At 39.2% G+C, this 288,358-nt stretch overlaps 4 protein-coding genes and 2 long non-coding RNA genes across 9 annotated transcripts in view; 2 read left to right on the top strand and 4 right to left on the bottom strand.

Moving 5' to 3' along the window:
• Positions 1-60,452, bottom strand: part of eprs1 (glutamyl-prolyl-tRNA synthetase 1) — a 99,005-nt gene extending 38,553 nt beyond the window's left edge. Inside the window, exons 1-16 of one of the 2 annotated variants that reach the window (XM_043695780.2) lie at positions 60,300-60,452; positions 43,350-43,434; positions 39,007-39,106; positions 34,613-34,769; positions 25,495-25,634; positions 24,517-24,611; positions 20,426-20,552; positions 19,687-19,879; positions 18,791-18,962; positions 13,936-14,169; positions 13,709-13,793; positions 13,428-13,487; positions 13,098-13,118; positions 11,786-11,896; positions 9,181-9,317; positions 1,603-1,810 (exon numbers count right to left, since the gene is read on the bottom strand). In XM_043695780.2, coding sequence (XP_043551715.2) covers positions 1,603-1,810; positions 9,181-9,317; positions 11,786-11,896; positions 13,098-13,118; positions 13,428-13,487; positions 13,709-13,793; positions 13,936-14,169; positions 18,791-18,962; positions 19,687-19,879; positions 20,426-20,552; positions 24,517-24,611; positions 25,495-25,634; positions 34,613-34,769; positions 39,007-39,106; positions 43,350-43,434; positions 60,300-60,342 — 1,968 coding nt within the window. In that variant the 5' untranslated portion in view covers positions 60,343-60,452. The remainder of the gene's footprint in view (positions 1-1,602; positions 1,811-9,180; positions 9,318-11,785; positions 11,897-13,097; positions 13,119-13,427; positions 13,488-13,708; positions 13,794-13,935; positions 14,170-18,790; positions 18,963-19,686; positions 19,880-20,425; positions 20,553-24,516; positions 24,612-25,494; positions 25,635-34,612; positions 34,770-39,006; positions 39,107-43,349; positions 43,435-60,299) is intronic. The other variant, XM_043695781.2, reaches the window with a different exon arrangement.
• A 5,606-nt stretch (positions 60,453-66,058) lies between these two features.
• On the bottom strand, positions 66,059-85,032 carry bpnt1 (bisphosphate nucleotidase 1). Its single transcript, XM_043695779.2, has 8 exons — positions 84,801-85,032; positions 81,683-81,787; positions 77,756-77,863; positions 76,477-76,525; positions 75,817-75,908; positions 74,421-74,618; positions 67,702-67,807; positions 66,059-66,757 (listed from the first exon to the last, which is right to left on the bottom strand). Exons 1-8 carry the CDS (start codon positions 84,921-84,923, stop codon positions 66,609-66,611), a joined length of 930 nt encoding a protein of 309 aa, XP_043551714.2. The 5' UTR covers positions 84,924-85,032; the 3' UTR covers positions 66,059-66,608.
• A 4,080-nt stretch (positions 85,033-89,112) lies between these two features.
• Positions 89,113-186,739, top strand: iars2 (isoleucyl-tRNA synthetase 2, mitochondrial). The gene is made up of 23 exons (XM_043695778.2): positions 89,113-89,391; positions 91,266-91,385; positions 91,602-91,761; positions 93,117-93,265; positions 93,344-93,393; positions 93,489-93,598; positions 99,436-99,526; positions 100,278-100,393; positions 100,894-101,063; positions 102,026-102,116; positions 103,468-103,619; positions 110,008-110,168; positions 128,084-128,186; positions 138,025-138,118; positions 157,196-157,298; positions 165,054-165,156; positions 167,677-167,802; positions 173,610-173,741; positions 178,563-178,669; positions 179,594-179,739; positions 179,833-180,023; positions 184,132-184,276; positions 185,136-186,739. Exons 1-23 carry the CDS (start codon positions 89,185-89,187, stop codon positions 185,285-185,287), a joined length of 2,979 nt encoding a protein of 992 aa, XP_043551713.2. The 5' UTR covers positions 89,113-89,184; the 3' UTR covers positions 185,288-186,739.
• LOC122552807 (uncharacterized) lies at positions 122,095-125,294 on the bottom strand. Its single transcript, XR_006312506.2, has 3 exons — positions 125,054-125,294; positions 124,144-124,257; positions 122,095-122,667 (listed from the first exon to the last, which is right to left on the bottom strand). It is a non-coding gene; the product is annotated as an uncharacterized LOC122552807 (long non-coding RNA).
• Positions 186,740-187,492: 753 nt separating the features above from the next.
• Positions 187,493-287,605, bottom strand: rab3gap2 (RAB3 GTPase activating protein subunit 2 (non-catalytic)). Of its 3 annotated transcripts, none has more exons than XM_087991313.1 (35): positions 287,436-287,601; positions 270,146-270,210; positions 265,200-265,323; positions 264,648-264,729; positions 255,136-255,183; positions 247,265-247,340; positions 246,046-246,147; positions 245,341-245,440; positions 240,158-240,256; positions 237,632-237,780; positions 237,398-237,477; positions 236,463-236,552; positions 232,286-232,425; positions 229,488-229,704; positions 228,297-228,440; positions 226,998-227,080; positions 225,921-225,985; positions 225,747-225,837; positions 223,317-223,444; positions 222,836-223,049; positions 221,816-221,913; positions 220,845-220,950; positions 218,727-218,887; positions 217,912-218,125; positions 210,722-210,895; positions 207,625-207,731; positions 205,621-205,687; positions 201,290-201,360; positions 198,016-198,051; positions 194,853-194,927; positions 192,895-193,113; positions 192,446-192,535; positions 191,756-191,971; positions 190,366-190,524; positions 187,493-188,371 (listed from the first exon to the last, which is right to left on the bottom strand). In XM_087991313.1, the coding sequence occupies exons 1-35, from the start codon at positions 287,530-287,532 to the stop codon at positions 188,222-188,224; spliced, it is 4,137 nt and encodes a 1,378-aa protein (XP_087847439.1). In that variant the 5' UTR covers positions 287,533-287,601; the 3' UTR covers positions 187,493-188,221. The 3 variants fall into 3 exon arrangements, with proteins under 3 accessions (XP_087847439.1, XP_087847440.1, XP_087847441.1); XM_087991314.1 differs by lacking the exon at positions 287,436-287,601 and adding an exon at positions 273,211-273,313; XM_087991315.1 differs by lacking the exons at positions 187,493-188,371; positions 190,366-190,524; positions 191,756-191,971; ... (3 more) ...; positions 198,016-198,051; positions 201,290-201,360 and adding an exon at positions 205,013-205,221 and having other exon boundaries at positions 287,436-287,605.
• On the top strand, positions 238,672-247,926 carry LOC148148949 (uncharacterized). The gene is made up of 3 exons (XR_015758432.1): positions 238,672-238,692; positions 245,620-245,679; positions 247,851-247,926. It is a non-coding gene; the product is annotated as an uncharacterized LOC148148949 (long non-coding RNA).
• Positions 287,606-288,358: the final 753 nt, after the last annotated feature.

Genomic DNA, 288,358 nt, shown 5'->3' with positions numbered 1-288,358 from the left:
AGAATTAGAATCCCGACAGTGTGGAAACAGGCCCTTTGGCCCAACAAGTCCATTCTGACCCTTCAAAAGGAGTAACCCACCCATACCCATTCCTCTACTCTATATTTAGCCCTGACTAATGCACATAACCTACACATCCCTGAACACTATGGGCAATTTAGCATGACCAATTCACCTATGCTGCATATCTTTGGATTGTGGGAGGAAACCGAAGCACCCAGAGAAAATCCCCGCAGACACAGGGAGAACGTGCAATAACACCACACAGATAGTCGCCCGAGGCTGGAATCGAACCTGGGTCCCTGGCACTGTGAGGCAGCAGTGCTAACCACTGAGCGACCATGCCACCCATGATTCAGAGAAAATGACATCATATTGCTCCTCAATTAATCTGTGGGACAACTATCCCAGTTTAGGAAAAATGTGCCAGATATTAGGGGGAGGGCTTTGCAGGGTTGACAGGCCACATGCACCACTGTCATTTTGTCAGACTGTGTTGGTTAAGATACAATGGAATTGCTGTCTTCCATAAGCCAGACCAGAGGAAGACAACAGATTTCCATTAGTCAGTGAGTGTTCACACAATGATCAACTATAGTTTCACCATTTGGCTAGCTTTTACCTCTAGATTTTTTAATCCAGTTAAAGTTTCACCATCTCCTGTAGTGGGATTTGAACCTATGAGCCCGAATTTTAAGAGGCACTTTGACAAATAAATGAATAGGCAGAGAAGAGAGGGATACTGACAGCGTTGAGGCAGAAACCTTTTAGTTTTGAAAGGCACCACACAGCGGCGCAGTTTTGGTGAGCAAAATGACCTGTTCCTTTGATGTATTGTTCTTTGTTCAGTGGAAAACCACAAAGCCACCACCTCCTCTTATGTACTAAGTTTGTACCAATGTAGCCAGTGGGCACTTTGCATTATGACTTGAAATCTTGTTAACTAGATCCTACTATCCACAGAAAAGTTTGTGAATCAGTAATAATTTTACTTTTGTAATTTTAGACACAATTAAATGCATATAAACTCTTACTTAAAAAGGTAGATTCCATTATGGGAATGGCACATTGTGACAATTGTTCTGTAATTCCTAGTATCTTAAGTTTTAATGAAGGCTGAGAGGGGATCTGACTGAGAAGTATAGGATTATTAAAGGATTGGACACTCTGGAGGCAGGAAGCATGTTTCCGCTGATGGGTGAGTCCTGAACCAGAGGACACAATTTAAAAATAAGAGGTAGGCCACTTAGTACAGTGTTGAGCAGAAACTTCTTCACCCAGAGAGTGGTGGGTGTACGGAATGCTCTGCCTCAGAAGGCTGTGGAGGCCAAGTCTCTGGATACGTTCAAGAAAGAGTTGGATAGAGCTCTTAAGGATAGTGGAATCAAGGGTTACGGGGATAAGGCAGGAACAGGATACTGATTGAGGATGATCAGCCATGATCATAATGAATGGTGGTGCTGGCTCGAAGGGCAGAATGGCCTACTCCTGCACCTATTGTCTATTGAATATTAAATTAATAATTTTAACCAAACTTAACCAAACATCTTGCCTTAGTTATAGTTTACACAGTTTTCAAGTGCTCACTAGAAACAAGTATACCTTGCTGTTTCGATTAACGTAGTCCTTGAAATCTTCATCCTTGCCGATTACAGCTTTGCTGATTAGATGCTCATAGTAGACACATACTGTGGGAACCAGTGGAGCTTGTGGATGTTCAGTTAACCATGTAAGCTTTGTTGTCTTCTTATAATCCTTGTTATCTAGATTTAATTTCGCCTCAAGCGATGTAATCTTTCCACCTTGATTTCTACAAATAAAAGATTATTTTAATAAATCTGTTATAATCTCAGCTGATAATAATACTGAACAAACCAAATCACAGAGCAAAACCCGGTTTGAGAGTTTTATTTTTGATATTTGGTCCTTGTTTAGATCAATTATTGAACATCCGAGTTCTTTTTTGAAGTAGTAACAAAAAGGATTGCTGAGGGCGGAGCAGTGAACATGATCTGTACAGACTTCAGTAAGGCATTCGACAAGGCTCCTCATGGTAGACTGGTTAGCAAGGTCAGATCATATGGAATACAGAAAGAACTAGCTATTTGGACTCAGAACTGGCTCGAAGATAGAAGACAGAGGGTGGTGGAGGGTTGCTTTTCAGACTGGAGGCCTGTGACCAGCAGTGTGCCACAAAGATCAGTGCTGAGTCCGCTGCTTTTCATCATTTATATAAATGGTTTCGATATGAACATAGAAGGGATGGTTAGTAAGTTTGTAGATGACACCAAAATAAGGGGTGTAGTGGACAGTGAAGAAGGTTACCTCAGGGTACAACAGGATCTTGATCAGATGTGTGGCAGGTGGAGTAGCAGAAAGCATAGGGGACTGTCAAAGAATACAGGAGAATATAGGTAGACTGGAGAGTTGGGCAGAGAAGTGGCAGATGGAGTTCAATCCAGGCAAATGTGAGGTTATGCATTTTGGGAAGTCTAATTCTAGAGCCAACTATACAGTAAACGGAAGGGCCTTGGGAAAAGTTGATGAGCAGAGAGATCTGGGAGTTCAGGTCCATTATACCCTGAAGGTGTCTAGAATGATCAATGGTATATGGTATGCTTGCCTTCATCAGACAGGTTATTAAGTATTAGTGCTGGCAGGTCACATTAAAATTGTACAAGACATTGGTTTGGCCGCATTTAGAACACTGTACAGTTCTGGTCGCCACATTACCAAAAGGATGTAGACGCTTTGGAGAGGGTGCAGAGAAGGTTTACGAGGTTGTTGCCGGTATGGAAGGTGTTAGCTATGAAGAGAGGCTGAGTAGGTTAGGTTGTTTTCATTAGGAAAAAAAGAGATTGAGGAGGGACCTGATTGAGGTCTACAAAATCAAGAAGAGCACAAACAGGATAGAGAGAGATAAGCTTTTTCCCCCAGGATTCAATAATGAGAGGTCACGCATTCAAGGTGACAGGTGAAAAGTTTAAGGGGGGGGGGGGGGATATACACGACAAGTACTTTATACAGAGGGTGGTAGTGCCTGGAACGTGTTGCCAGCAGAGGTAGTAAGGGCAGGTACGGTAGATTCATTTAAGGTCCGTCTGGACAGATGCATGAGTAGGTGGGGAGCAGAGGGATACAGATGCTTGGGAATTGGGGGACAGGTTTAGACAGTGGAATTGGATCGGCTCAGGTTTGGAGGGCCAAAGGGCCTGTTTCTGGGCTGTAAATTTTCTTTGTTCTTTGTTCTTCTAGATGGCCAATGGGCTGAGGAGTGGCAGATGGAGTTTAATTTAGATAAATGTGAGGTGCTGCATTTTGGAAAGGTGAAGCACAGCAGGACTTCTACACTTAATGGTAAGGTCTAGGTGAGTGTTGATGAACAAAGAGACTTGAAGTGCATGTTCATAGTTCCTTGAAAGTAGAGTCACAGGTAGATAGGGTAGTGAGGGTGATGTTTAATATGCTTACCTTATTGATCAATGCATTGAGTATAGAAGTTGGGAGGTTATGTTGTGGTTGTACAGGACATTGGTTAGGCCACTATTGAAATACTGCATTCAATTGTGGTCTCCCAGAAAGGATGTTGTGAAATTTGAGAGGATTCAGAAAAGATTTACAAGGATATTGCCAGGGTTGAAGGGTTTGATTTATAGGAAGAGGCTGAATAGAGCCAGGCTATTTTCTCTAGAACGTCAAAGGCTGAGGGGTGACGTTATAGAGGTTTATAAGATCATGAGGGGCATGGATAAGGTAAATAGACATGGTCTTTTCCCCAGGGTCGGGGAGTCTAAAATTAGAGGGCATATGTTTAAGATGAGAGGAGAAAGGTTTAAATGGGACCGAAGAGGCAACTTTTTCCACGCAGAGGGTGGTACGTGTATGGAATGAGCTGCCAAAGGAAATGGTGGAGGCGGATACAATTACAACATTTAAAAGGTATCTGGATGATCTGCTAAATGCTGGCAACGGGACTAGGTTTTATTTATATTACCTGGTCAGCATGGACAAGTTGGACCGAAGAGTCTGTTTCCATGCTATATATCTCTCTATGACTCTATACTCACAAGATACCGCAAATATATTTTTAACAAAAAAAAACAAGAAGTTTATAGGTCATAAGAGATAGGTGCAGAAGTAGGTCATTTAAGCCTATCAAGCCAACTCCATCATTCAATGTAATAATGAATGAATGACTGATAAGCCTCAAATCCACTTTGCTGCTTTATTCACATAACATTGAATCCCTTTTATGATTAGAAATCTGTCTATCTCAGTCTTGAGTATATTTAAACATAGCCTTGACTACATTCAGAAAAAATTCCTCACCTGGTCACTTCTTACTTTGGAGATTATGGTCCTCTGGTCCTAAGCTCCCACAAGGAAAAACAACTTTTTCACATCTGTCGTGTCAAGTCCCAAGGAATTTTATCTCTTTCAAGAAGGTTACCTCTCATTCTTCTAAATTCCAACAAGTACAAGTTCAAACTACTCAACTTCTCCTCCTAAGAAAATCCGTTCCAACTCATGCACCTTCTCTGGCCCGCCTCAATACAAGTAAATATTTTCTTAGATAAGGAGACAAAACTGTTCACAAAATTCCAATTGTGATCTGACTTCTACTTTGCATTGTTTTAGCAAGACTTCCCTTTTTATAATGCCAATTTCCCTAACATAAAGGCCAATATTCTATTTGGCTTCCCTATTACCCACTGAATTTGGATGCTTGATTTTTTGCAATTCAAGTACTCAAACCCCAACACACATACTGTTTCAGCTTTCTACACTCTTTACTGATTTGAATAATATTCAGATCTCCTATTCTGTGAAAGTACTTCAGCTCATATTTTCCCACATTAAATTCCATGCACCAAGTTTTGCCTACTCAATTAACCTGTCTATATCCCAGTGTAGACTAATTGTGTCATCCTCCCTACTTGCCTTCCCACTTACTTTTGTGTCGTCTGTAAACTAGGTTTAGTATATTCATTTCCCTTACCCAGGTCATCAATATACATTGTGTAACATGGTTTGACTCCAGAACTGATCAATGTGGCACTGTACTAGTTTAGGCTGCCATTCTGAAAATGCTGCTTTATCCCAACTTACTCCCCACAAGGGCTTACACCTGAAACTTCGACTCTTGCTGCCTGATTTGCTGTGCTTTTCCAGCACCACACTTCTCAACTCTGATCTACAGCATCTACAGTCCTTACTTTCTCCTCTTCATTAGTAAGCCAATCCACTATCTGTACTGGTGTACTCCCCCCAACACCGTAGCCTCTGAACTTAAGTCATCTTATGTGCAATGACTTATCAAATAAGTTTTGGAAAATCCAATTGTTACCCTATATCTACTCTGGTCATTACCTCAAAAGAGTTTTAAGGGATTTAACAGATAATTCCCTCTTCATTAAGACATATTGACTCTGCTTGATTATACTGTTTGTTTCTAAATGCTCTGTTATCACATCCTTTATAATAGACTCTAATATTTGCCCAATGACAGGTGTTGAGATATTCGTGACAGATGGCCTATAGTTACTTGTTTTTGAAGGAGGAGGAATAGGTAGTGCCTGCCTTAATAATTATCTTGTCAGTTTACCAATCCTCCAAGTCTTGTCCAGAGGATTCTTGGAAGATTAACTATCAGTGCAATCAACTGTGTAGCTACTTTGTTAAAATCCTAGGATGCAGCCCATCAGGTGCAGAGACCTACTGGTATTTAGACCCCTGAACTTCTTTTTCTAGAAAGAAAAATCCCCATTGTTCAACTACCATTCTTTCTTCATCATCTTGGATTTGTGAAGGGTAGGTCTTGCCTTACAAGTCTTATTGAATTCTTCGAGGAGGTGACCAAGCATGTGGATGAGGGTAGAGCAGTGGATGTAGTGTACATGGATTTTAGTAAGGCATTTGATAAGGTTCCCCATGGTAGGCTTATGCGGAAAGTCAGGAGGCATGGGATAGAGGGAAATTTGGCCAATTGGATAGAAAACTGGCTAACCGGTCGAAGGCAGAGAGTGGTGGTAGATGGTAAATATTCAGCCTGGAGCCCAGTTACAAGTGGAGTTCCGCAGGGATCAGTTCTGGGTCCTCTGCTGTTTGTAATTTTTATTAATGACTTAGATGAGGAAGTCGAAGGGTGGGTCAGTAAATTTGCAGATGATACGAAGATAGGTGGAGTTGTGGACAGTGAGGAGGGCTGTTGTCGGCTGCAGAGGGACTTAGATATGATGCAGAGCTGGGCTGAGGAGTGGCAGATGGAGTTCAACCCTGCCAAGTGTGAGGTTGTCCATTTTGGAAGAACAAATAAGAATGCGGAATACAGGGTTAATGGTAGGGTTTTTAGTCAGGTGGAGGAACAGAGGGATCTTGGGGTCTATGTACATAGATCTTTGAAGGTTGCCACTCAGGTGGATAGAGTTTGTAAGGAGGCCTATGGAGTATTATCGTTCATTAGCAGAGGGATTGAATTCAAGAGTCGTGAAGTGATGTTGCAGCTGTACAGGACTTTGGTTAGGCCACAGTTGGAGTACTGTGTGCAGTTCTGGTCGCCTCACTTTAGGAAAGATGTGGAAGCTTTGGAGAGGGTGCAGAGAAGATTTACCAGGATGTTGCCTGGAATGGAGAGGAAGTCATACGAGGATAGGTTGAGAGTTCTTGGCCTTTTCTCGTTGGAACGGCGAAGGATGAGGGGTGACTTGATAGAGGTTTATAAGATGATCAGAGGAATAGATAGAGTAGACAGTCAGAAACTTTTTCCCCAGGTACAACAGAGTGTTACAAGGGGACATAAATTTAAGGTGAAGGGTGGAAGGTATAGGGGAGATGTCAGGGGTGGGTTCTTTACCCAGAGAGTGGTGGGGGCATGGAATGCGCTGCCCGTGGGAGTGGTAGAGTCGGAATCATTGGCGACCTTTAAGCGGCATTTGGATAGGTACATGGATGGGTACTTAATCTAGGTTAGAAGTTCGGCACAACATCGTGGGCCGAAGGGCCTGTTCTGTGCTGTATTGTTCTATGTTCTATCTACTTTCTCAATCTACTCCAACTAACTCTAGCCTCATTCCATGTAATTGCTCTTCTTTAATGTTCATACAGTTAATCCTAACTCAAAATTTCTTACTCAACGTGAGTGATAAAATCTACCATACTCAGGTTACTTCCCCCTTAGGTAATCTTTCACTCCAAAATAATTTATTAAACTTGCCCCATTACACATTACCAGATCCAAAATCGCCCAATTCCTGCATGGATCAACGAGACAAGACAAGACAAGACAAGACGACAACATATTGTCTTCTTCCCCTTATTATTTCCTACATCTAGAATTATACATATCAAGAAATTATCTTTGATTGGATAATGTTGGATTTGTATGGATAGATGTAGGAAATAAAAGGGGAAGACGACAAGGGCACTCCACAATCTCTTCCTGCCTGCTCTTTCGAAAGTTCAGTTGCCACTGAATATTTAGTTGGCACATTAATATCATTGTAATCATGTCACTGCAATTACTAAGATTATAACACTGTGCAATCTTACCTTTTATGTGGCACCTTATATACATCTACAGGATTCCCATGGTCCACTATGCTTCTACAAATTAGTCAAACATTATCCTCTTTTTATGACATGAATCCATTTAATTTGTTCCAAAAACTAAATGCATTTGGATAAAGGGCCATTAACGATGTCTTATATTTTATTCACTCTTGGTCCTCGTTTGCTGTTTTATTATGTTTGTATACTCTGTCCCTTCATGTCCCACTCTGAGTATCATTGTCAATGTAGTTGGCCTGCAGTGACATCATATCTTTGTCGTGCAAGCCCATATTTTACCTCTCTTGATTGCTGTTAGACAGTTACAAGTATTGAAGTTCTTTGAGAGCTGTCCTTGGGTCCCCATATCTGCCTCACCTACAATCACATCCTTCTGTCATTGATCGTAGACCAAATCTGAAGTAGCAAATTTAAGGAGTTTGACTGCGTGCTGCAGCAAAGTATCCGTGTACGTTTCCCGCTTCCTGATTTGGCACAATTTCTGCAGCTCAAGCTCCAGATCCTCAACTCTGAAGAAGTTGGAGGAGCTGCAAACACTTGCTACAAATGTGTCCTCTTGATGTACAGCAGTTCCTACAAGCTGCAACTGCAACACATCATTGGACCTGTCATTCCTATTGTAATGAGTTATTAATTAAAATGACTAATATCCCTGCTCTATACACTTTACTGCATTTTTTCCCTTTTAAGGCATTAGTATCAATTTTACACCTAACAAGTGATTTTTAAGGAAAAAAACATTGGAAATTCAAAACATAACCCGAAGACTATGTTAATTTCACTTCAAAAAAACTAGAAATATTCAGTAATCAGCTACTTTACTGAAGCAAAAATCAACCAAACTACTATTTTCCTCTTCCATTGAACCCTTAAAAGCTTCTTTTTTCTGGTGTATCTATTTTTGATGTTTAAGCCACTCAAGTCTTGTTTTCTTCTGCTCAGTTTCTGATATTGCTAAAACTCTACTTCAGGTATTGCAGGCCTTTTGTTTCTCTGAATGGCCTACTTATCTCTGAAAGAAACCTGCATACTCACTGACCCTCTGGATAGCTCTGTCTTTCTAAAATAACTTTTGTCTTGGTCATCCTGTGTCATAGGACAACTTGCGGAGAAGCAACAGCCCTTTGTTTCCTCTGTGCTACTTTATTTTACAAGGCACTGAACTATTCACCTCAAGGGTTTTTCTTAAAAGCCTCTTTTAAATATTTGTAACAATTCCTGACCTATCTACACAACTCTCAGAAATCAAAAATGGAACTAAAAACCCCCTTCTTAACACACACAAATCAATCTTAAAGTTATATTGGACTCTGTCCATTTCAGAATCCAAATTTCCAAAGAAATTTCCAAAAGAAATTATCAATAAATTGTGTATCAGCATCACATCCAATCACACAGTTGGCTTTCAAGGGATAACAGCCAGAAAGCCTCTGCAGAGGAATGCTGATTATCCAGCATTTGATTAACCAAAGTTCGGATTATCTGGCAAGATCGCAAGGCCGTGGTGTTTGGCTAAACTATGTTATCCGGCATTCGATTAACCGATCGAAATACTCCCCACCCGTGTCCTTTGGAGAATCGAGGTTCCTCTGTACTACAAAACTATTCTCTCACCTGTTAATTTTAGTGATGTTGATGTTACCCCAATTAATAAAAGTAACCATTTCTCCTTCTGTCAAAGTTTCAGCATCTGCTCCCTCAATTAGTACTTTCGGTCCATACCACACAGACTTCAGCCCTATTTCCAGATTCTGACAACAACAAAAAAAAAGGTTTGGTTAGAAGGGAAGAAGAAACACTAATGATTAGAAGGAAAATAAGTACAGCTGTATTACAAATCATGACATTAAGGCAAGTGCAAGTTCTATATATCTACAAAACCTTGTTTACTACTCAGCATGGATTTCACAGATTTAACCTGCCACTACAAAACAATCTAAAACTATTCACTCATTATGGATTCCAGTAAAGATAAAATGAAATACCAGTTCAAACTTATGCATATTTCAATGCTAATAATAAGCTTTAGGTTTTCTCAACATATATCTAGATTCCAAAAAGATAGAAGTGCTTATGGTGACAGGATGAGAAATGAGGTGGCCAAAGGTTCCCTTGAAGAATCTCAAAGTTAATAGGTAGATGTAAGCATGAATTAGACAGGCATTTGGTATGTTAGCCTTCATGACCAAAGGACTTGAGTGCAAATTGCTGTTGCTGTACAGAGGCATGTTGAGACTGTACCTGGTGTACCACGTAGAGCTTTGCTTCTCTTAGCTAAAGAGCTGTATACTTGCCGTAAAGGGCATGCACAGACATTCTCTCTACTAATCACTCAGATAGGATTGTTTTATGAAAAGAGATTGAGGAGACCATCTATATTCCTTAGTGTTTTGAAGAATGAGGGCTAACCTTATTGAAACTTAAAATTCTTAAAGGGCATGACAGGTGGATGCAAATAAAATGCTTCCTAGGCTACTGAGTCTAAAATCAAGGAACATTATTTCAGCATATGGGCTAGGTCATTTAACATAAGGAGCAAAAATAGTTAATTCAGCCCTTCAAACCTTGTCCGCCATTTAATAAAATCACAGCTGACCTCATCTATGCCTCAACTCCATCTTTCCTGCCTGCTCCCAATAACCATTTAACTTATTACTAATTAAAAATCTGTCCTCTCAAGGAGAATTCCAGAAGCTGTATTTTGTTCCTAAGATGGCACTGTAAGTGGTTACTAAGAAACTTTGCACTGTACTCATTTGAGTAAGTGACAATAAAGCTAATTCAAATTCAAAATTCCACAGATTCAAGACCATTTAAGAGAATTAATTCCTCCTTACTTAGATTGTAAATCTGGTAACCCTTAGCCTAAAATCACGACCTCGCTTTCCAGATTGCCCACAAGGGGAAACATCCGCTCCATGTCTACTTTGTCAATCCCCTTCAGCATCTTATAAACCTCAATTAAATATTTTATTTGTTAAGCTCTAGTGACTATAGGCTTAAACTGCTCAATCTCTCTTCATAACATTTATCTGTCATCTTTGGAATTTATCTTGCAAACCTTCTCTGAATTACTGCAATTACATTAATTAGAGTTAAAATTCCATTTGACCTTATTAACGAACACACCTGCATACTAGCTGTCTGCGATTGATACATGAGAACACGCAGTTCCTTACACAGCGAAGCACTCTGAAGTTTCTCTCCACTTAGGTAAGAAGTTGCCTTTTTCTTTTTCAAATCAAAATGAATAACCTCATACCTATCCATGTTAAACACCATCAGCAACTTTTGGCCATTCACCTAACCTATCCGTTTCTCATTTCTTCATCACTGGTGATTTTCCAACCTATTTTCATTTAATTTGCAAGTTTGGCTTATCGTTGCAGTCAGGTAATTAAAAAGATTGTAAATAGCTTAGGCCCAAGGACTGAACCCTTTGGCAGCCTACAAGCCTACATAGAGCGGATGTTACGGCTTGCCAACCAGGGAAAAAAAATTTATCCTGAGTTTACTTTCTGTTGGTTGCTAATCCACTATACAAGTTAATATATTACCCATAACACTGTGCAATCTTACCCTGTGTAATAACCTTTTGTGTGGCACCTACAGGACTCCCATGGTCCACTTTGCTTCTAAATTAGTCAAACATGAACAGCTCTTCATAAAGCCTTGTTGACACTACTGGATTGCTTTGTGACTTTTCAAGTGTCTTATTGAGGAGGGATTTCTTTACTCAGTGTGGTGAATCTTTGGAATTCTCCACACTAAAGGGTTGTAGAAGTTCAAACATTGAATAAGATTTCTGAGGAGTAACATCAAGGGATATGGAAGTATTGCAGGAATGTGGCACTTGGATGATCAGCCACAATCTAATGGAATAGCAGAGCAGATTCAATGGGATGCATGGCCCTCCCCTCTCTACATTTCTTAACCCATATGACTGAAAAATTTGAAAAAGAAAATAAATTTTCCATTTCAAAGCCCCAATGAATCAAAATTCAGTCTAAGCATCAATTAATCAAACTAAGAATTTTGTGTGCATGAGAGGTAGAGAGGGAGGACTGTGTGTGTATGTGCATGTGTACGCACACAAGGAAATCATTCTCATACAAGATTTTTATCCTCCATCTCCTTTCCCTCAGTGTATTTCTCAACAAGTGAAAGTAAGGTGGATTCTATATTACACACCCCACCCTTCATTTATAGACCCTATTACCTTAGGATGCTTGGCCACATCTTTCATCTCTTCCTTGGCCTCTGGCACATTCACAGGCACCACTGCATCCTTTAATAATGCGGTATACCGAGGTGCCACTGGATCAATAACCTGAAGTAAATAAGTATAGATCATTTTGTCTATATATAACTTGATGTTCCGTATTCACCTGCATGCAATATCCAAACAAAGGCATACGGAATTGTTTAGCTTGCTGCAACCAACAATTAGTTAAAACAGAAAGCATTGGAAAACTTGTAGCTATTTTCTGAAAAGCTGTTAGTTCACTTAAAATGGTATTATTTATTTTCGAGAAGTCTATACATAGAGGTTAAATTAATTATAACAGTCTAATTTAATTTTAAATAAAGGCCAATTAAAATTTGTGTATCTTCATTTGCAGTTAACTGCAACAACGCAAACAATCCTTTGAGAGGCGCAAAAATGTTTAAAAATTAATAAAAGAAAAAAGATAGATATGAAAAAACTGAGAAGTGCGGCATTGAACTACAAGCAAATGGAAAGGTTAGCAAGACATTAACACAAGATGCCAGATTCAAATGGTTTAGATTAAGACTCTAGCTGGGCAGCCAAAGTCCTAGAATGGTATTTCTGCACTCAATTCTTTAAATCTCAGTCTCACTTAATGTGTGTTGCCAAATTTACAAAGTGAGCTCATGAATTGTATAATGCATTATGCTCCTTTCCTCGTCAGAAAAGGACATCCAAGTACTATAGTACTATACATTGGACATCATAAGTGTGCTGATTTTATATTAGATTACACTTGGTACAGCATTTTGAATAGAACATATTAAAACAATATTGTATTACATTAAAAATACAAACCAGAATAACAAATATTATATTTTTAAAAAAACCTCTGTTTAGATTAGTATTAACTGATTTTCAATTTGTTAAATTACTCAAATATGAATTCTCATCTATTCACAGGAGTATAGAAAGTTAGTCCTCTTAACAACCAATACACTTTCATTGAGCAAAGAAATTAAACAGTTTTGACTTTTGGAGGAGAATTAAAAATAATTCTTAAAAGTGCTTTAGAAAGGTTGCTCCAAGTATACAGAGCAATAATCACTGCCATATTAACTATTTACCTAAGCAAATATTCAAAACGCTACACAGTCATTTTGCTGTCAACATGTGCAGAAAACCCGACCAGCTAAACCACAATCACAACAGTAGTTAAAAAGACAACTGGCTGTGCACACATCTTGAATCTAATGCATTATTGCCATGCTATTCAAGCTGTGAAGTACTCTAGTCAAAGCAGAAAATTGTTAAGTAATACCTTGTTACAGTTAGCTTGCAGCTTGAAAGAAGCAGAAAATGTAATGCATAATTTGTGCTTAATTCAATAAATTTGCACAATTTTGGGGTTAAAGAATATTATGTTTTTTTCATACTATTATTCCAACCAAGATAAACGTTTCATCCAAAATTGGATTTCTCATACAATTTAAAGCATCAGAAAACAATACATTTATCACCAAGTAACCAGACACAAAAACATTCCATTTTCCTCAGAGCTGTAATTTGTATATATTCAAATATAAAAAATTGCAATATCAGTGACGGATATGAACAAGGTGCAAAGACGATTATATTAGCTCATATTTACCTTTTTGTTAAAAGCCCAGAGTTTGTCCCACTCCATGTTCACAACAGACCTTGAGCCACCCTATAATCATAAAACACATACAACCTTTAATGCAGCGAACCACGAACAGCAATACACTTTTCCAAACATTTTTACAAAACAAACTGAAGTATAATATATGTTTCCAAAGAAAATTAGGGGCTTTCAGTCAGCAAAGAGTTGCAAAGTAAGATCATCAAAACCATGACAGACAACATATTTTGGACCTATAGTGAGAACCATCAAGTTCACATTCAACTCACTTGAGCAGCAATAAACTGTTTCAATCCCTCAACAGTCATGCCTCTCCGCAGGACTCCACGCACTGTAGGGAAGCGAGGATCATCCCTAAACAAAAAAAAAGTGGATAAAACAATTGCTAGTCTCTGAGACACTAAGGCACTCTCCAACAGGATCAGACTTTCTATTTAAATTACACATGTTCAAAATTCAAAAATCAATCAATTTCACAGTTTTATTGCAAAATTACCATCCATCCACAAGGCCTTCGTTAACAAACCAGGTTAGTTTCCTCTTTGATAGCACAGTGTTATTTAGATTAAGGCGGCTGTATTCCCAAATATATGGTTTTCGAATTTCCAGAGCATCAATAATCCAGTAATACTGCTCATCCCGGTCATGGTACTCTGTTGTTCTAAGTGCGTGTGTGACACCTTCAATGCTGTCCACTATTGGGCATGCAAAGTCATATGTTGGGTAAATTCTGCAGAAAGAGGAAAAATTGGAAATTATTTTACTACCTCTCAATTTAATAATGAAATCTTTAGCACAAAATAGAAATCATCACAAGATTGTTTTGAGCAAAAGCCTTTCAGAACTCATCTTTACAGATTTTAAATACTATTATTTTGTTAGCACATCTAGCTGCAGGTTTCTTTAACGTATCTCCATGATATTGCATTGCTACTACTAATCGGTTTTTGCTTGAGTAATATTTCCTGAAAAATATCCTTCAGCCCTGGTTTATTTACACGCACTGCATCACATGGTTAAATAATTTATTTACCACTAAGACATTCTTTGAAGATGCAGAACGCTAGCATGTTAAACTGCATCTCACATGACTCCTGTCAACCATACATAGTTTCCTTTCCCTAAACTCCATTTCATTGTCTCCAGGTATGGATAACCCTTGAAATTATATTACCCACAACTTTGTAGTATGCACAGTAGAGCCATATAAGAAGATAGTACAACCAAGCAACATGCAAATTTAACTGACTCAGCAAAATATTTTGTTTTGTTCATTCTATTTCACATTATTTCTCTCATCACTCGCTATTGTGAGATTAGATTCCCTACAGTGTGGAAACAGGCCCGTCGGCCCAACCAGTCCACACCAACCCTCCGAAGAGTAACCCACCCAGACCCATTTCCCTCTGACTAACGCACCTAACACTATGGGCAATTTAGCATAGCCAATTCACCTAACCTGCACAACTTTGGACTGTGGGAGGAAACCCACGCAGACACAGGGAGAATGTGCAAACTCCACACAGACAGACACCCAAGGCTGGAATCGAACCTGGTGCTGTGAGGCAGCAGTGCTAACCACTGAGCCTGTCAAAAATCTCGACTAGCCATGAACGAGCTTTCTATAGGGAGAAGGGACAGAAAGGAGAAGAGGGATAAAGAAACAAGAACCAGCCATCCATAGCAAAAAAGAGCGTTTCAGTGTGACAAACAAAGGGGTTGGGGGGGGGGGGGCATGGGAGAGAATGGGCCTCATTTTATACACAAATGCAAGTTGTATATTCAACATACTGGATTCAATTGACTTGTCTTCACATGATGGTTGGATTAATCCAACCAAATGTTCCTTCTATGGACAAGAGAACATATCCTCAGCTTTTTTTTCTGAGATCAAGAACCCTTCAATGACAACTAGCCTCCAGTCTTAACAAATGAAGAAATTATCAATCTTTACTTCAGATCAAAAAAAATATCCTGAGTGACTGCAGTTTCCCCATAACCCAAATCAACAAGATTGAAGAGCTATTGAACAATTTTACCAGTTCACATGCAATTCACAATAAGAGCACGTTGAAAATTTCACCCAAACAACATGTAAATTGTGTGTCATATGAACAGTGAGGGACCTAATAACCAGTCTCTAATTAACAGAATAACGAGGAAAAAAAACTAAAGTATAGCTTAGCTTTCCGTGGACCATTTAGAGTCATAGAGATGTACAGCATGGAAACAGAACCTTCAGTCCAACCCATCCATGCCGACCAGATATCCCAAACCAATCTAGTCCCATCTGCCAGCACCCGGCCCATATCCCTCCAAATCCTTCCTATTCATATACCCATCCAAATTCCTCTTAAATGTTGCAATTGTACCAGCCTCCACCACATCCTCTGGCAGCTCATTCCATACACGTACCACCCTCTGCGTGAAAATGTTGCCCCTTAGGTCTCTTTTATATCTTTCCCCTCATCCTAAATCTATGCCCTCTAGTTCTGGACTCCCCGACTCCAGGGAAAAGACTTTGCCTATTTATCCTACCCACGCCCCTCATAATTTTGTAAACCTCTATAAAGGTCACTCCTCAGCCTCCGACGCTCCAGGAAAAACAGCCTCAGCCTGTTCAGCCTCTCCCTGTAGGGAACATCCTTGTAAATCTTTTCTGAACCCTTTCAAGTTTCACAACATCTTTCCGATAGGAAGGAGACCAGAATTGCACGCAATATTCCAACAGTGGCCTAACCAATGTCCTGTATAGCCGCAACATGACCTCCCAACTCCTGTACTCAATACTCTGACCAATAAACGAAAGCATACCAAACACCGCCTTCACTATCCTATCTACTTGCGACTCCACTTTCAAGGAGCTATGAACCTGCACTCCAAGGTCTCTTTGTTCAGCAACACTCCCTAGGACCTTACCATTAAGTGTATAAGTCCTGCTAAGATTTGCTTTCCCAAAATGCAGCACCTCGCATTTATCTGAATTAAACTCCATCTGCCACTTCTCAGCCCATTGGCCCATCTGGTCCAGATCCTGTTGTAATCTGAGGTAACCCTCTTCACTGTCCACTACACCTCCAATTTTGGTGTCATCTGCAAACTTACTAACTGTACCTCTAATGCTCGCATCCAAATCATTTATGTAAATGACAAAAAGTAGAGGGCCCAGCACCAATCCTTGTGGCACTCCACTGGTAACAGGCCTCCAGTCTGAAAACCAACCCTCCACCATCATCCTCTGTCTTTTACCTCTGAGCCAGTTCTGTATTCAAATGGCTAGTTCTCCCTGTATTCCCCCATGAGATCTAAGCTTGCTAATCAGTCTCCCATGGGGAACCTTGTCGAACGCCTTACTGAAGTCCATATAAATCACATCTACTGCTCTGCCCTCATCAATCTTCTTTGTTACTTCTTCCAAAAACTCAATCAAGTTTGTGAGACATGATTTCCTATGCACAAAGCCATGTTGACTATCCTGAATCAGTCCTTGCCTTTCCAAATACATGTACATTCTGTCCCTCAGGATTCCCTCCAACAACTTGCCCATCACCAAGGTCAGGCTCATTGGTCTATAGTTCCCTGGCTTGTCTTTACCGCCCTTCTTAAACAGTGGCACCATGTTTGCCAACTTCCAGTCTTCCGGCACCTCACCTGTGACTATCGATGATACAAATATCTCAGCAAGAGGCCCAGCAATCAATTCGCTAGCTTCCCACAGAGTTCTCGGGTACACCTGATCAGGTCCTGGGGAGTTATCCACCTTTAACCGTTTCAAGGCATCCAGCACTTCTTCTTCTGTAATCTGGACATTTTGCAAGATGTCACCATCTATTTCCCTACAGTCTATATCTTCCATATCCTTTTCCACAGTAAATACCGATACAAAATATTCATTTAGTATCTCCCTTATTTTCTGTGTCTCCACACAATGGCCGCTTTGCTGATCTTTGAGGGGCCCTATTCTCTCCCTAGTTACCCTTTTTTCCTTAATATATTTGTAACAACCTTTTGGATTCTCCTTAGTTCTATTTGCCAAAGCTATCTCATGTCTCCATTTTGCCCTCCTGATTTCCCTCTTAAGTATACTCCTACTTTCTTCATACTCTTCTAAGGATTCACTCGATCAATCCTGTCTATACCTGACACATGCTTCCTTCTTTTTCTTAACCAAACCCTCAATATAGGCATTCCCTATACCTACCAGCTTTCCCTTACACCCTGACAGTAATATACTTTCTCTGAATTCTTGTTATCATGTTTCTGAAGGCTTCCCATTTTCCAGCCATCCCTTTACCTGCAATCAAGAGTTTCCATGAAACCAGTAGACATAATTTCATTACAGATCAGCACAACATCAAGGATATTCCTCAGATTACATGCACAAGGTGCCGGAGTTCATTCAATATTTCCTGGTCTACACTGAATCTCAGTCAATAAAATATCTCCATTTCAACATTCTCATCCCTGCTTTCAAATCCCTTCAGAGCCTTATTCCCAACCACATCATCTCAGTTCACCTTCAGCCTATAGCATCACTATCCCACCACCACCTTCTCACTCTATCCCCCAAATTAAGTACAGATGGCAAAGAGGAAAAAAGAAAGTTTGCATTAAGAATGAAGAGACACAGAAAACACACATTAAAAAAAGTAAAATTCTAACATTAAAATCTTAGGGATGAGATTCCATATTTGTGGAAACTAATCAGTGTTGAAAAGGGTGTTTGTTAATAATTCATACTATCTGTTAAAATACGAATTCTGTTAAAATAGAATGGGCAAGCTCTAATTTGGGCTGTATAAACCATGCTGAAGAAATAATTGCCATTCAAGAGAAAGGAAGTTTGTCTTCTGCAGCCTGGGGAGGAATGGTACATCTGACAGCATTCTCCAGATTTTTGTATTTAACTGTGTTTGCCTGAATTAACTAAAAGGCCATAAATATTCCCTTTATCTCTACTTGCATAAATTATTAAATCTGAGCTTTAATGATTATCTGTTGATGAGTACTTATTGGATAACTGAAGAGTTAAATCAAAAACAACCAAACATTTGTACATGATCAATTTCACCCTAACACAATAATCTTAATATGCAGTTAACAGCATTGCTACAACTGTACACAGGTAAGTGAGGAGTTGGAATGAGTAAAGAGGGAAAGGAGGACAGGATATAATATTTCTCTGTTGTTCTCAGTCAGTGTTAGTCTAGGATACTTGCATATACTTCCTGACACCACAGCAGCACTGAGATCTCATGAGAAGGATCTGACTTTTTTTAACAAAGATTAAAAATGACAAAAAAATCCAAGAATGATATTTGCAAAACCTAAATTTGACTGGTATACTTCACTTGTATTTGAGTCCTGTGCGTGGATGCGGCATGTTCTTGCATCGGTAGAGTGTGGGGTCCCTGAGGCAACCATTATTAGAAGTCATGTCAATCTTTGCTCGTAAACAGCAGCTTTGCCCATACTCCGTTCCAGACTTCATCTCTTCCCACATTTTCATGTTCTGTTGCACAGCTTCAACAAACAAATTACATGCAATGGTCAAACATTTTATTTATATTTCCAAAGAACACAAATACTAAATGAATACAAAAGGAATCCTTCATCCATTATAGTCACCTTTAGTATTAGAAATCTATAAGTTTTTTTAACATTTAATACCATGCAAGAACACCTGTACATTACAAAGGTATAATTGGGAGTTGATTCTGACAGTGTTTCAGCTATTCCAACACTCCAGCATGTCACCTTACATTTATTCACACTCTGAGAATGCTCTTACATTTTTCCTAAGAAGAAATTTACTGAAAATCTACTTCTTGCTTACTTCTGCCATTTTTAAGAATAGATGACCATTCGGAATAAAGTCTTTAAACAAGCAACTCTTAATGTTGTTTTAATTTATGCAGATTTTAAAACTTCCAGCTTTTATCCGAGTACTGTGTTTAATTAGGCAATCATAATACAATAAGTTTCATTGGGTTTGGCACGGGACAGGTACATAATGTTCAGCATTTATAGAAACTGCAGAAAGAGATCAAATGAGGGCTGATATGAAATTAAATATGATATCCAGTGTAGTCAAGAAACTTAGCAACACAGAGCATCTAGTCTCAAGGCAACATGTGAAATCATAGCCATGCATGAATCATTTTCATTTAAAAGGAGTTGGAAAGAGAATTACAAATATTGAATAAAGGCTAGAGTACCGCCGAGCAGAATTTTCAATGGTACTCACAATTTGTCCTGCATTTAGACTCAATCCTTTGTTCACGTTCTTGTTTCATTTGATCTGGAGGTGTGTTATCTGTATAGGCCTTCCCATCTCTAATCATTTTCTCAGCATATTGCATTATAATTTCAAAGTGATCAGAGGTGTAGGTGAATTGATCAGGTTTAATGTGTAGCATTGAAACATCTTCCAGTATAACCTAAATAAAGCAGTCAATGTTACACACAGTTGAACTCCTTGTTAGAATGCAATGCAACGCAACAAGCTTAGTTTTATTCTGAAATGCAAGTTAAGAAAAATCCTAACTTCCTCAATATGAAGGAATTCTGTTCTGAAAGGCTTATATATTAAACTGTTCAGAAAAGTTTCAAACAAGAAGTGAGACTTATTCAGGTATATATTCTAGGCTAAAGGGAAAAGAAAGGGCAACAGAGGTTTCTGACAAAAAAGTATAATAACATCTTTAAGATTTAGTACAGTCCATTCTTTCTCTGTATTGCCTCTTAACCCATGATGATCTAGTTGACTTAATGTAATACTATTTTATTACAAATAGTCAAAACTATTTGAGAAAAGTATATAGCAGTCATTAAACACAAATATATTACAAACTTAAATAATTCAAATTATATGAATATTAATAAAGAACAATTTTCATCATAAATCACTTGCAGTTGTCAAAATAAATAATCACTGCAGTTATATTTAGACAGAGATGTATTTATTAAATACATTTGATACCAACCTTCTCAAAGTCTTCCTTTTCCTTTTCAGGATTGGTGTCATCAAACCTCATGATAAGTTTCCCCTTAAAGCTCACTTGATAATGCTGATTCAGGAGAGCAGCTTTGGCATGTCCAATATGCAGATAACTATAAATAAATTATTTTAAAGCATAAATAACTACATACATATGTCCATCTCAATTAGAACAGTGCAACTTTTAAAGAAAATCTGATTATACTATAGTCACAATTGTAACTTAAAAACACTGCTTGACGGAACATGATACACAAATGCAAGTTTAAGTAGATAAAAGCCAAGTGTTTGATCAAAACTTAATCAACCAGCAATGGAAGCTCAGCCAATGGTGGAATTGTTAGGTGGGATGATCAAAATCTAATCATGAGGTGGATATTGAGAATGCTCCAGGGAGAGAGGAAATGGAACCTCCTCAAAAACATTCTACAGTCCGGGACCTCAATGACTGAAGTCACAGCTATATTGGGTACAGGAAGTGACTTCAGCTACGAAAAATCACCTAATCCATGTTCTTATTTTCCAGCAACTTGGAGACGAATATGTCCATACATAAGAACTAGGAGCAGGAGTAAGCAATTCAGCCCTTCGAGGCTGCTCTGCTGCCATTTAATACAATCATAGCTGATCTAATTTTGGCCTCAACTCCATTTTGGTACCTGCACTCCCTAACACTTCAGCCCAATACTAATTAAAAATCTATCCCCTCCTTAAGTTTATTCAGTGTCCCAGTGTCCACTACATGCTGAGGTAACAAATCACACACCCACAACCATTTTAGTCAGAATTATAGAGTCATACAGCACGAAACAGACCCTTCAGTCCAACTAGTCCATGGCGATCAGGTTTCCCATACTAAACTAGCCGCATTTGCCTGTATTTGGCCATATCCCTCTAAACCTTTCCTATTCATGTATTTGCCCAAATCAATAGCTCAGCAATTAATGCTTAAGCACCTGTGGTATTATTCAACAAAAGCAGATTAGAATCTTTCAAACCGCTCATCTCTTTTAAATCTGCTACTCTTACCCTAAAACTATAATCTCTCATTCTAGATTGTCCCACATGAGAAAACCTCCCTTCCACATCCTTATACTTCCATTAAATCTCTTCTCATTCTTCTAAACACCAGGAAGTACAGGCCTACACTGCTCAACTCTCTTCACAAGACAAACCCATATTCTCTGGAATCATCTACTGAACATCCTCTGAACTACCTCAAATGCATCAAGTTGGAGGGGCCACAATACTCCAGATGTAGTCTCATTAATGTCTTGTACTGTTGCAGAAACACCTCCCTATATACTCTTCTTTTGTACTTCAATTCTTTTAGCAGTAAATGTGAAAATTCCATTTGCCTTCCTGACTACCTGGTGTACCTGCATACTAATGAAACATAATAAAAAGTCTTAAAACTTCTTACAAGAGCATTATAAAGCAAAATATAACATCAAGCCACCCAATGACCAGAAGCACGATCAAAGAAGTAGATTTCTGACAGTGTTCAGAAAGCAGAAACAAACAGTAGACAGGGAGGGATGATAAGAGAGAATTGCTGAGCTTTGGAGTTTGAGTTTATGCAGCTCAAGGCATGGCCAGTAATGATGCAGCGATTTAAATCAGGGGTATTTAGAAGACCAGAATATCATGGGTGGTTGTGGAGTTAGGTGTGATTACACAAATAAGAAAGGGTACCCTATGTAGGTATTTGAAAACAAAGACAAGTTTTAATTTCAAGGCATTTTTTGACCAGGAGCCAATGCAAGTCAGCAAGCACAGTTGTGACAGATGAATAGTTGGAGGACTTCAAATTTGCAGAGAAAAGAATGTTGGAGACCAGAGAAGAGTGCACCAGAAAAGTCAAGTCTAGAGGTAAGAAAGGCATGATTACAAATTTCAGCAGTGGATGTGCTGATAGAGGGCAAAATTGAGCATTGTTCCAGAAGTCATTGTGATCAGGTGGAAAAGACTGAAAGAGACAGGAACAGGAACAGGAACAGCAATAGAGTCAAATATTCCACAAAGGGTGTAAACAGGCTTGTTCCGCTTCAGACTATTCCCAGGGACCAGAAGAGAGTCAGTATGTAGGAAACAAAACAGGAACCAAAAACAGTGGCCTCAGTTTGCTTAACATTTAATTGGAGAAAATTTCGGCTCATCTTGTACTGGATGGTGGAAATGGAATTTAGCAACAGCAGAGAAGCCAAGAGATGGGGTGGTGAGTTAAAGTTGCAGGTTGTCAGCAAACATATGAATGGTAACAATCAGATGAAAGCATAAGGTTGGCTAAGAACGATGATTGAATGTGAAATAGATGGAGTCAAGAACAGATCTTTGGGATACAACAGGGACACCAGTGTAAGAGAAAAGAAGCCACAGCAACCATTTCTTGCTATAATTAGATGAGATGAGATTGAAACCACGAGAGCCATTCCTGCAAGGTGATTGTCAGTAGAGAGGTTTTGATGGACAATGATGCCTGGATTCTTATGGCGTGATGGTAAAGTCCTAATCTGATAGGGTTCAAATCACATCTGCTCTGAATAGGCTGATTAGGACCATGATGTGATTAACCATGACATGAGCTACAATTAGATCAGAAAGGATGGAGAAGGACAGTTATCTTCAGAGTCACATAGGATGTCACTTGTGTTAAGAGTTGTTTTGGCACAGTGGCATTTGTGGAACCCTGACTGGAAGGAATAAAATACGGAGTTTCAGTAAAGGTGGGTATAGACTTGAGAGGCAAGAACAAATTCAAAGACTTTGGAGTGGAAAGAGAGGTTGAAGGTAGGGCGATGGCTCACAATGGTTGTGGGAAAAAGAGTTTACTCCCCCAAAATATGATGGCAAATCCAAAAGAGAGAGAACCATTCACAACTTGTAGATCAAGAAGTAGAGGTGGCGGGAATCTCATGGACTAACTGAGCTTGGACATGCCAGGAGGTGACAAAGAAAAATTGTAAATTTAGGGCTCAAGCAAGCATTTTACAAACTCCTTCCAAAAGGATATTGTATTCCAACTTTCCCATAAAAATAGTTTTCAATTATCAAGTACAGCCTACCAAATAAAGGAGATATTACCGTTCCATTTCAGAACAGTTATCCAAGTACAATGGATAACTGATACAAGGTGGATTAATAGAAAGGGTATAATGAATTTGTTTATGACGAGGGATTCTCCATGCACATGGATGGCAAACTCCTTCCTATATTTATTTGAGTTAATGGCAAATATGACAACTGTACTTTCGCATTCCTGGTGGAATGAATAACCTCAATTGTAAATGGATATTTAAATGGAATTTACAAAGTGTCGTATGACATCTGTTGAATGCCTGAGAAATACTGTTGTTATATATTTTCTCCAGAATTTCCTGAAATTTTCTGCTTCAATCATATCAGACGATTGAAGCAGGCAGATTGAGTTAACTAACACCATCTCAGCCTGCACAAGTCACCATTTGCTGCAGCTTGCGAGCACAACTCAACCTAACGTTTCAAAATAGATTTGTCATGTTGAAAGAATATACTTTGCTCTTTATAAATCTCCGTTTATAAATCCCACACAGCTTCTTTGTTGAAAAGCACATACTGAATAAACATGCAGACAGAGAAGCAGTTAAGCTAATACAATTTGGAATCAGTTCTTCCCACTAAAAAGGAGCCAAACTTTTGATCATCCAGTTCTATTGCAATTTCATTACTCAGATTCTTTCTCCTTGTAATCACTATTTTTGATTTGCATTTCTCTCCCATGACAGAACTGTTTCATTTACTGAGCTACGTTCACATTTAAACATTCCGTTTCTCCCCATTATGTTCAGTATCTTAAAACCACAATTCTTCCCCCTCACCACTTTTTATTCCTAATTCAGTACTTTGACATCACAAGTAGGCAACAACTGACATTAAAAAAATGTTAATTTTAAACGTATTTTTCATGTGCATGCTTTTTAGATCATTTCAAGTAATTCCAAGCCTACAGTTGGATGACTTGCCACTAGTTGGTGCAAACAAAGTTAAAGCAGTTTAAGGTTTTATTACAAAATAGAAAATTTGAATCTATCCACTCACCCACTGGCCTCAGGTGGAAATCTTACTACCACTTTCCCAATTTCTGCACCAGGCAGATCAACAAATTTTCCACGATCCTCTTTCTTCTCATTCATCTACACAAATTACAAACATTTGTTTAAAACAATATTAAATAAAATCCTAATCCTAAATAAAGAAGCTGATCTATCCAATTTAAACCTTTTTTTGAAGCAAAAATCATACAAAGGCTAAATTGAAATGCATTCAAGGTCACAGACTTTTTTAAAAAAACGTTTTGTGGAGTATCGATTCCGTAAAATATATGACTGAGCAACTCAGACTTCTCCAAATTGAACTGGCTGATGATCACTGGACTCACTATCAACTTACTGACAAAACTTGATTAGAACTAGTATGAAACTGCCAAGTGATTTGTTCTGTATTTTATTATGTTCTTTGAAAATCCAACATTTCCCATTGCCACATGCCACTCTGACCAAGGCAAGATGCCAAAAATAAAAGAGAGACTGTACACATATGCCAATGTTGCTCTGAAGCCACCTGAAGTCAGAGCAACTCAGGGTAACAGACTCATCAAATTCTTCCAAACTCCAGACAAGTTCCTTCTAATAGAAGCCCTGTTGATATAGGGAATAACCATGGTAATGTTTCCACCTATGATTCCTGTTGGTTAACAATGCACTGGAACTCTGGATACTGTAGCATCAAACTTTTTTCAAACTCAAGCAACTGTTCTGTATACAGTTGTATTCATACATTAATATTGTAAGTTTTACAAATTAAATGTAATGGCAGACAGATACAGCTCTAAGATTAATGAAATGAGCCAGCCAACTAAAATACGAATGCTCAATAAAAGAAGAAATCCTGGGAAAGATGAACAAAAGGTATTACAATTAGGAATCAGAATGAAAACTCAGATCTGATAAACTGACAGTTAATCATTTCTGTGGGACAGCTCATCAGTCACAAGATTTTAGAAAAACGCAGACTTACCATTGTATTCTGTGGAGTTACTGTTGCCCATTTTGTACACACAGACTGAAATGCATTCTGAGCACCAAGGAAGTTGTACCAGCGTTTAACATGAGTGGATAGCTTATCCTGACCTAGTTGCTGCTGACAAAGGCTACTTTCTGTTGATTAAAAAAAAAGTTCTTAAATCACAAACTTCATATATCTATAATTTAGATAGGAGCCAGTTTTGTGCTTTCAAAACTGGTTCAGCATGTTATGAAGATATTTCTTTTACTGATATTTTGAGGACTCATCACTAAAGGATTGTGAAAATTGGCTCATTTGGAGTACTAATAAAATAAGTGTACCTGATTTTTTGTGTGTCTAGTAACCACATGCAAAAGGATGACAAACTGCAAGAGCCTGGAACAATTTACATTTTATCCTTAAAGAACTAACCATTATTGGGCCAAAGTGTTTTCTACAAAATTAAACTAAATTAAACAGAAAATTTCTCTATTTTCCTTAACCTCGTGTGTGCATGTGCATGCGTGATGAGCTACTTCAAAGGATAAGTATTTGCATTTTCACTCTTAATTGCATCCTTGTAAAACAAGCATACATATTTAGTAAATCGCTAATTTTGTTGTTTATTGAGAAGCTCTGGTTGATTGATGTTTTCATGCTAAACCTAATATTATTAAAGCAAATACAGAGGAACCTCGATTATCCGAACGACACAGGCGAGGAATATTTTGTTTGGAATGCCGGATAACACAGTTTAGCCAAGCATTGGGAATTTGTGATCTTGTTCAGATAATCGAATGCCGGATAATAGAGGTTCCTCTGTAATTAGTCATATCAGTATCTAAGTAGAGCATTTAAATTTATGTTGTGACCAGTGGAGTAGTAGGACAAGGTAGAGGGGGCAGGAGGGAGAGCAGGAGAGAGGGCGCTTCTCCAACAACAGTTGTAGTACCAGATCACCCAAAACCAAAATCAGAAGTGGAGCAGTAATAACTGAAAAAGATAAAGGGAACAATTCCGGGTTTCTTGTACATTAATGGTGATAAAAATCAATTTTTTTGACAGTTGCCATAATCCTTTCCAAGGGAACTTATACCCCTGAGTGATTCGCTAAAGATCAGGATAATTGGATCAGCAGAATAAAAATGGACTTAGAGTTCAATATAGAGTCGAATAAAGCAGGCACAAGTGAGATAATAGCATAGCATTTGAATTTGGGTAAAAAAAAAACAATCCAGATGATAATTCAGTTGAAATGGCTAGAATATAACTGTAGATGAGCAGCATGAAATAGAACAGAAAATGGAAAAAGAAGAAAAAGTTAGAAATGAGAAAGCGTTAACTTATGGAAAAGAAAAAAAAACTTGCAGAAGAAAAACATTCCAGAACTTTCATGCATAGAGACCCAAGTAGTATTTGCCAATCTGAAACATTCTTTGGGGTTTTGGTCAATCAAAGGAAATATCCAATAAGGTTTCTCTGATCCAAGTTCTGTAAGCCAATCTACTCAAACCAGAAGTGAATCAGATAGAGTTCTGAAATGCTCCTATATTAAAAAGATGATTGTGTTGAGGAAGCCGAGACCTCCTCACAAACCAGAGGACAAGTTAATGATGTTTCAGCTAATACTGGTGCCATCCAAATACAGAGAGATATTAAGGACATGAAAATCCCATCCTGAGTCATTAAGTGATCTGGAAGACCGAGTTTATATTAGTCAAGATTCTTACTGGCCAAGACATCATAAGAATGTATTACAATATTGTAAAATTCTTTATATGTCACAGATTGTAGGAAGACTACACCAGCAAACAAGCAAACATCTCTAAACCCCATATCAACTTTACGTGGAACCACTTTATAGCGTGTTGACAGCACCTGTGGGGTCTTAACCAAAAGGGAACCAACTATATCCTTACTATTATGGATATGGCTACTATGTTTTCTTGAGAACAAATTTCTGAGGCAATAGCAAAGGTTAGTTCAGTTCCTTTGCGATATGGAATTCTGATGGAGATCCAGTCAGATCAAGCCTCTAATTTTGTGTCTAAAACTTCAGAATTTGAGTAGGCTGTGTGTAACACAGTTAAAGTCCACAGCGTATTACCTATAGACAGAACAGGCTTTAAAACAGCATTGAACATAGTTCAGTGGTTCATATAGGACAGAGAAAGGACTGAGAATGTAAATGATTTGACTGACAACGCAGGTTGCCAGAAAAAAAGATCAGCTGTGCCATGCCACATCAATATTTTTAATACCAACACCAGGAGGTGGTTAAGGATGCATGGGTTTCATCAGGTAGTCAAAAGAGATAGTGAGGAATAGAGAAAGGAAGACCTAGACAATTTCAAAATTGAACCAAACTATATAGAAGTTAGAACCACGCTTTCACATTTAGATACAGAATGAGGTCGAACAAGGGTGCTCAGAATTTAAATTGATTCTATAGGGACCAAACCAGGGTGTACACCATTAGTCTTACATCATGTGGTTGCAAAAGAATTCCCTCCAAAAAAAAAAATAGCATCCTCACTATTTAAGTCCGGAGAAACAAGCCCAGATTAAAGCAGAAATACATGAAATACTGAAAACACCATTGATTGCAGTCAAAGCAGCTGCAGTTCCTCAGTTTTCTTGTGTGCTTAAGTCCAATGTTTCAACCAGGTTCTGCAGACTACAGAATGGTCCAACAGTAATAAAGGCAAACTCTTAACCAATTCCTCACTTAGAAGATTTTAATATAAAAGAGTTGACAGTGCCAGATTTCTGAGTAACATAGGTTTGTAAAAGAGATACTTGCAAGTTCTCTTAACACCAGAAACAAGACTAAAAAAAACATCAGCCTTTATTTTTTCCAATGCTGAGTGATAACATGCAGGCTAAAAATACAGCAGAAACTTCCCACCAATTGATGAACTAATTGGTAGCCAACATTCCTAACTATGTGGTTTAGCTTGATATACAGGGATACTTTGATACCTGGAAGGACTACCTGGAATAACTAGAAGCTTCATTTAGAAATTGTTAGTTGATGTGGTGGTGAAGTAAACCTTGTCAAAAGTAAATGTGCAAAAATGTGTAACCTACGTCAGATACATTGCAAGGTGAATGCAAATGTTGTCAATAACAGCAACTGTACAAGCATTGATTCTTGGGAACAAGAAGCTCCACCAATTGGGGATGTGTGGTTCCTTCCACAAGTTTGTAACAAACAGCCTCAGCACAGCTGCTCCACTGAAAACCAAGGTGGAGTGCAGGACAGTAACAAGCATCTTAGGAGGCTGAAAGCAATTTTAATAAGTGAATCAAAGCTGGTCATCACAAACTTCATCAAGGTAACAATTGATACCATGGCCTGGGAGTAAGTTCAGTTCTACATACGAGAGGCACACAGAAGCTAGTTGGTTATTTTTTACAAAGCTAAATCACAAAAAAATACGCCACAATGGAAAAGAGCTCCTGGGTTTGATATTGGCTCTTAAAGATTTTCAAGTATGTGGCAGTCATGGCAACTGAAAACAATGGTATAAACTGATCATCCCACCAGCCTTAATAGATAATTTTTAAAAAACCACAATGTCAGACTGCTTCTATGGATTTTATGATTATAGCCCTTAACAGATTGTTTTCCTCTGCAATATGAGAAACATGAGAATGACGAGAACAAGGGTAGGTCCGATCAAGGACAGTAGTGGGAGACTGTGTATTGAGTCGGAAGAGATAGGAGAGGTCTTGAATGAGTACTTTTCTTCAGTATTCACGAACGAGAGGGACCGTATTGTTGAAGAGGAGAGTGTGAAACGGACTGGTAAGCTAGAGGAGATACTTGTTAGGAAGGAAGGTGTGTTGGACATTTTGAACAACTTGAGGACAGACAAGTCCCCCGGGCCTGACGGGATATATCCTAGGATTATGTGGGAAGCAAGAGAGGAAATTGCAGTGCCGTTGGCAATGATCTTTTCGTCTTCACTGTCAACAGGGGTGGTACCAGGGGAATGGAGAGTGGCGAATGTTGTGCCCCTGTTCAAAAAAGGGAATAGGGATAACCCTGGGAATTACAGGCCAGTTAGTCTTACTTCGGTGGTAGGCAAAGTAATGGAAAGGGTACTGAGGGATAGGATTTATGAGTATCTGGAAAGACACTGCTTGATTAGGGACAGCCTTGATTAGGGATTTTTGAAGGGTAGGTCTTGCCTTACAAGTCTTATTGAATTCTTTGAGGAGGTGACCAAGCATGTGAATGAGGGTAGAGCAGTGGATGTAGTATACATGGATTTTAGTAAGGCATTTGATAAGGTTCCCCATGGTAGGCTTATGCAGAAAGTCAGGAGGCATGGGATAGAGGGAAATTTGGCCAATTGGATAGAAAACTGGCTAACCGGTCGAAGTCAGAGAGTGATGGTAGATGGCAAATATTCAACCTGGAGCCCAGTTACAAGTGGAGTTCCGCAGGGATCAGTTCTGGGTCCTCTGCTGTTTGTAATTTTTATTAATGACTTAGATGAGGAAGTCGAAGGGTGGGTCAGTAAATTTGCAGATGATACGAAGATTGGTGGAGTTGTGGATAGCGAGGAGGGCTGTTGTCGGCTGCAAAGAGACTTAGATATGATGCAGAGCTGGGCTGAGGAGTGGCAGATGGAGTTCAACCCTGCCAAGTGTGAGGTTGTCCATTTTGGAAAGACAAATAAGAATGCGGAATACAGGGGTTAACGGTAGGGTTCTTAGTGAGGTGGAGGAACAGAGGGATCTTGGGGTCTATGTTCATAGATCTTTGAAAGTTGCCACTCAGGTGGATCGAGCTTGTAAGAAGGCCTATGGTGTATTAGCATTCATTAGCAGAGGGATTGAATTCAAGAGTCGTGAAGTGATGTTACATTTGGAGTACTGTGTGCAGTTCTGGTCGCCTCACTTTAGGAAAGATGTGGAAGCTTTGGAGAGGGTGCAGAGAAGATTTACCAGGATGTTGCCTGGAATGGTGAATAGGTCGTATGAGGATAGGTAGAGAGTGCTAGGCCTTTTCTCGTTGGAACGGCGAAGGATGAGGGGTGACTTGATAGAAGTTTATAAGATGACCAGAGGAATAGATAGAGTAGACAGTCAGAAACTTTTTCCCCGGGTGCAACAGAGTGTTACAAGGGGACATAAATTTAAGGTGAAGGGTGGAAGGTATAGGGGAGATGTCAGGGGTGGGTTCTTTACCCAGAGAGTGGTGGGGGCATGGAATGCGCTGCCTGTGGAAGTGGTAGAGTCAGAATCTTTGGTAACCTTTAAGCGGCAATTGGATAGGTACATGGATGGGTGCTTAAGCTAGGACAAATGTTCGGCACAACATTGTGGGCCGAAGGGCCTGTTCTGTGCTGTATTGTTCTATGGACAATGTGATTTCTCATGCTTTGACTGGAAATTTTGCTGTGAATTATCTGAGCACCAAAAATAATACTAGACATTAGTTATATTTATATATTAAATGAGAATGAATGGGTCAATATGTTAAATATTAATCTACATGTGATTTATTTTTTAAAAATTCATTTGAGAGATGTGGGCATCACCAGGTGATCAGGATTTATTGTCCGTCCCTAGTAGCCCTTGGTGACCGATGCAACAAAATGGTTTCCTAGGCTATTTCACAGGCCAATTGCGCATCAACCGCATTGCTGTGGGTCTGGAGTCACATGTAGGTCAGACCAGGTGAGGGTGGTAGATTTCCTTCCCTGAAGGACATTAGTGAACCAAATGGATTTTTCCAACAATTGACAATAATTTCATGGTCATTAGAATTTTTATTACAGATTTTTATTTAATTCAATTCCAGTATCTGCCTTCTGGATTCAAATGCTTATCCAGAGAACATTAGCTGAGTTTCTGGATTAGTAGTCTATAGATAATACCATTATCAAACCTAAGGATTCATTTCTGCAACTTTGAAGATAGGTGTTATGAAGATACTTATTGTTATTTTTGACAATTCAGGTCCAAGGGATTGTGAAAACTGGTTCATTTGGAGTTCTGATGTGTTTGAACTTAACTGGTCACGATTATTAGAAGGTGGGACACTTTCTCAAAGCTTCTTCTGGAAAGTCACATACCTTACTTAACTACTTGGATTTTTTTTGGAAATCACATGTCTGATTTCATGGTCATCAGAAGCTGTGACAAATTTGTTTCTGTTTAAAACTGGGTTTAGGGTGGAGCCTATGAAGTCCTTTGCCACATTTCTGAAGAATTCCTTTTAGGATTCCAAAAGGTGACAGAGAAGCTGAAAAAGCAATTCCATAAAAAGATTTCTGGTCAAATTTGTCTCGTCATCACCTGAATGCGCTGTTACAAGACCCCAATGGGGTGGGTTCGTAGGTGTGCATGCTCACGTGCATGTGCTAGGATGCCAGACTGGAATTAGCTGGAATGTTACACACCTTATCCTTTTGCCTTCAAGAACTAACCATTACTTAATCAGTTTTTTGTTCAAAATTAATCCGGTCTAAACTTAGAATGCATATATTGGAATGGGCCCTCAAATCATCAGGTTTATTTAAGCATAGATTTAGGCATTGCATTTTTGGTGAAGTAGACCAAATCAACATGCAGTTTTACAAAGGTATCAGAGCAATAGATAGCGGTCAGTTTGGAAGCAGAGACAAATTGGACTCAAAAGGTTAATAGTTTCTTTCCTCACAGTTACTGCCAGACCTGCTGAGTTTATTCAGCACCTTCTGTTTTTGTTTCAGGTCTCCAGTACCCACACTACTTCGCTTTTAGCTAGTTGGTGTCAGTGCTTTCCTGAACAGAGGGCTTGTAGATACTTCAGACCTCTGGAGCAGGTGGGGCTTGGCCCTCTGTTGCAACACAGGACCTCTCAGCAAAGGTGCTTGTGGTATTGTCCCAACCTGTCATTCAGGAGGTCTGGGTATAAGATTGCTCAGAGTACCAAGTGACCTCAATGTAAAAATGATCAGTTTCCAGTGATTTACTGTCAAAAAGCAGCAAAGACATGAAATCCCAGAATATTACATCAGCAAAGATGTTTGAGAAAGGAGGATTCAGACACCAAAAACACAAAATCTAATGCAGATTGGGATCCTAAGGGTGATGTCATTGCCAAGTTGATTCAGAATAGTTTAGGTTAGATTCCCTATAGTGTGGAAACAGGCCCTTCAGCCCAACCAGTCCACACCGACCCTCCGAAGAGTAACCCACCCAGACCCATTTCCCTCTGCCGAGTACACCTAACATTATGGACAATTTAGCATGGCCAATTCACCAGACCTGCACAATCTTTGGATTTTGGGAGGAAACCGGAGCACCCGGAGAAAACCCATGCAGACACGGGGAGAACATGCAAACTCCATAAAGACAGTTGCCAAAGGCTGGAATCAATCCTGGGACCCTGGTGCTGTGAGACAGCAGTGCTATCCACTGAGACACCATGCCACCCCCTTGATTTGTTTAAATCAAACTCTTTACATGGGACACTAAAGACCACAAAATTGCTGAATCTTGAAATGCTTTAGTTATGGTTAAAAGCAACTTTGTAGCTAATTTATTCAATAAACCATGCTACATTAATTTAATAATTAATTACTGTACTTTTCCCACCTTTCAAATTGGTAGTTAACCATATCAGCTGTTCACTTCAACACTTAACATACAAGCTGTCACCCCCTTTTTGGAGGGGCTTTGTGGCTGCAATAATTGACTAACATGTCTATATTCAGGATAACAGCAAATTGTTTGAACACATTTAGTATCTTTCCTTTGTACTCAAAAAAGTACACCTTAATAAAGTTCAACCAAATGCCTCAAATAATGAGTTTATGTTTACTAATTTTACAGACAATAAATGCGCAGATTATTACTAAACCTTGGGCTGCAAACCTTATTGACATTTTAGCTTTTTTGATGCCCATGATATCCAAATTGCAGCCTTTGTGGATACCTATTAGCCTTAAACATAGTATTTTACTGGTTGAATGAACCATTCTAATATTACCATTTGTCAACAGTGGGTCAGTTGGGAGCAATCTAGCCCCTCAAAATGGAGAGTTACAATCTCACTGTAGGATTTCAACACAAAATTTAGTCCTGACATCACAGTGCTGTACTCAAAGTGCTCTATTGAAAATGCTGTCCATCAGATGAGACATTGAAAAATGAAGCTCTGTCAGCCTTCAGAGGTGAGCATGAAAGATTTAAAGATATACTTCAAAGTACAGGGGAGGTGACCATGGTGCCCTGGCCCACATTCATCCATCAATCAATATCGGAAAAACAAACTGAGTATGTTCACATTTAGCTTTTAATTGGGTTGTGCTATGTCAAATTGACTGTTGTTTTTCCTAAATTACACCAATGATGATCTCAATAGTAATTAATTGGTTACGAAGTGTTTTTGTATGTCCAGTGGACATCAATAGACTTTTACTTTCAGGATGCAAAAAAGAAACTCAGCAGAAATTCACTATATTTCGTCACCCAATTGATAAGGACAGTGACAAGCCGGACAGAGTAACACAAGAGCAGAACTGGATAAGAAGTGATATTTTGACATTTTCCTGACTATGCAGAGTGGAAACTATAGCACCATACTAAACACCGAACTAAGGTACAGATTAAACCAACTTCCAGTCTTGAAATAACGTAAATATTCCGAAACACAAGCTTTGAAATATACAATAAACTACTTGCAACCTTAAACTGACAATTCCAATAGAATTATGATCTGATTCACAAGTATTAATAAGTAATGCCAATTAAAGTTTGTTGGGTATTTTTCCAAATTAAAGGACCTTAATAAAAGGCAAGTCAGTTTTCTCTACTACTTTCACTATCATATTACATGGCTGACCAAGATAGTCTGTTCATCACAGATGTTAGTTTTCAATTACTTTAAAGATTTCCAAGTCTTATTATTGTAGTCCAAGCAAATTAAATGGCACTGTGAAGTCATGTCTGTAAAAATATGATTATTTTCTCAAATGAAGTTAGATCATTTTTCAATGTAATTACTTCATCAAGAATTTATATTTTTAGCTTCAAAATTCAGGCTAAAATAGCATCCTCCATAACACAGCAGAGACGCCATTTACAAAAGCAACTCCATTTTAAATAACACGATTCTTTTGCCAACCTTTCAATGCTGCCCATACACAGAGATCAGCCAGTGTCAATTCATGTCCAACCAGGAATGTCCTGAGAGAAAGTGCATAATTCAGCTCTTGTATTGCTGCAGGGAACACAGCAGAACTTGCCAACCTTGTTTTGCTGAACTCCAACCAATGGTCCACCTGCCAACAGAAGTTCAAAGTTATTAATTTGATAGTAGCAATATCCACACAGGTACAATGTTAAAAGGTAATGCAAGTGACTTAATGCAAGTTTTTATTAAAGGCAAGTAATCCTTGGTTCATGACATTTATCAAAAGATAATTCTTGTTGCTATGACAACACTGCAAAATAAATGACGAAAGCAGGAATCCTATTACTTTGTAGTATGCTATAAAGTTTGCATTACTTAAGTGTCTTTTAAAAAGTTGATGTTTTTATTTTGTTTCATAAAAGCCAAATACTTTGACTCTAATCTCAAAATAAAATTAGAATCCTACCTAATACAAGTTAGTAATAAATATGTCAATTAGTCTTGCAACTTGCAACTGGCTTTCAGAAATTTATTTTTTAAAATCATTACATAAATGTTAACACCATAAGAGATTATGGAAAGTTAGGTTACTAAAAATCTGGATTGCATAGTTAGGAAAATGCATGTCCTTTAACATGCAGACAATACTGTCACTAAAGTCACATCCTTAAGAATGTCAGACAAAATATACAAGTCGATATGTTTTAATACCATATCCAATCGCTCTATCTTATGCATACACACAAATGATTCAGTGTCAATTCATGCATGTCCTTTCACAGGGACCTGTAATTATTCCAGCATTGCACAGTTCTAAACATTCACTCCAAACTCATCATAACCTGGATATAATTGGGAATAACTCACTATTTAAGTGATCATTTTCGAAAGATTTTGGATCCCAACTCTAATATTTCACTCAACCCCTAATGAACTGCCAAGCAAAATCATGTTACTATTTTGCTTTTCTGAAAGCCTTATTATAAACAGAAAACTTGACTTTAAATTGCAGGCATTTTCTTCTTCCACTACATTAACTGTTTATTGCAAGGAAGGAAGAACTGTATTTTTCCAACCTCAAGAAACTTTCTCCCCAGCAACTGGGACTTTACAATGGGATATGGATCCAAGAACCTTCAGCTAAGGCATCAAAGAGCTATCCTGCACTCTTTATTCAAAGCTTACACATGAGCAATAACCATTTAACAAGGTAACCAACAAAGGCAATTGAAACTGTATTCCCAAAACATTAATGCCTTTAGAAAAAGGACAAAATGAAATTGTGGCTGAGGCTGGTAGATGGGGATGATAAAAAGAATAGGCACTAACATAGAAGTTACTATGAAATTTAAGTTTGTTTTCCTACAGAAATTTCTGAATTCTCTTTCCAAAAGTCCTGAGAATTGCAAACATTTAAATGTAAAGCAAAAACTCAAAATAATTCATTGCAGATAATTAACTTTCTAACTTGAACATTCTAAATCCACTGTATCAGTAAGGTAAAAAAAACAGTGGCACAAAAATTACTTCCATCTGTCCCAAATGGTGTAGAGTTACAGAATTTTACAAAAAGACAAGCTGACGTGGCAGCAGGGCCCAAATTCAATGTACATGTCCTCAATTCTTTAGATTCACAATAGTTCCAAACAATAAAAGTCATTTAGTGGGTGACAGATGTAAATTACATGCAATAAAACAAATACTGTAAAAATCCTCACCACCACTTCAAGCATTCTGAGAGCCAAGACAATGTTCGAATGCATGAATTTAAAGCTACAGAATTCACTATTGTTTAAATACCAAGGTTTTTAACACTATAGACCTTTAGGTCTTGATTAAAGCTTATATTTGAAGAAACTAATCTTCAAAAACGTAAGAACATGTGCAATTTCTAAGAATAAGATCAGAATGAAGCTCACAAAATATAGTGTGTTTTTTTAATTTTAATCATCAATTGGTTCAAATTGAAATTATACTTCATATTGAATTCACACTGCTGATATCTCCAATTAAATCATATAGATTGACAGCCTTAGCCTATTGGAATCTCAAAAACTATAGAAATGGGTTGCTGTGTTTCCAGAAGGGTTCTTCTGGATTTCTTTAAACAGACAAAAATTAAGTTAACAAAATAGAAAAAAATTAACAATTATGCAGTAATCAGATCAAATGTTGGGTGCTTAAATTCTTGCAGACGTTGTTTAAAAATATTTGCATATGATTTACACTTTTTAGCTTTCACCGATGTCAAATATTTAAAATTCACATCTTGACATGGATGCATTTTCAGTAGTTCAGTAGTTCAGTACAGTAAAATTATTTCCACTTCCCATGTCAATTTCCTTGTATTAACTCATCAATTTATCACACTCAGTCCGAGATAACTTGAAGGAATTATATTGTGTTACATAGGAATACTTTGGAAGTCAGAAATAGTAAGAACAAAAGGCACAGAAATGAGTTTAAGCAAAGCTGCCAAGACATGGATAGAAATGGGCAACGTTATGAAGGTGCAAGTAGTCAGCTTTGATGTTAGAGAGGATAAGGAGTTAGAACTTCAGTTCAGGGCCAGATTGTAACAGTCTTGCTCAGCTCAACACAGAGTCTGGGGGATACATAGCATCAGTGAATAGGAATGAGTAACCAGGAACAATAGCTTCAGGCTTCCTAATATTCTCAAGGAAATATTTTAACTAATACAATATTGAATATCAGACATTTTTAGGTCAAAATTCTGCATCTCTCTCTCAGAACTGTGACAGCACCTGAATCACAAGGATGGCAGCTGTTTAAGAAAGGCAGCTCAGTCACATAATCAAAGTCAATGATAAGCAATATGTGCTTGCTTTGTCAGTGACACTCATATTCCAAAAGCAAGTGAAACTAAAAGATCAGAAATGAGCAAAGAGAGGTGTTGACAAGGAAATGTCAGTAATTCACTGTTCAGAGTTCTGGAGGTGGACAACATAAGTAATAAGATCAGAGCCACCTGCATGCCTAAAAGCATACGAGTGATTATGCATTAAAAGAGTACTTAAAAGAAAGTGAGCTCTAACAACAACTTCCAAAACTTTAGAAAATATCTAAATCAAAGAATTAGAGCTGCTGGGAAGGGAGTTGGCTCATGTTCCGCTCTGATCCAGGGAGAGTGTTCCAGAGAAAAAGAAATCAGGTGAATCACTTTCATTACAGATTCTTGACTCAAACTTTCAAGGGGAAAGAAACTTGCAGCAAGAGAAACTGACAACAGCATAACATGGTGTGGTATCATAACATGGTGATGTGATGTCAGGGGAGTGGTATGGGAAAATGTAAAGAGTGAGAAAGGAAACAGATATAGCCTGAGGATCATGATTAGCATGTCAACATTGTATCGATAGAAAGAGTAATGATAAAATATAAACTCCAATAGTCAGGCTCACTGGGAGTATTTGTTGAGTGGGAAGATACCATGTAAAGCAAAAACCTGGTGATCATCGAAGCAAATCGACAGCCACAGAACAGTCAGGATAAGGCTGCATCAAATCTAATTGGTCACAAAGTTTCCACAGAAATAAAGGCATGTATTCATAAGTGATTCATACCAGCCAGAAGTACCAGTCAGATGGTTAATTGCTAGCTCTATTTTCAACTAAGAGTTTAAATCAAGATTATTAGTCTTTTATTTTCCCTTCAACTTCTAGGGAAATGACATGATTTTAATTGGCTTTCCACAGTTCCATAGAATTAATTAATTTAAAATTAGTGAATTTACTCTGATCTTACATATAGATTTGTGGGACTTGGGCTTTTACTTCTGTCCCATTACTGCTGCTGGTGGGTGGTCAGTGTCTAGCCTGTTAGGTAAGGGTCAAAATGGTCTTCCATCAGCAACGATTAGTTAAGATTGTTGAGTGAAAGTTTAGTCATATGTTTTGATCAAGAAAAAAAACACTAAATATTTTCTATAGAATTTATTAGAATAAAAATATTAGAATCCACAGAATCAGACATACAAAAAAACTAATAATGCAGACAAATTTAAATGGTCACTTCGACAATACGGTTGGCAATGGAAACTAGACATTGTGGTACTGTTAACTATCTCAATTATTTTGTCATCTACAAACCAAATCAAAGTGCTAAAAGACAAGAGAAGTCATTTACTTCTACCTGAGACAGGACAGTTAAAACAACACACCCAATTAAACATTGATTGAATTCTCTTATGAAAATACAAGCAACAATTAGCCAGCAACCATGACCTGCTGAAATTCAAGACTCATGTAGCTATCAGATATCTTATTCTTAAAGGCAGATATTTCCATTAAAAATACTGCTCCTGATGATTATACCTGTCCATTGCTAAGACTAATATGTTGTCCTACAGATGCTCAAACTCTTACCTCAGTTTGTTCTAGTAGATTACATCCATAGAGCTTATTTTCTGTATCTACCCGAGCCAGGTAGCGAACGATGGAATTCACATCATTAAATACAATGTCTCTGTAAAATTGAAAGTAGATTACACTACAATAACTTCACAGGAATCAATAAGTTATCATAAATCATTAAAAATGTAAAATATAAATAATTTGCTATTTTCATATTCCCTGACAGACATGAATGACACATTCTTCGCATGTGCATAATCTGGTTAAGACCATTTGAGTACAGATAATATCAATAGTAAGGGAAAAGTATAAAAAGATTATAATGGTTTGGTATTTCATGAGTACATCAAGTCAAATTGCACTTCTGAAAGTCAAACTGTCCAGTAGCTACAGAGCAATAGTGTTCAAACTTTGTATCATTTGGCCGCATGAAGTCTGTAAAGTGCATTTTTTGAGACTGATGCTCCTGTTAGTTTTCATAACATAACTTGGTACTCTGATTTTGGATTTACTGACCAAGTAATTATACCAAGATTAGTTCTTTCCAAACTTTAAGATCTAGAAAATTCAAACAGGACAAAAATGAAAAGAAATTTAAATACAAAATTGTTGTCCAAATTTCATCAACTGGAACACCAAGGACCAAGGTCATGCTTGACCTGTGAAATAATGCTTAGACATACGCCAATTCACCTAACCTGCACATCTTTGGTCTGTGGGAGGAACCCACGCAGACACGGGGAGAATGTGCAAACTCCATACAATTGCCTGAGGCGGGAATTGAACCCGGGTCTCTGGCGCTGCGAGGCAACAGTGCTAGGCCAAAGTTTGAGAGAAGATTTGTAGCTCAGGTGCTCATTGTTGTGGTTCTGTTCGCCGAGCTGGGAATTTGTGTTGCAGACGTTTTGTCCCCTGTCTAGGTGACATCCTCAGTGCTTGGGAGCCTCCTGTGAAGCGCTTCTGTGATCTTTCCTCCGCCATTTGAATCTGCCGCTTCCGGTTGTCAGTTCCAGCTGTCCGTTGCAGTGGTCGGTATATTGGGTCCAGGTCAATGTGCTTATTGATTGAATCTGTGGATGAGTGCCATGCTGCTAGGAAATCCCTGGCTGTTCTGTTACCCAGCATGAGCAAAACCAATGTAGTGTACAAAATCCCATGCAAGGACTGCACAAAACAATACATAGGACAAACAGGAAGACAGCTAACGATCCGCATCCATGAACACCAACTAGCCACAAAATGACACGACCAGCTATCCTTAGTAGCCACACATGCAGATGACAAGCAATATGAATTCGACTGGGACAACACTACTATTATAGGACGAGCCAAAGAGAGAACAACCAGGGAATTCCTAGAGGCATGGCACTTTTCTTTCCAATCCTCCCACTTTCTCCAAACAAAAGGAGTAGCCATGGGCACCCGCATGGGCCCCAGCTATGCCTGCCTCTTCGTAGGGTATGTGGAACAATCCATCTTCTGCAACTACACTGGCCCCACCCCCCATCTTTTCCTTCGCTACATTGATGACTGTATCGGCGCTACCTCGTGCTCCCACGAGGAGGTTGAACAGTTCATCCACTACACTAACACCTTCCACCCCGACCTCAAATTCACCTGGACAGTCTCGGACTCCTCCCTCCCCTTCCTAGACCTTTCTGTTTCTATCTCAGGCGACCGAATCAACACGGACATCTACTACAAACCAACCGACTCCCACAGCTACCTGGACTACACCTCCTCCCATCCTGCCCCCTGTAAAAACGCCATCCCATTCTCCCAATTCCTTCGTCTCCGCCGCATCTGCTCCCAGGAGGACCAGTTCAAAATACGTACAACACAGATGGCCTCCTTCTTCAAGGACCGCAATTTCCCCCCCGACGTGGTCGACGGTGCCCTCCACCGCATCTCCTCCACTTCCCGCTCCTCCGCCCTTGAGCCCCGCCCCTCCAACCGCCACCAGGACAGAACCCCACTGGTCCTCACCTACCACCCCACCAATCTCCATGTACAGCGCATCATCCGCCGTCACTTCCGCCACCTCCAAACAGACCCCAGCACCAAGGATATATTTCCCTCCCCTCCCCTATCAGCTTTCCGTAGAGACCACTCCCTCCGCGACTCCCTTGTCAGATCCACACCCCCCACCGACCCAACCTCCACTCCCGGCACCTTCCCTTGCAACCACAGGAGGTGCAACACTTGCGCCCACACCTCCCCCCTCACTTCTCTCCAAGGCCCCAAAGGAAACTTCCATATCCGCCACAGATTCACCTGCACCTCCACCCACATCATCTACTGCATCCGCTGCAGCCGGTGTGGCCTCCTCTATATTGGGGAGACAGGCCGCCTACTTGCGGAGCGATTCAGAGAGCACCTCTGGGCCACCCGGACGAACCAACCCAACCACCCTGTAGCACAGCATTTCAACTCCCCCTCCCACTCCACCGAGGATATGCAGGTCATTGGACTCATCCACCGCCAAACCACAACAACGCGACGGTCGGAGGAGGAGCGTCTTATCTTCCGACTGGGAACCCTCCAACCACAGGGGATGAACTTGGACTTCACCAGTTTCTTCATTCCCCCCTCCCCCCACCTTGTCTCAGCCGGATCCCTCCAGCCCGGCACCGCCTTCCTGACCTGCAGTCTTCTTCTTGACCTCTCCGCCTCCATCCTACTCCGACCTATCACCCTCACCTTGACCTCTTTCCACCTATCACATTTCCAACGCCCCTCCTCCAAGTCCCTCCTCCCTACCTTTTATCTTCTCCTGCTGAACACTCTCTGCTCATTCCTGAAGAAGGGCCTGTGCCCGAAACGTCGAATCTCCTGTTCCCTGGATGCTGCCTGACCTGCTGTGCTGTTCCAGCAATAAAGTTTCAACTTACCTATACGTGTACCTAGCTTTGTTCGATGCTCCTCCACTGCCTCTCACGCATCTACTTTTGGAATCTTCCAAAAAAAGGTGATCCCAAACCAATAACCTCACCTGAACACATCCACTGAAATACAGGATCTGACCAATACATGGTCTATTTATTCTTTTGCTCCATGAGACATTATTGATAGAAGACATAATCATGATATTTTCTGCCAAACTATTATGGGTCATCATATGAATCTGATCTCAAGATTGTCATCTAAATCTGCTCCCTTACAGCTACAGCACTCAAACACTCGTTTGAGCACTCAATTCTTAACAATGAACATGAAGACCTCACTGTTCATTTCTTCCAGCTACAAAACTCAAGGCCATTACCTCCCTGCTGCCACTTACACTGATACATGTTCTATCAATTCATTTGGAAATGACAGTTTCCCCTTTTCAATTTGGTTTGTGTCTCACTTTTGCACCAATTTGACCTGACAGATTAAACCACAGCACCTTCCATCTTAATGGCCAATTACCCCATGCACTTTCCATCATAATGGAATTCATAATTCCTATATGCCCATTGGCCAGCACATCTCCAATGCTGTGTCCCATGATTCCATTTGTGGTAGTCTACTACTTGTCATCAACTTCACAGTAAAATTAAAAAGGTGAACTAATGTACTGGTTATGTTCCTGGAATAACAAATCAGGAAGCACAAATTTCAACTCCACAACAGTGATTTGAGAATTCTATTTCCAGTTAAAAAGTTTGGAACTAAAAAGCTTCTATCAATAAAAAGAAAAACAAAGTGACCATAAAGCTTTTGGTTGTCAATTGGCTCATTAAAGTCCTGGATGATAATATTACCAAGTCAGTAATTCTAGATTCCAAAAAATGATAAATGATAATCATCGTAATGATTAGTCCCTCAAAGTTGCAATCATCAGCATTTAGAACAGCTCACATCTGTGGAACACATTTTGCATAAAACATCTCAAGATGCATCGCAGAAGCAGGGAGTAGTAAAAAAAAATTGGAACTATGGCCCAAGCACAGACATGGACACAGATTTTGAGCAGTCTTTTGTACGAGCTTTGGTAAGTACGAAGGCAAAGACAGCAAGAACGTACACAGCATGATGATTTAAGGCTGTCATCTGATTTTTGTTAGGAATGTGGCTGTGGCCAGCAAGGTCAGTTTTATTACCAATTCCTAATGGCCCTCATGAAGATAACAGGGAGTTGCATTGTTGAAAATAGAGGGTTCCCAGGCTATTTCACAGGGTATAGAAGAGTTAAGCATATCAGAGTCTGTGGTTACCAATGTTTCAAATGTTGAAATTTTGTAGGCAGTAATCCATAATTTCCAGAAGAATTAAATATTGACTATCACTCTGAAGTGATGACTAACCCATGTTTAAAGAGCCAGGCTCTCTCAGTTAAAATAAGAGCAACAGAAGCAACGGAGAATACTTACTCAGAAATCTGCAGCGCATTCTCTTTACCCTCTTCAACCAACACATTGACAGAGTTTTTTACATGTTCCACAGTTAGTAATACACCTACAAGAATAACAAAAATTCTAATTCTCAGCTTTATATTAAGCATCCAGTTTCACATGAGAATTAAAGTTCAACATAAGAATAAGGAAATCTTGTTCATAAATAATACCAAACTTAGTTCATTAAGATAATGATTTTGTTTTAAATAAACATCTATGGAAATGGCTAATGATTACACAAAGGAAACTACAGAAACTTAAATATTAATTCTGAACGTCAACATTCAATTCATCTGGTCTGCATTTGTAATAGTGTATTTTGAACAGTAGAAGTAACTGCTGCTGAAAGAGATAAATCTTTAAGGGAAAGGAGCCATAAACGCTCCTTTCCCTTAATGTGAAATGTTCCTTCACAAATTTTGCACATACAGAGGAACCTCGATTATCCAAAGTCAATGGGCAGGCAGGTTTTCATTCGAATAATTGAGTATTCAGTTAATTGATTTGACCTTAAACAAAGGAAGCCACAATGCACAGAGCATGTTTACAGACTTTTTATTTCATTCAATCGCTATTATTTATACGAACACAGGATATCGCTTAAAAATCCATGACATTTTACAAACCAGATCACTTTTTGTCTATCTGTACAGTAAATAGAATTCATTGAGGTGGAGGTTAGTTATTAATTCCAAAGAAAATATCCAGCAGCTGTTGAGGTGCTGCTGTCTCTTTTTTCTTGTGAATGATAACATTTGGTGAAGATGCATCAACTTAACAGCGTCGACTTGGTCTTGAGTTTCATAACACTCCATGAAAAGTCACAAACTGTCAACAGCTTCGTTAACGGGGACTGGAGGTGGTGTTGGTATCAGATTTTCCTTACCATCCACACCGTCCACACTTTCTTTGCTGTTCTTGTGGGACTTACATTAACTACCTGATCATCACCGAGTGTCTCGGTTCTGACATCATTGTCACAGTTCACCCAAGCATTGATCTCAGTCTCTACAAAAATCTCCTAAACCCAACTGTCTGCAATTTTCAGTGATGTCCGTGGTTAGCCTTTGTTCTGGACGGGTGTCCTCTTCACTGGCACGGCTCCCAACACGCAAATCATTGTACAAACACTCCGCAGTTGTCGATGGTTTGATGTGGTCCCAAGATTCAGCAATCATGAACACAGCGTCCTTGACTGTGAATACTTTAATCATTTCCTGGAGTCTTTTCTCTGCATTGTCTTCATCCAGGATGGCATGCAACATGTTACGGCGATAATATTTTTTCATAATTGCAATGATTCCCTGATCACGCAGCTGTAACCTTGAAGTGGTGTTGAGTGGTAAAAACTAACACTTGATAGGTCCACCTGCTGATTCTAACTGGCTGCCTTTCACAGTGTGTGCCCCCGCGTTGTCAACAAACAAAAGGGTTCGTTGCTCAAGTCCAGCGCTTGCCAAATTTGATTGACAGCAGGTACAAAACCTTCATAGAACCAGGATGAGAAACGTGGATATGACATCCATGTCTTATTTTATGCTTTGCACTTCACAGGAAACTAGTTCATGAAGCAACGTGGATTAGCACATCGCCCAATGTAGACAAGCGGTAATGTATGAGTGCCAGTGGCATTGACACAATGGAAAATCGTGATGCAATCCTTCTGCACTTTATGTCCCAACACCTGCTTTTCTGTGGTGGATGCAAGTGTTTCATCCGGCAGTGCACGCCAAACCAATCCACTTTCATCAGCAGTGTCTTATTGCTCAAGTTCATAGTTTCCTTCAAGAATGATGGATTGCAGTTTCTGTCTGTAGCCTTCCACGGTGCTGGCATCCACAGACTTCTGCTCTCCAAGAACACAGAGTTGCCTAATGCCATGACGATGTTTGAAGTGCTGTAACCAGCCCAATGGTATGCTGTGATCAGACTCACCGGTGTGGAGTCATTCATGGAAACTGGCAGCTTTCTCTAGTATCATCAGGCCAGACACAGGAATTCCCTTTTCACTCTGCTGTGAAAACCACAAAAGTACAGCTTGATCGAGTTGCTCATCCTTTGCTGGCTTCATGGATTTTTTTTTAAGAGCATTTGCAGTGTCACTTTGGCTGATGAATTTTTCAATCACCGGTCTTGCTTTCCTGATGTCAGACACTGTCACTATTCCAATGTTGTACTCCTGTGTAATCTTCGATGCCTTTTCATCACGATCCAGATGCTATGAACTCTCGCTTTTCTGCTCAATTGTCACTGCGGTCTGCTTTCTATTCACAGACAAAGTGAGTATGTACAAGAAACTTAGTTAGACCAGATACGAACTTGGAAAAAAGTTGTAGAGGGAATGAAGACACCACTGATTCTTCATGCATTTTAAATCCTTCAGCATGTCAATCATTTTTATGTGTTAAAATTCTTTCAACACTGCGACAATTGACTAAGATTGTTGCTGAAAATGTGTTGCTGGAAAAGCGCAGCAGGTCAGGCAGCATCCAGGGAACAGGAGAATCGACATTTCGGGCATAGGCCCTTCTTCAGGAATGAGGAAAGTTTGTCCAGCAGGCTAAGATAAAAGGTAGGGAGGAGGGACTTGGGGGAGGAGCATCGGAAATGTGATAGGTGGAAAGAGGTCAAGGTGAGGGTGATAGGTCAGACTGGGGTGGGGGCGGAGAGGTCAGGAAGAAGATTGCAGGTTAGGAAGGCGGTGCTGAATTCGATGGATTTGACTGAGACAAGGTGGGGGGAAGGGGAATGAGGAAACTGGTGAAATCCGAGTTCATCCCTTGTGGTTGGAGGGTTCCTAGGGGGAAGATGAGGCGCTCTTCCTCCAGCCGTCGTTTTGTTGTGGTCTGGCGATGGAGGAGTCCAAAGACCTGCATATCCTTGGTGGAGTGGGAGGGGGAGTTGAAGTGTTGAGCCACAGGGTGGTTGGGTTGGTTAGTCCGGGTGTCCCAGAGGTGTTCTCTGAAACGCTCCGCAAGTAGCCGGCCTGTCTCCCCAATATAGAGGAGGCCACATCGGGTGCAGAGGATGCAATAGATGATGTGTGTGGAGGTGCAGGTGAATCTGTGGCGGATATGGAAGTTTCCTTTGGGGCGTGGGAGGGAGGTGAGGGGGGAGGTGTGGGCACAAGTCTTGCACTTTCTGCGGTTGCAGGGGAAGGTGCCGGGAGTGGAGGTTGGGTTGGTGGGGGGTGTGGAGCTGACGAGGGAGTCACGGAGGGAGTGGTCTTTACGGAATGCTGATAGGGGAGGGGAGGGAAATATATTCTTGGTGGTGGGGTCCGTTTGGAGGTGGCGGAAATGACGGCAGATGATGCGCTGTACATGGAGATTGGTGGGGTGGTAGGTGAGGACCAGTGGGGTTCTGTCCTGGTAGCGGTTGGAGGGGCGGGGCTCAAGGGCGGAGGAGCGGGAAGTGGAAGAGATGCGGTGGAGGGCATCGTCGACCACGTCGTGGGGGAAATTGCGGTCCTTGAAGAAGGAGGCCATCTGGGTTGTACGTTTTTGGAACTGGTCCTCCTGGGAGCAGATGCGGCGGAGTCGAAGGAATTGGGAGAATGGGATGGCGTTTTTACAGGGGGCAGGGTGGGAGGAGATGTTGTCCAGGTAGCTGTGGGAGTCGGTCGGTTTGTAGTAGATGTCAGCGTTGATTTGGTCGCCTGAGATAGAAATAGAAAGGTCGAGGAAGGGGAGGGAGGAATCTGAGACTGTCCAGGTGAATTTGAGGTCAGGGTGGAAGGTGTTGGCGAAGTGGATGAACTGTTCAACCTCCTCATGGGAGCACGAGGCGGCGCCGATACAGTCATCAATGTAGCGGAGGAAAAGGTGGGGGTTGGGGCCAGTGTAGTTGCGGAAGATGGACTGTTCCACATATCCTACGAAGAGGCAGGCATAGCTGGGGCCCATGCGGGTGCCCATGGCTACACCATGCACCAATATCAATAACACCTCTTTGCTGCAATGCTTCATCTTCAGTGCAGGTATTCCTCAGTTAAACTAAAGACACGATTGTTGCACCATTGTTGGTTAAAATTATTTTAACACTACTATAATTGACTGAGATTGTTGCACCAGTGTCATTAGCATCTCTTTGAGGCAACATTTGCAGATCTTCTTCAGTGCAAGTAACCCTCATTTACCCTGTACTATTAACAAAAGACTCGATGGTGGCACCATTGTCAGTAACACACTTTGTTGCAACGGCTTCACAAGACTTCAGATCCTGTTCGGATAATCCTATTTTAGGATAATTGGAATTGAGGCTCCTTTTTCTTTCCTAGAAGTGAATGTAGTGACAAATTCCATCTCCAGCCACATTTTAATCAGTATTTATCCAAATGGATTTTTTATTGCCTAGGAATTGATTGATTTTAATATCATTAAGAGACTCAAAATTGAGACCCTATAATTAAAAATGCTTTCAACTGAGTAACAGCCCCTATATAGATATTTCAAATGCAGCTATATTGGTGTTTCAAGATAACATGAATAATGAGACACAAAAACAGAAACTGGAGAACTCAGCAGGTCTGGTAGCATCTGTGGACAGAAAGCAGAGTTAGCATTTTGGGTCTAGTGACTCTTCTTCAGAACTGTCTTTGCTTCAGATTTCCAACATCTGTAATTTTTTTAATGATTAATGAGAGACTTTGCTGCTAAGGTACAGGAATAAGTAGTTTTGAAATATGATCGATCAAGTTTAGAGCATCAAAAGAAGTGCCAAGAGCACAAACTTGTACAATTTTAATAGGCTTAGATCAGTCAACATCAGTCATCTCAATTAGGGAGGAAAAAAGAAGGACCTCAAAGCCACAGTAATAGAAAAATTAGATATTAAATTGAATATCAAACAATATTTGAAGAAATCTAAGTACCAAAAGTAAAAACGAAGACGCCATGATTATTTTAGCATCCGGTTTAGCTGTACTGACTGCTGGAATTGCTGTTTTTCAGATTAGATACATAATGAAATATCCAATCCTCTGATATTACACAGTACTGCATGTTTGTCAGAAAGCAAGACCACCTCAAAATCTTTCACTGAACAGGTCAAGGATCAGAGCTAAATATGATCTTTCAGTATCAATACCTCAAGGTCAGTGTGCATCATGTCTGTACTGCAGCAATCCCACTGATCAGAGCAGCTCAGACTGCTTGCTCCCCCAATCAACATTGATGGCTTCTTACTACTTTAAGAAAAATTTGTATCAGTTGAAAAGTAACAGGTTGGAAGACTTAAAATTGGATCAGACATTTGAAAATGTCCTTATACAACAATACAGTATTATTCCAAAACCATAGTAAAATATAAATATTATGTATTGAGAGGCAGAGATAAGAGTGACCCATTTAGCAATTACAGAAGGAGAAGCTGATGGCAGTTTTGATGATAGTGGACCCAGAGGATGGTTGTTTTCAAAACTACAGAATCAAGTAAATAATCTCAATTTTAAAAAACAAATCCAATCTGAAATTTTGCACAGTCCGCCATGAACTCAATGTTAACAGGTATTCAGTTAAGTAAATAATAATGAAATAGTTTATGGAAAGGCATAAGGTAAATGTTATTTAAAATGCACCAGTACATTGTTCTCAACAGGGATTGTAACAATAACCTGAAAACAAAGGCAATGTGAAACATATAGATAAGAAAAACATAAGATTTCACTTTTTAAAACTTTTACTACAGCAATTGCACCCAAAAGAAATAAAAAATTAAGTATGCAACAGAACAATTAAATCCTCCTTAAATATTACAAAGATTGGTGTCTCGACTCTCAACACCACCTTCCACACAAATATGGTGGCACACACACAGTTTAAAAGTCCTTAACTCATACACGGGACCTCTCACTTTTCACACTCATTGCATGCAACCCTCAAGTTACTTTCACCAGTACAGCCTTATACCTAGAGACCTCCAATGGAATTAACATAGACAATGGACACCTCGAAATACCTCATCTTCTTTAAGCATGACAGTCCTAATTGCATAGATTTCCAGAGTTTTTTTTTAAACCAAATCAACAACCCTAGTTTAAATTTAGCCTTCATCCTGTAACAATCAGCCAGAGCCTAACTTTTTCGTAATGTTATAGCCAGGATATTCCATTGAGCCTCCTTTTCCAGAATCATCTTATTTCTTTAGATTGAACATGTGCAGAAGTTGCTATAACATCAACAGTTTTCAGTCACTCTCACTTGGAGGGAGGCTGGGAGTAGATATTTTGTTGAACTCACTGTATTCCTGCTCCTTGGATGCTGCCTGACCTGCTGTGGTTTTCCAGCACCACTAATCTTGACTCTGATCTCCAACATTTGCAGTCCTCACTTTCGCCTACATTGATAGCAGTCAGCACTCCCCACTAGCATCACAACATATTCTTAATGCATCATATGCAGAACTCACTTTTTTAAAAAATACATACATCCCAGTTAAAAAAGACACCAGAATGTACAAACTTTCATAATTAAAGCTTTAAAAATTGCAGATCAAATGAAAGTGACTATAAGACCTCTCAATTCCAAACAAGTTTCATAGTGCACCATCAGCAAGGAGCAGCATGAATATAATAAGGAAGGTGGGGGTGGGGTGGGGGAGAGGAGAGGGAAGAGGGAAGAGAAACAAAGACAGAGAGAAACAGAGATTTAGAGGGTCAGAGTGGCAACAGTGAGGTCTACCGAAAATGGGAAACAGACAGAGAATAATTGCCACAGCAAGATAAGTAGTAGAAGAAGTAGGGCTGTTCAGAGACAAACCATAGGAAAACAGGCAAAGATTACAATGGGAGGCAGATGCAGAAGGAGGTGACAAGGCAAAGGCAGATGGAGGGAAAGAGACAGACATCAAGAAGGAGGCACAGGAAGGACCGGGGAAATTAAAGAAAGGGAGACAGAAATCTTTAGAAGAGTACAAAGGCAACAGGAAATGGAAATCAGGAGCGCAAAAATGGGACATTAGATAGCTTTGGCAAATAGAGTTAAGGCAAATGCAAAGGGCTTTTACAAATACATTAAGGACAAAAGGGTAATTAGGGAGAGGATAGGACCCCTCAAAGATCAGCAAGGCGGCCTTTGCATCCGGAGATGCGGGAGTTGTTAAATGAGAATTTTGCATCAGTGAAAAGGACATGGAAGATATATAATGTAGGGAAATAGATGGTGACATCTTGAAAAAAATGTCTAGATTACAGAGCAGGAAGTGCTGGATGTCTTGAAACGCATAAAAGTGGATAAATCCCCAGGACCTGATTAGGTGTACCCTAGAACTCTGTGGGAAGCTAGGGAAGTGATTGCTGGGCCTCTTGCTGAGATTTGTATCATTGATAGTCACAGGTGAGGTGCCGGAAGACTGGAGGTTGGCTAACGTTGTACCACTATTTACAGAAGGTGGTGAGGACAAGCCAGGGAACTATAGACCAGTGAGCCAGACCTTGTTGGTGGGCAAGTTGTTGGAAGGAATCCTGAGGGACAGGATGTACATGTATTTGGAAAGGCAAGGACTGATTAAGGATAGTCAGCATGGCTTTGAGCATTGGAAATCATGTCTCACAAACTTGATTGAGCTTTTTGAAGAAGTAACAAAGATTGATGAGGGCAGAGCAGTCGACGAGATCCAAATGGACTTCAGTAAGACGTTCAACAAGGTTCCCCATGGGAGATTGGTTAGCAAGGTTACATCTCATGGAATACAGGGAGAACTAGCCATTTGGATACAGAGCTGGGTGAAAGGTAGAAGACAGAGGGTAATGGTGGAGGATTGTTTTTCGGACTGGGGGCCTGTGACCAGTAGAATGCCACAAGGATTGGTGGGTCCACTGTTTTTTGCCATTTATAAAACTGATATGGATGTGAGCATAAGAAGCATAGTCAGTAAGTTTGCAGATGACACCAAAATTGGAAGTGTGGTGGACAGTGAAGAAGGTTACCTCAGATTACAACAGGATCTTGATCAGATGGGCCAGTGGGCTGAGAAGTGGCAGTTGGAGTTTAATTCAAATAAATGTGAGGTACTGCATTTTGGGAAAGAAAATCTTAGCAGGACTTATACATTTCATGGTAGGGAGTGTTGTCGAAGAAAGAGACCTTGCAGTGCAGGATTCATTGCTCCTTGAAAGTGGAGTCGCAGGTTGATAGGATAGTGAAGGCGGCGTTTGGTATGCTTTCCTTTAGTGGTCAGAGTACTGAGTACAGAAGTTAGGAGGTCATGTTATGGCTATACAGGACATTGGTTATGCCACAGTTGGAATATTGCATGCAGGTCTGGTCTCCTTCCCATCGGAAGGATGTTGTGAAACTTGAAAGGGTTCAGGAAAAATTTACAAGGCTGTTGGCAGGGTTAGAGGATTTGAGCTATAGGGAGAAGTTGAATAGGCTGGAGCTGTTTTCACTGGAGCATTGGAGACTGAGGGGTGACCTTATAGAGGGTTATAAAATCATGAGGGGTGTAGATAGGATAAATAGACATGGTATTTTCCCTGGGGTGGGGGAGTCTAGAACTAGATGGTATAGGTTTAGGGTGAGAAGGGAAAGATATAAATGAGACCTCAGGGGCAACTTTTTCACGCAGAGGGTGGTGGTGTGCGTGGAATGAGCTGCCAGAGGAAGTGGTGGGGGGTTCATACAATTGCAACTTTTGAAAGGCATCTGGATGGATATATGAATAGGAAGGGTTTGGAGGGATATGGGCCGGGTGCTGGCAGGTAGGACTAGATTGGGATGGGATATCTGGTCGGCATGGACGAGTTGGACCGAAGGGTCTATTTCCATGCTGTACATATCTATGACTCTAATTAAAATACAAACGACCAAAAAGACTCCAGTCAATGGCGTAAGTACACTTGCTTTGCAGCATGGTAATTCAAACATAAACATGTCATCAAACAATGTCAAGGAATATTGGTGAAATTGCCATTTTCACCGATTTGAACACACACACTTGGACATTAAAAACACCATTTTTCAGCAATCAGCTGAGATAGTGGAATATATAGAATGATAAATATAATAATCCCCAAGATACTAGAGGGCAATTCGAATCTTACTGGTTGAATGGTCAAGTGAATCATTCAGTTTCTGCTGAATATTTCTTAATTCCCAAAATGTACAAAATGGTAAAGCAAGTAGGAATGGAGGTCATGACATTTCTCTCAGCAGCTTATTCCATTAATGATGGCTAATCATCTGTATCACATTTAGTTCAAATCAATGCATTTACCCTCTCCAACATGTAAAGTTGGTCCTGTAGCATAATTAATGTGGAATCAGCTGATACTAACAATGATCATTAAAAGTTGTTGTAGCATTCATAAGCAACAATGAGAAAATTAAAAAGAAAAATAGTTAGCACTCCCACTCACTAGTAAACCCTGCTGGAGAGTGCAAGTAAAGTTAACAAATTAGGATTAAGAATACCCGTAACCCTGTAAAGACCATGCCTTTTATTCTTGTGCTTTTTGAAAACATTGGACTAAAAATGAGAAACAACTGTTTTGAAGCCCAGGAATTTCCAAGGAATGGCTGCATGCTTTGAGAGTATACAATGATACCAACTGTGAACAGTGTGTAGCTGTGGGTTTCAGCAGTGTGCAGCTATGCTGGGGCCAAGGGGCTGTTTACAAATGAAACCATCTGGTGAGGACGAGGGACAATTATCAATGATAAAGGTCCAATGAATGCCACAAGGTGATTGGCTGTCAGTTAGCTGAACGGCTTGGGCTCTGAGCAACGCAGAGAAAAGCTAATCAGAGAAGAGAAACCAGAAGTCCTGTAGCAGCCAGAAAACACTGTTTTCTGCAGTAAACCACATTAAATCGGAAGAAAATCAGTTTATCTTTCCTTCGACAGATACTGCATGTTGCGATTTGGAATTGGATAAGTCAGAGATCTTTCCCAAGTGAAACAGCCACCCTGTGCCTCTTGCAAACCAGTTAAAGTATTCAGAAGAAGGAAGATTGAGCAAAAAAACGGTTAGATCAGCAAGAACCAATCCAACTGATCCAGTGAAGGAAGACTACAGAACTGGTAACCCTCCATTCATGTATTTGTTTTCCCCCCTTTTGTTTACTTTTGTATGTGTGCATGCAAGGGAGAGTTTTAATTTGTAGAGTTTACAGAATTTATTTTAATTGTTTACCTAAAATATAATGACATGAAAAAAAGGTCAGTTCTTGTTAAGTACAGAAACCTGGTCTGTACTTTCCAATAACCTAGGTCTGAAAATTAGGCATGTTGGATGTTTGCATACTTATTTTAAAATCTTTAACTCTGAGAACTCCAAGAATAGCAGGGCTTGACTTCCAGCATGCTACCCAATGAGTTATGACAACCCTCACAGTTCAAAGGCCTCCTACGATATCAGGTGGAGAGTTAAACCGTGAATATTTGCTTTTAGACAAACTATTAAAAAAGCTGGCACCATAAGAACCATGCTCAGACAACCACACCTACCTACTTAATATAACCATCAGAGGATTACACCACACTAAGAATTTCCAAATCAAAATCACTGAAAAATTCACAGTAAAAGTTACTGTTTGGTCAATATCATACACAAGCTGTCACCCTATTCGGACACACTCCATTCATCCAAATACACAGTATATGGATACAGAAGGGAACAGTCAAGGATCAGAGAGTCTTCCCCTACTACACACCCAATTCAAAGTGCAACATGAACACTAGTAATCACAAATGTGGGTTTAATATCTAGGCTCAGTTTTGTATTGCATTACAACAGTTAAGACATTGGTTTGCAGCATTACCCATGTGTCGAGATAGTTTGGAAGAATCGGATACAATTACAGGTCTAACTCTGCAGGTGCAAGTCAGCAAACCATTAGTACTGTCTATCAGTCTCTCATGCTCGCTTGTCAGAAGATACCGGACTAAATTCATTTCTTCCTTTTCAGGACACTACAGCTAAACATTTCTTACTCAGTTAGTAATCCTAAGGGGGTCAGTTCGCTCAGTTGGCTGTATAGCTGATTTGCAATGCAGAATGACGCCAATACCACTTGTTCAATTCAAGTACTCTCCTTCTCAACCTCTCCTCTCATCTGTGGCAATGGTAAGCCACTGGTTAAGCCAACATTATCTGTCTCTCTAAGAGCAACCCTATTGCCTGATAAGACAATGGCAACTTTACCTTTATTTCCCTGGTAAGTATTAAGGAGCATCTGTTTTATGTTAAAGGTCTAATAATCTGGACGTGTAGGATAATGGTCTGGAGACTTGAGTTCAAATCACCCTACAGCTGTGGAATTTAAACTAGATTTTTCAAGGACAAAGAGGGAATGCGAATGAATTAAAATGATGATTGTTTTTCCCCTCTTAAGCCCAAGGCATCAAGTTACCACATGGTAGACCAGTAAATAAAGTTAGGTCACATGGGATTCAGGGTGAGCTTGCCAGTTGGATACAGAATCAGCTTACCTACAGGAGACAGTGTGGTAGTGGAGGTTGCTTTTCAGATTGGAGGCCTGTCACCAGTGGTGTTCCACAGAGATTGGTTCAGAGTCCTCTTTTGTTCATCATTTACATAAGTGATTTGAATGAGAATGTGGAATGTATGGTTAGTAAGTTTGCGTCGACACCAAAATTGGTGGCAGAGTAGACAGTGAAGAAAGTTTTCTAAAATTACAAGACATCTTATTCAAATGGGTCAATGGACTGAAATATAGCACATGGAATTCAATCTGGATAAAAGCAAGATATTGCATTTTGGTCCAAAAAACAAGGGTAGGGCTTATACAATTAATGGTAGGGCCTCGGGTAGTGCTGTAGAACACAGGGACATAGGGGTTCAGATACACAATTCTTTGAAGTTTGCATCACATATAGACAGGATGGTTAAAAAGACATTTGACACGCTTGCTTTCATTGCTCAGTCCTTTGAGTATAGGAGTTGGCAAGTCATGCTGAGGTTGTACAGGACATTGGTGAGGCCTCTTCTGGAATACTGTGTCCAGTTCTGGTCAACCAGTTACAGGAAGGATACTATTAAGCTGTAGAGGGATCAGAAGAGAATTACTAGGGTATTGCTGGGAATGGAAGGTTTGAGTTATAAAGAAAGGCTGGGTCTTTTTTCACCAGAGCATAGAAGGTTGAGAGGTGAATTGATAGAGGTTTATAAAATAATGAGATATAGATAGAGTTAATGGTAGTTGTCTTTTCCCTAGGATGGAGAAAGTGAGGACTGCAGATGCTGGAGTTCAGAGCTGAAAAATGTGTTACTGGAAAAGCGCAGCAGGTCAGACAGCATCCAAGGAGCAGGAGAATCAACGTTTCGGGCATAAGCCCTTCTTAAAGAATCCTGAAGAAGGGCTTATGCCCGAAACGTTGATTCTCCTGCTCCTTGGATGCTACCTGACCTGCTGCACTTTTTCAGCAACACATTTTTCAGCTTTTCCCTAGGATGGACGACTTCAAGACTAGGGGCCACATTTTTAAGGTGAGAGGATAGAGATTTTAAAAAAAAAGGACCGGAGGCTAAATTATTTCTACACACAGGGTGATTCGTGTGTGGAATAGACTTCCTGAGGAAGTGATAATATGGGTACAATTACAACATTTAAAAGACATTTGGAAAATTCATGAATAGAAAGTGTTTGGAGGCATATGGCAGATGGGACCAGTTTAGTTTGGGATTATGTTCAGAATGGACCAGTTGGACCGAAGGTTCTGTTTCCATGACTCTGATTCCATATTGTTTGACTTACTCATGTCCCCTATTGAGGTAGGCTGAAAGATGTTCTCCAAATGCCAGTGTTTGGATTTCATTTTCAAAACTGACGCAAACAACAACAACCCTAACACTTGGTGTGCTATTAAATCAAAAATAAGGTTTATCCACAAAATTTTAACAACACTTTCCAGCCTATCTACAATATATCAGCGCCTTGGCCTTAACAGGGGAAAACAATTCTAATTTCAATTCATTCCCAGGCACATTATGAAGAGGGTTGCTTTCTGTATTTTTCTGGATCTTTCTTCCAGTAATGAAAGTATATATGGAATCTTACACCTGATTCGCTGCTGATAACTTCAGAGACTTCACTTCCTGACACATTCTCTAAATGCCAATCATTTTTGTCTTTCTGTCACAATAAACAGAAAGGGATGGGATGGGGTACGTGGAGGTGGGGGTGGAGGTAGGGTAAAAAGTGCAAGGCTGGAGGGAAGAAGTAGTCTTTTTAGAATGTTCTTTAAGACAGTGAAATTAACTCACGACACCATCCAAGCACTAAAACATTAAGACAGAAGATGAGATGGGTAATAAATTACAAGTTTTGGCAAATCCATATTGAAAAGAAAAAACCTCACATGAATAAAAAATTCCCAACGGTCAGTGTTCAAACATATTTTCCTCAGTGAGCTGGACCCAGTAGTTTTCCTTATTTTAGGCAAAACGGAGGCTTCCTTCCAGCCAGCAACTTGGAAACAAATGGAAGATCTGAGGCAGGCTGCCAACCCAGCCTAGAGTCCTAATCCCCCTCCAGAGGTCAAACAGCAACTGACTTTGAATCCCAGAATTGTATGCTTAAAATGATTTAACAAGCTCAGATTTCAATCATGTGACACACAGACATTTCAAGTACTGAATGGCCATCTCAGGGGTGAATTGGAAGGTCACTAAGCTAACAGTGATGTGAAGCATTGCAAAATCATTTAACACAAAGGGTTTTGAGGTTTACTCCCGTCCTGAGCTGGCTGGAGGCAAATGGCTCATCCCTAAGCATTTTGTGGCTGTGGCTGTATGGCCTGGGAGATGATGGTTTGGTGAGGGGAGTGGGGTCATGGTCGAGGGGGCAGTAGGAAGAGGTGTCCTCTAGTTGGCGTTTGGCTTCAGCGGTGTAGGGTGCTGGCGGGTGGGGTCATGGTCGAGGGGGCAGTAGGAAGAGGTGTCCTCAAGTTGGCGTTGGCTTCAGCGGTGTAGCCGGTATTTTGTGTTGGTTTAGCTGAAACGTCTACACAAAGTAGGGAATCCAGAAGCTTCTGGAATCAAGATCATGTGATCAGCCTCAGCCATTTTATGAATCCAGCAAGGTTGTCTTTTTTTTAATATGTTAAGTATGGAAATATGGAACAGACAGTTCCCTTTGGGATTCTCTTCATGTCTTCAGGCCATGGCAAGTTAAACAAATAAATCAGAAACAAAACACTTATCAATAATGACAACCTGGCCTGCTCAATTTGTAACTCAAGCTCCACAGCAATGTGGGTGACACTAACAACATCTTCTAACAAGGTCAAACAAAACCTCTTAATTGTATCCAAGATATCAAATTTAATAAGAATAAGAGACTATAAACCACTGGAGTATTCCAGGATATGGTAAGATGGACCTTGACTAAAATTGGGATAGTTGTCAAACAACAGCTTGCCACAGTCACGTCACTGAATTAAATCTTTTAGCCAATATTCTAGACTCCTACAATTACAACCTCAACAGCAGAACAAACCCAAGAGATGTGGTACTCATCACAGAATTGACCAACCCTCTGAAGAGCATCCCACCTCCCTGCCCAAATCCATCTAGCCTATATACCTCTGGACACTATGGGCAATTTAGCGTGGCTAATCCAGCTAACTTGCATATCTTAGGACTGTGGAAGGAAACTGAAGCTCCCAGTGGAAACCCACACAGACAGGAAAAATATGCAAACTCCACATAAACAGCCACCCGAGGCTGGAATTAAACTGGTGTCCCCAGTGCTGTGAGGCAGCAGTGCTAACCACTGAGACAACATGCTGCCCATCAGGAGGCAGTGACCCATTGAGCCCTCGACATTGATTCCAAACCTGAACAAGTCCCAAACGGGGTCAAGCGTTGAGGAGGAAATCATCTGTTGATTACTATCCATCGTCTTCTCTCAAATGAAGAATCAGTAGTCTTCCAAGTTGAACACCACTGGCTGAAGTCAAAACTAGCACCAAGGAAGGTAATTGTTATAAGCCAATCAGTTCAGCACCATAACATCAGTGTAGGAGTTCACCAAGGTACCTGAACCTTGGAAACTGGCTTCAGCTTCTTTGATAATCTTCCATCAATCCATTTATTCGCCGCACCTCTAGAAAGCACATATGCAAACTCATACGTTGTCAAACTTGAAATAATTTTATTGAAGAGGAAGAAAATTTAAACATACATACTTCAAATTTCAGTATAACCGAATCTTTTTGATCAGAACAGAGGTTTTTAAAAAGTTATTAAAAGAAAAAAAAAATCAATGCAGAATATAATCGGAAGTGCCACGTTAATTAAATGGGCAAATAACTGTCATATTAACAATACCGACTTTACATATATAGACAACTTCTTCAATAAATCTAATAATAAAGTGGGGATGCTTGTTGATATTTGGATAGGGTTTCATTTGCAGCACCACAGAACATATGCAGTCCGTGTCTGCAAATGACAACACTTGGCAAGAATTTGGATTTGGAATAAGTGGCAATTAACAGTTGTGCCACACAAATGCCAGGCAACAACTATCAATAAGAGAATCTCATCACCCCTTAATATTTCATATTATCATGATCGAATCCTCTACCATTGACCAGAAACTCAATTGGATCAATGCTCCTCCTCCATTAAAAGACAAAATAGAGGAATGTGATGGAATAATCCCAACTTCCCTGGATATGTTCAGTCCCAACAATTCAAAACGAAAACAGCTCAGTTGACTAGCACTTCATCTAACTTAACATTCACTAACTTTATTACCAGCACAGTGGCAGCAGCGTGTACCAACTGTACTGCAGCAACTCACCAAGGCTCCTCCTTTAATAGCTACTTGCAAATCACACTGTCTCCCATCTCGAAAAGACAAGGGCAGCAGAGAAAAAAAAATCACCACCTGCATGCTCCCATCCAACCCACACACCATCCTAATTCTAAATAAGTCACAGGTCCCTCACTATAACTGGGTTAAAACCCTGGAATGTCCAATTTAATGGCACCTTCGTTTCATGGATGACAGTGGTGCAAGATGACAGCTCATCACCACTTTCTCAAAGGCGGTTACGGATGAGCTAGCCTTGCCAGGGACTGCCACATCGTATGTGTGAATAATAATTTTAAAAATCCCTGCCAACACCATTCTAGAACAGGTTTAAAGAGTGCAACAAGCTTTCTTAAAAAAAATCAAAACCACACCCATTCATTGAACAATTAAAAAAATATAGTCTGCATAGCTTAAAACATGGCTTCGACATCCCCAGAACATAAATAACACCATGTCATTTATTCGCCGCACCTCTAGAAAGCACATATGCAAACTCATACGTTGTCAAACTTGAAATAATTTTATTGAAGAGGAAGAAAATTTAAACATACATACTTCAAATTTCAGTATAACCGAATCTTTTTGATCAGAACAGAGGTTTTTAAAAAGTTATTAAAAGAAAAAAAAAATCAATGCAGAATATAATCGGAAGTGCCACGTTAATTAAATGGGCAAATAACTGTCATATTAACAATACCGACTTTACATATATAGACAACTTCTTCAATAAATCTAATAATATTGTACATAGTCAAACGGGAGCAACAAAACAAAAAAGTGCAAGATTTGTAAATATGGGGGGGGGGGGGGAAGAAACGAAAATACTGAAGAGTCTGGAATCGAAACCTATCCTCGTCTTACAGATACACATTTAACTGTTTAAAAAAAATGTTAGCACATGATCACAGATTGTCAATAACTGACAGTGCAGATTTTAAAGTTCGTATGATTCTACATATTGAAGCACAGATCCCCTCCAACCCACCCCGTCCTCCCCAAGGACATGCTGTTAATCGCCGGCTCCAGGACCAGGCTGTCCCACACATGATGCAATACCGTGTGCGGCACTGGGCCAGGCGGCTTCATGCCCCTCCACCGGCCCGGCCCGGCCAGTCCAGTCCGCTCCGGCCGATACTCACCTAAGCAAGGGCTGGCGAGGTTCACCGTCAGATTCACAGCCATCTGCTGTAACGTTAATAACCGCCACCTCACTGACAGGTACTGTCACTGACCACCAGCCGCTACCCGCAGACCCGCTCCCACGGTGAAGTGACTACTTCCGGGTGTCACAGCCAAAACCACCCCCAACGTGAACACGCCACTTCCGGCGTCACGCCCCAGTCTTCCCTCCGCTCCGAACCACGGTCAGACAGTGCCGCTTCCCTTCAAGGACTGAAGTTTCATTTTAAAAAGGATCTGTTTGGGTTGATTCAATCACTGTTTCGAAACCTTGTTATACAAGGGACAGCTATGTCGACACCTGGATTTATTTTCACACAGATATAACAAGCGGCTAAAATATTCTGCATATCTGCCACGTATTTATTTAACCTCAAAGCTACTGCTTCCAAATAAACCTGTTGGACTACAACCTGGTGTTGGTTGATTTTTACCTTTGTATATACCAGTCAAACACTTCACATCAGGATCAGAGAGGGTGTTGTGTCGTGGTGTAAAGGGGTTAATATTAATTGATTATTCTCTTCGTGTTTATGAGCTTCATCTTATTCTCCGCATGTTATATGTTGTAGTGGTGACCACCAGAACCACCTGAGACGTCTAGCTTTCATTGCCACAAATCCTTTTTTTTCCACTTTTTTTAAAGCATACAGCAACAGCAACAAATCTTCCTTATCGGTTGGGAAGTCAATGAGTTCCCAAGTAGAGAAGGGTGTCCACACAAGATCTTCATTAGAACAGAGGCTCAGTTTTGATAAAACATAAAATGTTTGTCACATAATTTAGTTATGCATTATAACAACCATCATGGTCATTTATGAGATTTCCACCTGTAGTTAAGAAGACTGTAAGTAGATAGGTTAGTTCATTGTACCAATAAACCTGTATGGGAATGCTGTGACACACCTCTAGAGAAGGTGGGACTTGAAAAGGAGAGGGCGGATCCTATCAAGCGGTTCCCTGAGCAGACTGTCAAAGCCATTTGGCAGAATGCCTCATCGCCAGAACTTTCCAACAAACACCAAGACATGACTTGGCTGGTGGTGAGAAGGGCTCTGCCTGTGAGATTCTTTATGCATGCCCGGACTCTCAGCCGCACCGCACACTGCCCTCGAAGCGGCTGCAGGGGGAACGAGACTGTCACACACCACCTTCTGGAATGTGCCTATGCAGAAGTCTGGAGAGGAATGCAGTGGTGTTTGTCGAGGTTCATCCCGAGCAGCGCCGTGACGTGGGACTCCGTGCTCTATAGTCTATTCCCCGGGACGCACACTGAGACGAACATCATCTGTGCCTGGAGGATTATCAACTCGGTGAAGGACACTCTCTGGGCGGTCCGAAACCTGTTGATCTTCCAGCTGAAGGAGTTGACCCTGACCCTGAGTGTTGCAGACTGGCACATTCCAAGGTCCAGGACTACGTGTTGAGGGACGCGCTGAAGCTTGGGGCAGCTGCCGCCAAGTCGCGGTGGGTAAAGACCACCGTATATATGAATGATTACTCCGTCTCTGTATACCAAGAAATGGAATGTTTGCGGATGTATGGCATGACCAATTGGACAGATCAAAATATTTTATGAATAAAGTATATTTTTGAAATAAAAAAAATCCTGGCCGAGGCTCACGACCACTTCAGCACAAGCAGCCTTCACCGTCCTTCATAATCTGATATGCAAGTCTCATTTTAGAAGTCAGTTAACCTTTTGAGGTATTAACTGTCTTGTGCAACAGATAACTATCTCCACACACACACAATGTGTGAATGCTATGTCCTGCTTTCAGAGGAGAAAATGTAACTGTATGAGCTCTGTAAGGTCTAAGTAATTATTCTTGACAAAGTGCAGATGTGCTGTTGCTATTATGTAATAAACCCTAGTCATTTAATTGTACAGAATTTGAATACTGTTGAAAAAAAGATATTTTGTTGAGCTATTTTATCTTAGATTAGATTAGATTAGATTACAGTATGGAAACAGGCCCTTAGGCCCAACAAGTCCACACCGACCCGCCGAAGCGCAACCCACCCATACCCCTACACCTAACACTACGGGCGATTTAGCTCGGCCAATTCACCTGACCTGCACATCTTTGGACTGTGGGAGGAAACCGGAGCACCCGGAGGAAACCCACGTAGACACGGGGAGAACGTGCAAACTCCACACAGTCAGTCGCCTGAGGCGGGAATTGAACCCGGGTCTCTGGCGCTGCGAGGCAGCAGTGCTAACCACTGTGCCACCGTGCCGCCCACCAGTATTTATCAAAACAAATTCAATGGGAAACAACAATTTTATACTGTAAAAAAGAAAATACTGATGGTTGGTAAGTGGTCTCTGATTGGTAGATGCATTACCATGGAAAATGCATCAAGTAGATGATGACTACTGACAAATAACTGCCATGCTATAAGTTTAAGACAGGCACATTGATGCTATTGGACAAGACTCCTGAGAGAACCAGAAAATAGTTATCTATTTTAAGCAATGAAATTGACAATGTACGTACATGTTCTTTCTGTCTGCAAAGAACAAGGTCCAGTGTATGAAATTATGGAGTTTCCAGTATGTGCAAGCACACCAAACTGTGGTCCTAGCTGATAATCTTAAATTGGTTGTCAGCAAAATGTTAGCACACTTAGGATTATTTAGCAAACCATGCACAACCATGGAAGCCCATCAAATATTGTACATGCTGTCTGATGCAATCTGACAGTCTTTGGGACTTAAGGTCGAGATACCTAGCATCATCCCAGCATTGAAATTCATATATCACAGTACTTATATGGGATAGGTAAAATGTCTTTTTGGCTTCGTGGCAGGAGTCCATGATTTAAAAAAATTATAAATACCATGTGTGTTGCTACTGCCTAGTAACTACATGAGAAAGGTAGTTTTATCAGTTGCTCCAGTTTTTAATATATCCTTCCAAGGTTACCTAAGATCCACTAAGCACTTTTTAGGACAGAAGGTGGCTGCCTTGGACTTACCCATGAAAATGTACAGTATAAAGTGAGAAATTCTCTTATTGATTGGCTTGTTGTGCCCTATCGTAGCAACAAGCTTATAAGCTTATCAAATGGCTCAGGCCTTATTTACGAGATTGCCAATAAGGCCAATTTTATAGTGCATGGAACTGTAAGAAACATATCATGTATATAGCCCAGTGAAGGAAAGTTGTGGTGGATGAGAAGACAGATTGATGCATTAATATATGTAGCTATATTAATATATGTATTAATATATGTAGCTATTAATACATGCAGTTTCCAGTAAACACAATTGCGACACTGAGTCTGACCAACAATCCTAAACTGGTTGTCAGCCTAATTCTTTAAACGGAGAAATATTTTGCAAATGTTGCCCAATCACATCAAATATACTGTAAATTTTGCAAAAGCAAGCAGACTGTCACGGTCAGTACCTTGCCAAAGAGATAAGCTGTTTGGTACCATCCTCCAGTCTTTGGAATGTATGGCCTACATAGCTAGCATCACATGAGTCATGAAATTCACAGACTGCAATTATTCATTAATGCACAGAGCCTTGTTGTTTAGAGGGAAAAGAAATATGCATATGCTGTGCTTATTTCAAACCGAAAGAGTGGGTGACAGCCATCCTCTGGTTCATTTGTCAGAGCAATCAACCAGAGCCAACCTGCCTGGTTTAAAGTTTAAACAATGCATGGTAGTTAACTATCAATCACTATTAACTGAAACATAAACATAAATTGTTGGAGAAACTCAGCACGTCTGGTAGAATCTGTGGCCAAAGAAAGAGTTAACATTTTTAATCCAGTGATATTTTTGTTCTTGAAAACTACCCAGATGAACACAAGACAACATTTATAAGCAGTTTATTGCTTTTAGAATCCATAATTTGCTTATCAGATTAATGCACAATGACTATGTTAGTCATTGACATCCAACTTAGATCTGTTACCAGAGAAGCCTTGTTTGAAAAGTTTAACTGTTTGTTGAAGAACTGAACTATTTGGACAAAGAGTGTCTATGGATTTACAAAATGCTTACAATACGGTGTCTCATTTCCAAACTGCAGCATAGGTATCATATAAATATCTAAGCAATGTAGATTTTTAAAATAGGTGACAGAGGAAGAAAGAAGCATAGAACCCCTACAGTGTGGTAGCATGCCATTCGGCCCACTGAGTCCACACTAACCCTCCGAAGAGGATCCCACCAAAATCCACCCTTATCCCTACACTTCCGTGTTTACCGTGGCTAACCCACTTAGCCTGCATATCTCTGGACACTATGTGCAATTTAGTACGGCCAATCCACCATGGAGGAAACCCACAGAGACAGAAAGAATATTTCAATGGAGTTTGATTAATCACTGAAAAGGGAATCAAACCCAGGTTCCTTGCACTATGAGGCAGCAATGTTAACCACGGTGCCACCCTAGACAATTAATGTGATACGAGACACTAGCAAAAACTAAGCAGCAATAAAGTAGGGCAAAGTTTGTGTATTACTGATCACATAAATCTTATAAATATGAAAATATGTTTGTAAGATTCTAGTGTTTTTATATTTTTTGCAAATGATTGGTACTGCAGCATTTTGCATTTTAAAGCTAATTCCAAAGAAGCATCTAACTGAATGAAGAAATATTTGTGTAAATGCAGTGAAGAATGTCATAATTTAATTCTTCCTGAAAATCAAAAGTCTCTCTTCACACTTGCCTCCAGTGCACAATTTTAAACTTGACAAAAATCCATAACTCATAGGGCAGAGTTCACCTAATATTGGAAATTTGAGCAACTTTATTTACATCCTCTGTAGCCACGAGTACCAAGAGCTCCAAAGGAAAACAAAAGACTTTGGCTTCAGGTTCAGACTCAGCTTCTCCTCCAACTCCTACCCCATCCCAGACCTGCTGAACCCCATGGAGATTTGGGTTAGCTGTCTCTTGTTATTTACCCAACCCCCCCATCACTCTAGACACTGGCTGTTCTGACCCATCATCCATGCCCCCACTGAACCTGCAGTTCTAGCGGTCCTTTCCCCAGGTCTGCACATCCTTATGTCTCCAAGTTGCTTGCAACAGAGCACATCATCCATGTGTGATGAGTGGCAACTCCTAAAGGCCTGTTTCTGGCTGCTTTAGTGGCTGAGGCTTCCCAGGATTTTCAACAGTTCCTATTTCCAACTTTTACTGATAGAAGGCAACAGCAGCCAAGGCGAGGTAAGATCAGATAAAGAGTGGAATTCCATTATGCAAAATTCAGACTTCCACCAAAAATTCTCAATGCTACTGTGATAGACACATTTTCCCACTGCTTTTCTGGCACTGCAATGCCAGGAGTTGAGGAACATGTTCAATGCCTGAACACTGACTGATTCCTTCCATCATCACATGCAAACAAGGGGTCTCCATACTCCCACTGACATTAGGAGACCAGGGTGACACCTTAGGACATCCCATGATTGGCTTACTACTCTGTACCAACCTCCCTTTAGCTGCTGCAAAACTTATGAATCCCCTTCAAAATTCAATCCTCCCAAGCCTCTGACAAACACTTAATGAACGGAACTATTTTAATTGGCTTCAAGGGAAGGCTCTACCATCACCCTTGTCAACACTGCTGGCACTGCAAAGTGTCCAAAATGAACTGGTTAACTAGTACTAGTAGTTCCAGCCACAATACTTCACCGGGCTTTTGCTTGTTGGGCCAAAACAAACATCACTTTCTGAAACAGCACATTGTAAAGTATCAATTGCGATTTATTTAAATCAATGATGTAAAAGAAATTACATTTTCTTTTCAACAAACATTCACCTATTTCTTGACACCACAAAAGATGAAAGCTTAATGAGAATCTTTGCACATAAGGATTTAGCAGAACTAGAGAGAACTAATTTTCCATTCTTCTTCAATGAGGGCAAAATTCAACAGAAGGCTGCCCATGAAAACTTAGATCAAATATTGTTGTAGGGAACCATAAAAATCATGTGTATCAGTTCACATAATTCAAAAGAAAAAAATTTATTTGATGTAGTAAACGTTTCTGCAACAAAGATTAGTTTCAGTTGACCCAAAGTGTATAAGTGTGAACTCAACTGAACTGTGCACAACCACAAAACAGGCAAACAGCAGCTCTCCAGATCAGCACTTGCCCTGCAAAGTAAAAAGTACTCCCGTATTAATCTTCCAGACTGCAACTTATTTGAGGAAGTAATTAGAATTAAACCAAAGAACATTTCAAACATTTTGGTCACTCGAGGTTACAAAGGCAGCAAGTAAGAACTTTTTTTAGGGAACTAGTTCCTTTTTAACAGAGTCAGGAACATGGCTTGCATAATAGTCAAAGTTCCTTAAAGTTGCAAGGACTCCACCTGAGTTCATAAACTTCACATCTTTATGATATTGCAAGGAATTCCCATGAATATCTGTCAGTTTACCTAGGAATAAAAATAATTACAATAAAAAGTTTTCAAACAAGACAATTTGTTATTTATCATCTTTGGCTGCTTTATTTGCATCTATTGGAATTGGTTCGCTCAGACAGTACCTTGTTGATACCTCCTGAATCTAATAAAGGTTCTAATAACTAGACTCTGTGTGGTGATGTTACAGTGGTTAAAAACAAGTGTAAAGTGTAATTAGAAGCACATTATGGCTTCAAATGTGACACTAATTCTAAAGAGACTGGTTTAATCTCAGATTGCTGCTAGGGAAGAGGGACAGAGTCTATGGGAAAGGAATAGAGAAGACATTTAATTGGAGGAAACTTCTATTCATTAAGGTCTAGATATTGGAAAAGCAGCAGTATAACAAAGCAGCAAGAGTGGAGGAGTTAATAGAATTGATGTGAGGTACAGCTGGGTGTCGATGTCTAAAATGTGAAAAATAACTGTTTCAAATTATCTCAGGGCAGCATGCAGATGAGAAACAGGAAGGGAACCATGATAGATCCTTGGGAACATGAAAGTTAGGAATATATGGAGAAAAAGACAAGAGACTGCAAGTGATTTTCTGCTTGTGACTAGATAAATACGAATGGAACTGTGTGACAGCAGTCTCATTCAGTCAGACAACAGGTGAAGAGGCAGTCCAGGAAGGTAATGCAGTCAACCGTGTCAAAGGCTGCGTCCAGGTCATGGAGGATAAGGAGGGAATGTTCATATTTTTCAAACAGTTCAAAAGTGCCATTTAATCTGTAAGTTAAATTTAGTTACAAGATCATACCCTGCAATCATAACTTGGAGTCAAGTTTGACTGGCTCTTTGATAATCAAATTGTCAAGCTGGGCAAGTCCACACTGTGGTTATATTTTCTTCCACGGTTTGCTTGTAAATTTTATTTTGAGGCTGATTCAGATTTAATAATATAAAGAAACAAATACCTGAAACAGCATGAAGGATAGCCTCAGGAGCACAGGTATCCCATTTCTTACAGCCAGGACTAGCAAATACATAAGCCGAGGCCTTCCCCTCAATAAGCTGTATGACCTATCAAAAAGAAAACACAAACAACAAGTTAATTAACTTTGGAGAGCACACAATAAGACAACACTTCATATTAATGCAAGGTATGTATGAAGGTTATGGTTGCAGCAGTCGCAATATTAGAGGTGGAGGTAAGAAATATTCGTGATGGAAATGGCATGAGATTAGAAACTAAACTGGGGCTAAACACAGACTGAGATTACAAACAATCTGGTACAGCTAAGGAAAGTGGTCTTCAATGTCCAGAACTGAAAATTATTCCCTGAATTTTCCCTCAAAGAAGAATGCATAAGAATCCAAAATGAGATACCAGAAGAAGAGTCCAAGACCTGTGAAGGACTGTAGATATAGCTATGGTGTTACTCATACACAAGAGGAAGGCGACTCACACCTGAGAGATGATGTTGTTAGATGTCAGCCATATGGAATGGAAGGAGTTGAGGATAGACCTTCAAAAATCACATCATAAATAGGAGGAAGAAGGATAGTCTCAATATATTCAAATCAGCAAGAGTGGAAGCAAGCATTTGCAACTCTGTTGAGCTGAATTATGCAAGAGAAGCGACTGAAGAAAATTGCTGAGGTTGATCATATCCAAGTTTGCAGAGAATTCAAAGAGGGATAATGTACACTTACATTACATGTTATATTTTATTTCAGAACTTATATTAAAGAAGTCAAAAGATGGAAGCTGGAAAGGGTTGAATTCGTGTTCGAATCTTCAAATAGGTTTCCGGCCTGCCATGGAGAAAGGGCTGTCAAATTCATAAATCAGGACAGTGGTGCAAGAACACTATTACTCCTCATCCTTGTTGCTCCTGTACAGCCTTTGACAGATCATGACAGGTGACCTCACCTCAAAGCTTAGGAGATTGGTTAGTGTGGGATAAAGTACACTACAAGAAATATTGAGTACTTGTAGGAAAAAAAAGAGACAATAATCACATAAGATTTTAATCTACATTGTTATGGACTAGGCCAGACCACTCAATATTCTTAAGCAGGCAGCCCAGACCATAACTTTGCAATTTGTTTTGGTAAGTGTACAGTGAAAATCACCCGGAGTAAGTTAGCTAGGTTGACTACCAGGTTTTAAAATAGACAAAAATCTATTCCCCAAATTACACAATGAAACACAAGGAACAGAATAAAGAACCTCTACAGAATTTAGTCTATCCAAACTAGATTTAATTATGCTGTTCCCGAATATACACAACAGTCCCAGTAAGCAAATCCCTTAAACACAGTAAAAATGAAACGAAGGTTTACAGGTTGACATTAGAAGGGCAGAAGGAGAGAGATTCTAGCAGTCTGTTTTCACACAGTTCCACAGCTGAACTCCCTAACTCATTCTGGACTGAACTTCTCCGCTAGAGAGCTGGCCACGCCCCTTTGATTTATACAGGTTACTTATAAAAACATAAAAGCTTTAGCCTAAAGACTCATCTGTTTACATATAAACAAAAAAGGACTTTCATCTCGGTACCAGATCCAGCTATTTTGGAGCCCAGCCTGTTAATAACCCCTCTGGAGAAAACCAAGGACACAGTATCCTTGAGAAAAGGAACAGCTTTGTGACAACATATAAACTGGAAAAAGTGGAAATCTCAAAGCTTAGGAGATTGGTTAGTGTGGGAATTCAGCAAAGTAGGGGAAGGGGCTGGAACTGACTTTCCTAACCACCTTGGATTGCACCAATTCAGTGGCTACAAAATGGCACATGTTTAATTTTAAATATATACCAAAAATAAAGGTTGTTTTTACAGGAGTCTTGTAAACTGTTCTGTAGTTACATGCTTCACACAAAAGGATTGTGCAAATAGCCTGCTTAAGGACACTGGAGTTAGGGAAGATCCATAAATAGACAAAAACATTAATATTGATACCTAGAAGTTATTAAAAGCAACATATTAAAGAAATCAAAAGATGGAAGCTGGAAAGGGCTGAATTCATATTTGAATCCTTCAAATAGGTTTGATGCTGGAGATCTGAAATAAAAACAGGAAGTGCTGGAGAAACTCAGTGGCTCTGGCAGCAGCTATGGAGAGAAAAACAGAGTTAACACTGAGTTCAATAGGACTCTTTTCTTCTGAGTCCTGAAACAATCACCTGCTTTTTTACAGAGCATGTAGTATTAGAGAGTAAAATGGTATCAGATTTGATAGATTCTTTAAAGCTGTGGCTAAGAATAGTAATTTATTTCACATGACTGATTCCATTAACAAATTACATTGAACTAATCTGTTCAGTGATGGCACACCTGTTGTGTTGCAACTGTGTAATGTGGGAACTTCTGGATTCAGACAAACACAAAATGTATAAAAATATAAGAACTCCAACTTAAGGCTATTGAATTGGAGGCTGTCTTGAAGAAATTATGACACATCAGGGAAAGGTATCTGGAAATCTTGATCTAGAAGGCAGTCACATCCCAAAGCATACAGCAGTCCGAATCCATCTGCAGTTAAGAGCAGGAGAGTGTGGCCGCAAAAGGTTGGAGAATATTGTACTGCAGGGGCCTCAGCCCTTGCAAATATCTAACAAATTTGAGGGGCTCACGTAAACAGATGAAAACAAGTGTGTAGGAAGGAAAAGTGGATTGACTAGGGCACCTTGTTTCAGGCTGTAGCCAAAGATTGTTGCTTATGTGGTACAAGGGTTCAGGACACCTGCTCAGAGCTGAATAGGAACTTACAGTAGAAGAGGGTGGATCCAGTTGTCATGGGCGATGCAAGTACCAATAAAATAGGACTTAGAAAGAAGTTCTACTCAGGGAATATGAGCAGCTAAGCAACACGCTGAAGAGGAAACATCAACAGTAATAATCTCTATTATTAATACAATACACTAGCAGTCAAGATTACATGTAACAAAGATAATGAGAAGACAAGGTTAAAGGTTCTGTATCTGAATGCACATAGTATCCTTAAGTTAAATGAATTGATATTTATTTACTTCAATGTGCACTATCATTTGACATTCTTTACAGGGATATAGGTGGGCTGCAAAATGACATAGATTGGGTCCTGAATATTACGAGACATATGACATTGAAGAAGTTAAAACTCACAAACATCAGGTTATAGTCCAACAGGTTTATTTGAAATTATAAGCTTTCAAGCGCTGCTCCTTCATCTGGTAGCTAGTGGGTCAGGATCATTGGACACAGAATTTATAGTAAAAGATCAAAGTGTCATACAAATGATGTGATGTATTGAACAAACCTAGATTGCTGTTAAGTCTTTAATCACTTAGAATGGGGATATAGATTTTGATTGATTTAACAACAATCTGGATTTGTTCAATCAGTTGCATGACATTTTGATCTTTTACTATAAATTCTGTGTCCTATGATCCTGCCCACTAACTACTGATGAAAGAGCAGCACTCCGAAAGCTTGTGCTTTCAAATAAACCTATTTGTCTATAATCTGGTGTTGTGAGATTTTTAACTTTGTCTATCCCAATCCAACACCAGCTCCTCCATATCATAGACACTGAAGAAAAATAGGAAGCTCAGTAAGAGTAGAAGGATAGCATTGATAATCAAGGATGCCACTGGCACAATGGTTAGAGACCACCTTGGTCAAGTAGATCAAGATGTAGAATTGGTTTCTGTGGACATGAGAATTAGTAGGGGAAAGTTGTCATTAGTGGGAGTGATCAACAGGCCCCTAGCAGTAGCGACAATGTGGGATAAAGTATACTATAAGAAATATTGAGTACTTGTGTTAAAAAAAAGACACAATAATCACAAAAAATTGTAATCTACATATAAACTGGCAAAATTTGAAATAGGTGCCTGCGTGAGGAGTTCAACCAATATTTCCGAGATTGTTTCAGAAATGCTGCTGTAAGAAATTATCACTGTGTAATGTAACAGGAGTAATGATGTCAGAGTAGACAGCCCTAGACAGCAGTGATCAAAACATAATTGAATTTTATACCCGGTTTGGAAGGGAGAAGAGCGGGTCTAAGACTAGAATTATAAATTGAAGTAATAATGGATGTGAAACCTGAATTAATAAGAGCACACTGAGATACTAAGTTAAAAGTTAGATCATTTGTGACAGACATTTAAAGTGATATTTCTGGAAACCCAGAATAAGTATGTTATTCTTACCATAAAGAGAAACTCTAAGCAGAAGATCCATCATCTATAAATAATTAAAGGTGTAAATGAAAACATCAAACTAAAGGAAAAGCATATGATTACACAAATATGAGGGTCAGATCAGATAATTAGTCAGCAGAGAAAGAATAGCAGAGAATGATCAGGAGAAACAAAATTATAAAATGAGAGGAAGCTAGCTAGAAAATGTAAAAACAGATGGCCAGAATTTCTACTGGTATTGGAAAGGAAAGTCAGTCAAGAGAAGTTTGAGAGTAAGAATGGGATGTCAGTAGTAGATAACATGGAAATGGTGGCTAAAATTATAAGCATCTTGCCTTCTTCACCAGTGAGGATACAAAAACATTCCAGTAATAACTGGAGACAGGAATTCAGTGAAAATACAATCACAGTGAAAGCAGTGATGAACAAACTAATTGAATTGCAGGCTAAGTACCCAGGTCCTGATGGACTTCCTCCTTGGGTCCGAAAAGAGATGGCTAATTAGTTAGCAACTAGTAGTTGCTGATAATGTTCCAAAATTCACTGGATATTGGAAAGATTCCAACAAACTGGCAAGCAGGAAATATAATCTAAATTAGACAGATATGTAAAATTAAGCAATTCAATGGATGAATCAGATTTTCACATTGTGACAATTCCACAAATAGTGAGGCTTGCTTTCCAATGCACTACCTCAGAGTCATGACAAAAGGAGGCTGTAAATGTGTTGCAACCCATCAGAGAAGTTCAACTGGAGTGATAACTGAAATACAGGGTTTGTCATGAGGAAACGGACAGACTGAGCTTATTTCCATTGCATATAGAAGGGTGAGGTGAAACTTGACTGGTGTGTAAGATCTTTACTTGTGTTGACAACATGGACATAGAAGGGATATCTCCTCTTGTGGCTGAGTTCAGAACTAGGGGGCTGATTAAGAATCTGGGGTTACCCTTTTAGGACAGAGGGAGTGCAACACTGGAACTCCTTGTAAGATGGTGGAACTGGGAATTACTGAATATTTTAAGTTGAAGGTAGACAAATTCTTACTAGACAAGAAAATCAAAGATTATGGGCGATAGATGACAACTTGGAATTCAAAATATAAACAAATCAGCCATGATCTTAGTGAATGGCAAAGCAGGCCTAAGAGGCCAAATGGCCTATTTCTATTTGTAATGAAGGTGTTCATACTGAAACATACAAAATTCTGATGGGGTTTGACAGAATCGATGTTGAGCGGATGCTTCCCTTAACTAGAGAATCTTGAACTAGGAGGCATAATTTAAAAATAAGAGGACATTATTTAAAACTGTGATCAGGAGGATCAATCATCTATGAAATTCTCTATCTCAGAGATCAGTGGAAATTGAGTCATTGAATATATTCAAGGCTACGTTCGGCAAATTACTGATCAGCAAGGGAATCAAGTGGATCTATGGCCATAATCAGATCAGCCATGATCTTATTGAATGGTTGAGTATACTCAATGTGCTGAATAGCCTACTCCTGTTCTTAAGTTTTCATATAATTAGAAAAATCACCTGCAATGACTTCTCTTCCCCACTCCAGAATTGTTACTTCTCATGTCCCCCAAGAATCTTTTGCGTATTTGTTTCTCATCTAAATGTTGCCATTCAAATACAGAAGCCTAAACCTATCATCTTCCACATGTATACTGACAGCTCTATGTCACCTGACCTCTCCACTGCTTCTAAATTGCCAGGCCGTCATCCAGTATTGAGCTGAACATCCACCATCCAAACATGGGGAAGTAAGACGTCACAAAGTACAGGCCACAAACTGTTAGGCCATCGACTTCCACTCCTTGGAAACTGTCTTACATCTGTTTATAATGTCAGTGGCATAGCTGATATTCCAAGATGATATTTCAACCACAAGTCCATGCCATAACTAGGACTGCCAATTTCCACTCTCATAATATCACCCATCTCTGATCCACTTCAGCTTATCTGCTGCTGAAACCCTCACCCATGGATTTAATGACCTCGGGACTTGAGTATTCTAATCAACTGCCAGATAATCTGCCATTGTCTCCTTTCCACAAACTTAAGATCATCCAATCCTGCTACTCATTCACCTAGCATCCTCATGTTCATTGACCTACACTAGCTCCTCGTCACACATTGCCTCTATTTCAAATTTCTGATCTTTCGTTTCCAATTTTCACAAAGGCCAGACCCATGACTTTCCAAGATTTCTGAGCTTCTAAGGCCAGACTCCTGAACATTCCCAATTTTAATTACTCCAATGCCTTCAGCAACCAAATCCCCAAGATCTGGAGTTTCCTCCAAAGACATCGCTGCCTCTCTTTCCCCCCCCTTTAATATACTACTTGAAAGCTACACTTTTGAACAAGATTTTTGACCATGTGCTTTAATCGCTGTGGCCCAAAGAAAGGTTAAAATGAAGTAAAATTTATGTAACAAAACTTAAAAATGACATTCTCAAAATTATTTAAATATTATTTGCTTCAATAAGTACCTTGTTACCAGCTCCTCCAACCCTTATTACTTCATCAGCGTTCATCGCACAGACGCAGTCATTTACCAGCCTACTGCTGTGGGAACGAGTTGTAATGATGATATGTTTCCCTTCTGGCACTTCCTTCAATTGAATTCCAAACACTCCAAGATTCAGAACACCCCAAATGGTCCGACCAAGAACAGCACCAGCTCCAGCCTGAAAGAAAATTATGCTTTCAAAAGTAATACATTACACACAAAATTAGCATTTTTCTTCTGGCATATAATTTTCTTTCTGAAATTAATTTTCACTCATTTCACATTCTAATCATTTACTATGCTGAATGTAAGTAAGTCAAGAAGCAATTTTCTCCAGTTTTTCCTTGAACCAGTATGTGCTGAAAAGAAAGCTGTAGTGGACAAAAACTGCTTCAAAAAGACCCATGTAAAATTTATTTCTTCAGACTTGAGGAAGCAAAAGTATGAATCACTGCTTGTGTGTTACACACAATAGCACACTTTTAGGCTTGTCAAAGGTTTAACATAATTTTTGATGATGTTTTGTCAGTTCTTTATATCAATATCTGAAAATAAATCGGTCTTGGGCTTCCACCAACAGATAAAAAAATGCTTTAAATCAGACTTGGACCACTGGTTCTTTATTCCTCTCTATTCATCAGCACAACTGGGACTAGGAGCATAAATCAGCTGTAAAATTAAGCTAATGCTCCAAATCATACAGAGAAGACGCTGGAAACACTCAACAGGTCAGTGAGCATCCATGCAGCGAGAATCAAAGTTAATGACTCAACTCGATGAACTTTCAAAATAAGTTTGTTATGAAATTGCCTCAGCAACTTTAATAATTTATGAGCAGCTACGTTCAAGTGAAAAGATTGTGAATGGCAGGAGTGAAAAAAGGTGGCAAACACATTAGTAGATACTGATGCCGATAAGTCACTATCTATGATGGAAAAAGAAGAGTACCAAATTGCATTCAATAACATTCAATCACATTGCTCTATTATTGAGATGATCAGTTTGCTCGGCAAGAGCCTTCAAAAATAGTGGGCGGTACAGTGGCACAGTGGTTAGCACTGCTGCCTCACAGCACCAGAGACCCAGGTTCAGTTCCCGCCTCAGGCGACTCTGTGTGGAGTTTGCACATTCTCCCTGTGTCTGCGTGGGTTTGCTCCGGTTTCCTCCCACATTCCAAAAACGTGCAGGTTAGGTGAGTTGGCCGTGCTAAATTGCCCATAGTGTTAGGTGAAGGGGTTAAACGTAGGGGAATGGGTCTGGGTGGGTTGCGCGTTGGTGTGGACTTGTTGGGCCGAAGGGCTTGTTTCCATACTGTAAGTAATCTAATCTAAAACAGCTGGATTTGAAAAAAAAAGTTCACTTTTTAAAGATCATACCTGATAATTGTAATATGGCTGATTGATTACACCAGCTATTGCTTTACCATCATAAGCAATTCCAATAAGCACAGTCACATGATCCAAGAGGCCTGCAGATCAAAACATTCAATTAGTTTAAGCCTAAAATCAAAAGTGAATTCAGCTGCTCATTGAAAGAGATACCTGTCCATGTTAGCCAAGAGCTCTTGGAATATTCACCATGGAACAAAATAAAATTTTTTTAAGAAGTTAATTCAAGGGGTAACTTGAAACAAAATCAAACCCAAAGTGTGTTTCAGCAAATCTGACTTAATCATGAAAACAAACACTAACTAATTTAATTATGATATAAGAAAAGAAATATTCTAATAGATAAGCTGCTGGCCTTTCTCTACCCCAAACTGAAAAATAGAATATTTAGTATTTGCAGTCAACATATATTGTACAAGAGGTAGAAGAAACATGACGACATTTTATGGCACCCAAAAGCCAAAACTTTCCCTCAGGTGGAGCGTAGTCTGGATAAAACATCCAAGAGTTCATTAATGTAGGTCTATCCACTTCAAGTGGTTTAGAGTCTAATAATTTCCTTGGTTTTACATTTCTCTTTCTGTTTGATAACATCATGAAAAATACAAAAGATGAACCCAGATGATATTAAAATGAGCATATGCTTACCTTCGGTGTATTCCTTTGTGCCATCAAGTGGATCGACCCAAACCACGATCTGAGAAAGCATATCAAATTATTCTGTTAGATAAGCATTCTTCTAGATACAGAAATACACAAACTAACAACACAGCTGTTATTTCTGCTATTTTTCCAGTGCCATTTATACGCACATATGGAATATACACATGATAATCCTGATTTCTATTCTGCAACAGATAGTGCTCAATCACACTGTAACCACTTTCATTGTGTGGCACTTCATCTGAGGCCTGCCCAATTTTGACTTTCACCTAAGACACAATGAGCAAAAGAAGTTCACATCCTCACTTGCTATTACTAACACTACTCCACACTCCTTTTCAAGAGAAAGCAGAGAATTCCAGGGACAGAGAAAAACAAAATCTGGCAGACAACCACCAGATTTGATGGAAGTGACCCCAGCAGAGGAATTATTGGGGTTGGTAACACCATCCAAGCAGAGTAGGGTGACTGATGCCATTTATACTCACTTATGTTCCAAAACCACTTCAGCTTGTTTCAACTTATTGACAGTAAAATTAAATGTTTCCATATCCTTGCCAACATTACTAAATCTGTACAGCAGTTGGCACATTGAGTAGGTTAACTGTCCTTGAGCAAATCTGACAGCACAAGTAAACACAATATAAAGAGGCGCCATCCTCAGCTTCTGCTCAGTGGAACAAATCCAGGGTCCATCCACAAGAACTGGAATACATGAAGTACAGAAACAATCATGTGCAGTGTTGTAATTCCTATCAGAGGACAGAAGACTCCAACTGCTTCATCTATCGGATTCTCAACACCACAATATATCCTGAACTGTGTGGACACATCCAGCGATATTGCAACAGGGTCCCCAATGCAATTGGCTGCTATATCTGATCCATGCAGATTGAACGAGTGAAACAATCAGAGATTGCAATTTAAATTCAAGTATTATTATCCAAGTATTGGAATTTTCTATTTAGGACATGGGAGATCACATTTTTCCCTTCCTTTGAAGTCACGTGCCTTGGATCTTCAATCAGAATGCCACTCAGAGCTGAGGCAATCTGTCAATGTCACTCCACAGCCACCTTTACAGGAATCTTTCAAACTGAATACAAAGATTTCACTTCCAATAAATACTTAATCCCTGTACCAGTTTTCAAAACCTGATCTACATACAATATTCAGAAATTAAAACAGAGTCTTAAGCCAAGGCAAGAAACTAACTTTTCTTCTTCTATATCATTCACATTTTCTTAAATTAGTTACATTTCACCTCATCTTCCTTGATGTGGTTGTACTGAGCTGGACAGGAATACTTCAACACCTCTTCTGATTGACCAGCTTCAATTAAACCTTCATCTACATCTTGGGATGGCAATTCCTAAAATAAAAGTGATGGAATTAATAAAAATATCCCTTCAAGAAATTTGCACCATCATTCATTTGCATGGATACCAGTGTCACTGTTAATGGACCAAAGATCCAGGGGCTTAGAAACCCATTCATAATGTTAGTGAGAGCATACTTTAAGTTTGGAGTTCTTTTCAGAGACTGTAAATCAGTTTGCTTTGCGGGATGAAAGGATTGCTTGTAAGAGGAGTCAGGATTTCAACTCATTAGAGTTCAGAAGAATGAGAGATGATCTCACTAAAACATACAAAATTCTGACAGGACTTGAAAAATAAGTTGCTGAAAGGATATTTCCTCTGTAAGGGTATCTAAAACTACACTGCATCACTTCAAAGAAAGAGTCAGTCATGTAAAACAGAGAAGGTATTCTTTACCTCTGAGAAAGTATGGAATCTACCTCTGGAAAGTTGAGGAGGCTGGATAATTAAATATATTGAAGACAGAGGTACATATTTTGTTTGAACGATAGGCTATTCAAGTACTATGGGAAACAAAGTGGAATTGAAGCCAAGATTAGATCAACCATGATCATATAGAATGACTGAGTAAACATGATTGATGGATTTATTTATTTATTGTCATTTGTACCGAAATTCAGTGAAAATCTTTGTTTATGAGCAGTACAGGCCGATCATAGCAAGCATTGATGTACAGAATAAAAGATTTAGACAGAGGCATACAGGTAACATTGCACAAGGCATACAAGGGGTGGTGCTCCAGTGTTGAGTGTTATCATGGAGGAGGTGCGGTTACTTATCTTCACTGATTCCAGTCTGTTGATCCAGTTGCAGAGAGCAGAGCTGAGACCAAGGTCAGAGTTTTGAGATCAGCCTGGAGGTGATAATGGTGGTGAAGGCAAAGCTGTAGTCAACTAGCAGGAGTTCGATGTAAGTGTCCTTGATAATGCTCCAGTGCAGAGCTAGGGATATGGCATCCACTGTGAACCTGTTACATCAGTAAGCAACTTGCAGGGGATCAAGGCAGGCTGGGAGGCTCGAGTCGATGTGGGCCATTACCAGCCTCTCAAAGCACTTCGTGATTATGGAGGTCAGAACCACTGGGCAGTAGTCATGAAGGCACACTGTATGTGCTTTCTTAAGCATGGGGGTGACAGTAATATTCATAAAGCAGGTTGGGACAACGGCTTGTCGGAGGGATAGGTTGAAGATGCCAGTGAATACCTCCACCAGTCGGTCGGTACAGGATCCAAGTGCTTAACTTGGGACACCATCTGGGCCTGTCACTTTCCTTGGGTTGACCCCCAGGAAGACCGATCTGATGTCCACAGCAGCGACAGAGGGAACAGGCATATACAGGGCTGTTGGGGCAGGCGTCACCACACCGCTGGCATTCTGCCCAAACCGAGCACAGAAAGCATTGAGCATGTCAGGGAGGGATGGGTCTTATCTGCTATCTTGCTCTGCTTCGTTTTGGATCCTATAATGTTGTTAAGGCCTTGCCATAGGTGTGACAGGAGTCTGTTTGGTAGATATAGGCCTCAAACATAGTCCGGAACTGGCTCTGAGCATCCCTGATGGTTTTGCGGAGATCACACCTGGATTTCTTGTATTGATCTGGGTCATCTGACTTGAATGCTGCAGATCTAGCCTCCAGAAGGGAGTTGATTTCCAGGTTCATCCAATGTTTATGGCTGAGGAACACTCAGATTGACTTATAGAGATATACAGCACGGAAACAAACCCTTCGGTCCAACTCGTCCATGCAAATATCCCAACCCAATCGAGTCCCACCTGCCAGCACCAAGCCCATATCCCTCCAAACCATTCCTTAGTCATATACCCATCCAGATGCCTTTTAAATGTTACAATTGTACTAGCCTCCACCATTTTCTCTGGTAGCTCATTCCATATAGGTACCACCCTCTGTGTGAAAATGTTGCCCCTTAGGTCTCTTTTATAATCTTTCCCCTCTCACCCTAAAGCTATGCCCTCTAGTTCCCCCCCCCCCCCCCCAAGGAAAAGACCTTGTTTATTTATCCTATCCATGCCCCTCATGACTTTATAAACCTCTGGAAGGTCTCCGCTCAGCCTCAGACACTCCAGGGAAAACAGCCCCAGCCTATTCAACCTCTCCCTACAGCTCAAATCCTCAAATCCTGGTGACATCCTTGTTAATCTTTTCTGAACCCTTTCAACTTTCACAACATCCTTCCAATAGGAAGAAGACCAGAATTGCATACAATATTCCAAAAGTGGCCTAAACAAAGAACTGTACAGCCGCAACATGACCTCCCAACTCCTGTACTCAATACTCTGACTAATAAAGGAAAGCATACCAAATGCCTTCTTCATATCCTATCTACCTGTGACTCCACTTATAAGGAGCTATGAACCTGTATTCTAAGGTCTCTTTATTCAGCAACACTCCCTAGGACCTTACCATTAAGTGTATAAGTCCTGCTAAGATTTGCTTTCCCAAAATGCAGCACCTCGCATTTATCTAAAGCAAACACCATCTGCCACTCCTCAACCCAATGGCCCATCTGATCAAGATCCTGTTGTAATCAGAGGTAACCTTCTTTGCTGTCCACTACACCTCCAATTTTGGCGTCATCTGGAAACTTACTAACTATACCTCTTATGCTCACATCCAAATCATTTATATAAATGAAGAAAAGTAGTGGACCAAGCACCAATCCTTGTAACACTCCACTGGTCACAGACCTTCAACCTGAAAAACAGCACCATCCTCTGTCTTCTACCTTCAAGCCAGTTCTGTATCCAAGTGGCTAGTTCTCCCTGTATTCCATGAGATCTAACCTTGCTAACCAGTCTCCCATGGGGAATCTTGTTGGACGCCTTACTGAAGTCCAATGTATGCAGTCTTCCATGCATGTGCTAATGATGTCTGTGATGATGTTGGCGTACTCATCTTAGTTTTCTGCTGAGTACTTGAACACAGTCCATTCTCCCAATGTCAAGCAATCCCAGAAACAGTCTTCCACTGCTTCGGACGAGAATTCCTTTTGTGAAGGGTCCTCCCGTTTCAGCTTCTGCTTGTAAGCTGGAGTATGAACACAGCACTGTGTTCTGATTTTCTGAAGTGTGGGCAGGGGATAAAAGCAGCAGGTGTCTTTGAAGGTTGCATGGCAATGATCCAGAATGTTTGATTCTCTGGTGGGGCTAGAAATGTGTTGGTGGTATTTTGGCAGCAACCTCTTGAGGAGTGACATGACCTACTCATTCTCTTATTTCCTCACTACATACGTTTCTTCCATTGATCTTGTATGAATATATCTTTCACTGGAATGGATGTGCAAGGGAGTTGGGATGGAAACAAGTAAAAGGTCAACAATATCTACTTAACCTCTCAAGACTCAGTGGTTAGCACTGTTGCCTCAGTGCTAGGGACCCGGGTTCTATTCCCGCCTCGGGCAACTGTCTGTGTGGAGTTTGCACGTTCTCCACGTGTCTGCGTAGGTTTCCTCTGAGTGGTCCGGTTTCCTCCCACAGTCCAAAGATGTGCAGGTTAGGTGAATTGGCCCTGCTAAATTGCCCGTGGTGTTAGGTGCATTAGTCAGGGGTAAATGTAGGGGAATGGGTCTGAGTGGGTTGCTCTTCAAAAGGTTGGTGTGGACTTGTTGGGCCGAAGGGCCTGTTTCCAGTCTGTAGGGAATCTATCTATAAAAAAAAGTTACTCAAGAAAGGCAAATAATATGCCATCTTTTCTTATCAAAACAATCTAAAATTTGCGACAAGAAACTACACTAAAAGAAAATCTATAGAACAAAATATTGAATTAAACATTTATTGATATTGTAATTCCTTACCTCCTCTCCAATTATAGTTAGTTTGGGGAATTTACGGGCCAATGATGAACAGATGCTTATCTGCACCAATCGATCAGCTTTTGTTTGTAGATCATTGGCTCCAGTCTATGTTAGAAATATGAAAAAATTGAAATGTAAACAAATGTCTCTAGAGTTCTGAAGAACAGTCAGACTGGATGCGAAATATTAATTTTGTTTCTCTTTTCACAGATGCTGCCTGACTTGCTGAGTTTCTCCAGCATTTTCTGTATTACTTACTTGTAATATGTTCCATGACAGCTAGTCCCTATACAAGTTCACAATCTACGCCATGTTATTGGGACAGGGCAGTATGTGTACGGGTTACTAACTTGAACCAAAGAAATTAAACTGAATTAGCTAAATTTTCAAAACTCATTTCTCCTCTCCCCAGCAATTCTTTCCCCATTGCCCTGCATTTTCCTAATTAAATATATATCCAATTTCTATTAAGGCAGTATTCCTAATTATAACAACTCGCTCCTTTAAAATTTTGTTCCAGCTCCCCTCTGGTTCTTCTGCCATTTAGTTTAAATCTATGATTTAGCTGCCTGCTCGTTGACACAGTTTCTTCTTACTTACTCTGGCAAAACCTTTATAAATTATTTGTGAGATCTCAGTTAGAGAAGTGACAAGGACTCAGAGGTACATCAAAGCCTTGGAAAGGGTGCAAAGAAAATTTACAAAAATTATGCAAAAACACGAAGGACGACATTTATGTTGAGAGAACACAGATGATGTGGAACAAAGGGAAGATTTCTCAATAGGTGCTCTAAATTATTCCAATATATATAGGACTCTTGTGGTACAATGGTTATGTTCCTACCTCTGGATTAAGAGACCTGGGTTAAAGTCCCACTTGCTCTAGAGCAATGTGATTGCAACCCTTAACAGGCTGAATAGAAAAAAATACACTTATGTTTGCAGCATCAAATGAGGTCAATTATTAGTATTTTAAAAATTTAGAGGACACACTTCCCTCATGGACTTTTTTCTCACTTTTCAATGATAACAAATTAAATTACCACTAATATTTCACATGCAAACTATTTTGATGTTATTATAAGCTATGGCCTCAATGTGACTCTATGGAGCAAGATTTGAAGTCAGTCTCTCTCTAGCAAGAATCTTACAGATAACCATTTGGTAACTGAATTTTCAAAACTTGCCAGATGACCAGCAGAAAACATTTGTAAATCTCTCATGAGAAATGATATACAAAGAAATGAAAGCCAGACATAGAATTGACCAATTAGCCATACTGCAAACTTGGTGTCATGCATTATAGGATGCATTTTCAACCCCAAGAAAACTTTATTCCACAAGAAAAGCTGCAATCACTGGAACAAAATAAAAATAAGATTTTTAAAAATACTCTCAAATTCATTCACGTGGAAAACAATTTTCCAAAGTGTCAAGTGCAACATGCTTGAAACAGCCTTGGCTGCTACATATACACAAAGAAATAAAAAATAAAGTGTCAAGAAAATCAATCCAATACCAAAAGAGAAAATGCTGGAAAATCTCAGCAGGTCTGGCAGCATCTGTAAGGAGAGAAAAGAGCTGACGTTTCGAGTCTAACTGACCCTTTGTCAAAGCTCTGTCAGAGAGAAGAGCAGTAATTCTTCAGGGTAGGTATTCCTGCAAGAGAGGTGGCAGTGGGTTAAACACTGGATAAAAACTGCAGATGCTGGAATCTGAAACCAAAAGAGAAAATGCAGCTTTGACAAAGGGTCAGTTAGACTCGAAACGTCAGCTCTTTTTTCTCCTTACAGATGCTGCCAGACCTGCTGAGATTTTCCAGCATTTTCTCTTTTGGTTTCAGATTCCAGCATCCGCAGTAATTTGCTTTTAAATCAATCCAATGACAGACATTATGCAAATATTAATAATTCTACACTTTGCCATTGGATAACTATGCAAAGATTTATAAATTACTACGAACTTTAGACATGCAATACATTATGAAGTAAAGCATGTAATTGTACAAAAAATTCAAAGATTTGGTTCTGTATTTTTATGGCAGTTGTAGAACTGGCAGGCAGCATTACATAATGGATATCTCCCCAAGCTATATAATTCAAAACATCTTAAAATTATTCTTACAAGCCAGAAAGTCCCAGGTATTGATTCCTTTGATTGCACCAAGTTGCTGATCTCAGTCAGGGCAGCATCTTAGGAGCTACAACTAGACTCAGCACTCATTGCAGGAAAATTCAAAGTCTGTGGACATCAGGTAGGAAGGCTGGGTTCCTCTGTTATGTCCTCCATAGTTGGTTAACCTGCTTCCAACCACAGTTCAGGCTCACGCAGAATGGGCACTAGGCAGAAAAACACATCAGTGCCCCAAAAATGTATCTTAAAAGGAGTGAAGGCCTTCAGGAAAACAAAACATAATTCAAAAATAAATGTAGAGACCGAGGCAATAATGCACGATTGTTTTTTCTCGCATGTTTTTCTCCTTTATCAGCAAAACACAAGGTGACTGGATATCTAGTGATTCACTCCAGAATGCTTGTCACTACATATATCTACAGTACAAGGAATTTCACAGCATGTATTGGTGCATACCAAAGGTCAGAGCAAGGTCTAGCTTGGAAAAAACAAGTTTTTTGTTTAATTCTGTTAAATTACCGGTTTAAAAAACTAAGCTGCATCAAATCAAGAGCCATCAATTGCAATTAGTCACCACTCAACACTGCTTTACTTGTTTTGCTAAGAACCAGTTAAGGATTTTTACACAAAGTGAGAGGCTGCACATTGAATCGTGCTGCCATTTTCAAATAAATTAATGTGTGAAATGTAAATGAGGGGTTAATGTAAATGCAAGTTCGATTTAACGCCACTCCAAACACAATCGTAATATCTGGTGTGATAACAGTAAGCATGGCAGGAACAGATTGTAAAAAAAACCCTGTCCAAAAGTACAATAGAGATAAGAGAGAAAAAAAAATAAAGCATTACGGACATGCACGCAACTGAACTTTCTCCAGTTGGGAAATGAAAGTTGTTGCTGAAATCTGTAACTGCCCTGATCAACAGTTGCTGAAGTCGAGCAAGTACAACATCAGAGTACGGGCCTGTCCTTGCACAAACCCACCTTCTCCACAATGCCCAGGTCTCCTCCACTCATCACCTGCTGGACTATGGTCTGCGCCTTCTCCGCAATGGAAAAGGTCGATGCCATAAGCCGCATCAGAAAAGCCGGACTCGCGGACGACATGGTTTGCAGCAGAGCAACGAGAAAATAAATTGCACAATCGAGGAAAATATACCACCCAGTGGCTGAAAGAAGATCAAGGAAGCTACCAAGTGCAGAGCCGAGCCGCCTGTCACTCCGCGGCTGCGCGCATGCCCTAATATAACCAGCAATCACTCACATCGACAACTCCCCTGAAACCTAAAACAAAGGTGGGACCACCCCTTCTTACTGTTTGTAAAGTGTAACTGGGGGTGATCCAAACACGAGAAATTGTTTTGCATTAATATCACCAGAACATCGTGTCCTCTTTCTTGTTTTTGTCCAGAATAATATTCTGAGACAATTTACAATATGCATACAATGGATATTGTTGCAACAAACATTCCTTTGGAATGTGAAAATGTGATGGTCTGCATATAGGTAGTTCTCCTATAACGCCTGCTAGCATTCCAGCGAAATTTCATTTCATAGAAAATCGCTTAATATAAATAACGGGGTCTATGGGATAAATGGGGTCGGGGCAGACCAGCAAAAAATATCACTCACAATCACTCAAAAGTCTGCCAAAACCCTAACACAAAGTTTGGCAAAGCCTGAGTGAACATTTAAATCATTTTTATTAACAAAAGAAAAGTAAATTTAACACTACATTGAAAAAAAAATATTTGTTAATGCTGGGACAGAGGGTCATCATCTTCAGGATCAGTTGTGATAATTCATAGAATCCTTAGAGGAAACAGGCTCTTCAGCCCTAAAAGTCCACACTGACCCTCCAAAGGGACCCATTCTCCTACATTTACCCCTGGTAATACGCCTAACCTACACATCTGTGAACACTATGGGCAATTTAGCTAGGCAAATTCACCTAACCCATGTTTTTGCATTGTGGGAGGAAACCGGAGCACCTGGAGGAAACCTATGCAGACACAGTGAGAATGTACAAACTGCACACAGACAGTTGCACAGGGCTGGAATGGAACCCAGGTACCTGGCACTGTGAGGCAGCAGTGCTAACCACTTAAGTACCATGCTACCCCAGATGGGTGTGATTGATTGTCTCCTGACTGTTTCTTGGGGGTTGGTTTAGATTGTGTGATATGCAAATATTAGAACAAATTAGAAAGGCAAATGGTATGCTTAAGAGTAATGCAGTCCCGCAGGAATTCTACAAGGCTTGTACAGGAATTACACAAGAATACTTTCAGAGGCAGAGCAATGAACATTCATTCGTTTAATTTTTGAGATGAAGCTGCTCAATGTAGTGTACCTCTCACATGCTCTGACGACAGATGACATCAGCACATGCGCAGAACAAAGTGTGCAAAACAATCACTACTGGAATCGCACAATGGTGAACAGGTAAGCATTCTTGAAAATACTGCTCACTAATTCTTCAGCGACATAACAGCCAAATCACAATGTCAAAATACACTTTATACGAAAACTACCCATATTAAAAAAACACACATAACCATTTCTCTTGCCCTGTCCACAATCAAAATAAGTATGGAATCCTTATTTTCTGAAATTCGGCAGCCTTCCTTGTAAATTCCTAATTTTAAAAGCAGTTCTTACTCCTTGCAATTCAGTTTTCAAAGACACAAAAATAAAAGGACACTGTTCATACAAGTCGAAAACTGTTATTACGTGGTCTCAGCACGGTTTTTGCAGATAAATCATTTTGTCTGGTGGGTAAGTCAAGTACAGGGGGCAACAATCTTAAAATTAGAACCAGACCATTTAGGAATGAATTTAGGAAGCAGTTACATCAAGAGGCTGTGGAAGCTGGGTCAATTTGAAGTCTAAGATCAACAGTTTTTTGAATTAGGGCATCAAGGGATGCAGAGAAAGTGGTGGCAAGAATCAGATATGAACTAATATGTTGCATAGCCAGTTCTCTCATTAAAGATAGGTGACTTAATCTGGGGGCTACCTGCTCTCATACAAGGGAAGAGAGGCTGAGAAGGAGGGTTTTTCATAGTAACCTCAAACTAGTAATGAGAATTGAACCCATACTGTTGGCAACATGCTACTCTGCAAACCAACAATCCAGCTAACTGAGCTAAACCAATTCCTCTGCCTTAACATACTGGTAGAACATACTTGAGGAGCTGAGTAACCTATTTTTGCTTCCATAAATAAGTAAGCCACAAGGAAAATCCTTATAGTCCATCAAATAGAAAGTGTTTATTAAAATCACTTTCCTGTATTTGGTATTGTTGCTAACTAATCATATAAGGTTGACCTGAAGAATCCAGGAAATTTAAAAAGATTTATAATCTTCACCAAGGAAAAGATTTGCAAGGATATTGCCAGGGTTGGATAGTTTTAGCTGTAGGAAGAGGCAAATAGGCTGGGGCTATTTTCCCTAGAGAATCAAAGGCTGAGGGGTAAACTTATAAGAGGTTTATTAAATCATGAGGGGCATGGATAGGGTAAATAGACAAGGTCTTTTCCCCAGTGAAGGAGAGTCCAAAACTAGAGGGCAAAGGTTTAAGGTGGGAGGGGAATGATTTAAACAGGGCCTAAAGGGCGACTTCTTCACACAGAAGGTGGTGTATTTATGGAGTGAGTTGCCACAGGAAGTGGTGGAGGCTGGTTCAATAAAACGATTTGTGGATGGGTGTACGAATAGGACGGGCCAAATGCTGTCAAAGGCGACTAGATTTATCGAGGATATCTGGTTGGTATGGTCAAGTTGTTTCTGTGCTATACATCTCTATGACTCTATCTGGATGCTGCTTTCGAAAAGAAATATCAAGGAAATCATTCTTATAATGTAATGAATGAGGTTAAAAAGTATCAGAGAAAGGGAAAAGTTGTTTGAAAGACAATTGCAAAATTTAATTGGTCATGATGAGTTTGTTCATTTTCCATAAAAAGGGATATGCTCGGGTGAAAATGGCAATTGGAACTGACCAGACAATATTGTTTAATCTGTATTCCTGATAATAAACATGCCTTGAATGAAACAAAAACAGAAATTGCTGGAAAAGCTCAGCAGGTCTGGCAGCATCTATGGAGAGAATTAAAGTTAACGTTTCAGGTTGAGTGACTCTTCCTTAGAACTGATGGTAGCTAGGAAATGTTGGTTTATATGGAGAAGATAGGGTTGGATGAGGTGGTAAGGAGTAAATTCTAGGTTGGGATAAAGCCCAAAGAGAAAGAAGAACAATTGGACAGACTACAGAGTGGATAACGATCTTGTTAGGAGTGTAAATAGCTATTACTGGGGACTGTTAGTTGCTAACAATAGGTTGTGTGCAATGGCAGACTATGTGACAGTAAGGCCTGGTGTGTTGGGGTTAGAGTAAAGACATGGGGCAGTTCAAGCCTTAAAGTTATTGTACTTGTTGAGTCCAGAAGGTTACAGGGTCGCAAGCGAAAAATTTGGTGTTGTTCTTCCAACTTGCACTGACCTTCGCTGGAGCACTACAGCAAACCTGAGACAGAGATGTTGGCCAGAGAACACAATGGTGTATTGAAGTGGCAGGCAGGTGGAGGCTCAGGGCCTTTTTTGCGGGCAGAACTAGGTGTTCTGCAAAGCAGTCACCCAGTCTAAACTTTTGTTTCCCCAATGTAGAGGAGACCACATTGTAAGCAGCAAATGCAATAGACTAGATTATGCAGTCCACTTAAAGCACTGCTCCACCTTGAAGGTGTGTTTGGGTCCTTGGATACTGAGGAGGAAGGAGGTACATGGATAGAAATTACACCATCTATAATTTCTATTTTTGTTTCTGCATTCCAGCATTCGCAGTTCTTTCAGTTTTTATGCCTTGAATGAACCTGAAATAAAGTTGGTGGGCATGATGTGGAAGTGACGGTGTTGGACGGGGTGGGCAAGGTGATGAAGGGGCAACGCTCCAAAAGCTTGTGATTTCAAATAAATGTGCTGGACTGTAAGCCAGTGTCATCTGACTTATGACTTTGAAATAAAGTTGATTAAAATTGTTGCACTGGTTGCTACTTCTAGAAGATTTGTGACATTTTGCCTCTATAGGCTTGATATTTTTTGGTTTAAAGCTCCATGTGCTGAGAGAAAATAAAGACAGATCCAGATTTTTCTGTTGGTTTGCAATTAAAAGATTTTCTTTGGTGTATCCTGAAGTGACAGCTGTTGGATACTCAGCTGGGCGGTAGAGGGTGTTGCTGAGGTGTTCCGGGGGGGAAAGGAGGCAGGCTGCGGCTTTTGGCACGCGCGTTCTGAGCCTCGGTGGCCGCCGTTGCTACTGGCGTGGTCGCCGCTGGGTCCTGGTGCCCACCGGCCGCAGTGTCCGCCATGATTGTGATGCTGAGAGCCCGCCGCGGCTCCTCACTAACCGGGAAACTGCGGGATGCCGCCGCCCGGTACCGGCAGTCGCTCACCAGCTGGAATTCGAGCGCGAGCAGCAACAAATACCGGGAGACGGTGCTGCTGCCCCGCACCGACTTCCCCATGAGACCGAGCGGCCAGGAGCTGCTGGAAAAGGAGCTGCAGATCCAGAGGGTAGGGGAGGGTGAGGGGTGTGGGAGCGGGGCAGTGTCCAGGACAGGGTCAGTGTCCAGGACAGGGTCAGTGTCCAGGACAGGGGCAGTGTCCAGGACAGGGTCAGTGTCCAGGACAGGGTCAGTGTCCAGGACAGGGGCAGTCAGGAGTGGGGTGGTGTGGGGAGGGCAGGGGAACAGTGTCCAGGATAGTGCTGATTGGTCAGTCAGTGAGGCTGGCAGCAAGGGCTTCACTCTGCAAAGTACCAGAGCCCCACAGCACTCAGCCCGACCAGGCTGTTGACTTGGTCCCAGAGGTTTAGTCACGCCAAAAGGGAGATGAGTGTGTCACTGATCTGTCTACTGTGGGCAGGTGGGAAAGCAGAGTCTTCTCCCAAGTCCCTTTGCAACAGCTGGGGCAGAGATGAGGAGGCATTTCCTCTCGCAGTGGGAATATGAGTCTGTAGAATTCTTTACTGCAGGGGGCACTGTCCTTTAGTATATTCAAGGACGAGATAAACTGATGTTTAATCAGCAAGGGAATCAAGAGTAACAGGGAAAAGGCAGGAAATAGAGTTGAGGGGTTATCATGACCTCATTGCATGGCACAGCAGACTTGATGGGTTGAATAGCCCCTATTTCTTATGATTTTGTTCCATTTGATGACATATTTTCATTGCTGACTGAGATGGTCCTCCATGAAGTCTCACTGCTTTTTGAGCGTCAGGCTACCAATCTACTTCATCAGCGTGGTGCCCTTGTTGTACCACATATTTCCCTGGTGTCCCTCTTCAGAGCTACGATCATCTGCAGCATCCAACTGTCAAAAAGTGCGGTGCTGGAAAAGCACAGCGGGTCAGGCAGCATCTGAGGAGCAGGAGAGTCTACATTTCAAGCATAAGCTTTTCATCCCCAACATTCCTGATAAAGAACTTAAGCTTGAAACATCGCCTCTCCTGCTCCTCGGATGCTGCCTGACCCACAGTGCTTTTCCAACACAACACTTTTTGACTCTGATCTCCAGACTCTGCAGTCCTCACTTTCTCCAAGCACCCAACTGACCACATAGAAGGCTAGTTATGTCAGACTCGAGCTTTAGTTCATCTGTTGAAGTGGGGTACTAGTGTATAGCTACTGCTGGTGTGCATTGCCTATTGTTTGACTGCATAAGTGAGAGCTGTGGACACTGAATCACAGAACTGACAAAACAGCGAAGGAGGCTCTTTGGTTACAATGTCTGCATGACATCTGGTGCCATTTTCCTTCCTTCTCCCTGTAACAATGCGCATTCTTCTTTTTCCAGCTAAAGTCCAATTCCCTTGTGAATCCTTCCATTAAGCATTTGAGTGTGCCTTGATCACTCATTCTCAGTTAATGCATTCCAGACCATAACCAGTGTGAAAAAGATTTTCTTCAATTTCTATTCCTATGGATATAGGAATTGTAATGGAAATACAAAGTTAGGACTGAATTACAGGGGGTCCCTGATCTACAAACCGACTTATGAACGTGACCTCATGTAGGGGTGTAATTTTAATGATCTGACTTGAATACTTCCTGTACTTTATGCATGGCACTTCTTTATTGTTGTGCATTGAGTACTGACTTGCATACAAATTGACTTGTCAACAGACTTCAGAATGGAACCCTTTAATAAATGGGAGACTGCCTATATGTCGATAGTTGTCCCATGCCTTTTAAACCATTTCTCACAAGGAACACATTTGATTTATTCCTGCATGCCATACATTGAAGAATTGATGAAGTAATAGAGAATTTTTTCCTTCATGTTTATCTTATAAACACTTATTCATTGGTTGCCTTTGAGTTTATATGTGTAGTCAATTGGAAAGATTTTGCAAGTCATTGAAATCTTGACATTTCTTGTTTTCATAGGAATGTGGGTTTTCAGAATTATATTCATGGCAAAGAAACCGGAAAGGAAAAGAATTTTGTCTTCACGATGGCCCACCTTATGCTAATGGTGACCCTCATGTTGGTCATGCCTTAAATAAAGTAGGTCATTTTCTCTTCAATGCTCAATAAACGTATACATTTTTTGCAGTTTTCCTCGTATTAAGATACTTCGTATTCTGTGTGAGATTTACAAATCATAATTTGATAATGTGTTGTGCTTGGAATAATTTTTTTTAGAGATAAAGTATATATTTATATAAGTGATATAATATTATTCCATGACTTGTCATTATTTTCTAATTCCCCTAACTGCAGATATTGAAGGATATCATTAATAGGTTTCAGCTGATGAGAGGCTCCAGAGTTCACTTTGTACCAGGCTGGGATTGTCATGGGTTGCCTATTGAACTTAGAGCATTGGCAGAATGTGGTGAAGAAGCTAAAACACTTTTTCCTATCGAGATCAGACAAAAAGGTACACTTTTTCCATGCCATCAACATTAGTTAATTCAAATATCTGAAGATGTTCTCTCCCTATTTACCAACATTGCAAATAATTACAGCTGACCCTTTTTTGAAATAGTTTGAAATCAGTAACTAAGCTGTAAAAATAACTTCAACTGTCCAGCTTTAGTACATGTGATTTTTATTTCTTAATTGCAGATTATGTCTTGGAGGGTATTTTATTCTTGTACATTTCTAATGTATAGATTTTCGCATTGTTGGTTTGAACATTTGTTAAATGCAAAAGCCATTTGTTTTGTTAATTACATGTGACAACAAGAGAGAAGAAAACAGAAGGAGTGCGAAAGTTCTAACTTGCCTATGCTTCAGTTTTTTCTTAGGTTTTGTTCTCCTCCTCATGCTATTGAATCTTCTCTGGTGTTGTTCCGCAGTTACGGCAGGTCATCTGGTATTTCCCCCCATATAAAACTTGAATGTTATTTTTGGCTAGCTATTTCACCAGTGGTAGAATCAGAACCAAACCTAATGCTTTCCATATTAATGTGCATGAATGCATTTCCAGCCTCGATTTTCTGAGTAGTGATTAAAAGCATCAGCTTTCCTTTTCATTAGCCCTGAGCTCAGTTACGATCTCAATCCTCCAATAAAGTTAGAGAACAGCTAAGATCTTTGTCAGCCATTTTTTTTAAACCGGTTTGCATGGGTTAACAGATTTTAGTTGGCTGTTTAAGGATGTCTGATTGCAGGAATTATTTATCAGCGGCACAACATAGTGTCAGTAGAGTGTTAAGGCTCTGATATTCTTGAGAAATGTTTGTCAATTCTGGAACCCTAACTTATGCCTTCAACAGAGATTTATTCTTGAGGAAGTTGGTTTCAATACTAATCCGTTGTGATGCTTATGATAATGCAGGAGTTAAAATTTGGGGACGGAGATGGTGTGGAACTGGCCAGACACAGGGAAAATTTGAGTGAATGAAAACAGTTATACTGTGATCGTTCCTACACTCCATTTTAAGTTACAAAACTTCTGATTTAACTTCTCATGAGCATCTTAGGAGTGGGCAATAAATGCAGGTCCACCAGGCAGAACTCACAAAAGAAAACTTAATTAAGTATAAGAGTTTGATGGTAACTATTTTTGAGACAGTATCAAACTCATCACTACAAAATGATACTAACTCTTAAACGACCACAGCAAAAATGCATTTGTACTTTCAGCTTTTAAGATCGAAGGAGGTGCTGTTCTCTGTCCCACCTCCTTGCAACCTTGATTAGAACCTTTCCGTATGGAGGAGTGCAGGAGAGTCAACAGACCAAAGTTTCTCGTAACTTAATGTGTTTTATGTCATTTTTGTCTTCTAGCCAAAGAATTTGCAGAAAGAACAATTGAGCGCCAACGAGCAGCGTTTATTCGATGGGGCGTGATGGCTGATTGGGATAAATGTTATTATACATTTGACAAACAGTATGAAGCTAAACAGTTAGAAGTTTTCCACAAAATGTTTGATGAGGTATTTTATTGTTCTTGTAAGTTTCACGTGTTGTCCAAATCTTGATAATCTGGTAATTTTACTTCTCTTCGCCTTAAGGGGTATATTTATCAAGACTACAAACCCGTATTTTGGTCTCCTTCCACAAGGTTTGTCACTTCTTTTATTGTTGGTAATTTGGAAGTTTTAGTTATTTTTCACAGAGTACAATGTTTGTTATTTTTTTTTCCATCTATCTTTGCAGAACAGCCTTGGCTGAAGCTGAACTTGAATACAATCAGCAGCATGTTAGTCGATCGGCATATGTCAAGTTTCCTCTCATAAAAGTCCCCTCCAAATTAGCTTCAGCATCAGGTAGAGTGTCACAAATTTAGTATTGTTCGCTGTAGGAGTTTTGGCTCAGATTCAGCTTGGGGATGCAGCTCATTAAATAACGGTGTATCAAATCTGGGGAAAAATATAGGTAGAATGGAGAGTGGTTGGTGCTTTGTTATGCACTGCCTTTTATATAAAGGCTATATGTTAAGTAAAGGAGAAAGTGAGGACTGCAGATGCTGGGGATCAGAGCTTAAAAATGTGTTGCTGGAAAAGCGCAGCAGGTCAGGCAGCATCAAAGGAGAAGGAGAATCGACGTTTCGGGCATAAGCCCTTCTTCAGGAATGAGGAGGGTGTGCCAAGCAGGCTAAGATAAAAGATTGGGAGGAGGGACTTGGGGGAGGGGCGTTGGGAATGCGATAGGTAGAAGGAGGTTAAGGTGAGGGTGATAGGCTGGAGAGGGGGTCTCTGGCCTATCACCCTCACCTTAACCTCCTTCTACCTATCGCATTCCCAATGCCCGTCCCCCAAGTCCCTCTTCCCTACCTTTTATCTTAGCCTGCTTGGCACACCCTCCTCATTCCTGAAGAAGGGCTTATGCCCGAAACGTCGATTCTCCTTCTCCTTTTATGCTGCCTGACCTGCTGCACTTTTCCAGCAACACATTTTTAAGTATATGTTAAGCATTTCTAATACTGTGAGTGAACAGCCTGACAATACTACTTTATCTAGGTTGACATTTGAACAGCAAGTGAACAGTTGCTTTCAATCCTTCAGTAATTATCAGTTACCTTGACAAACTGTATGTCCCACCAGTTAACTTAAGATGAGTGTTAATGGTTCAAATCACTAGTTGATACTTGTTTGGTTGCTGGAAGGATGCTGAAATTCTGCTTTATGTTTGTTGACTTGGAGGACAATAATCAGCCAGGATTCCTCTCTTACTAACTTTGTCAAGGTGAGAAGTGTGTGAGACATATTAAACATAATCAAAATTGAGTTTGACTGCTTTGAGTTGCACATAATGAACATAGTGCTGATGCTGTTTCTTATAGCTGAAGTTTCGCCTGTTGAGAAAGATTCATAATAGTTGTCAGCAGTTAAAATATATTTTCTTCTGTTTCCAAATAGTGCCATTAACAGTGTGAGGAGAACTCACCATAGCATCATGGTATAGGGAGCCATGTAAGGGTGGGGGCTGGTTTTAGTTGGTGGAGAAAAGAGAAATGTGGTTGTAATCATAGTATAGTCAGAGGAATAAACATGGTTCTCTGTGGCCAGGATCAAGTATCCAAAAGCCTGTGTTGTCTGCCTGGTACCCAATTTCAGGATATCTGACCTGAGCTGCAGAAAAATCTGGAGTTGGAGTGGAAAGATCCAGTTGTCGTGGTCCACTTAGATACCAACAAGAGGAAGAGGTTCTGCTAAGGAAATATAAGTATTTGGAGGGAAGGAGGGGCACAGTGGATGGGTTCAGTTGCATGGAAAATTAGAAAATCTAAAGTAAAGGAGAAGGTTGGATGCACGTTAGTGATGGGGCTTATTATTATCAGAAAATAAAAAGAAGGGACAGAATGTGCGATTGTCACATCACATCAAACACCCATAAAAGTGTAGGGAAATTCACTAGCAGAACAAATTTAAAGACTTTGTATCTTTACGCACAAAGCATTCGGAATAAAGTAGAGGAACTGACTGCGCAGGTTGAGGTAAATGAATATGATCTTATAACCATTATGGAAACATGGCCACATAGAGATTAAAACTGAGAACTTTACATACAAGGACATTTGACCTTACAGAGAGACAAGAATAATGGAAAAGAGAGTGAGGTAACACTATTAATGAGAGATAAAATGAGGACAGTTGCGAGACGCAATCTAGGCCTGCATAATGTAGAATGAATTTGGGTGCAGGTTTTAAATAAAAACCAAGGGAAAGAAAACATTGGTAGGAATAGACCTTTAAACAGCAGCCACTCTGTAGGAAAGGAGATAAATCAACAAGTAATAGGAGCATGTACAAAGAATAAAACAATAATTATGGGTGACTTTAATCTTCATAGTGATTGGGTTAATCAAATTGGGAAGGATAGCTATGACTACAAATTCATAAGAGAGCAGCAGGGATAGTTTCTGAGAATACTATTCATGGATCCACCCAGGGAGCAGGCTACCTTGAATTTGTAATGGGTGATAAAATAAGTTTAACAAACGAACACACAGTAAAAGTTACCATTGGAAGTAGTGATCATAATGGAGAATTTAATATTCAGTTCAAGAGTGAGAAACTTGGGTCAGAAACAACTGTGTTTAACTTAAATAAAGGGAATTATAATGAAGTGAGGATAGAGTCAGCTAAAATGAACTAGGTGGGTACATTACTAGGACTGACAGTAAGCAAGCAATGACAGAGATTTAAAAGGTAATTTGTGACTCTCAGCAAAAATAGTAGTAAGGCGTCAAGATTCTAAGAGAGGGATAAATCAACCATGACCATCGTTGGAAGTTAAGGAGAATATTAAATTGAAAGTAAACGTATATAAGGAGTCCAAAGTCAGTGATAGCCCCAAATGCTGGAATAAGTTCAGAATCCAGCAAAGATGAACTCATAAGTTAATAAAGACAGAAAATAAACTATGAGGACAAAGTGTTGAGGAATATAAAAACTGACATTAAGTTTCTTTACATATATAAAAGGAAGATTGAGATAAAAGTAAACTTCAGCCCCTTACAAAATGAATTTAAGGAGATGGTTATGGGGAACAAAGAAATGACAGAAATTAAACAAGTATTTTACACCAGTCTTTAAAGATAGTTTGAGCATCCCATTAAGAGCATTATTAAGGCTACAGGGGAAGAATTAAGTGCCATCACCATTATTAAAGCAGTAGTATTAGATGATGTATTGTGGCAAAAGGCAGATAAATCTCGTGAATCTGATGCCTGGCATCCTCGAATTCTAAAATAGGTAGCTGCAGAGTAGTGGATGCATTAGCTGTAAATCCTTGGTTTCTGGAGAAGTGATAGAGAATTGTAAAACTGCTAATGTGACAAGCCTATTCAAAATGCAGGGGAGGCAAAATGCAACTAACTATAAGCCAGTTAGCCTAAGATCTATCGTTGGAAAAATATTAGAATCAATTTTAAGGAAGTAATAGCAAAATATTTGGCAAACCTTAATCTAATCAAGCAGAGGCAGATTGGCTTCATGAAAGGGAAATCGTGTCTGTTAGAATGTTTCCAGGAAGTCTGAATCAGAGTGCATAGAAGGGGACCTATAGATGTGTTGTATTTGGTCTTCCAGGAGACATTCAATCAGATACCTCACAAAAGGTTAAGTCTTAAGATAAGAGCCCATGGTGTTTGGAGGTAGTACATTGGTATGGATAGACAATTGGCTAATGGCAGGAAACAACAAGTGGGGATAAAGGGCAAAAACAGAAATTGCTGGAAAAACTCAGCAGGTCTGGCAGCATCCGTGGAAAGAGATCAGAGTTAACCTTTCTGAGGAAGGGTCCCTTGACCCGAAATGTTAACTCTAGTTTCTCTTCTCAGATGCTGCCAGATGCTGAGCTTTTCTAGCAATTTCTGTTTTGTTTCTGATTTACAGCATCCGCAGTTCTTTCGGTTTTTATTTAGTGAAGATAAAAGTTTATTTTTCAAGTTGGTGACCTACAACCAGTGTGTTCCACAGAGATCAGTGCTGGGACTCCAATAGTTTACAATATGTATTAATGACTTGGAATAAGGAAATGAATGTTATTATGGACCAGGTCAGACCCCCTCAAAACATTTTAAGAAGATAGCCCAGAACCTAACCTATTTTATAGGATATGTAAAGTAGATATTTCAGGAGTGATGCAGCTGGTCAAACCACTTTGTTTCAAACAAAACAGAATTTATTTAAACATATTTGATAGAGATAAGTTTTTTCCCAGGGTGAAAGATTCAATAACAAGAGGTCATGCTTTCAAGGTGAGAGGTGGAAAGTTTAAGGGGGATACATGTGGCAACTACTTCACACAGAGGGTGGGGGACGTTTGGAACGCATTGCCAGCAGAGGTGGTAGAGGCAGGCACGGTAGATTCATTTAAGATGCGTCTGGACAAATGCATGAGTAGGTGGGGAGCAGAGGGATACAAATGCTTAGGAATTGAATTACAGGTTTAGACGGTACATTTGGATCGACTCAGGCTTGGGGGGCCGAAGGGCCTGTTCCTGGGCTGTAAATTCTTTTTGTTCGGATGAACCACGATCAAAAGAAAGCAGCATTTAGAATAACTTAACTTACTTGATAAGTGGTGATATTTTGTTGGTTGGCTTAATAACGCTGTTCCAATTCCTGCAACATCCCATAAACACACCCCTTGGCTAAAGGTAAATTCAACCCAGGTTCTTACGGCAGGACAGTTTTCAGAGAGAAGGTTTAGGCAAGACCTCTGTTGAAGCATGCAACCTGTTTTCACTGCAGCTGCTCCTCTAGGTCCCCAGCAGTTTCTCATTGCTTGCTAAAACTAAACCAAACTAGGAAAAAAAAACTGAACTGGGAGAATTGGTCACTCCCCTGCCATTGTTTATAAAGTAGGCATTTCCAGACATAAAGGGACCTCTGCCTTTACAACCCCGCTTGATTTAAAAAAAACAAGGACAACATAACCTTGTAAAAGGGGCAGCATCATCACAATGTACTGTTGCCAAATCTGCAGACAATGCAAAAATAGATGGAAAGTCAGGTTGTCAGAGGGATACAAACAGTCTGCAGAGAGATATTGATAGGTTTTGTATGTGATTGAAAAGGTGTCAAATAGAGTATAATGTGGTAAAATATGAAATTGTTCATTTTGGAAAGGAGAACAAAAGAACAGAATATAATTTAAATGGACAAAAATTGCAGAAAGCTGTAACACAAAGAGACTGGGGTTACTTGTAATTGAAACACATAAATCTACCACACAGGTGCAGCAGATAATCAGGAAGGCTAATGGAATGTTGGCCCTTATTTCAAGTAAGTTGAGTATAAGAGTAGGGAAGTCTTAGAGCAACTGTACAAGGTGCTGGTGAGACTACACATCTGGAATACTGTTAGCAGTTTTGGTCCCTTATTTAGGGAAAGATGTAATTTCATTGGAGACAGTTCAGAGAATGTTCACTAGGCTCCCTTGTCTGAGGGGGGATTAGCTTATGAGCAAAGGCGAAACAGATTGGGACTCTACTCACTGGAGTTTAGAAGAATGGGAAGTGATCTCATTGAAACATATAGGATTCTTAAGGGGCTTGACAGGATAATTGCTGAGAGGATGGTTCTCCTCGTGTTTAGGACCAGAATAAAAGGAAGTCCTACCCAGAGGGAGCTGTGGGGCAATGTCCTTGTGTATATTTCAGGCTAAGATTGATAGGTTCTTGATAAGTAGGGAAATCAAAGGTTAAGGGGAAAATGCAGGAAAGTGACTATGAAGAATGTTGAATCAGCCATGATTCTATTGAATGGTGGTGCAGGCTCAAGGGGCTGAATGGCCTACTCTTGTTCCTGCTACTTATGGTTTTATGGGAAGAGGCAAGTATCTTGTGATACTCTATTTACAGATATGTGCTAGTTACTTAATGTGATTAATGGAAATAAGTGAAATATGATAAGTATGGGCTCATTGGTTAATGTCTTTAGGTTATTTTATGTTTTCTTTCAACAAGACAGTTATGTCCACAGCTCTGAAGAATAATAGAATGCATTTGATAAGTTGATAGATTTCAGAAAGATGCTTTCAGTAAAAAAAGTAATATTTGACTTGATGCATCAATAATATGAACGTCAGGTTGTAAAAAAAAGTTTGTCTTTTTACTTTGCAATAGTTGGAAAATAACTATTTTATCTTTCAGGGGATGCATCCTCTGTTCATGCATTAATCTGGACAACCCAGCCTTGGACAATTCCAGCTAACCAGGCAGTTTGTTATATGCCAAATGCTGAGTAAGTTCTGATGTTACTTATAAGTTCCACATTAGAATAAGGTGCCTCCTTGAATGACATTATTTGCTTTTACCTCCAGCCAAGAAGTGTCCAAAATGTAATCAAAATTGTCTGATCAAACATCAATTAAGTTTTGAATGACCTGATCCTCTGAATGCAGTTTGACTTTGTAGTTCTTTGTGAAGAAGATGCTTCTTTAGGAGAAAGAAATTATTGTGTTCCATGTCTGATATTGATTTAAATTTTTAAGCCAAGGTACTATTGTGTTTTCGCACAAATGGAGCTTTTGAATAAAGTGTAACCATGAACCCACAGATACTTGCCACCACTATTAAGTAACTTGGCAGGGAAGAATCTAAAGCCCTAAAATTTTCCCTTAAGTTGAAATGAATGTGTAGATTTTGGTGTAATGAAGTTGAAGATTTCTATGAACATTTTGTACTGTCTTGAGAAATGATAGCTTTAAAAGTATGATAACTTTTCTTTGCAACTTGAACATTGATATTTTAATATACTGTATTACAATTTTCAGTACATTTGAAACATACAATTTGTAGTTTAACACAATTAACTGTTGTCATGTAAAGGTGAGGTTTCTCACAGTACAGATGACATTAGTAACTGTCAAGTTGTATTCGAAAACTGGAAGATAGCTCATTTTCTTGTTTTATCATGGTGAAATTTGGATATCAAATTCCGCAGTTAAAAATGTCAGTCAATTCCTAACACGCTGCGCTGTTTCTGAATGCAGGTATTCTCTAGTGAAGTGCTTAAATACAGAGGAACTCTACCTTCTAGGTACAGAATGTGTAGAATCTACAGCAACAATCCTGGACGCTCAGTTTGAAATTCTTCAGACAGTCACAGGCAAGAGAAATTAAAGTAGATTTATCTTGAGTTGTTCTTTATTTCATTGAAAGTTATAGCACTTTATAAGGTTTTCTAAATTCTATCCCATCTCCAATTTTTACTTTTGTATCTATGTCCTAAATGTTGGATTTATTATTGGGCCATGGTTTCATGTGCAAGAATATACTTCTAAGACTTTGTTCAGGTGACAAGTTTACAGGCCTGGACAATGAATGTATTAAGAGGCTTTTCGAGAAGTATTCTAGTCAAGCCTTGAAGTCTACATAAATCGGCTTTCAGCAGAGCTCGCTGACTGATGACCAGATGAGAGAACGTGGCTGAATTCTTTTCCTTTCCTCATTATGCATAGAATATAGAGATGAGTTGCATTATATATTAAAATCAAATTAGATTATCTACTACCAAAAAACAGAATGGCTTTCATTGTATGGAGTTTGATACATTTTGAATCCTTCATAACTCTTTATGCAGTTATGTTATTACTTCTCCTGGTATAGGTTCTGATTTAAAAGGTGGAGTCTGTAGACATCCCGTAATTCCTGGAAGGGAATCCCAGCTTTTGCCTGCGAACCATGTCACAATGGTTAAAGGGACAGGATTGGTCCATACTGCCCCAGCTCATGGAATGGAAGATTACAGTGTTGCTTCCCACCACAAACTCTCTGTTGTAAGTTACAGATTAATATGTACTCAAATGCCTAATAATGCTAGTACATGTATAATGAGCCAAATGGTGACCACCTAAACGCTGTGATTCTAACAACAATGCATTGATTAAAGTCAGGTTGGGAGAAGTGTATATACCACAACAACAGCCTTTATTTACATAGTTAGTGTAGGCCAGCAAGGGCAGTGGTAATGGGTAAATAGGTTGCTGTGGATTAGAATATGGCATAGGGACAGGAGCTGGCTATTTAATCCATTGAACCTGCTATTTTGTTCTGCCATTTAATGAAATCATGACTGAACTGAAACCTGCCTTCATATTCTCTGCTGTTGCCCCATATCTCTTTAATAATATTGGTAAACAAAAAGCAATCATTTCTAACTTAAAATTTACACTTGATCTAGCATCTACTCCCATTTGTGGAAGCGCATTTCAAACCTTTGTGTGTCAGAGTTTTCTATTTTTTTTCCTGAAAGGCCTAACTCGACCTTTTTCTTCATACTAGATTCTCCAATTGGAGGGAATAGTTTCTGAATACTATTTGGATAAGCTTAAGTTTACAAAGAGTGGAGAATGTGATTCTGGTTGGGAAAGTATTTTGAGTCTGGAAGTAATAAAAGCATGAATGAGGGTTACAGCTGCAGATGGATTGAGGCTTGGTGGGGGCAGACAATAGTATTCACATAAAATTGTGTCATCTTTGTGTCTTTAAAAAAAAAGGTGACTGAGTTCAGATTCAGGTAGGATGTGGAAGTGCCAACCAATCTCGTCTAGTCTCATATAGTCATCTAGAGGGATGCTGAAGTCAGTAGTTGAGAAACCGTATTTGTGGCAGGTACCAAAGGTAATAGTTTCAGTCTACCCACTCTATAATTGGTGAAAATTTTGCCATGTCTCGTCCTGGATGGTGCATTATATTCACAATTGCTGCAGTTTTAATTAGTTTGGTTTTCACTATTTAGGACTGTTTAGTGGATGAAAATGGCTTTTTCACTGAAGCGGCTGGATTAGAGCTTCAAAACAAGTATGTCCTTAATGAAGGAAATGAAACAGGTTAGTAATACCTCTGCTGGAGAATTTTTGGAAATCTTGTTTAGATTGTTCTCCCAATGATTTATTGGGTTTGGATGTTAGTAGCTGAATTGTGGTGACGAGTAATGTTCAACATTTAATCCTTGCTTTAGATTTGCTTAGCTGAACTCAGCTGAAGTGGTTGAAGAAACAATAAGTGGCTTTAATATCTTTTGTTTAGGGCAAAATCAATTGGAGATTATACTTCTGATGCCTATGCAAGAATTTTGATTAAGAAAGCGCATTCATTAATATTGCACAATGTTTGGTTTGTCTAAATTGTAATTTAACGGCCAACAACCACTCTTTTGAAGAGTAGATATGTAAGAAGAAAGATGAGGAAAATTGTGTAATGTCCACTGTCATTGCACATCCTGCTGGTGCTTCTTGGTGCGATTTGCCATATGAATAATAGCCATGTGGTTGAGCTGTTTGATGTTACCTAGTAATTATAAAGCCAACAATAGTAAATCAGGGAAAAATCAAATCCTGAAAGAGTAGAAGGGAGAAATTTGGTGAAAATAAAATCAAAAACTCCTAATTCTGATTTTAATTTAGCTTTGTTTTCTCACTGCTTTGTCTTGTTCAACCATCCATTGTGTCCATCCTGAGAAAGGCAGATGACTGACATCTAGCTGATGGATGAGTGTGCAAGTTTTGTTCAGAGAGATTGCTATTGGATTTGATGTATTCCTCTTCCTGCAAGGCAATCCCCAATCTGTGCTTAATTCTTCTTTGATATAATTACAAATTTCTGTGTAATGAATTGTCCAAGTATGAAAGCACATTGAAGCATTAACTGGCATATTTACATAGTTAAAATTTTTAGAATTGTATTTGTTCTAATTTTCGGAGCCAGCAAGCATCACTCTCTATTTGGTGTGCTGTTGGAAATTAATAAGTGTTATAAACTGACCAGTCCTTGAAAACAATTGAAGACCTGCAATCAAAATAATATGTTTAGTTTGAAGCAACTCATAGCATATCATGATATCAGCTTTATTCCAGCAGCTCAGTGAAATGTGAAATTTAAGATACAGTTGAGAAGTTGCACTGGTGTGGAGTTGCTTTTTAGCTGCCACGTAATTGCAGATTCTAGTTTCTTGTGAGTTATACCACTGCTTTATGTGGATAAACTATAGTAAAGCATGCTCTTGCCATTATTTAATTCATCATAGCTTAATTTGACCAAGTGTTTTGTCGTTATAATGATGAGTATTATTAACATTGCTTTAGTTTTCAATTTATTTTCCTTGGAAACTGTGCCATGTTTTCTAAATAGGTGATAGTCTTTATACAGTCTTAATGGATTTTAATTTCTGAATTTCATTAGTCATTCAAATGTTGCATGGAGCAAACATGTTATTGAAAGAGGACAACGTAAGACACAGTTACCCGTATGACTGGAGAACAAAGAAGCCAGTAATTATACGCGCCAGCAAACAGTGGTTTATCGATACTGCAAGTATCAAGGACAGAGCTCAGGTAAATTCTTTTCTAATGACAACTTAAATTGGTAATGCTTGTAATTTTGCCATATATTAACGTGTAAAAATTCTAACTACATGTTATCAGCTATTGTCATTTTTTTCTGTTGAGCTGGCCAAAACTTTCTTTGTTTTAACATACTTTAGAAGTTACTGAAGCTATAATTGTATATTTTCCTTCCCAATTTCTTCTCCTCTTGAAGGCAAAGTAAGACAAATACTAAAATGAATGCATGCATATTAGAGGCAAAGCTGACTTTAAAGGAGTGAAAAGGAACATTGGTAACATCTCTGCATCCTACCCTGAATCTGAACTGAGTTTCTAATCTTTCTTTTATGAAAACTTACAAAGGTGACATAACTTTATATCTGTGCTATCATCTGTCTCTTAATGGTGGTGAACAATTAAATAACTCATTGGAGAAGGCTGATCCTCATCTTTAATGACCAAAGGATCTAGCACATCAGTGCAAAAGATAAGGCTGATGTTTTTGCGCAATCTTCAAACCAGAAATACTGAGTGGATGATCTATCTTGGCCTCCACCAGTGGTTCCCAGCATTACAGATACATACTTCATTCAAGAGTGTGGTGCTGGAAAAGCACAGCAGGTCAGGCAGCATCTGAGGAGCAGGATTTTCCTGCTCCTCGGATTCTGCCTGACCTGCTGTACTTTTCTGGCACCACACTCGCGACTCTAATCTCTAGCATCTGCAGTCCTCATTTTCGCCTAAATACCTACTTCAGCCAATTCAATTCACTCCATGTGATATCAAGAAACAGTTGGAGACACTGGATACTGCAAAGGCTAAGGGTCCTGACAACATTCCAGCAACAATACTGAAGTTGTGTGCTGCTGGCCTTGATGCTTCCCTAACCAAGCTCTTCCAGAAAGTTACAACACTGGCATCTATTCGACAATGTGAAAAATTATGCAGATATGTCCTGTATATAAAAAGCAGGACAAATCCAACCCAGTCAATTAAACATCTCCAACAGTATATTCTCAATCATTAGTAAATTGATGGAAGATGTCATCAACAGTGTTATCAAGTCACACTTGCTCAGAAATAACCTGCTCAGTGAAGCCCAGTTTAGATTCTGTATAGGACCACTCAGCTCCTGACCTCATTACAGCCATGGTTCAAGTATGGACAAAAGAGCTGACTTCCAGAGGTCAGCTGAGAGTGACAACTAAGGCTGCATTTGACTGAGTGTGGTAACAAGGAGTCCTAGCAAAACTGGGTTTCATGGGGTCAACTCTGTAATGGTTGGAGTCATACCTGGCACATAGGAAGATAGTCATGGTTGTTGGAGGTTAGTCATCTCAGTTCTGGGATATCTCTGCAGGAGTTCCTCAGGATTGTGTCTTAGACTCAACGGTCTTCAGCTGCTTCACCAATGACTTTCCCTCCATCTTAAGGTCAGAAGTGGGGATGTTCACTGATTACACAATATTCAGTATCAGTCACAACCCCTCAGATACTGAAGCAGTCCATGTTCAAATGCACTAAGACTGGTCAGCATCCCGGCTTGGACAGACAAGTGGCAAGCTACGTTCACACCATACAAATGTCAAGCTTTGACCATTACCAATCAGAGACAGTCTAACCACCGTCCCATGACATTCAATGGTGTTACCGTTTTAGAAATCCCCACTATCAATATCGGGTTTACTGTTGACCAAGAATTCAACTGAACTCTCCACATGACACAGTGGGTACAAGAGCAAGTCAGAGGCTAGGAATATTGTAATGAGTAACTCACCTCCTGACTCCCCAAAGCCTGTCCATCATCTACAAGGCACAAATCAGAGGTGTGATGGAATACTGCCCTATTGCCTTATTGTGAACCAGACCAGACCCCGCAGAACATTTCAAGAAGGTAGTCCAGATCCTAACTTTGCTAGGTGTTATAACCAGGTGTAAAGTGGATATTCCAGGAGAAATGTCGCTGGTCAAAGCACTAGTTCTAAACAAAACATAATTTATTCACAACATTACTGAATGAAATGCAAACAACATAATACAGAATAATTTAATCTCTCTGAAAACCCAACAAATCTTCCAACTTAATGATGCTGTTCCAAATACTTTCAACAAAGTCCATACACATCCCTTGGCAATAAGGGTAAAATCAAACACAGGTTCTTACAGAACAGAAGTCAGAGAGAGTCCCAGCCTGGACCTGCTTCTTTGGATCCAGCAGCTTTTTCCCCAATACAGAGGAACATTGATTATCCAAACAACACAGGCGGGAAGTATTTTGTTCATTATAATCGAATGCCAGATAACACAGTTTAGTCAAGCATTGGGACCTTGACATCTTGTGAGGATAATCTGAAATTCAGAAATTCGGCCAGATAATTGAGGTTCCTCTGTACTATTAAAAACCAAACCAGTGAAAAGCCGAACTGGGAGGACTGGCCACTCTCCTTTTATTGTCCAAATTTTTTTAAAACTTGAAAGACTCCTGCCTGAGGCAGTATCTGTTAGCTATTATCAAATTATCTCTAAAAATCTTCAAACCAGACGTTTCAGAGTCTGTGTTGTTTACAAACCCTCTGGAAAAAAAGCAAAAAGGACAGCATAACTTTAATAAAGGAGCAGCTTCATTACAGCCTGGGTAAGTGCAACTCCAACAACACTCAAGAAGCTAGGACACAGCAGCCCACTTGATTGGCACCACATCTGCTCCTTCAGTACTGATGCTATGCAGCAGCAGTGTGTATTATCTACAAGATGCAGTGCAGAAATTCACCAAAGATCTTCCGATAGCATCTTCCAAACCTATGGCCACTTCCATCTAGATGTACAAGGGTGGTAGATACATGGGAATACCACCACCTTCGAGTTCCCTTCCAAGCCTCTCATGGCCATGATTTGAAAATATATCACCGTTTCTTCACTGTCACTGAGTCAAAATCCTGGAATTCCCTCCCTATTGGCATTGCGGGTCAACCCACAGTAGGTTGGACTGTGGCGGTTCAAGAAAATAGCTCGTCACCACCTTCTCAAGGGCAACTAGTGATGCTCATGTCCCACAGACATTTGAGAAATAAAAACTTACTGAGAATGAAATTGGAAATAATCAGAGACATTTAAAACTGAAATCAGTAGAGTCCACGAGAAACCCATGCAACTGCAGTGCAAAAACTCATTAATGAAATCAAAATACCAGTTCAATTTTAAAATAAAGAGAAAAGGTGTGCATAAATATGAAGGGGAGGATAACGAAAGGAGTATGACCAGGTTAGGATAGAAGCCAAAAATCAAATTAGGAGGCCAAAGAGTAACAGCAAAACTAAATTACTAAGGAAAATTAAAAGAGAGGCAAGTATTCTACAATCATAAAGAAGAAAAGAAAATCAGAGGGGGCCAATTAAAGATGTACATAATAAACCCTCAAGTCTTAGTGGAATATTCAATAACTGAGTACTTCCAGAAAGTTTTAGATGGTGGACATGACATTATACAAAACAAAATGGCATAATGATGTTTAGTATTGAAAGGGATAGGATGACTGAATTCATCAAACATAAAGGGCGTAGACTGTATGGATTGCATTCATATGCATCAAAACAACCGAGGGAAGAAATGACAATGGCATTTACTGATGCGTATATGCATTTAAGGGGAAGTGACTTAAGCATTCAAGGGAGAAAGAACTAAGAGGGTATGTTAATGACTTTAGATGAAAGCCTTTGGGAGGAGTTTTTTGGGGACATAAACAACACTTGAACTTGTTGGGCCAAGCTTCCTGTTTCTCAGCTGTAACAGGAGTACAGTTATACTCACTGTACAGTATTGTTTAAGAAGCGTCAGTTACTATTTTGAGTGCCTTTTGCCATCTAAGACTAAATAATGAAATGGATTGAATGACTTCTGTGCTGTGTAATTCTATAATGTACTGGTCAGTCTTTAAACATATATCCCATGTACGTTTTAAGCTTTTATTTGCAGTTTGAGATTTGTGATTAGAATTAATTTATGGCATTTTTCTGTTTGTCAGTTTTGTGAGGATTAAATGTATCAGAACACAATTATGTAGCTCTGGCCTTAGCTTATCTTGATTTGTGCAATATTGTACAAAAGAATGCACTTTTTTTAAATGGTATTTTTTATTTGGAAGTAAATTGTATTGTGTAAATGAATAAACAATTGCTGGTTGGGCAATTGCAGTAACACTGTAATGCCATCTGAGTGTGCTATTGCCTACATTGAATATAGGTTGTCAAATTCTTATTTTTAAAATTTAATATACTGTAGACCAATGTGTGCTTTATCTTACATGCTGCCTAAGCGTGCATATTTCTTATTTGAAAGAGCAGTAAAAAATACAAGTAATAAAAACACCAAATATTGGAAATAGCAGATCTCCCAGCATCTGTGGAGAGGGAACCAAAATGTTTCAAGCCAATGATCTTTCATCAGAACGTAGAAAATACTAAATTGACAGAAATGTAAGTGTTTGTATGCTCCAGTTGCTCACCGCAATTGCAATTAAAGATGACAAATTGCATAGAATCAAGTATTTCATGCCATCCATTTGAAACTTGTAAGTTCTTTGCATTTTCTGAAATTTCTTCACCAAATCATAAACAAGCGCTACAATGCTGGATAAACGTTTGAGTCAGTTATCATTCTTTGAAAGCAAATTAACTTGTTAAATTCTCTAGTTTTAAAGCTTGAGCCCATTATTGCTATTTGTTCCCATTGAAGTTGTTGAATGACATGGTGTATATTTGCAGGTTTATCCTTTTGTTTCAGCAGTGAAATTGTCCTTAATGTGAGGGTATACTTGTATAATTTGTAGCTTTAAAGAGACGCTGCTGTTTTGAAATTTGATATAACATCGTTTTCCCTTTAGAACCCTTTAGAAATGAGAGGAGGAGGAATTTCTTCAGCCAGAATGACTCTGTGAAACTCATTGCCGCAGAGGGCTGTGGAGTCCAAGTCATTGATGTATTTAAGATAGTCAAAGATAATTTCTCCATTAGTAAGGGGATCAAAGATTGAAAAGAGAAGGCAGGGGAATGAAGTTGAGAGGCATATCAGCCATGATCAAATGGCAGAGCAGACTCGATGGGCTGAACGGCCGAGTTGTGCTCCAATATCCCATGGTCTTTCCTTGAAGAATGGTATATCACTCTGTCAGGTGTGAGTAATGTAGATTCAGTTGTATTTTTACAAATATATTAAATTCAACAATTTAATGTTTTTTGGTTCCGTGATGAAAAGTATTAATGTGAATTAGAAAAAGATTAAATGTTGAAAGGCGAATTGGAATAGATAATGGACTGATTTGTTCTCATTTGTAAAGCAAGAAAGCCATGCTTTTTCATTATTTGTAAGCATGCAAAGTTAGTTCTACCTCAACAAATTGGCATTTTTCTATTTACGCAACAGGTAAAAGAATTTGCAGTATGGTGTCAGGATTTTGCAGTCAGTGGCAAAGTAAGAGTGCTCACCTCGAGCAGTTATTGACCATTTTTTCATTACTTTTTGAGTGAGTGGGTCGGTAATCTGGCACCTGACCCAGTGCAGCACCTCTCCGGCATTTGTGACCAATAACAGAAGCAGCAAGGCTTTTCAGTAATCCCGAATGAAGGATCTCCATTAAGACCTGAATATAAAACAGGAAGTTTCAAATGGGATTCATAGAGAAATGTGAATCAGAAAAGAAAATGAAATAAATATCAGGAGCAACTGGGATAAAGGGAGATAAAGAAATAGTTTTAAAACATTCTCTAAAACTTCAGCTTTTGAAGGAATCAGATTTCAGAGCCAAGGAGGTTATTTAATCACGCTATTTCTAAAGAAATGACGCATTACTGAGTGCACAAACTATATTTTTTTTTCTGCTGTCTTTTTAAATTTATCTTTTCATGGGATCTGAACATCTCTGGCAATGCCAGTGTTTATTGCACATTCATGCCTTTTAATACTTAGTCATGAGCTGCAGGCAGTCATGTGCAAGTATACCTACAGTATTGCATGGAAGAGCATTCCAGGATGTTGATCCTGTAACAATGAAGTAATATAATTTAGTGAGGTGCCAGTGAGTAAGGATCCTGAGTCCATGTTGTGTTAAGTTCAGTGCCAAGACTATCAGCAAGATGCAACAGTGCACCTGCTGGGGAAGTACTGTCGGTTTTATTTTTATTTCGGTTGTAAGAATCTGACCAATGCCTTTCCATGTTGAGGCATTGGTGAAAAAGCTGACAGCTGGAATGTGTTTTTTTTAAAATAAAAATAGAAGTATTGTTTGAACTGAAGATATCACTCGACATTTTCTCTGTTTCATTTGATTTTTTTTAATGGAGTAATTTTCAATTTTGTCAATATTCTTAGTACTAAAATAAGATGTTTTGTTCCTGTGCTTTAGGAGTTATTAAAGAAAGTAAAACTGATTCCACATTCAGCAATGAACAGTATGCTTGCCATGTTGGACAGGCGGACATATTGGTGCATTTCAAGACAGCGGTGCTGGGGGGTACCCATTCCTGTTTTCTATCACAAAGAAACTGCAGAGCCGCTTATAAACAAGTAAGATGCTTTTAAATTCATAAATATGTTTCTGTGACAGCTTGCAATAATCGACAAAAGTAGGAACATGAACATTTATACTTGTTTACCTTGCCTTTTAGAATGTTTGGGGAGATGGTGGCATAGAGGTAATATCATTGAACGAATAATCATTAGGCCTAAGACATAGGTTCCAATCCCACTATAGCAGTTAATTGCATTTAAATTCAATTAATAAATCTCAACTATAAACCTGGCCATCAGTAATGGTGAGCATGACTATTATCATCTGGTTCATTAAGTCATTTAGGGAAAGAAATGCGCCAGTCTCTTCAGAGGAGAGCAGCAATAGCTAAGTCTGTGTCATCATTCATGGTCAATTGTGCACAGCAAAGAAAGAACATATATATTGGTCTATATTGGTACTAACAGCATAGGTAGAAAGGGGATGTGGTCCTAGAATCAGAATTTAGGAAGCTAATTTAGAAGACTAGCGAGCAACACCTTAAAAGTAACAATCTCTGGATTCCTTCTAGTACTTCATGCAAATGAGAAATGTGAAGACAAAATAGTTTAACCCTTAGCTGGAAATATTATGCCAAAGATCGGAGTTTAGGTTCCTAGGACATTGGGACTGGATGTGAAGGAGATGGCACCTGTACAAACCCAGAGGGACTGCACCTGAACAGAGCCAGGATGGATTTTCTTGTGGGGTACTTTGTTAATGTTTAAATTAAATCAGGGTTGTGGGAACCAGGAGAGCATCTCAGAAAAGGGTAACTAACTAAGGTGCACAAAATACTAGAGAGGCAGATGGAATGCTTTAATTTCTCCTTTAATCTAACTTCACTTCCTCTGTTCTAGTACTAAGTCAAGGTTATGTATATGACTGGGTTCTGTGTGTATGAATGTATAGAGTATAGTGAATATGATTAGTGAGTTACAGATGCAGAATGGAATGTGGATTTCTTTTTAATAAAAGTATTCATTCATGGAATGTGGCTATCGCTGGCTGAACCAATATTTATTGCCCATCCCTAGTTGCTCTTAAGGTGGTGGTGAGCTGTCTTTTTGAACTTCTGCAGTCCATGTGCTGGTTGGTAGACTCATAATGTTGCTAGGGAGGGAATTTGAGAATTTAAACCTGTGTTACTAAAGGAATAGTGATATTTTTCAAAGTGAGAAGTTTAGAGGGGAGCATGCAGGTGGTGGTGTTCCCAGGAAGCTGCTGCCTTTGTATTTTTAGGTGGGAATGGTTGTAGTTTTGGAAGGTGTTGTCTAAGAAGTTTTAGGTGAATCCCTGCAAAGCGTCTACAGAGGGTACACATTGCTGCTACTGAGCATTTATGGTGAAGGGATGTGGTGTTAATAAAGTGTGCTTATTTTACCCTGGTTGGTGATGTTGGAGCTGGACTTAGCTAGGCAAATGAGGATAATTCCATCACCATAATGACTTATACATTGTTGTCAGGCTTTGAGGAGTCAAGAGGTGAGACACTTGCTGCAGGATTCCTAGCCTCTGATCAGTTCTAGTCGCCACAGTATTTATATGGTTAGTCCAGTTTTGTTTCTGTTCAATGGCAACCCTGAGGATTTTGATGGTTAGAGATTCAGTGATACTAACACTACTGGATGTCAAGTTTATTCTGTCTGGTAGAATATGGTCATTGTCTGGCAGTTGTGTGACACAAATGTTACTTGTCAGCCCAGATATTGTCCAGGTCTTGCTGCATTTATACATGAACTGCTTCATTATCTGAGGAGTTGTGACTGGTGCTGAACATTTGTGCAATCATCAGCAAGCCTTCCCAATTCTGACCTTATGATGGAGGGAAGCAGCTGAAGATGGTTGGGCCTAGAATACCGTCCTGAGGAACTCCCTGCAGAGCTGAGATGACTGACCTCGAAAAACCACAATCATCTTCCTACCTGCCAGGTATGACATTAACGAGCAGAGAACTTAGCCCTGATTTCCATTGATTCCAGCTTTGCTAGGGCTTCTTTGATACCAGGCTTGGTCAAATGTGCCTTTGATGTCAAGGGCAGTCACTTTACCTTCCTTCTGCAATTCAGCTATTTTGTCCAGATTTAAACCGAGCCTATTATGAGGCCAGGAGCTCAGTGGCTCTGGCAGAACCCAAACTGGGTGTCACTGAGCAGGTTATTCTGAGCAGAAACTGCTTGATAGCTGATGACACCTTCCATTACTTTACTGATTATTAAGAGTAGACTGATGGTTTGGTAGTTAGCTATGTTGGATTTGTCCTGTTTTCTCTGTACAGAGCATACCTGGGCAATTTTCCATTTGGTTAGGGAATGCCAGTGTTGTAGCTGTATTGGGTACAGCAGATTCTGGAGCATGTCTTTAGTAACATTGCTGGAATGTTATCAGGGCCTATAATCTTTGCATTGTTTGGTGCTTTGTATTGGCTGAAGATTAGCGTCTATCTGGTTACATCTGGATGAGCCAAGATAAATCATACACTCAGTATTCATGAGCTGGGCAACCTCATGCTTAACGATGGGTATATTTGTGGAGCTGCCCTCTCCAGTGAGTTGATTGTTTTCATGGGATCTGAACATTCTGACTGGATGTAGCTGCATATAATGATGTTGCTTTAACAGAGACCTAGCTGAAGAAAGAGCAAGACGCAGTGGCCAATATTCCTTGATATACAGGGGTTCAGGGAAGGTAGGAAAAGAAGAAAGGAGGTGGGGTGATGGTTATGGTTAAGAAAAGCATTGGAGAAAGCATGTCTAAAGGTTTCAAGGACAGAATTTATTTGGCTAAATCTAAATTAAAAAAAGGATTACCTGGCATACTCTATAGGCCACCAACTAGTCGAGGGTGTGTAGAGGAACAAAGCTGCAAGGAAATTACAGTGAAGTGCAAACATTGTAGAATAGTTATGATTTGGAATTTTACACTCCAACCATTCCAGTTTACATTTGTATAATTTAAAGACTAAAGAAGGGGAGGAATTCCTAGATTGTGTTCAGTAGAATTTTGTACAGTAATGTATCCATTTTAATGAGCCAGGTGGCATTGCTAGACTTGGTTCTTGGGAATGAGGTGGGCCAAGTAGATCATTTTGTCAGTGAGGGAGCATTTAAGAATCAGTGATCATTGTGTCATAAGGTTTAGGATGATGGAGGAAAGGAACAATGAACAATCAGCGTGAGAATAATTAACTGGGGGAGTGCTGACTTCAATGAGATGATGGAACTGGGCCGATTAGACTGGGACCAAACAGCTAAACAATGAGCTGCCTTCAAAGATTGATGGTTCTATCCGATTCAAGGCATATCCCTGAAAAGGGAAAGATAGGGCACACAAATGCAGAACTCCCAGGAATGGCAAGCAGATACAGAAATTAAAACAAAAGATAGCAAAAAGATGTGCTTCTGACAGATATCGGGTAGAAAACACGATAAGAGCCAGACTACCAAAGACCGAGAATGAAAAGAGATTGGCAGCAAACACTAAAGGGAATCCCAAAGTCGTCCTCCGTAAAAGATTGGTAAAAGAAGTGAAGCCTATTAAGGATCTGAAAAAGACAATTTCATGTGGATGCTGAGGTATTAAATGACTACTTTGTTTCCTCTTTACTGAGACCATGGAAGTATGAAAATTTATTTACCAGAGGTGTTCAAAATTGATGAGGAGGGGTATTGGATAAACAGTTGATGCTTAAAGTTGACATGGCACTGATTGCATGAGATGCATCAAAGGATGCTGAAGGAAGTGAGAATGGAAATTGTTGAGGTTCTGATTACTTTTTTCAGTCTTCCTTTGGACTGAGGATTGGAAAATTGCAAACATTATACCTAATATAAAGAAGAGTGCAAGGATAAGCCCAGCATTTATAGATCAGTCAGATTAACCTTTGGTGGAAAAACTAGAAACAATAGCTCAACGTAGAATTAACAGTAACATGGATGAGTGTGGGTTGATTAAAGAGTGCATGCATGGATTTCTTTGGGGAAAGTCATGTTTAACTGATTTGTTGGAATTTCTTTTGAAGAGGTAACAGACAGTATTGATGAAAATACTGTTGATGAGGTGTATGTGGACTTGCAGAGGTGTTCGGTTATTGTATTGTGTCAACAGACTAGTGAGCAAAGTCAGAGCTCATGCAATAAAAAGGACAGTAGCAAAATTGAGTGACTGGAAACAGCAAATAATGACTAATAAATATTATCAGACTAGAAGAAAGTTTCTGATGAAGTTCCCAACGGATCGATATTATTATTTTTCTTGGGAAGTAAACATTTTAGATCTTGGTGTCCAGGGGACATCTTCAGAGTTTGTGGACAATTCAAACATGGAACTTTGTAAACTGTGAGGATAGTGTGGAAATTCAAAAGATCGTTGATAATTCAGTAGATGAATTTTTTGAAGAAGTGACAAAGAGGATTGACGAGGGCAGAACGGTGGACATGATCTATATGGACTTCAGTAAGGCATTCAACAAGGCTCCCCATGGAAGACTGGTTAGCAAGGTTAGATCTCATGGAGTGACAGGGCGAACTAGCCATTTGGATACAGAACTAACTCAAAGATAGAAGACAGAGGGTGGTGGTGCAGGGTTGTTTTTCAGACTGGAAGCCTATGACCCGTGAAGTGCCACAAGGATCGGTGCTGGGTCCACTACTTTTCCTCATTCATATAAATGATTTGGGTGTGCGCATAAGAGGTACAGTTAGTAAGTTTGCAGATGACACCAAAATTGGAGGTGTAGTGGACAGCGAAGAAGGTTACCTCAGATTACAATGGGATTTTGATCAGATGCGCCAACGGGCTGAGAAGTGGCAGATGGAGTTTAATTTAGATAAACGTGAGGTGCTGCATTTTAGCAGGTGCTGCAAATCTTAGCAGGACTTATACACTTTTTTTGTCAATCTATTTATTAGCAAATTTTTTTAACTTTACAAACAAAATTATTGAAAAATACAATCAATAACAAATATCAGTATAATAAAAAGGGAAAAAACCACAAATTCCAATACAACTACTGTCTACTAACTACTAACCTACCCTATAATACAAAACAAACCCTAACACTGTGCAAAGCAACACTAATAAATAACTAGAAGATCAAAAAAATGAAGGAAAAGCAAAAACAAACCACAGAATACATAACAGCTATGCTCGGCACAAAGCTTCCAAACAAAGGAACAGGACCATAGTATAGATATATAGATATATACACCCGTATTAACTCAGAAGACCCCCTCAGGGCCCAGGGCTTGACAAACCTAACCATCCTGGTTAAACAAATGCCCTAGTTAAGATAACTGACAAATCTATATCCAAATAACTCAAGTAGGGCTGCCATGTTTTATAAAAATGGTCTGTTCTGTGGTGCACCAGGTTTGTAAATAAAAGTCCAAGGGAATGTGTTCCATAATTAATTTCTGCCATCCCAGCAAGCCCGACGGCTTGTCAGACACCCAGTTCATCAGAATATTCTTCCGTGCACAGTATGCAAGAATATTAAATAGTTTCTTCCCATGCCTGTCTAAAGATGGTAAATCCAGTAGACCTAAGAGGAGAGATATCGGGTCTACTTTGACTTCAGCCCTCAATACCCTCCCTATCTCACCCGCCACAGCACCCCAATACATATGGAGCCTGTGGCATGTCCAGAAGCAATGGGTAAGAGTACCTACACTTATTTGGGGCACACTGAAGATGCCCCTTTTTTAAACTTTGCCAGATGGTCTGGTGCCAGAAGAATCCTATGCAGAACTTTTAACTCCATAGCGCATGTCCTATTACAGATTGAGATCTTTCGAGCGTTCTCCCATGTTTCAGAAGAGATCTTCACTCCTAGCTCTTTCTCCCAAATCTCACATAACCAGTTAATATCCTGCCAGGCCCTGCCACCCAGCAGGAGATAGAGGGCATTAACCGAAAGGGTGCTTGTCGAACGTAGCAACTACCTCTCTATATCAGGCTTATAGGGCTTAGTGAGAAGCATAGTCTTCTTCTGGATGAAATCCCTAATCTGAAAAAAATGGAAAAGGTCTCTGCTGGGCAACCCATATTTGTGGCTCAGTTGCTCAAAAGACATCATAACCTCTCCTTTGAACAAGTCTCCCAAACTAGAAACTCCTCTCCCTGCCCATAGTTTGAACCCTGAGTCCATCATCCCTGGTCGGAACCCTGGCATGCCAACTATAGGCGTAAGCGGAGAAGTCTTGCATAAGCAACCCTCACTCTGACGTATCGCCCTCCAGGCCTTGACTGTACTAATGACAATGGGGTTCCGGCAGTGGTCCATAACTGTCCTCATCTTATCCATAAACAACAGGTTAATAAGAAGGCACTTTGTATCTTGGAGTTCTGCAATTTCTCTCTATTAATAATATGCTGTGTTTCCATTCTTCCTGCTAAAGTAGACAAATTCACATTTTCCCACATGCATCATCTGCCAATATTTTTGCCTACTCACCTAATCTGTACCTTTTCAGTCACCTTGTGTCTTCACAAATTACTTGCTACCTATCTTTGTGACTTCTGCAAATGTAACAACCATACATTCTGTCCCTTCTTACTGTTGTAGATTATAAATAGTTGAGGCCCCAACCCCTATCCCTGCAGCATTTCCACACATTACATCCCACAAACCCTAAATGATTCTGTTGTGCCGTCTCTGTTTCCTATCAGCTAGCCAATCCTCTATCCATTCTAATCTGTTGCTTTCAACACCATTTTGTGCATTTAACTTCTGGTGTGGCACATTGTTACATATCTTGCAGAAATGTAAATAAACCCTATCCACAAGTTTCCTCTTAATGTCTTATTCTTGCCTTTGGTATTTCTAAACTTGATTATTCAAACAAAGAACTACATGGGCAGCATGGTGGCTCATTGGTTCGCACTGCTGCCTTACAGTACCAGGGACCTAGGTTCGATTCCGCCTCTTGCGACTGTGTGGTGTTTGCACCTTCTGTCTACATGTGTTTCCTCCGGGTGCGCTGGTTTCCTCCCATGATCCAAAAATATCTGCACGTTAGGTGAATTGGCCATGCAAAATTGTCCATAGTGTTCAGGAATGTGTGGGTTAGATGCATTAGTCGAGGTAAATGTAAAGAATACATTGTAGATTAGCTATTTTTGTCTGTTTCTGTTCTATGAATTTCTCTTCAGTTGAGTTGTTCACAGGGGGTTTGAAACAGGCAATGTACTAGATTGGGTGGACTAAACAGGGATGGGACATCCCCGTAGCAGATATGTTGACTCAAATTTCAATCAGCTATTTGAAAAATCACAAATGACAAAATAGAATTCTCCAGTTAAAATTTATTGAATCATGTCAAAGTTCAGTGCAAAATCTAGCAGAAATCCTTCAAAAAAGTAATGTTTATAGATGCAGTTAAATGAATGAATGTACAAAACGTGTGAGATGTTCTGCCTTTATGTAGTTACTTAAAGAACAATGGATAGGAGCAAACAAATCTCTTCACACCATAGGTAAACAAAAGTTATCAGACTTTCCAATCTCAAATTTCACAACTGAATTTGTTTTTAATGAGAAGGTTTGCATTTGCAATACAAAATGACACACTATGCCATAAATCAGAGGTGTGTTAGATTCATATTGGACTTTATTTATCCTGACTCCAAATGCAGAAAAAAACTCAAGTTTTGTCATCGTGGAAACATAACATCTTTGAGATGTAGCAAGCCTGTCGAATTAATTACAGTTTCTTCCATAAAAATATTCATGAACTTAGTTGGATGATCTCTTTTTTTTCTTTAAAACTACTCATTCATTCAATCTCCATGTTAACGTTGGAACTCCTGAGTTCTCATTACAGAAAATAGCTTCAGACTTGACTTTAAAATCTTTCTGACTTCCATTATTCAGATAACCTTTCACTGCCATGTCTTGTATTTGTTATACACATCTCTGTTTTAAACTGGTCCAATTATTTTTCTGTTTCTCATCCCTCTCTTGGACTTAGTCGTGTTACGGACTAATAATATGAAATAAAGGAAAGTTTGCTAATGGAAATGTAGATGAATGTTCTTCTGAAGTTAATGCTTAAGACAATTTTACTCTGTTGTGTAGGTGTAACACTTCACCTGCTGCCAACAGTTTTCCAAACCGTTCTGAAGAAGGGTCCCTGGAACTGATATGTTAACTCTGATTTCTCTTCACAGATGCTGCCAGACCTTCTGAGTCTTTCCAGCAATTTCTGTTTTGGTTTCTGATTTTCACATCCATCGTTCTTGTTTTCACTTGTTAAGTGCATGTGCCTATATGACCCTCATTGCTGTTCAAAAGTTAATGTGTTATGTGAAGCACCATGGCATTCTGACATGTTAAAACAAATCAAAAGTGGAAACATTATTACAAGGTAATCTAAGCTTTGAAATGTTACAATTGGACAGGTAATCTTGTTATCTAACCGAGATCTGTCTGTGCATTAATACATGGACGCTGTTGGATTGCTTTTGTGGGACTTTGATCAGTCATCGTGCAATCCGCTCTTTGTCATGACTAACATTCTACGTGGCTATGGAAAAAAGTGGAGGTCATTGGGTTTGGTTAATTGGCAAATGCATTCTCTAATCCTTTGAGATACATTAAAAGTTTTGAATTTAGAAAAACTTCATAAGTTTATTTACCTCTATATTAAATTGTTTGCAGATTTGTTCTTGAAATTTCTGTCTTGTGGGCTGTGATTGCAGATACAAATTATAACTATCATGAACACTCTTTAACTTTTCTCTAAGGTCACAGTTTCTAGCTTTGTCAGTGAACAAAAATATATAGAAATCACGACACATATAAGCTATTCAGACCAAACAGTCCATTTTGCTATTTAGCCTTCAAGCAAATAATTCCAGTTGAGCAGCACAATACCAGGAATTGAACAGTTTGAATCGGCATTATTTACTTCCTACCATTCTTTAAACACTCTTTGTAACTGGCAGGGACCTGCTGAGTATTTTAGGTCATTTCTGGTTTTATTTCAGAATCCCAGCTTCTGCAGAAATTTGTTTTTGTTTTTATCTCCTACTCTTACTTTTATCTAACCAGTTTTTAGCCCACTTTTCAATTCCCTTAATTGTGCCCTGTAATATTTTTGTCAAAAGCTTTTCCAAAGTCCCAACATCCTTTCTGCATTGCAAATCCTCTACGTATTGGGTTTGCTGACCTTTTCCATGAATTCTGAGGTTTTTGAGCTCTTATCATTCGATTTGAAGTGTTTATTAAATAAGAACTAAAAAAACCCCAATAAATAAGGAAGATAGTGCTAATTTTCAGGATTAAGTGAGAAAGATTTACAAGTAACTAGCACACATTTCATAAACAGAAACAGATGTTGCTGGAAAAGCTTAACAGGTCTGGCAGCATCTGTGAAGAGAAATCAGTGTTAACGTTTTGGGTCCGGTGACCCTTCCCCAGATCTGATTTCCCTTCACAGAAGCTGCCAGACCTGTTGAGCTTTTCCAGCAACATCTGTTTTTGTTTATGAAATGTGTGCTAGTTACTTGTAAATCTTTCTCACTTAATCCTGAAAATTGGCGCCATCTTCCTTATTTATATTATTTCTGACAGATGATATTGCAATTGACCTGTAATTAGCTGTCATGTTTTTTAAAATTAACTACCTCATCAGTCTATCTTCTGCTGTCTAGCAAGGATCTACATTCAAGAAATCCTTGACATGCAATGGAAAAAATAACTTTATTGGGCTACACAGTACAACCTTTGCATTTATAACCGTTATGTACGTAATTAATGACTTCAGAATTCTGCAAATCTCCACTGGTTCTCTTTGTGGGAAAGAAATAGTGTTTAAATCCTTAGCCTTGTCTTCAGATATCATCATTGCCTCACTTGTTCTTCCATAGTTATTCTTATCTAACTTTCATGACTCTGTGCACAGCATCTTTTACTCCAACATGTCTGATATTTATTCTTTAATCGTTTATGAACAGATGCTTGACCAACATCAAGCCCATGTACCTTGTAACTTCTTTCCTTGTTTCAGTACCAATCTGTATACCTTCCCAAAACCATTCCCTTTGACTATGCCTTCATTTCAGGAATACATGTTATTGAGGGGATCTGCAACCCCTTTTGCTCGCACCATTCTTCTGGCAGACGTGAATCATTACAGGAAAAGCTCAAAATTACTCCAGGTTTTTAGTAGACTCCTTTCATCCAGCCGTGTTAAGTTAAAACCTCGTGTGAGCTTAAAAATCATTCCACTTTATCCGAATATTTCAGGAAGGCCCGATGGCAATCCTTGTACCTTAAAGCTCCAAACGTCTCACCTCATTTTTATTTTTGAGTATTTTTGTAAGCATTTTATTGGTTTTAACACAAAACTGTCCTCTGCTCTTCACAGCAACACTTGCCTTGATGAGCACTGATCCTTGTGGTGCGCATCTATCTTCTGAACAGCTATCCTTTGCTTCTACTGTCTGCTTTTTGCCTGCAACCAACTAGCTAACAATTTGTTTGTTCCGTGTTTCCACTTGCTCTGATCTTGTCCATTAGTGTTTTATCTAATATTTTATGCAAGGCCCTCTGAAATTCCAGATGAATTGAATCTGCTATTCTACCCTTGTCTGTTCTGTTACCTCTTCAAATAAATCAGAGATTGGTCAAATAAAACTTGCTCTTGAAAATCATACTATTCATTATTTTGATTTCTAGACTTGAGAATTCCTGGCAAATGTTCTCAGTAAAGATGTAAAATGAGGAAATTTGTCATTGTATTGTAAGATTTCAATAGATTTGGTAGTGATTTTAAGATATTTAACTAATATGCTGTTTTTCTTCTAAATGTTCAGTTTAGATAAAGTCATGTCTTAAAATATCTTTGTAAAAACTGATTATTTGTCACTTTCAATGTGCAAGGCTATTATACCACCTAAATGTATCTTAATTCCTTGTGACTACTAAAGGGCTTTCGATGGATTGTATTATTGGAGATTACTCAGCAAGGAAACTCAGCAGTGTCCCGCAACTTAAAGTGGTGACATTTCCTCCAGTGACATGAAGCCACACCTCATTATATGAATTTTATCTTTGAACTATAATAGCCCTTGTGGCAAACTTCATTGTTAGGTGGTACCAGATGCAGGAACCATCCTTAATTATGAATTTTCAGCTGAAATTTGGAAATGTTTGTGAGCAACCTGACTTATAAGTTCTCGAGTCAGCTAGTGACAGCCAGTCCTGGATATTCAATCCTATTTGTAAAATTGCTCAATTATACTTGCGAGAAGTGACATAGGTTTGTACAAAGGGACCTGTTCTCTGCCAATATGAAGAATATGTTCAAACCTGTGTCGTTTTTGAAATACTCAGGAGCTTGTGGACCCTAAAGTATCCCACTGCTTCCTCCATGTCAACACCTTAATCAATCATCGTTAACTTTCCAACTATTCAGCACTTTGCAGTTATCCTGCAATACAAATTGTTTGAAATTTGGCATTTTTACATTTGTCCTACTGAATACAAAGCAAAATATCTCTTTTTAGCATTATTTAAGTTCTCTAGTGTACTTTTAGAGCCAAAACAGATGAGCCATTTTTCAGAAGCTTTCATTACTGTTCCATAAGTGAGCAGGACAAATTTGGAACTTGAAAAATAATTAATTCAATTTAAAAGTGAAGCAAAAATATTACTTGCACAGAAACCAACCATTTTGGAAAGTGTAGTAGTGATATATTAACTTTATAGTTTCAGTAAATTTTGATATGTGTAGTTGCTACTTAAATAGTACTTTATAAAATTGTATTTTGCATATGTTCAAATACTTGTCTGTCCAAGATTGCTAAAATATGAAACATGAAGAATGAGACATTATTCCAAATCCTTTTTGAAGAAAAATCTTGATCTGCAAGTTTGGAAGTTATACCCTTTATCATATTAGCTGCATATTTATTGTGAGAATTATTCAAAAAGCAAAATTTTGGTTTACATGTTTTATTACTGTGAAGTACATATTTGTAATAACACGTTGCAAGGTAGTTGGAATAATAGTTACAAACATGTTTTTTTTAAAATGCAAAAGAACAGAAGTTCATTTGAACTGTTATAGTGGAATAAATTCAGATCTCTACTTTATATATTTTAGAAAGTAGAGACATAAGTTGTGTTCCCAAAGTGTGGATTTAACCTTCGTATAATTGTAGTGGACAGGATAGTGGCCTATAGAACTGACAGGCAAATCTGTAATTGCACTGGCTGTCAATTCATAGGTCATACTCCTGTACACCTGAACCTCATAGAAAATCAACAACATTATTAGGTCAGTTAATGACTAGAAACAGTGTGTCTTCAATAGGGAAGGGATCCTTGATATGTTAGTGCCCATCGAAAGTAACAGCAGCTCCACTGGAAGCCAGTTCCGTCCAAATGGAGTTGCTGTTACACCTGATGCACACTGCTGTTCTCTTGTTTTCCTAAAAGTTTTTTTCAAGGTGAATTTAATCTTCCACAATCATGACAAAGAATTTGTTCCTTTTGTTGTTGAAGCTGAACTATGACAGAAACACAGTGTTATCAACAGTTTAAAACAGATTATCATTTATCATACATATTTATTTGTAGAAAATGGTAATTTGTAACAAGTCATTGATAAAAGGGACAAGAATACTTTGCAAAGTTGTTAGCCTTTTCATTTGACTGTCCATCACACATTTGGTTTTAAGATGTTTGGATGGCATCCTGAATGACTTGGAGTAATAGGAGAAACTTTTTTGAATAAGAATCTCAATTGAGACCCCAGAGAAAATAAAATTATACAGCCACATCTTTTTCACAGATAGTAAGTCTTAAATATGACTATAATGTCAGATAATCAGACCCAAGTTCAAATGTAAAAACAGTTCAGCAAAATAAATGAAATAGATCCCAGAAAGAAATTTGCGTCAATGGTGATGAAAGTTCCTACAGTCTGGATGTGGTGATTCATATTTCAGGGACATTAAAAGCCAAGTTTGATACTAAGCTGTGAAAACTGGAACAAGAGAGGGACAAGCATTGTTAGCTGATTGATATAACAGTACCAATCTTTGATAAGAGATTCAAGAATTTGCTGGTAGTGAGTTGAGCTGTTTCTTCAAATAGTAACTAGATTTTTACTTAAACAAACTAAGGAGTAAAATTAATTCTTTAGAATAACACATTCCATGATAATGTGTTACAATCATGGGAGGGAATTTTAAGCCCTACGTGATCAAACAATGCACATGATGTTTCGAACGAAGTGTTTGTTGAGCTATTTTTTAGCTTGATACATGCCAGGATATGTATAATGAAATCAATGAATTCTTCTATAAAAGGGTATATAAGTGATACCATTAAAATGCAATTAATCTAACACATCATCAACCCTTTAACTTTTCTTACTGGCATTTGGGAGTTTTAATATGTTATGGTAAAATTAAAACTAGTAGTACGTACATCAACGCAGTTTTTTTTCTATTTTATGAAGCACCATTATTATAATGGTGATTAGCTCAGTAGATGGCTGGCCAGTTTGTGGTGCAAAGTAATTTCACTAACATGGGTTCAATTTTCACATGGCTGAGGTTACCATGAAGTGCTCTTCTCAACCTCTCCCCTTGCCTGAGGTGTGGTGAACCTCAGGTTAAAGTAGCACCAATCGTCTCTCTCTATTGAAAGGGCAACCCTATTGTCTGGTAGGACTGTGGCAACTTTACTTATTATTAGAACTATTATATGATATATTTGTTTTTAATAGGTAAGGCAAAGAATCCTTACAATCAAAGAAATGTTGAAGAAGTATTTTTTTGTTCTATAGTTAGCAGCGGTATCTGAAAAGTAACTTACAGTCTGACCATAGTATATACTGGGATCTTCACACATCTCTTGAATTTAGAAATACAGGCTTACCCTCAAATTCATTGGAAATCATTCTCTTTCAATATATACAAATGAAATACTTGTCACATGCAATAAGATCAGTTCTTTGAAATTTTCACAGAACTTACTTGTTTCAGAAGAACGGATTGCTTAGTGACTAGTGTATCCACTTTAACAGGGGAGGAAGAAGCAGCACGTCGTTGTTGAAAATTTATCTTGTCTGTCTGGATCTACTCTTGGTCCTTAAAAGATATTCATGAGGAAGGCCATAAGTACTTTACTTCCAACTTCCATCTGCAAGTCATCAGTTTATTGCAGCAATGTTTCTACCAGAGTAGATAAGCATTCTGCTCAGTCAATATCAATCTATAAACTCATTGGCTGGTGTCATGGTCGCTGCATTACATCATTCACTTTGCTGTTGAAACCAAGTGCAAGTCATGTAATGCTAGAACTCCGCCTAGATCTGTGCCCGTACAGCCGTGTTTTTTTCTGATCAGCTCTTTGCTTAAATCAAAAAGATTAATTTTTTGGCTACATAAACTTGCATTTTGCTGAAGTGTGTGCTGTATCAGTTCTAATACATTTCAATAGTTTATCTTTCATGGTTTTGCAGCTTTGTAAAACTTTGGTTTGGAATATTTGTGCTAAGAGTCAAAACACTGCTTTCAAGTTTTATAGTGCAGTTACATTATCATGACTGCTTTTAAACAATGGATGTATAAGCACTTAAATGCTTATGCAACAGACTCCTTACCTGCTACAAACTGATTTTATCAACATTGTGACAATATCTAGTCAATTGAACTCTAATAATACATCTTGCATTTAAAGAAAATTTACTTCAAAACTTAGTGTCCATACTTCAGAGGGCACGAACTTAAATCTTACCATAGCAGGCTGAGATTTTGAACTTAATTTGAAAAGAAATCAGGAAATAAAGTAGCTGACATCAGTAAAAGTGACCATGAAGTTGTTGTTTGTCATTTAAAAAAACATATTCTCTAATGTAAGGAATAAAACTTGTTTTTGCCTCACCTGGCCTTTATTTGACTATCGTGGTTGATCCATGGCTGCCGTCCCAACCTTCTTGCAAATTATACCGAATCGCTCATCTCTGCTAGGGATGGACAACAATTGCTGGGCTTTCCACTGATGCCCTCATTCTGAGAAGTGAGAAAATACAATACAGCTGTATTTCTTCTTTAGCTGCAAACATTGCTTGGAGATTTTGCATCAAATGGAAAGCAGTGGAAAATAAATTTCACTTTTGTATTTTCTTTAAAAAGTACTATGGACCTTGGCTGATGTGAAGTTAATAAATGTGAGTTAATGATTACCCAGACTGCAAATATTTAATAAAGTTACTTTGTATACCCAGTGTAGCTAGCATGAGTTTCAAATATTTCAAAGAGAGTCATTTGAAATAATATCTTTGATATGTAATTCCATTTCAGTAAATTGTTACATGATTGACCAAACTGAAAAGTAAGTGGATTTTTCACAGTGAAAGTAGCTAGTTTTTCCTTTCAAATGAATAAATTTGAAAACAATTACAGGTGTAGAATTAAATAAATACAACAAAATAAATATTTGTAACTTTTACTATTTTGGCTAGTTAGGCAGCTATTCAGATGGAGGGAAAGGGGGCAAAATCGAAAGAGAAATTGAGCAGCCGATAGAGGAGGGTCATGACTACACATTTGTCAGTGAATGAAATAATGCAGTTGTTTCAGAAATAAGATGTACATCCATGTTATGAAGTTATGTCATTACTGTGGGCTTATAGATGGCTTTATTTTCTCATTGATATAGTCACAAGCGGTTTAAATGTCCTTAAAAACTTTATTTGTAATGATTGACTTTCATGCCTTGAGGTATACAAAGTTACGCCACTTTTTGTTAACCTTAAAATTGAGGAAGCAAAGGGGCATTTTATGCAAGGGAATTTGGAAGGAGTGGAAAAATCATTCTTGGTCAGAAGAACAATATTCTTCTCCTTTTGATTTATTTTGTGTTCCTGTTTTAGTGTGTAGTTAATGTTAATCACATTCAGGGCAATGCTTTAAATACATTATTAAGTAAAATGTATATTTGTTTCTCTCTCATTCCATTACTTATCTTATTGCATTGAAAACGAAGAAACAAATAAAAATAAAATACTGCAGACTCTGGAAATCTGAAATAAAAAAAACAGTGCTGGCAAAACTCACCAAAATAACACTATAGGTGATATTTAAACTCAAAGTGTATTCACTTACAGATAGTTAAAATCGGCCCTATATTTCAATCAATTCAGCAATCATTCACTAAAATTTAAATAAGAGTAAAAAACTACTCCAGCCTAGCAACTTCTGTGGGGAGAGAATCAACATTAACATTTTGAATCCAATATGACTCTCCTTTGGAACAGTTCTAGAGAGTCACATTGGATGTTCCAAGTTTGTGAGAAGATTTGTAGCTTGGGTGCTCATTGTGGTTCTGTTCACCGAGCTGGGAATTTGTGTTGCAGACATTTCGTTCCCTGTCTAGGTGACATCTTCAGTGCTTGGGAGCCTCCTGTGAAGCGCTTCTGTGATGTTTCCTTCGGCATTTACAGTGGTTTGTCTCTGCCGCTTCTGGTTGTCAGTTCCAGCTGTCCGTTGCAGTGGTCGGTATATTGGGTCCAGGTCGATGTGCTTATTGATTGAATCTGTGGATGAGTGCCATGCCTCTAGGAATTCCCTGGCTGTTCTCTGTTTGGCTTGTCCTATAATAGTAGTGTTGTCCCAGTTGAACTCATGTTGCTTGTCATCTGCGTGTGTGGCTACTAAGGATAGCTGGTCGTGTCGATACCCGATACCCAGCATGAGCAAAACCAATGTAGTGTACAAAATCCCATGCAAGGACTGGGACACTACATAGGACAAACAGGAAGACAGCTAACGATCCACAGCAATGAACACCAACTAGCCACGAAACGACACGACCAGCTATCCTTAGTAGCCACACACGCAGATGACAAGCAACATGACATCCCAAGCACTGAGGATATCACCTAGACAGGGGAGGAAACGTCTGCAACACAAGTTCCCAGCTCGGCGAACAGAACCACAACAGTCCCATTGGATCCCAAGCATTAACTGTTGTTTTCTCTCCAAAGATTTGCAAAATCATGAGGGGCTTAGATACAGGGAATGGAGGGTAGGGGAGTTCAAAACTAGAGGGCATATTTTTAAGGTGAGGGGATTAAGATTTAAAAGGGACTTGAGAGGGATCTTTTTCACACACTGGTTGATTCGAGTGTGGAATGAATTAGGTAAAAACAAGAACTGCAGATGCTGGAAACCAGAGTCTAGATTAGAATGGTGCTGGAAAAGCACAGCAGGTCAGGCAGCATTCGATGAGCAGGAAAATCAATGTTTTGGGTAAAAGCCCTTCATCAGGAATGATTTTCCTGCTCCAGTTTAGAATGAATTGCCAGGGGAAGTGGTAGATGCAGTTACAGGCACCTAAAAGACATCTGGACAAGTACATGAATAAGAAAGGATTAGATGTGATATGGGTCAAATACAGGCAAGTGAGGCTAGTTTAGTTTGGGAAACTTGGTCAGCATAGACAAGTTGGACAGAAGGATCTGTTTCTGTGCTGTATGACAATATTGCTAGACATGCCAAGATTTTTTCTGCTTCTTTGTTTTTATTAGTATTTTTTAAAATTTAATATATTAAAACATCATCCACAGTGTTTTAAGGAGTTGCAGCTTGACTTTTATAAATACAGCTGCTTTTTATCAGGAAATGACGGACGCTGTGAGTTTTTTCATCGTTTGCTGAGAAATAGTGACTTTAATCATCAGAGTTTAAGTAGCTATTGCTTTCATACAGAATTTATTACAAATGCATTGCATTGTGGTCATTTTTATAAACTACTTTGTTATATCTAGTCTAATCTCCCTCTTCACCCCCAAAAAGGAAAGACAGACCACTGATATTGGAAATCATGGAATGCTTATTTTAAGAACTGAACTTCACTGTTGTTTGTCAATATGACTATGAATTGTCTAATCAGGTGTAACTTCCCACACAGATACACAGGGAATCATCTTATCAAACTGTTGAAAGAACACGGTAGTGACTGTTGGTGGACTCTACCTTTGGACCAGCTCCTGACTAAGGAAATTTTAAAAAAGGTTAGTAATCTGAAGAGGTGATGGTCTCATACGCATTACAAGAGGAACTGTAAAATTTCAAACTGCTGTGCAAACTATTGAAAGGAAATCCTGTGCAACTTCCTTGTAAATTACGCAAAAGTTATTTGCTAGATAGCTTGATTGAATATAAAAGGAAAGGAGCACAGACATAGTTAGCTTAAATGATTATCTTACAGGCATCTAAAGAGGAGTAAATGACATCGCACTAGATCTATCAAAAATATCATAAAAATTACCCAAAAGTCAACGTGTGGAAATTTAAAACCTGTCAACATTCCAGAAAGGACCCCTGCAAACAGAAAAAGCACCATTGAAAAGTATTAAATTGTTTCAGCACACCATTTTGAAACATTTGGTTAATATTCAATCGCAATATCATTTCATATTGTAATCTGACACCACAGTTCATAGTACACATTAAATTTGACTTGAGATTTTTTTTGTTTGAGGGTGGCAGAGTTAAATTGTTGTCTTTCCTCTTTTATGGCCCTGCCTAGCACCAATTAGACTTCATAGCCATACATCATTTTAAAACTTAACATTTTAGTCTGATAATTTGAATGTATGTGAACTATGAAACTCTTTTGCTAAATTATCTGATTTTTTAAAAATACTCTGATCAATCGGTACATATTTTCTTTTTATTTTCATTGCAATATGTGGTGCATGTTGAGGCCAGTATAGTAGATCATTTGCAATTTATACTGTACTGTACAGATATTCTGAACTTATAATGTTATATCATTTTATCGTCATGAGGTAATTAAGACTGGAAATCTCGAGCTTCACAAGTTTAAGGTTAATATTATTTATGGCAGTGACTTACAATACCTGACTCTATTGATGCCATTTTGGCACAATCTCTCCCTTTTCAACCTGTGGCCTTTCCTGATGTTACAGCACTGCCAGAAAGCTGCATCAGGGGCGCCTCCACCCACCACACCCAAGACCACCAGCCAGAGCTCTGTCCACCTGACAGCATCCCCTCGATAAACTGCCACCAATTCAGGAACCACCTGGACATGATGGAGGTTGCCCTCCATTCCCACAGCAGACCAGCAACTTTGAAGCTTGACAGTCACCTCCTTCCTTGACCTACAGGACAGCTTTGACAGCTCCCACAGATGATTCACAAACTGAGCTTGGCTTTATTCCCCCACTGAGGTGGGAGCTGGAACAGAGCCCACATATAAATCCAAGAGGTGACAGCAGCCAATAAGCTGGGGCACGAGCTTGGTGCTTAGACTGGTTGCTCTGAATCATCTGATTGTTCTTATTAAATGTTAAATTGATTGGGTGAGGCTGTTTGCAGGTAAAGGCATCTGGCAGGTGGGAGACTTTCAAAAGCAAGATAACTAGTTCAGGGACAGCATGTTCTTGTTAGTATGAAGAGCAAGAGTAGGCAACACTGGGTGTGATATTGAGGCTTCGGTCAAGAAAAAGGAGGCGGCATATGTCAGGTTATAGACAGCTGGGTTCAAGCGAAACTCTTGAGTATAGTCGTGTATAGGTACATTTAAGAGGGTAATCAGGAGAGCGAAAAGGGGACATGAGATAGCTTTGGTAAATAAGCTTAAGGAGAATCCAATGAATTCTCCAAGTACAAAGAGTAACTAAGGAGAGAATAGGGCCCCCTTAAAGATAAATGGGGTTGTCTATGTGTGGAACCACAGGAGATGGGTGGGATCCTAAACGAATATTTTGTATCAGTATTTCCTATGGAGAAAGACGTGGAAACTAGGGAACTTGGGAAAAACAGCGATATCTTGAAGAGTCCACATTACAGAAGAGAAGGGGCTGGAGGTCTTAAAATGCAAAAAGGTAGATAAATCCCAAGGGCCTGATCAAGTGTGTCCCAGGACATTGTGGGAACCAGGGCAGAAATTGTGTGGCCTGAAGCAGAGATATCTGTTTCATCGACAGCTATGGATGAAGTGCCATAAAACTGGGGGGTGGCTAATGTGGTGCTATTATTTAACATAGAACATTAAAGCGCAGTATAGGCCCTTCGGCCCTCGATATTGCGCCACCCTGTCACACTAATCTGAAGCCCATCCCACCTACACTATTCCATTTAAGAATGACTGCAAAGAAAAGCCAGGGAACTATAGACTGGTGAGCCTCACATTGGGGATCAGCAAGTTGCTGGAGTGAATTCTGAGAAACCGGATTTACATGCACTTGGAAAGGCAAGCACTAATCAGGAATAGTCAGCATGGTTTTGTGTATAAGAAATCTTGTCTCTCATAATTCATTGAGTTCTTTGAACAGATGACCAAGAAGATAGAAGGGAGAGAGATAGACATTGTCTTACATGGACAAGACCTTCAACAAGGTTCCGCATAGTAGGCTGGTTAGTAGGTTAAATCTGGGGAGAACTGGCAAGTTAGATTCAAAATTGGCTTAATCGTAGGAGACAGAGTAGTGGTAGAAAGTTGTTGTTTGGACTGGAGGCCTGTGACCAGTGGTATGCCGCCAGGATCGTTGCTGGGTCCATTGTTGTTTGTCATTTACATAAACAATTTGGATGAGAAAATAAGAGATATGATTAGTAAGTTTGCCAATGACACCAAAATTAGTGCTGCAGTGGACAGTGAAGAAGATTATCTAAGAGTACAATGGAATCTTGATGCTGAGGGATGGCAGATGAAATTTAATTTAGATAAATGTGAGGTGTCGTATTTTGGTAAGACAAACACTTTAATGTCCTTTCTTAATATTAGAAAAAAAAGGGGGTGGCATGGTGGCTCAGTGGTTAGCACAGCTGCCTCACAGCGCCAGGGACCCTAGTTCGATTCCAGCCTCTGGCGACTGTCTGTGTGGAGTTTGCACATTCTCCCCGTGTCTGAGTGGGTTTCCTCCAGATTCTCCGATTTCCTCCCACAGTCCAAAGATGTGCAGGTTAGGTGAATTAGCCATGCTAAATTGCCTATAGTGATAGGTGCATTAATCAGGAGTAAATGTAGGGGAATGGGTCTGGGTGGTTTACTCTGTGAGGGTCGATGTGGACTTGTTGGGCCGAAGGACCTATTTCCATACTGTAGGGAATCTAATCTAATCAGAAAGGGCAGGACTTCCACACTTGACAGTAGGGCTCTGAGGAATGCTGTCAAGTAGAGAGACCCAGGGCTGCAGGTACATAGTTCCTTGAAAGTAGACGGGGGTGAAGGTGGTGTTTGGCACGCTTGCCTTCATCAGTCAGAGAATCGAGTACAGGATTTCAGAGGTCAAGTTGTGGTTGTACAAGACGTTGGTCAGGCCACATTTGGAAGTACTGTCAACAGTTTTGGTCACCTTGCTGTAGGAGGGATGTTATTAAACTGGAAAGGGTACAACAAAGATTTACAAGGATGTTACTAAGACTGGAGGATTTGAGTTATTAGGACAAACTAGATAGGCTGGGACTTTTTTCCGTGGAGTGTAGGAGGCTGAAGGGCAAACTTATAGAAGTTTATAAAATCATGATGTGCATAGATAAAGTGAATAACCAAGGTCTTTTCCCCAGGCAGAGGAGTCCAAAACCAGAGGGCGTAGGTTTAAGGTGAGAGGGGAAAGATTTAAGAGGTCTGATCTGATAGGTGACTTTTTAACACAGAGGGTGGAATGAGCTGCTAGTGGAAGTGGTGGAGGCAAAAACATTTAAAAGAGTTTGGGCAGATGCATGGATTAAAAATGTTTGGAGGGATGGGGCCAAACACAGGCAAATAGAAATAGTATAGTTGCGTGAAATAATTTCTCACTGACTGTGAATGATGAAGTGTCGCTAAAACCAGCATCTTCTGTATTATCCCAGCTGCAAGTGCAGCTTAATGGTTGATCCCTCCCACCCACCCCCATTCCCCCCCCCCCCCACCCCCAGCATCTACGTGCCTGCAGAAGAGGTGGAAGGAGTGTTCCCTATAATGGAACCTTATAGGCCTTAGAGTTTTGGGCAGAGTGTGTTTGTGGCTAGAGGGCCCAGACATGCTGCATGTGTCCTACCCAGGTGCTGCTTTACCTTTCTCGGCTTGAACTCCCACAGAGTTGAGGGTGGAACTCTTGGCCATTGCTGAGTATCTGGAGAGGAGACTGCTGGGGAGCTTATATGAAATCTTCCTTCCAGCTTTACACCATCTAGTTTAATACCTTAGTTGTTAGCTACACCATCTCACGTGCTGTCCCTCACAGTCAATTGTTGTTGCCAGTGTATCATCTCAAAGTTAATCTCTTCCATGACACAATTTTTTTCATAATCTGAAAGCTTGCTGTCGTTGCTAGTGGCTCACTTTGTTTAGTACACTACTCCACAAACTACCACATTCCAACACTTGCACATCCAACTTGAAAAACATCTACTGATGCATTTCTGTACTCTCCATGGTTGGTTAAGATGTTTGGTTAAGACTATTTCTGACCATTCTTTGTATCTCTTACTACCTCTACTTGTACCTTTACAGCACACATCCTTTATATTTGCCCTTTGTTTACAAAAAGGAAGTTTGCTCCTCAATCCAGCTACTTATATTTGAGTTTCAAAACTCATAACTTCTAGCCTTTGGCCTATCACATACTATGATAATTCAAAGCTGTTCATTTGCTTGGCTATTTCTTGCCATTCTGTTATCCCAATCAAAATCTTTGCTGTTTCCCCCATCTTACTCATTCCACTCCTTCAACTCCATCTTTGCTCTTTGAAGTCCAAGTGGTGTAAACTTGAATAAATGTAATGTTTTTATTGCGTTGGTAACCCATTGCCACATCTGGCTGCGCCAAGGCAAATTTACTTGCTTTCAGCCTCTTCCAAAATTACCCACTACATCAGGATCACTTGGGGAGTAAAGATAATCTATAGTCTATTTCCTCCAATGTCAGAAACTTTCTTAAACCTCCCTTCTGACAAAAAGTGCAAGAAACACAATTTTGCTATCAAGGTAATGTTGATCTGTTAGGCTAGCTTTGCTGCTTCCTCTTAATGCTAATGTTCTGCCCATGCTACCCCACCACAACCTCAGTCCCACTTTTGTCTTTTTTTAATAAATCTCCCTACAAAGATACTTCTCATACCCACTTCCCAGTCCTTCAACCTCACTGTGTTGACTCTATCTTCTATCCCACATGTTGCTGGCTTATTACTGTGGTCCTCACTATGTACCTTAGCTGTCAGCTCTGAAACTTCATTTTCTTCACCCTGTATTTGAAGTCTTTGGCCTCACTGCTTCCTACCTTCTTAAACACTCCAGTGTTATAATCTCATTTAGCTGTTTGATGTTTTGGAAATCCCTCTCTCTGTAAACCCCCACCCCACCATCCCCATCTCCTTTATGACCCTTCTTTCAATTTTACAAAGGTTCTTTGACGGGGTGTGCACTTCACACAAGTATTTTGTTGCCCATTCCTCATTGCCCTTGAGAGCATGGTGCCTCAGTCCCTGCAATGTATCTGGTGTAGGCACAGCCACCATGCTATTAAGAAAGGAGTTTGAAGATTTTGACTTAGTGAAAGAATGGAGTAATTCCAAGTAAGGATGGTACATAACTTGTAAATAAACTTGCAGGTGTTGGTGTTCCCATATGTCTGCTGTCTTTGTTTTTCAAGATTTTAGAAATTGTGGTTTAGGAAGGTGCTGTTGGTGGTATGAAGTAATTTCTCAAATTAAATAATTTAATCTTATTGAAGAGAGAGCAAGACGTGTGTACAGGCTTTGTGGTTTATATCTTTTAATATGTTATATTTATCTGTTTTGGTTGTTTAAAATATTGAACAAGTGCATACAAGATTTTTTTTCTGTGTCTTTGTTCATAATTTTGAGCACTTCAGTAAGGTCACTTCTTAATCTTCTCTGCTCCAAGGTCAGTAAGCCAATTTCTCTACTTTTTTGTATCTAAAATCTCTTATTCCTGGTATCATTCTTGTAAATGATTGATCTATGTCAATTAATTTACTCACAGTGGAAAGTCAGTTGTAAGTTTTGAGGACCAAAGGATCAGCCATTTCACTGACCCAGAATGATTTATTGTTTCCTCCGAGTTTTGTCCATAGTAAAGATTGGTATAACATTCAAAGTCATATTCAACACTTGTGAGAGAGAGTCCTGGGTTAGTAATATTTTAAATCAACTGATAGGCTGGAGGGAGATGCAGACTTTGATTAATTGTGACACTTTCCATTTGTCAAATACTATTACGTTTTCTACTACTTGATCAGTGCTATTTTATACAAAGGTTTTGTAATATGTTCAGATTAATTTTTGTTTTGTCTGAATAACTATGGTTACTTAATTGTACAAGCCCATTGATTCCCTTTAGAACATTATCAGAATTAATAACATTCCTTGTGATTTTTAATTCACGTTTTACAATCTTTTATCAGATTTTATAAATTTCTATCCTTCTAAATTGGTCTCTTACCTCTACCATTTTTATGCTATAATATTATGCTATCCTGCAGGATGCTTCAATTTCAAAATTATCAAATGCTTTTTAGATTAGATTAGATTACTTTACAGTGTGGAAACAGGCCCTTCGGCCCAACAAGTCCACACCGACCCGCCGAAGCGCAACCCACCCATTCCCCTACATTTACCCCTTTACCTAACACTATGGGCAATTTAGCATAGCCAATTCACCTGACCTGCACATCTTTGGACTGTTTGATGAGCTATTTATTGGGTTATATTAAATGGGAACAGTAGTACCTATCTACAGTTTACGTAACAGTTAAATGAGTGCCAAAATAATTATTGCAACTCTTTTCCGTTAAACCAAGGAATAATTATTTCATTGCAAAAATGTAGGTAATGAGAAAGATTAAGCTAAAATTGTTTTGAGTCAGCTTTTATGTGATTACTAAAATACTGCTTAATTGGTTCTTGTCTACTTTGAACTGTACCTTTGAACTAGGAGTGCCTCATTGAGGCTGTAAAGCTGCCTCTCCCAAATTAAACTTATATGGACTTGACTGAAACAGTTGCTCTGGACTATATCTAATTTTCTTTGGGGGTGGAGCAGCTACTCCACCCCCAAAGAATCTCTACTCAAATCAACACACATAGTGCTGGAGAGAGACTTGGCCATGGTGATGTTGTGCAATCTATCTTTGTTATTGGGGACAATAATACCCAGAAACTAGATAGATGGTACGGGATTGCAAACTGTGCAGTCTAAGTAGGTTCCCAATTTTCCAGGGTGCATTGACACAGTTCAGTGAGTTGATGTACTGGAATAATTTTGCTTACTAGCATATTTTTTGCTGAGATTTTCAAAACTATTTGGAGTAAAACTAGAAAATAAATTTAATTCAGGTAATTTTATGTAGTGCTTTTCTTAATTTATACTTGACCATCTTCTGTATTGCACATGATTTAAGATGAAGCAACATCCCAATTGAAGGGATAAAGCAGGGGTTAAGTTGGTTTGTGCACTTGGCTGTAATTGGGTCCCCATTTTAAAATCATGCATTCAGTGATTTTTATGTCATTTGATTTCACATTTATAATTAATATTCTTATCACGATTTAGAAGTGGAGAACTAAACTCTGTAAGAGCATGGAATTTTTTCTAGGACAGGCTGAAGAACTAGTTGAGGCAAAACTCAAAATGGAATCTTTGTAAATTTGGCATTCTGTAATTGTTCCTTCCCACTAATGGTAGTACTATAACATTCAAGTGTGGACTTTGAATTTTTTAGCAAAATCTGACACGTATTATAACTAAATTATAATTATTGCTGTGTAACATTCAGGTATCATAGTACCTGAAGGATGTGAATACGTTAAAGAAAGTATGAAAATGATTGATTTAAGAGGGTATTGCCAGGACTTAAAAGTTTTGAGATATGAGGCAGATTAGGAGAGATTTAATTGAGGTGTATAAAATTATGAGAAGCCTAGATAGAATGGACAGGAAAGGGCTATTGCTGTTAACAGAGATGTGAAAGGATAGGAGTGGAGTTGAATAATTTTCTTTCATCCAAAGCATGAAGAAGGTCTGGAATTCATTCCAAGAAAGTATTATAGAGGCAGAAGAATTTATCATTATTTAACAAAAATACACTTCGATATTTGCACATGTACTTAGATAGGAAAAGTTTTGAGGCATATGAGCCAAACATAGGCAAGTGGGAGTTGTTCAGTTTGGGAAACCTGGTCAGCATGGGTGGCCCTATGACTCTATGTGCAGTTGAAGTACAGTCGGCAGCAAGACTTGATGCCAAGAGCTGGAAAATGGGATAAGGCTGAATAATAGCTTTTTATTCACAAGCATAAACATAATGGGCTTGTCCTCAGCAGTTCCATATTAGATCTGCAAAATTCTGTAGCTGTTTGAGTGTTTCCATGAGATAAAATGCCGAAGCTATCCTGTAAAATCTGATGAATATATGGTATTCTGCAACTTATGGTATTCAGTGCTTTACTGATCAACCATAACACTAGATCAGAATTAAAACTCAAACAGATTTTATCCATTGCTGGCATCACAGAAACAGTAAATCTTGCTTGAAGCTAAACCCCCATGAGTTTTTTTTTCACATGGGTGTAACAGCACCTTTTCCACAGTGGTAATATGGGAATAATTTAGACCAGAGAGTCTTCCCACAATTTAAGCAAAAAATTAATTCAGGTGATGTAGGATTCACTGGGTGGACCAGCATTTACTGCCCTTGAGAAAGTGGTGATTAGCTACCTTCTTAAACTTCACTACCTTCATGTGCTGTAGGTAGACCCACAATGCTATTATGGAGAAGGGAGTTTGATGATTTTAATCCAGCAACACTAAAGGGGCAATGATATATTTCCATGTCCAGATGATGAGCGGCTTGGAGAGGAACTCTATGGTGTTTCTGTGTATCTGCTGCCTTCTACATTGTAGTGAATGTGGATTTGTAAGGTGCTGTTAAAGGACCTTGATGAACCTCTGCATCGTGTAGATGGTGGAGGGAGTGAATGGTTGTGGATGTGTTGCCAGTTCAGTATCCTAGATAGTATCACATTGTTTGACTGTTGGAACTGCACTCATCCACACAAGAAGCAGGTATTCCTTCACAGTCATTACTTGTGCTTTGTTGGGAGTGTCAGGAGAGGAGTTATTTGCAACAAGATTCCTGACCCCTGATATTTTGTAGCCACAGTATTTGTTTGGCTAGTCTACTTAAGTTTCTGATCAGTGGTAAGCCCTAGGATGTTGATAATGTGAGATTCGGTGATGGTCATACCATTGACTGTTAGAGTGGGTGGGTTTAATTAAATTTACATTGATTGGAGATGGCCATCGCATGGCACTAATTTGGTACAAATGTTATTTGTGACTTGACCTTCCAAGCCTGAATGTTGTCTGTGGCGGGCTGCATTTAGACAGGTACTACTTCAGCACCTGAGGAGATCTAAATGATGCTGAACATTGTGAAATGATGCCCACTTCTAACCTTACGTTGGAGGGATGGTCATTGATGAAGCAGCTGAAGATGGCTGGGCTGAGGATACTCTTCTACAGAACTGCTACAGTGATGTTCTTTAACTGAGAAGGTTGACCTCCAACAATCACCATCTTCCTGTTTGCTAAATATGCCTCCAACCAGCAGAGATTTTTCACCTGATTCCCATTCACCCCAATTTTACTAGAGCTTTTGATGCCACACTTTGCCCATGACATCAAGGCTATATTTGACTATCATTTCCACCTCACCTCTGTAGTTTGCTGTTTTGTAATGCTAAACAAATCAAAATAGTATTTGCATTTACACGTGCAAGACAGTTTGGTAAGTCAGCTGTATTTAGTAAACTGGAGAGTGTAGAAATATTTTTGTTAAGATCCAATTACAATTTTGTTTTCTATTTCTACAGAGCGGAGGTTCTGATGTGTCTGATTATGTCAAAGGAGAGGATATCTTAGATATTTGGTTTGATAGTGGCACCTCGTGGGCACATGTATTAGAAGGTGAGAAGTTAATATTAATGATGGCTAAACATCATAAGGAATCATTCATTGTTATGCACAGGATTATTGACCTTAAGCTAAAATTGACTGAAATCTAAGTTAAAAATGCAGTAGACATGCTATAAACTAAACGTTACTGACGCAAGTCAGAGGGAGGTTTTCATGGATTCAAGCAGTTGGCTTTTTTTCCCCCAATAATGAGTAGCCAAGAACTTAGAAAAATGTGTTTTGTTATTACATAGTTGCCTCAATAATTAGTGCTAATTGTTGAAACAACTTCATAATTGGGATCTGACCCATAAATAAATTCAATGGTCATACTTATACTATTTAATGAATGATAAACTTTGTAAAAGTAGTAGAAACACGACTGCAGAGTAGCCTGTCTTAGAGAATTTAGTCATAAAATTCCTATAACAAATCAGAGGCTAATTATAGTTATATATCCATTTAGTTTCATAATTAAAAATAGGGAGACCTCTGGCACCTTGGACTTGAAACAATCTTTCCTTACACTTCGGCTAAAGGTAGCTCATCACTGGAATTAGCTCTGAAAGTTTGATATGAAGATGAAAGCTTCAGCCCTGTTACTGATTCTTGCCTGTTTTGTGAAAGTTGTGGCCCACTTAGCTGTTAATTGCTTTTCAAGTGAAGTAAATTAACCACGTGCAATAAAATATCTTACCTGTTAAGTATATGGAGTTGAAACTGCATTGGGATCATTGAGCTACTGATCTGTTTCCTTCATTATTGCTATTTATATCTTTTTCTTTTAATTAGTAAACTTCCATCTTTGTTACTCACCAATTTGTTAAGCAATTTTCTTTTTCTATCCAGCCAGTCACATTACATGGAAGAAAAATTATACCCAGGCTCATTCCAGCCAAATGTATGCTGAGAACATTCCATGTTCACCCATTTCTACCTAATTAGCTTTTGTATATAAAAAGAGGATGTTCCTGATAATACCTGTTCAATTGTGCTCCAATAATTTGTTAAAAAAAACAAAATACTGTGGATGCTGGAGATCTGAAATGAAAAGAGAAAGTGCTGGTGAACATCAGCAGATCTGGCAGCATTTGAGGACCAAGAAACAGTATTAACATTTCATGTCTAATATGATTCTTCATCAGAACTTCATTTTGAAATTTTAACACTGTTTTTCTCTCCACACATATTGGCAAACCTGCTGACTTTCGCCAACACTTACTCTTTTTTTTAATTTCAAATCTCCACCATCCACAGTGTTTTGCTTTTTGGTTAACAAATTAAGACTTCTGACATCAGAAATCAGCTGGCTGGGTGACATAGAGGAAGGATGGAACAGTGAAGAGTCCCTGTGGTTCAGAGGTTGCACAGCATCTGTGGAGAGCTAAACAGTATTAATGTTTTTAGTGTAATATGATTGTTCTTTGGAACTTGGTTCTGAAATTTTAACCCTCTTTCTCCAGAATTTAATGATTCTATTCCGGTGACTTGTTCTATTCCCTACTGCTGTTTCTAACACCATCCTTCCAAAATAGGGCAGTACAATCTCTGAACTGCATGGACTGTTTAGTATTTCACCCTACCTAGCCATCATCCAGCCAACTGATTTCTGTATTAATGGTGTTAAAACCTGGTAGTCTCTAACAAAACTATCGTTTTAGGAATCATGACACAACAGTGTATTTTCTATTGGAATTGTTGTTCAATGGATCATTCCCAAGAATGAGGACGTTGGGGTTCGGATTAACCAGGCTTCTGAATACAAACCTCTCTTGCTCCTTTCTCAATGAACCCTTACTGTCACCCGCTAACAGACCTAACCACACAATGGAAGTATATTTTGGGTTTAAGTTATTAGTTTCACTTAATTAATCTTTCTTCAGTTGGGAACTGTTGAGATTTTTGTACATACCCTGGTTGCACAGGAATTAATGATTTCACAGGTGGAAGAGTATGTTGTAACAGAAGATGCTTCCAGAAGCATTTTCAAGTTCTTGCAAGTTTCCTTTGACAGTGTGGGGAAGAAAGGTATTGAAGTGGACATCAGTCATGATTGTATTGAATGGTGAAGTAAACTTGATGGTCTGAGTTGCCTACTACGACTCCTATGTTTCGACATTTGGAGCCATCTGCAACTGCGATTCTGGTTCTTAAGTGTAGAGTTATAATACAGAGTTAGTATAATCCACTTTATGTCATTCTGACTGCAAATCAATAGACCAGCTTCCCTACTCAACTGAAACTATCGAACTGTATCCAATATTGTAAAAATATTTTCTCGTCTGGTATATGAAAAGTAAAAACAATTTACCTACTCACAAGCTCCCAAGGCTGTCTCGACCTTAGAAAATTCTGACAGCAGCAGCTAGGCTACTTTAACCTGGTGAAATAATCCAGATTTTTGAGACTCCCAGGATTCCAACTCATATCTGTTTCCCTCAGTTGAAGTTTAATCTAAGTCAAAGGACCAGGGTCAGTTTCCAATTATTACAAGCGATTGGATAGATGAACTATTTTCCTTCCTTACTCACCCTTTATTCACACTGCGTATTAAATGCTAGCTTTCCAATTGTAGACTAATTATGGTAAATGATAAATGAAGAGAAATAATTCAGTACAGCTAAATGGGTGAGACATTTGATTTTATTCTCAAATTGCTTTGTAAATGGAAAGAATATCATTCCAAGACTCCACGTCAAGTTCACCTGTGAGTATAACACATCGAGATATGCAATTGCAGTGGAACTGCTTTCCAAGTAAATAATAATTGAAGCTAAAACAGAAATTGCAGGAGAAACTCAGCAGGGCTAGCAGGACCTATGCAAGAAAGCAGAGTTAATGTTTTGAGTCCAATGACCTTTCTGAAGAAGGGTCTACTCTGAAGAAGTCACTAGACTTGTTAACTCTGCTTTCTTTCCAAAGATGCTGGCAGATTTGCTGAGTTTCTGCAGCAATTTCTGTTTTTATTTCAGATTTCCAGCATCTGCATCTCTTTGTTTTATAAAATTTGAGGCTGTTAGGAAGAATTTTACCTAAGTAATCGACTATGGGTGTCTTCAATGTGACAGCAAGAGCAGAAACTCACTTTGTTGCCATGGGTGCTGAAAATTACCTCAATTTAACATAGAACTGTGAAGCACATTCCCTGAATTCTCAGCAACAGATCTTAAGCTATAAAGTTATATTACTTTTACAGAGTTTATAATGCTCCAGTGACACACGAGAATCATTCTTGGCATCACCTTCATAGGGCATGGAAAATAACAAATAAACAATATTATCTTGTGTTTGGTCAAGTTTCCTTTGGAGTCTGACTAAATTCAGTCATGAAAATGTGTTGCTGGAAAAGCGCAGCAGGTCAGGCAGCATCCAAGGAACAGGAGAATCGACGTTTCGGGCATAAGCCCTTCTTCAGGAATCTTATGCCTGAAACGTCGATTCTCCTGTTCCTTGGATGCTGCCTGACCTGCTGCGCTTTTCCAGCAACACATTTTCAGCTCTGATCTCCAGCATCTGCAGCCCTCACTTTCTCTCTAAATTCAGTCATGGTCATGGGAGAATCAAATAAAAAGAAACTATCTTCAATGTGCCATTCTCCCAGGCTTGTCGCCATCAACAGCCCCTTGATTCACTCCATGTTGGGAGTTTCCAAGGGCCTGTTTCTTCACTTGACTGAACATGCTAATTCTTGACCCACATAAGCTAGAAAATTCTATAAGTCATGGGATCCAAAGAGTTACGGTGTTTCCTCATTATTAAAGTGTTTGGACTCGAAGCTGATGCAGCTTGAATGTCAAGTTCTTGCCCTTTCGAAGGATCTGTAGCAAAGTTCTCTCAGTCGCTAATGTCAATGCTGCTGCAATTCATAGAGAGCTGCAGAGTATCTTTGTAGCATTTACATCGTCCTCCCTTTGAATGCTGGCTTTTTGAGAGGTGACTTGAAAAATTAGGACCTGACTGGAGACATGCTTTTCAGCCATCTGGATACAATGTCCAGTCATTGTCCATATTATTGATCTTCAGGTTGTTTATCTGAATACTTAGAGTCGGCTTCAAGAAAGACACTTGTATTTGTTCAACAGTGCTCCCATTGAATATAGAGAATGTGGTGGAATTGCTGGTGAAATTTCTCTAGCTCTTGTATGTCTTGGTGCAAAGTCCATGTCCCATTGCAATACAGGAATGTGGTGATGACAATTTTTCTATAAATTGGCATTTTTATGGAAATGTAGTGAACGTTGTCAAATATTTGCTGACATAGTTTGCCCAGCTGATCTGGTATTAGATCTCCTCACCAATGATGAACTTTTGATAGTGTGATTGCGAAGATATAGGGGACACACAGCACATTACAGAGCGTCTCTTTCCATATGTATAGAAGGTGGAATATTTGACTGACTAGATCTGCATTGATAGGACCTTTGTTTTGGCTGTGTTTAAGGTCAGCCCAAATCTCTTCTATCCAGAAATGAAGAGATGGCGAGTGTTTTGCAAATCCTGTTCAGGATGAGCAATGACTCCAAAGACTTCTGCAAACTAATAATCATATTTGTATATGGTGATCAGTTTAGTTTTGGTACAGAGGTGATTGAGGTTAGACTGTTTCATCTTGGTGAAAGTTTGTAATGACACCACAGGGCAGTTGATCTTTGTTGAGGTGAATAACTATCGTCAGATAGCTTGTAAATAGTTTGGGGTTATCTCACAGCCTTGCCTAACACAGTCCGGGTTTTGAAGGAGGCTGTTCAAGATCTTGCAGTCAAGCCAGTTGCAGTCGTATCGTCGAATGAAGAGGAATTTCTTCTCTGAAGGTACTGAATTTGTGGAATTCTTTACCACCGAAAGCTATTGAGGCTTATTAAATATATTCAATGTGGAGATAGATGTTTAATCGGTAAGGAAATCAAAGGTTTTAGGACAAAGTAGAGTTGAAGACTAATAAATCAACCGTGATCTCATTGAATGGTGGAGAAGACTTGATGGGTGCACATGTAGTCTTTACGTGACACTGTTGCAAGATTGAGATGAGAGTTTTGCAATTTTCTTGAATCAAATGCTTTGGTCCAGTTAATCACTATAAAATCCACATTACATTAGTGTTCTCAACATTCTCCTTGAATTTGTTTAGCGATAAGGAACATGTCTGAGGTGTCCGTGGAAGGTCAAAAGCCCCACAGGCCCACAAATATGTCTCTGGGAGGAATTACTCAGCCACAAGAAGTGGATAATTCAGGAGGACACCTGTCAGAACTTTCCCTGCTCTGCATAGGAGGAAAATACCATGATAGTTCCCATAGCATGATTTTCCTTTCTTGAAGATAGTTGCCATTTTTGTATTACTGCAGTTTGAGGAGATGATAAGGTGGTCTTGTTCCACCCAAATTCATAGAATAAGTGTGTCGTGTATTGATTTGAATAAAAACCCAATAACCTTGAAAACCTTAGCTGGAATGCTATTAGGGCTCGCAGACTGTTGTTTCTCATGCGTCTGATTGCTTGTTTCAGCTGGAGCTTAGGAGGTTGAGAGATGATCTTATAGAAGGACAGCCCAATGGCTCAGTGGTTAGCACTGCTGTCTCACAGCACCAGGGACCCAGGCTTGATTCCAGCCTCGGCCAACTTGCTGTGTGAAGTTTGCACATTCTCTCCATGTCTGCGTGGGTTTCTTCCAGGTGCACCTTTCCTCTCAGAATCCAAAGATGTGCGGGTTAGGTGAATTGGCCATGCTAAATTGCCCATAATGTTCAGGAATGTGTAGGTTAGGTATATTAGGGGTAAAATATAGGATAGGGGAATGGGTCTGGGTGAGTTACTATTCAGAGGGTCGGTGTGGACTTCTTAGGCTGAAGGGCCTGTTTCCACACTGTGGGGATTCTAATTCAAATTCATGTTTATAAAATCATGAGAGGTATGGATGGGATTAATGGTAAGTCACTTTCCCTAGGATGGAGGATTTCAAGACATGGACACCTTCTTTTAAGGTGAGAGGAGAGAGATTTAGAAATGACACGAGGGACAAATTTTTTATACAGAGAGTGGTTCGCATATGGTATGAACTTCCTGAGGAAGTGATGGATGTGGCCACAGTTACAACGTTTAAAAGATATTTGGATAATAGGTAAGGTTTGGAGGTATATGGGCCAGGAACAGGCAGGTGGGATTATGTTCGGCATGGCCTGTTTGGACCGAAGGGCCTCTTTCTGTACTGTGACTCAATGACTATCCTATCAATAATGATTCACCACGGATTCTACCGTGGGATCGTAACTGATTGCCTGGAGAGTGCAGTTGCAACTGTGAAGTCACGGTCGAGGAGTATTTGAAAATGTTCTTTGCAGCATTGATGGAAGACATTCATCATTTAGAAAAGAAATACCAAACTATGAATGAAGAGGATTTTGACCCCATGGGTTGGTCTATACTGTAACTGGCTCGTATCTTTCTGAATGCTTTGTATGTTGTGATGGTCAGCATGCTATTGCAAGTGTCGCGCTTTCTCTTTCATCATTTGCAGTCTGCTTTCCATATTGTCTTTAGGTGTCAGCCTTCAGCTGTTAGAATGCTGCCTGTTCAATTTGTGATGTTGGGTTGTTTTGCTGTGCAATGAAGGCAGTTTGTTTTTGCTGCAGGAGGTTGCGTCTTCTGCGTTGTTTCTGTCAATCCAATCCTGGTAGTGCAATACTTAAATCCTGTGGCCTCAATACAGGAGTATAGTACAGTTAACTTTATTTAATCCTAGGGATATTCTTTCCATGACTTGTGGATGGATACTTTTGCATTTGACACTGTCTGACACATTTGGATATTTAGCTCTGTTATACATACAATGCTACTTTCGCTGGCCATAGAGGGACTGTCTCCAAACTAGAACAAGGAATTTTATTCCTGCCACTTTGCAGTTTAGCCACAGCTTCTGAGAGTCATTTAGGTGAATCATCTGATAGGCTGTTTGGACTGTTGACTTGAATAAACTTATTTTTGTTTGAAATTTGAGAATGAAAATGAAATTATTTTCCACTGAAAATAATCAGTCCAGTACCACTATAAAATTACCCAGGCATATTAGCATTCAATGTACTCATTCAAGTGCTTTAACTGTAGTCTCTTTAGTACGAGTAAGCCTTTAAGGTAAAGCAATGTGGAATGGTTCTCATTGAAACCATGCATGCCTTTTTCTATTTTTTTTGCAAATCTAACTTGGTTGAGACAAAATTCTATTGTTGAAATTGAAGTGAGGCAGTATGATGCAAATATCCTAGACTCTTACTTGAGTTTACAGTCAATTCAATATTGGTAGAATATTCACTGCACTTGTAATTAGTCATTTGTGTTGACAGGAAACTTGCATAAGTTCAAGTACATTAAGTCCTCAGTACATTGCTACCACATGGAGGTTAAATGGATTAAGATTGTTAATAGATTCCTGTATGTTCCAAAAGAGTGCTCATTATGCATTTAACATAAGCATTGATACTGACCATCAGTGCATACTCAAAGCAAGTATTGCATTTATTGATCATTCATCAGCATGTGACATTTTGTGATGATATGATCTGCTCTTGAAAGTTGTCAGACTTTTCCAATATCGAGCTGTAGTTCATCCTCTTCAATGGTAAAGCAATTGAAAACGTTGGCTTTAACTTGGAAACCAAATAATCTTTAACAAGGACCCAAAGTGATAGACTTCTCTAAGACTGTTTAAAGCTCCAATTCTCTTCAAACCTTGAGTGACATGCCCCCACCACCTCTAATAAATTTGTCTGTGCATTTGATTTGGCTCGTGCTACCCAGGAAAATAATTTTGAAGGTCCTAGCAATAGTTTGTCCCAGGATATATAAATGATGGCACAATATTTTAATGGCTGGCACCTCCATCCAGTCTCAACTAAGACCAAAGTCACTACTTCCCACATCAGCAACTGAGTGGCTAATAGTAAACTGCAGGTCTTTAGTTGTTGTAAATTAATTAGGATTGGACATACCCCAAGTGCCTTGGAGTCTCCTTAGATTGTAGCCTCATGTTTACTGCGAACATCTGAAAAAGAGGAAACCCATCTCCCGTAAGACCATAATATGTTTGAACAGAAATAGGCTATTGGCTCACTGCCATTCAGTGAGCTCATGGCTGATCTGATAATCCTGAACTCCACTTTCCTGCCTTTTCCCCACAACCCTGGACTCCTTTACTGATTAAAAATCTGTCAACCTCGGTCCTTTGATAAGGGACCAAAACTGTTAAACGTTTATCCAGAAACTAGTAATCCCATGCACACACTCTCCATACTCTAGCCTCGTTCCTGTATTATTCTGTAGGCTTCGGAATACTGTTCCTCTGTGTGGGCATAGAGCAGCCACACAAAACTCTTGGACTCTATGCTGAATGGGTCAAGGGGGGACAGTTAGTAGTACATTTTAATCAAAACTCATATAATACTCCCAGTCCAGCTTAATATTCCACCTCCTGATGTGTAGTGGAAGACAAAAATGCTGAAGGAATTGAAATGCAAGGAAGCCAACCCAAAACTGCCAATCCATGAAGATCTTTAAAACATATTACATACGTGATTCAAATCATGCAAATTATTTTGGTATCTCCTAGTGTTTTCAGTGGTACAGGAATTGGTATTAAGAACAAATAGCTGAGCTCTCAGCTAACTCCTGCATTATGAACGATGACATGAGTGGCACAGTAGAACTTGCAGGATTTCAGACATCTCTGAAACAGTAGTCTACTTGCAACATGATGTGTACTGTCTGCATGGGCATCACACTTTTTCCACAAATGAAATTACAAGGGAGCTCAGCATGTGATTATGGTTTCTTATATCAGAATCTTTTCCATTTTGTGAACGACTGTGGTCCATAAAACATTCTCTGCAGGGTTCAACACAATCCACGTCGCAATACACCATGCTGTGAGTTAGCTGTCCAATTTGGTTAGTGTTGTAAAGCTCCAAAATAACATTTTGCAATAAGATGACGCGAACGCAAGCTTACAACATTACAGTTGACATGCTACTTCTCCTTATGCACAATTCCACCTGTTCCCAAAACAGAATCTTTGTATACCAGGTCCAAGTTCCATTACTAATATTTGCATCCTGAGATCAAATATAATTAAGGTAACTTTGTGACAGATATAACTATCCAGTCTTGTAGCACCACAAAGACATTTTGGTCATAGTGAGAAAGTCATCAACCCTTTCCAGAATGTGTTTGACACAAAAAGTAGTACCCCGATAATGTTGGAAATCTGAATTAGAACAGAAAATCCATGAATACTCAGTAGGTCAAGATGTATCTGTTGTTAGAGTCCACACTGTTTTCATTTCTTTAATTTTTTGTTAATCACTTTTGGTTTTGAGCCAAAACTGTGAGCTAAATTTGAATTTTGAACTATGGGTAACAGCTCGTGTTAAAAGGAAAACAGATCAAACAAGATTTTGTTTGTTTATGAGGCTGGGCCAGGAAGTTAACTGCAGTTGGTTCCTGATCAAAAAGTTTTATAGATGCTCCATCACTGGATACAAGCATTATGTTTAAACAGATTGCAGAAGTTGGCTATTAACGAGGACAGTACCTGGGAATAGGTTTGAGCCAAATCTGGGAAAAGCCTTGTGTTCAAGCAGATGGCAGATATTGAATGGTAACTCCTTGTGGAGGAATTGGTCAGTCTGTCAGGGAGTGGTCAGAGTTTGAATTTGGTTTTGGACAATGTTTTCAGTGAGAAGAAATTTGGCTGTTGATGTTATAGCAGGAAGATGTAAAAGCCCCCTGACCAACCTCCATTATCAACTCTTGCAAATTTAGAGAATAGAAAACTAAGTATTACTACTATTATCTGAGTGAACTGAAAAGGTGACCCTGATTGACATCTTCAGAAAGTCAACCAAGAAACCATCACCTATGGCTGTGGAACAGTGCACTGTGTAAATTGCTTCAATAATCTGGACAGTTTTGTTATTTTTCTTTTATTTATCCCATAACTGTTTGTTTGCCTGTCTTTTGTGTGAGTGGGCCTGACAACATAAAATATAAAGGATATGGTTTAAAGCATAGACCAGTTAGATTACTTTGTTATTTAATCTTTCTCTACTATTACTATTGTTTTGTTAATAAATTGCTAAGTCTTTTGTTTAAGATACAAACCAGTGTCAAGAACTGATTATTCTCACAGTCTGGGATTGATTATTCATAAAGACTGGTTTGAAACCATTATGGTCAATTTTGACTGTCTTTGAATTCGAATGCCTGCAGTGCAAATAGAGGCCATTCAGCCTATCAAGTCTAACCCTCCAAAGAGCATCTGACCCTACCCCCTAACCCCACATTTACTATAGTTAACCGAACTAACCTGCACACTATGGGAAATTTGGCACAGCCAATCCACCTAAGCTGCACATCTTGGGACTGTGGGAGCAAATCAGAGCATGTAGACATTGTCTGGAGTTTGCAGTTCTCCCAATCGCCCAAGGTTGGAATTGAACCCAGGTCCCTGGCACTGTGAGGCAGTAGTACTGACTACTGCACTACCATGCCACCCTATAATTTTACTGTGTTGTCATAATGGAGGCAGAAAGGCTGATTTGGTTCAACTGTCCATTTGTGTTGTAACACGATGGAAAGAGAAACAGAATTATCATTTGGTTTAATGACTTTCATCAGGATTCTGAACTAATGAAAAATCATTGACCTAAAACATTAAATCTGTTGCTGCTTCATCTACCAAATATTTCCAAAATATGTTCGAATATGTCTCTGAAGACAAAGGATCTAAACTTCAATGTAAAAATGAAAAAGTTTAAAGATTGTGAACTTTAATCTTATAGTATGGCATAAATCTATAAAGACAGTATGTGTAATTCATTTATTGCTGGGCATTTTTTATATTGACTGACTGAATCACTTAGCAACTAAATATTGACATGTTAAGCGTTAACACAATAAAATTTCAAAGGTGAATTTATTTGCTGTTTGTTGCAGAATTGATACCTTTTTGCAAGCTTTGTATTGGTTTATGACATTCTGTAAAAACATTTGAACATGTCTAACCATTTGGTTACTTGGAATTCAGTGCAGGTATTACTGGTTGGGTGTTTGAGAGTACTAGTGGATGGGAGTGCACCTTAGTAGAAGGTGAATGGACTAACACTTAAATGAAAGTGAAAGAAATTAATCTTAAAGCCAATAAAATAATTTTTATTTTCAGGTAAAATAAAAATGTAAAAATATTTCAGTCAGTGTTTATTCCTAATAAATGATTGAATGATTACACTATTCATCGGTATAAGCAGTTAGAAAGCAGCATCTTGTATTTATATAACATCTCCAAATGCTTGATGTACTAATTACTTTAAAAACACAGTGGGTGTGCAATAAATGCAACTGCAGTTTTACATACACCAAAGGATTATGAATGACAATAAGGTGAATGACCAGATTATTTTTTATTTGATACTGTTTAAGGAATAGTAATTTTGGCAACATTCTTGGAGATGTCACATCAACAGCTTTTTTTTTAATCTCACAATGTTTACCCGCCTGTTCTGAACATCCTTCATAACGTCCATGCAATTATCTCTCATGCTATGTCTTTAACTTGTTGGAGAGCCGCCTGCTAAGCTAGAACATCCTGTCTGTCTTAGCATCTAAACTTGGGATTGGAATGTGGAATGCCTAGGTCCTGCTGTAAAATAGATTTGTATCTTAACTATAGTCATTCTGTGCTAAACTTATTCACTAGGGCATTTAAGATGTGGTTCTCATTCCCAAATTAAGAACATAAGATGTGGTACAAAATATTACTGCTTTTCAGTCAAGATCAAAAGAATATTCAGATCTGTGTAGATTGGGAAAGATATATGTTGCTTTAAATGTAGCAGTAAATGTCTCAATACTGTTTTCAGGCTGATGCTACTCTTTGCATTGTATGGAGTCAATGTAGCCCTTGTGTTTAAATGGTTCTACATAGACTGAGTAAGTCGGTACTTTTTAAAGAGTTCTACCTAATAATTGAAATTTTCATGTTCATCTGATCCAATGACAGTTTTCTTTTAGCAGTCAACATTGCTCGAATGGATACCTGCTCATTTCACAAGATAGAAGAAGCATTTCATTATTGGGGAGTTTATTTTGTCCTCCAGATTTTGGATTCTATCAACATTATCATTCCTCCATATTCATCACATGAAAAATGTTGAAAAGCGAATGGATTGTCGGGAGTGGTGCAATATAGTTAACCACAGGGTTTTATTTGTATGAAAAGGTGTGAAGTTTTTGAGATAAAAATAACAATCATAAAATATCCTTAAATCTTCTATCCAGGGTCCCATTTCTTCTCCTTCAAATGTTGCCTTAAAACCTACCTGTGCTCCTGGAACTTGGTTGATATCCAGTTCTCCTCCGAAATGCTTTGAGACATTTTGACATGCAAAATCATCTTGCAGGTGCATTTTTAAAAAAAATCATGCTTTTAAAACTAAATTATTTGGATGGATAGAGCAAAATAAATGCACACATTAAATATTATGATAAAATGTATAATTTTTTTAATATACATTAATTAGATATGACTGTCATGGCGAGGCCAGCATATATTGTCCATTTTTAATGACCCATCAGTTGCGAGGGAAGATCTTCCAGATTTGAACCTCGCAGCACTAAAGGAGCAGCAAGATGGTTCTAAGGATAATGACTGATTGGAGGGGAGCTTGCAAGTTGTGGAGTTCTTGTGCATATGTTGTCCATGTCCTTCGAGGTTGTAGAGGTACCAAGTTGGAAGATGCTGGTCAGTAAGTCTTGATGAGTTGATGCATTGCATTTGTTAGATGGGACACACTGCTGCTCTTGTATATTGCAGCAGACGCAGTGAATAGTGGAGGTGATGGATGGTATGTCGATCAAACAGGCTGTTTTGTCTTGAATGTTTCAGACTTCTTGAGTTTATGTTTGGAAATATGCTCATCCAGGCATGTGGGGAGTGTTCCAACACCCCCCACCCCCATATGTATACCTTGCAGATGGTGGACAGGGTTTAGGAAGTCAGGAGGTGAGAAGTTTCAACTTCTGCCTTTATCTTGTATTTATGTTGTTGTCCAGTTGTGTTTCCGATCCATGGTGCTCCTTTGGGTGCTGATGGTGGGAGATTCAGCTACAGTAATGCTTTTGAATCTAAAAATGGTGATGCTTTCATTCTCTTCTGTTAGAAATGGTCGCTGTTTCGCGTATGAAGTCATAAATTTAATTTTCCACATCAGTCTAAGCCTAAACATTGTCCAGGTTTTTCTGTAGATGGACACTGACCGCTTCACTGTCAGTGGAGTCACAAGTGGAATTGAACACTCTGCAATCTTTAATGACGATTCCCACCTGTGACTATGTTAAGGGAGAGTTTTTGAAAAGACAGCCTCAACCCTCCAAGAAAAGAAATTCCTCCTTATCTCAGTCTTAGATAGTTGTCCCTTTATTCTGAGGCTGTACTTCTGGTCTTAGACTTGCCAGATGTTTTCTCTCAGCATTCACCCTGTCAAGCCTCTTAAGAATCCTATATGTTTCAATGAGATCACCTGTTCTGAATTCCAATGAGTACAGTTCCAAGCTGTTTTCCCTCTGCTCATAAAACAATCCCTCCATACCAGTGATCATCCTAGTGAACCTTCTCTGAACTGCCTCCAATGAAATATCTTTCCTTTAATAAGGGGACCAGAACTGCTGTCAGTACTCCAGATGTGGTCTAATTAGCACCTTGTACAGAAACTGAAACCAACATGGGAGACACTTAACAAACAATCCGTGTCTTTTTCAATATATAAATTTAGTTACATCACACTGTAAACTTTTGCTCTAAATTCTGTGTCTTACAATCTTATTCTCCACAACTACCTGATGAAGAAGCAACGCTCCGAAAGCTAGTGCTTCTAAATAAACCTGTTGGACTATAACCTGGTGTTCTGAGATTTTTAACCTTGTACAGAAAGACTTCCCTATTCTTGTACTCCAGCCCCTCTGAAATAAGGGCGCACAACCTATGAGCAATTGACATTTCATTAATGTCAAAGCCCATATCCACTGCTGCATTATGTGGTCAGCCACTTCTTGATATCACATGGAACGAATTGAATTGTCAGCAGTCTGGAATCAATGGTGATTGTGACCTCAACAGGAAGCCAGGATGGCTGATTCACTCTGCACTTCTAGTTAAGATGAACACACATATTTTAACCTTGTCTTTTAGACAGTTACAGTAGAGTCACCATCATTTAGGATGGGGTGTTTATGGAGCATGCTGCTCTGGTTAGTTATCTAATTGTTCATCATTCACATCGAGATATGCCAAGACCACAGAGCTTTAATCTGTGGCTTCTTAGCTCGGTCTATAGTAGAATGCTACAACTGTTTAGCGAGTATGTAGACCTGCGTTGGAGCATCACCAAGTTGAAATCTTATTTGTAGTTCTGCTTGGGATAGCTTCTGGCATGCTATCCTACATTCCTCACTGAACAAGTGTTGTTGTAGTTTCATGGTGTTGTAAATTAAGGGATGTGCTAGCCCATGAGGTTTAAGATTGTGCTTCAATCCTCATGGATGTCAAATTTTGCTCTGTTCTCAATCTACCCCTTTCAGCTGTGTAAAAGATTAGATTAGAAAGTCTCCTCATACCTAAAAAAAATTGGTGTACTTCTGTAATTTTGTTGCAGAAATGACTGAATGCTGTGTTGTGGGGGTATTCTTATTTGGATAATGTACTGAATCAAAGGCCTTGCAGTCTCCTCTGGTGAAGATAGAAAATCTCATTATCATTATTTCAAAAACAGGGAGTTCTCCTATTGTTCTGGCTGACATTAAATCCTCGTCCAAATGATTCTGGTCATTCAGCCAACTGTGAAACCTTTCTCTATGCAATTCTGTTTCCTTATTTCCCACCAAAGCAACACTGACTTCCCTATAGGATAAATCCATTGGTTATAAAGTGCTTTAGGAAACCTAAGGATAGATTTACATTTAAGAAAAATCTTCCTTCAGACACAACTTGATTTAGAGAGTGTTTTAAAGCAAATAACCTTGGTACATAACATAGAAAAATCCAAGTTTACCACTGCTCCACTTCAGTAACAGATTGTAGTTTCCATGATTTTAATTATTATGTTATATTGTTCAACTTTTCAGCATTACTGGACTTCTACTACTATGAATATTAATTTGAAAGAAAAATGGGTCCTATCTTTTTGAAAAAAAATTATTGTAAAGAATGTGAACTTCAACAGAAAATGGATTAATGACTTGAAGATAAATGGCTTAATATAGGGTTGGTAGAAAATCAGACTTGGCAGTTGAGTTTCAAGATGCAATAACCTCTTTCAACACTATCATATTTGATAATATTTAACAGATCAGGTCAGCTTAGCTTTTAGACTAGCATATCTTAACTCTTTTATTTGCTCGTCAAAGGGCAAGCGTAAGGCAAAGGTTGATTTTATTACTCTCTACATCTTGTTGTAAATTATTTTGTAGAATTCACATTAAAATGTGGCTTTTCAATAGTCTTTGAGCCCTTTCTTACCAAATGTTTACAATTTTTTAATATTATGTCACTGTGGCATAACATCTTATTTCAGAAACACAGGTTCACCATTCAATAACTAATCTGCGATCTAACTATATTCTTGGTATCCTTCAATACCTTCCGATGAGCAAACATGTATCAATCTTACAATTAAAATTTAAAGAATTGATCTGGAAACAAACCTTTTCTGCAAAAGACCATTACAGGCTTCACCAATATTTCCATCTAAAAGTGTTACCAGTTTTGCTCCTGGAAGATCTGGCTTTTTTTTTAAAAAGCATTCTAACCTTAGCCCGAGATCCCCAACAGGAGATAGACTTTCTCCTTATTCAGCCTATTGTTTCCTTCTACTGTCTTGTAAACTTCAATTAAATTACAACATCACCAACTAAATTCCAGGAAATACAGCGCTGGTTTGTAATGTTGATGATATAATAACCCTTAAAGTCCCAGGTATCATTCAGGTAAATCTACACTCTTTTCCCTTCAGATCAGTATATCCTCCCAAAGTTATGATGCCAAGACTGAACACAATACTTTATAGTCTAACCAGGCCATTTTTGAGGACATGAGAAAATGACATTTTATCCAGTGATTAGATTTCTTGAATCAACAGATTTAACTTTGGCATAATTGCTTTCTAACCCGATTCAGTTTTAAAAACTGATAGGAGGAGGGTATAAATCGAATTACTGATATAATTCTAAAGGTTAGTGCTATAATATTTTATTAGTTTTATTTTACAGTTTGCTTACTAAAGTAAATATATCCTTATCATGCTATCTTTTGTAATGGCATTTTCAGGAATGTGGAATATATTTATTTATATGGCCCCCTAAACTTGTAGACTTTGGAAGAGAATTTTATCTCGGTAAAGTACTATGCCCCGTGAGACCGCGTTCTTTTATCCTCTTCAACACTTCTCAACAATTGAAATGCCATGGCTTAGATGAAACCTGTTCAAAAATAATTCATTTGAAGTCAATGTCTGTAAACTGAAAAGTGGTCTGCCATTTTGAGATATTAACATTCATAGTGATTAAGATTGCTTTTTCAGATCATTGTGTTCAGTTTGGAGCATCACAGATCTTGTGTATGAAGAAAATTATTGTGCAATCTCTTAAATAATTGATTCATAATGTAATTAGTGATGTGGCCAGTATCACTAATTTTTGAGAGTTGTCCAAATTACTTTCTTAACCATTTGTCTTCCCTTTCCTATTTATCATTTGACAGGTTTAATATATATATTTTACTGCAAGATAGATTTGTTTAATCTTGACCAGATCAAAATTTTGAACTCAACTAATAGATATTCAGACTTCACAGAGATCTTGGCATTGCAGACACCTCTTACCAGTATGCCTGTGCTTCTTGCTGAGAGGTTTATGGAATGTGACCTCAAGCCTCAGAATAATGATCTCCTTGTTGAACTTTCATATCTAAACTGTTTGTGCCACATACATTCTAATTTGAATAAAGCTCCATTTCACCAATCTCCTCGATGCCCTTGCTGATCAATACTAGCCCTCTGTTCTTCACTGCATTGAATTCAGATTCCTCATCTGCATGTCAAACCTTAGCCTTGCAACCCTTTTCTGCAATCTCATTCATAACTCTATCCTTTCTGAACCATTAGATTTCTTTCCCTCTGATTTTTCTAAACATGTTATACTACAGTTGTTGGTGATGGACAGTTAAACTACCTCAATTTGTTGCCTGGAAAAAAACCTCCTTAAACATGTTTTGCCTTTCCAAAACTTTTGAAAGTTCAGAAATTGTCAAAATGTTTAATATCTCTCCATCTCTCTCTGGTTTCCTATTTATTTCATTATTACATTTGTAAAGTTACTTGCAATGTTTCCAAAAATTAAAAGTATAATATAAGCACACATTGCAGTTGAACCTCAACACTTTTTGCTTAAAGTAGGATCTATCTTTTTCTTGAGCTCCCTCTCCCTGATCCCTATTATTTTAAGATTCTAAACAGTGATTTAGGTAATGACTTCTGTTTTAACATGTGCTTAGAGATACTTCAGTTTGAGAAATTCTTAGTGAGTCATTGTATTAAATATCAATGCGTGTAGCTTATCTGATATAAAACATCTATTCAAAATTGAAGTCATTTAGTAATGCTCATCCAAATATTGAATTTTGTCAGCCTTGCATTGAAGAGAAGTGTTAAACAATGATGTGTACTTTAATTGGCAGTTTAAAACATAGAAAATTATATGTGGCCTAGAACATCATTCATGGGGTGGAATGAATAATGGGAGAGAGAATCAACCCTAGGCAACTCTTGAACACCACCTAGCAGTCAGATGGAGTGTGCCAGTGATTGAACAGTGGCATTGGGGTTTCTTGCCCTTGATTTTGGTCAATGTTATCATAAGGCAGAGGTAGACCTCTGAAGGGGAGGGATATAATTTTTACATTGAAAACTAAATACTCAGCAGGAGGTATTAATAAGAGGAAGTTTTCAAAATGCTCTCCTCCCAAGTTAGCATTAGGTTGGATGGCTTGTTTGTGATGCAGATGGAAGCCAACAGCATGGGTTTAATTCCTGCACTGACTGAGGTTGCCATGAAGGACCCTCCTTCCCAACATCTCCCCTCTCCTGAGTCGTGGTGATACTAGGGTTAGACCACTATCAGTTGTCTTTCTCTAATGTCACAGCAGCCTAATGGTCCAGTAACACAACAATAATTTTACTTTTAGAGTTCAGCTGCAGTGTTTTCTTTAGATTGTAAACCACTCTGGTGTTCTGTTCCAATACTGAACTGAGCTTCAGAGCCTATACTCTTTTCCATCATAAAAGACTGAGCACTTTCAACTCTGGTGGTATAATGCATTTGCATCTGTAGCTCAAGCTGTCTGTTGATATCCTCATTTATTGCCTTTGCTACTCCTAGAAATGTTTAATCTGATGCTGTTTTGACTGGCCTCACTCGATAAACCTCAGCTCATACAAAAATTGATGTGTATCCTACCCCATACTATTTTCCAGTCTCCCAAATTTAAAAATCTTATTCTTCTGTTTAAATCATTTAATGACTATGTTTCTTTCTTTGTAACCATTTCCCCCATCAGATATTTACGTTGCCTCAACTCTGGCCTTTCTGTAATTCGAGCTCTTTTGTCCTGCTATAACCAACCGTGTCTTCAGTCATTAAATTCTACATTCTCAAATTCTCTCCACTTTTACCTCATTTTCTTGTTCTAAGACCCTTCTTAAAAATGCATTGTTTGGCAAGTCTTAAATTGGTTTTCCAAATCTGTACTTAAGTGCATTAGGATGATTTTTCTATACAAGTTCATTTTGTTCAAAGAAATGGGCAAAAAAAGCTGTGAAGTGAATTCTGAAAATATAGTGTTTTGATTATTAGTGAAGGGAAAAAAGACATCCATTTTGAATTTGTTTAATCACAGAAAGTCATTTCTAAATTACAATTTTTTTTTCATAATTGTGAATGAACATGTTTTGAGAAAATTTTATTTAATGATTTCCCTTTTTATCCTGGATGTAGGTAATGTTGCAGATGTGTACCTGGAGGGGAAGGATCAACTGGGTGGATGGTTTCAATCCTCACTGCTCACCAGTGTAGCAGCTGAGAAACAGATTCCATATAGGTTAGTATTTTATTAATCAAATTAATTGGGCTATTAACTTGTACATTTATTATCATGTCATTTGCTCCTCTGAACGTAGTCCACATAGAGCACATTGAACTTTTCAAATCATTTTGGTAAATTTGTATATTCTGTATTAAACCTAAATAAGCATTCTCTTTTAGTTATTTCTTCCCTTTGTATTAGTCAATATAAATCCTTCCCACTTAACAAATACTTATGATTTAATAGCTGCTGCCAAACTGCCTGTGAGGACCTTTAATTTTCAGAGTGACTGTTATGAAAAGAGAATGTGACTTGCTGCCTTCCGACAGTCCTACTGTCAGAATGGAAGTAAGGCTCCATGTTCGTGGAGTTGTACAGCATGGAAACAGACCCTTTGGCCCCATCTGTCTGTACCGACCAAGTTTCCTAAACTGAACAAGTCCCGTTTGCCTGCATTTGGCCCATAACCCTCTCAACCTCTGCTATCCATGAACCTGTCCAAACGTCTTTTAAATGTGCAACTCTACCATTTCCTGTGGCAGCTTATTTGATACATGCACCAACGTCTGTGTATAAGAAGTCACCTCTCAGGTCTCTTTTGAATCTTTCCCCCCTCACCTTACAATTATGCCTTCTAGCTTTAGACTCCCCTACTCTGGGAAAAAGACCTTGGTTATTCATCTTATCTATGCCTATCACCCCTGAGCCTCCTATGGGTAAAAGAAATCCCAGCCTATTCAGCCTCTCCTTATAACACAAACCCTGTCATCTCGGTAACATACTAGCAAATATTTTTTGCACTCTTTCCAGTTTAATAGCATCCTTCCTATAGCAGGGTGACCAGAATTGTACATAATACTCCAAACGTGGCCTTACCAATGTCTTGTACAGCCATAACATGACATCACAACAACCACTCAATGCTCTGATTGATGAAGACAAACGTGCCAAACACTGACTTCACCACCCTATCTACCCATGACACCTCTTGCAAGGAACTATGTACCTGTACCCCGAGGTCTCTACCATTAACTGTCTAATTCCTGCCCTGGTTTGTCTTACTAAAGTACTACACCTTGCATTTATCTATATTATGTTCCATTCCTCGGCGCACTGGCCCAATTGCTCAAGATTCTATTGTACTCTTAGATAAACTTCTTCACTCTCCACTATACCATCAATTTTGGTGTTATTTGCAACTTACTAACCATGCCTCCTCTATTCTCATCCAAATCGTTTATATGAATCGCCAATCTTCATTCTCTCTTGCCTCCCCTTTTATCCTTCCTATAGCATCTGTAACCCAGAACATTGAGCTGTCAGTCCTGTCCCTCCCTCAGCCATGTTTCTGTAATGGTGATGATATTCCAGTCCCATGTTCCTATCCATGCCCTGAGTTCATTTGCCTGATCTGCCAGGCCTTTTGCATTGAAATAAATGTATTTTAATTCATCAGCCTTCCCTTGTTTTCTGCCATGCTCTTGTCTGCCTTGTCTATTTAGCTTACTGTCTCTAACTTTTGTATCAGTGTCAACCTTCTGTCTTGTCTCAATACTCTTAGGGATTTCTGAGGGAACTGTGTGGAATCTGCGTGAGCTTGCCTATCCTTGGAAAATTCAATTCCAATGGCCCTTTCAAAGTGTACATGAAATATATAAAGGGATGGTCCAACACAGAAGGATGCAACTTGACCTCTTGTGTCCCTGGCAAATCTCTGCAGTTTATCTAGTCCATTCGTTGGACTTTTCCCAAAACTGACAAGTTTTTCTTCTCTTTAGAAAATTATCTGTTTTTTGTAAACCAAAATTGAAGCTGCCATCGCCATGATCTCTGGCAAAATATTTTAGATTCTAAAAATTCACTGCATTCAAAAAAAGTTCTCTCTCATGTCACCTTTTGTTCTTTTCCCTTTACCTTGAATCTTTCTCCCTCCAATTTATGATTCTTCCAATAATGGAAGTAGTTTCTCCCTGTCTACTCTGTCCAGACCCCTATGATTTCAAATACTTCTATCAAATCTCCTTTCAACCTTATTTAAGGAGAACAGCTCTAACTTCCGCAATCTGTCCATGTAACTGAAAATTTGTATTCTTGGAACTGTTCTTGTACATCTTTTCTGAATCCTCTCTACTGCCTTTACTTCCTTCCTAAAGTCTGGTGCACAGAATCGGATATAGTAATTCGGTTGAGACTGAAGCCAGTGTTATATAAAGGATCACCTTAACTTCCATGTCTTTGTACTCTCTGACTCTATTGGGCGGCACGGTGGCACAGTGGTTAGCACTGCTGCCTCACAGCGCCAGAGACCCGGTTTCAATTCCTGCCTCAGGCGACTGACTGTGTGGAGTTTGCATGTTCTCCCCATGTCTGCGTGGGTTTCCTCCGGGTGCTCCGGCTTCCTCCCACAGTCCAAAGATGTGCCGGCCAGGTGAATTGGCCATGCTAAATTGCCCGTAGTGTTAGGTAAGGGGTCAATGTAGGGGTATGGGTGGGTTGCGCTTCGGCGGGCGGTGTGGACTTGTTGGGCCGAAGGGCCTGTTTCCACACTAAGTAATCTAATCTAATCTAATCTAATTTATAAAGCCTTGAATTCCATAGCTTGAATTTACTAACTGCTTTCCCAACCTGCTCTGCCACACTCAATGATTTGTCTGGAAATGTGTTGCTGGAAAAGCGCAGCAGGTCAGGCAGCATCCAGGGAACAGGAGAATCGACGTTTCGGGCATAAGCCCTTCTTCCTGAAGAAGGGCTTATGCCCGAAACGTCGATTCTCCTGTTCCCTGGATGCTGCCTGACCTGCTGCGCTTTTCCAGCAACACATTTCCAGCTCTGATCTCCAGCATCTGCAGACCTCACTTTCTCCTCAATGATTTGTCTACATATGTTCTGTTCTATTCCATTGCTCCTGCATACCCCCCATAGAGTTGTATCCCTTGTTTTGCATTGCCCTTCCTCATCCTTCCTCCAAAAATGTATCACTTCACACTTTTTCTGCTTTAAACTGTATTTTCCATGTGTCTACCTTTTCCTCCTGGCTGATTGTGTCCTTTTGAAGTCTAATCTCTGCCTTCTCACAGTTCCCAATACTTCAAGGTTTTGTACTTTCCACACAGTTTGAAAATGAGCCCTGCACACTCAATTCGAGGTTGTCTTATGAGGAACATTTAAGAATGTTGGGCCTGTACATAATTCAATTTTAGAAAAATGAAAGGTGATCTTATTGCAAGTGGGAAGATTCTCTGAAAGCTTAACATGGTAGAGGGTGAAGAGAATACTTTCCTTTCCTTCATGGGTACTGGAACCACAATGCTGTTCAGAATAAGCGTTGTCTCATTTAAGGTAGAAACATGGAGGAATTTCTTCTCTGAGCAATAATAATGTTTGGAATTCTCTGCAAAGGAGAGAGGCTGGTTCATTGAATAGATTCAGGCTGAGTTATACAGGTTATTTATCTACAAAGGAGTCCAAGCTTATTTGGGGCAGGCATGGAATTGGTGTTAAAGCTGTATTGAGATTAGCCTATACTGCTCCTAGTTTTTATATTTTTATGTTTTGTCCTTTGCCATAGTACCATAAGGTTCAGGTTGAGTATGATTATAATCTCTGATGTGTTCCCCTGCTGAGATTGGATCCACATGACCCACCTCATTTCCCAGAAACAGGTCCAGCAACCCTTCCTTCTGCACTGATTTGAAATGTACTGTTTGAGTCAATTCTCCTGAACACACTTCAAAAGTTCTTCCCTTTCTCTGCTCTGACATTGTTACTATCCCTGTCTACATTAGAATAATTCAAGCCTCTAATAAAAATTGCTTTATAGTTTTATGCCCTCTGTAATTTCTTGTAAATTTGTTCCTCCATATCTTTCCAACTTAGTGGTGATGTATAGAATACACCCAGTATTATGATGGTAACTATTATTTCTTAGCTGTGGTCTGAATACTTTTTGTTCTTGACTTCTCTAAGACACCCTATCACTCCTGTCTTATTTCCTTATCTATTTTTCCTTGTATCCAGGAATACTTAGAACCCAATCCTGCATCTTTTAAAATCAGATCTCTGTTATTTCCATACCATCATATTTCCACTTGATTATCTGTACCTGCAGCTGAGCAACCATTTACCACACACCATGCATTCACTTATATACACAACAAATCTAATTTGCATTTTATTCCATTTTCTTCTACTCTGACGCCACTTGATATCTTTGTAATATTTACTCTAATACTGTCTCTCTCAAATTTTTATGTACCTTATTTTTCCTTTCTAATGTTACCTCCTCGTGGTGTCCATACCCCTGAATTGAATTGAATTTATTGTCATGTGTACCGAGGCACAGTGAAAAGCTTTGTCTTGCGAGCAATACAGGCAGATCACAGAGTTAAGTGGCATCGATAAGTAAATAATAGGTAAACAGTGGCAAAAACAAAAACAGGCAAATATTAAGAGTTTGAGACTCCATTCAGTATTCTAACAACTGTAGGATAGAAACTGTTCCAAACCTGTGTGTGTGTGTCTCTCTCTCTCTCTCTCTTCAGGCGACTGTACCTTCTCCCCAATGGTAGAGGTTGTAGAAAAACATCCGAGGGTGGGATGGATCTTTGAGAATGCTGGTGGCTTTTTCTTGACAGCGGGCCTGGTAGATGGATTCTATAGATGGGAAGTTGGCCTTTGTGATTGTCCGGACCGAGTTCACCACTTTCTGTAACCGTCGCCAATCTTGAATGGTACAGTTGCCATACCAGGTAGTGATACATCCAGACAGGATGCTCCAAATGGCACACCTATAAAAGTTGGCAAGGATATTTGCCATCATGCCAAATTTCCTCAGCTGCCTGAGGAAGAAAAGGTATTGTTGGGCCATTGTAACCAGTGCGTCCACATGAAGAGTCCAATGAAGCTTGTTGTGGATGACCACTCCTCGGAGCTTGACACTCTCCACTCATTCCACCTCTGTGCTGTTAAAAGTGTAGGGGGGTGCATGTGTAACATCCCGCCAAAAGTCAATAATGAGTTCCTTGGTTTTGCTGGCATTGAGAGCTAGGTTGTTCTCAGTGCACAATTTTTCCAGGTCTTCCACCTCCCGTCTGACGCCATCTGAGATTCGACCGACAATGGTGGTGTCATTGGTGAACTTGTAAATGGCATTAGTCTGGTATTTGGCAACGCAGTCATGGGTATACAGTGAGTACAGTAGGGGGTTGAGTGCTGGTGATGATGAAATATTGTCCCCAGTCTTCACTGATTGTGAACTGTGGGTCAGGAGACTGAGGATCCAGTTACAGAAAATGGGGCTTAGTTTGAGATCACCAAGTTGAGTAATCAGTGTCGAGGGGATAATAGTGTTAAAGACTGAACTGTAGTCAATGAGTAGGATTCTTATGTAGCTGAATTTGGCTGCAATCTATTTTCTGATGATTTGGATTGACATTACAAAGAGGAGTGCCTTGTTATCAAGATGTTCTAAGGAGGAGTAAAGAGCAAGTGATATGGCATCTGACGTGGATCTGTTGGTTCGATAGGCATATTGGAGTGAGTCAAGAGTAATGGGGAGGCTGGAGTTGATTAATGCCATGATCAGCCTTTCAAAGCACTTCATGACCACCGAATTTAGGGCCACTGGGCAGTAGTCATTGAAACATGCTGCATGAGCCTTCTTAGGCTGCTATATTGATTCACACTTTAGGAGGACAATGTTATAAATTCACCTGATCAGAATCCTTGCCCATCTGGAATGCATGACCTGAATTTGGCTGCAATCTATTTTCTGATGATTTGGATTGACATTACAAAGAGGAGTGCCTTGTTATAAGTCGAAGAAGATGTGGTTTATGTGGATTTTAATAAGGCTTTTGACAGCATCCGTCATGACAGATTGGTCAGGAAAGTTAAGAGCTTGAGACGCAAGGCAAAGTGGCACATTGAATCCAAAATTGGCCAAGAGGCAATGGAGGGTGAACGCAGACGGAATGTTTCTGTGAGTGAAAATCTATTTCCAGTGAGGTTCTGCAGGTCTTGGTATTGTGACCCTTCTTGTTGTGGGTTATAATTAAGTATATGGACTTAAATTCAGGCCATTTGATCAAGAAGTTTGCAGATGTCGCAAAAATTAGTTGGGAGGTGAATAGTAAGGAGGATAACTATAAACTGCAGGAGGATCTCAGTGGATTGATCAGGTGTTCTTATTAAAATTTTAAAATTAGAGGCAATTCAATATTCTCACATATCAGTGGCATGAATAGTGTGTTATATGATCATCAAAATCCAGCTCAGCAAGCAAACTTAGATCCAGAACCTTAAACCTGAGCTACAAATCTTCTCAAAACTTGCAAACATTATAATGTCCGAAGATTGCACAATGTTCAGCAGCATTCTGACTCCTCAGATTCTAAGGAGTCCACGTCCAAATGCATCAAGCCCTGAACAATATCCAGTCTTGGGCTGAAAAATGTCACGTAACATTCATGCCATATAAATGCCAGGTAGTGACCATCTCCAGCAAGATATAAATCTAACCACTGCACCTTGACATTTAATGGCATTATCATTCCTGTATCCCCCACTATCAACATCCTGGGGATTACCATTGACTAGAAACTGAATTGGACTTGTAATACAAGTAAAGTGACTATAAGAAACATTTAGAGGCTATGAAAACTGCATGATGTTGGGGGAGTTCAAAACTAGAAAGCATATTTTTAGAGCAAGAGGAAAAAGACATAAGGGACAACCTTTTTACACAGAGTGGTTTGTGTGGGGAATGAACTCGTGGAGAAAGTAGTGGATGCAGGTACAGTTACATGTTTAAAAGATGTTTGAATAAGTTAATGAATAGGACATGTTTGGAGAGATATGGGCCAAGTGCAGGCAGGTGGGACTAGTTTAGTTTGGGTACATGGTCGGCGTGGACTGGTTGGACCGAAGGATCTGTTCCCGGGCTGTATGACTGTACAACCTCTAGATTCCCTAAAACCTGCCCACCATCTGTGAGGCGCATGAGGAGTGTTGTGGCATACTTTTTATTTGCCTGATGAGTTCATCTCCCAACAACACTGAAGTTTGACACCATTCAAGACAAAGCATCCCATTTGATTCATACCATATCCACAAACATCTATTCCCAATGCTCAGTAGCTATAATGTGTACTAGCGACAAAATGCATTGCAAAAATTCAGCAAAAATCCTTTAAAAATAGTCTTACAAACCCACAACCACTTCCATCTAGAAGGACAAGGGCAGTAGATACATGGAAATACCACCATCTGCAAATTCCCCTCCAAGTCCCTCGCCATCCTGGCTTGGAAATATATCATCGCCGTTCCTTCACTGTCACTGGGTCAAAATCATGGAATTCCCTTCCTAGTAGCATTGTGGTTTTATCTACAACACGTGGGCTTCAGCTCTTCAAGAAGGCAGCTCACCAGCTCCAGCACAAGTGCGTCTGGGGTTGTGCTATAAATGCTGATCCAGCCAGGGACACTCATGAAACCCTGCCCAATAGCACAAGCAAATCATTAAGAAGTGGAATGAAAATTGTGATTTAACAAAAATGCTTGTCTAAATTATTTGTTTTAAGAGTACTTCTAAAAGTTTAAATGCACATGTTTACAAATATACTCCCTTCAAAACAATTTAACCTAAGTTTCTGGTTTGAAGCATTTGCATGGAAAATCCTGCCTTTAAACTGTATAAAACTGTGGAGTAGTAAAGCATCTTTTAGTGGAGGACAGATTTTCGTTAGTAAGCTTTGAATATTTTATCCTCAGAAAACTGGTGGTCCATGGATTTACTCTCAATGAAAGTGGTGAAAAAATGTCCAAATCCATTGGAAATGTGGTAGATCCAGATGTTATTGTTAATGGAGGACTGGTAAGTCTTTACAGTATTTTGTTTTACTTCTCACAACAAAAAAATACTAGTTTAATATAAAATTAGTTTTTCAGAACGAAGTAAGTTATCAACAGTTATGAACTTAAAAAGTGATCAAAAACACTTTGTCAAGGTACTGCATTTTCAAAGAATGCTACAGTGAAAGTAGGGTTTGAAAAAAAGAAAATTCATAACATTCAAGGCTATGGGCCTAATGTGGGAAAAGAGAACTAGCGTAGCTAGCCGTGTATTTTTGGGAGTACAGAACACAGTAGACCAAAAGGCCTCTTCTGTACTATATGATGCTGTGATTGCATCTATGAAGGTTTCTTGCCATAAGTAATTCTTTCATAAAGGTGGTTAGGATATCAGCAGTTAAATGAATGAAGTGGCTCATTGTGATGTCCTTGTGTAAAACGATGAGGATATTAAACCTTTTAAACCTGCTCTGTCATTTAATGAGATCATAGTTATCGATGACTTCCATGTGTATTCCAGATATATGCCTTAGATCCCTTAATATCTTTGGTTAACAAAATCTACCCATCACAAAATTAACAATTGATAGAGCACCATTTTCTTTTGTGGAAGAGACCTTTAAACATTTGCAGTCCTTTGTGTGTAGACATATTTCCTTACTTCACTGCTGAAAAGTCGAGCTCTAATTTTTAAATGATTCGCAAGTCCTAGAATCCCTAAGCAGCCTAAGTCGTTTGCTTGTGTCTATCTGAGCTGTTCCCCTTAACACAGGTACCCCCCAATTTTTCGAATGTTTGCTTTACGCAGTTTTGCTTTTATTAAAGAGCTACATTAGTACCTTGCGCATATTCGGAGAGGATTTTCGCTTTTATGAGAAACGACGATACTTTCTCCCACATGCACTTTCACTTTACGCCATTTTCAGTTTACGAAAGGTTTCCTGAGAATGCTCTATTTTCAGAAAGCAGGGGCTACCTGCATCTTGAAAACATTGTCAGGTTTTCTTTTAATCTGTTAAATTTCAGGGAATGAGGCGGCACAGTGGCTCAGTGGTTAGCACTGCTGCCTCACAGCACCAAAGACCTGGTCTCGATTCCCACCTCGGGCAACTGTCTGTGTGGAGTTTGCACATTCTCCCTCTGTCTGCGTGAGTTTCCTCCTGGTGTCCGGTTTCCCCCCACAATCCAAAGATGTGCAGGTCAGATGAATTGGCCATGCTAAATTGCCCATAGTGTTAGGTGCATTAGTCAGGGCTAAATATAGGGGAGGGGAATGGGTCTGGGTGGGTTACTCTTTGGAGGGTCAGTGTACACTTGGTGGGCCAAAGGGCCTGTTTCCATTCTGAAAGGAATCTAATCTAAAAACCCCACTTAGTGGAACAAAAACAGGAATTGCTGGAGAAGCTCAGCAGGTCTGGCATCATCTGTGGAGAGAAAGCAGAATTAATATTTCGAGTACAGTGACCCTTCTGCAGAACTGGTGAATATTCTTTTCTTATAACCATCTCTTATGAAGAGTTTCATATTTGTTTCTGCAAGTCCATACAAATCATGCCCATGGTCATTCTACTGTACCTACTGCAGTCACTTCTTCTTGAACAAATTCAGATTTTTATAGCCTTTACCATTGCCACTTCATATGTGGGTTTTGCAAACATGTTTACAAACATGTTTACTGGTGCTGAGTTTGTATTGTGTCAGGTCCACTCCATTCACCATATTCTTGAACATGGAATTGAATGCTAGAGGAGCGGTTCACAGTTTCTGTTTTTGACATTATCCGTGTGACTAAGTATGACTATGAGGATTCCAGGAAGATTGAGGATAGGCAAAGTTGCTCGTTTAAACTTTCCAGTGGCTTGGATTATGTAGAGGCATATAGCAGATTACTAATGTTCACCATGAATATGATGCTATATTAATTGATTAGATAAATGCTGGGATTTATTGCAAAGTGAGACAATAGCTTCTGTGTGTGGTAAGAAGTAGGATATTTTTTAAATGAAATATTGATCAGTCTTTGTATAAACATGTTAAGTGCATGCACCACAAGTTAATAGCAATTTTGGCTCTTAATAGTGCGACAAGGATATTAAAAGATAAAACTGTACTTTTCAACTTCATTTGGCATACTTTCTACATATTCTTGAAATACTGACAATTATTCAAAACCAGTGTGTTATGTTTTGGATAATTTTAATTATCCTATTTGGATAATATTCAACAAATGTTCACTTGAAGGTTGAAAATGATATTCCTCAAAGCATTTTGTCTTGTAATTGCAAGTAAAGAAGGTTCTTAATCCTTGAAACTCCTTATAAGTGAATGCAAAATTAGTTAATTAATGTGCATTTGTTTGGCTTCAGTGACCTTAAATTTTTGTTTGGTGCATTAACATGAGAGAGAAATTTCTTTCCATCTGGAAATCAAGTTCATACAAATTGTGCATTAAGATTATGTGCAGATAATCAACAAAATTCTACATTTCCTATGTTTATATTTATGCTGTAAGATATTAACTACAGTTGCTTATGTTGTACAGGATCCAAACCAAGACCCACCCTATGGGGCAGATGTTCTTCGCTGGTGGGCAGCAGAGTCAAATGTTTTCACAGAGATTTTAATTGGCAAAAATATACTGCAAGCAGCAAGAGATGACATTTTTAAGGTTAGAACTAAGAAAAGATGAACTCTGAAGTTCTTCTTGTTTTGCTAATACTAAGTACATTTTCCTGTTGGCAGTAAAATGTACACAACTCCTTCAATGACAGGTGTTTTATTATTATTTTTGTAACTTGAATTTATATAGAAGCCTTTCTATTCAATTGAAATGCAGTGAGTCAGGCTAAGTTTAGGTTGAGCGATGTACCATGTTGATGAGGCAGTGCACAGGAAATCTGATGAATTTGCAGAGTGGTACTTCACATCAGAGCATTGACAGTGCAATGCAGCATTAGGATGCAGGTTTTACTTTTAATCCAGGCTGCATTGTGTGGATAGATGATAGGCTGGAGGCCATGACACATCATGTAGGTGGCAGTAGAGGTTGAATAAATCAGTCATCACCAAAGTTGCTGTTGTGTATCTCCGGGTCTGGCAGCCAATTCAATTGAAGACTAACTGAGCTCTGACAGCTGGCAGGATCAAAAAGAGTGGGAACTTCTAGGCCACCTGGAAGTAGCTGAACAACAACCATACCAGCAATCCTGAGTCATTGCTCATACTATTGTTACCCAGTTTCTAATAAACCAGAGGTGTCAGTCAGCAGACAGTAAAAATAGTGCTGATGCAGTCTTGCAAATCTTCCTGAGAGCAGACAGTCTTCTGGTAACCCTACACATGAGGAAATATACTGTATCCTGACAACATGTAAGTCAGGCAAAAAAGCAGAAATTGATGGGATTTGCCCAGAATTCCTGAAGCACACTGAATCACAGGGAAAGAATTGGCTGGCAAAACTTACCAACAAAGCACAAGTACCATTCCAACTATCTGGTGACAGTCCAAGGTAGTGACCGTTGCCAAGTGGGAAGCCACTCAGTAACCAAGCACTGCTGCCCATGGTCTGCTGTCAATAACATAAAAGGACATGGAGTTCCTCCTGTGAAACAGTTTGAGTCCCATCCTGGAAGCAGTAAGGTCTCCAGGCAGAAGCAGATTTTCGCACTGGCTGCAATTGCTCTGGGCAAGTCCTAACCCCTCTCAATTGAGGCTGGTTTTCTGAAAGGCCTTAAGACAGGAAATGGTTTTGTCGACTTAGCCTGAGCCTGTGACATTGTGTGGAAAAAGGCAGGCTGCTGAAACTCTCCAATTCGTTTGCAGTGTGAAAACCTGATAACCAAACAGCTCCATGATTAGAAACCAAACAATTCCATGTGTACCTTGCAGACAGGTTCAGCTGCCAACAACAGATTCTTCTCTGATCATTCCTCAAATGACTTCTTTATATATAACTAGTGACTGTTGTCCAACAAAGTTACAGCTCTTTGCATGTCCCAGCAACTCACCCTTGCTTTCCAAGCTATGCTCAACAGAATACTGAGGAAATTCTCATTGAAGATCTAGAGTCTCTGGAAGCCCACTTCAGAAAAAGACAAGATTCAATTAAATCAGGCCAAGACTGTAATGTCAATCTTCCACCTGACCAACTCAAAAGCCAAGGAAGCCAGTTCTATAGTTGACCACTTGTCCCCCAAATGCCAAAATTTCTTGGTGTCACTCTCTGACTATTCATTGACCTACCATGAAAACCTTCAATACACTAGAGCCAAGATCAGGATGAGAGTGAATCTCATGTGACACTGGCAAGTCCTACCTGAGACAAAGCCAACATGCTAAATACTGTTTCATTTACACTTGTCTACCCAACAATAGAGTACTGTTGCTCAATGGGCTCAGAAGCTAGCAGATAAATATGATACATTTCCACCTCCAGAAAGAATTATTTTTGGGACATTGAGACCAGTGCAGTTACAATGACTTACACTCTCTGAATCACCTGACATTCCCAGGGAAAACATTCTCCTCAAAAAATACCTTTGATTGATAGCTAACAAAGCACAAAACCTTGATGAAAATCCTATGCACCCATCTCAAATCCTGTGCTCTCAACTGAACATGTTTCACACCCTGTAAACTGATGACAGAGTCACCTCTCTATGACACACCTAGTCAACTGCAAACACCATCGATCTGGGTGATAAAATGTCAGATTTAAAATTTCCACAGAAAATCTGGATAACAGCCATCCATTTGAAGATGGGCCAAGGATCTTGTGAACACTTGTCCATAGTGGAACAGGAGGAGCAGCTCAAATTACAACTGTGGCCAACCAAGGCAATTCATTGCCCACCTCCTGAACTTTTGTCCTGAGATCAATTTGTGGTTTTATCACAACCATTTGCACTGCATTAGCTGATTCCATTAAATTATCGTTAACCTTAACATTGAGGTATAACTGCTTCCCCAGTCATCTGAATTTTTTAAAAAATCTACCTCATTGGCATACCTTTTATTTGATGGCAAATAAGAGAAAGATCAGACAGTTTGTCATAATAATACGGGTGACACAGTGGCTCAGTGGTTAGCACTGTTGCCTCACAGCACCAGGGTCCCAGGTTCTATTCCAGCCTCGGGCGACTGTCAGTGTGGAGTTTGCACATTCTCCCCGTGTCTGCTTGGATGTCCTCCGGGTGCTTTGTTTCCTCCCATAGTCCAAAACGTGTGCAGGTCAGGTCAATTGGCTATGCTAAATTTCCCATAGTGTTAGGTGCGTTAGTCAGAGGGAAATGGGTCTGGGTGGGTTACTCTTCATAGGGTCGGTGTGGACTTGTTGGGCCAAAGGGCCTGTTTCCACACTGTCAGTTATCTAATCTAATCTAATATTAGAACATAAATGGGAGCAAGAGTAGTCCTTACAGCCCTTTCCCATTCAGCACCCTGCTATTCACAGGGATCGTGGTTAGTCTTCCACTTCATCGTTACTTTCCTGCATTATCCTTGATCCTTGAGTTGATGAGAACATTTTCATTTCCACAATCTACTAGATTAGTAGTAAAAGGGAACAAGTGCCGGATGAGAGTGGAAAGCCATCAACCAGAGAGTTGGGCACATAGTATGTGCACCTGCACATACTAGAAGCTTCATATATTAACACAAGAGATGCAGTTCTTTGCAGATAAAGCACACTGTGCCTATTACAACGTAACAAAATAAGCAACAGCCATTCTCCAGTTTATTGCTCAAGGTAATGACTTTAACATTTGGAGTCAGCCTGTCTTGTTTAAATTTTAAACAAAACTCGGCAGTTAACAACCAGTACATTATCTATGCAATTTTCTGCCCATCGGAGTTCATTCAACAAACAGTCAACACGTTTTTCTCACATGGTATAAAAATGTTGTCATCATCTTATATTGGTTTTCTTGCAAATGTTCTGGAGAGTACAACACAGAATGTTGCAACAACATGTGCCCCTTGTTCAGCAGTATTTAAGCAAATATTGCTTGAATGGACGAGACTGTTGGAAATATGGACTGCATGGAAATGCTAAACTTGTCTGCTGTTTGAGTTGATTTTTGTAAACCATAGGTTGAATGGGTGTTTGCTATTCTGTTCTATTCTAAATTTAGTGTTCTGCATTTCATATTCTGTTGCACTATCAAAGAGAGACACTCTTTGGCATTATAGTGTCACAGAGTGAACTTACTCAACAGCCTCCAATGAAAGAAATGTTTAAACAGAGTACCAGGAAGGATCAATCACTGGGCTTGTTATGAAAAAAACTTTTCTTCAGATGGTCCCCAGCATTTATATAGTCCTGGATGTAGGTTTGCTCGCTGAGCTGGAAGGTTTGTTTTCAGAATTTCGTCACCATACTAGGTAACATCTTCAGTGAGCCTCTGAATGAAGCACTAGTGGTGTAGCCCACTTTCTGTTTATATATTTAGGTTTTCTTGGGTGATTGATGTCATTTCCTGTGGTGGTGTCATTTCCTGTTCTTTTTCTCAGGGGTTGGGTAAATGGGATCCAAGTCAATGTGTTTGTTGATAGAGTTTTGGTTGGAATGTCATGATTCTAGGAATTCTTGTGCATGTCTCTATTTGGCTTGTCCTACAATGGATATGTTGTCCCAATCGAAGTAGTGAATTCCTTACTTGTATGTAAGTATACTAGTGAAGGTGGGTTATGTCTTTTTGTGGCTAGTTGATGTTCATGGATCCTGGTGGCTAGTTTTCTGCCTGTTTGTCCAATGTAGTATTTGTTACAGTTCTTGCAAGATACTTTGTAGATGACATTAGTTTTGCTTGTTGTCTGTATAGGATATTTCAAGTTCATTAGCTGCTGTTTTAGTGTGTTGGTGGGTTTGTGGGCTACTATCATGCCATAGCAGAGGTAGTAATGCAGAGACTCGAACAAACAGCTCTGCCAATCATCCAACCCAAACGTTGGGTCTGCTATGTGGATGACACCTTTGTCATCAATAAATGAAACAAATTAAAGGAAACCTTCAACACCATCAATAATACCCTTACTGGCATAAAATTCACTAAAGAGGAGGAAAACAGCAACAAACTGCCATTGCTAGATGTCACAGTAAAGCAATCAGCCAATGCGGAAGTTCAAACTAGCGTCCACAGGAAAACAACAAATACTGAACTAAAGAAGCAATCATCCCAAAATCCACAAACTAAGTTGCATCAGAACATTATTTCAACGAGCCACCACACACTGCAGCACGGAGGAACTACGCAGAGCAGTGGAAAATCACCTTTACAGCGTATTCAAAAAGAGTGGGTACCCAATGAACACAGTCTGCCTATTTCTGAGCAACAAACCCAAACAAGCAGACAAAACACGTCCAGAAACCCTAGCCACACTCTCCTATATCAAAGACATCTCGGAAATGACTGCCAGACTACTATGACCCATTGGCATTATGGTAGCCCACAAACCCACCAACACACTAAAACAGCAGCTAATGAACTTGAAGGACCCTATACAGACAACACACAAAACTAATGTCACCTACAAAATACCGTGCATGAATTACATTGGACGAACAGGCAGAAAACTAGCCACCAGGATACATGTATCCTTACATACAGGTGAGGAAGGACACCACTTCGACTAGGACAACACATTCATCCCAGGACAAGCCAACAGAGACATGCACGAGAATTCCTAGAAGCATGATGTTCCAACCGAAACTCTATCAACAAACACATTGACTTGGATCCCATTTACCACCCCCTGAGAAAAAGAACAGGAAATGACACCTCTATAGGAAATGATGTCACCACAGAAAATGACATCACCAACCCAAGGGAACCCAAATATATAAATAGAAAGCAGACTACACCACCAGTGCTTCGTTCGGAGACTCACTGAATTTGTTACCTAGCATGGTGACTAAACATCTGAAAACGAACCTTCCAGCTCAGCAAGCAAACCTACACCCAGAACCTCAACCTGAGCTACAACTCTTCTCAAAACTCGCTAATTTATATAGCCCCTTTTACATCATTAGGATATGTTACAGCATTTCACAAACAATGATTAGGTACCTTAGCTGTTTTGTTAGACATCATTTTTGAAAACGTAATTTTGCGAACATTTTGAAGAGCAAGGTATCTGGAAATTAGTTAAGAGCTTTGGTGGTCTACTTAGCCTATTATAAAATTAAAGTGATGTATTAAGCTGAAATAATTTGAGTATTGCACAAGGCAAGAGTTTCATTTATGATATGAACTAGAAAAAAAATTATTAATAATGGCCATTATTTTAATATTTGCAGTGACTTATTCAGAAGTGTTCAACATGTCTTAATTTAGAACAGCCATAAATCTGTCATCCTTCAATCATACGTATTCTCTTAGAAGTTTGTGATAAAGACCATCTCTACCTTGCCGTCTGGTGAAGACAAACCAGGAGGAGGCTGCTTCTTTATCTTAATAATTTATTCTGTATTTTTAGTTACGGAATACATTACGCTTTATGTTGGGGAACCTTTATAATTTTAACCCTGAAACTGATGGAGTTCCAAGTGAAAAAATGCTAATGGTGGATCAATATATGCTTCATCTCCTTCAAGATTACAGCACCAAGGTAATGCTTTGGGATATCAGTTCAAGGCCCCTGTGGCAGCTGGTGGAATTTGAATGCAATTTATAAATCTCTAATGCATCTTAATAATCGTGACAACTGTTGTAAATTGTGTAAATACCTATTTAATTCATGATTGTCTTGTTTGGAAGAAAATCTACCAGCCTAATTATCAGTCCTACATGTGACTCCAGACCCAAGACAATGTAGTTGGCTGACTTTTAACTGCTGTTTGAGATGACTGCGCAAATCAATCAGTTTGAAGGCATTTAGGGAAACGCAACAAGTGCTGGCTCTGCCAACAATTCCCACATCCCATGAAAGAATGAAGGGGGAATAAACACCAGAAATATCTATTATCATTCTTAAGGTACAATTTGCAAAACCATCAAAGTTATGAGTTCCTAAAGCACAGCAGTGCATATTATGGAATAAATTGTTGAAGAAATTCAGCAGGTCTGGCAACATCTGTGGAGAGAAAGCAGGGTTAATGTTTCGTGTCCAATGACCCTTCAGAACTGAACTATTATTAAATGTTTTAGGTGAGTAACTTTCCACTGACAGCAGGAAAAAACAGCAGTGAACCATTGGAAAAAATAATGGATATATTCATTTTGTTTAAAATAACCATAATTATTAAGCTTAATGGTAATACCTGAATTAAATCAAACTTGTATACACCATATGTGTGTGAGAAAAGGTTAAATTATTTTTCATCAGTAGTTTAGAAGGTGATGGTGGATTGCCTCCTTTAACTGACACAGTCCAAGTGGTGAAAAATTCCCCATAGTGCAGTGAGAGAGACAATTCTGATATTTTGACTCTGTGATGATGCAAAAACTGCACACAAACTTCCAAGTTACAGTAGTATGTGAACTGGAGGACAACATTGAGGTAGTGATGAGCCCATGTGTCTACTGCCCTTGTCCTTCTAGGTTGTAGAGATTGCATGTTTAGTACAGGTTGTTGAAGATGCTATAGTGAACAATTGCAGTGCATCTTGTAGATGGTACATGCTGCAGTCACATTGAATGATGCTGAAGGATAGGATGCCAATCAAGCAGACTGCTTTTTGCCTTGGTTGGTCATTGAGTCATACAGCACTGAAACAGACCCTTCGGTCCAACCAGGCCATGTCGAACATAATCCCAAACTAAACTAGTATCACCTGCCTGCTGCTGGCCCATATTCCTCCAAACCTTACCTAATCATGTATCTATCCAAAAGTCTTTTAAACATTGTAATTATACCCACACCCACCACTTTCTCAGGAAGGTCATTCCACAATGAACTGCCCCCATGTAAAGAATTTGCCCCTCATGTCTTTTTTAAATCTCTCTTCTCACCTTAAAAAAGTGCCCCCGAGGCTTGAAATTCCCCATCCTAGGGAAAAGAGAACTATCGATAACTCTATCTATACTTCTCATTATGTTATAAACTTCGATCAGATCACCTTCTACACTCCAGTGAAAAAAGTCCTAGTCTATCCAGCCTTTCTTTATAAGGATCTTGAACATAATTGGAACTATGTTCAACCAGGCAAAAGTAGAATATTGGATCACACTTAACTCAAGTCCTGTAGAAGGATTTTGGGGGTCAATCTCTGACTTGCATGTAGAGCCACAGTATTTAAATGACTGATCTAGTTAGGTATCTGGTCAGTGATTACTGCTAGGATGTTAATAGTATGAAATTCAACAGTAGTAATGTCAGGGAATGCCAAGGGAGGAATGGTTATACTCTCTTTTTGGAGATTGTCATTTCCTGGCTCATGTGGCATAAAGGCATGAACGGCATCAGACGCCCTTCATCAGGATGCCTGATAAAGGGCTCTTGCCCGAAGTTTTGATTCTCCTACTCCTCAGATGCTGCCTGACCTGCTGTGCTTTTCCAGCACCAGACTCTCAACTCCTCATGTGGCTTAAAGGTAACTTATACTATTGATAACAATTTCCTCCACTTTGCTGATGAATGAGAATAGATTTATGCCAGAACTTGGTTGGGCTGGAACTATTGTAATTTTTCTGGACAGGACACAAGGGCATTTTTCCACATTGATGCCAGTGTTGTATCTGTGCTGGAATAGCTTAGCTAGGAGTGAGGCTGGTTCTGGCGTGCAAGCAGTCATCATAATGCCTGCAGCTAGGATGTTGCCAGGGCCCGCAGTCTTTGTAATATCCAATTCTTCGTATCAGGTGGAGAGAATCACATTGGCTGCAGACTGAGGTTTGCGATATTGGGGAATTTTGACTCCATATGGATGCAAGTGCTTCAACCTTGTCTTTTGCACTGATATTCTGGGCTTTTCCTTTTTTGATGATGAAGATACTTTATTGTGATACTTCATCCAGTTAGTTTATTTGTCCACCACCTTCACCACTGGATGTAGCAGGATTGCAGAGCCATCAGATCCATAGGTTATGGGGTTTGACATACATATTGTTATGTATTGTAGCTTCACCAAGTTGGGCACTTGATCGTACATAATGTTTATGTATGCATAGTGCTGATCTTGGTGTGCTCTCCTTTACTTTTCATTAAACCAGGATTGTTCCCCATGCTCACTGGTAATGCTAGATTAATGAATGTGCCTGGGCCAGGAGGTTATTGGCTATAGTTGAATGTAATTGTATTGCTCCTGATAGCCCACAGTGCCTCATGAATGCCTAGTTTAAATCTAAATCTGTTCTGAATCAATTCCATTTGCATGGTGATAGTCAGGACAGAAGAGACTTTGTGAAAAGATGGGACTTTTTATCTGTAGGGGCTGTGCATTGGTTACCTCACCGATACTGTCAGGGACACTGGAGGTAACTCTCCTCCTTGACATAGTACCAAGGGATTTTTCATGTCTTCTGAAAAGGCAGATGGGGTTTTCGTTTAGCATTTTACCTGAAAGATAGTAAACAGTGTGGGGCTGCCTCAGTATTGCATATGAGCATTGGCCTTGTGTTTTGTGATCAAGTCCCTGAGTGAAACTTCAGCCTGGAACCTTTTTGATTGAGAGGCAAGAATACTACCAGCTGAGCCAAGGCTGACAATATCACTGTCAGCAGATGAATTATGGATGATTGTGTGGAGTTTGGACATTCTACCCATGTCTGCATCGGTTTCCTCTCAGAACTCCAGTTTCCTCCCACCGTCCAGAGATGTGCATGTTAAGTGGATTGGCCATGCTAAATTTCCCAGTGTCCAGGGATGTGCTGGCTAGGTAGATTAGCCATGGAAAATGCAGGGTTACAGGGATACGGTGGGAGGCTCGGTCTGGGGGGATGCTCTTCAGAGGGAAGTTATGGACTTGATGGGCTGAATGGTGTGCTTCTGCACTAAGGATTTTGTGAATCCATGGAGCAGATCTCCCTATTTTGGTAGCATCTTCTTGGTATTCGCGAGGAAGATTTTGCAACATCATCTGGATTTGGTGAGTCTGTTTAGATCAAGACAGCGATGAGTTTTTTTTTTCTGAGGATTGTGCGCTTTTGCAACACTGCCAACGAAGTCAGGTTCTTTAAATGTTTTAAAGGCAGAGATAGATTCTTGTTAGACAAGGGAATGGGCAGTTATTGGGAATAGGCAGTAATGTGGAACTTGAAACATAGATAACCATGATCTCAGAATGGAGAAACAGACTTTAATGGCTAATTGGTCTGTTCCTGCTCCGATTTCGTATGTTGAATCAATGCTGGAAACTGTTTGATTATATTGTTATGGTTTCTCATGTTGGTTTTGATATATTTTGGATAGTTGTTTGATCATTTCCGAGGGTAGCTAACAGTCAGCTAATTTGTTGTGCGTCTAGATGTACATTTAGGTCTGATCTGAGGATGGCAGATTTTCATCTTTTACAGGAGTAAAGTAGATGAGATTTTATGACAATTGGTAATAAAATAATCGTTACAGATACCGGTTTAGCATTTCAGATCCAGATAATGAATTGAATTTGAACTTGTCTCTCAAGATCAAGGGCTGACTTATCCAGTAAGATAGTTGGAAGACTACCATTTCTGATTTTGATGAGAATTGGTGATTTAATTGTAAAACACTCTACCCTGAAAATTACCCCAGTGGAGAAGGGGAAATATCGCTGCTGTGATTGTAAAATATGTTCCATCACCTGGGGTTTTAAATATGTCAGGAATTGATAGCAACAGGAGAGCAGTCTGCTCGTTCACTGACCATCTAATTAACCACTATTTCTCAAATCATTCTTTATCTGCAAGAGAGAGAACACACTTGAGTCAAATTATGAATGTTTAACAGTTTTCATTTTGTGAGCATTTTATTATTGTGAGAGTTGGTGATTCTGGTCTTAAAAAGTGGGTTAGCAAAACCATGTGAACGAGAAGGGACAATGTGAGTCACAAATTTTATTGGTAACAGAATTGAATTTAAGTTATATAGGTAAACAATCCTTTATCTGAAATACTTGAGACCAGCTGTTTTTTGGAATTTGGAATTTTTCAGTTTTCAGAATGACTAATGGTTTAATGGTAAAATTTTTTTAAAATCTTACTGGAGGAGCAGACTTCTAAGTAAGAACAGGACAGTCGCTGCTTGGCCATGCCCCTTCAAGTCGCAACTAAGTGACACGCATTGAGTAGGTGTCGACTTGGGTTAACTGTTTGCATGCCAAACAATCTTGTTAATGAGAAAAAACTTCGCACAAAACCTTCGGATTTCAGAGCTTTTCGGTTTTGTATTTTCAGATAAAGGATCTTCTACCTGTACTTAATCTTTCTATTTCTATTACTGTTTGTAAGTAGCTGAAATGTGTATGTTTTGAAACAAGTATTTATTGGCAAAATTTGTTTTAATTTGATTCAGGTTACAGAGGCCTATAAAGAGTGTGATTTTGGAAAAGTTATTCGCCTTCTGTTGGCATTTATTAACCGAGAACTCTCTAACTTTTACTTCAGCATCATCAAAGATCGGTTAGTATAAGATTCATAATGGCAATGTTGAAACTTCATTTGCAAACCAAAAAGCCATTTACTAAGTACTTTAAATGGACTTCTAAACCCCCTAATGGTTGTATGTGTAGATCAGATCAGGATCAGTTTATATTGCCGCAAAATTAGTTTTCAGATATGGCAACACCACAACGTTGGTATTTACTGACTTTCAGTTGCTCTAAAAAGGCAGTGATACCTTTAAATCTCTACAGTCCTTGTGCAGAAATGCTCACTTAATGTTAAGTAGGGGAATTCCAGTACTTTAATATAAGTGAGTGATGAGGTATATTCATGTCAGGATGTGTGACTTTGAGGTGATGCCATTCACACAATCTTTTCTCTTGTCCTGTTTGATGGTAGGGGTTGTTGACAAGAGGCATGCTGTCGAATTGCTGCAGTACAGTATATCTTATAGATCATGTGTATTGCAACACAGTGCCCCCTAGTGATATTTAGAGCAATATTGAGGCAGCAGTCAAGAAAACTGCTATCTTCCACATGATGCTGCATATTTTAATCACTCTTGACTTGAGCTTTCTAAGGAGAGGCTCTTAAGGACTAGGAAGAATGAGCCCATTGTTAGATTAACAGCATAGGTCCTGCAATTACAGTGATAGTACTGACATGACTGGCCTTGTTTAATTTGTAATCATTGCTGATCTCCAAAATAGTGGGGCAACCCGTGTGACAGTCATCCTGTTAGAGGTCAGAGACGTCTGGGCTTTGTTTGGTGTCTGATGTTTATGTAGCATGCTTTGTTACCTGTCATTCTTTAGAGCTGATTATATGTTGACATAGACTATTTCATTAAGGAGTTAGCAATGGAGCTGATGTAGCATTTTATTTTCTACTGCAGATATTAAAGTTTATGTCTGCCTAAACATTATTGTATTAAAATTGCAGATTATATTGTGAAGATGAGAAAAGCACCAAGCGTCTATCATGTCAGACAGTTTTAGATGAAGTATTAGATGTAATCACACGTTCTGTAGCCCCAATCCTGCCTCACCTTGCAGAGGAAGTATTCCAACACCAATCAAACCAAAAAGGTAGCATTTTTTTCAGTGCTGTTATTTGCATTTGTATTCTAAAATTTGTGACTCAAAGCACAATAAATGCATATCTAAATTGTTTTCTTTCAGAGCCTCAGAGTGTGTTTCGAACTGGCTGGATAAAGGCCAGTTCTGTTTGGAGAAAGCCTGGCATTGTGGAGGCTATTGAAGGTGCTTGCGCAATAAGAGACAGCTTCTTGAGCTCTATACCTGGCAAAAATGCACTGGAATACGATATAACCATTATCATCGAGCCCAGTTTGTTGCTGGAATTGATGGAGGTAATCTTCTCAATGTGTAATAGTTGAGTTTTGCTGAGAAGAGCCCCACTATTGAAGCTTTTCATTTTGCAATGATCAGAATAGGTGTAAGGATGCCAACATTCAAAGGGAATGGCAGTTTAAAATGCATGAAAAAAACATGTTGATTGGTTGACAAGTGTACTCCATTTGGTCAAGGCATTACCAGGAAGAATGTACTATACCCTCGCTGAGGTGCTGCCATGGGAAATGTATCAGGAAACAATAAGGTGCAATGTATGGACATTTTCTTGCTTCTTACACAGAATAGAGCCATGTATATGAATCTGTGTAGCTTCTACCAAGAGTAATTGCCAGCCCAACTGATGACCTTAAATTAGTTTAGTGTAATTGTTAACATACTTGAGACTGTTTGGTAGGTGCTGTCTAAATACAGAATTGCACCTAAAGTTGGACACTTCGGAGTTTAAAATCACACAACACCAGGTTATAATCCAACAAGTTACCTGACGAAGGAGCAGCACTCTGAAAGCTTGTACTTTCAAATAAACCTGTTAGACCTATAACCTGGAGTTGTGAATTTTAACTCTGTCCACCCCAGTCTAACATTCAGCACCAGCACCTCCATATCCTTTCTAAGTTTGCAAGCACAGTCTTTGTCAATGCAATCAGGTTTGAATTTAAACAATGGTGAATAACTTCCATGGTGTACTCATCCTGGCAATGCCTCAAAAATTGGAGTCCTCTTACTGACCACAACATTCTTTTCTCATGCAGCATAAATGTTCTCTTTAAATGTTGGTAATCTTCCGTCTGTCCTGTTGAGTGCAAGACCAACAAATTCAACAGCATGTCTCATAGCAGTTATAAGATCTGTACTCCCAAATAATAATAATTGTAGTTGTTTTTAAGTTGTATTATTCTAACAGAAATTGGACATTATTGGATCCATGGTTTGTGAAAAATGAGTAGGTGGAAGGTGAGGAAATTGGAGTAATTGCCATCAGCAATGAAAAAAGTGCGAAAGGAACTCGAGACTAAATTCCAATAATCCCCAGAACCTAATTGCTGACATGACATGGCTCAAAGTTAACAAAATAACACTGCCATTTAAGGATGAAGAAATAAAAAGGAGAACTACAGGCCAGTTCATCTCATTGTAGGCATCAGGAGTATTGCTGGAACCTGATACTTCGCAAGTCTAAATGCACAAAAAAAATCAAAATGGCTTTACAAAAGGAAAATCCTGTTTGACAAATTTTAAGTTTTGATGATGCCAACTAGTAGAGTAGATGACTCTATTAGTTGAGTCAGATGAATAGTATACTTGGATTTTCAAAAGCCATTCAATAGGTCCACAAAAAGGTTTAATAAATAATTTCATCGCTCATAGAGTTGGGAGTGATATGTTAACACAGTTGCAGATAGTTGGTAAGTTGTGACTAGAGAAGTACTGAACAGATCACCACTGGGCTTTCAGCATTTACAATCTGTACTGATGATGGATACATTACTCTCTGAATCTTTGCCTTAGTGTGATGATTATGTAAATTGTGAGGAGGTCATGGAGGTGCTGTTAAGAGATTAATGTTAAGTGAGTATAATGTGGAAAGTGTGAAGTTACTCTACTGGCTTTGCTTCAAGAATAGAGGAGCAGAATAATTTTTGGTGTAAATTTTCTAAGTATCGATCAGAAAAATCACATACAAGGAACACAAGTTAACATGCAGGTACAAGTCATGAGAAAAGAAAATTGCATGTTGGCCTTTACTGCAAAGGGATTGTGGAAAAGGCATCACAAAGTCTTGTTACAATCGTGTAGCGCTTTGGTGGGACCATACCATAAATGTTGTACTCCGTTTTCTCTGCTGTATTAAAGAAGGATGTACTTGCATTTGAAGCAATAACTGAGACTTTTTACAGTGCAAGCAGCTATTCAGCCCAGTCTCTGCTCCAGGTCTGAGTGTTTTAACATGGTGTCAATTTCCTGCTTATTCCCTGTAACCCTCCAATACTCTCAATTGAATCTGTCTGCAACCCACTTCCAGTCAGTGCATTCTACTCATTGCTTTTTTTTGTTCTTTTCACCTCGCACTTGCCTCTTTCACTAAATACTTTAAAACTGTACTTCTGGTTCTCGATCCCTGTACGAGCTGGAACAATTTCTCTTGATTTACTCTGTCTAGAAACCTCATGATTTTTAAACCTTCTATCATACTCCTGTTTGACTTCTCAGAACTGTTTTCTTTCAACTTCTCCACTCTTTCCTAATAACTGAAGGGTTTCATCTCGAGAACCATTTTCATAAACCTTTTCTGCACTCTCTCCAATGCAGTCTCATACTTCCTCTAATGTGGTACCCAGAAATGTACACAATACTCCAGTGCAAGTCAAACAGTATCATATATAAGTTTATCATAGTTTCCTTTCTCCTTAATTCCATATCTCTATTATTGAAGCCTGTTATCTGCAAACTTGAAATTGCCTGCTGTGTTCCAGAACAGTGAAGGTTCATGATTGGTCTCTGGAAGGGTCGTCCTTTGATGAAAGACTATAAACTATTTTTGTCAGTCTTTGGAAGATTGAGATTTGATCTCATTGTAACAGTTGAGATTATGAAGGGGATTAACAGGATGGAAACTAACTTTTCTCCCCCTTACTGTTAGATTTTGATCAAGCTGACATAATTTCAGGATATGGGATCATACCTGTATGGCAAGTACAGAAAAATATCTCCACTCGAAAGATTGAGAATCTTTGGAATCTTTTTACCTTAACCTGTTGTGGATGTTCCATTATTAAAAGTATATTTAAGATTGGGTTTTTTTTAGTCTCATTAATCAAGGATGCCTCTTTTACCCAGACCACTGAAGAACTAAGTCTTAATTAAAACACTATCCTTGAGAGCTCTATCCAACTCTTTCTTTAATGAATCCAGAGACTGGGCCTCCACTGCCCTCTGGGGCAGAGCATTCCACACAGCCACCACTCTCTGGGTGAAGAAGTTTCTCCTCATCTCTGTCCTAAATGGTCTACCCCGTATTTTTAAGCTGTGTCCTCTGGTTCGGCACTCACCCATCAGCGGAAACATGTTTCCTGCTGCCAGAGTGTCCAGTCCTTTCATAATCTTATATGTCTCAATCAGATCCCCTCTCAGTCTTCTAAACTCAAGGTTATACAAGCCCAGTCGCTTCAGTCTTTCAGTGTAAAGGTAATCCCGCCATTCCAGGAATTGACCTCGTGAACCTACGCTGCACTCCCTCAATAGCCAGAATGTCTTTCCTCAAATTTGGAGACCAGAACTGCACACAGTACTCCAGGTGTGGTCTCACCAGGGCCCTGTACAGCTGCAGAAGCACCTCTTTGCTTCTATACTCAATTCCTTCTTCACTACCTGCTGTACCTACATGCTTGCCTTCATTGACTGGTGTACAAGAACACCCAGATCTCTCTGTACTGCCCCTTTACCTAAATTGATTCCATTGAGGTAGTAATCTGCCTTCCTGTTCTTGCCACCAAAGTGGATAACCATACATTTATCCATATTAAACTGCATCTGCCCACTCACCCTGTAATCTCCTAACATCCTCATCACATTTCACCCTGCCACCCAGCTTTGTATCATCAGCAAATTTGCTACTGTTATTGCTGATACCATCTTCTATATCATTAACATATATTGTAAAAAGCTGCGGTCCCAGCACGGATCCCTGCGGTACCCCACTGGTCACTGCCTGCCATTCCGAAATGGAGCCGTTTATCACTACCCTTTGCTTCCTATCAGCCAACCAATTTTCAATCCAATCTAGTACTTTGTCCCCAATACCATGCGCCCTAATTTTACTCACTAACCTCCTGTGTGGGACTTTATCAAAAGCTTTCTGAAAGTCCAGGTACACTACATCTACTGGATCTCCCTTGTCCATCTTCAGAGTTACATCATCAAAAAAGTCAAGAAGATTCAATCAACTCGACTGCAATATTTTAAATTTGTTTGGAGTGATCCACAAGGCTACATTGTTGTACATATAAGCCAAGGGTTTGAACGTAATTTTGTATACAGAAGGCTATCTCCTATTTTGAAAATATAACACTGTACATTCTAAGTTTACATTTTTGCTTTGTCAAGCAATTACAGGGTGAGGAAATATCCAGTACTTCACAACTGAATGAGCTGATGATGGCATCACACACTACATTGCTTACTGCTATTCCTCGGAACATGCCTGCAGAGTCAGATTTGATTGAAGGGAAGTTTGAAATCAATTTAGAAGGTAAACCAGTCTTACACTTTCATGTAATAGCCTAGAATTCTTGAAGAAACTTGTTGGAAGTATAAATTGGATGAAGAACTGGAATTGATCATTCACAGTAGAATAAATGCATTCTTGCTCAATGAGCAACTGCTATTAGGATCAGTTTTGAAGCCACTTATTCTGGAAATGCAGGCACAGTTGGCTTTGTAAGCAAGTCCATGTTTCATAATTGGGTTTGATTTAATTACCATGTGGCTCAATACTAAGACTGATATCAACACCAAGACACTTCAAATCCATAATACAGAAGGTTGATTCAGTCATTACCTGCTGCTTTATTTAATTGACTACTTTGAAATATTTGTTTCATTCTTAGTGCAAAACAGTATATTAAGCAAATAGTAAACTTTTAAAAATATAATTAAAAATCACTGAAAACACCTTGGAAGGGTGACTGTGCATCATGTTGCTGTGAAAAGAATTGATATTGTAATAGTCTTGATTGTATGCTGATGATAGTTTAGGGTCATGATCAAAGTAAAATACCTTAAGCATGTAAAGGGTATTAATTATTTTTGTTCAATTTTAAAGGAAGAAAAAGCAATTTTCAAAACAAGCTTCACAATTCTTCCATCAATCTGATTCAGTAATTAAATTTAGTCCCACTAAAATTTGTATTAGTCACAAAACCATGAGGTTGTATGCCCCCATTGCCTGTAGCGGGCACAGAGGAGAACATAAAATTGTCATGATAGGGAAATAATCAATGGCAAGAAAAGAACTGCAAGATGAATTCAGTATTGAATAATACTAAGTGATTTGATTGATGAAGCATTCAAATTTCTATATATAATGGTAATTATTCCTATTTGTTTAGGTGGCGATATCATTGAGGAAACATCATACAAAGTAATTGTTAATTCGGCTACCAAAGAAAGATGTCCTCGCTGTAAGAAATATACATCGACATCAGCGCTGACACCCTGCCCACGTTGCCTGGATGTTATTGCTGGGAAGTGGAATGTTTAATTTGTCAAGTTATTCCTGAATATAATAGAGATGTATGAATGAATATGCAACATAAAAGTAGATTCCACCATGGGGAACTAGCTATTTCATCATCACATTCCCACCTTTGAGATCTTGTGTTAAATTTTGGCAGGGCTTTGTCAAAATTACCAACCCCAGTTGGAGATCAGGGGGTAAGATGATTCTGCACAGATGGATATGACATATCAGGTGTTTCTGGAATTAAATTTTGACTATAGTTTTACAATTACCATTGTACAGAGGGAATAATAATAATTAATTCCCTGACTCTAGTATTAGAAAGAGTATGTTTTGATATTTGCTTTTTTAAATAGTTTATACAATTTGGGAGAATTTGCTATAATGCAAACAATTATGTCAAATCTAAATTGTTTAAGAAACAATGTTCACTAAGATTCCAGGTAATACAAATCTATTGGGGATCTAATGAATGGTTATGTTGCTTGTTGTAATGCAGGTTTAAAAGGAATTGTGGACTATGTGTAATAAAGGTTCACTGGATTTAATATATAGAAAGGCTTTTATGTTTCAAAGAACGTACAAAGTGAACTTTAAACGGCAATAGCAGAGTAGGAAAATTAAATATTGTTTGCTAAATATTTAATGTGTTAAGAGTCTGATGGATTGGATTAACCCCTGCCAGCTTTTGGCTACTTCAGTTCTATATGCAAGCAGTGTGCTTCTTGGACCCATTGTATGTAAATAGTCAGAATGCATTCCAAATAAATTATACAAATGTTAGTTTCCAAACAGACTCTTATAAAATAACAAGTCAGACAAAAAAAAACTTGTGTGCCTTCCATGACCCTGGTAATGGCATAAGACAATAATAAGTTTTTGACTAATCCCAGCTAATGCTATTAGCAACAGATGTGAAAATCCTTTGGGGTCACTACTTTCAAAGATATCACCCTAGTATACATTACTTATGTGTGAAGTCCCATTGATTTACTGACTCCTGAAATGCTTCATTTTAACCATCACCTACACCTGCAATCCCAAGAGAGTCTGTTCCATAGATTTGTCACCTGATGTTTTGGGGATCAGGTTTGAATTTATTGCAGGTACTGCTCTCTGGTTCAACTGTTAAAGTTATTAATTTCACTTGGTCTAAATCTATATTTAGTTCCTTTATGAAACAGCTGTTGGGGGAAATCTACCCAATTTAAAACGCAGCATAATGCATCCTTTCCATCCTCTCTATCTTAACCGTTGCCACTTCTTTTAACCATCACAAAGAAATGGACAGTTTTAGCCTTGGTACAATAACCAAGGGCATTTAAAATTCGATTTTCTACTTGACTGCTAAGTCATCAAGTAATTAAAATATCCTTATGTTACCAAATATTAGTGCTCGGGCATGGTGGAGCTTCTATTTTCATAGAACTAGAAGTGATTTATTTTTTAATTGGAAATTAGGCCACTCCAATTTTCGGCAGTGTGCAGATTACTGGAGAAAATGAAAGGGTGCTTCTTTTCTGTGCTTTCAAAACCATGGCCTTGAGGTTTTACAACATCTCATAAATACTACTGTTCCTAGGTTTTCAAAACTAACAGCTAATAAATCAATGCATCCTGAAAGTTACCACATTGTGAGGGCAATTATTTCCAAATCCCGCTAGAAATTTTAAAAAACTGCATCCTGTCAAACTAAATAGCATGGTGTAGGGGGAGTTGCCAATTCCAGCTTCCATGATAGCCTCAGCTACAAGGGGTTGTTACAGTCCACTGGTATTGTGCATACCCTTGTTCAAGTGCCATACGAAACTGTTTCTGCAACAGCGTAGAACACTAGAACAGTCTGCTGGACACTCCTCCAGTCTCCAACATCCCTTTTCGGATAATATAAAGCAGAACACTACTGCAACAGCATATTAGGTACTACTGATAATCTTGATACTCACAATCTGATCAGATTATTCCAATTACTTTTAACAAGCTTTTTTCAATAGGTCAATTGGATACCATTAGTTAAATGCACTTCTACAAACTAACTGCAAAGTCAGGTGCTCCATTTCAGTGCTACAATTTTCTATCACTTTAATTTTCTGTATTTCAGTTAATTCTCAGTTTCACTGTAATGTTTAGTTTGTTTTAAATAAATCAACATACAGTTCCCATTAAGTATTTTACCTGTCATATTCAAGCAATGCACTCCAATTATTTATACAAAAAGCAACTCAGCAGGGATTGAAGTTTTTATTTAGTTATGATCAATAATTTACAATATTACAATTGGTTTTTGTCCACTGATAAGTGTGGAAATGTATCTGTACACACATTAGTGGTGTCTGATCACTGTTCATTTTGTTACTTATACAAATCCAAAATAAATTGAGGGAATAAAAACTTTTGTCTTAATATTAACAAAATAAACTCAAATTTTCCTTTGTGTGTAATACAGTTGCGATATAAGGCTTTTTTTAAATAGACATTATCACTATTCTTAGTAGAATGTTTGGATTGTTTACTGCTGGGAAAACAAGTTGCAAAATTCCTCCCATTTTTTCAGACATTCCAACAATGGGATTAGAAATTATAGATGTATGGACCATACAATGCAACCTTGTTCACTACATAATACCTTGAGAACAGACTTGCTTGAGCTAACATTTAATGTGCATGGCTACAGCAACATAATATGCCATCTTCTAGCAATAAAATGATATGAGTGAGCTTTGCTTCAGCTGTATGTAAATATGGCCATGCAAACTATTTGGGCATTAGGATATCTCACATAATAGAACAGAAATTGAAGAGTCTAACAGAACTTTCAGTACCCACCTATAACAATAAGTATTCAAGAACATGATTAATTGAAACATAAATGGCTCATTTACATCAAAACGATCCAAGCTTTTCACAGCTGGTCATAGCTGAAGACCTATTTAAATAAAGATTGGTCAATTCTTGTCACAAGGAGGATATGGCTTCAACTGCTTCTAACAGGTGCAGCACCAGGCTGTACTGCCCATGGTTTTCAGGTAAGAGTTCTATCAGTTTGTTCACCAGTTTAGCTGTTGCTATAATTGGCACATCTGTGTTCTGAAGATCATGAGGATCCTATAAATAGTAAAAGCAAGAAATCTGATCATGTACAATACAAAACAAGGATTACATAATGAGAACCTCAAATCTATGAAATTTAAGCTCTTCAAAATAGACTTTCATAGTGACACCTCGGATAGCAGACAATAATCAAACAGTATTCTGATTATTCAGTGGATGAGAAGATGTGTAAAGTGTTAGCAAAGAGTGATTTGATCAGGTAAACTATTGATTATGCCATCTCTACATTATAAAGTTGCTACAGCTCTTGGTTGGCTTTAGTTAGAGTCAGATTACAGCATGGAAACAGACTATGGGGCTGACCAGATATCCTAAACTAATCTAGTCCCATTTGCCTCTAAACCCTTCCTATTCATATACCCATCTAGATGTCTTTTAAAATGTTGCAATTGTACCAGCCTCCACCACTTCCTCTGGCAACTTGTTCCACACAGGCACTACCCTCTGCATGAAAAAGTTGCCTCTTTGGTCCCTTTTAAATTTTTCCCCCCTCACCCTAATGTTGAACATGATTTAGTGCTTGCTTACTCATTGCCCTGGCCTGCCATCTGTCGCCTCCCATCACCTCAGAAATTAACACTCAAATGTAGGCTGAAACCTCAAAAAAACAATTCGTTCTGAAGATAGATAAATCTATCTAACTAGGCTGGTGATTAGGACGCTGGTCAACAGGTCACTGTACTCTCAGTTCACACTGACGGATTACAACAATTTTCAAGTCTTGATATTGGGGTTACGGGGGAAAGAGTTGGGAAGCACTTAACTAGATTGCTCCGTACAGTTGACATGGACTTGATGGGCTGAATGGCTTTAGTTTGTGCTTTGCTTCCTGACATTCCATTTAGCACAAAAAAGCAGCAAATTCAGCACAAGAAACACATTGGAGGTATGTATTTTTGGTATTTTTGCACTGGTTCTGAGGTCATGGTACATGTTTGAGAGCTAAAATACTGTTGAACATAAAGGAAGCGTACATAGCATCTGCTTCATCAATTATAATCCCTATGCAGAGTTGCTAAGGTACCTGAGCCAGGCAATTTTGCAGTAACACCAGGGTATGTAAATGCAACCAGACAAGCTGACGAGTTAGGTCTGTGAATCATGGCTTAATTCTTCCCACAAGTCGACATTCCTTATTTGAGCAAACAAAAATTTAGGAAAGTAATGCATAATTGTTTTCCTGCCTTTTATCTCCTGAGTTAACTCAAATAGTCAGCTGAATAGTAATCAGCCTTTAAACCTCCCTTTTCACCAATTTATGTACAAATCTGTTACGAGTTAAATCTGGTACGCTTGATTCACATTAATGGTACCTTATCTGTCACAGGCAAGTAGTTCAGTCATACACTTAATCACTGAAAAATGTGAAGTCAACATTCAGTTCTTATAAAAACTGCGGATGCAGATATTCAAAATTAAACAAACTCCTGAAGAAACTGAACAGGTCTGGCAGCATCTGTGGAGTCACTAAGAGTTAACGTTTAGTCTGAAAGGATTATTCAGAAGTCCAATGGATCTACGGGTGACAAGTGATTGTTATAAACTTTTTCACTATACGTAAAGTGAAAATGTCAAAGCTCCCAAATCCCATGCAAACCAGTTCATGGTTTTCCATTAGATTTTCTTAAAGCAAACAGACACTAAGCTTTAAAAGATGATTTTCTTTTAAAAGGATTCAGCAATAAGACTACAGCTACTTGATGTACTGGTGCTTTTCTCATTACTGTATTTACTATGGAATTATCCTCAAAGAAACAGTCAACATGTTAAATGCTACTTTGTTTCACGCATAGAACCAAGTAACACACAGAACCAGATAATTGATTTTATGTTCTGCCAAATGAAAGTTTAGAGAAAGTTAATGATTTCAAAGTTTTTCTTAAAGTCAAATCATTTTTGTTCCCTAATCATAGAGTAACTGTAATCTTATTGCTGAATGTTTTAAAAATCAGTATTAACTTTATTGATAAAATAGATCCAATACTCACCATAGCCTTAAGCCATGTACACAACACTGGTGGGAGTCTGGCCAGCAGCTCCATGCCTTCCTTAGTCTGAGTATGAAGTAAAGTATATGCAAGTCTCTGTCCTGTCAGTACAAGGAGTTGTGATGCCAGAACCTCTTGATCATGTACCTGCAGAAGGGCCTGGACAGATGATAAACAAAAATCAGATTATAAAGATCCAGACTGAAATCCTGTTTAACAGTCAATATTAGTCCAACAAATGTCCCAAATTATTCCACTACTACATGGATAGCATTCATTAAAAAAGATAGCATACACCAAACAAACTTAAATTATTTCCATTGTACAGCTTTATAAGTAAGTTTGAAATGTTTAACACTTAAAGGCTCTTTGTAGAGAGGGCTTTGCAACTACATTTCCAAGTTCTCCATATACAATCAACTATAAAAGCCCATACAAGCTAGCCATCTATTCCTTGGTCCCACTATCACATGTAATGGGTGCTGGCTATTGTAGGAGATGCCACTTCAACAGTGACAATAATTGGAAGACTGGGTCAGAGTGTGAAAAAAGGCAAAGGCAGACCAAGTTTGCATTTGCAACCTCAGGTTTTAGAGCTGGAAGTACTTTTGAATCATAGGCAGTGTTGAAAGTAGTATTCTGAGTCAAGAGTACAGAATAGAGGGTAGGACCCAACCTTCAACATCATACAACATTATCCATACATGACAAAAGGTCCTGTTAGCAAGAGCAGGAGTTGAGTTGCAAGTTTTATAGCACAGAATTTAACGATTTCACCATACTTTCTGTCAATCAAAGGATTCTGATCTACATTTATCCCTCAAACACCATTTCCAAAGAGAGATCCTCTCCCTTTTTTCTATTTGTAAGTTTCCTACGTATAATTCGTCTGCCATCTTTGCTTCCATAATGGTGACTATAGTTCAAAAGTAATTCAATAGTCAAAGTATTTAATGACACATAGGTGGATTTGAAGGGCAATATATAAACACAAGGACCTGATCTGTTGGTGACCTTAAGCAGGTAATTAAAACTGCCACCGAATCAGATCCACTATTATTCCATAGATTTAATTCTCAATAATGTCGATCATCAGTTTGGCTACTGTCTCATTAGTATTTGTAGACCTTGCTGTGTAAAAAGATATTATTTGCCTAAATAACAGACTACAGTTCAAAAACAGTTCACTAGCTGCAAAACAGTTTGGGATGTCTTTAGAATATGAAAGGCACAAAATAAAATCATTAGTTTCTAATTTATTAGTTGTAATAAATGATCCATCCAGTCTTCCTGTTTAGTGAAAAAATACAACCAAGGAAATGACTTGGCAACTCCATTAATTAATTATATAGTTTAAATAAATGACTCAAAGTATAGATGTGTGTGTTACCTCTTCACCAATATGGTCAATTCCATGATTATACAGCTCACATACATAATGTCGGCGGATAACATCCTCATTCACTTGGAGGTTCTGAGACAGCTCCACTGCCACTGACGGCCAGTCTTCATTTTGTTCTCTATGTGATTGCTGTTTAGAAGTACATTCAGTCTTTGGAGGTTTGATTAGTTCTTTCACTGAAGCACTGACTAATTTCATGAGGAACTGGAAGACAACAATCGATAAGTTATTGCACTAGAAAGTATCAGGAAATAAGACAAAATGCTACAAACACATTGGTCCTTTGTTTTTCCTGATGTATATTTGTGAATGGCTTCAGTTCTGGAACACTTTACATGTTCAGTGACCTATCAGCATAACATGACCAAATTAGTACCACATTAATGATAGTTTTTGTGCTGTAGACTTAGGTACTCCAACCAACTTCATATAATACGACTGAAGTTGAATTCATGCTAGAAATTAATCAGTTTCTAAGCAATTATAAATTGAAACTAAGTTTTTAAAACCTTATGGTTGATGTAGTTTGCAATCACTGAAAACTCAAAACTGCACCTTTGTTACGAAGTACAGAATTTAAATTTTCATACAAAACATTTGCTTTGTTAGTGTAGTTAATGAAGCAAATAATTCAAAATGACAGTCTTAGAGCCACAATTTAGTAAATGATTTGCTTACCTGCTGTCTGAGAGACACTATATTAGGATCCATATCTCCACTTGGCAGCAGCTGAATTGAAGTTAGCTCCTTGAAAAATGCATTTTTACCCTGGAAGTAAAGATGCAGCATAAAATGAGACATTGCTTGTCCAGGACAACAATTTTAACTTTCAATTATGAATGGCAAAAATTCTTAAAATTCATTCATTAATTTATCCTTTGAAGCAACTTCACTTCCATTTCAAAACAGTACTGAATGGTTAGATAACAGTAATATGTAATAATACACATACGGAACATGGAAGGAAATAAAGTATAATGAGTGCTATGTGGACAAATTAATAAGTGTTCAGATGTATATTTTAAGAAAAGCAAATACCAAGTAATAGTTAAACACATGTATAGCAACGAACTTAGAACTTTTAAAACATTAGACTGCAAAACATTAGACAAAAAATAGGACAATACCTTACTGTCAAAGAGACTAAATATTTTGACAGACTTCATTCCAAACAGCATTATTCCATGCATGATAACAGCCAAAATATAGTGGTGCTGAACCAATGGGTAATGAACATGTCTTTGTTCTAGAGCCAGATCCACTATTGATGTTGGGCCTTCTACAGATGACCACGTATCTTCTATGTCTAGAGATGGTTCCTTCATTTCATCACTGCTAACTTCAGCCTAATAACATAGATCATATTAAAAAGGGCAAATTAGTATCACATAAAACTTTGCAACAATATATAAACAAAACAATTAAACCAGCATATTTCCAATTAATTACACAATATCCAGCAAAAACAAACTGATCCATGTTGGTATTAATGCCTCTTTTGAATATCCCTCTATTCTCTGTATCAAAATCTTTCAACCTTTTTACCTTTCTCCTCTGGTGTTTAACTAGCTTCCTTGAAAGGCATCTATGCTTTTGCTACAACTGTTTGCAAACATGCCCAAAAACAAAAATTCTAAATTCCTTTGATAAAAGGCATTTCTTCAACTTATCCAGTTTCATTAATTTAATTAAGGTTCTTAAAATTATCACCATGTTACATTCTCTACTTGTAAATGCAGTAATTTTTGTTTTCACATGGTCTTGTACAACAATATGACAAAATGCTATTTTACACATTTTTTACCCTTTGTAAACAATGCATCATTATTATTGTTTATCACAAGATGGCATAAGAATGCTTATATGTTTTAAAATGTCAACCTTGCTCATGAAGATTTATTTGGAGCATATGATACATAGGAACATGAGAGTTAGGAGAAGTTAACCATTCAGTTCTTAAAGCCTGCTCCACCATTCAATAAGATCACAGCTGATCTTATGTGTTCCACAGTACCACCAATCCCAAGTAACGGTTAGGTAAGGGAATCAACGAGAACCAAATCTTCCACAAGAAAAGATATACTTGCCATAGGAGGAGTGCAGTGAAACTTCACCAGTTTGATTTCTGGGATAGCAGGTTTGTTATATGGGGAGAGATTGGGTCAACTGAGCCTGTATTCACTGGAGTTTAGAAGAATAAAAGTAGTTCTCAATGTTACATATAACATTCTGACACAGGGGTATGTTTTCTCTCACTGAGGCCTCCAGAACAGCCACAATGATGTTGAATAGTGGAGTGGGCATAAAGGGCTGAACAGTCTGTTTCTGCTCCTATTTTCTATGGTTTTATGTATCTACCAGCCTCCACCTTAAAAATATTCTAATACCTCCAACATCGTGGGGCAGAATTCCAATGTCACTGCAAACCCAACTAAACACTCATTTCCGTCTCCACCTACACAGTACACAATATAAATTTAGGACTAATTTCAAAACAACTTAGCACACTCTATTGCCAAGGTTGTCAAAGCACATCTTTAATAATATGAAGATGCCAGACAAGACTGGAATATTTACATTTTTCACATGCTAAAGCCAATCTCATGATCCTAGAAAATCCATTTCTAATGTTTCACAATATATATATGTTTATGACCATTGCTGTGGAGACCAGACGTCTATGCCTGGGAACTATTCCTTTCCTCTAGCATTCAACTTCTGTATTAAACACTCCTGGTTTCAGAAGAGATAGCAATGAGTTTAAAAATCCCACTCATGCAATTACTTAATTCCAGTTAAAATTCCTATTGTTGCCAGTAGCAGCCTGTTCAAGTTCGGGATACTCAGGTTAATAATGTCCCATTATCTGGTCTCAAACACACTAATAATTTGGTGGGCTGTTCAAGACCAAATACAAAAAAATCTCAACAGCTTCTAAATTGAAGGAATTTCAATCCCATTGGCTATATAAATTGAAATACAAATCCCAAAAGGTGGAAACAACATTCTAACTATGACCAGTTCTACAATCTGTAAAAATTAATCCAAACATGTTAACTCTTAAAATGTAATGCTATTTCTTTACCTCCATTAAGGTTTGAAGGAGCAATGAACAAGAACCAAGGAAAGAAGTGATGGAGGTATCACTCATGCCAACATCCTGTCCAGAAAAGAAAAATCAAACTTTATAATCAGACACTTAAAAATCAATCAGCATTTCCATTTGTTTTAAGAATTTTCATGGCATGTTTCGCCTCATACAATCCCAATGTCCCAAACACAAGTCCATGCTGAATGAGTGGCCAGATGATCATTCCAAGCTTATGGTAACAGGATTTTACAGTACAGGAGGCCATTCAACCCATCATGTCTCCAAAGAGCTACCCAGGTAGTCCCATTATCCAGCTCTATGTGCACTGCACTCTGAATTCATCACTTTCAAGCATATGTCCAGCCCCTTTTTAAAACTGCTTTTAGAATTGGCAGAACATTCCAAATCCTAATAACTCTCAGTCAAGATGCTTCTCATCTCAATCAGAGCTCTTTTGCTGATTGTCTTGAAATTGTGATCCCTATTTACTAACATAGCAACTAGGAGAAACTGAATAACCTTCTTCACCCTGTCAAAATCGCTATATTTTGAACACTTCAACAAGGTCAACACTTCTGCTGTAAGCAGAATAGGTCCAATTGCTCTAATCTTTCCATGTGTCTAAAATCCCTCGCTCTTGATATCATTTTACTAAATCTCCTTTGCACTTTCACGAGGGCTTTTAACAATCTTCCTTAAATAAGGTTTGTAGAAGTGTAGCATCACTTCTGCACTTTTATACTCTATGCCTTATTTATAAACCCAAGGATCATATAAGCCTTCTTAATAACTTTCATCTTGCCTAGCCACATTCTGAGAACTATGCACATGAACCCCAAAGTCCCTCTGCTTCTGTACTCCCCTCAAAAGTTGCACCACTGGGCCTATATTGTCTCCAAGTTTCTTCTACCAAAATGCATTACCTTACATTTCTTTGCATTGAAATTCATCTGCCAGGTATCTGCCCATTTGGCCAACTTGTCAATTTCTCTCTGAAGTCACCCAGAGTCATCCTCACAATTCACTATTCTCCCAAGCTTGGTTATCATCTACATATTCAGAGACTTTGCTCCCAAATTGTTCTTTTATAAATTATAAGAGCCAAGGGCTCCAACAACGATCCCTAGTTTCAACTTTTCTCCAGTCTGAGAAATGCCCATCTACAAAAAACCCCTGTCTTCTATTAGCCAACTTCTAATCCATGTTGCAAAGGACTCAATCTCAAATATTTTTAATTTACTAACCAACCTGTCATATGCACTATAGGTCCAAATATACAACATCCACAGCACTACCGTCATCCACTGCCTATATCACCTCATCGAAAAACCGAACAAGCTTGTCAGACATGATCTCCCCTTAAAGCCATGTTGACTGTCTGGTTTTGATTTTTTTTTTTTAACACTCACTCAGTTGGCTGAACACAGAGCTTCACAAGGTGCAAGATTAAGGCCACAGTTTGCAAACTCCACTTCCGAATTTATCTGCAAGTCTTGGCAGAACATTCAACTCTCACAGGAACCCAGTACAGTTTTATCCAACAGCACATGTGACTTCAATATTAAATAAAGGCAGAAATCCATTGGGTTAAGTTATACATTTATTTAAGCTGAATCAAAGACTTCAGCATCAAAATTAGATTTAAAAGTTATCAATTTTTTAAATAAAGCTTTCTATATACTTGTTAGAACCCTTGCCATTTTTTCATGATTTTTACTTTTTTTTTAAATCAAATGTTTAATAATGAGCTGAAAATGACTGACGGACTTTGGTACATATTTGGTACATATTGGGTTAAAAAGTACTTATGAAGACAAGCTTTGTTTATTTGAGAGGCCAGGCCTGCAGGCTAATTGCAAGCTAGGTCTTGATTAAAAGGGTCTAAAAGACAAACTGACTACCAGGAACTGCACTGTATTTAAAGAGATTCAGAAGTTGGTCATTGACGAGGTCAATGCCTGCGTGTTGGTTCCACCAAGTCTGAAGGAGACCTCATATTCAAACAGATGGCACTTGTGACTGAGGCCTCAGGGACAGTCTATCAAAGCGGAACCAGAGCAGACGATGTTTTCTGAGAGATAGTTTTGGAATGCTGCTTCAACAGCATGAGGATTTAAAAGTTCCCTGCCTCATTTGATACACTAGGTCAATGGGTAGAAAGCGGAGTTAGAAGTATCAATGACTTCACTTGGGTGAACTGAGAAAGTGACGCTGATCAACATTTTAGCAAAAACAGCCAAGGAGTCCAATGCATTCTGAAGGACATTTTGGCCAGATTTGTTATTTTGCTTTACTTATCCCTTTAATAGTTGTTTATCTTCATGTTTTTCTGTGAATGGGGCTGAAAACAAAATGTTTCGGGTTTAAAGCATAGATGTTCATCCATTTACGTTGCTATATAATTTACTCTATGATAATGTTAGATTGTATTTAATAAATTTTTAAAGTCTTAAAACTGGTGTCGAGATGAATTATTCATGAAGTCTGGTTTGGAACTACTGAAGTGACTATTTCGATGTCTTCAACAGTTTAATTTTACTATTTTGCAAATACTGAGGTCGGAAGGCTGCTTTGCTTCAGCTCTCTGTCTCTGTGATATGAAGTACAATTGTGCAATTTATTGGGCAGCGAAGCTGATTGAAACACTGCAGGTTAATCTCTCTTTCTTCTCTTTCCAGGTAAGGAAAAACTTAGTCTCCACCTGTCTCGGCTGGATTCAAGTTCAGGTCCCAAAACTTGATTTATATTATCCTAATGTACAGGATGAGGGCATCACTGGCTAGACCAGCATTTATTGCTCATCCCTAATTGGTCAGAGGGCAGTTAAGAATCAACTACATTGCTATGGGTAGGCCAGACCAAGTAAGTTTCCTTCTCTAACGGACATTAGTGAACAATATGGATATTTCTGACAATCAACAATTGTCATAATTAGATTCATAATTCAAGATTTGTATTGAATTCAAATTTCACATCTGCCACAATGGGATTTGAACTTGGGTCTCCAGAACATACCTGGGTATATGGTAACACCACTAGGCTGTCATCTCCCCCTGTCCCATAGCTTCAATTCAAAGTAAACAAAGAAAAGCAGGAAAGGTTTCTAAGACCACTGAAGATTCATTAATGCATTCCCCACTCTTTCAAAAATACTCACTCTTCTGCACAGTCTGTCTTTTGGCGCCTTGCCAACCTATTAAAACAACAACATTGAAAAGGGGCATCAACGCTTTTCATCAATAAAAGTTGAATGACAAGAAACCTTATAATCGTTCAATTACTTAGCATGTAACAAACTCAAGTGCTCCAGGGAAAGCAGGAATGAAAATCTGACAATTTACTTTAGTGATGCTACTACCTACAAGATCTGGATGTAAGATGTGATGATGGTGCTCCTTTAACAAGGTTATGTTGTTCTTGGTTTTTTTCTCCCTGCAAGAGAAGTCGGAAAAGACACAGACTCCGAAAAGTCTAAGCTTGAAGGGTTTTGGGGCCAGTTTGGTTATAGCTAACAGATACTGCCTCAAGAAAAAGGCTTTCGAATTTTTGGGAAAAAAAAACTTGTACAATGAAAGGGGAGTGGCCAGTTCTCCCAGCTCAGCTTTTCTCTGATTGGAAGTAGTCAGGCATTGTGAAGCTGCTGGACCCAAGAGAGGCAGGTCCATGCTGATCCTCCCTCTCTGACTTCTCTCCTGTGAGACCCTGTGTTTGATTTTACCTTTTGTGCCAATGAGTGTTTATGGGGATTGTAGCATGTATTGGAAACAGCATCATTAAGTTAAGTTAACCTGTTGGGTTTTCAGATAGATTAAGTTATTCTGTTCTCTTTTGTTTGTGTTTAATTCGATAATCTTGTAAATAAATTCTGTTTGAAACAAAGTGGTTTGACTAACTGCATCCCTCCCAGAATATCCATTTACACCTGCCTAAAACAATTAGCAAAGTTACGGTCTGGGCTACTTTCTTGAAAAGTTTTGAGGGGATCTGGCCTGGTCTATAACAAAGACAGTCAGTGGCATTACAGCAATTCAGAAGCACCTACTCACTGGAGCAACAGGATATTGTAGTTTGACCAAGATGTACAAAAATAAAATCCTTTACTTTTAAACAACAGTCTAAAGATATAGCTAGTATTGTTACCCAGTCGCAATGAAGTATACTGTTAATATTTCAGTCTCAACATTATTAATTAGTACACCAGTAGAATTTCAGACATCACTGATTTAAATGAAAATGTCCACTAGATGGCAACAAAAACAAAGACCATTCAGTTTGACCAAATTGTGGGTTATACAGACAGAGCTGTATAGCATGGAAACAGACTCTTCAGTCAAGCTCGTCCATACCAAACAGATATCCTAAATTAACCTAGTCACATTTGCCAGCATTTGGCCCTTATTCCTTCTAAACCTTTCCTATTCATATACCCATGCAGTTGCCTTTTAAATGTTGCAATTGTATCAGCCTCCACCACTTCCTCTGGCAGCTCATTCCATACAAGTACCACCCTCTGCGTGGAAATGTTGCCTCTCAGGTCTCTTTTAAACCTTTCTCCCCTCACCTTAAACCTATGCCCTCTAGTTTTGGACTTCACTACCCTGGAAGGAAAGACCTTGGCTATTCACCCTATGCTCCTCATGATTTTATAAAAATTTTTATAAGGTCACCTCTCAGCTTCCAATGCTACAAGGAAAATAACCCTAGCCTATACAACCTCTCCCTTTAGCTCAAACCCTCAAATCCTGAAAACATCCTTATAAATCTTTTCTGAACCCTTTCAACTTTCACAAGCAGGGAGACCAGAATGGAACGGAATATTCCAAAAGTGGCCTAACCAATGTCCTGTACAGCCACAACATGACCTCCCAACTTCTATACTTAATGCACTGACGAGTAAAAGCAATGATACCAAATGCCTTCTTCACTATACTGTCTACCTGTGACTCTACTTTCAAGGAACTATGAACCTGCACTCCAAGGTCTCTTTGTTTGGCAACACTCCCCACGACCTGACTATTAAGTATATAGGTTCTGCCCAGATTTGCCTTACCAAAATGCAACACATCACATTTATCAAAATTAAACTCCATCTTGCCACCCCTCGGCCCATCTGATCAAGATCCCATTGTACTCTGAGTAACCTTCTTGGCTGTCCACTTTTGGTGTCATCTCCAAACTTACTAACCATATCTCTTATGTTCACATCCAAATCATTTATATGAATGAAAAAAAACTGTGGTCCCAGCGCCGATCCTTGTGGCACACTGCTGGTCACAGGCCTCCAGTCTGAAAAGCAATCCTCCCCCACCACCCTCAGTCTTCTACTTTCGAGCCAGTTCTGCATCAAACGGCTAGTTCTCCCTGTATTCCACATGATCTAACCTTGCTAATCTGTCTACCATGCCAAACCTTGTCCAATTACGGACGTCCATATAGTTCACATCCATCACCCTGCCCTCATCAATCCTTTGTTACTTCTTCAATAAAATTCAATCAAGTTAGTGAGACATGATTTTCCACCCACAAAGCCATGACTGAAAACTCCTAATCAATAAGTGCCTTTTTCAAATACATGTAAATCCTGTCCCTCAGGATCCCCTCCAACAACTTGCTCATCACTGATGCCAGGCTCACTGGTCTATACTTCCCTGGCTTTTCCTTACCAACTTTCTTAAACAGCGGCACCATATTAGCTAACCTCCATCCTGCGGCACCTCACCTGTGGCTATCAACGATACAAATATTTCAGCAAGGGGCCCAGCACGTCCCTAGCTTCCCACAAAGATCTAGGGTACATCTGATCAGGTCCCAGGTATTTATCCACCTTTACGCATTTTATGATGTCCAGCCCACTTACCTCTGCAATAAGAACACTTTTCAAATTCCCGCTATTTATTTCCCAACGTTTTCTATCTCCCATATCCTTCTCCACAGCAAACACTGATGCAAAATACTCATTTAGTATCTCCCCCATCTCCTGCAGTTCCACATATAAGCGGCCTTGCTAATCTTTAAGGGGGCCTAATCTCGCTCTAGTTACCCTTTCATCCTTATTCAAATTAAGGTTTTTTTTAAATATTAGTTGTGAAATTTTCTGTTCAATCCTAAAATGCAGTTTTTTACAAACCCTGTGGTTGGTTTACAGTGCTCTTGTTCATGACGGGCTTTTCTGTTCTACATCACACTGTCATTTCTTGGCATTATTAGAAACAATGTACAGGGAGAAACATTGTCATATCTGTTTACTCAAACACATTTTGGAAGTTTGATTCAAGACTAAAGAGCATTTTATAATCTGTTACACTAATATCGTTTTTGACTTGATCTTCTTAATATTTCATCTTTCTTTTAATCATAATTTTTGTATTAATGATTTATGTAGTTAAGCAATTAGGTTAACACCAAAATAGAAATTAAATATTAAGCTTTACCTTATCCATTAGATAAGCAGTGGCTGACAGTCTCTTTACAATAAAGGTGTTCCACATCATTACAGCAACTCCTGCAAATAAAACACGACTTACTAAGGTGTAGCTGATTACAATGACTCAACCCAATATTTCATCTACTAAGAATAACAATATTAAAATGTTCAATTTTATGAAATAAGCTTGAGTTTAATATTTAAATGTTGTTTTATAAATATCTACAATTGAAATCATGCTTGTAACAATAGGGTTGTGGGTTTCATCCACTTGGTGGCAACATGGAATGATTTTCTGTCATCTGTTACTTTATTTCCTGGACTGCACCAGTAACCCCACCTTGGGGCCTATAACTTAAAATTAAATATTAAATATTTCATTTGATCATTTTTTTAAGAAGTTTTCTTTCACTGATCCTGACATTTCACCCTTGCTAGTTTGCTCCATCTTTTGAGTTTTCAGCTGAACTCAATCTGTCACATCTTAAAAGTGTTCCTATTCAACACTTTATTGTTCTTGTGCTGGTTTAGGCACCCACTATTCCTACTGCACAAGATTACCCAGTTCACTTAATAGCCTTTCTGTTGACTCCAAATGCCACCATCGCTTTTGTAGAAACAAATAAATTAGAAATCCAATGTCAAAATGACTCCCCCATATGGGCGGCACGGTGGCACAGTGGTTAGCACTGCTGCCTCACAGCGCCAGAGACCCGGGTTCAATTCCCATCTCAGGCGACTCTGTGTGGAGTTTGCACATTCTCCCTGTGTCTGCGTGGGTTTCCTCCGGGTGCTCCGGTTCCCTCCCACAATCCAAAAATGTGCAGGTTAGGTGAATTGGCCATGCTAAATTGCCCGTAGTGTTAGGTGAAGGGGTAAATGTAGGGGAATGGGTCTGGGTAGGTTGCGCTTTGGCGGGTCGGTGTGGACTTGTTGGGCCGAAGGGCCTGTTTCCACACTGTAAGTAATTTAATACTGCTCATTGTATTGCTGGTGATTCTTAAAGATACAAATAATTCTATTGCTGCTTTTGGACCCTTGCCATCACCTAAAACTCAATATTTTTGATTGATGTTAAAAAAAATACATTTACAAGGTTTGACAATTTGTGTGCATGTAATCAGGAAAGCTAATAGAATGTCATGTTTTATTGCCAGATGAACCGAATGAAAGAGTAGTGAGGTTATGCTTCAGTTATACTTCATTAGCGAGACCATGTCTGGAGTACTGTGCACTGTACTAGTCACTATACCTGGTCATGCACTGGTAGTAGTTCAAAGAAGGTTTACTAGACCGCTACCTGGAATGAAGAGATTGCCTTACTAATTGGCTAAATAGGCTAGGCCTGTATTCTCTGAAGTTTAGAAGAGTCAGAACTGACTTAATAAAAACATAAAAGATCCTCCGGGGACATGACCAGGTGTTGCCTCATGGGAGAATCTAGAAATAGGAGTCATAGTTTAAAAATAAAGGGTCGCCTTTTAAGACAGATGAGGGAAAAAAATATTGTCTTTGGAATTCCCTTCCTCAAAAAGGCAGTGAAATGCACAATCTGTAGGTGTTTATAAGGCAGAGATTACCAATGGATGAATTATGATCTGGGGTATGCAGGAATATGGCGTTGAGGTTAAAATCTGATCAAACATGATTTACTGAATGGCAGAGCAGGCTCAGAGGCCTACTCCTGTCCTGTCCCTTGATCATATGTTCCTACAGCCTCTTTTTGCACATTAATAGTCTATGTTTCTGTGTTCTAACTTTGCGGTGATCTTTTCTTTAATATTTATTTATAAAATTGATTGATAGTTTGTAGTTTGAAATCTGCAGTTTTCTTTTAGCAACAATCGAAAAAAAAAGTGTGATATGCACTTTTAAGGGTGTAGGCACACTTTGATAAAACAATTCACTGTTTGCCCAACACAGTATTATCTAACGTTAATGACTTGCACTTACACAGGGCAGTTAATGAAAACAAGCGCACAAACTCATTGGGCAAGCAGATGTCGGGGAGGAAAAGATAAAAATGACAATCAAACACTTTCAAATAGTTGGATCTTAGGGTTATCAATGGTGATGAGGCAAATGGAAGGAACTGGACAGAAAGTTAGTCAAAGGAAATGAATGGCTAGGAAGTAGTATCAGCTGGAAGATAATAGAGAAAATGGCAGCAATTTGTAGCAAGGTTGGAAGCTTTAAGTTAAAATGCTCTGAGGCAGCATGGGGAGCCAGTATAATTCAGTGAGAATAGGGCACAAGGATCAGTGCAATTCACTATGTTACAATAAAAACACAGTAGTATTTTGGATAAACCAGAGCGTATGGAGGATGGATGGCATTAAAGTGGCTGTCAAGAGGTAATGAAAGCAAGACAAATGATTTTGGTACTGAAGGATGAGTGATCCTCCCACAATCCAAAGATGTGCAGGTCAGGTGGATTGGCCATGCTAAATTGCCCATGCTAAATTGCCCATAGTGTTAGGTGCATTAGTCAGAGGGAAATGGGTCTGGGTGAGTTATTCTTCGAAGGGTCAGTGTGGACTTCTTGGGCCAAATGGCCTGTTTCTACACTGCAGAGAATCTAACATGGATAAAAAAAGGTTTCCAATATTTTGGGCATAAAAGTGAACAGTTATAGGTATAAATTAAAATATAAATTCAAACAATTAAGCAGAATGTCAAGATGTCAAACAGCTTCAAGTTAAAAGAACAGCACAGAGTAGAGACTGTAGCAAGGTTAGGTAACTTCAGTCTTCTCCCATGTTGTGCTGAAGGAAGCGATCATTCATTGATAAACAAAAAGAGTGGCAGAAACTTTGAGTTATCAGAAGTGTTTATATCAAACATGACCCCAATTAAAACGATCAGTGCAATGTGAAATCTGGCCAACTACCAAGAACCGTTTTGTGTGGTAAATTATCCTACCTCATCTTTATCTTTACACTAGTTGTAAAAACGCTCAGAACTGTTTCTGGGGCTGTGAGATCTGTTGAAACTAAATTGACTAAGGGGTTGTGTGATAAATGGGAGGCAAGACTTTTGAATTAAGAAAGGGACATTCTGTCAGGCAATTTCTTTCCTCCTGACCAAAGTCCACGCTGGACTCACAAGAAGTGTGACTCTATGAAATTTGACCTCTAATCCGACAAACATCTGGAGACTGCCTGATCTGAATGGACCATATGAAGCCATACTGCACTCAATACTCGACTAAAATTATTCATCAATTCATCATCCTCCTCATCAGCAACAATCTCTTCGAGCTTTTCTTCAAAACCGAGCAGTTTTATAAACCTGTTTCCACTTCCATTTCCATCCACAAGTCCAAAACCGTAAGGCACATGGGCATTTAATCACTGAAATGGAAATCATCTGGTCAGCTGCTACTGTTATATTTCTCCCACATTCTCAGCTTATCCATATTCATCAAGCTAGAGCTCCGGTCCTACATCACCTCCTTTCCATCTCCTCTCATTCATCTTGTTCACCCACTTCCATTCTTGGCCTCAATGCCAGTCAATACTAAGTGGGTCCCTCTCCTTAGGTAGCCAAAGATCTCTGCGCAATTTTTTTTTGGCACCGATGAGGTCAACTACAGTACATTATTCATGCAATTATATTTTTAACCATGGTCAGCACCTGATAAAATTACCACTACCTTTTGGAACAGTAAGTTGCAAACCACTTGAGTGCATTTTTCCTCCTGTATTATTGCCTAGCAAGTCATTGCTAATAACACTAGACAATGTCAAGTACAAATAAAACACATGTTCTTGCCTCGCCAACTGCTTAAACACTGACGAAGGCGGTTGTTGTAGGCTGGCTGGTTAAGACAGTAGTTCTTTATTTTCACATCTTTGACAAGTTTAAAAGGTGGCTGAATAACAGAATTACACAGTACTTCTGAAATCCACCTGTGATTCTGAAGATGTTTCTGCAAAACTAAATGGCCTCTATTATTCTGTGATGGATCATTAAAGTACTTAATAGTCATCACATTTTATCAATAAAAGGATATACATGAAGATTCCGTGGGAAAATAGTAAGAGTTGCCCAAAGATCCCAAGCTTTTAACAGCAAAGACAAGAACAAGTCGAAAATAACAGAAGGGATGTAACACTGAACTTATGGAACTAGGTTCAGAGTTTAGATTACAGATCCTTGAGTGGAATATAGTCATTTGCAGGTTTAAGAAAACTGGAAATCACTAGGTGTGATTTAAAGCATGGATTTCCAATCCTAGCTGGTGCTTGGTTCTCAGACACATTAATATTTCCTGCATTTATACACTTTTAACAGTATTAGTCGAGTTCTGTCTGGTACAGAATAGCAAGTACTAACCACGCTGAACATGAGCATTGCCAATGCATTTCAGATGGTCCACAGATATGCTCAAAAAACGATCTTCCTAGAAGCCAAAAGACAATAACAGATGATACTGGGAAATTACGCTTGAAATTTTTATAGAAAAAGCCCTTAAGAGGCAAATATTTATAAAATAATACTTTTGTATAGAGATATCAAACCAACTATATGCAATACAAACAGAATGTAGACAAAGCCTTTGAATAACAGTATTAAGTATATCTGCACATTCACAGCCATCATTTAAATTGCAAACTGTCTACAAACTTTTTATCGAAAACTCTATGGACACTCACAACAACGTTCATTCAGATATTTAACAGATAAACAACCAATCAAACATGGAGCCAAAAGGAGGAAAGGCAAGGAGTTGTGATGAAAAACCTAGTTAGGGAGGGCTGAGAAGCGAAAATGGTTTCCAGTGAGAATTCAATATTTTAGGATTTTGACAAAGAGGCACAAATGATGGATCAAATGAAGAATTGGAGTCTTAAGAATTGAAGTTATAAACAGTTTTCAGAGTAGTTGGGCTAGAGGAGGTTAGAGGAATTAGTCAGAAGAAAACTATAAAAATGATTGAACACAAAGATGATATTTTAAATTTGAGGTGGAGGTGGACTAGAAGACAAACCAAGTACTGGGGTAATTAGTGGGCAGGATTTACTTCATAGTGAAATACAAAGGTTTGGTGAATTGAAATTGGAGAGCGCAGCATGGAAGGATAGCATTAGGACTGTTAATTTTAGAGGTAACTGAGTAATGGATAGGCAGTCTTCATGATGGTAATGAAATTAATTTGGAAGTATTGCACTGGTTCAATAAAAATATCAACATTTCAAACAGTTTTGTTAAACAGCAGCCAGAAAAAGCAAATGGAATTGGATAGGAGGTTATGGAACACTTATGGAAGGAAACACTTCAATCTTCCCAATGTAACTGAGACATAAATGATAACCTGCAATAACAAAACTGGGTTACCCTTTATAACTTATAAAGGGGTGCAGCTGGACTGTCAGCTCAACAAGAGGAGGATCCTAAAATAATCCAACAATTCAGCAAGGTCTCCATATTTGGGGTGGCATGGTGGCTCAGTGGTTAGCACTGCTGTCTTACAGCACCACGGTCCCAGGTTCGATTCCAGCCTCGGGCGACTGTGTGGAGTTTGCACGTTTTCCCAGTGTCTGCGTGGGTTTCCTCTGGCTACTCTGGTTTCCCACAATCCAAAGACATGCAGGTCAGGTGAATTGGCCACGCTAAATTGCCTGTAGTGTTAGGTGCATTAGTCAGAGGGAAATGAGCCTGGGTGGGTTACTCTTTGGAGGGTCGGTGTGGACCGTTTGGACCGAGGGGCCCGCTTTCCACACTGTAGGGAATCTAATCTTTATGATCGGAACAAAAGAGCTGCTTCAGCATACTTCGATGTCTAACCAAAATGCATAGAATATTAATAGAAAAGCTTAATATTGCACTTTCAGCCTGCAGAATTCTCCCTCATAAATTTTATTAGCGAGAACTCAGGCTCGGTTATAATGAAATTCAAATACTGTCTTAGTCATCATTTGCTTTTGGAGTGCTCATTAAACTAATGGGCATCCGTGAGGTGCGTGTTACTGTATTTCCTAAGACAAATGTGCTTGCAGCAGACAGCAGTCAATTTCAGAATGCATTTTTATTTATGCAATTAAAGGCAAGTATTTTGAAATATATTATTATAGACAAATACTATTGACACAATATGGGGAAGTTCTTGAAAATAATATTTGTCATTTATGATTATCCTCTAAAATACAATTATTTAGTTCAGTCTTTTTATAACATAAACTAGACTGCAAATTTATATGAACACTGAATTTTAGCTTCTCCTGCACTAACTTTCAGGCAGTTGTTATTTTAACAGAACATAAAGAAGCCATCTGATGAATTTAATAATGTACAATATTATAATCCATACAATGTGAAGAGTTGTAGATTTGTGTTTACCTCTGGATTTTTGTTCCATTGCACTACATATTCCCAACAACAATGAGCATGAAGAGCATCAGATTCTAGACTGCAGGGGAATCGCTCATAAGCTAACCGGAGCAACTCTGTAACAATAAAAACATTTTAAACAAAAAAAAACCCCACAAACTAGCATTCTAAGAATCAGTTTTCTCTGTTAAAGCAGATAACATCAGTTACATAAAAACATAATTCCGATGTCCCAATTCGTGTAGCATTCAGAAAGAGAGCATATATACATTGAGAAAAATCTTAAAATAACGATTTTGACTCAAATGTCGAGGCCATGATAAAGATGTTTGCACAAGGCGAAGATACAAAATTAGTCGTGTGGTTGACCGTGGTGAGAAACGATTTAGGTTACAGGAAAATATCGATGGCATGGTAAATTGCAGTAAAATGGGAAATAAAATGCAATCTTGTAAATTGTGAGGAAATCCACCCTGAAACTTGTAACAAGGGAACACACAATAAATGGAAGATACTAGCAAGACAAAGTAGAGGGACTTTGGAGTTCATGCCTACAGATTCTTAAAAGGAGTTAGATGGGCAAGTAAGGTACCTAAGAAGGCAAATAGCATGCATTATTTTATTAGCTGAGGGATAGAGCAGAGAAGTTGAGGGATTATGCTAAAACTATATACAGCACTCGTTAAACCACAGGTCGAGCATGATAATGCAAATCCAATCACCATATTAGAAGATGATGTCAATAGGCACAAATCATGCAAAACAGACTTAGGAGGATGATGCCAGGATGGAAAAATGTCAGCTGAGAGGAAAAACTGACAGGAACGGGGTGTTTTTCTTGTAAAATTTACTATAAAATTCTGTCATAGCCATATAATCTGTGAACTGTGCATCTGTACAACTTGCTTAGTCCCCTTTTTTGGAACTTTTTTCAAAAAAAAGACTATTTAAAAACAAATCAGCAAAGTTGTACTCCAACAGAAGGATTATTGTACAACTAATGTTGAAAGTTACAAAGTGATAATTATGAAGAACATAAGAACTAGAAGCAGGTGTAGGATATCTGACCCTTCGGGCCTGCTCCGCCATTCAAGAAGATCATGGCTGATCTTTTCATAGCCTCAGCTCTACTTACTCACTCACTCACCTTAATCCTCAATTCCTTTACTGTTCAAAAATCTATCTTTGCCGTAAAAGCATTCATTAAAAGCATTCATAAAAGCCTCAACTGCTTCACTGAGCAGAGAATTCCACAGATTCACAACCATTTGGGTGAAGTTCCTCCTCAACTCAATCCTAAATCTGTTCCCCCTTATTTTGAGAGTATGCTCCCTAGTTCTACTCACCGGTGGAAACAACCTTCCTGCTTCTACCTAATCTACTTCCTTCATAATTTTATATGTTTCGATAAAATCACCCCACTCATTCTTCTAAATTCCAATTTATATTAACTAAAGTACAGATACAAACATTAAAAAGTAGTAATGATGAAAACAAGATAAACATAAGATCAACCTGTTACCATTGCAGGCCTGTTTTTCCTGCAAGACTTTCTTTCCAAAGTGAAGTGGCTGAAGATGAAGACAAAGTCAGAGCTGCAATGGCTTTTTCCATCAGTTACAGCATTTGCAGATTACCTGGACTCGCAACGGAACTGACATGCATCCAGTATCTTCCCAGTATCTGCACAGCCACACAGCTTAGCAGGAATGTTGTCAAGGGCTCACCTTTAATCAGAAATCTAACTAGGCCAACAAATAGTTTGCCCACAAGAACACATCAAGAGATCACATACTATGTGGCTAACATCTCACTACCGAGCTGTCCAAATACTTTCCACAAATAAAAGGTGTTTGAATAAATATTTCCCACCGTGACAAGCAAAACACGAACTACACTCAAAACAGATCTCTTGATTAGTATCCCATCCACCATAGATGTGTGACTACAGTGTAAACCATTTATAAGATGCAATGCAGCAAATCATTAAACCTTTCCAACTTTTTCAAAGTTAATCTGTACAACCTAAAAGGGCCAACAGCAGACGATGAACAGAAACACCATGACTGCTTAAAACTTTCAAAAGCCACACATCACAGTGACTTTGAAATATGGTTGTTTGTTCATCATCACTGGGAGACTGGGAGTAAGACCACCATCTCTTGGTATCTGAGGAGGTGGGCAGCAGGGGTTTGCTCCTGCTGCACACAGGTGATATGCTTCCCACTTCTCAAAGCTTGTGAAAAAAAACGCATGCCCACTGACAATATTATGACAGCAGGGATGAAATTAAGACCCAAACTCAAAAGTCACAAAAAGTGGTTGTGCTAGCAGGCACCTTAACCATCTACCATACAGTAAAGAATGAATCAGAGCTGGATGAAAAAGCCATGGGCTAGCCATCCATCAGACTTTAGATGCATGCTTCCCCACCCCTGCCACCCTCTGCAACTGGAAGGCCAATCTTTAAAGCAATGTAAAAAATAAAGGCCATCAATAATAGCAACTCAGGCTCTTCTACATTCTCCATAAAAGCAAATTACTGCGGATGCTGGAATCTGAAACCAAAAAAGAGAAAATGCTGGAAAATCTCAGCAAGTCTTGCAGCAGTTGTAAGGAGAGAAAAGAGCTGACGTTTCGAGTCTAACTGACCCTTTGTCAAAGCTCTGTTAGACTCGAAACGTCAGCTCTTTTCTCTCCTTACAGATGCTGCAAGACTTGCTGAGATTTTCCAGCATTTTCTCTTTTTGGTTGTCTTCTACATTCTCTTTAGGTTTAGTTACAGCGTATCCATCATAGAGAATCGGTAGGAGACTGACCACTCGCTTACTCTGCTGGACAATAAAGCTAAATATTGGTGGATTGCACATCATGAACACTGGCCGAGGAGTTGCTTCTGGGATGTGCAATGTGCCATGAAACAATTTATATTTTATCTTGCAACCAGAATTTTTTTTAAAAAGTCACTGTCCTACATTGACTGTTTGATGTACAATACTTGAATAGTCTAATAGATTATAATTTTTTTTTCTTAATAACCTTACACCTGATAATCAAGCAATATATTCATTAATGTTCCAGTGAAATTAATAAACACTCTTCTTACCAAGTATCCTTTCTAGGTCAAGCTCTTTGTACTTCTCACTCACAGGAACCCTGTTCTCTTCTTCCACTAGTTCCTCTGCATTCTCTAATCCCTTGGGTTGACGGGCCTGTTTCAAGATACTTGGAACAAGATTTAGGTTGAAAACCCATTTTGCCACTCCATCAGCAACAACTCCTGAGAAAGACAAAGGAATACAGACGGTTAATGACAATAAATTTCAGAAACATAAATGAGTTAATGAAATTCAAAACCTTTTGAAAATATAACTTCTTTTAACAGGCTCAAAACACTACTGTTCAATATTTTCAGGGGGCTAGATTACTTATAATTAAGGGTTTCATAAATATTGAAGTCAGAGTCTACAATAAATCAGAACCAATTATGAATGCTGCAAACAGGTTAATACAAAAGGAAGAAGTTAAACTTGTCATGTATTTTGCTGTGTTTGAGAAAGGCAAATGAAAAGACTGATTTAATAAAGAGCAGATTCCCATGTCACAATCAGCATCAGGCAGACCTAAAAATTAGGAGTCAACTTGACATAACTACAACACAGGACTACTTGTGTACCACAACACCACATGCAACAAGCAACAGACATTGAAATCTATTCCACAACCAACAAACCAGATCTAATCTCTGTAGTCCTGCCATATCTGGTGTTAAGAGTAAATCCCTCTGCTAATTTAAACCAGACACGCAGAAATACTATGTGGCTAACATCTCACTACCTGGCTGTCCAAATACTTTCCACAAATAAAAAGGCGTTTGAATAAATACTTCCCACCGTGACAAGCAAAACACGAACTACACTCAATAAATATTTGCCTCATAATCTGTTAAATTTCGAGTGGCAAAGAACAATCCCAAATATCACTAAAGAAAAAAATTTAACAATTTTATTCTTGAAGTCCAAAAGAGAACATTAGACAACAACGGTTTACAACTCCTTTCTTAAAACTATCTTTTACCTCCCACTCCACAATACCGACAAAAACACTGATTAAGGCTTACAAAAAAAAATCAAGTTTCAAAACCAGCCAGCTGTGTTGGTTCTCCTTTCTGGATTTTCCTCTGTAGATTTTTCTGGGTCATCTTTTCTTTGGTCTTCTGCTGCAGTCGGCTGGTGCTTGGCTGCTCTTTGCTGTTTGCCCCAGTTGTTCAAAATACCCGATTTTATATACCCCAAAACATCGGGCTGTCTCATTGGTCTGATGTCATCAAAACATAAAAATTCAAATGAGATTGGATTTTGGTATCTTGGGGCATAATTTAAACTTATTGGCCAAATTAGAATTTTTTGTGTACCATGGCAATGTAGCTCCAGCTATTTGGTTCACAACCAAATATTATATTTTTCAATTGTTCAGCACACTATGCTTTCAGTCAATCCTTGCTAGCTTTCACTCTTTCAAAAAGAGTACAAACCTACACCTTCATAACACTAGTTATGAATGACTATGGGTAATTTAACAATTTACTGAGGAGGAAGCTCCACACATATCTCCATCCTGAACAATGGAGATGAACAACGAAATAGACCCAAGTGTGACTGTTTTGACATGAATCATGATGAATAAGTTTCTCAACCACATTCTCCCGCTTTCTCCTTGTAACTCTTGAATTATACAGTGCTGTGACTGTGCATTAGCGGTGGAAGGCATGAATGTTTGAGGTTTTGGTATCAGTAAAGCAAGCTGCTTTGTCCTGGACAGTGTCAAGCTTCTTGAGTGCTGTTAATACTGCAGTCATTCAGTCAAATGGAGAGCACTCATCACACTGCTGACTTTTGCCTCATAGATGGTGGAAATGAGCTGGGAGCCAGTCAGTCAATGAGTTACCTCCTGCAGGATTCCATGCTTCTGGCCTTTTCTTGTGGAAGTAGTATTTACATAGCTCGGTCAGTTCAGGGTCTGATTAATAGTAACTCCCAGGATTTTGATAGTGAGGTATTCAGCAATTATAGTGCCATTAGATATCCAGGGGTCAGGGTTAGTCTGTCTCTTGTTGGAGATACACATTGCCAGACACCAGTTGGCACAAATATTATTTGCCATATATCAGCCCAAGCCTGTATATTGTCCATGTCTTGCTGCATTTAGACATGGACTGCTTCAATATCTAAGTCGTCATGAATAGTGCTGAAAATTGTGCAATCATTAGTAAACATCCCTACTTCTGACATGAAACAGCTGAAGATGGTTGGGCTGGGCACAGCACCCAGAGGAACTCCAGCAGAGATATCCTGGAGTTGAGATGACTGACTTCCAATGACAGCAACCATCTTTGTACCAGACATCACTCCAACCAGCAAAAACTATACTGACCTCCAATTCCCTTTAACTCTAGTTTTGCTAGGGTTCCTCAATGCCATACTTGATCAAATTTACTGCCAATTCTTCAGTGTTGTTAGGTCAAAATCCTGTAACTAGCTCCATTGTAGCATTGAAAATTTACCTACAGGAAATGCACTGTAGTGTTAAAACAGCATTAATTAAAACAAATCTAACCAAATTTTGTAGAGGCAAGCAAGATGGAATAAAGCACATTCATGCCTGGTTGAGTAATATAGCAACTTAGCCAGCATGTTAGATGACTTTGCTAAAAATGAGGATGAGTGACATAGCATCTTGTTATTTCTTCACCTCAATTTTGTTTGCTTTTATGTTAATATCCAGCACTGCTTTCAAAATATGCTATGAAATAGGAAAAATCCATTTGCACACATTTGCCTATAACAAATTCTTCACTGTCAATTTTCCCTATGGGTGAAATTTAGAACAATTTAAAAAAGGCCAAATTGGATTTTCATAAACATACTTTCAAATCTGCAAATTAAGATACAAACTTCATTAAATGAATCACAAGTCCATGTAAATTCAAAACGTTCTGGATCAAATAGGACACTGGGTAACTGTGACAGCAAGAGCAGAATCCTCTTCTTAATTATGTTTGGCCAGTAAAAATAAAAGATCTGACAAAGTCAGTAAAAAAGACACTGCAAAGCAAACCAGTGTATTTTTAAATGACTGCTTAGCAGCAGTCTTACTTCAGTAGAACACAGTTTGATTTATTTCATTATTGTCATGTGTACCAAGATACAGTGAAAAGTGTTGCCTTATATGCTTTACAGGAAGATCATACAGTCAGTTTGAATGTACAGGCAATACTGAAAGAGAGAACGTCCAAGTGAATGTGTATACATTCGTGGAAAATAAACAGATCTCAAAGCTGATCAAACTGCTGGGTCTAACATCACTCACTCCAGAATGCTGGAAGCAAAAGTGAGGAATGTGTGAACAGAGCCCTGGCCTTATGCATTTCAGGATTAGAGACTAGAATTAACACTGAACTGGTGGGAGATTAATGCAATAGCAATATTTAAGAGATGTAGCAAGGTAGAAACCAATGGAAATTTACTAGCAACACCCAATTTGCACCAATAGGCTAGCACATTTTTAATAACAGCTTCCACTACTTTCCCCATGACAGATGCTAAGTTAACAGACCCATAGTTTCCTGCTTTCTGCCTCACTGCCTTTTTTAAATAAAAGGAGTTATATTAACTAGTCTCCAATCTAAAGGAACTTTCCACAAATCTGAGTTTGGAAAAATTAAAATCAATGCATCAACATCTCATGCACTACCCTAGGATAAAATTAATCAGGAATGACTTGCCTGGTAATTGTAATTTTCTTCAACTCCTTCCTCCTTTTCGATCGCAGATGCTATTTCCATGATATTACTTGTACCCTCCCTAATGTAATCTGCTGTTCAATTCACCTGCCATCTCTTTATCCTCCATTATTATACTCCCCAGATTCATTTTCTATATGACCAATACTTACACTGTTAAATATCTTTTCTATTTGAAAATTTTTAAGAAACTGTTCGTATCTGTTCTAGACTTTGCCAACTGGCTGTCATTTTCTAATTTTTGGCTTCTTACTAATCCCTCAGTAATTCTTTGCTACATTTTATATTGTCCAATCGTTTTACTGGTCACCTATCTTTGTGCAAATATAGCTTTTCTTTGGAGTTTGATACTATCTTTGACTTTAGAGTCATAGAGATGCAGAGCACAGAAACAGACCCTTCTGTCCAACTAATCAATGCCAACTAGATATCCTAAATTAATCTAGTTGCATTTGCCAGCACTTTGCCCATATTCCTCTGAACCCTTCCTTTCATATACCCATCCAGATGTTTTTTAAATGCTGTATTTGTACCAGCCTCCACCTCTTGGTCTGGCAGGTCATTCCAAACATGCACCATACATTGCGTGAAAAAGTTGCCCCTTCGGTCCCCTTTAAATTTTTTCCTCTCTCACCCTAAACCTATTCAGTCGAGTTCTGGACTCCCCCTTCCCAGGGAAAAGACCTTATCTATTCATCCTATCCATGCGCCTCTATAAGGTCGCGCCTCTATAAGGTCACCCCTCAGCCTCCGATGCTCCAGGGAGAACAGCCCCAGCCTATTCAACCTCTCCCTATAGTCTAAATCCTTTAATCCTGGTAACATCCTTGTAAATCCCTTCTGAACTCTTTCAAGATTCACAACATCCTTTCCATAGGAGTGAGACCAGAAGTGCACAGAAAATTCCAAAAGTGGCCTGACCAATGTCCTGTACAGCCATAACATGACCTCCCTACTCAATGCTCTGACCAATAAAGGAAAGCATACCAAATGCTTTCTTCACTATCCTATCGATCTGTGACTCCACTTTCAAGGAACTATAAACTGTACTCCAAGGTCTCTTTGTTCAGCAATACTCCTCAGGACTTTCCCATTAAATGTATAAGTCCTGCTCTGATTTGCCTTTTCAAAAAGCAGCACCTCGCATTTATCTAAACTAAACTCCATCTGCCACTCCTCAGCCCATTAGCCCATCTGATCAAGATCCCATTGTACTCTGAGGTAACTTTCTTTGCTGTGGTGTCATCTACAAACTTACAAACTACACCTCCTAAATAGTGGCACCACGTTAGCCAACCTCCAGTCCTCCGGCACCTCACCTGTGACTATCAATGATACAAATATCTCAGCAAGGGGCTCTGCAATCACTTCTCTAGCTTCCCACAGAGTCCTAGGGTACACCTGATCAGGTCCTGGGGATTTATCTATCTTTATGCATTTCAAGACATTCATCACTACCTCCTCTGTAATTTGGAGATTTTTCAAGATGTCACCATCTATTTCGCTACCTTCTATATCTTCCATGTCCTTCTCCACAGTAAACACTGATGCAAAATACTTGTTTAGGATCTCCCCATCTCCTGCGGCTCCACACATAGAACAGCAAGGCAGCCTTTGAGGGGCCTTATTCTCTCCCTAGCTACCCTTTTGTTTTTATTGTATTTATAAAATCCCTTTGGATTCTCCTTAACCCTATTTGCCAAAACTATCTCATGTCCTCTTATTTAATTTCAAAATAGTAGTGTTGGATCCACAGTGCATGTAAAGTGCATGTAAAATTCAATCATATTATGATCACTTTCACTAGAAAAAGTCAGTAATTCATCTCAGTTTGGTCAAAAATCAGGTCTAATATACAAAAGCAGAAATTGCTCGAAAAACTCAGCAAGTCTGGCAGCATCTGTGAAGAGAAATGAATTAGCGTTTTGGGGCTGGTGACCCATCTTCAGAACTGATGATAGCTAGGAAAAAGATGCTTTTTATGCAGAATATATGGTTGGGGGAGGGGTTAACATGTAAACAATAGGTGGAGATAGAGCCCAAAGAGACAGAAAAATAATTGGACAACAAAGGATAGTACAGCCTCCTTCCTGGTTCATGTGAAAAAATCCTCATTTAAGAAATTCTCCTGAAAACACTGAATCAATTCATCATCTTGACTACTTTTCCAGTCTTTATATAAGTTAAAATCCCTCATGATAATCAGTGCACCCTTTTGACAAACTCCCATTTTGTCTCTTTTTAATGAAGCACTACTCCAAATGAAATAGTTAATTTTTCTAACTGTCAATCAAATCACAGTAAAATATTTAAAAATGTTATACTCCTGAGGTAGAATACTGTACCTCAGGAATAATGCCATTGCAGGATGCATCTATTTGCAACCAAAATGCTCAAAGTAGTTTGGTAAAATGTTTTGCGGTATCACTTCTTGATTAATAGCACTCAATTAAATACACTGTTATTCAAAAAACGTTTGAGGAAATAACAGGGTTTGACTTTTGATTCATCCTTGTATTTGAAACTTTTAACAGTCTCCAGTTTCAAGCCTTTGATTTTCACAAAGGCAGATACCCTCAGTGTTTCTCAAAATTCTTAACCACTGGAAGAGCCATTGGATGATTGAACCTTCAACTGAAAACCAGAATTTTAATTAAAAAGACGTACCTTTCACTGTCACAGATGTCTCTAAAGACAGAGATAATGAATTTATAGGGTTGAAACAAAGAATATTAAACTGGAGAGAATGAAAAGCAAGGTGGCAAAGGAGAAACTTAGTTGACGAGAGTGAAAAAGACAAAATCCAGAAATCAAGGCCAATGCTTATAAACAATGTAAGAAAGTTGATATTTAGAGAATGGGAGAAAAAGAAACAGGAAGGCCGTACTGAGAATATAACGTTAAAACAAATAGGAACCAAAATCCTAAGTTGATATCAATAAACAGCAAAAGAAGTGAGCCAGAGACCAGGATGATTAATATGTAGTTGCATGGTTGCAATGTTTTCTGAAGATGCAGGAAAACAAAAGTCAATCTGACTCAAATACACTAAAGCTGAAAATGTGTTGCTGGAAAAGCTCATGCCCGAAACGTCGATTCTCCTGCTCCTTGGATGCTGCCTGACCTGCTGCACTTTTCCAGCAACACATTTTCAGCTCTGATCTCCAGCATCTGCAGTCCTCGCTTTCTCCTCAAATACACTAAAGCCAAGAAATGAAAGACTGATCACTATTCTATTTCCTAGAGGGAATCACTTGAAAGCTTGCTGAGAGTTTAAGCTTGGCAATTAAGAGTGTAATTGTAGCCCATGACCAAACCAACAACTTGATTAGCCAAGATTCCAGGAACCAATCACAAAAGCATTACTAGTGTCCAAGTCTGCTGCTGTGCATAAGTTAGGGAGGATGACTTTGGGAAACATCAGAAATTATTCTCCAAGTTTTGAACTATACAAGAAAAGCTTTATGAGCACACACAAAGAGCAATGCTCCCACCTCGACCACCTTCCAAAAGCTTTTTTACAGAAATGCTGGTAAGTGGTTCAGAACGTTGGCAGGTTGTACTGGATGTTTTTTTCCCTCTGCTGTGTAGCAACGTTTGTAGTATAAGGCAATCCTCAAGCTGTCTCAGTAATAGATTCCAGTGTTCCATATCGAGAGACAATGCTTCCCAAGAATCGGTCATTCCATCTGAAGACATAACTTCCAGCTTTATGGAAACAAAAGAAGAAAAAGTCAGATGCAAGGGAGCACAGGAGCAAAAAGCTGGAAGCAAGTCCAACTAACTTTAAGGGAACAAAAACAATTAAATAATGCACCCCACTGAATTCAAATCCCAGCAACAGAAATTAGGTTTGAGTGATCAGCTCTTCAAATCCAGCCAAGATTAATTTCTAACAGTGGGGTCATTAATTCAACTGTCCAATGCCGGCCAAGTTTTCTTCAGCCTCAGCTGTTCTTCTACTTATGCAGATTTTTATATTGTTTAATATCCTCCACAGAGCTCTGCCAATTTAGATTCAAGACTGAAATTGAACTGCTGCAGCTCCCACAAGGACCATGGATATAGAGAGGCAATTTCTTTTCTATTATTTCCAAGTAACAGCAAGCCACATTTTCAACAGAAGTGAATAATATTTATCAAGCATGGCACAAGATTCCAAAAAAATTCCACAGTAATTATTAAAAATACAGAAATGACACACACAAACTGTGTGAAGAAGATGACATGATAACTTTTGCAGCCACTAGTACTACAGAATGAACTGCTTTGTTTCAAAAAGTTAACAATTAACAAAAGTTCTACTCACATCTTTTTCAACCAGGCTGTTTGTTGCATTGATGGCCACACTTCTTCCAACAAGTGCAGCTAACAACGCAGCTCCAATATTCTCAGACTGTGCACACACAGAACGCATTTGTTGCCACCACGGACTCACTGACTGAAGGTCCCACGAGTTATCTATTGCACCTGCAGGGAAACAAATTTCATATTACAAATGGATTAACAACAACTTCATATTTTGTGGCTTTTAATGTAACTGCCTATGAACAGGCCAGTATTAACAGGCAAAGGCACACGGACAATAGATCTACAGTCCTGTTACACAGCCAAACTTGACTTTCCTTCAAAGTCAACACTCAGCATGAAGAACTCAAAGTAAATGCTCTTTAATTAAATTAAATATATTTGTGGGAGACTGAGATTTTCAGGGTTAAAGAGGCCTGGCCATGAAAATGGAGTCAGGAGCAGCTTCATTAAGTATACAAGGGTTCTTATAGTACAGCTTGTGATTCAGCAGGAGCAGGTACACTCAGCTGCCACAATTGGTTGAACCCACCACCCAAGACCAAAATCTTTGATGACACCTTGCCCAAAGCAGCCCCATCCCAATTTCCTTAATTGTTTATCCAAATTTTTTTTGATCATTATTGAATCAGCATCCCACAACTTTCAAACCAGCCCACTCCATATTACAGCAGTTCACTGAGTAATTTTTTTACCCTTCATATTGCACTTAGTTATTTCGCAGTCATCAATCCTTCATTCTAGGAACAGTTTCTCCTTACTTATTTTGTGAAAATAGTTTATCGTTATGAACTCATCTGTCAAACCTCCTTTCTCGTCCCTTGAGTGAATACTTGATCAAATTGTTCAAAACTGTTATATGTGCAGATTTGGGAGAATAGAAAGAGCAGTGAAGCCAGAGAGAGTAGCAGAATGACCTCCTCTGTACCATAACCATTCTATGATTCTACCTTTCAAAGCACTATCCAGGCCTTAGTTGGAATACTGTCCTCCATTCTTGGCACCATACTTTAGTATGGACCTTAAGGCCTTAGAGAGGTTCCTAAAAGACGTTAATTTAGGATATGCCATGGATAAGGGACTTCAGTTACATGGGATGACTGGAGAAGCTGGGATTGTTCTCCTTAGAGCACAGAAGGGTAATAGAGATAATCAAACTTACGATAGCTTTCGATAGATAGGAGCAACAGTTCCACCTGCAAGTGAGCCAGGAGCTAGGTCACAAACTCAAAGCAAATGGCAAAAAAATGGAAATGAAGACATCCTCTTCCCCATCACAGCAGAAGTGTGATGATCTGGAGTTTATGTAATTCTACAGAAACAATATTAAAATTGCCTAAATGTCCTTGATTGCAAGATAAATACAAAGGTCATGTAAACATTCCTAAACAGTGATGCCAGATCAGAAACCAAAGAATAAAATGTTTGGAATGACTTTGATTTATTCAAAAACAGCCCAAATTACAGCACTTAGTTATTTTCACATTCAAGCTGTTTTTGGGCAAAAAGATTAACTAGGAGAAAATAAGATAACTTCTATTAAAAAAAAAGCACATGGAGGTATTATTATTTGCTACATTTTAATATTGTTGTGGTTGGGAATGCTATGAAGGCTGCAACTATTGTGAATTCCTTGTGGAATCTGAAGCTTGGTGCTGATAATGAATTCAAAATATTGACCCAGAATTGACAAACAATGGTACACATTCAAAGGAGGATGGCAGGTGATTTGATAGAAGTTTGGAAGTACTCCAAGAATAATACTGTTTTTGTCTCTTCACTAACAAGAGACTGAAGGAAAGGCAAATGCTTTTGAAGTAAGCTTGGCAAATTGTTTCAATGCAACCTGTACAGTGTATATTCAGCCAGAGTCTGACAGTAATGGAGAGATTGATAGCGAATCTAGTAGTAGGGGTACTCTTCATAGCCAAATGTTACTGAAATTGCATTTAGCCAGGGAAGTGGAAACTCAACAGGTCTGATAGTGTCTAATGTTTTGAGTCCAGAGGTTATGCTTTTCTCTTCATAGATGCTACCAGACATGCTGTGTTTCTCCAGCACTTTGTTTTCAAAATGAACTATAATATGACTTATTGATAATGAATAATCGGCACCTTACCTTTCATCTGGTTTAAGACAGACAACGTCATGTGGAGGTTGTGAATTGATTCCTCACTCTTGAGAATTTCTCTCTCTTTATAGAGCCACATACTGAGAAGTAATGTCTTGGGGCGGGGGAGGGGGGGGGGGGGGGGCGAAGAGAGAGAGAGAAAATATACATGTCCTTAAAACTGCTATAACTGCCCATTCTGTCATCTCCAAAACATACAAAAATAAGACAACTATTGTCAGACTCCAATACTGACAATGAAGAATATAACCCTAATCCAGTTACACTGTTAGTGAGGGGAATATTCATTAATTGATTTCAATATGATTTAAACTACAATTTATAGGAGGAAAGAAATGGTTGTTAAATCAGTATACTAATATGAAATCAAGTGATGCACATCAAAAGGGTCAAGACTTTAGTGGCGGAATTAAAACTTGGTATGTAATATATTGACAAATACTTTGCTAAGAAGCTTCCCATTAGAAGAGTCATTGGTATCAATAATAGTCAATACTGGTGTTCAGTACAATCACTAGTTCCTTGATAAATAGTGGAAAGATAATGCAACACTAAAGGCAAAATTTATTGTTTTCATTTACAGGATTCAGTAAATAGTTATCCATTTTCAACAAGAAAGAAATTGACAGGTTTGTGCCTTTGGAACAGCAATAGAAATGATTGCTCAGTACAGTCATAGAACTTTAAGCATAATATTTTGTAACTCAATGTAAATTGAGCAGATTTATTTCCTAGACATACCTGCTAGCATATTTTTGCTGTGGACTGTATTTCTTCACAGACAAGTCATGTATTGCATCCTATTAATACCATATCACAAACATGAAGCAAATACAGAGCAAGGGTTTACAACAAAATACTGTATATAAACCTGGGCTTCTGTTTCACTTATCTTCTGGTGTGTACAAGGTCAAGACAAATTCATTTACCTCATGTACCTGCACGTACCAGAAACTTACCAAGAACTGTTGAGGCCTAGCTCCTGCAGACTCCAGCAAACGGCACATTTCCTCTGCAGAGCTTCCCCCACAGAGAGACTCCCAAAAAAAGAAATCTCCTGCAACAAGAAAATTTTTAAAAAATAGCATTGAAAATTTCATTTCAGATAGATTGCTGAATTCTTATTATATTTTTCACTTAATGCCAAGCAGTTTACATTAACTGTAATAAAGAAAAGCCATCAAATATACTAAATGAAAGCACACAAGGGCAATTTATATATACAACTTAGCACTGAAGGAAAACATGTGCACATATAAATCTTGTATAATACTGCAGTTGAGATTTTCCAACTAATTGAATTTGATGGGATGCTGCATTGCCTAAGAAGGGTAAGTTATGATGCATAATCAAAGCTAGTTTCCAATTTAATTATGCAAGTCTGACAAACAATTCACAAACACAAACAATGTTTTATTAAGTATATGTCAAGGTTTACTATCTTTTTAAATATGCAAAATTCTTCTGAACTTTGTACTGTTCAGCCTTTCTCCATTCACAAATGCTAACCAGACTTCAAGGAGGGATGAAACTTCCCCTGTCATACTATTTTTAAGTGTTTGCACCCCACTTTTGTCCTTCAATCATCCTGCACTTGCTATTAAACAGCAAAATGGAGCAAATCTTGTACTATAGCATTATGTCATGACATTCCACCAGCTGCCATTTGAACATATGTCCCCATAGCATTAGCCTGATATTCTGGAGCACGTGCCCTGTGACGTTAGGACTGCCTCAACTATCTTCCAAAACAAATCAGTTTAGTTTTATATTAGTATTGCTGTCTAGAAAATGGACTTTGGATGGAGAAAATATTCAGAATGATTAGCTAATCCTGTAAAAAAAACATTATTATCAGAAACACAGTGTTAAACATCAAGTGGGTGCATTTCTCTGCAATAATTTTATATCAATTTTTGTGCACAACACAAAGCATCTAAATGTTCATAAGTCTCAAAGATTTATTTATGTATACTTACCCAAAGCCACACACTCATCTTCACTTAGTTTCTTCACATTGATTACTTCTTTTTCAAACTCAAGATATTCCAGAAACATTTGGATTGGTAGTTTATAGTTTTTGTCCTCCTCAAAGTGGACTGTACATCTGGTGTTTCCTTGTTTATAATTATCCAGCAGTGTTCGAATTTTTACAATTTCCCTTTCTTCCAATCGCAGCAAAGTAGCCAAGTCCTGCCAACAAACATCACCAAAAAAAGTGAAAGGAATAAATGGGATGTTAATGTTAACTATTGTCTGTAAAAGTTTATTTTTCTAGTGTTTTCTAATGACAAAATTATTCGAAGCAAAACATACTTGAGAAAACATTCATTGAAGACAGGCTACAAATAGTATAAATCAAATTCCAGCTTTTATTTTTATAAGTACCATCACAATTTAACAATTTAAAACACTATTTCCATTCAATCACACTGAATGCACCTTCACACAACTACTCACATTGCTAGTTTTGGCTTCACCATGTTCAAGTTCTTTAGCATTGAGCTTGTCCACACATGTATAAAGGTGAAGCAGTTTCAGCTGGCAGAGACTAAATTGCAACAATCCTTCATCCACACTTTCAGGATCTGATAAAGACACATGGGGGAAAATGTTGCATTCAATACAGAATTACAACCCATTATACATACTTTGGTGGTCATTTTAACGTCAAAAATAACTACTCTTGAGTAGCACAATCAAGAAAAGCATTCATAGCTGCACTGACACTTAATCCTAGGTGTGTGCTGGAATTACAAATCTCGAACAGGTTTTGCAAATAAAACAGTGCCATTACTGAGACCAGAATAATTGGTATTGGTTCCGGTCTCTCCTTACTGTCAAGTAAACTCTGCTGAAAGTGCAAACCCTTAAATAATCATGTTCCGCTGTGATATCTCCCAACATGGTGGCTCAGTGCAGGTGGCATAGTGGCTCAGTGGTTAGCACTGCTGCCTTACAGTGCCAGAGACCCAGGTTTGGTTCCACCCTCAGATCGCAGATGAAAGATTTACAAGGACGTTGCCAGAGTTGGAGGATTTGAACTATAGGGGAGAGGCTGAACAGGCTGTGGCTGTTTTCCCTGGAGCATCGGAGGCTGAGGGGTGACCTTATAGAGGTTTATAAAATTATGAGGGGCATGGATAGGGTAAATAGACAAAGTATTTTCCCTGGGGTCGGGGAGTCCACAACTAGAGGGCATAGGTTTAGGGTGAGGGGAAAGATATAAAGGAGACCTACGGGGCAACTTTTTCACACAGAAGGTGGTATGTGTATGGAATGAGCCGCCAGAGGAAGTGGTGGAGGCTGGTACAATTACAACAACATTTAAGAGGCATTTGGATGGGTATATGAATAGAAAGAGTTCGAGGGATGTGGGCCGGGTGCTGGCAGGTGAGACTAGATTGGGTTGGGATATCTGGTCAGCATGGACGGGTTGGACCGAAGGGTCTGTTTCCATGCTGTACATCTCTATGACTCTATGACTGTCTGTGTGGAGTTTGCACATTCTCCCCGTGTCTACATGCATTTCCTCCAGGTGCTCCAATTTCCTCCCACAATCCAAAGATTAGCAGGTTAGGTGGCTTGGGCATGGGAAATGCAGGGTTACTGAGATAGGGTGGGTGGGTGGGTGGGATGCTCTTCAGAGAGTCAGGTGTGGACTCGATGGGCCTAATGGCCTGCTTCCACAATGCAGGGGTTCTATGATTCTATGATCAAATAACCTCCCAATTTTCAGCTGCCAGGCTATACACATGAAGAAGTCCTATGATTTTCAGGGATATAGATCAAGTACTGGAAAACAGAATTAGTCTGGGTGGCAGCACTGACATAAATAGGAAAGGTGGCAGTCTTCTTCACCATAAATATTTCTATATTTCAAAATATGCTAAATATTCAGAAAGTAAGAACATGCAGGGTTGAGGAAATCAGCTCAAGAATGTTAAATAGGCATCCAGGATTAAATCCCAATACTCCAACTGTGGTTTGCATAATTACAAAGTCAAGGATTCCCTTGACTTTTTTTTGAACAATATTAACTTGTCCTCAAAAGATCTCTGCAGCAACATGCTCCAACTCCATGAGTCTGTCATAATTGTACCATTTTGTTAAACCTGCCTATTTTCTAACAAAATACTAATAAGTAGTTTGTGGATTCCCTTTTCACCCACATTAATATATTTATACACTCTGTTGCTCCTAATTTCCATTTTAGGTTCTCAACTTCACTTTCTGTACTCAGCTTAGGTTCTCCAATAATTTTTGACATTGTCATTAATAAAACTTTGCAATTAATTTAAAAGCTTTGTTCTTAATGAACACTTACGCTACTTCTATGTAATTATAATATACAAGATTGCACCAGTCTTTAAACAGTATTATTTGTTCACCTTAAAAAAAAGCATGTAGAAATAATGACATAGAACAAACCAATGTTAAAAGATTCTGTACTCAACTCAGATTCTACAATATTCACCAAAATATTAAGCATGTAGAAAACCTGAAGAATATAGAAGTAACCCATTCGACTGAATGAAAAATTTAGTATAAAAATCCCCATAATATAACAAATCAACTTAAAATCCTGAAACTCCAACATGCAACTTACTGATTTGCATAACTACTAAACTATGTAAACTACCCTCAAGGCTGAGAAGGGGAGTGAAACAGACTAAGCAGCTTGTGGTCTAAGTGACATAGTACAAAAGAAATCAAAGCACGCAGCAATGTGGCCAACATTTACAAAAGTCTTATTGCAAATCTTAACGATCAGGTAAATTACAAAAAAAATGCAAGTATTATAACATTATTCTCCAATAGAACTGGAGTGAATAGAATAGAAAAACAAAAAATTACTCCAAGTATATACTCATTTGAATTTATACCTACCTTGACTCATTAAGCTGTCCAACAAAGCCTGAATTAAATTTGTTAAGCTGGATAATGGGATATTTTTACTCGCCAACAATTTTTCTAAGGCCTGCATTTATAAGAAAAAAAACTTGAAATTACAAAATAGGAAAGAGAATTTATGGGATTATTTTTATAAAATGATTTAATTACCTGCTTTTTCATAGCAGGATACTTAATATCAAGAAGATGCATCTTTATTTCAGTTTCCAGATTTTCTGAAATATGAATATACAATAATAGATTGCAAAATTAATTAAATAGAAGATACAAGCATTCACAGCAACAATTACAGTTATTGATCTTAACATTATCGGGTAGAAATTAATATCAGGCAATGGTGAAAACAGGCAGAAACAAATTAGCCACCATGTGGTAGCACCTGATGTTTAATTACAATTGTCGGACTTTAAGGAGTGTTGTGAATGCATGGAATGCGTTGCCAGTGGTGGTGGTGGAAGCAGAGTCATTAGGGACATTTAAGTGACTGCTGGACATGCACATGGATTGCAGTGAATTGGGGGGTGCATAGGTTAAGTTATTTTACATTAGGATTAATCCTCGGCACAACATCGTGGGCCAAAGGGCCTGTTCTGTGCTGTACCTTTCTATGTTCTATAAATCGGTCAATAGGATCAAATACCATGTGCTGCATATAATGGATGGTGATTTGCTTGTATTATGCAACTATTCAGTCAAAGTTTTGCTCCTGCTTCATTTAACATGTATCAATATACATAAAATTCAGAATTAACTCAATAATAATTCAAAATTAAAAGTGAATACCAAATACATTGCAAATATTAATAGCGACATGGATCAAGTTCAAAAGCTTTCAACTCCTCAGTGACATAAACCCAACAAAACGTTTCTATTTATTTGATTTGAGGCAATAGTGCTTTAATCTTGTGTTCATGAATTTCATGTACGCACAAAATTTAAGTCTACACTTCTTCGTATTTATAAACTTGCTAACATGAATCCATCTTGACACATGTGTCAGTGTTATCAAATCCTGGATGCACACTGTGATCTAGCTTAATCAGAATAAGACATTTTCAGTGCAGTTTACAATTTTGTACCGTCTATTTTACTACTGTATAAAAAGGTACTAAAATCTAACCTGCCTGCTAATAATATCTGATTAGATGATAATATAAAAATGCTTTACAACTACAAACAATAATTGCTTTACAACTACAACTACAAACAACTAAATACAATAATTACCAGAACTTGAGACTTTGGCCTTCAACAAAGTAGTTAGTCGCTTCAATAGATGCATATCCTTCGCTCTTTCACTCTTCTTGTCACTGAAAAGTACTATGACATTAGTGGCCCTTTTTCTTAAAAACTCATTACAACAATAAAACAAAGAACTGTGGATGGTGCAAATCTGAAACAAAAACAAAAATTGCTGGAAGAGTCACTGGGCTTGAAACATTAACTCTGCTTTCTTCCCACTGAAGCTGCCAGATCTGCTGAGTTTTGCCAGCAATTTCTGTTTTTGTCTCAATAAAAGGATAGCTCACTCCATTAAAATCAAACACCCAGAAAACTTTACTTTTCATAAATACTTAAGTAGAATACATATTTTAAAACATGCATCAGTAGGTATACATTTTGAAGTACTAAATACAAAACTGACTTGAATAACTCCAAACATATGGTCAAAGTGTTCCTTCCACATGTCAATAACTTAGAGTAATTAACTTCAAGATTTATGTGATAGTTTAAAACTAAGTTAAACCTTTTGCATTCTAAGGTATAATTACTGATTTAAACACTAAGGGCACAATTTTGTTCAGCACGCCATCCTGTCCTACCATTTTCACCATTCTATTTACTAAGTAATGGTCATAAGATGGTGAAACAAGATTCCAGCTGGTCTTGGCCCTATAAATACTACTAATTACAGCGGAGAGGAGAAATTTGGATTTTAATTTGATTGCCAACTAGATAACCCAATCAGCAGCAAGACACTTATCACATATCAGCCGTTACTTCTTCAACACTCGTTATTGGTTGGGGGAAAAGACAGATCAACAGTTGCAAGGTATCAAAGTTGAGAGGCTACAGGCATCAGGAAAGAGTCAGAATCGGGCTGTTTTCTTCAGCAAAGCCAAAAAGGCAATGTCACTAAAGGTCATTAAAATTATGAAGAAGTTTGATACTTTATGAGTGGAGGAGGTTTTCACATGTGGGAGGAGTTCAGAACCAGGAGTCATAAATAAAAAATCTTTCAACAACTCAATAATTCAGGTTAAGCTTCTCTACAGGAAGGGAAGTTAGAAGTCGCTCAGGTAAATAATATGGATGCATTTAAGCCCGATATGTATGTGAAGGAGACAGGAATAGAATTACATGTTGATACAATAGGAACACCAACACTGATCCATCGTGCTGATTGGTCTACTTCTCAGTTCAAAGTTACTCAAATACTATGATATACATGTAGTACCTGTCCAAATACTAAATTGTACCAGAATCTTATTTGTAGTGGGGGAAAAAAAAATGAAATAAAAGTACCTCAGAGCAAGATGGAAAGGAACATTGACGGTTTTCACGTTACCATCTACTGGATCAATTAGACAAATCTGAAAGGTTTGTGGCTGCCAGCCCTGGCTGGTCACATTGTTCAATCCCATAATCTTGTATCCAGGATACAGTAACCTAAAAAGGGGGCACATTTAAAGAGTTATGAAGTGTTCAGAATACTATCTAATTTCACAATATACAGCAAATCAAAATCATTCAAACGTTTAGATGTGAATATATTTTCTAACTGCAGTGAGACTTTTTGAAGAACACTAAAAAAATTGAAGTTGGATGATTTTTTGTCTATCTATTCTGTCCATTCAACCATTTAATCCCATATCTTCCAACCACTTAAGAAATTTAATAACTGAATTCCATCAAACACCAGCAATTATTTCTATCTATTGAATCACCAACACTACATTTTGTTTCACAAAGAAAAAAAAGAAATGTGTATCCTAGTCTGGAATTCTCCATCGTACAAAATAACCCTGCACTTCTGAACTGTTTCACTATTTAAAATTTTACCAATAAATTGATTTCCACAATCTTAAAGGATTGCATGTGGAGTAGAAACTCTTGCAATAAATAACCTGTCCTTATTCCTTATCAAATTTACAGTACTGACTGACAGGATTTTAAGTCTATATCTTCAAAATGTCATAAACCACATTCCAGATTAAATATAAACATCACCCAAGAAAGCAAAAATTAAAATTAATTTGGATGGAAAAGAACCACCAAATGAGCAGGATGCATTGGCTTTATGTACCTCAGAAGACAGAGTTGCTCATATTGCTCATCAGCAATAGAGTCCTTTTAAGTCAACAATGTGTACACTTGTTAAGACTTATGACAATGTACTTTCTTTAAAAAGGGTTCAGTTTAGTTAATTTCTATTGGAGTTCAATAATTTTATTCGATAATACAAGCCTTACTGCATGAAAAATGCATGCTATTCCATGGCGGAATACAAGTTTCAAAATCTTTCGAACCATCTGAATGACAAAAAAAAGCCTTTTTTGCCCTGGCGCACCTCTCCCCTTAAAAAGAAATATTGTTACAAAAATGCCTAAAATTCCAACTCTGGACCATTCACCTACCCATTCCTCATGTACAGAAACAGCATTTATTACACGTGACTAAAAATACAACTTGCAGATGTTGTTCCACTTTACAAACCTGCAGTATTTCCCGACATTAAATGCCCCAACCCTTGGACCTTGCTGCGTGCTCCATACTTCCAGGATTCCTCTCCTTGGGGCATAGATCACCAGGAACTGAGCCACTCGTCTTAGGCCTGTGGGACTACTGAAAGGAGAGAAATTGCTCTTCTCTGTTTCTCTTTCTTGAAGATCTTCTAATACCTGGATCCAGCCAACCTGTGCATCGCGGTATCCTAGCAAACACAACAGAATTTTTTAAAAAAAAACATACAACAGAGCAAGAGCATCCAGACCTCGAGCAAACTCAAATGGATGGCCTTTAATATAAAACTTTTATTTAAATCTTTTACACATTTCGCTCTCCTGCCTAATTCCCAGGGTAGTTTTTAATTATGCTTTAGGACTAAGTGTGCAATAATGCAGCTGCTCAATGCATCTTTCCTGCTCTCTTTCTAACATAATTACTTGGGTTGAAGGGCAGTACCAGAGGACTAAAGCATTGAAAACATTAAAAACAAAACAAGGGTGTAAAGGAAACCTAGAACAAACAGCCCAGTTGGTTTAACTTAGGCTTGGGAAGCATTTACAAATGATCATATGAGACGTTATTAATCATTTGGGAAAATGCAGGTTAATTTGAAGAAAGCAGAATGAATTTGTAATGGGAAATCACTTTTAACTAACTTGCTTGTGTTTTTAATAAGGTAACAAATTAGGTTGATCAAGGTGTAGGAGCAGAAGGATCAGGGTGCATGGGGCATTTAGTGTATGAAAATTTAATAAACCAGAAAACGCCAAGAGAATAGCTAATAAAGCATAGCTTACTCCAGACTTTCGCAATAAGAACAAAGAGTACTAAAGCAAAGAAGTTATATCCAACCTATATAAGCCACTGGTTCGGTCTCATACTGTTTCCAGTTGTGAGCGTCACACTTTACAACGTATCGAAGGTGTCACAGAGGGAACTAAAAATATTCAAAAGAATGGTTCCAGGTGAGAAATTTCAACTATGTAGAAAGAATGGAGAAGTTTTCCTGGGGAAGAGAAGGTTGAGAGATTTAATAGATGATTTCAAAATCATGAGGGGTCTAGACAAGTATATAAGAAGAAATTGTTCCCATCACTGGGGAAAATCAAGAACCAGAGAGAGTGCAGAATTAAAGTAAAATATCAAATGAAGCAATGATAACATGAGGAAACTCTGTTCCTCAGTGAGTGATTTGAATCACTGATGGAGGCAACACAACTGAGACTTTCCAAAGGCAATTGAATAATTATCTGAAAAAGGAAAATTTTGCAGAGCTGCAGGAAAAGGCAGAGGAGGGCACAAGGTGAACTGTTCTTTTAGAGGGCTAGCATATACCATGACAGATCCCAATGGCCTCCTTCTGCACTTCTAATCATCAAAATGTAACCATTACTTATGTGGAGTCAAGTTGATCTTTCAGTAATTGAGACCTGATCCAAAACATGATAAGTTAATTTAATGTTTTGTTCAATTGTGGTCTGTAATGTTCTGCTCCGTCACAACATTTGGCTCAGTGCTAAGTGGAAAGTGTAATCTGCCCTGGGATTAAAATAAACAAATGCAAGAAGATATCAGTTTCATGGTTTTATATATGACAGAACAAACATTATGTCCTTTGAAGTGAAAACTGCTTTTGGTTTCATGCAAAGGCTATGTCCTAAATTGGTTTACTTTTGAAACATATACAAACTCTGTAACAAATTGTGTATGGTTATTTTGAACTTTGTAATTTGTTGTACCTAGCAATATTATTTTGTCTCTTCAATGTTAACATACTTCAGTATAGTAATCAAGGTGCAAGTCTTGGTAAAATGCTGTTTATTTATTTTTGGGAAACAAAATAAGGCAGAACTGTCTTTTGAAAGTTAATTCAGCGAACTAAAACATATTGATATGCTTTGGAATTTTCTTAAATTTATTAGTTACAACATTTCTGACAATACTGGTCATTAGAATGGGCTGGATTGTGGGGAAAGCTGTTTGTTCTAGTCTCTGCATCACTGCTTCTGCTAAGATTCTGATACTGGCGATCCCATGGGTGTCCCATTGATTTGTTTGTAGGTCTTGTCATTGAAGGTGAAGTGCTTAGTAAGGCACAGGTCTACCAGCTTGAGGATGCTGTCCTTGATGATGGACTTGGTGCTCTCTGGTTAGTTATCAGGCTAAACAGAAACACGCACAGGAATTCCTAGAAGGCCTGGCATTTAAACCAGAACTCCATGAATAAATACATTGATTTGGACCCCATTTACCAACCTCTGAGAAAAAAGAACCGGAAATGATATCACCCACCTTAACAGACCAAGACACATAAATAGAAAGCGGGACAGAACACCTGCGCTTCAACAAAGACTCAGTGACCATGTTAGCTCGCATGGTGATGAAATGTCTGAGAACAAAACTACCAGCTCAGTGAGCAAACTTACAACCTGAACCTCAATCTGAGCTACAAATCTTCTCAAAAATCGCAAAGACCTGTAGAGGCTTAATGCAATCAAAGTTATATTTTGAAAAGCAAAATTTACTATAATGAAATTTCTGGTGTATACATTCTACAAAATTATCCAAATCATTTCACAGGATAATTAATCCCCAACAATGACATAGCAATCATTCAAAACAATGGGATAAATGCAAACTAAAATATTGTTTACAGTGAGAGACAATTATAAGCACATGAAGTAATACGTAAAAATCTTTAAATCTTAAATTTAAATCTTTAAAAATATGAGATTTTGATACTTCAATAACTGTTGCAGGAATTGTATACAAAATGTCAGCCTCACCTTTCCACATGCGTATTGCCACACCTCTTGCCACATCTAATAAAGTGACTCGGCCAAAATCATCAGTCACAGCTGCCAGAGTATTGCAGGGTGATAGACAAATATTTTCTCCACGCCGACGAGAGTCTGGAATGCCAAACCTACAAAATAAACAGAACACAAAAGCATAGCTTACTAACAGCTGTAACAATATTACAACAATTCATTTCCATTCTTGTAAAGAGGAGAAGAAATATTCAAACAGGTCAGTGGAACAGCCCATCAAAACTAATAGCGTGCTGATCAGACAATACCTGGCGTACTGTTTTCAGCTACCATTGCTAAGATGCATTAAAGAGCTACAGGTAGTGTAGTAGAACCAACTTCTAGGGTAGGGTTTTAAACTAAATAGCAGGGTAGTGGGTTCAGCTGCTTGGAAAATGATGGAACATGTTAAAGAGGGAGGAGGGCTCAGCAGAGGTTATTAAGGTTTCCAGAACAAGTAATAGGACAGAGTACGGAAGGGGTCAGGAATCTAAGTTCAGGCACAGCAGATAAGGAGACAACTATGATAAGGGGCCAATCAACACAGGACTGTGCTGTACTTCAATGCACAGTATAAAAAACCAATTAAATGAGCTTGCAGTGCAGATTAAAATGGGCAAGTGTGATGTTGTGGGTATCACTGAACAGTGTGTACAAGGGGATCAGGACTGGGAACTATATATCCAAGGATACTTGCTCTGTCAAAAGAACAGGCAAATGGGCAGGAGGAGTGGGGTTGCCTTGTTGGTATGAAATGAAATTAAATCAATAGCTAGAGGTAATACAGAGTAGGAAAACATAGGATCTGTGTAGGTGAAATTCAGGAACCACAATAGGCAAAAAGACTCTCATTGGAGTTATATACAGACCTTGAACCAATAATCAGGATTTGGGGCAGAAAATAAATCAGGAGATAGAAAAGGCATGTAAGAAAAACACTATTATGATAGTGATGGGGGAACTTCAAAATGCAGGTGGGCTGGGAAAATCAAGTTGGCAGCTGATCAAAAAAAAGAATTTGTGAAATGTCTAAGAGATGGGTTTTTTTAAAAAGAGCAGCTTGTGGTACAGCCCACTAAGGAACAGGCTATTCTGGATTTGGTGAATGTGTATTAAGACAGACTTGATTAGGGAACTTTAGGCGAAGCAACCCCTGGGGAGCGCAACCATAATATGATAGAATTCCCTCTGCAGTTTGGAGAGAAGCTGGAATCAGACCGAATGGTATTACCATTGTATGCAAAGACATGAGGAGGAGCTGGCCAGACTTGAGTGGAAGGGGACCTTATCAGGGAAGACGATGAAGCAGCAATGGAGTGTTTTAGCATGATTCAGGAGGCACAGCAGAAATTCATCCCCAGGAAGAAAAAGCAAACTAAAGGGGAGGACAAGGTGACAATAGCTGACAAGAGAAGTCAGGTACAGCACAAAAGCAAAAAAAAGTATACAATGTGGTGAAGATTAGTGCAAAGCCAGAGGATTGGGAAGCTTTTAAAAATCAATAAAGGTATCTAAAAAAGCAGTAGGGAGGGAAGAAGATGAAATAAAAGATAAAAGAACATTGAAAGAGATTTTTTGGATTTATAAAGAGACAGGAGAGGCAAGAATGCACACTGGACTGCTGGAAAATGAGGCTGGAGAAGCAGTAATTGGGAACAAAGAAATAGCAAAAGAGATGAATAGGTACTTTGCATCATCCCTCATGGTGGAAGACACCAACAGCATACCAGATCTTCAAGATGGTCAGGGGCAGAGGTGAGTGTCGTGACCATCACTAAGGAGAAGGTGCTTGGGAAGTTGAACGGAGTGAATGTAGATAAATCACCCAACAGGATGGACTACACCCCAGAGTTCTGAAGGAGTTAGCTGAGGAAACTGTAGCAGCATGGGTGGTGATATTTCAGGAATCACTGGAATCAGAGAGGGTCCCAGAGGACTGAAAAATGGTGAACGTAACACCCCTGTTTGTGGGACGGAGGGAGACGGAAGGTAGAAACTATAGGCCGGTTGGCCTGGCCTGTCATTGGTAAAGTTTTGAATCCATGACTATGGATGAGATTGCAGAGTACTTGGAAGTGCATGGTAAAGCAGACTGAATTAGTATGGCTTCATGAATGACTCCCTCGTTAGGTCCACACTCCCCACCAACCCTCTCTCCACATCCCTCCCACTATTTAGTTCTCAGCTCCTTCCTCCTCTCCAGTCCTGATGAAAGGTCATGCCCAAAACGTCGATACCCTTGCTCCTCAGATGTTACCTGACGTGCTACGCTTTTTCCAATGCCACACTTTATTGATTCTAGCTTCTCCAGCATCTGCAGTCGTCATTACATCCATTGGCAAGGGGAGGTCATGTCTGACAAGTCTGTTAGAATATTTTGAGGAGGCAATGAGCAAGTTAGACAAAGGAAAGCCAATGGATTTCCAGAAGACCTTTGACAAGATGAAGCACAGATGGCTGTTAAGTAAGAGCCCAGGGTGTTAAAGGCTAGATGTTGGCATGGATAGAGGATTGGCTGACTGGCAGAAGTGGGGAAAAAGATGCCTTTTTCAGGACAGTAGCTGGTGACTAGTGGAGTTCCGCAGGAATCACTATACATTAACGATCTGGATGAAGGAACTTAGGCTATTGTTATTAAGTTTGCAGATGACACAAGATTAGGTGGAAGGGCAAGTAGTCTTGAGGAAGCTTGGAGGCTGCAGAAAGACTTGCTCAGACAAGCAGCATGGACAAAGAAGTGGCAAATGAAATATAATGTAGGAAAGTGTGAGGTAGAGTACTTTCATAGGAAGAATAGAGGTATTGACTATTTTCTAAACAGGGAAAAGCTTTGGAAATCTGAATCATAAAAGGGATTTGAGACTCTTGGTTCAGGATTCTCTTGAGGCTAATATTCAGATTCAATTGGCAGTTAGCAAGTCAAATGCAATGTTAGCATTCATTTCAAGTCTAGATTTACAGGAGTTCCAGAGGAGGTTTACCAAGAATGATCCCAGGGGTGAAAGGTCTGTCATATATGAGGAGCGGTTGAGGACTCTATGTCTGTACTCGATGGAGTTTCGAAAGATGAGAGTGGAGACCTCATTGAAATTTGCAGAATACTGAAAGGCCTGGATAGCTTTGGAGAAAGGTTTCCACTAGTAAGAGAGACTAGGACCTGAGGGCAGAGCCTCAGAGTGAAGGCACAACCCTTTCAAACTTCAATGAGAGCAATACAATACTGGGCAGCATGGTGGCTCAGTGGTTAGCACTGCTGCCTCACAGTGCTAGGAACTCCTATTTGATTCCACCCCTAGGCAACTGTCTCTGTGAGTTTGCACACTCGTACGGTCATAAAATCCTTAAAATGTGGAAGCAGGCCATTTAACTCGAGTCCACACCAATCCTCCAAAGGGCATCCATCCAGATCCATACCCCTACCCTATCCTTGTAATCCTACATTTCCCCCCCGTTAATCTACCTAATATGCACATCCCCGCACACTATGGACAATTTAGCATGGCCAATCCACCTGGTCTGCACACTACTGGATCATTCTCCTCATTTCTGCATGGGTTTCCTCTGGGTGCTCCTGTTTCCTCCCATAGTCCAAACATATGCAGGCCACTAATATGTATTTGTATGAAGATTTGGTGTGTGTTTAGAATTCTCACGTCTTTATAAAAGAATATATTTACTTAGTCTCTTTACCAAATTTGGAAGAAAGGTGATCAAAAGGAACAAATTTAAAAAGTGATTGGTAAAATGTTTTCCAGCACATGAGGAAAACCACTTACATAACGAATGGTTAGGATTTGGAATGCAAGACCTGACATGAGGAAAATAATTGCAGGGATTAGGAAAGAGCTATGGAGTAGAACTAACTGGATTGCTCTTTAAATGAACCAGCACTAAACTCACTCCATCAAAGAATGAACTCTGAACGACACACACACACACACACACACACACACACACACACACACACACACACACACACACACACACAAGATTTTGCAGTACCCCTGGATACTTTCACCAATAATGGCTCATCTTGTAGAAACAATGACTTCACAAGGTTATTACAAACAGTCAGAAAACATTTGACAAGGTGACATGATGGAGATCTTAATTTTCCTTTTTTTATTTTGTTGTTAAAGACACATTCGCCCACCTTACAGCAAGCGGAGTTGCTGGCTCAACTTTTGGTTTCTGTTTGTGCACCAGCTCTTCATCATGTTTGCTTTTCCAACCAAGCCATCCACTAGAAAACATACCAAGAAACTCTCATAAAAATCAGAGTCTGGCAAGATTTAGTCAGAACATAAATGTGCCAACCAAACATTTACTTACTTTCAAGTATAATCTTTACATAGTTAAAAGAACCAAGCACTTGACATTCTTAAATCAGCCAGTCAATAAAAGCACTAGCATTGAAAAGAACACCTACAATGTTTGACCCTGAATCAATCTTATGAACTATGCCATTTTCATTACACAATTCTATTTAAAGCCTTTCCAATACATTTACAATTTCTACTCTAACTACAAGATTCTATCACTAAGCATATTTTTGATTGTGTATAAATATTTTTTTTACATTTTTGTAACAAAAGACCTGATAAAAGGACAACTGTTTTATAGACATGGGTATTATCTAACATTTATTCCAGCCAATATCCCGGAGACTGGGTAAAAGGTTACAGGAGGCATCAATTCAACACAAGCCAAAGTGTGATCAGTGCAACAGATGGACATACATCATTCACGACGATGTGAAACATAAGAGGATGAGTAAGTTGTATTTATTAACTGGAAGAGGAGATATTAAGACTGAAATCTCATCTTCTGCAGAAAATGATACATTTATCTATCACACCTAAAAATTAATCATGCAATATACAAACCAAATTAGAAAACAATTCAAAAACAAAAAACGTAATTCAAGATTAAATCTGAGAAATTAAATAATGTATTCATGAGGATGCAGAGGTAATCAAGAGGTTAACCAAGTCAAAAGAAGTTTCAAAATTGAAACTAAAAATAATCCAGCATTAATTTAATCACTTAAATGTAATTTTAACAAGTCAAAGAAAACTGCTTTCTTACCTAGCTGCATTAAATAAAGCAGATGTAAGCTTGCTGGCAACTGCTAAAGCAACATGTGATAGCAATGGCTGGGTGCTACCCTGCAAATAAATAAACAAAATGTTTCATCAAAGTAGTGGAAACGTCCTTTCAAATGCTACAACTAAGTATGTTCCCTGATGGTAAAGTAATTAATTCTAAATGGATTTCTTATACAGAAATTTTAAACTGAGATAAACTCAAACAAAAACTCACTTCCAAAGCATAGAAGAAACCAGCAAATGGGCCAGATCCAACAGTTACATATTCTGACATTGCTGGTGGACTGCTTTTTACTGTGGCATTAAATCCACCTAAAATAGAGGCAGTCTTCAACTGATCAAATGGACAAAGGGTCATAATACCTAATGTAAAACAGGAAAATGTTATAAGTATATTAAAGCTTATTCCACTGTGAATATAACAAATAAGGTATAAATGCTCAAGCATATTGGTTTCTCAGTTCTGTTCACAGTTCAAATAACTGAGTGAAGAAATGCAAGAAAATCCAAGCACATCACGGACATTGTAAACAGATCTATGGAAATACATACATACATACATGTGCAATGCTTTCCAAATGATCCTCAAGTAAAGTTCCTTCAGTGTTGCAAGAATACAAATAAAACAATGCATTTTTATGACTCCATCAACATAACAAGGCATTCCAAAGCTCTTCAATCAGGTAATTCCTTTTAAAGCCTGGTCTATTTTAGTAATGCAAATATGGCAGCCAATTGTACACTGCAAGATTTCATTAACAGCAGGGAATTAACTTGCCACAACGCACTGGGGTATTCAGATGGTCAACAAATCTGAAGCCTGTTAATAAAGATCAAATTATTTCTGAATATGAATGCAAATCCTGAAGAGGCAACATAGATCACCAAATTGGAAATAAACTTTAAATGAACGTCGAATCCCACAGGAATCAGTGCTTCACACAGGAGTTAGATTTCACAGGGCTTTCTTCAGAGGTAAACAAGGTAAAACATTACTCCTGTACGCCAGGTTGAAATTAATTTCATCTGTACTTTAAATGGCTAAATTCCTACTTTGGTAGATGCAAGAAGAACATAAATGTAAAAGCGTAAAATTCAACAGTACTGAGTATTGTTAGGTAATAGGCCTCCCAAGAGTACCTGCACTGACTGTATTCTGCCATTAGGTGGAGTCCCAGTCTCAATTCAAATCCAGAAGGGCAGTGAGGACACAGGAAGAAAGCAAAAGGATGTTACACCAGAAGCCGAAAGGGCAAGAATGGCAGCGGTGGAGTGGTAATGTACTTATTTCTGGACCAGGTTCAAGTCCCACCTTGCTTCAGAGGCGAGAGTTAGCATCTATACAGGTTGATTATAAAACAACCAAAAACAAATGGAGATGGAAAGCAAGTCTGGGGCAAAAGAAACAGGTCCAGGAGAGTGTAAGGGGACAAGGCCATGGATAAGCGAAGGCTAGATTGAGAGAACAAGGTTGTACAGGACATTGGTTAGGCCACTGTTGGAATACTGCGTGCAGTTCTGGTCTCCTTCCTATCGGAAGGAGGCTGTGAAACTTGAAAGCGTTCTGAAAAGATTTACAAGAATGTTGCCAGGTTTGAACTATAGGAGAGGCTGAACAGGCTGGGGCTGTTTTCCCTGGAGCATTGGAGGCTGAGGGGTGACCTTATACAGGTTTACAAAATCATGGGGAGCATGGATAAGATAAATAGACAAGGTCTTTTCCCTGTGGTAAGGGAGTCCAGAATGAGAGGGCATAGGTTTAGGGTGAGAGAGGAAAAATATAAAAGAGATCTAAGGGGCAACTTTTTCACACAGAGAGTGGTACCTGCATGGAATGAGCTACCAGAGCAAGTAGTGAAGGCTGGTACAATTGCAACATTTAAAAGGCATTTGGATGGGTATATGAATAGGAAGGGTTTCGAGGGACATGAGCCAAGTGCTGACAAATGGGACAAGATTAGGTTAGGATATTTGGTCAGCATGGAGTTGGACCGACGGGTCTGTTTTTGTGCTGTACATCTCCATGACTATATAAGTCTAAGAGAAGAGAAGGCTGGGAAGTAACGAAAGGTTGGAGCAAGTATAGAGATGAGAAGCTAGGGAAAGATGAAACCTCAAGTGATGCAGCCAGGGTGGAGCAAGTCAGGAGACTGGGCCAGGCAGCAAAGCCAGGACAGAGGCAAGATGCTTTGCCCATGGCCAGAACTAAAGGAAGAGCCTGAGTCTGGGATGTGAGCAGTACAATTCTGGGCACTCACGTGCGATGGTAACAGATGCCAACAATTCCAGCTCAAAAATAACAATGAAAAATACACAGGTCATAAAGAATAAACAACATTAAGACAAAACAACAACAAGCAGGGCACCATTAAATGAAGATTACCGATATGACTCAAGCAGTTTACTTTCCAGGTACTCAACAATTCAGAACTTCTTTCCCATCACATTGAGCGATCATACTGAAGGAAGCTTGACCAATCAAATGGGAAATTGCTCCAAAATAGTTCAAAGAAGATGGTCAGATGCTGCTACACTTCGAGCCACAAGGTTAGACCACTGGTGACACAGAGAAGTTATCTCTCATGATAACTTTCCCCAAATTTGGGCCAGCTCCTCCATCTTACCTCCACCTGATAGTCAGTCATAAGTGAAACCATGCTCTTAAGTCTGCAGATAATATTTCACAAAATTAAGCATTATGAAATACTGCATTTTTTTTAAAAAGGGATAGTTTTATTACCAATGCTTGCATGATCCACTATCATATCAACATCCTGCAGGCCCCATTTCTTGTAAGTTAGTGGTGGAGGTTGTACGCTTTCAGCACCTGAAGCTGCAGCTGCAAGGAAGTGTAATGTAACAAGAAAATTAGTAAAATGTATTGCTTTATAAGGAACTAAATTCATTTGTTTTGTGCAGTAAAATAAGTCACCAAATTCACTCATTAGAGAAGGACTGTTACAGAACTAAAAAACAAATTCCACTAGAGATATTGTAATTTTCAGTACTGTATTACTACCAAATTATGGAATGCAATTAGAAAGTTTCTACAATAGGATCTGGTGGGAGATGCTCCAGAGAGATGGCCTTAAGGTTGGTGGTACAGTTTTAGGACTAAATTCTAGTCACAGTGGATTGGGGGCTATATAATATGACTTGCAGCAAATGAAATCCTCATTATATAAGCATTGCCAACAATAATAGAATTAATTTCTGACCTTGAGAAAAAGGTGAAGGTTTCTGTGCTGTATGACTCATTAAACTGCTGTAGTCCATGTAATGAGGCTCTTTCAATGCCATACATTATGAAGCTCAAACCAGAGGTTCCATGACAATGTAAAAAAATGTAAAAACATTCAGCTCCTTGAGCCTGCTCCAACATTTAATAAGTTCATAGCTGATCGGTTTGTTTCAAATGTCGCATTCCTATCTATCCTAACAATATTTGATTCCCTTTTCTTAGGACTGACAGGTAAGAATTTATTTTAGGAAGGATTCCTCTAGTTAACATCGTATCTAAACAAGGATATCCACAATCTGGCAGCATATGGAATACAGCCAAAGGACAATCTAGTCAACACACAGTACTATAGTCACCTTCTACAATCTTGTGAAATCACTATGACCAATCATTACCAGACCAAGGTTATGCTCTCATATTACCCAACTTCATTATTAACTTCTTTCAACTTTCCCTTTTATCATTCACCTATAAAACCAACTGACCAATGCTGATGGGTCTGGAATCTAGTTACAAAAAGACAGTAAATCCTACATCTTACAGAACAACTTCCAATCCAGCTTCAGAAATCAGAATTGTTAACAAAGCTGAAAACATTTTTTTTTACCTAGACTAACCAAATGGATGTAGTGATTTGAAGACAACTAGAAAAGTATGTACCTGTTAGGCAAGGAGGAAGCTGTAGAGCACGGGAGCCGTGGTTTACGAAGGAAGTGGAATCTCTGGTCAAGAGGAAGAAGAAGGCTTATGTTGGGATGAGATGTGAAGGCTCAGTTAGGGTGCTTGAGGGTTACAAGGTAGCCAGGAAAGACCTAAAGAGAGAGCTCAGAAGAGCCAGGAGTTGTTGGCGGATAGGATCAGGTTAAACCCTAATGCTTTCTCTAGGTATTTAAGGAATAAAAGAATGCGAGAGTAAGATTAAGGCCAATCAAGGATAGTAGTGGGAAGTTGTGTGTGGAGTCAGAGGAAATAGGGGAAGTACTAAATGAATATTTTTGGACAGTATTCACTCTAGAATATGACAATGTTGTCGAGGAGAATACGGAGATACAGGCTACTAGACTAGGTGGGTTTGAGGTTCACAAGCAAGAGGTATTAGAAATCCTGCAGAGTGTGAAAATACATAAGTCCCCTGGGCTGGATGGGATTTATCCCAGGATTCTCTGGGAAGCCAGGGAGGAGATTGCCGAGCCATTGGCATTGATCTTTAAATCGTCATTGTCTACAGGAATAGTGCCAGGAGACTGGAGGATAGCAAATGTGGTTCCCCTGTTCAAGAAGGGGAGTAGAGACAACCCTGGTAATTATAGACCATTGAGCCTTACTTCAGTTGTTGGTAAAGTGTTGGAAAAGGTTATAAGAGATAGGATTTATAATCATCCTAATGATTAAATTTGATTAAATTTGAAAAGAATAATTTGATTAGGGATAGTCAGCACAGTTTTGTGAAGGGTAGGTCGTGCCTCACAAACCTTACTGAGTTCTTTGAGAAGGTGACCAAACAGGTAGATGAGAGTAAACCGGTTGATGTGGTACATATGGATTTCAGCAAGGCATTCCCCATAGTAGGCTTTTGTACAAAATGCGGAGGAATGGGATTGTGGGAGATATAGCAGTTTGGATCAGTAATTGGCTTGCTGAATGAAGACAGAGGGTGGTGGTTGATGGGAAATGTTCATCCTGGAAACCAGTTACTAGTGGTGTACCGCAATGGTCAGTGTTGGGTCCACTGCTGTTCATCATTTTTATAAACGACCTGGATGAGGGCATAGAAGGGTGGGTTAGTAAATTTGCAGATGACTCGAAGGTCGGTGGAGTTGTGGATAGTGACGAAGAATGTTGTAGGTTACAGAGAGACATAGATAAGCTGCAGAGCTGGGCTGAGAGATGGCAAATGGAGTTTAATGCGGACAAGTGTGAGGTAATTCACCTTGGTCGGAGTCACCGGAATGCAAAGTACTGGGCTAATGGTAAGATTCTTGGTAGTGTAGATGAGCAGAGAGATCTCGGTGTCCAGGTACACAGATCCTTGAAAGTTGCCACCCATGTTGACAGGGTTATTAAGAAGGCATACAGTGTTTTAGCTTTTATTAATAGAGGGATCGAGTTCCAGAACCATGAGGTTATGCTACAGCTGTACAAAACTCTGGTGCGGCCGCACTTGGAGTATTGTGTACAGTTCTGGTCACCGCATTATAAAAAGGATGTGGAAGCTTTGGAAAGAGTGCAGAGAAGATTTACTAGGATGTTGCCTGAGGGAAGGTCTTACGAGGAAAGGCTGAGGGACTTGAGGCTGTTTTCGTTGGACAGAAGAAGGTTGAGAGGTGACTTAATAAAGACATATAAGATAATCAGAGGGTTAGAGAGGGTGGACAGGGAGACCCTTTTTCCAAGTATGGTGACGGCGAGCAGGAGGGGGCATAGCTTTAAATTGAGGGGTGATAGATATAGGACAGATGTCAGAGGTAGTTTCTTTACTCAGAGAGTAGCAAGGGTATGGAATGCCTGCAACGGTAGTAGATTCGCCAACTTTAAGTACATTTAAGTCATCGTTGGACAAGCATATGGACGTACATGGAATAGTGTAGGTTGGATGGGCTTCAGATTGGTATGACAGGTCGGCGCAACATCGAGGGCCGAAGGGCCTGTACTGCGCTGTAATGTTCTATGTTCTATAACTCCTGCTATTTATTTTTTCATATGAAAGAAAACCAACTATACACACAAAAAATTTTTTTAAAAACTCATGCCTACAGCATTTCTACTTTTGGTGGTTTCATGCATTCCAGTGCATAAACCCTACGTCACATAAGTTGATTTTCCAAATTCAAGATTCATCTTAGGTGAACTCTACAAATACTGAAATTATACTACAGTATGAGAGAAGCTTACAAATGTGGGAATATAACATTGCTGGGGTAAAAATAATGGATTTCCTCAAAATAGAGTCATATAGCATAGAAAGAGACTCCTTCGTTCCAACTCATCCATGTTGACCAGACATCCCAATCTGACTTAATTAATTTAGCCCATATCCCTCTAAACCCTTCCTATTCATATACCAATCCAAGTGCCTTTTAAATGTAATAACTGTACTCGCTTCCACCACTTCTTCTGGCAGCTCATTCCATACACGCACCACCCTGTGTGTGAAAACGTTACCCTTCAGGTCCTTTTTAAATCTTTCCCCACTTACCTTAAACCTCTACCCTCTAATTTAGGACACTCCCACCCTAGAAATAGAGACCTTGCCTATCCACCCGATCTGTGCCCCTCATGATTTTATAAATCTCTATTAGCTCGTCTCTTGCTCTTCAATGCTCCAAAAAAAAAAAGCCCCAACCTATTCAGCTTCTCCCTATAGCTCAAATCCTCCGGTCCTACCAACATTCTTGTAAATCTTTCCGGAACCCTCTCATGTTTAACAATATCCTTCTTATAGAAGGGGAACCAGAATTTTAACCAGTATTCCAAAAGTGGCCTTAATAATATCTGGTACAGCCACAATATAACATCCCAACTCCTACACAATGCCTTCATTGGTCATAACAAATGTGCCAAACGCCTTTTTCACACCCTTTCTACCTGCACCCCTACAACTCTTTGTTCAGCAACATTCCCCAGGCCCCTACATTTACTGTCAAAGTCCTGCTAAGGGTTTTAGCAACTGATGATTGAATTCAGGGAAAAAAAGGTATTGTACTGCAGATACTGAAAATCTGAAATAAAAGCAAAATGCTGGAAACACACATCTAGCCACATCTGTGGGAGAAATGGAATTAATGAGCAGTATTCTGTCAAGGCAAGAGGGTCAAACCAACAGTGACAGATCCAGCAGAGATGATCTGACAGAATGAAAGTGACCACTAGTAAATGTCTCATTCACACAGGCCTTCTAACCAATCAGAGGTCAGCAGGTCCTTAGTGTCATCAGCGCCACAGCAAATAATGGCAGGTGGCAGTAATGGATGCACAAGAAGACCAGGATCTTCAAGCGACTCCAGACAAAGATGACTGTAGGTGAGATGGGGATTGCAGGACAGAAAATCACATGGGAGGTCAGGGGCAATGGCAAAATGGTGGTTTTCAACAGTCAATCCTCTCCAGATGCCCGATTCTTTAGGAAGGCACAGAGTACCTAAGAGAGATCCTGCCCCTCTCAGGAAGCCACTTGCAAACCGAAAATGATTGACTGAACAATGTTTTGAGGGCACAGGGAAGTCACGTACCCCTATTTAGTTGCACAACCACCAAACCATGGAGGGCTTGGGGGAACCAGCAGTCAGGAATCTGCATCAACACTTCCTTTGCGACTTCATTAGAAAAAGGTTCTTCTGCTGCTGCAAAACCAACTCCAGCTTCACCGGTGACTAAATGGAGCCCAGTCGTAGTCATCACTGTGTTTCCTGCCGTGATGAAATCTAGCCCACTATTTCAGGTTGATGATCCTTCATCTGATGAAGGGCTATCAACCTGAACTATTTTTCAGAGCAGATAATGCCTGATCCACTGAATATTCATACCCTTGATTTCAGGATTTGGGTTTTGGAACATTAGTCTGCATCCCTAACAATCCCAGCCCACAATGGGGCTTGAAAACTGCTGGAATAAAAGAAATTCACATTTAATTATTTTATCTAAATCACAAAATAATACTGCAATCATATTTCTGGAAATATTACCTCTTGCGACCTGGTTTCTACAGGCCCGAAGAGACTGAAAGAGGCTGAATCCATCTATTGTTACAAGGGCAACTGGATATAGAATACTCAATTCTTCATGCTTGGAAAAATAAAAAAAATTATATAGTCAGTAATCTTGCAAAACATTTATAGCGTAAATTATAAATCTCAGAGGTACTTTGGCTGTGTTTTATTTAATTCTCGACACCAAGCAAAATATACCCTTTCAGGAATTTCTGAAAATCAAACACCAAAACCATTTTGCACTTTCCCATTCAGAAATCCAAAGTGGCTTCCTTCTATTAGCTGACAAAAACCACGTGGGACAACAATCTTGGGGTAAGCTACTCTCACAATATTACAATGCAAAAATGATAACAATAATAATAATAATAATAATAATAATTGAATATGTACTTAAATATGCAAATATTCTTAACCCAAACCTCACTAGGTTGAATTATTCCACTGTTATCTACTCATACATTCAAGTATTTCACATAAGAGCAAATGTAACTAATTTAATATTTTTTCTATACACTTAATAGATATTTTTACTAATAAAATGGCATACAGTACCGGATACCCAATAAATAGTTCAAAACTAAACATTCAGATAGGATTATCCTTGTGTTGTATATGCATTAGACAAGTAATAGATTATCTTATACGACTAGTTTCTTAAAATGACATGGATGTAATCACCTGCTCTGTAACACCAGGATGTCTGGGAATTTCATAAGTTCGACATTTCAGTTGCAGAACTGGATCTTCATTTAAAAGTTGTGCTAAAAGAAGAACTCCATTCTGAAGAAATAAAAAGGGAAAATTCTTCAAACAAAGTAGCAACAGTTGTTCCCACCCATTTTCTTAAGCAAACAAGTTTTATGACATCTTTAACTTCACGCCCAGTACAGGCTGGGTGGAGACTGAGGGTAGCATTAGTTGATGTTATTCTCCATTTTAAAATTATTCATGTTTAGTCAGATCTTGAAATGGAGTAGTTGGTTTTCCCAGTTCAGAGATGTATGAACCTAATCAACAGGGAGTGAATTTCCAAGCAACAACCAGGTGTGCATCAATGTAAAATAAATTAAGAGCAGCATGGAAAAACAGAAGAAGTGAACAGGTTCTGGAAGAATACAGAAACAGTTTAAGACTTTGAGAGAACACCATGGGACACAAAAACAGCAGCACAACAGGGGTCAGGTAATTCCCTCTAAACAAGATCAACATAATGCAAACCACCTCCATATCCATTTTCAGCACTCTGGAATCATTACCACCACCACTGAGAATGTACTTTCATCTCTAAGTTTGTGTGGGATGGTAATTTAAATTTATACAAAGTGATTACTTTGCTCATCTCAGTTGGTGAAGAACATGGTTTTCATATTTCATGATTACTCGTCAAACTACCTTCTTAATGCCACAAAATAAAGAATTCTAGACTTCCATCCTTTGCACAAAACATTTCCCAAAGGTCAATTTTGATCCTCTAATCCAGGGCTTCCCAAAGTAAGGGTCAGGAACCCAAGTGAGTTCATAAGCTTATGGGTAGAGTCTCACATCAGGACTGCAGAATCCTCAATGCAGCAGGTTCCACTGGAACTACCCAGGAGATGGGTCACTATATGCGTAAAATGGATTTAAAAAAATGACCAAAGCTGCTATCCGGGAAAAAAAATCTGGGGTGTAGGTTACAATCTCATCTCCTCCCCTTTCCCTATATTTGTTCTTGCTCAAAACATTGCATCTCTATTTTGTTTCCAACTCTGATAAAAGATCATAGACCTATGTTTCTCTCTTCACTGATGCAGCCGGATATGGATATTTTAAACATTTCATTGTTTTTTATTTTGCCATTGTATTAACTTTTAAATTCACACATGGATCTCCAAAAATGAAAATCTGAATTAATTACCTCAGTGTAAAATCGAACATATCCAGAGTTAAAACCAACAATTATACATGTCCAGTCTGGTCGGCCAGTGGAGCTTCTGTCAATCATTGCAAAAGTTAATTAACTCAGAAAATTTTCACACAAAGCATATAATGTCACCAATTTTTCAAAATCATTAACCAAATATTGTACAGCACATATGTTATTATCATATAACTACAGCCCAAGTCCAAAGTCCAGGCACAACTGCATGTTCTTAGCAATCTGAGAACAGGGAAGAAACTCAAATATCTTTTTAGTATATAAAGGATGTTGACAGTTATCTCCAAGGATTTCAGAAATACTGCCATCTGTTTAAGAACTATATAAAGGAAAAGACTGGCTTCAGTTTATCAGTGACAGCCAAGTATTGGCAGGACATTGTACGGGATATCTAACCAAACTTCATAAAGCCTAGGTCATGTCTGCCAATTTAAGAAAACAACACAAATTACTTAAAATGAAAACAGACAAAGTTAAAAATGGATTTCAAAAGAAACATATGAAATGAAGGTTTGATAAATTAAGGTATATGCTTGACAGAAAGTTAGTCTTTTTTCCCCTGCAGAAAACCTAACAGCTATTGTTTCAAGAAAAATGGATTACAACTTGCAGAGATTCAGTTTTGGGACTGTGAACTTAAAGTTCAAGAGTCCAACAGGCAACATATCAAAATTTGCAAGTAAAAACAAATGGCCAAGTGAAGATGAATCGTCTGGAGTACTGACATTATAGTAGATAGGGCATACTACTTCAGAATTCAGATGGGAAATCTGAATATAGAGAAATGAAGAGAAATACACATACTTACTTGCAAGTAGGGATCAATATTACCTCAAAACAAGTCGTCATGGCACCTTCCTGCCACTACCATTATTGCCTAAACCCTCAAACTCACTATTGTCAAGTCGCTTACTATTAACTTGATGGATGGCTACTACTGACCAGAAGCTTGACTGAAGCAGCTGCAGCAATCATGGCACTCTAAGAGCAGGGCAAAGATTGGGCATTGTGGAAAATGGCTCAACTCCTAATCCTAAAAAGTCTCTACATCATTGGAAAGGCACAGCAGTAAATAAAAATGGCCTTATCAGTTACAGCTACATCAATACTACTTAAAATAATGCCAAAAAAACTCGTACAACCAAACAATTTAGCTGACATTGATATCCTGAATCACATATTCTCAACAAAGAATCCCAATTGTTATAGCAGCAGTGCAATTACAAAACAATAAAACTAAAATTTGGTTATTGAAATTAACCAAGTATTCCTGGACCCCTAAGAAACCACATCCGGAAAAAAATAAATTTTAACAAACCAAAATCTTACAAATGTAAGGTTTCAAGGCAACAGCTAGTGTTGCTGAAAAACAGCAAAATGTTAATTAAATTCTGAATAGAACAAGGGTTGCATAAGCTGTTACTTGTTATAAATGGCATTACTTAAAACTCTTGGATTACTTTAAAGCTTCAGTTTATTCTAATTAAAAACAGAATACCTTGCAGATGGGCTGATTAATAATTTTAGTTTTTGCACCTTTAAACATGGTGCCTGGGGATCCAAGATGGCGGCGACCCAGTAAGACTGAGTCTATAGTGCTCCTCCCAAGACTTGGGCACAGTGGGTCACCTACCCCCTACCAAGCTCACCAAATCATCTATAAATCATTTATAATAGTTTAGTAACTGAATTAGTGGTTTAATATTACATTTAAGCTATATTTAAGCAACTTTATCCTAAGTTAAAATGACTAAAGGGAAGGGAGCCCGCAGCTCTCAGCAAGCAGCAACCCCTCCCCCACACTCTCCAGCTGCAGCAGAGGCGTCCACAGCCGCCCCGGGGGACTTACCTACAGTAGCAAGCCTTGCAGAAATGCTTTCCAAGCTTGACTCGAAGATCGATGCCTTTATCGTCGAATCCAGGAACCGTTGGGAGTCGTTGTCGGCCGCGCTGAAGAAGCACGACCATGAAATTGAAGAAATTCAACGCCGAGTCGGAGGGGCGGAGCTAAAGGCCGCGACCTCGGAGACAACCGCTCAATCGGCCGTGGATCAGGTCCGGACTCTCGAGCAGCGAGTCCGGACCTTGGAAAATCATATTGACGACCTCGATAATCGAGGTCGTCGAAAAAATATTCGTTTGCTGGGCCTTCCCGAGCAGGAAGAGGAAGGCCAGCTTACAGCATTCCTGGAGCAGTGGCTGCCACAACTTTTAAATCTGCAAGCTGGATCAGGCCAGGTAAGGGTGGAATGGGCCTACCGGGTAGCAATACGCGGGCCTGGCTCGAACCAGCGCCCACGCCCGGTCCTGTTCCGGCTGCAGAGCTACAGGGAGAGGCAGATACTCCTAGAAGCCTCTAGAAATCTCGGAAAAGACCCCCAAGCTATGATCTACAAAGGATCCAAGATCATGCTATTTCAGGACTTTTCCCCGGCTCTGGTTCGAAAGAGGAAAGCATTCGACGAGGCGAAGAAGCGTTTAAGGGACTTAAATGTACAGTACTCCTTACGCTACCCAGCGATGTTACGCTTTAACCATGAAGGTTCTGTATATAACTTTGGATCACCAGAAAAGGCTAAGGAATTCTTGGACTCTCTTAGATAAACTGTAGGACATAATGGATGTTGGTCTGCCTTCCCCCCCCGTTTTGGTTTATATCCCCTCCCTTTTTTTTCTTACCTTATTGCTTAATATTATTATGGGGGGTGGGGAGAGGGATTTGATTTTCTCCCCCCCCCCCCTTGGAGTTGTTTTCTGTTATTATTTTATGTATATATGAGGGGTGTATGTATATGTGTGTGTATGTATGTATATATATATATATGTATGTGTATGTATATATATGTATATATAAGTTGGGGGATTTGGTTAATGTTGGTGGGGGGAGGTGGTTACCTTATTCGATTTTACCTCTGTCTTTAGGAGCGGGGTTGTTTTTCCCTTCGTTATTTTGTATTATCATATTTAATTATTATTTGTTGAACTGGTAATTTTATAGTTATATGTTTATATATGGTATTAACATTACCAAATATACCCAGGTGTTGGTAGGGGTAGGGGTGGGGGTGGGGTGCTCACTGTTAACTCTAGCTTTGTATTATATTTGAATTTTCCTCACTTTATTGAGGAGTGCCTGGGTCAAGGGTGGGGCATTGGTTGGGAGAGGATATGAGGGATTTTTGGAGAGGAAGTGATGCCCCCTGGGAACAAGGGGGAAAGTCTCCACTTAGATATGTTTTATATTTTTTTTATTTAGAAATAGTTTTTTACTGTATTGTTGTGGGTGTATTAAAGAGGGTTTATTTTTGTAAATTTTACATGTTCCATGCTCGGGATGTTCTGGATAGGGTTCCCCCTCCCGAGGGGTCTCGGATTGGCCCAGAGGATTATGGTTGATCAATCGGTTAAGTGGTGCACCTGGAATGTCAAAGGGAGTAATTCGCCACTTAAAAGGAAGAAAATATTATCAAATCTTAAGAAGGAAAGAGTTGATATAGCTCTCCTACAGGAGACGCATCTGTCAGATAAAGAACACTTGAAATTACGACAGGGCGGATTTGATCAGGCCTTTTTTTCTTCTTTTAGCTCAAAAAGCAGGGGAGTTGTTATTCTTGTTCGGAAGAATTTCCCTTTCAAAATCCTAAAGCAGATAAAAGACGAATCTGGACGATATATCTTGATTAAAGCTCTCATAAATGGAGAGGAATATGGGATTTTAAATTTGTACTGCCCCCCGGCACACCCCTTTAAATTTATAACAGAAGCCTTCTCAAAATTGATGGCTTTTGATGCCCGTCATATAATTATAGGGGGAGACTTTAATTGTATTATGGATCCGGAAGTAGACAGGATTCCCAAGAGTACTGCAGGAGTATCTCCCAGATCTAGACAATTGATGGATCTGAACAAAGAATTAGGATTGGTAGATGTATGGAGATGTCTTCATCCACAGGGTAGAGATTTTTCTTTCTACTCTAATCCACATAAATGTCATACCAGAATTGATATGTTTTTTGCCCCCTCAATTTTTTTAAATTCCATATCATCCTGTAAAATAGGTAATATAGCAATTTCTGACCACGCTGCTGTATATATGGAAACTAAGGCGAGGAACAGTAGGACATCCCCTCGGCATTGGCGTATGGACCCCTTCTTAATGAAAGATAGTAAATTTGTAAAGTACTTCTCTCAAGAATTTAAAACTTTTTTAGAAATTAATTCAGGTACAGCTAGCAACCCGTCAATGATGTGGGAGACCATCAAAGCTTACACGCGAGGCTTGATCATCTCCTACTCAGCGACCCAGAAGAAATTAAAAGGAGAACAACAGCGTTTGCTTGAAGCCCGCTTAAAAGCGGCTGAAACAGCATACACTGATAGACCCTCTATTATTAAATTGCAAAGGATTACAGCTCTTAGGACAGCTCTAAATACTACACTTACTCAAACGGCTAAGAGGGAAATATTATTTGCAAAGCAAAGATTATATGAATATGGCGACAAACCGGGCAGATACTTAGCATTTCTTGCAAAGAAAAAAAAGGCCCCTCAGACGATTATGTCTATTAAGGAAAGTACGGGTATTTTGACTCATGATCATAAAAAGATTAATGCGACCTTTAGAAAATTCTATTCTGAGTTATATAAATCACAGGATTGTGAAGATAGGGCGAAGAGGATGCAGTCATTTTTTAAAAATTTGATTTTTCCAGACCTAACTCCGGAACAAGTATCGGTCCTAAATGCTCCTCTTACACCCCAAGAAATAGTTGATGCAATTAGGCACCTTCAAAATGGTAAGACGCCGGGCCCAGATGGCTTTCAAGCTGAATTCTATAAAGAATTTACAGAAATACTGGTTGGTCCACTTATGGACATGTATAACTATGCATATAGTCAGGGCTGTCTCCCGCCTTCGCTGAAAGAGACAAATATCTCTCTTATCCTCAAAAAAGGAAAGGACCCAGAAGATTGTACATCATACAGACCAATATCCTTGCTAAATGTAGATTTTAAAATCCTCTCTAAAACGTTAGCACTGAGATTAGAAAGGATACTGCCACATATTATAAAGGAGGATCAGACGGGGTTTATTAAGGGCCGTAGATCATCTAATAATGTTAGAAGGGCTCTGAATATGATTCAAGCTTGTCATCAGGGAAAGATACCAGGAGTAGTGGTTTCATTAGATGCGGAAAAGGCATTTGATAGGGTCGAATGGTCATATTTGTTTTACACATTGGAGAGGTTTGGTGTTGGACAGGTGTTTACCAAATGGATCTCAACATTGTATAGTGATCCCAAAGCAGTTGTGGTTACTAATGGATTAGGCTCGGATAGCTTCAGTGTGGGTAGGGGCTGCCGTCAGGGATGTCCCCTCTCGCCATTGTTATTCACGCTAATAATTGAACCACTAGCAGAAGCTATACGAGCTGATCCTAACATAGTGGCCCCAAGGATTGGTACAGGTAAACATAAAATTACCCTTTATGCAGATGATGTTCTTCTATTCCTCAGTAACCCTTTGATGTCCATACCTCGCTTAATCCAAGTTATTAATACATTTAGTGCATTCTCAGGCTATAAAATTAATTTTTCAAAATCGGAAGCTATGCCAATGGGTGGCCTTGCTGTGATACCCCGCTTAGCGGACGGTTCCCTTTTTCCCTTTCGCTGGTCCCTGGAGGGTTTCGTATATTTAGGCATTTTTATTACTCCAGTATTTGGTCAGTTGTATAAGGCTAATTTTGTGTATTTATTGGAAAGGATAAGGCAGGACCTCCAGCGATGGGGAGACCTGCCAATTTCCTGGCTGGGTAGAATAGCATTAATCAAAATGAATATCCTGCCCCGTCTCCTATATCCTATGAGAATGCTTCCGGTGATGCTGCCGAGGACAGCTTTATGTAAATTATACGGCTGGCTGAGTTCCTTTATCTGGAACCATAGGCGACCCCTCATTAAGCTGAAGAAGCTACAGCTTCCACAGGCAAGGGGTGGATTGGACTTCCCAGATTTTAGGAAATATCAATTAAGTTCCCTATTAAGTTATATAGCTGATTGGGTCTTGTCTGATCCACAATCAATCTGGTTGGACATCGAGGCTTCTCAAGTAAAATACCCACTTATTAACCTTTTATTCTCAGACAAGAGGAAAATCATTACAGATCACTGTAAAAACCCCATAATACTGAATACAATCAAGGCTTGGAATATAATGCGGCAAAATGAGGGTAATTCACATAAAACATCCCCCTATGCACCGATAGTGGGAGCATGGGGATTCCAACCGGGGTTAACAGATGCCACTTTTAAGCTCTGGAGAGCCAGGGGTATCTCATGTCTTGGGGATTTATTTAAAGATGGGGTCCTGATGTCTTTCGGACAGCTGCGTCAGAAATTCGGATTACCCAATGGAGACCTCTTTCGATACTTCCAAATTCGAGATTTTATACAGAAGAAGACTACGTTATTAGATAGTCTTTATAAATCCGATAGAGAATGTAGTGTCCTACGACCAGTGGGGGTATCTTCCGTCAGTAATATTTATCATTTGCTACATGATGAAGTATCGGGAGATATGGATAATCTGCTTAAAACATGGGATCAGGATCTGGGACTAGAAATCTCCACAGAAACGTGGAATGATATCTGGGAAAATGCTAGAAGAATTACCATCTGTAACAGAACCCAGGCTATCCAGCTGAAGATACTTCATAGGGCCCATATAGCACCGGTTCGATTGGCAAAATTTAAGGCAGGAGCATCTCCAATGTGTCCTAAATGCAAAATAGAGGTGGGCACTCTTGTACATTGCTTATGGACCTGTCATAAGATCCGTGGATATTGGACTAAAGTAGCAAGTACCCTGACAGAAATTTTAGGAACGGAAATAAAAGTGGACCCCGTATCTCTCCTCTTGGGCTTTTCGAACTTTCCCTCCCTGGACACGTACGGGAAGAGACTATTTTCTATTCTTTCTTTCTGTGCAAGGAAAAATATTTTGATGAACTGGGTGGCGGAGGGCCCCCCTGGACTTTCAAATTGGCACAGACTAATTATGGAATGTATTCCCCTTGACTTCCTTACAAATATGGTGCACCGAAAGACCGAATTATTTTATAAAATATGGCAGCCCTTTTTGAATTACATAAATACAGACATTTCGGCTATCCTAACAAGGGCTTTTATTTAATTGAGACTACGAACCTGGCTGGTCCGCGGCCCCTCGGGGGAGGAATCCCGCACGAATACGGGTTTTATCATATCTGATGTTAACACATCCCGAGCATGTAAGAGACTTAAATATACACCCTGGTTAGTTGTAGGTTAGATTAGTAGATAGTTGAGTTTTGTCTGTTTGTTTTTTTTTGTGGGTTTTTTTTTTGGGTTTTTTTTGTTGTTTTGTTTTGTTTTTTTTTGTTTTGTTTTTTTTTGTTTTGTTTTTGTTGTCAAATTTTGGCTATTGTATATTTGAGCTAATTGTATATCAATGTTTATATCTGAGAGTTTTGTTTATTTTTGTAAACTTGTAAAAATGTTAAATTTCTAATAAAAATATCTATAAAAAAAAACATGGTGCCTACAGGATTGCTTTAAATCAAGGTCACCTATTGACAGAAAACTTCCGAGTAGATCTTTGCACTTAAGTTTTAGACTAGCAAATAAGCCAAAGATTTGCGTACCGTGATTACAGAAAGAATATGGAAGAATCAATCTTCACCTGTATTTGTTTTTTGAATGAAAACAAGATTGTTCAAGTACCATTAAAAAAATTTTTCTTAATTACTATTTTGTGTGTTTTGACCATACTTAGATATAAACAGAGACTCAAGTATAAAAACACTTACCTTTTCTGACTTGCAAGTGGAATACAAATTGCACTACTGATGCATTCCCTGTCAAAAAAAAGATGATAAGCAATCAGATTAGATGTCACTTCTCGTCATGCACCTCACAGATCAAGTGGAGCAAAAACCTCATTCAAGTCAAACAGCTAAACTCATGGGTTAATTTAATAATTCAAACAGACACAAGCAGTTCACTCAGACAACTAGTCTCAACTCTGGCTTTAATATTCATATTTAATAAGAACAAAAATCAAGTATTCATCTTAAATACAATTTTCAGATAGACTGCCTGAATCATCAGACCCAAAAGCACCAGTTTAGTTTTCAAAATCCATTTCTGTGGTTTTTTTAATTATTCATTCATGGAATATAGGGAAGGCCAGCAATTATTGCCCATCCTTTATTCAGAGTCAACCACATTGCTTAGGTCTGTGTTACATATAGACCAGACCAGTTAAGAGTGGCAGGTTCCCTTCCAGTTGGGTTCCAATGAACCAGTTGGTTTTTATGATTATATTCTCACCAGTAGGTTTTAGCTTTATTCTAAATATTTATTAAATTCAAATTTCACAAACTACCATGGTGGGATTTGAACTCATGTTCAGGGTCCTGGATTTCTCGTCCAGTGACATTACCACTACAACCTGGCTTATAGTATTTGGTCATACAATCCCTGAAATCACAAGATAGACTACAGCATGCCACTGTAGTATGTGTATATTTTTAATATCTACTTTATACACTGTATCTTGTGTATAGCACACTTGCAAAAAATAATCACACAAACTTTGCTTCCTGTATCATGTTTAAATAAATAGCAACACAACGTGTTAATATCACACTGGGAATGCCTTAACAAGCTGCTAGCAGCAAAGCCCGACATTAATATTTAATAATCATATTTTGACAAATTAAACAAATCATACTTTTAAAAAACTTTCACCCTTGTCTCCCAGCATCTGCCCCAAAAAAGTACTGCTTCACTTAGTCACAAAAGCTTATTTTTGAAATTTGCTCTTCAAATTAAATCCATGTTGAGTTTAGAAAAAAAAAGGACAGAAAGAAAATGAGACATGATGCTCCAACTGTTGCATTTTACGGTTCCAAAATGAATTGCATGCAATTCTGCCCAAAGAAAGCTGAAGCTATTTGCAAGGTTTCTAATTGGGTCATGCAGGGAGATAAAGGGATCACTGAGAGCAGAGCCAGGGTCAGTCAGGTGGAGGACGGAAAGACATATTCAGCAGAGCTGCTTTCAGCTGTGCTAACTACTCGGGCTATATGTAGTGAGCACTTGGTGAAGTCCACAAGACCATGTATGGAATGAGCTGCCAGAGGAAGTGGTGGAGGCTAGTACAATTACAGCATTTAAAAGGCATCTGGATGGGTAGATGAATAGGAAGGTGAGACTAAATTGGGTTGGGATATCTGGTAAGCATGGACGAGTTGGACCAAAGGGTCTGTTTCTGTGCTGTGCATCTCTATGACTCTATAAGACATAGGAGTGGATGGCCATTCAGCCCATCGGGTCTACGCCACCATTTAATCATGGCATTTCAACTCCATTTATCCGCACTCTCCCTATAGCCCTTAATTTCTTGCGAGATCAAGAACTTAGCAATCTCTGCCTGAAGTCATACAACAATTGAATGGTTCTGGGTAATGAGGACATAGTACTAAGAGCCATGAAGGATTTGATCTAACAAGGGCATGTTCCCAATTAACAGTTACGAACAGCTTGGGATGGAGCAGTGGTTAAAGGCCCAAAAAACAGTATTTCTTTGATATAACAGAGCAAGATTAGGGTTCAGGAAAACAGGAACATACCTAGCTGGGTGAAAAGCTGCAGTGTCTGGTGAATAATACTGGGAGTGCAGTTTCAAAATAAATGGGAGCGTAGTTTCAGGAAAGGAGGGTAACTGAGCAGAATAGGAGGAAAGTCCAATGACAGGAAGTTTCTTGTGATGAAGTTACAGTTTTAAATTTAATTCGGTCACAGGATTGTGGGTGCCACTGACCAGACCAACAATTTTGCCCAGAGGGCAGTAAAGAAAGAAACCATATTGCTGTGGAACTGGAGTCACATGTAGGTCAGTGCAGGTAAGGATGGCAATTTCCATCTCTATAGCACTAGATGAACCAGATGGATTTGTATGACAATCAATGCACTATCCCAGGCAACCATCTCCCGGAGAGTGAGCAAGACAGAAAGACAGCATTCAATTATTTAATAAGCAGTAACCAAGACAAATCAATTGGAAGAAATTTATATCCTAAATTACAAATAGTCCTCTGCAAAAGACTACATATGGAGTTATCAAACTGGCCTCACTATACGGATCACTCTCTCGAATGGAAACTTCCATTTCATGCTATCTGGTACAATCCTACTCAGTGGGTTCTGGGGAATTCTGGAGGCTTCTAATTGACATACAATCAAACAACCAGTTGCTTTAGACCTGCTATGTGCAGCAACTTTTTCCACAGATGAAGGGTCCATTGATCTTTTCATTCATTCTTTCTTGGTGTGTGGGGGTCACTGGCAAAGTCACCAATTTTTGGCCATCCCTAATTACCCTGAAATTGAGTGGCTTGCTAGATCATTTCAGAAGGCAGTTAAAACTCAACCACTTTGTTGTGGATTTGGAGTCATAGATGGGCCAGATCAGCGAAGGATAACTGATTTCTTCCCTCATGTGACATTAGTAAATGAATGGATTTTAATGACAATTGGTAACAGTGGTCACCATCACCGAGACCACAGGGTCAGAGAATGGCAGGAAGGGACAGAGGGAATCAAGACTAGATAACAAAAATAACAAAAACAAATAAAGTTTCAGTGTATGAATGCACATAATATTCATAAAGAAACAAATTCTAATGCACACTGAAGTAAATAATTATGATCTGAAAGTCATTATAGGGCTATGGCTGAGAAGGGATGGGTCCTGAATTTTTATTCTAATTCACAGGATGAGGGAGTCACTGGTGAGCCATCCCTAATTGCGCAGAGGGCAGATAAGTGTCAAACACATTGCTGTGGGTCTGGAGTCACATGTTGGCCAGACCAGTTTAGGACAGCAATTTCCTTCTCGAAAGAACATTAAAAGAATCAGATGGGCTTTTTCTGACAATTGACAACAGCTTCATGGTCATCATTAGACAAAATGACAGATTTTTATTGAATTCAAATTTCACCAACTGTTATGGTGGGAGTTGAATCTAGATCCCCTAGTGGTATTATCACTGGACTGTTCGTCCAGAGACCTAAGTAATATTCTCAGGACCCTCATCTCTCCCTCCCCCTTCGGGTTGGTTCTTGCTAAATGAAAATTTTTCCCCCAAATACTTCCACTAGTTTCTAAAAGGCTGGTTCACTTACAAAGGTCCCTGACTTAATCAATTTCAAATCACAACGTAGCTTTAAATTGAGGGATGATAGATAAAGGACAGATGTCAGAGGTAGTTTCTTTACTCAGAGTAGTAGCAGCATTGAACCCCTACCTGCAACAGTAGTTCACTAAACAACTTTAAGAGCGTTTAAATGGTCATTGAATAAATATATGGATGAAAGTGGAGTAGTGTGGGTTAGATGGGCTTCAGATTGGTTTCACAGGTCCACGTAACATCGGGGGCCGAAGGGCCTGTACTGCACTGTAATGTTCTATGTTCTAACATGCAGCTTCTGCTGAAGGGGAGATAAGCTGATTTTCTTCAGATTGAAAGTGGATTACTGCAGAAATTCAGGGTTTTTAGCGGGTGATTTCTCTTCTGCTGTGACCTTTTTTCTCCATCATGTTCACAACCCAGTTACCAAACAACCAATTACAGAGTTGTTATCAAGCAGAGATCTTTCTCATTGATAACTGGTTTGTGGACTAGGGACCAATCAGATTCATTCATAAAAACATCTCCTTGGCTCGAGTTTGCACGTTGCTAGAACCCATAGCTATACAAAGTGTTCACAATAGGTAGTTAATTCTTTGTTTTCAAAATACACAGTGCCACCCTTGAAAATTCTTGGGTTTCAAACTGTTCTCTCATTTCAGTCCACAGTTTTAAAAAGCACATTAATAAAAAGACAGTCTTTACAGTCTAACAGGTACTGTTTCCTAGTTACATGATAATATATTTTCTGATCTCAAACAGGATGATGACAGATTTGCTACTCTGGTCTAGGCTAATAAGATACTTAATATGTGAATCATGGGAGTATTCTCAGCAGAGATAGAGATGTATGATACTGCATGCAGAAATTTACTCTAGCATGCCCATCATCCATTAAGCCACTTGAAGCATTCACTATTCCTTAGAACTATATTAATGGCCTTGAGAAAATTACACTTTTAGGCTAAACTTAGATCTGCAACAGTAATCAGAAATCTATTTTAGGCAAATTAAAACATTTTTCTCACCATCCCCAAATTATTAGTTTCCCACCATTCAATTTTGACCTTAAAGGATACAATATTCAAACTAAAACAAACAATGGGGTAGGCAATGAGCCAGGGGTAAACAAGAGAGTAAAAGAGAACCTGCAAACTGGAACACGAAAGGGTGGAATTTTACCAGGCATTTGGATCAGTGCGAAAGAGGCTGGAAAAACTGTGTGAAGTATTAGACCAGTACTATCTTTCCACCTCCCTTCTGGATTTCCCAGGATCAACATAACAATACAGACAGGAATCCCTGTGAGTGAAATGCACAGGCAGCTATGGTAATTAAAATGCTTATAAATCTCACTTGTGCAGTACCTCTTTCCGAATGCTTCACAGCAAACTGAAGAAGGCATGTGCTCAGTGGGAAGTCACGAAGCTCAGCAGACCATCACAGAAGCAACATACAAAAGGGAAATCAGAAGTAAATAGGTTGGAAATAGCTTACTGCCAAGCATTTTCCTGAATTGATAAGGTTTCTACTTATTCAATGTAAACCTAGTATGCAACCATCATAAATAGGTCCTGGAACTAATGAGACTTTTCAGGAGATACCATGATGCCTTTACCATCCAGCAGTTGAAAGGCCTCAACACATTCTCAGTGAATGGCTGCTGGATGGGAAGATAGAACACCTGAGGATTTGGTTACTGATACCAGCGCACCACACCTCATGTATCTCTGCAGTGAAGTTCAGTAAGAGTTGTACATCTACCAGAGGCTTAACACAGCAAGCAGTTCAAATCTAGCAGAGGATACTGGTTTCAGACAGGTTTCATCAGAGGAGAAAGAAGATGAAGGATGGGCTGATGGAGCATGAACAGAAGCGCCACTGACACATCCAGGCATAGATCTGCATGTCAGAGTCCCGTGAACACCTTCATCCAGGTCACTTCAACCGAGGGGTGTATAACCACAATTTCCCTCCTGCCAGTGATTTCCCTGGCACATACACTACACCTTCACATACATCCCTTTCCTGCAGGTCTGTGGCAATCTTGAGATGGGTCCTCAATACCATCACCCCTGCTTACTTCTCTCCTGTGCCAATCTCCCAACTCCTTGCAAACAAAGCAAAAGTATTTCAATGCACTTGAGTATAGTACTTAGCCATCTAAGCCGCTGCTTACTTAATGCTTTTCAAATGAAGCCACCATTACATGGAGACCATTGCTGTGCATCTTCATCCACTCGTTGCCTTACTTTTTCGCAGGTCACTCATGGAAATAATGGATCTTGCAACTTCAGCACAAAAGTGCATCTCGTAATTAAGCTCAGCAACTATGTCCAGCTGAGCAGAGCTGGATGCCTCCCTATTCCCTGGAGAGTTTTCAAACATGTCTCCAGATCTACTCCTGGAAAAATACTTTGCACTATCCTTTCTATCTGTGCTGCTGGACCCTTTGAGCTGACAGTATTGTGCTTGTGGAGGTGCATGTCGTATGATGGTGCTGATCCTCCTGAAGTTTGGTCAGTCTCTTCCCTTATCTGCCACTGTAGCTGCAGCAAGTTTCAGGAGATCAAAATAAATGATCAGCAAGTTGCTGGAGGGAATCCCGAGGGACAGGAAGTACATGTATTTGGAAAGGCAATGACTGATTAGGGATAGTCAGCATGGCTTTGTGCATGGGAAATCTTGTCTCACAAACATGATTGAGTTTTTTGAAGAAGTAACAAAGAAGATTGATGAGGGCAGAGCAGTAGATGTGATCTATATGGACTTCAGTAAGGCGTTCGACAAGGTTCCCCATGGGAGACTGGTTAGCAAGGTTAGATCTCACGGAATAGATGGAGAACTAGCTATTTGAATACAGAACTGGCTCAAAGGTAGAAGACAGAGGGTAGTGGTGGAGGGTTGTTTTTCAGACTGGAGGCTTGTGATGAAGTGCCACAAGGATCGGTGCTGGTCCACAATTTTTTTGTCATTTACATAAATGATTTGGATGCAAGCATAAGAGATACTGTTAGTAAGTTTGCAGGTGACACCAAAATTGGAGGTGTAGTGACAGCGAAGAAGGTTACCTCAGATTACAACAGATCTTGACCAGATGGGCCAACGGGCTGAGAGGTGGCAGATGGAGTTTAATTCAGATAAATGAGAGATGCTGCATTTTGGGAAAGCAAATCTTAGCAGGACTTATACACTTCATGGTAAGATCCTAGATAGTGTTGCTGAACAAAGAGACCTTGGACTGCAGGTTCATAACTACTTGAAAGTGGAGTCGCAGGTAGATAGAATAGTGAAAAAGGTCAGAGTATTGAGTACAGTAGTTAGGAGGTCATGTTGCGGCTGTACAGGACATTGGTTAGGCCACTGTTGGAATATTGCGTGCAATTCTGGTCTCCTTCCTATCAGAAAGAAGTTGTGAAACTTGAAAGTGTTCGGAAAAGATTTACAAGGATGTTGCCAGGGTTGCAGGATTTGAGCTATAGGGAAAGGCTGAACAGGCTGGGGCTGTTTACCCTGGAGCGTCGGAGGTTGAGGGGAGACCTTACAGAGGTTTACAAAATCATGAGGGGCATGGATAGGATAAATAGACAAAGTCTTTTCCCTGCGGTCGGGGAGTCCAGAACTAGAGGGCATAGGTTTAGGGTGAGAGGGGAAAGATGTGAAAGAGACCTAAGGGGTCACTTTTTCACACAGAGGGTGGTGCGTATATGGAATGAGCTACCAGATGAAGTGGTGGAGGCTGGTACAATTGCAATATTTAAGAGGCTTTTGGATGTGTATATGAATAGGAAGGGTTTGGAGGGATATGGGCTGGGTGCTGGCAGGTGGGACTAGATTGGGTTGAGATATCTGGTCGGCATGAATGGGTTGGACCGAAGGATCTGTTTCCATGCTGTACATTTCTATGACTCTATGTACTGAGTTGACTGAAAGCTTAAGTCCTTGCACTTCTCTGATCATTATATTTTTCCGGCTTACATACTCATGTCAGAGGCAGCTACAGGTGTCATCTTTTTGGAATTTCACCTGATACTATGACACTTTCTTTTTTATTAGTGATAAACTGAACTGATGGCACCTTGTCAACTGAGGGCAAACTCCTCTATTGATGACACCAATTGCCCGAAATGTCGATTCTCCTGCTCCTCAGATGCTGCCTGACCGGCTGTGCTTTTCCAGCACCACACGCTTGACTCTGACCTCCAGTATCTGCAGTCCTCACGTTAGCCTGTTGATGACACCATGTCCAAGGATGCCTCTACATCCTTGTTTCTGCACCTGACCTGGTATTTGTACTCTCCTGCAGTGAAAGATGAATCCACATCCTGTGCCTGACTTCAGCTGCTCACCATCTCCATGACCTCCATGGTCTGCTATAAAAGATTGGCTGGCTGCCCTTTCCTGCCATTTTCTCTCCAGTGAAAATGGAGAGAATATATATTTATAATATATTTCCTATAACAGGGTGACCAGAACTGCACACAGTACTTCAGAAGAGACTTAAGTCAGAAGTCACACAACGTCAGGTAATAGTCCAACAAGTTTATTTGAAATCACAGACTTTCAGAGGCCTGCTCCTTCATCAAGTGAAATCCTGGTGTCATGTGACTTCTGACGTTTTCCACCCCAGTCCAACACTGGCACTTCCCCACCAGAAGAGGCCTCAGCAAATCCTTTACAACCTCATCATGACATCCCAACTCCTATACTCAAAAGTCTGAGCAGTAAAGAAAAGCATACTAAATATCTTCTTAACCACCCTGTCTATATGTGACACAAATTTCAAAGAATTACGAACCTGAACCCATAGGTCTCTCTGTTCAATAATACTACCCAGGGCCTTACCATTAAATGTAGAAGTCCTGTTCTTAATTGCTTTACCAAAATGCAATACTTCACATTTATCCAAATTAAACTCCATCTACCACTCCTCAGCCCACTGACCCAACTGATCAAGATCTCTTCATAATCTTAGATAACCTTCTTCACTGCCCAGTGTACCAATTTTGGTGTCATCTGCAAACTTACTAACCATGCCTTTTAAATTCTGATCCAAATCCTTAAATCAGTCCTTGCCTCTCCAAATGCATGCAAACCCTTTTCAGAATCACCTCCAACAATTTACCTTGACGTCATTGGTCAGACTCATAGGTCTGTAGTTCCCAGGCTTCTCACAGCCTTCCGTTTGCTGCTTCAAATTGCAAGTCATTCTCAGAGTTGCAAAATTGGCAAGTCCTTGCAATATTCACATAGAAAGCTATACACACTACACCAGAAATGAAGTTCTTAGGATACAGTTCAGGTTTCAGCCTAGTACCTTTTAGATTGCTCACTCATAATATATGTTTGTTCTAATTTGCTGCAGCGTGCTTGATCATTAATTATATGGTATTCAAAATTCAAATAAAGCTATACAGCTTATTACATTTTAAAAATATAACTGCAGAAAATGCAATTTAATAGAAGTAAATAACCAACCAAGGTCACAACAAATCAATACCAAGTGCAAAACAGCTCTTCTTTCCATGTGCAAATTTTTCCAAGTTACAAGTTTACAAGTTCCTGTGGACGGTAAATTGATTTTAAAATATAGTCAAATTTATAACTGTATGTATTCTACTGCATGCACTATCATGCCATTAAATCAGTTCAGCAAGTACAGAGTTTTTCTTCACACCATCCTGGGATTTGATAATTTTTTAATCGCATAGTCACAAATTATTCTACGATCAAATCAACTGCTCAGGCCACTGCTAATCAAGTACATCTTAATGATGGCATCCTAAAGGGAAATCCCTCTGAATTTAGCCTCCAAGGCATCTGCATTTTTCCTTCTCTATTGCACCCTATAAGCAATTATTTGCATGGAGAAATTAATAATGTTAAATACAAATGATTCATGGTTTTGCAGCACATAATATTGGAACATCGACACACAATCCAACAGATCCTTTTTTCACACACGAACATTTATTTGGCAACTGAACAAAGTATACTGGCACAAGATATATTACACAAATATCTTTCCAAGATTCATAAGTTTTTTTTTACTTCATCCATTTAAATGAATAAACTGATTAAAAATACCATCATTAAATCAAGCACTCTCACTAAACCATACCTACCCTTCTTCAGTGCTCAAAATACCATTCCACGTAACACAATACTGCATTTCATCTTTAGCCTTTTCATTAGGCTTCCATTTTGCTTAGAAAGAAAGAAAATTCATAAATTAGAAAGCAGGCTATTTCTGCAAAGGTCATACATTTTACAAGCAGAGCTCCACATCTCAAAATTAAATTATACAATAATTAAAAACAGAAAATGTTGGAAATGCTCAGGAGGTCAGAGAGCACCTTTTGAATGAAGAAAGGCTTCAAAATCATGAATCAGAACCAAATAGGTAGCAACATAGGACGTATTCGGCTCGATAGGGAGGCAGCGAAGGCAAATGCATGGAGGGGAAGAAATAACAAACTCTTTCTCCCGCCATAGATGTTACTTGACCTGGTAAATATTTGCAGCATTTTCGGAGGTTCTTCCCCCCACTGTATCTATAAGTGTATTGCTTTTGAATTATCCAGTTTTATATTCGAATAAAGGTAAACGTAAGCCACAAAATTATTTTAAACATGAATTGTAAGCAAACAAATATTCATAAAAGGGCTAATACTTACGGACTAGAAATACAGCTTTCTGATTCCTTGCTATCACCATAAGATCATTTGTTGGTGACAGTGAGATCACACAGTCTTGAAGCCATGACAACGTGGGTGCCTTGCTTGTAGAATTATCTTCCCTCTGCAACAGATTTCAGTGCTTAAGTCAAATGTATTACTAGCAAAAGCAAAATAAAGAAAGAAGTCCTCCCAGATCATTTGACTGTTCTCTCATTAGAGGGACAACTGGTGGTGATTTAACCTGAAAATCACCATCCCTCAGGTGGGGGAAACGTCCTTCATGGTACCATAGCTAGTGTGGAAATTGAACCCACACTGTTGCTGTCACTCCGTATTGCAAAAGGCTAACGTACCACCAAAAAAGAATGTAATAGCATTAATAACATTAGAAACAGAGAAAGCATTTATGTCTATGTCTACATAATATGAAGAGATGACTTGCATTATCAATGCTGTTTAATGAGCTGACTCCAAAACAAATAATTTTGATGGTAATCTCACTCACTTCCTCAGCATATCAGCCTCAAATACTAAGACCATTTGCTAACTTTTATCTTTACATTCCATCTGCAGACACAAACCCACAAACTGCTGCAGAAAAGGGCACCTAAAATGAGTTTGCCATTAATATTATAAAAAAATATGAAGTTGATAAATATTCAGGGGCTGACGATGTCACAGCAAGGCAAATTCAGCATCTGAAACCTAAGCAAGAAGGACAGATAATCACTGATATTATCAGGAGGGGAATAGGGGTGAATTAGCTCCCTTCTTTTCAACATCCTTGATTGGCCATCAATGTTTAAATGATCTATATTGCATATCTTAATTCAATAATTATGTAAATTTTAGTATACTAGAAACAAGTTAAGGAGTCAATTAAAAGGTTCTCCTTGAGTGAAAGGAAGGACAGTTTTGATTATGTGCTAACTTTTCCAATGTCACACTTTATGACATAAACTTTGAATTCATTAGTTTCCAAATCTCCCCACCCCCCACCCCATCCAAGTTCCAACCCTCCAACTCAGCACCACCTCTTGACCTGACCTACCTGTCCATCTTCCTTCCCGCCTATCTGCTCCACCCTTTCCACAGACCATATATCACCTCATACCTTCGCCTATCTATTGCCTACCTTTCCCCTAGCCCCACCATCACTTCCCCATATTTATCTCTCAATCCCGCCCCCACCCCCATCCAGAGTCCTGAAGAAGGGTCCTGCCCGAAACGTCGACTCTCTTACTCCTCAGATGCTGCCTGACCCACTGTGCCTTTTCCAGTGCGACACTATCTATCCCTCAAGAAATAAAAGTTACAGAAACAGGTACAAAGTTTTAAATTGCTACCTGTCCTGTAGAAAAATTAAGATAAAGAACATGTTAGTTCAAGTGCTTAAGGCACTCAAGGTGTTAGGCTTTTATCTGAAACCTCGAATAGTTAGAAACGTCCTGGATCAACGGCAGCTGTGAATACTGCAGATATTGGTGTTCTCGGCTTAGTACAGAGTCAGACTCATTCGGCACGGAAACAGACCCATCAGTAACTGGATGTTTCTTCAGAGTTGTGTCACGGGATGTGTATATATGTGAGAGGACAAGACCTCCTTACCAAGTCACAAATCAATCACACATCTTTGCCAAAAAAATTCCTGGAAATACAGCTGTTTTCTGTATCCTAATATCAGAGTGTCTGGTTTTCAAGTGGATTAATCACAGGAGCTTTTTTCATCCCAAGGAAAGCCCAACTCAAATTCGAGGTACAGATCTAATTGATTGATTTCAGTTTCTTGGATAACATGTGGAGTTCCGACTAGTTCCTGTTTATTGATTGCTTCGTGAAGGTTAGATCAACCTGGAGTCAGGGTATCACGATAGCCGTTTTTAAGTCAGTGTTTTTTTCCCTCCTCTTTGAAACCATTTCAGTCGATGGAAGTCACAAGCATTAAAGGGGCGGTCTGGTGGCTCAGTCTGGTGGCGGTCTCTGCCTAATTGCCAGGGACCCGAGTTCATTTCCACCCTCAGGCAACATTCTCCCCAGATTTGCATGGGTTTCCTCCAGTAATCCAAAGATATGCAGGTTAAGTGGATTGGCCATGCCAAATTGCCCATAGTGTCAAGGGATGTGTAAGTTAGGTGGATTAGCCATGGGAAATACAGAGTTACAGTGGTAGGGTAGAGGGGAGGGTCTGGGTGGGATGGTGTTTGCAGGGTCAGCTTGTGGATTCTGAACCAAATGGCCTGCTTCCACACTGTGGGAATTCTATGATTAAAATCAGATGATGAAAGTCAAAAACTGATAGTCCATATTTTATTACCATGTCTCACCTTAACAAGTCAGATCAAAAGAATTGTGAAAGTAACAGTGCAAGGACCAAGCAGAAATCACTTATAATAACAGGTGAATTCAATGTCAAATCTGGTACAGAAAGAGAAATGAAGAAAATGAATAAATGTTGGATTACGAGGACAGGAGTGTAAGTAATAAAAAGGTAAAACAAGATAAATTTACTTCCTTTAACATCTTCACCAATTAAAAGTTAAAGGAATGTACTCCAAACTTGACTTAATTTTCAGCGATAGAGATTGACTGGCAATAATTAACAATGATCAGGGTGCTTCAAGGGTGAGTAGACTAAAACAGGTTGTGTTTAAAAATTTGCCATGAGAAGTTTACTTACCTACCACACATGATCCCAGTGAAGACCAATAAGCCAAAAGAACCTAATTTAACAAAGGAATCCAACCAGAAACTAATGCACAATATTTCACTTTTTATAACTTGTGCTTTATCAATGCAAAATCAACAAACATGCACAAACAGATAAATCAGCTAACACATATGCTGTTATCCATTTCACATACAACATTGGGCTCTATTAAAATGATAAAGAGACACACAAAAGCCAATGCAGTGGAGGACTTGCACCAGACAGAGTTCATACAAACACTGTGCAAAGCAACGTCGCAAGGCAAGAGTTCCCAGCTATTACAGTAAAAGCATTTGCTTTTAAAAAGAATGTCACTTTCATAAAATGCGCCAAATCAGGATACAAACACAGAGGAATGTTAAAAAAAACTGAAGAACTACCCACACAAAGAAGTAAATAAAATAGAAAAGTTTCTAGTAGAAGTCAAAATCAAAGTTTCTGAAGGGAATTCAATGGCCCAGCGCAATCATTTTGGCACGCTGACATGTACGTAATGGGCAAAGTCACAAATTTCAAGCTGTACACAGCAAGTGTTAAAGTATTATGATATAGTGAGTTTTGATCAAAAAGAAACTGTTTACATTCAAGATACATTCAAATACATAGTCGGGGCAGGACACAATGTTAAAACATGCAAGAAGCAAATTTCCAATACAGAGAAGACCAAATTCTAGAAAACCTGTGTGCACTTCAGAACTAGTCATTTTCACCCCTAAATATAAAAGGTACGCATTGATGTCAATCTTATTCAAAAACCTGAAGAGTTTAAGCAACAGAGGTGGTCAAGGAACACACAGTCAGAAGATTTCGTAGTGCTCCATTATGTCATAGCAAAATCTAAATAAAAAGAAAATCTGAGGTTATGTTGAAAGTTTTGTTTTAAATATAAATGCCAGCAAGATAGAAGGTGGTAACTATGCAGGTTTGGCAGAAATATTTTCCACTGCTATCAAAAGTGGAAAGAGCAACAAACTTTGAGAAGATAGATAAGCAAAGAGACAGCAACTGAACAGTATGCTTAATTCAAGACAAATGAAACATCCGTAATTGTATTCAGTCAGATTTCAACATGGCGCTGTTAAGAACTAGGCATGATAGATGCAAATTACACATTAGATACCAAGATGATTAGGAAGGGAGAAGTCAAAATAAAATATCTGATCTCCCCATCTTCCAAAGAAGAATCTTCAAAAACCATAATGGATATCACTTCAAAAGCATGAAGGAATCTTCAAATAACACAACTGAGGAAGTGCACAAGTTAGTCTCACCTATAGTTCAATTACTGAGAGCAAACAAGGAAGGCCAAACTAATTAACAAGTGGAAGTAAATGTGGAAGGATCAAGAAGAAAACTCCACTGAAGAAATTCAAGACATTCATACCATTCCTTGGAAGGCAACACTAAGAGGAGACAAGCAATGCCTAAAGATTCAAAATACTACAAAGAAAATAGGGGCTGTTCTAGCAGAGATGATATTCTCAGTGAAAGAAATATAAGAGTTTAGAGATCCTCCAGTTCAGAAAATGAACCTCAGATAACTACCCTCTACCAAAAGTGCTATTCTTCCAAATCCTGAGAGATGTTGAATAGTAAAGCTTTCAGTTCATTTGAGTTGTAAAACACAACACTTAGAGGAGATACATTAGTGATAAGTATAATTATATAAACAAACATATAACAATAATAGCCATCAAAAAAACTTGGTGCAGAAGTAAATGAAGGAGTTAATAATTGATTTGAGTGCAATAAGCACCACCTACTTTGATAGCGTCATGAGGACTTGGTGACAAAGAAAAGTAGGATTTTGTGGGAGACAGTTTGAATGCTGGTCCTCCAGTCACTTTCCTAATGTACAGCTTATTTGTATAATCTGTAAATAATTACTGAAATGCAATAAACTAAATCTCATTCACTCCAAGTTTCTACTCATTAGATCAGAAGGTGGCAATTCTTGCATATTCTAGACTATGAAAGCATTTAAAATATGTGTATACAATAGTTTCCTCAGGGCTGTTGGGGTGCAGTGGTAGTCTCCCTACCTCTGGGCTAAAAGGCCCAGATTCAAGCCTCACTTACTCCAGAATATTTATTACATCTCTGAACAGATTGATTACAAAATATCTGGAACCAATTCTTTCACCAAACTAATTCCTGTCACTAATTCCACAAGGCTCAACAAAATGTTAATTAACAATTTAAATACAAAAACACAAAAAGAACAATTTGGTCGTACAGGTTCTTTCAATTCACCATCCTCCCATGCTCCCCAGTCTTCATCTTCCCAGTTGTGTTCTTTATCTATAGGAAAAAGAAAACAAAACATTAAATTAGTTACAGCCCATATAACTGGAACAATTTTAACAAGAAATTAATAGGTTTACCATAGCATATTTCACTAGAATGACTATGTTGCTTTGTAATATTTAAGTTCGAGTTTGTTAAGCTAAAGCTGTAGCAATAGTGAAGCAACACTCTTTCATGGAGAGAAATCAGAGTTAATGTTTCAAGTCCAGTAACCCTTCCTTAGAACTGATGGCAGCTAGGAAAATATTGTTTTTTTAATGCAGAAAATTGGGCAGCATGGTGGCACAGTGGTTAGCACTGCTGCCTCACAGCGCCAGAGACCCGGGTTCTATTCCCACCTCAGGCAACTCCCTGTGCGGAGTTTGCACATTCTCCCAGTGTCTGCGTGGGTTTCCTCCCACAATCCAAAAATGTGCAGGTTAGATGAATTGGCCATGCTAAATTGCCTGTAGTGTTAGGTGAAGGGGTAAATGTAGGGGAATGGGTCTGGGTCGGTTGCGCTTCGCCGGGTCGGTGTGGACTTGTTGGGCCGAAGGGCCTGTTTCCACACTGTAAATAATCTAATCTAATCTAAGATGGGGGGGGGGGGGGGGGGAGAAGAAGGGGTAAGGAGTGGACGATAGGTGGAGATAGAGCCCAAAGAGAGAGATGGACAGTTGGACAGACAAAGGAGTAGATAACAATCAGACAAAGGGGATGAATTGCTGGACCTGAAACATTAACTCTGATTTCTCCCCAGAGATGTTGCCAGACCTACTGAGCTTTCCCAGCAATTTCTGTTTCTGAATTCCAGCATCTGAGGTTTTTTCAGTTTTTAACGTTCTTTCATGTTGTACTGACGCTGGTCTTCAATTGTAAATGCATCAGAATCTAGAGTCAGTTAAACACTTTCATGGATTTAGTAACCGCATGTTATTTTAAAAAGCTAAAATAAACATTTTGTACAAACATTTCGAATGTGGCTACACTGTTAAGTGTGGAAATGCCCCAGAGGATTCGATGGCCTAAGATCTTTAGATAACAAGCCCAAAGTCAGCATAAAAAATTAGAAATGGTGGTAGAAAATACGACTGACTGGGTCTTTCAGCCAGCCAAGTCTACTTGACCCTTTAATATATTCGTGCCTGTTTGATGTGTTAATCTCTTTTACATACACTATTGTCATAATCCAGCATACCACGAATAGTCATAAATCTATCTTCTCTAAGTTTGAGCTCTGCAGTTCAGAAATCCAAAAGATTCACGATGTTCTGAGTAAGAAATTTCTCCATCTTGATCCTAAATGGTTTTTCACTTATTTTCAAATTATATCCCCTGGTTCCAGACTCTCCAAAAAGGCAAGCATCTATACTGTCTATCTTTCGAAGTATTTTGTAGGTTTCAATGAGAACATCTGTCATTCTTTGAAACTCTAGAAAATTCAGGCTCAATTAACCCAATATCCTGTTCATAGAACATTTCCATCACCCCAGGAACAAGGCTGGTGAGCATTCATTGTGCTCCCTCTATGGCGTATTATCTTTCCCCAGGTAAGACAACCAAAAGCGTGCACATTATTCTCGGTGTAGTCTCACCGGACTTTTATTCAATTGAAGAAAGACTTCTCTACTCTTTTCCTCAAATCCCTTTGCGATATAGGCAGATATTGTATTAGCTTTCTTAATTTTTTATCACATCTAGATGTTAGCCTTCAGGGGCTTGACAACAGGAACACACAAACCCCTTTGCATAGCTATATTTTCCAGCTTCTCATCATTTAAGAAATACATTGCACATCTGTTCCTCTAAGGTAACTTCAACTTTCCATATTTTCTGCAATTTTCATGTCTGTCATCAAGCCTGACAAATAAAACAGAAAACCCTAGATTCTCAGGGACAGAATTAATTTTCACTTGAACACACAAGGATTAATCAAAGGAAGTCAGCATGGCTCTGTCAAGGGAGATCATGTCTAACAAATATGATTGAATTTTTCAAGGTGGTGACTAGGTGTATACATGAAGATAGTACAGTTGATGTAGTTTACTTGTACTTTAATAAAGCTTGGATCAAGATCACAGATGGCAAGCTAGTTAAGAAACTAAGAGCCTACTGTATCCAGAGCAATCTGGCTAATTGAATCGAAAATTTGTTTATGGGAAGAAGCAGAGGGTGATGGTTGAAGGGTGTTATGTTACCATTGTATCCAGTGGCTCAGTCCTGGGTCTCCTATTTGTTGTATACACTAATGATTTAAACATTTGTAGATAGTACAAAAATTGATGGGCTGTTAAAATAGCAAGGAGAAAAGCCTTAGACTACAGGACAATATAGATGTGGTAGTCAGAGGGCTGAACGATGGCAAATGGAATTGCATCCTGAAAAGGTGTGGGGTGGCACACTTTGGGAGGACTAATACAGCAAGGGAATACTTGGTGGGTGGAATGATCCTGGGAAGCACAGAAGATCAGAGGGGTCTTGGTGTCTAGTCCATAGATCCTTGAATGCAGTGTGACAGGTAGACATAGTGATTAGGTGGCATATATCTTCATTAGTCGAGACATTGAAAACAAGAACAATGAGGTTATGATGAAGTTCTATACAAAGTTAGGTCAAAGTTGGAATACTGGTCAACACACTAGAGGAAAGATGGGACTGTACTGGAGAGGTTGCAGAGAAGATTTACCAAGATGGAGCAATGCAGCTATGAAGAGCGTCCAGATAGGCTAGGGTTGTTTTCCTCAGAGCAGAGACAGCTGAAGGGGGATCTGATTGAGGTGTACAAACTGGAGGGTCACAGACAGGGAAACTGTTTCTCTTAGTCATTAACCAGGGGACCCTGTTTTAAGTTAAGGAATAGGAGGTTCAGAATGGGTTGGAGGGAAAATTATTTCACCCAGAGAACTCACTACCTCAAAAATGGTGGTAAACGGCAGGAGCCCTCTAGACACTTTATTTGAAACATCATAGCACACAAGACCAAATACTAGAAAATGAGATTAGAATATTAGATACCTGATGATTGGTACAGACACAATGGACCAAAGGGGTGTCTTTCTGTGCTGTAAAAACTCTGACTCCACATTGATCCCGATTTGAGGTGTGAAGCGTCAATCTACTGTCTCAGAGATAATGATGTTATCACTAAATTACTTTAGCACTCAATCAGTGAACAGTAGCCCGACAAAGGTCTCCAGTACAGTAGCACAAATTGAGCATATGTTCCTGGTTAGCATATCACACATATATCACATTACAATCCATCCCCATTTAATAAGAATATAATTAAGCCAACTGTAAGCTCAAGTCCTACCACTGCTAACCTACCACTGCTGACCAAACATTTACCCACCTCGGCTTTAAAAATTGTGGAAACAGAGACTTTGAATATCTTTTCAGGAGAAGGGTTCTAAAGGCCTACAAACCCCAGAAAAAAAAATTAGCTTTGTCTGCGATTTGAATGAGTGATCCCTTATTTTTAAAGGATGGCTCTATAGTTCTAGATTACCAATAAACAAGAAATATTCTCTCCTCATCCAAACTGTCAAGGCATGACAGGATCGATGTTTCAATAGTCATTTTCTAAACTCCAATGGATACAAGCCTAGCCTGCCCAACCTGTCCTCGTAAGTTAACCCACACATTCCTAGTAATAGTGTGGTAATCTTCTCTGAACTGCTTCCAATGTATTTACATCACCGCTTAAATAAGATTTCTCCATGCTATTAATATGTACTTGCTGAGCTGAAAGAAAAAGACTCATGCTCGTTACTTAAAAATCCATTCCTGATCTATTGGTTAATACAAAGTACTAACTTATTCAGTTCTTCAATTTAAAAAAAATTAGGAAGCTACAAGAAAATACCTGCTTGCAATTGGTGATACCTGGGTGCAGTTCAAGGCATTTCTGAACCACAACCATTTCAAATTATAGTCCTCTAGAAAAGCCCAATGCCACACTTGTTGAAGCAATTTGTGCTCAAGTTCAGGACTCTCTAACTAAGCACGTGTGACTGATCAGGGTATCCTAGAAAAAGCCACCCATGATCAAGCAATTTTGAAAACGAGAAACTTACAATGATGCCAATAACTGAATATAGACTGAGCTTCACAAATTCTTTTGCTTGTAATTCAACATTCCTCAGAACTTTGTAGTCTAATCATCTGATGTGATCACTGAGTAATATCAGGTAACACTCCACCACTTCAACAGTTAATTAGCAGCTATGAAAGTATTGCAGAAAGGTTAACATCATGTATTCCTTTAAAGCATGGTGATACCTCATCATGGTCAAATTAAAACTATCAACTTTCATTACGTATGATGTAGCTGATAATCTATTGGGTTTTAGTTCCAGGATGAAAAAACAGGAACATTAACCTGATTAACAAAAACAGCAACAACTAGCATTTATATATCTCCTTGAACAAAGTTAAATGACTCGATGCATGTATTAGGCCAGATGACCAAAATCTTAATCGAAAAGACACTTAAAAAGCAGGGAGGTGGAGGTGGAAACATTTTGCAAAAGGAATTTGAACACTGAAACAGGGAAGTTAAAAGGCACAACTGTCAATGGCAAAACAACTGAAATCAGAGTCATATATGAGGACCAAATTGGAGAAATGCAGTATCTTAGGTGTGTTGTGGCTGCACAAGGTCACAGAGATAGAAAAAGGACACACTTACAGAGGAATTTGAAGACAACCCATTGTATTTACCTATCAGCTTTAATGTAATAAAGCATCACAGAACTTGGCAGCTGAAGATATGGCAATTAAGCCTGCAGCTTTAAAACTGGAGGAGTACAGATAACTCATGAGGATACAGGACTGAATAAGATTGCAAGCATAGAGAGGGCATCAAGAGGTTTAAAAAGAATGATCAGAATTTAAAATCAAAGCATTACTTAAATGAAGGCCAATAGAAGTCAGTGAATACAGGGGTATTGGATATAGAGGACTTTATCCAAGTTGGGGCATGCCAAGTTTATTCAGGGTAGAATGTGGGAGGGAGGCCAGGAGTTCATTTGGAATGGTGATATCTAGGGAGATAACTTAAGGCACGAGGGAAGGTTTTTAGCAAATGAAACAAGGCAGGGCAAAGGATATAGTTATAGTGATGTTTGGAGTAATTTTTTTCCCCCCTTTTCTTTACTCAAGAGCTTAAAGACTAAAATTTCAGTTTCTGGGAAACATCAGTTCACAGCAGAGATTGGAGTTCAAGCTGCAGTCTTCCTAGCTCATGTAACTCAATTAGTTAATGGCACTTAAATAGCTTTCATATTACAACTAAAACACCCAACTTTGTATTTCATGGTTAATCCACTATCAGCAAGAAAAAAAAAAGGTCAATGGTCTTGAGTACAGAATGAGGCCATTTGGTACATCACGTCCAATACTCATTTGAAGATCTGGTACAATGTCCTGCTTTTACTCCCCACTCCCCCAAACACCCTTGCACATCATTTTTATCCAAATTAATCATGCCCTAATGAATAGGTCGAGAGACAAAAACAAAACCTGCAGATGCTGAACAAGGTAGACAAGCAGGAGGCTGGAAGAACAGAGCAACCCAGGCAGCATCACGAGGTGGAGAAGTCGATGTTTCAGATGTAACCATTCTTCAGGACTGGCACTGGGTGTAAGAGGAGCTGCAGATAAAGGGGGTGGCGGGGCAGGGTGGTGAAGTGGGGATAGGTGAAAACAGGTAATGGGTACAACCTGGTTGGTCAATGGGAGGAATGAATCTGACAGGTGGCTGGGAGGAGTGGAAGGGGTGGGGGGCTGGGAATGGAGTCACGAGAAGGGAAGGGAGGTCATTTCAAATTGGAAAACTCAACGTTGAGCTGCCCAGGCGGAAGATGAGATGTTGTTCAACCAATTTGCACCTCCACTTCTCGCCTTTAAAACAACTGCCAAACTTTAACAGATGATTGTTTGCAAACTGCCCAGCCTTCAGGACAACATTGACCACAATACTGTAGAAATCCATCATGTCAACCACTGCAACATGTGTCAGAGTATCAGAGTATCGACACAGATAGCACCATTACCCGTGGGGACATCATCCATAGTGTATGCGGCAGATATTTGTGTGACTTGGCCAACATTGTCTTCCACATACACTGCAGGCAAGGATGCCCTGAGGCATTGTAGCATCTGCTTGGCCTTGCCAATAATACATGAATGGTCACTGCACAATAATCAATAGATAAGGGTGTTCCCTCCCAGTTGGGGAACACATCAGCGGTCAGGGACATTTGGTCTTGGATTTTTGGGTGACCATCCTCCAAGGCGGATTTCGGGACTGGCAACAATGCAAAGAGGCCGAGCAGAGGCTGATAGCCAAGTTTGGTACCGATGGGATGGTCTCAACTGGGACCTTGGGTTCATGTTGCACTACAGGTGGCTCCACTACACTATACGCTCACACAAGCACACAAACACACACATACCCAGCCCACACACTCTCTCACAGGCTTATACTCCATCACACCCACACACTTTACGAAGCTTTCACACACAAACACACTGTCTCATGTGTACTCACACATGCACATTTTCTCTCACTCTCTCTCATGCACACAAACAAGTCTATGGGATGAATTTGTATTTGCAGATACACTCTATTCAGCTCAAAAAATTGCACAATCTGCAGGCACTCAATACATGCAATATTTCACAAATTCCACTTTGAAAATAGAACCAGTCTGACTCAAGATTGAGATACAGAGTGACTCTGACCTCACACCTTTAATGCATTGTCTGAGTGGAGAGGTTACCTTTTGCTCTAAAACCTTTGTTATCTTAAGAAGGTGGTATTATTAAAAGATTAAATTGTACTCTCTCTCTGGACATTAATGTTATATTAAAGCATTAAACTGTACTGTCTTTCTCCAAGAAGCTGACATTCTGGAAGTGGGTGGGGGGGGGGGGGGAGGGAGGTGGGGGGGGGACAACATTCTGTCTCATAGACAGGATGCAGGAATGTGGGGAACTATCCATTGTAATTCACACTTCATTCCGGCAGCCATTTACTACTATTCTACTGCTATTATCAAATTAAACTCTCATTCAATCCCTTCCATTCAGAAATGCTTTCATAGCCATCTCAAGTCAATCAAAATCGTTTGCATGATCATCCCACAAAGCTAGGTCATATCACACCTACATTGTCGTCTTTGGGAATCACAGAGTCAGGAAACCGTTTGCATAATGATTCCCCAGCACGGGGACATTTACATTATCCCCGAGGATGACCTTGTGGGAAATGGCTGGAGTAGCTGTGAGCATTACCAACTGACCTATATAAAGGGGATGTGTTTCCTTTGTTCGGGGCTTCTTTTCACACGCCTGCGAAATGTGTCAAAGCATGAGGGGGGGAAGAGAAACAACTAGCTTGTACAGACTTTAATAACTGATTGTAGAAGTTAGTGCGTGCGAATTGCATCTCATGTATGAAATCTCAGGAAAAGAACCTAACAAGATGATTTAAAAGTAGTTCTGGGGTTTACATATTAATGAACCAAAATCTGCATTCTTACAAAAAATGAAAGGCTTTACAATCCAGGTTTATTCAATGTAGCACTGCATGACACTAATATGTTTGCTAAATTTCTGTCTCTTATGATCTTATATTCCACAACCACCTGATGAAGGAGTGGCACTCCAAAAGCTAGTGCTTCCAAATAAACCTGTTGGACTATAACCTGATGTTGTGTGATTTCTAACTAATTACTACTGCATAATTGCTGAAGTTGACAAATAGACTAATGGTGGATAAGATTTGTCCTGCTTTATGGACAGGGCAAAGCTGGGCAATTTTCTCTCATAGCCCAGTAGATGTCAATGTTCAAAATCTATTGCAGTGGCTTGGCGAGGCATGTAGCTAGTTCTGGAGCATAAGACTTCACCATTAGAGTTCGGGTGTTGTCAGGGCCCATGGTCTTTGCGATACACTAACCTCTCATATCACACCATCAACCAAATTGGCCAAAAAACTGGCACCTGTGATGATGGGGTCCGAGAACACAGGGGACTCGATTTTCCTGAGGATAACTGCAAATGCTTCAACCTTATCTTTTGAATTGATTTTGTATGCTCCTCCAACATTGAGAATGAGGACACTTGATGGATTTCCTCCTCTGGTTAGTTTAGTATCAACCATTGTTAAGCACTGAATATAATAGGACTGCAAAGCATTTAATTGATCCACTGGTGCAGAATCACTTAGCTCTCTACAACAACAGGTTGCTTCTGCTATTTAGTGAACAAATGATCTTATACTGTATGTTCACCAGGTAACCACATATTCAGTTTGCTCCCTGGTATTGATGCTGTGCTGGCATATACTTCTATACTCCTCATTTGGCCAAGTTGGTCAGCTACATTTGATTACTTCACTTAAGAGAACTGTGTACATTAATAGCCAAGCTGTTTCCAAACTGCATCAATAGTGATTGAACTAAATGTTTGTAGGTGCTGGATGGAGTACCAATCAAACTGGCTGCTTTGTCCTGGATGTCATCAAGCTTATTGGAGCTGCACCCACCCAGTACCATCTTCAAGTGGGCAGTAATCCATCAAACCACTGACTTAAATCTTGTCAAGTTTTAAGATTTGTAGCTCAGGTTGAGGTTCTAGATGTAGGTTTGCTCACTGAGTTGGATGGTCCATTTCCAGACATTTCATCACCTTACTCGGTAACATCTTCAGTGGGCCTCCGGGCAAAGCAGTGCTGATAACGCCTGCTTTTTATTTACATGTTTGGGTTTCTTTGGGTTGGTGATGTCATTTCCTGTTCTTTTTCTCAGGGGGTGGTAGATGGGATCTAACTGTGTTGTCCCAGTCAAAGTGGTGTCCTTGCTTATCTGTACGTAAGGATACTAGTGAGAGAGGGTCATGTCATTTTGTGGCTAGTTGGTGTTCATGTATCCTGGGAGAACACATCCATCCTAGGACAAGCCAAACAGAGACACACGAGAATGCCTAGAAGCATGGCATTCCAACCGGAACTCTATCAACAAACGCATCGAGTTAGACCCCATCTACCACCTGAGGAAAAAAAAAGCAGGAAATGTCATCTCCAATCCAAAGAAACCCAAACATATAAACAGAAAGCAGGAATTATCAGCAGTGCTTCACCCGGACGCCCACTAAAGATTAAACCTTGTAGATGGTGAATAGACATTGGGGAGACCGATGGTGACTTGCTCACTATCAAAATTCCCAGCTTCTAACCCACTCTTGTAACTACAGTATGTACATGTCTGGTCCAGGTCAGTTTCTGATCAATGGACACATTAGGATGTTGATACTTGTTCCTTGATGCTACACTCGATCAAATGTTGCCTTGATATCAAAAGGCCACAACTCTCACTTCTGGGAATTCAACTCTTTTCCATGCATGCAATGAGCAGGTTACTCATTTGCAAGTGCCACTTGATAACACTTCTCTATGATTTTGCTGATGGCAAAGTAGGCTGAATGGACTGTAATTGGTATGTGGATTTGTCCTGCTTTTATGTACTGAACATACCTCATTATTTTTCCACATTAATTGTTAGATGCCAGTTTTGTAACTGTAATAGAACAGCTTGGCTTGGGAGTGGATAGCTATCGAACACAAGACTTCAGTATTTTTACTTTTTGTAGTGACAGATTGAGTGGTAAAATGTTTCAAATCATGACACAGAAGTCTGTTGCTGCTGAAGCCACGTGCAAGTCTAGTTTAGCACTTGTAGATTTATTCTAAATCCAGCTCTTTTAGCACAGTGGCAGTGTTAAACAACACCATGCAATGTCCTCAGTGTGAAGCCAGACTCGATCTTCATAGGAACCAGGCAGTGGTTATTCTGACCAAAACGGTCACATAGACCTACGACAGATAAGTTGGTGAGAATGAGGTCACGTGATTCTTCTCATACCAGCCACAGAACATGTCCAGCAATTACAATCTTCAGAAGTTAGTCAGCTTGGTCTGTAATGTCACCATGGTGTTAATCTTTTACTTTCTAAGAGTACATTCTGTCCCCTTTTCTTCAGTGCTTCATCCCAATGATATTCAACATACAAGAGTATGAATTCATCAGGTGAAGGGCAGTGAGTTGAAATCAGCAGAAGATTTCTGAGCCCGCATTATACTTGACGCCAAGAAATTTCATATGCAATCCACAGTGAACATTGAAGAATGCCAGCTGACCTCCTTTTAGGTTGAATGCCACTCTTCTTCCATCATTAGTATGTCTGTTCTGCTCAAGACAAGACTCTCTAAGGACAGTGACAATGGAGTTTGGGATATAGGTTGAATTGCATGATTCGGAGTGTGGCAGTGCCAGGCTGGTGTGGTCTGTTATTAAGAACATTGTAAGGCCTCTGTCATCACCAAACTGTAGTGTTCTGAAGTGGTAATAGCCAGCTTGGTCATTGCAGAAGACAGTCAAGAGAAAAACATTACTGTGTCTGGAAGTGTACGTGGGCCAAATTAGGCGAGTGTGGCAGATTAGTGAACAAGTTGGGTTTGTATAAGAAACTAAATCGGTTCATGGTGGTCAGCACAAAAACTGACTGCATGCAAAGCTAATCACATTTCAGTTCTGAAATTCAGCAGGGTCGTGTGTGGAAAAAGACTGAGGTCTGGAGATGAATGGTCCTGAGAGCTCCAGACTGTGTCAGTAAGCAATTTATTGATGTGCAAGGGCCATTTGGTGTCACAGCCGATGACTCTGTCCTTATAATTTGCAATAAAAGTTTATGAAGCAAATGGAAGGTTGGATTCTTCCTTTTCTTTGTGCAAATTACATCCATGCTTTTATTCAAGCTCTTTTCAAACTGTCAGTGAACGATGGCAATATTCAAAAAGCCTTTTCCTTCTGGTGGTAGCTTATTTTAAGTCATCCAATTGTGAATTATCCTTGACCAGCCACATATATACTGTGGCCATAAAAGGTCAAAGGCTGGGAATTCAGTAAAAAGTAACTTATCTCCTAACTCTTCAAAACCTGTCCAATCTGCTTGCAACAAGACAGGAATATAATGGAACACTCTCCTTGCCTTGTTGCGTGCAGCTTTAAACAACACTCAAAACTTTCACCATCCAGATAACTTAATAAGCACTCCATTTAGTAACATAACACTCATTCAGTCACCACAGCACATACAGTGCACACACAAGACGCACTGCATAAATTCTGTAGTGTTTCTTCAAGAACAAAACCACAACCTCTCCCACGGAGAAGGTCAACAGCATTAGCACCTGGCAACACCATCTCCAAGTCCCCCTTCAAAACACAAACCATCCTGCCTTGAGACTTATAGCACTATTCATTCATGATGACTGAGTCAAACTCCTAAATTTTCTACTTAAAAGTCCTACGGAAGCAACTACACCAAATGGACTGGAATTTTAAGGCATTCCTTACCACCATCTTCAAACACATGTTTGGATAGGCGATGCATTCTGATTTTGATAATAATACCACCTTCTCATGGGTGATGTCATACAAAAAGTTAGGGGAAGAAATTTATTCAAATGAATAAAAAGGCAAAAGAAAGAAGATGAAATTCTTTTTCAGCAAAAGTAGACAGACTCCAAAATAGCTTTAAATATTTGAAACTAAAGGGTATGCAGAAAAGTGAATGAACAGGTTGTCTGCATAACCTGCAAAGGCAAAATGGGTTTTCTCTCCCTCATGATTTTAACACTTGTGGGCAATCTTGTTAAATAGAGTCAGAGAGTATATATCAGTGAGAAATAGGAAGATACATTTGGATGGCAATGAGATGAGCAGAATAAAAAATACATTATGTGGATGATAAACACCAGTGGAAATGTCTGGTTTTCTGTTGCAATTTTTTTAAAACATAATTTCCAAAGAATTCAGATGTATATAAATACAGATTGGTCACTGCAGTCAAATATAGGTTTGTAAAATTGAGTGCTTTTAAAAATTCATAATAGAAAATTAAATAGAATTTTACTGTAGAGAAGGAGGCCATTTAACCTATCATGTTGTACTGGCTCCCAAAAGAGCTACCCAGCTAGTTCCATTCCCCGTGGCCCCGTAAATTCATCACGTTCAAATATATATCCAGCTCTTTTTTGAAACCTCCAATGGAATCTACTTCCACCACACTCTCAAGTAGGCTATTCCAAATCCAAACAACCAAGTAAATAAGTTTTTCTGCATCTCGCTCCAATAATAGGTTTCTCTTCTTCTCACTCAGAACTCTTTGGCTGACAATCTTGAAATTGTGACCCCTATTTACTGACGTTCCAAGTAGTATAAGCAGAGCATCCTTCCTTATACAGTCAAAATTATTAATCATTTTGAACACCTCAATAAAAGGTTGCCACTTACCTTCTCTGCTCCAAGGAGAACAAGTCCAATTTCTCTAATCTTTCCTTGTATCTAAAATCCATCATTCTTGGTATCATTCAAGTAAATCTCCTATGCACTCTCACAAGGGCTTTAACATCTTTCCTTATACAATATTCCAAATGTAGCTTGAAGAAGTGTAGCATCACTTCCTTGACTTTATACTCTATGCCCCGGTGTATAAACCCAAGGATCATATAAACCTTCTTAATAACTGTTTTCATTTGCCTGCCTAGCCTCCGAGAATTATGACTATTTGTCTAAGCTCATGCTGGTTAATTTATCAAACTTCATAATTCATTTACATCAAATCAATACATTTAATGCCAAAATAGCCAAGAGCTGGCTCTAACGCTCCATTTTGCACTCAGACATACTGCCTTTGATAGGAATTATGCTGCATGAACAACATGTCAATTTTTATCCATACATTACCATAGATTCTTTTAGTTTTTTTGGAATCAATCAAAGGCCTGAAGACTCCAGTAGCTGATGTTTCCCATTTGATACCAAACCTTGTAACTGCAGACTCATATGAAGTGAAATTGGTGAAATTAAGTTCAGAATTAAAGTCTTTGTAAACAACACTTTCAAAGGCATATTATTATGAACAAAAAAAATTAAAGCAGACCTTAAATTTTCATTGGATTTAAAATGCTTCTTTTCTTCATGAAATCCCTCAATATCCTGTCTTTTGCCATCTCCAGATTCTCCTCCAGTCTCATAACCTTTCAAGACATTTCTGAGATTTCATGTCAGCCAGTACTTACCTGGACAGCAGCCCAAACACCTCTACAAGGGGGAGTAGCACAATAAAAAAACGTGGCTGCAGCTGGAGCAACAAATCGGTGCCAACTGAAACCAGGAACTAGCTGGACAAGATCGGAACACAAGCAGAAACCTACCTTCTCCACTAAGTCCTAAGCACACTCCCTCCGATAAAAAAAACCACACAGTAAATTACCTGCTACACTGGGTCCTAAGCAGACCCTCTGCAAAAATACACCAAACTGCAACTTATCTGCTCTACACAGAGTCCGAGGAAGGATCACTTAACTGGAAACAGTCAGAATCTACTCCACTAGATCACTCAAATGTAAGAAACCTGCGAGGAAGCGGGGTAAGCATGCTGGCCTGCTAGTAAGACTGAGACTACGTGGTTTCAAGACCCCTCCGCCCCCCACTTCCTACCTTACTCCCAGCAAATGTATAATCTCTGGATAACAAGATGGATGAACTCAGATCACGGCTCAGCTTCCAGCATGAACTGCAGGACTGCTGCGCACATGGTTCACAGAAACCTGGCTCAACCCATTCATTCCCGACTGCACACTTCAGGCTGATGGTTTTTCTATCCATTATATGGAACACACAGCATCATCGGGTAAGACAGAGGGTGGAGGGGTTGGCTTTTTAATCAACAACTTGTGCTGCATGGACATTGCAACCCTGGACAGCCATTACACCCCAAATCTTGAACTCCTCACCATCAAATGCCACCCTTCTATCTACCACGGGAATTTACCACTGCTATACTAACTGCTGTGCACATACCGCCACAAGCAAAGGTTGAGGAAGCTCTGGATGTGCTGTACTCTACTACTAACACCCTGGAAACGGAACGCCCTGAGGTCCTGTTTACTGTGACTAGTTAGATTGAAGTTGCCAATCTAAGGAAGGTGCTGCCCAAGTACCACCAGAACATTACCTGCCCCACCAGGGGCCCAAACATTTTAGACCACTACTACACCTACCGTTCTATCCACGCCCTCATTTTGGGAACTCCGACCACAATGCCGTGCTTCTTCTCCCAGCTTACAAGCAAAAGCTCAAACAGGAGACCCCCTTGCGGATACCTTGGACAGGTATGCCACCACCATCACAGACTTCATCAGCAAGTGTGTGGAGGACTGTATACCGAGCAAGTCAATCCGGGTGTTCCCAAACATGAAACCCTGGATCAATCAGCATGTACAGAACCTGCTAAAAACTAGGTGTGAGGCCTTCAGATCAGGAGACTCACTTAAATATAAGAAATCCAAGTATGACCTTCACAGAGCCATTAAGACAGCCAAGGACCAATACCGATTCAAACTAGAGACCCAGACACCCGGCGACTGTGGCAAGGACTGAATGACATCACAGATTCTAAAAAGAGACAGTGCAAGATAGCAGACGATGACATATCCCTCCCAGATCATCTCAACGCTTTCTACACTCGCTTTGAGTAGACGTTCGGTGGAGAGATAACACCTATACTGACAAGTCCTGGCAAACTTATCCCAACAGTCACTGCATCAGACGTCAGATCAGTTTTGCTTTGTGTGAATCCTAGAAAAGCGATGGGACTAGACAGAGCACCAGGCTGTGCATTCAGAGCATGCGCAAAGCAACTGGCAGAGGTCTTCTCGGACATCTTTAATTTCTTCCTGCAACAGGCCACTGTCCCTGCCTGTTTCAAGAGGGCCAACATCATCCCTACGCCCAAGAAGGCTCATGCAGCATATTTCAATGACTATCACCCAGTGGCCCTAACTTCAGTGGTCATGAAGTACTTTGAAAGGCTGGTCATGGCATTAATCAACTCCAGCCTCCCCACTACTCTTGACCCACTCCAAGTTACCTATCGGACCAACAGATCCACATTAGATGTCATATCACTTGCCCTTCATTCCTCCTCAAACATCTTGACACCAAGCTACGTAAGAATCCTACTCGTTGACTACAGTTCAGCCTTCAACACTATTATCTCCTCGACACTGATTACTAAACTTAGTGATCTCGGACTAAGCCCCACTCTCTGCAATTGGATCCTCAGTTTCCTGACTCACAGGCCACAGTGAAGGTTGGGGACAAGATTTCATCCTCACTAACACTCAACACTGGAGCCCCCTAGGGGTGCATACTCAGCCCCCTACTATACTCACTGTATACCATTGACTGCATCCCCAAATACCAGACTAATGCCATTTATAAGTTCGCTGATGACACCACTGTGGTCGTTCGAATCCCAGATGGCGACAAAAGAGACTACAGACAGGAGGTGGAAGCCCTGGAAAAATGGTAAACTGAGAACAACCTAGCTCTCAATGCTGGCAAAACCTAGGAACTCATTATTGACTTTTAGCGGGTTGTCACTCATGCCCCCCTCCACGTTAACAGCACAGAGGTGGAATGAGTGGAGAGCGTTAAGCTCCTGGGAGTGGTCACCACAACAAGCTTTCTTGGACTCTTCATGTGGACGCACTGGTTACAAAGGCCCAACAACATCTTTTCTTCCTCAGGCAGCTGAGGAAATTTGGCATGACGGCAAAAACCCTTGCCAATTTTTATAGGTGCACCATTGAGAGCATTCTGCCTTGGTGTATCACTACCTGGTATGACAACTGTACCATTCAAGATCGGAGACAGTTATAGAGAGTGGTGAACTCAGCCCAGACAATCACAAAGGCCAACTTCCCATCTATAGAATCCAGGCCCGCTGTCAAGGAAAGGTCACCAACATTCTTAAAGATTCATCCCACCCCGGCAATGTTTTTCCACAACCTCTACCATCAGGGAGAAGGTACAGAAGCCTGAACACACGCACCAGCCGGTTTCGTAACAATCTCGACACTACTGTTGTTAGAATACTGAATGGACTCTCAAACTCTTAACATTCACCTGTACCTGTGTTTTTGTTGCTTTTTGCCTATTATTTACTATCTATGCTACTTAACTATGTGATCTCCTGCATTGCTCGCAAGACAAAGCTTTTCACTGTGCCTCAGTACACGTGACAATAAATTCAATTCAATTCAATTGACAATCCTCTAATTCCAGTCTCTTGTACCTTCCCAATTATAAATGTTCCACCATTGTCTGTGCCTTCAGTTACAGAGACCCTAAGCTCTGGAATTCACTCTGCTTCTCGATATCACTTTCCTCTTTCAAAAACCAAGATTTTGGTCACCTCATCTAATATACAGTTCAATATCATTCTTTTATTTATAATCCTCCTGAGAAGGATCTTGAGAAGAATCTTGAGACATCACATTACAAAAAGGCACTATATAAATACAAGTTGCCATGATATAATATAACTTTATTGTATCTAATTACCTTATACAAGAATTTACATAGATCATTTAGAACTGTCAAACTTAAGTACTCCTATAAATTTCCTGAGTAGCTCCAAAGTTCCATTTCATTTTGTTGACATTTTAGAATTTGCAATTGCTGGTTTAAAATGGGTAAATGCAGGGTCTTTTTTTTCGCAAATACCAGACCAAACATTGTGGCAAGTATATACCCCTTGTGTGTACACACCAACAGATAACATTTGATCGGTATAATCTTCCATCAAAAACACTGCTTAAACTAAGAACATCAACAGCCTGATACTTCATGAATGTAAATATGATGGGTTATATTGGCAATGAAACATACCCAGTGATAATACTCCCTTAACTAAATATTGATCAAACAGATCATGCGAAAAATAGCTGGGCCATTTTTTAAAGTGCGTTCCTAGTCCTCTACTTGGTGTCTGATCGCATCGTAAACACGACAGCTTTCATTTGAATATGATGCTGCTGAACCAAAGTTGTGGTCTGGAACTGAAAAAATAATCTGAAGACTGGGCCCAGCTGCCCTGGGTTTCCACTTCCAAACTCAAGTGACATTTAGCAGGAGGCCTTTCCCAGCGTCCAGAATGAGGAGACTCGGGGAATGGGGACAACACCAAGGGGAGACAATCAGTCAGTCAGTCAGTGAGTGAGTGTGTGAGGCCGCCGGGTCGGGCCGGGCCCCTCACCCATCCCGCGGTGCCCACTTCCCCCAGAACATCACCACAAACTGCCAGGACTCTGCTGTACCTACCGCCGCTGCTCGATTCCTCTTTCACTTGAGGAAAGAGGAAATCACGGACGGTCCCCAGGCCCTGGAAGGAGCAGAAATGCAGCAGGCTGCAGGACATGGTGAGTGAGATTGTCACCCACAGCCGACTCCCTCCCCTCCGCTGCCCGAGAGTACGGCCTGGTCCTCCGGCTCCAGCTGAGGCAGCGGCGATCACACAACAGCCGGGGCGCATGCGCGCCTCCCTTCCCTACGTCGGCCAATTATTCTCACAGGCGGCCACGTGGACGCGCCTTAAAGACATTCCCCCCCCGCCCGCCCGCCCGCCTTCAGCCGGGGACGAGACTGGACTTTAAAGAGATAGTTGTCCCCTTCTGAACAGCCTGATCATATTCCCTTGTTTGACATTAGATTTCATTAAATACTCAAAAAAGAAAGGCCTTCCAGTGTTTTGGGGAACCTCACAGTGCCAGGGACCTGGGTTTGTATTCAATCTCAGGTGGCTGTGTGGAGTTTGCATATTCTCCCCGTGTCTGCATGGGTTTCATCCCCATGCTCTAGCTTCTTCCCACAGAGTGAAGATATGTAAGTTAGGTGGCTTGGCCATGCTAAATAGCCCATGGTGTCTAGGGGTGAGCTGATTAGGTGGATTAGCCATGGGATGCCGTTTGGAGGGACAGTGTGGACTCAGTGGGCTGAATGGCTTGCTTCGAGACTGGAGAGGTCCTATGAAAATCCATGGATGTAAATTATCCGATCCCAATGCTTGAATCACCTCAAGTTCAAATCCTTTCTTTAGTAACAACCCTGGTTCAGTGACACGCTTATTTGTGAAAAGAAAGATTGGTTGTTCTAGCCCTACTCCAGCAAATTCAGCACATCATTTGCACTGACTCCTCAATGCAGCATTGAGGGAGTTTTGCACTTGTAGAAGTATTGTCTTCCAA

Source organism: Chiloscyllium plagiosum, unplaced genomic scaffold, assembly GCF_037043375.1.
Source record: "Chiloscyllium plagiosum isolate Xiang-an unplaced genomic scaffold, Cpla_swu_hap1 HiC_scaffold_10, whole genome shotgun sequence".
Lineage (NCBI taxonomy): Eukaryota > Metazoa > Chordata > Chondrichthyes > Orectolobiformes > Hemiscylliidae > Chiloscyllium > Chiloscyllium plagiosum.
This window is presented reverse-complemented; position numbering and strand designations above follow the sequence as displayed.

Excerpts from the sequence above, each read along its gene's own strand:
- bpnt1 (XM_043695779.2), bottom strand. The coding sequence starts at position 84,923 with ATGTCGTCCGCGAGTCCGGCTTTTCTGATGCGGCTTATGGCATCGACC. Across the intron at positions 77,864-81,682 it reads TAACTATAATTGGAGAGGAG|GAATTGCCATCCCAAGATGT; the intron begins GTAAGGAATTAC and ends CTTTTATTTTAG. Across the intron at positions 75,909-76,476 it reads CACAAAGGAATACACCGAAG|GCCTCTTGGATCATGTGACT; the intron begins GTAAGCATATGC and ends TTTGATCTGCAG.
- rab3gap2 (XM_087991313.1), bottom strand. The coding sequence starts at position 287,532 with ATGTCCTGCAGCCTGCTGCATTTCTGCTCCTTCCAGGGCCTGGGGACC. Across the intron at positions 225,838-225,920 it reads ATCCTGCTATGAAAAAGCAG|GCCTTAGAAAAATTGTTGGC; the intron begins GTAATTAAATCA and ends TTATAAATGCAG. Across the intron at positions 218,888-220,844 it reads TGTCTTAAACCAGATGAAAG|GTGCAATAGATAACTCGTGG; the intron begins GTAAGGTGCCGA and ends GTTTCCCTGCAG.
- iars2 (XM_043695778.2), top strand. The coding sequence starts at position 89,185 with ATGATTGTGATGCTGAGAGCCCGCCGCGGCTCCTCACTAACCGGGAAA. Across the intron at positions 89,392-91,265 it reads AGGAGCTGCAGATCCAGAGG|GAATGTGGGTTTTCAGAATT; the intron begins GTAGGGGAGGGT and ends TTGTTTTCATAG. Across the intron at positions 91,386-91,601 it reads TTGGTCATGCCTTAAATAAA|ATATTGAAGGATATCATTAA; the intron begins GTAGGTCATTTT and ends CCCTAACTGCAG.